The 241750-nt window shown below is 37.0% G+C and overlaps 11 protein-coding genes, 1 non-coding gene and 1 pseudogene across 17 annotated transcripts in view; 4 read left to right on the plus strand and 9 right to left on the minus strand.

Moving 5' to 3' along the window:
• Positions 1–6123, minus strand: part of LOC127938619 (thrombospondin-1) — an 11279-nt gene extending 5156 nt beyond the window's left edge. Inside the window, exons 1-15 of the mRNA XM_052535338.1 lie at positions 5912–6123; positions 5730–5813; positions 4737–5296; positions 4577–4652; positions 4131–4220; positions 3920–4029; positions 3683–3808; positions 3029–3125; positions 1815–1988; positions 1555–1731; positions 1286–1459; positions 1073–1200; positions 792–944; positions 472–690; positions 278–385 (exon numbers count right to left, since the gene is read on the minus strand). Of these exons, the coding sequence (XP_052391298.1) occupies positions 278–385; positions 472–690; positions 792–944; positions 1073–1200; positions 1286–1459; positions 1555–1731; positions 1815–1988; positions 3029–3125; positions 3683–3808; positions 3920–4029; positions 4131–4220; positions 4577–4652; positions 4737–5296; positions 5730–5793 (2256 nt within the window). The 5' untranslated portion in view covers positions 5794–5813; positions 5912–6123. The remainder of the gene's footprint in view (positions 1–277; positions 386–471; positions 691–791; positions 945–1072; positions 1201–1285; positions 1460–1554; positions 1732–1814; positions 1989–3028; positions 3126–3682; positions 3809–3919; positions 4030–4130; positions 4221–4576; positions 4653–4736; positions 5297–5729; positions 5814–5911) is intronic.
• Positions 6124–75237: 69114 nt separating this feature from the next.
• Positions 75238–79537, plus strand: LOC127938768 (KATNB1-like protein 1). Of its 3 annotated transcripts, none has more exons than XM_052535617.1 (10): positions 75238–75405; positions 76410–76537; positions 76734–76771; positions 76888–77164; positions 77365–77480; positions 78249–78299; positions 78393–78482; positions 78606–78710; positions 78804–78900; positions 78998–79537. In XM_052535617.1, exons 2-10 carry the CDS (start codon positions 76421–76423, stop codon positions 79028–79030), a joined length of 924 nt encoding a protein of 307 aa, XP_052391577.1. In that variant the 5' UTR covers positions 75238–75405; positions 76410–76420; the 3' UTR covers positions 79031–79537. The 3 variants fall into 3 exon arrangements, with proteins under 3 accessions (XP_052391577.1, XP_052391579.1, XP_052391578.1); XM_052535619.1 differs by having other exon boundaries at positions 75239–75405; positions 78807–78900; XM_052535618.1 differs by lacking the exon at positions 75238–75405 and adding an exon at positions 75440–75845.
• A 303-nt stretch (positions 79538–79840) lies between these two features.
• Positions 79841–82383, plus strand: LOC127938769 (ER membrane protein complex subunit 7-like). The gene is made up of 5 exons (XM_052535620.1): positions 79841–80268; positions 80569–80688; positions 80780–80918; positions 81139–81219; positions 81324–82383. Exons 1-5 carry the CDS (start codon positions 80042–80044, stop codon positions 81468–81470), a joined length of 714 nt encoding a protein of 237 aa, XP_052391580.1. The 5' UTR covers positions 79841–80041; the 3' UTR covers positions 81471–82383.
• Positions 82384–83406: 1023 nt separating this feature from the next.
• LOC127938816 (muscarinic acetylcholine receptor M5-like) lies at positions 83407–85326 on the minus strand. Its single transcript, XM_052535709.1, has one exon. It carries the CDS (start codon positions 85028–85030, stop codon positions 83525–83527), a length of 1506 nt encoding a protein of 501 aa, XP_052391669.1. The 5' UTR covers positions 85031–85326; the 3' UTR covers positions 83407–83524.
• Positions 85327–86102: 776 nt separating this feature from the next.
• LOC127938467 (cell death regulator Aven) lies at positions 86103–101951 on the plus strand. Its single transcript, XM_052535100.1, has 6 exons — positions 86103–86369; positions 86717–86894; positions 100578–100648; positions 100735–100830; positions 100920–101217; positions 101559–101951. The coding sequence occupies exons 1-6, from the start codon at positions 86166–86168 to the stop codon at positions 101696–101698; spliced, it is 987 nt and encodes a 328-aa protein (XP_052391060.1). The 5' UTR covers positions 86103–86165; the 3' UTR covers positions 101699–101951.
• Positions 101952–181778, minus strand: LOC127938466 (ryanodine receptor 3-like). Of its 3 annotated transcripts, XM_052535096.1 has the most exons (103): positions 181652–181778; positions 167266–167385; positions 163685–163783; positions 162768–162788; positions 160926–161000; positions 160532–160610; positions 159704–159816; positions 158570–158669; positions 158380–158473; positions 158198–158272; positions 157702–157858; positions 156737–156901; positions 155421–155542; positions 155094–155274; positions 154882–155017; positions 152547–152642; positions 152125–152243; positions 151098–151231; positions 150779–151020; positions 150472–150664; positions 149868–150084; positions 149431–149535; positions 145588–145691; positions 145189–145272; positions 144879–145038; positions 144608–144752; positions 142655–142857; positions 142248–142422; positions 141881–142089; positions 141561–141788; positions 141252–141412; positions 140924–141083; positions 140387–140473; positions 140075–140301; positions 139091–139910; positions 137628–137828; positions 136663–136765; positions 136361–136495; positions 134925–135198; positions 134424–134538; positions 133596–133728; positions 132102–132205; positions 131535–131670; positions 131242–131425; positions 130975–131083; positions 130725–130845; positions 130360–130529; positions 129829–130049; positions 129659–129749; positions 128286–128426; positions 127644–127807; positions 127482–127560; positions 127275–127364; positions 127014–127160; positions 126869–126928; positions 126707–126782; positions 126492–126615; positions 126262–126377; positions 126103–126170; positions 125860–125981; positions 125422–125471; positions 125263–125323; positions 124945–125183; positions 123349–123430; positions 123124–123254; positions 122256–122573; positions 121921–122161; positions 121695–121782; positions 121511–121603; positions 121180–121350; positions 121041–121100; positions 120830–120964; positions 118120–118232; positions 117296–117392; positions 114893–115005; positions 113844–113895; positions 113686–113739; positions 113492–113591; positions 113330–113409; positions 113168–113244; positions 113004–113077; positions 111635–111652; positions 109436–109516; positions 109257–109345; positions 109017–109145; positions 108827–108931; positions 108668–108749; positions 107284–108587; positions 106840–106883; positions 106603–106768; positions 106439–106525; positions 106142–106336; positions 105903–106033; positions 105527–105569; positions 105319–105446; positions 105180–105240; positions 104956–105102; positions 104731–104865; positions 104307–104463; positions 104080–104144; positions 103907–104007; positions 103764–103815; positions 101952–103019 (listed from the first exon to the last, which is right to left on the minus strand). In XM_052535096.1, the coding sequence occupies exons 1-103, from the start codon at positions 181697–181699 to the stop codon at positions 102924–102926; spliced, it is 14583 nt and encodes a 4860-aa protein (XP_052391056.1). In that variant the 5' UTR covers positions 181700–181778; the 3' UTR covers positions 101952–102923. The 3 variants fall into 3 exon arrangements, with proteins under 3 accessions (XP_052391056.1, XP_052391058.1, XP_052391057.1); XM_052535098.1 differs by lacking the exon at positions 162768–162788; XM_052535097.1 differs by lacking the exon at positions 111635–111652.
• A 5758-nt stretch (positions 181779–187536) lies between these two features.
• Positions 187537–202394, plus strand: LOC127938220 (formin-like; annotated as a pseudogene).
• Positions 202395–202711: 317 nt separating this feature from the next.
• On the minus strand, positions 202712–204456 carry LOC127938124 (gremlin-1-like). Its single transcript, XM_052534549.1, has 2 exons — positions 204303–204456; positions 202712–204002 (listed from the first exon to the last, which is right to left on the minus strand). The coding sequence occupies exon 2, from the start codon at positions 203999–204001 to the stop codon at positions 203468–203470; it is 534 nt and encodes a 177-aa protein (XP_052390509.1). The 5' UTR covers position 204002; positions 204303–204456; the 3' UTR covers positions 202712–203467.
• A 298-nt stretch (positions 204457–204754) lies between these two features.
• Positions 204755–207077, minus strand: LOC127938123 (neuroendocrine protein 7B2). 2 transcript variants are annotated; one of them, XM_052534548.1, is made up of 6 exons: positions 206912–207077; positions 206314–206548; positions 206027–206176; positions 205676–205788; positions 205086–205139; positions 204755–204936 (listed from the first exon to the last, which is right to left on the minus strand). In XM_052534548.1, exons 2-6 carry the CDS (start codon positions 206516–206518, stop codon positions 204820–204822), a joined length of 639 nt encoding a protein of 212 aa, XP_052390508.1. In that variant the 5' UTR covers positions 206519–206548; positions 206912–207077; the 3' UTR covers positions 204755–204819. The 2 variants fall into 2 exon arrangements, with proteins under 2 accessions (XP_052390508.1, XP_052390507.1); XM_052534547.1 differs by having other exon boundaries at positions 204755–204947; positions 205085–205139.
• Positions 207078–207882: 805 nt separating this feature from the next.
• On the minus strand, positions 207883–210934 carry LOC127938914 (actin, alpha cardiac muscle). The gene is made up of 9 exons (XM_052535830.1): positions 210787–210934; positions 209911–210062; positions 209637–209765; positions 209416–209526; positions 209114–209198; positions 208859–209020; positions 208493–208684; positions 208224–208405; positions 207883–208132 (listed from the first exon to the last, which is right to left on the minus strand). The coding sequence occupies exons 2-9, from the start codon at positions 210037–210039 to the stop codon at positions 207989–207991; spliced, it is 1134 nt and encodes a 377-aa protein (XP_052391790.1). The 5' UTR covers positions 210040–210062; positions 210787–210934; the 3' UTR covers positions 207883–207988.
• Positions 210935–216460: 5526 nt separating this feature from the next.
• On the minus strand, positions 216461–220228 carry LOC127938948 (ribonucleoside-diphosphate reductase subunit M2). The gene is made up of 10 exons (XM_052535878.1): positions 219939–220228; positions 219650–219718; positions 218616–218762; positions 218339–218455; positions 218124–218257; positions 217789–217883; positions 217582–217715; positions 217378–217482; positions 217095–217208; positions 216461–216855 (listed from the first exon to the last, which is right to left on the minus strand). Exons 1-10 carry the CDS (start codon positions 220029–220031, stop codon positions 216703–216705), a joined length of 1161 nt encoding a protein of 386 aa, XP_052391838.1. The 5' UTR covers positions 220032–220228; the 3' UTR covers positions 216461–216702.
• LOC127939094 (small nucleolar RNA SNORD94) lies at positions 217956–218091 on the minus strand. Its single transcript, XR_008148893.1, has one exon. It is a non-coding gene; the product is annotated as a small nucleolar RNA SNORD94 (small nucleolar RNA).
• A 2274-nt stretch (positions 220229–222502) lies between the features above and the next one.
• On the minus strand, positions 222503–226136 carry LOC127939049 (Krueppel-like factor 11). Its single transcript, XM_052536040.1, has 4 exons — positions 225945–226136; positions 224771–225016; positions 223312–224182; positions 222503–223221 (listed from the first exon to the last, which is right to left on the minus strand). Exons 1-4 carry the CDS (start codon positions 225972–225974, stop codon positions 222935–222937), a joined length of 1434 nt encoding a protein of 477 aa, XP_052392000.1. The 5' UTR covers positions 225975–226136; the 3' UTR covers positions 222503–222934.
• Between the last annotated feature and the right edge of the window lie 15614 nt (positions 226137–241750).

The following is a 241750-nucleotide window of genomic DNA, read 5'->3' on the forward strand; positions in this document are numbered from 1 at the left end:
GCTGTGTACAGTAGGGCTATTTCGCGGAGCGCAATGATAAAAGTGAGCCTCATTTTAGGAATTGGACCAAGGATAATATTGGATTAGCAGGATACATTGCATGTCTTTCAGAAAGGTAATCTATGTTTACCTTCCACACCTCAGACTGTATGCTATGTAAAATCTGTGTGGATTTACTTTCTTCATTCATACACAGTGCAAAATGTACAGAAAGTCACTTGACTGGATTGAGCGCCTATGGAACATACTGTATAGACTTTAGATAATGATATTTTACCCTGTCATCAGGAACGCCATCGTCGTCGTCATCATTATCACAAGCATCACCAATTCCATCTTTGTCATAGTCCTCTTGCCCAGAATTGGGAAGATCGGGGCAGTTGTCCTTAAAAAAGAAGAGTATGAATATAAACACTAGCTACAATTATGTTATTTGTGTTTTTATAACAAATAAACCCAATCTATGCCAACCTTCTTGCATTGATAGGTTGCGTTCTCGACACACACAAGATCAGCATTAGGCCAGCCATCAAGATCAGTGTCCTCTCCACAGATGTGTCCATTTCCAGCAAAGCCAGGTTTGCACTCACAGCGGTACATGGGGTCTGAGAAATGGCCCAGGTAGTTGCAGCGAGCGTTCTTATTGCAGTCGTGGCTTCCATCGAGGCAGGGATTGCGAGGCGTGCACACCTGCAGGAAAAGAGAAATCAGTCAACGCATATTAGTTCATAAGCAGGTGCAATGTTGCAATGCAGGTGCAAACTGTAATCTTTTGGTGTTCTCTCATTTACCTGTTTCTTGGAAGCAGCGTCCTCCACTCCTCGACCAAACGGCTGTGGGCCGGTGTAGCGAGAGGGGCACGGCATGCAGTTGTAGCCTGGCACGGTGTTCTCACATCTATGGACTCCATTAAATTCAAAGCAGGCATCAGGGACCTCCTTACACTGTAAAAGAGAGAAAAGGGCAGTCTGAATGAGATTTTTGCTGCCCACTGCATTTCATTACTAAAATAATAATTAAGTATCAGCCAGGATTTTAATATAGGTTCATCCCAAAGAGCAGTGTACTGCACCTCATCGATATCCTTGCAGTTGATTCCATTGCCAGAATATCCTGTGGGGCATTTTCCACATTTCCAAGAGCCATCTGGGAAGCTTGTACACTGGGCTCCTTCAAAGCATGGATTTGAAAGGCATCCATCTGTGACAAATGAACATAAGTAAATGATTTATCTCTGAAACACAGACTAGTGTCATCTAAATGGTTGAGTGACATTATAACTCACCAATTGGACAGGCTTGTTTGTTGCAACGCTGGCTGGCCTTTGCTTCTCCCACACAGTCTTTGCCGCCATACATGGGTACGGGATTATTGCAAAGACGTTTACGGTTTTGGACGCCACCACCACAAGTGGCAGAGCAAGTGTCCCAGGGTGACCAAGGTCCCCAGCCACCATTGACTATGAAAAAATACACAACAAAAATTGGACAACTGCACTTTTTAAGACACAAACACACAAAACAAAAAAACACACTTCATAGGGTGTTCACTTACTCGGACATGCTGATTTCTCACACCTCTCAGTTTGCCGACCTTCACCCTGGCAATCTTTGCCTTCCATTTGAGGTGTTGGGGAGTTGCAGAGACGGATGCGCGTGATAACGCCAGCACCACACGTCACTGAGCAGGAAGACCAAGGTGACCAGTGACTCCAGCTGCCATCTTGCTTAACTGAAAATGATAGAAAAAGGTTACTTTTCTCCTTTACTGTGAGGAAAAACCATAGACACTACTGGCCAGTGGGCATCACTTACAGCGCTTGTCACACTCCTGAAGGTAGCAGTCTCTCGTCTGCACCGACGTGCCCTCACAGTTGTTATTGATGCGGTCACAGGAGCGGCCACGCTGCTGAATGCCCCTTCCACAGGACACAGAACAATGGGTCCATTCAGACCAGGGGGACCAGCCATCCTCAGCAGAGTCGCTCGCTGTCGAGAGAGCAAAATGAGACAATAGCAGAGCTATTCCTTCTTTCTAAAGCAGCAAAATAGAAAAAGGCTTTTAATACTGGGCCTTAATGGACTCAATTTAGCCTGGGCAGCTTGAGACAGAGCACTCCAGGGAACCCTGGCATGAACCAAGCAGCTGGAATTCTGGGGAAATGTCAGTGTATTTAATGCAGAGGGATACCTTTCTCCAAATGTGGAAATGGTATTTGAAAACACCCTTGATTATGCCATAAGTTCTAACACATGAGGCTGATATTAACTGAAATCCTTGTTATGCACGACGAGCCCTCAAGACGTGAGGAGTCTGCTGTTTCTTTTTTGAGACTCTGCCAAACAGCACCAATTTTCCACCTCTCTTTAAACAATTTAGACAATTATGGCCATTTAGTGATTCAGTGATGCACAAAGCTCTAGTGTTCCTTTTATTAGTTAAACTTCAGTTGAAGTCTATTGTATGATGCAGGAATGACTGTGAATGTTTGGGTAGGAACAGCACATTCAATTAAAAAGTTTATAAAAGTTAAAATGTTGCCTGGTTAACGATACAGCACATTCAAGTTGACACGGAAATATATATATAGATATTTTTTTTTTTTGCTTGCACATTTACTTTTAATCTGTGGGTGAGTTTCTTACCAAGCTTACCAATCAGAAATACAGTAAAATCATTAATATTGTAAAATAGTAAAATACTGTTACAGTTTTTTTTTAAGTGTTTTCTACACAACTTCACAAATTCTTTGATAAATACAAAGCACTGTAGTTATTTGAAATAGAAATCTTTTGTAACATTATATATTTCTCTGTCAATTTTGATCAATTTAATGTTTTTGCTGAGTAAAAGTATTATATATATATATATATATATATATATATATATATATATATATATATATATATATATATATATATATATATATATATATATATATATATATATATATATATATATATATATATATGTGTGTGTGTGTGTTTAGTGTCTAAACTTTGTTATACAGTAGTTCAGTTGCACTTACGGGTTCCACATCGAGGGCAGCACTCCCCATCAGGCACTGTGGCATTTGCGCATGGTATTAGGGGACATGAAATCTTGCGGCACACTGTTGCAGAGTTCTGTGGTTAACACAATGACTCTCATTAGACTCATTAGACTCTCATCTGTTAAAAGACATGTCACGACTGGTGCATTTGAATGAAAAACCATAGTGTGAAACCTTACTGTAGTGCAAAACCACATTCAACGTTACTATTTTCATTCAAGTCATCTTAAACTGAATCTTGAGAGTGGATAACCTGGTCATATTTAAGTCTGTGTAATTAGAAATGTAAGTGTTCCTCAGTATTAATATAATGTGGCATTTCATAGAGAATAGGCTGGAGGTATGTATACAGTATCCCATAAATACCATAGTTTATAAGGTTTAGTTATTTGACTGTATTCTCTTTAGCTACCACAATTTCACAGTTTTAATTAGAGGCTATGTAGTTCAGGGAAATGGATACACCCAGCTTAAGTCTGCCACAATGGATTAGACTAAGACCAGTATTGTGTATCGCAGCACCTATATAACATGGCCCCCGTCTCGCTTACACAAATTAGTGGCTTAATGACAGAGCAAGCAGCCCAAAGAGTCTAACAAGTACATGTCTGCAGGTTATTAGGTTCTCACCTGGCAAGTGCACTCTGTGCAATCATCCACTGTCCATTCTTCCTTGTTTTTGTGCACAATTCCATTGTGAAGACAGACACCATCATAAAAGTCAATGCGATTCATGAGCATGTTTTTCTCTTCTGTCTAGAAAACAGAACAAAAATTCAGGTTTGATAATGTGGATGGAGTGTTAAACTACTGCATGTGTCCACTACACAAGTTCATTATTTTTATGTGGAACAACTTTCTGCTCACCACTTTGCGGAGTTCATTGGACAGCTCTTTCACCACCACACCAAGACCTTTTAGTTCCTTGAACATGGCAGCTAGGTCCTCGCATGAAAAGCCACAAATCATCTGCAGATCTTCATAGGAGAAATATACAGATTGCAGTGGTTAAAAATGCATTTGGATTCTCAACTTGCGTATATTTTATTTGTATGGATTATTTAAAAGGAAGGATTACCTTTTGTTTTGTGGCCAGTGTAATCAGTCCTGATTGCAGGTCTGGTTCCATTTATGGGATTGTCAAGGGTGATGATATCAGTCATAATTGCTGCAAGAGGAAAGGGAATTCAGACGGATTAAACTCCATTATAAAAAAACTTAAGCAGATGTAAATGTTGAGTGAAAAAATTATGAAAAGAGGCTGATTGCAGTGAATGTAGAATGAAAAGTCTTTATCTTATATGGCTATTGTTCATTCACTGTCACAGAAGTGGTGCTCTAATGTTATTTAAAATACAATACAAAATTAAACAGAATAAAAAAAAATATGTATGTATATTATTAAATTCGTTATTAATATTTAACCACCAAATTAAAGTCAGTGTGGCATAATCACGATGCAAGAAGCAGTTTTGTCATCATCTTTTCTTATGGATTCATACACGTGTTCTGCATTACACTCACAGTTATGGCATCCTTTATTCCTCAGAATTGCTTCAAGTGTAGTTCCGAACACAAAGCGCACGTTCTGAAGCACCCCCTAAAAAAACACACACAATGAATTCATGCTTCTCACTGTATTTGGCATGCAGCAGGATTCATAGACAGCGAAACGTCCACTCACCATGAACCTGTCCTTCACTGCGCCCTTGCCAATCCTCAGGCTGGCCACGCCTGGGGTCTCCTGAGTGAGGATAGTCTGGATAGAAGCATCGAGCTCCGCTGTATTCACCTCCTCACATCCCACATAGAACTGAACCCTGTCGTCCTGCACGAAAAGCGTGATGTTTTTCCAATGTCCCACCGCCAATTCCGCTTCCTCGATGGACACGACCTGTTGCTTGTTTTCAGTGGAAAAAACGATGTCCAGAGTGTTGGCTTTCCCGTTGGAAACGATTTCGAATACGGGTCCGGAGCCATCTTTCTTCTCCACGGTCAAAAGGCTTCCCCTGGTGTGTTTGAACTGCTTGAAATTGACCAGGAACAGAAATCCTCTCTCCGCGTGAATGGAATCGATTAGGTCCCTGAAGGCGCTCTCGGGGACCGGGGGGATCAGGTCGGGGTTCAGGATCTTGTAGGCGGGGCTGTATGGGTCGTCGCCTTTCACCAGAGTCACCCCGTGGTTTTTCCTCGGCACTTGGACGAGCTCAAACAGATCGAAAACACTGTTGTCGTCTCGAATTTCTACCAGGAGTCAGGAAGTTAATGCAATCTCATTATAATATACTTAATATTAACGAATATTTTTTCATTTATTACATGGATCTCTTTGTAATTGATATTCGGTTTGGTCAGTTTTTTTGCTCATACACTGTTTTCTTCATAGGTGCTCTTGTCTTAATAATAAAATGAACGAAACCTGAATTATTAATTAATTTTAATACATGTATTTAGGTAGCCGTGTAATGAGTAGGATAATGCATAGAAAAAGCCTGTCTTTATTGCAAAACAACCCAATTCATAAACCCCTTCACCCTTGTTGGAGTTTATTTTGCGATAATTACTAAATGTTTGTCAGTTATTCCTATACTATTTAAAAACTAGTTACACTTTAAACCACAAAAGCGTTCACTCACAAACGCTAAACGTCATCAGTAACAGATGTATCATCGCTCACCTGCGACTCTCGCGCTCTCGCAGCTCCACAGCATCAGAAGCAAAAAGATTGCAGCTGACTTCATTTTCTCACTTATTCTTTTACCTATCAGAAGTCATACATAAATGTGTAAGTTATTGAAAATTCCCCAAATCTGAACCTTATCAGTTCAATCAATTATTAAAAAAATAAATAAACCGCACCTTCCACGCGTTTCAAAAGGCAACAAATCCAGGAAACTTGATATAATTCCTAAGATGTGTCAATAAAAGGTCGTTTTAAAATAAAGAGATTATTTTCCTCTTTAACAGCGGTCTACAACATTCGGTGTTTCTTTGCTGTAGTTAAAGTGGCCAATCTAACTTTTACCAAAGAGAACAAAGTGCTATTTAAATAGTTTCATGACATTCCTGAGCTCGCGTCTCCTCCAATCAGATGCTGGAAGGAAAAAGGGACGAGCTTGCGTTACCTCACAGAGTGTTTGTATAAGTTACACACACGAGGGAGAAAACGCACCACATTCCAACGAACACATTCCATAAACATAAAATGTTTTTTTTTGACCGCTGCTTCCGTTTAAGGCTTATTAATTTGCCCCTGATTATTTGTGTATCCAAGACGTAGCTACTGCTTTCTTGTTTTGTTATTCAATAATCCCAGTCATTTATTTTCACCGAAGTCTCTACCCTACCGTTCGTTGTGTACATATTTTATTTCAGTTCATCCATAATGAACAACTTAAACGTTTTCACGTTCAAAGTGCTACTTTAGTTTAGAACAAGTGTTCTATAACGACTAAGTAAGTTTAAAAGCAGTGCTCGGTGCCATGCACAGCATCTTACAGGATGCTCGTGAAGAAAGTGCAGCTGTAACATGTCTCTCCTCTAGAGGCCGTTCTGTGGTTGTTTGAGCACCTGGGTCATTTTAAATTTAGATTTCTATTAAAGTTCCTTATACTTTAAAGTAGGTTACATTTATAACATTTGTTATAATATGGTTATTATTATTTCTTATAAGTGGTGGGTTGCTATTAACCATTTGAGACTTTTAAAAGCAAAAACACTGATAAAAATTCACAAAATAAGAATAATAAAAAATTACATTGAAAATATGTAAAGACTGGTTTGTAAAACTAATATTGCAAATAATAAGTGTTATAAAAAAGGTATAACATTTAAAACACACATCTTACAACTTGCCTCAGCCTGACATTTATGACAAATAAAGTCATCATTTCAGTTCAAATCCCCATCTGTAGTTGACTCTTGTCTGAATGAAAAGTTTTATCATATTCACTTGTTTTCCCTTAAAATATTAAAGAAAATGAAGGTTTGGTCAAACAAATTATAGTATATTTTTCCTTACTGTTTCAGTCAATGGCTACTGTCAACTGTTCGGTTACCAACTTTCTTTAAAATATCTTCTATGTTCAACAGAAGAAAAGAGTGCTGGGTGAGTAAATGATGACAGTATTTTCATTTTTGGGTGATTTATCCCTTTAAGGGTTGCATCTTTAACCAGCCAAATTATAGGATGATTAATGAAGGGGAAGACAACCAAAACAGTCTATTTGCACTTTCCAAAGATTTACGATAGGACGTTTGCAGACTTTTACTGCTTAAACCTGACGCCCACCTTGGACGTTGTTGATTTTTCAATGAGACATTGGGAATGAAGACACTACTTCAAGTGAACGTGCATTTTTGCTTTTCACAGTGATGAATGTCTCATTTGTAAGCAGAGAGGGAGTCAGCTGAAGTTTAATCTGACTGATCCGGAGATGTCAGAAGGGGGTGGTAACTGTATTGTTTGGAGGGTCAGAGTGTTAAAGCTCACCTCAGAGACCTCTCTGGACAGATGTACTGATGATACAAGAGGTTATATACGTATAGGTCAGCCATCATTGTTTTGTGTTTACTCTCTGTGCCCCATGGCCATGCAGGCCTATTATGCACACAAATATGGCACCCGGTCTCAATAGATACTGTCAGTTCTGAGTGTCTGGAACTCTGCTAAATAGCTTCCAAAACTCTGTCATCGAAACCATGCTTTCGCTCAATGACGCACACAAGCTTCTTGAAACTAAGAGCTTCTGTGGAACTTGAGTTGACTGGTTGCAAAGGTGAAAAAGAAAATATTCCAGCTATGGGACAGCTGCTTACATTTGGTGTAAAACATCATAAATAAAGAGATGATTTGAAAAATCTTTCACATTTTCAAAGTTTATGCATATTTTCTGGATTCTTTTTAAACTTTCTTGTAAGCAATAACCATCGAATAGCTGATGTCTGAGCTGTCAGGGCATGCACAAGTCCAGGACGTAAGTGAGTAAGATATGATCCATCTCCCTGAGCAAATATCTACTCACTGCACTATAAACATAGGAGAGGCAGGCCATTTAACTATTTTTATTACGCATCAGGTTCTCCACATTTAAAAACAACCTTGCACAACCCACCATTTTACATAACAAAATGGGGGTTATTTGTAAGATTGCTCGGACTCTTAGTTTCTGTGAAGTGGTGTAGAAATGCTATAGAAGGTTTTTATTTCAGACAGAAAAAACTGAGTTTTATGTGTACAAATAAAGCATGTTTTTTTTTCTAAAAATAACCTAAAAAATTCAGAAGTAGATAAACCCATAAACCAATTATGAAAAGAGGGAGAGACATAATTAAAACAATCCATCCAGTATATTTTAGAATCCAGTAAATATTTATGATACTTCCATTTTCAATAAGATATATTAATTAATATATGAATGGTATTATTTTATATTTGTTTTGTATAATCTAATCTGAATCTTTTAATTATTCTCTCTCACTATATATATATACATTCTTAAATATTTAGAAAAGATGTGCCATTAAATTAATAATAATTATAATAATTATTATTATTATTAATGTAACCAAAGAGTGTGTCTCATACTTTTAGTATAGGCTTCTTGAAATCTCAGATATCAGAAGTCGGTGGCAAATCATTCAGAGTACCAAACATGAATATATATATATTTTTCATGATGTGTATATTAAGCCCCACTGCTTTAAACGGTCCCGAAGAACCCTAATAGACAGGAATATCTTTCCATACTCAGTCAAAACAATCTCTCTTGACCAGCCAAGCAATGGAGTGTTGATTCAGACACACTAACTGTAAGTATCTCATTTATATCTCTCTGCAAGTTGTGCAAGAATTATATGGCATTAAATCCGCAGAATGTCATGTTTGTCTGAATTCATCTCTAAACTGAGGTCACAGGCCAAACAGGATCATTAAGTAACCAAACAGGCAGATTTGTTCTGCATATTTTGTACTATTTTGAACCTGAATGTAGTAATTCATCCTTAAGCTGGCCTTGAATTTGAACAAAACAGCTGGACCACTTCAGATGTAGGATTACAACAGCCTGTAACCACCTGTGCAGCTGTTTCAGTAATCCACTCTTTACCTGTAATATCAGAGCCATCAGACCCAAGACACTGAGTGAGCGTGCCAGGATGATGGCCAGCAGACTTCTTTCCACAGTTTCCTGTATTGTGCAAGTTGCTAAATATCGTTTAATGTCAGAGAATATTTTCTGAGTCCATTCTATCCTCTTTCTAGCAGAAGGTCATGGTGTGCAAGCTTCCTTTTAATGTGTTTCCATGCACAATGTAATTTGCATTCCTGAGTCTAGTTAGCGGTAGAAAAGAAACACACAGTGTTCTGAATTATTTTGCGGTGGTTGCCCGAGAGCAAGCAACTTCATTCCACTCCTGAAGATTCACACCATATTTGGCCAGGCTGAACATTTGGTTCTTTGATTCATGCAATGAACATTGTGTGACATAATTGTCTTCATTGTTAATTACACAGTAGCCTGATAGGTACCTCTGATTTGCATAAGCTCAAACAGAATATTATGAAGCTATTTACTGGCAATTATTGTTAAGCATTAATTCAAACTTTAAGAAAATGCAAGCAGTCACTTTACAAACATAAACTTGAATTAGCATCATTTTAAAGAATAAAATTGAAGTTTATGTTTTTTTTTTTTTTTTTTTTTTTTAAACATTTAAATTTTGATATCACAATACAACATTAATGTGGCCTTGATCAAAAGTGACAGCACAGACATTTATATAGTTACAATAGATTTATATATTTTTTTAAAAATGTTGTCATTTTGAACTTTCTATTCATCAAATACACTTGAAAAAAAAAAACTCATTGCGATTTCCCCAATATAATTGAGCAGAAAAAAATGGAAGTCAACTTTGAAAATAATGAGAACCATATCAAAAATTGAGTAAAGAAAAAGATTTGCTTCTAACTGTTGTGATATTTCACAATATTATTTTGATTAAATAAATGCAGCCTTGTAACTTCTACATTACTTCTAATTTATTTTCTTGTAGAGAAAAATAATGTTTTTAAGAAAACAAATTGCATAATAACAATAATTATATTATTTAATAACCAGACATTTATTAACCTCAGTGGTGTTGTGGTCTGCTCTCAGGATGTAGTTAAAATTCAGTCTCACTCAGAGCATTTTTTTTCCTTGTGTAACTTAAAAATGAACCTGACATCATTTTACTCTGGAAAACTGATTAATTCTCATCTGTTAGTTGCTTATCACAGAAGTGGAAACATCTGCACATTGTCTACAGGAGCACGGCCTTGTTGACCCTGGCAGCAGGAGTACACATGCTGTCATTATTCCTGAGAGAGTTCACTTTTATGCTTCTGTTGTCATTGATCTTATCACTACTAAAGCAGACACACGGCATCAGTGATGCGTTTACTGACACGAGACTGACACCAGACAGAAGCATGAAGTACATTCTAAAAGCCTTTAACCCACATCTGTCTGTCAATGCATCAACTTAGCATTCTTCAGTTATTAAAATAAGTACAGTCATTTCAAAAATGTCCTTTATTTAATAATTCAGAAATGTATTTTATGATAAAATGGTAATCATTTATTTATTTATCTTTATTTATAATTTTTCTTATGAATTTTAATAATGTAATTCAACAGGATCTCTCTCTCTCTCTCTCTCTCTCTCTCACACACACACACACACACAAACTATATATATATATATATATATATATATATGTGTGTGTGTGTGTGTGTGTGTGTGTGTGTTTATTATTATTATTATTTAAATAAATATCATAAACTCTCATGTGTTTCCTTTTATTATTTATTTATATAGTATATTTATAAATATACTATATACTATGGTATACTTAACTATTAGTTCTCTCCAGTGTCTATTATTTTAACCATACTTTTGTGAAAATGAGTTATTTACATTTGTGATGATGATTTCTTGACATGAATCAAAACGAATATTAAGAAATTTCCTCTCTATATACCAATAAACATTCCACCTACACGTTCACATTCACATTCACTTAGCCAATGGGATGTTTCAAAATTGGTAGATGGGATGGGAAGCTAGTTGTGTCAATGGGATGGTACTTTAGCATCATTCTTGTAATTTCCCTGGACTTCATACTTACTCAGAACTGTACTATCCTGCTAAGTGTTTTCTGAAAGAACTGGCCCTGACGTGCTTGACACCCCAAAGCTCAGCCGTCGGGCATCAACAAACATGCAATTAGCCAGAAAACTTCTTGCACAGACTAAGTAAAGGGGTGTCAACCTTCTTCTAAGTAATACTACTCATGGATATAATTCACTCAGGTACACACTTGTACTTTATTCTTCTGTTTTCAAGATATGCTAAGTAAGAGCTGCTATATATATATATATATATATATATATATATATATATGCCATTACTCTCCATCATAATATCAACAGCATTTTTAGACTGCAGCTTTTGATTAGGATGACCCTTGTTTGGTGACATCCTTGCACTGTCAATACTTCCATTGTTTTCTGGCTGCACACTATATGTAATGGAAGAAATTTGTTTTATTTATCTGACTTTGTTGACCTAAGTCATTTGGCAAATCGTGGGAGTATTTATGCTATTGCTAAGCATTACTGTGACTTGAAGATCTAATATTGTGAGGTTCCTGACATAACAGAGACATCCTGGAGACCATGGCAAGGTCATGAGAAAAAAGAACACTGGCAACTCGGAAAATTAAGTGAAATGGTATATAGCTTTTAATAGATATTGGACATTTGATGTAGAAAAAAAAAAGATATTTTGTTTTCTTGCAAATAATATGATCATTTATAACTTTATAATAAAAAAATAACATCAATTATTTTTCTATGCCCTAAGGAAAGATATGCTGGGAGTTTGATATACCTTTGTTATCCCAGTTTGGTCACAGTAATTGCCATTGCAATATGAATGAAATATGATCATATGTAAACAACACAATTTATGCAGTGAATCCAGCAGAACTTTTGTGCAGTCTTCAGCAGAAATGTTCTTAAACATTAAATATGAGCATATAAATGTGACTCACCCCAAAAACTAACTTTTTGAACTTCTGCCCAGCTTATATAAGATAAAAGATTCTGAAGAATAACACTCCCAAGCTGAGTAGTGTTGTCTCATTTGCGGTATTCCCCTGTCAAACTATCTTTTTCTTTTATCCTTCCTGCTGTGTCTGTGAGGAACTGATGAGCTGTGGGAAGGGGTGTAATGAATAATGCGTGAGAAAGCATTTTTAAAGCAAATGCGCTGTCATGACAGGTTTAGATCAGACTGTTGTTTTTTTTGGACGATGAGCGTTGTCTACACAACAACAGACAAAACAACAGTTGCGGTGAATATATTCAGGTCTTCACCAAGGATATAGCATTTTTTCCCCCAAAGGCATGCATCCTTCAACATGTTGATTCTTGGGGCAGCCAAGCTTTCATCAGCTTTATTAAAGACATTTTGATGAAAAAAGTGGTTCCACCCTTTGAGAGCGAGAGCACAGCTGGAGCATTGTGCCTGTCCATGAGGGGTCTTCCTGTAGATTTAATCCTAGGTCTTCGTCTCAGTGAATAAGCTCAATACACTGTCTTCTCGTGTTTACCATCTGTATTCTATGAAAGACAGCATGTTTAAGTTTTTTTTTTTTTTTTTTTTTGTATATACAGTTGCAAACAAGGATGCAATTGTTTGGTCTGCAGCAAAAGTAAGAATACTAAAGTTCATTAGAAAAGTCTATTTCTCAATGAGTGCCACCAAAAAGTTTTCACTGACAGCAAGTCATGTCGCTCCTATGACTCTTGAGATCATTTACTCTACTGGAATTTTTTAGGAAGCCATACATCCATTCACACATTCCTTGATTTTCAGGTCAAGTCACACCTCACTGCATTAGTTGACTGTGGTGCCAACAAGGTCATATTAATAGGCATCAAAGAAATTAAATTTTTTTTTTTCTGAATTAAATTAGGATATCATTTGATGGAAGGTGACTCCATGTGGGATTTTTAACCATGTTTTGTGTGTGTGTTTGTGCATTTTATTATTTTAATACAGATTTGTTGTTGTTGTTCTTTTTATATTATAACGACAGATGGGTTATCACCACATTGCACTTTTTAAAAATATGATAAGAGAGATGAATCATTTGATTCTTGACTGATCTTTTCAGCAATTAAAAAACTGATTTTGGTATGTGTTTAATTGAATTCTTGTGGTTATTTTGAAAGTTGTTTGTCTCATAAATGCTAAATTACCCATACGCCACAGAATTTAGAATTGTGTGCAGAATTTTCAAAGACATCCTTGGAGAGACTAAATGTGCTAGGAATTATGCAAAAATCCACTCTTTCATGTATTTTTTTTTGCTTTGGTGTCATAGTTAAACTAGCTTTTTGCAGCCTTTTCTAATACATCACACTGTGGCACAGAAATGCATTCACGCATTTTGGGTCTAATAGTCCATTCCCAGTGGATGTCATTGGCAGGCTTTGTTTAGTCTCTCATCAGTGGTGCACTCAGCTGGATCTTGTTTTCATTCACTTAATTGATGTATTGTGAAGAAAACAAACTTCAAAATGCTTTGCATAAAGCAGATGACCATCCACATATCTCAGAAATTGCAGAAAATAACTCTTAACCTATTGTTTCAAGTCACGGTACAGAGCATAATGAGCAAAAAAAAAAAAGAAAAGAAAAAAAGCAGGTTCAATGTGTATCACAATGTTCTCTATTGGGCATAGACAGAATTTTGTGGTAGGGTGACCATACTTCCTCTTATTCCCAGACATGTCCTAGCCAGCATTTCTAAATTGCCTAAAATGTTCAGGTGTTGGCTTTGTTTTCCTATAGTTTTCATTGCTGAAGGTAATGACTAAGAAAAATAGTTTGACGAATAGCGTGCAGGCATCATACATAATTGACCAGTCGTGGCATGTGAGAAGGTGGGATCTACAGAGAATGATCAAAACAATGCAAATACGTGTATACAGTGAATGAGGACTGTAAATACATGAACAATAAATTGCATAAATATCAATAGATAGACAGACAGACAGACAGACTGACCGACCCTATTCTAGTGAATATGTTGTGGCCCAGACTAGACTGTATCAAGTGGGCCCTCATCCCAGAAGTGTTCATCTTTAGCATTTCTTTGACCTTGCTAGGATACCCATCCGAGGAATGCATCTTGTTTAAAACACAAAGCTGTAATAAATTAGTCTTTTTTACGACTTTAGTAATTCTTGACTGAGGCTTTTATTTCTGTTGCCTGTAATCTGACCCTGCCAAGCACATAATCTTGGATTTTTTTTTCCAAATCCTCATGCCTCCAGTCATACTGTGTACCCAAGGAACCATTATCACGCTCATCGCAAATAAAACGTCTGTATACACTTTGCTGTATTTCATCTAATTTTCAGTTGTGCATCAGTGACTTTTGGGCATTTGTAGTATTACATGTAGACCACATTTTATCACTTCATTTATGAGATTAAAATGGATTCATTTATGGATTTTTAATGTAGCCGTCTGGATATTTTTGGTACAATGAAAAATGCTTTATACCGATGCTTTGCTATTAGAACGGTAGTGGGTGCAAGTATAAATATGAAACTCCCACTGTGCATTGAGATACAGCAAGCAAATATTACAAAATTGCTAAGTGATTATTATGTAAACATGATTTGACATAATACAGAACATCATGATAAAACCTCACAGAGCCTAGTTTAGCTGTGAAAACCGCGTAAGGAGGAGAGAGGTCCAGATATGGTCCTTTTTTTCAACAGCTGTTAGTAGTGGCCAAACTATTGTAAATGTTTTGTTGCCAAGCGATAAAAAAACAGCATATGATCTTTTTTGTCTGACTTGTTTCTAAGACTTCTCCTGACTCACTTCCCAAGGAAAACAAACAGGAAATTTAAAAAAGGCTGTCCTGATATAAGGAGAACACAGGAGACAGCTGACACATTGGACATGTTGTTCATTATACATGAAGTTTTTGTGGATATTTACTACTTTAAGATGTCTGTTATAAAACCCTTAAAATTTAATGCTTGTTTGAAAGCTTTTGTACTTCTCATCTTTTATTTTCTTGAGCCAGAACCTTGAAACAGTCAGCCTGATTGGTCACAGGATTTTTAGTTTTCATAATCCCATTGTCTACCCGGGCTATAATTGCAGAATTGCCACTGCTTTAACAAATTGAGACCATTCCGATAAACTTCTTTTTAGCCACAGATAAGTTTAATTTTCTTGCGCAAAGGGTCGAAGGGAAAAATGCCAAATTGTCACTTTAAATGTAAATCTGGACATTCTCCAAGACTCTTACTGGATTAATAAACGGACAGGAAAAAAAATAGTAGGCTAAATCGTGTGCATGATTTACTAATTCGTTCCCTCGATTTATAAATTGTGCACGCGATTTACTATTTGTATAATCCATTTGCTAAATCGTGCTCACGATTTATAAATCAAGAAACGAATAAGTAAATTGTGCACACAATTTAGCAAATCGAGGGAACGAAATAGTAATCGTGTTCGTGTTTTAGTAATTCAGGGGCACGAATTAGTAAATTGTGCACACAATTTATATACAGGTGCATCTCAATAAATTAGAATGTCATGGAAAAGTTCATTGATAGTGAATTGTTTTTAAATATGAGCCAAAATCATCACAGTTAAAAGAACCAAAAAATTAAACTACTTCAGTCTGTGTGCATTGAATTTATTTAATACACGAGTTTTGCAATTTGAGTTGAATTACTGAAATAAATGAACTTTTCCACGGCATTCAAATTTATTGAGATGCACCTGTATTTTTCGTTGCATGTCATGTGCTGGGCTCCGTAAAAACTACGTAACAACCTTATTTAAATGCTAAATTTGTTTTTATTTTACATCTATTTCTGTGTAACAATAAAATAGGATAAATTCTCTGAAAAGCCTGTGGTATAGTATAACAAGGGAACTGTTCCTTGAAAAATACTCTGTTCAGTATCAACTAAGAGCTAAAAACAAATAACAATGCACTTGAAGTACTATGATGTAACCATAATGGATGTTTTCAGTTTATATGATTATTAGGAAATTTGCTGTGGCAATCACTGGCTTATAAAATGCATTTGTTTAATAACACTAGAGGTGATCATTTATACTTAATTCAAGCAGCCTGCAGAGTATCCTGTTCTATGCAAGCACCTGACATCAGTAATTTTCACTGAGATTTTGTCGATAAAATACTCTGGACAGTTCCAGAGCCTTATGTTGGTTGGACACTTTATCAAGAAGCGCAACACATGCATATGTGCACCATCTGGGCATATAATGGGAGGAATAGCCGTCTTGTTCCTGGTTATTTTCCTGAACACTGCTGACTTAACATGGTCATCCTTCAAGATCTGCTCACTTTGTCATCTCATTGATCAGTCAAACAGATCCACTAAATCACCTACAGTTTCCTATTTTAGCCTCTCTACTTTTTGCAGAAGAACAGCTCTGGTACTTATTAGTGGTAAAATATCCTAAATTCTCAATTAAAGAAGGCAAAAAGAGGAAAGGCCTTGGCTGAAACCTATTTTTCTGTTAGTGAGAATTTGGTCAGACGATATAATGCAAATCTCTTTAGTACTTTACATGGATAAAATGCATTTCTTTTCAGTTAAATTTATTCAGTTTCCCTGGTGTATATTTAATTAGTTTATTAAGAAGATGTTTAGTAGTGTTTTCTATTGATTTGTATTTTTTTTCTGATATGACATCGTCAATGCACACCCCAGGTTTGCATATGAGATAGGAAGTCCGACTAATTTCCACAAATTGATTTCAAGCACCCATCAGGTAATTTTAGACTATATATCTCTGTAGTTTTGACATGGTAGTCATAACATAATCACATGGTCTTTGATGAAAGAAAGCCATTAAGCAAATCAAAAATATTAAATGTGCGTGTATCTTAAAAGTTTTTGCACATTTTAATAAAGTTCAAAATCAATATGTAAACAGAGCTTCATCATTGTATCATGACAACAGAGAGACGAGTAACAGGAGTTAGTTCAGACCTGTTATCTGAGACTAATGTCTTGGGTTTGCTCACTGAGGGACTAAGCCTAGAAAATGTCATGCTTTACTATTGTGCTAACTGCTGTGAAGTTTAGAAGCCCTGGTGACTAAGTATTGTTTGTCTGGCAGGCATGTACACATAATACCATTGAACCTGCTACTCACACCCAAAGTAGATAAGTACACTGGCTATGTGGGAAATGTTACACAGTCAAGACATTCAAAGCTGATTTCAGAAATCTCACAGGAAATATTATCGTCTTAACACATTTTCTGTGATGTTTAAAGGAACAGTTCACCCAAAAATTTAAACACACATAATTCCAAAGTAATGATCCTGTTTTTTTTTTTTTTTTTTTTTTTTTCTCGTGGAACACAAAAGGATAAATTTTATAGAATGGACAGTACAGTCTTTTGTTGAATGTAGATACAGTGTCACTTCTTGGTGAATGCCTGACAAAAGCATGGTGTGAAATTTTATGTGAAAAACGTTTTAATTTGAATGAACAAGCAGTTCACAAACATTCAAATGAACAAGCAGTTCACAAACACGTTGTCAGTGCTACAGATTTTACTACAAAGAAGTGCTCTAATCTCTTTTCCATCCTAATGTTTTAAGAAAAGTCGACTGCACTGCACTTTGTCTGGTAATAGAGGTATTTCTGTGAATTTGCACTTTTTATTCTTTATTTTATTTATTTATTTTGTCTGGAAAAGAGAGTTGCATACATTCGTCTGTATATTTCAATAAATAAATAAATAGAAAATGGCTGGCAAAAGTCAGAGCATATAGGTTTGGAACAACATAACAGGGAGTAATGATGCTTTTTTTCTGAGTGAACTATTCTTGACTTTCTAACCTCCTTTACGAAAACCAATTCAGCAGTGATTACAGTAAGCTTCATATTTTACAGCGGATGTGAACTTCTTTTTGGAGAGCACAGTCGGTTTAGGAGAAGACTAATATTTAGATAACATTAACAGCCAGATTTATGTTACAGCTTGTTTAGGAAGTGATTAGAGACTGGAGAGTGGCTGAGATGCACAAGCTGCACATGTGGTCCACATGTGTCTTTGCAAATGAGAGCTTCTATTGTTATGTGCACTTTGCATACAAATGGGCAGATGAAAGTCAGCTGTGTGAACAAACACAAAATAGATATCCCAGAAGATACATGAGAGTGTTTAGAGGGAAAAGGCCAAGACAAGCAATATAATATGGGGTTTGGACACTGAAAGAGTATCTACTGGCATGGCTAGGAATGTCAGGAATGTCTGCCGTCTGCGTTCGTCCTTGTCTAAAATTGATTTTACAATGTGAGCTAGACAATGGCTTTTGTTTGTCATCAGTGTTTTGTATCGCTGTAAGGTTGCTGGGAATCCCCTCCCTCCCACCTGTCTTCCAGTATCTGCAGGTGAGTCAACTTCCAGCTGCTCTGGACCGAGGTCAGGGAGTGTGCTGGAAATATCAGAGAAAGGGAACATTACAAGTCAGGTGGAGTGGGTGATGGTTATGAAACCTATGAAACCAGAAATGCTCTCATCTGGATACCATGCGTACTACTGACCACATGCCTCCAGTATTCCAAGGCTTTTTTGTTAATACTGCACATGTGACAGTTTTCACGGTTCTGTTAAAATGCTAAAGAAAAATCAGGCTGATTATAATAGTATACTATGGTATTTGTATTTAACGCCTACATTTTTGTACACTGAGGCATGTACAATAGATTTACACTATTGTTCAAAGGTTTAATGCCAGTAAGATTTCTGTGTTTTTGAAAGAACTCTTGAAGCTGATTAAAATAACACAGGGAAAACTGTTTTGTTGTGCAAAATTATTACAATATAAAATAACAGTTTTCTCTTGTAATATATTTTAAAATGTAATCTATTCTTGTGATCACAAAGCTGAATTTTCAGAAACTACTGTATCACTCCAGTCTTCAGGGTCACATGATCCTTCATAAATCGTTCTAATAAGCTGATTTGGTGCTAAAAATAAATTATTTTAACACCAGAAATCATACAGAGCAGTGATAATGTAAAATTAGGTAAAAGCGTTCATTGCACTGAACATATTTAGTTACCAAATTGATTAAATAGTCATCCAATTCCATGACTTCTGTTTTTTGTAAACCTTGCTTACAGTTTTGATGCTGTCAATATGTCAGTTATGCTTGTTTCAGAGTCTTCATATAAAAATAAATTTACAAATGAATAATAATCAGGTTGGAAATAATCAGGAAAATAACAAAGGACAGCATAAAAGTTAGAATTAACTGTATGAAAAGCAATATTCTTAACAAAATGTTTTAGCTTACTACCATCCTGGATTAAAACAAAGGAGAACCAGGGAGATCAAAAGGCTACTGTTCACCCATTGAAACCCATTGAACTTGGACTTGCATTGCTTTTGAATGTTAATTTCTCATCAAAATACTTGAACCACTGACCCCTAACCGTGAGCATTTATCTGTGCCTTTCAACTATTTCCTTTTTGAATTAGTGGAGTCCACCAGAATTAAGCAATAAGTCAGGCTTGAAGGACCACCAGCTCTCACTTGGCTTTAAATCAGGCAGAGAAACTCACTGGTGCCCTGGTACATCACACAGGTCAATGTTTCTGCTCAGTGATTGGATAACTTGCCATGTCAGAAAGAACCATGTGAATATATTAGTCATCATCATCATCATCACATCACTGCCAGTGTGGACAAGTCTGCTTTGAGGTTTCAGTGGTTTTAATGAGCGAGTGTAGCCATGCCTTCAGGCTTCTTTGCTTTAATCTTTAAATGTTTTGGTGCTTCAGGAAGTATAGGAAGTCACATTGCATGCCTTTTGCATAAACCTGCAATACTGCTACCAGCTGCCGGTATGTGGCTGAAGCTGTTGAGGTAACATTTTCCCAGTAAGCTGTTTATGTTTAGCTCTGTTGTGTTGATGTCTGACTCCTTGTGTTATATGCAAATTATGCCCGTTGCAGCAAGCAAACAAAACATTACAGTATGAGAGTAGTTTACATGGATTTTTTTTCCCTGCCTAAAGCAGATTATATTCAATATGTACATTGCAATGTGATGTTCTTGTATATTGTTTGTTACTCCATGTGACCTTGTTAATTGCCCCTAGTAGATAAATAAATAAATATTACCTACTATTCTTAAAGTGTAAAAACATCTGAAGTCATTTAAGCATCTAAACAGAGTGCAGATGGAGGAGTGCAGGTGAGAGGCTCTTGCACATCACTGCAGGGGGGAGAATGTCTCGGGTATGAACCCGTGTGTTGTGCCGTTAGATGCTTTCATGGCCATTTTCACCGGCTTAATGATTAATTTCACTACCACATGCCAGGAGTTCTCGACCTTGCAGGGCTCATCACAGAACACATGAAGACAGCACGGTCAATGCATCTCTGATATACATTTTTTTTTATATTAAAGCATGTTTGACAGAACAGATGTAAAAAATGGTCTTTTAGTGATTTATTGTCAGTATCTGCCATTGATCATTGCGTTAAGTAGATATAGGGAACTAAATGTTCTGTGAAAAAGAAAAAAGAAAAAAGAAAAAAGGAGGAGAGATATTTTGACATTGATTTGTTGGGTTATGTTAAGGGTTGTATCCTAAGGCCTGAATTTGAGTCGGCATTAAAAGATCAAGATCTGTAGTCTGTTGCAGCTTGGAGTCAGTGAACCAGCCCTCATTATCATCAATAAGTATGACAAGACATGGTGTTGGCAGGTTCTCTTTCCACTTGAACAGATGATTGCACACTGTCTAATGGTCTTCTTGGCAAACATCTCTCTTGTTACTTCTCATATCTATGAGTATTTGCTGATGAATCATCTTGTTTTTTTCTTAAGCAGGAAAAAACATTGCAATTATTCAAGTCATGTGTGTGTTGAATTGAAACATTTTCATACCATTGTTTAAGTGAATATTTCAATGATTAAGTGATATTTGTGTGTCGTTTAATTATTCATGCCTTTTTTATTTTTGCCCCAAAATGTTCTTGTTCCATGCATTGACAATTCATCAAGTAATACAATTTTATAAATGGAATACATTTTATAAGGTTTGTAGCATAACAATGCTAAATAGCATACACATACACACACACATAGAAAATCATAAAGTTTTGGGAAAAAAGTGATAATGAGTAAGTGATGACAGAAGTTTTAATTTTGGGTCATAAATCCCTTTAATATGGAATATAAACTGTATAAAACTATTAGGTTTATGAGGTAGTGACCAGGTATAGCAGATTTCCGTTGAGTAACTTAAACCAGAGCAGTGGCAGAGGCACGTGGCCAGACAGAAAAGGTCAGATTGCATCTGTCTGCACTCACTGTTTTCTTAAAGTTTCAGTGAAACCTTCAAGATTTTTGGTGGACACGTGTTTAGTCTCTGTCTTTGTTTTCTCGTTCACTTACTGCCTGGATTGTTAAAGACATATGATCATGATGGAGAAAGACTCTGTGGCTGGGGTTAAATAGATTGTGATTAGAGACCCTAAAAGACCCAGTGGGAGGCTGAAATAGCTTGCCTTCTACACAAAACATATGATGTAGCCTCTCAGCAGCACACCACAGTACAGCGGCGGTTCAGATGGAAGGCTTTGCTAATGAGATATGTTAAACCTTGCAGGTCTGCAGTGAAAGTGGCATGGAGAACCGCAGTTCATAACAGACATTAAGGCAGAAAGAGATTTCCACCAAACATAAATGTTTTTATTCAGCTTTCTATAGTTTGGTGTGGCTTAAACTACCCACATTGAGCAGAGTAATCAGTAGCACCATTTTTGCTCTTGGGGTTCAGTCCTGAAAGTTTATCTGATGTGTGCACCATATTCTTGGAGACAGTTGCTAGAAAACAGTTTTCAAGTTCAAAAATGGGAGCTGCAGGACATAATAATAACAATCTTATCATCCAGCATGTGGGTTTCCAGCTAACGTCTTATGAAGCATTCCTTTTTATTAGTAACAACAAGCATAATTGAGGTTGTTGGTATTGACTGGATGCTTTTTATACAAATATATTTACTGTAATACAGTTCTCTTACAGGGACAATTGTTGAACTTGGTGTTAATCACTTATTTACTGACCACAATGGTGATAAAGGATCTCAAACTTTCCATTACACTGACCAAAAGCTGATCAATCAACCTGTAAGCATAGCTGTAAGTTATTAAGCTGAAAACACTAATAATTTGATGTGCCAAAGTAGGGGGTTCTTATGCTTACCAAGGTTTCATTTATTGGATAAAAAATACTGTATATGTATAATGTAATATCTAATTTATTAAAATATAAAATAATCAGATGTTTCTATCATATTGAAAACAATTGTGCTGCGTTATATATTTGTGCAAATAAAGTGATTTTTTTTTTCAGGTTATCTGTTGAAAAGAAAGAAAAATGTTAATATTTTGTAACATTCCTTTTTTTTGCAACAATGCATTCATGCTGAATAAAAGTATATACTTTTTCTTTAAAATTTACTGACCTCAAAGTTATAAAACAAACAAACACATAACAAATACAATATATTTATATATCTAAGTCGGATGCATTGGACCAAATAGTTAAGAAAAAACACTAAAGTCCCAGACATAAAATAAGCATATAGTGAATAATATAACAATTATTTACAGGGTGAATTCAGGTAACTCTTGGCCACTGTTTTGCCATTCATCTCATTTACAAAAAGTAGTGAATTCATTTTCTATTTTTTTAGTCTAAATCTCATTACATTTATCATAAATATCTGTCAGTTTTGATCCTCCTATTGGCTCTTGCTTGTAAAGAAACAATAGTTAAGTCATTAGTCAGCATTTTGCATACCAAAAACTTCAAAGAGATGGAACACAAGTGCCGGAGCCTCATTAGTACTATAGCACTGATAATGTCAAAGTTTGTTCATGGAATGTTCCAAATAACAGGAAGCCAGGAGAAATTAAAGTCTGATAGTGTTTTTTTTTCCCCCAAGATAGGCAACACGTCTGACACAAGAAGGTCAAATGGGTGCTCAAAGGAAGGAAAGCTATGCTAAAAATTAGATGAGAGAGGGGATATATGATTGCAAGTTATTAAAAATTTCCTGTCGGCGGGCTTTTTTCTTTTACAAATCTTTAAAATCCTTATTTACACAGGGAGTGACTTTTCTCAGTGGTCCTGCAATCGAACAGTGAGGGGTCTCAGGAAAACAGAGCTGTGCTGACAGACAAGCTGTTTGCTGGTCTATAACGGTGTCGTTCAGGCGAGCATTGAGAAAACTCCAGCTGCGATCGGCTACACACCGGCTTGTGGACATGGTTCTCTGTTGGCCTCTTGGTCCAGGACAGGGTCGAAATGGAAACAGAGAGAGTAAGACAGGAAGGAGCAGGAAACATGTGACACAGTGTGTTTACTGCTTGTGCTCTTTCACCTTTTAGTCAGGCAGTCTGGAATGTTCCACTTCCACTCAACCACATTGAAAGGAAATAAGATTTGGGATTGTGGGTGTGTTAGTGCTCGAGGCTAAGGATTGGCCTTGGCCTTATGCACATGCAACTTTGTCTGTGTCATGAGTGCAATTCCTGAGATTTCAGGCTTACAAAAAAAAGGTGGATGTTCAAGACCGCAATGAGAGATGCCCAAGATTGTCAGTCATTCACGAAACATCTGGTGAGCTCAGTGAGCTACACACATCCACCTGCCATGGTTTTACTCGTGGAGCACAAACTGAGTAACCCAAGCCCATCTGATTGAGGTGATGAGCAGGTATAAAGGTGCAGCCACTGCCACTAAACCCTGGGAAAGTTTAGGTGACTTTGGTGTTGTTAGGTGAAGTTGGTGCTATTGGGTGGCTTTGTGGCTCTGTCCTCAGTATGCAGGTGGTTGTACTAAGCTCTCAACGCTTATCAAGCTTGTTCTGTCATTGGTAAGATCCTGTGACCATCTCCCCTCCACTATTCTCAGTGAAGTGTTTCTCTGCAGAGGTAAGCCTTTGTTTGAAATATTGAGGTGGATTAGAGTGACCTACCCCACTCTGCTGGCTGAGCCGCTCTGTTTTAGTCTGTTCCGGGATAAGGATCAAAATAAAATGTGTTTTTGTACTTGTTAAAAATTAATCCCTGTTCTTTGGTTTCCAAATGTGTGCATATACATTTAATGAATGACCTCTGAGTTTTGTCCTGCTCTTCTAAAGAAATAGATCTCCCGAAAATAAACATTTGCTGAAAAGGTTTTCTTCCTTAGGTCAGGATGTAGATGAGTTTTAGCAATGAATTACTTGATCGCCAGTGGATCCTCTGCAGTGAATTTCTGCCAACAAAATGAGATTCCCAACAAATTGACTTTTAAAACTGATGAAATCATCACAATAATCCACATGACTTTAAATAAACATCTTGTGAAGCAAAAACTTAAAATCAATAAATAAGTGTTTTAAATGTAAAATTTGAGACCATAATCCATAATAACATTTCTTCCAGTGAAAAAGCCCATTCTCTGTCGTCGTCTCACATCATAATCCACCAGCAATGTTCTTTAAATTCTGGTAAGAGGTCAAGCATGATATACAGTAGGAGTCTTCTATTGGTCACACTTCTTCATGAGATGAAAATTCATATAAAGGAACAGTTAAACCCCACAGCTGATTCATTTGTGCAGGCCACCCACATGATTTACTAATTGCTGTTATTGTGCCATGCCAATCAAGGCCCTTAGACAGGAGCTTGTTAAAATAAACTGAAGCCTGCTGTGCACAAGACCCTGCACTAAAGCAGCACAGATGTTATGTAACACTCGTGAAATGGAAGAACCACTTTTTTTGTGGTTCATTCCAGTCTAAGTGGCTGGGAGGTCCACCAGACGGCCCTTTGTTTCTCTCATTCATGCGGTTAAGCAAGTCTGAATGTGGACCAGTGTTGTGTTATTGGGTCATCTGCCAGCCACAACTTTTGATGATGAGATTATATTGAGCTGATTTAGCTTTTAAGCTTCACAATGGATTTAAACTAGCTGCAATTAGCATTAGGGTTTGGTAAGAAGGGGATACATGCAGCATTACTCAGCAAGATTAGCGAAGAGAACAAGGTGTGCATCCGGTGAAAGAAAGTTATGGACTTAATGTTCCCTGTTATTAAACCATGTAGATTTACTGTACAGAAACAATGTGCCATTGACTTTTACACTCTGTCCCTTTTCAGCTTTTATGTTTTTGACACTACCAAGGCAGCATTTATTGATCAAAAATCCAGAAAATCCAGCAATATTATGAAATATTATTACATTTTACATTAACTGTTTATTTAAATATGTAATTTATTCATGATGGCAAAGCAACATTTTTAGGCAGCCATTACTTCAGTCTTCAGTGTCACATGATCCTTCAGAAATCATTCTAAATAATGCTGATTTGGTACTCAAGAAACATTTCACGTTATTATCAAAGTTCAAAAGAAGCTCTGTTGCTTAATATTCACTTTTTTATTTTTATAAAATGATCATTTATTTGAATTTGTAGCAACAAATAAAAAAGTAAAGCACACTTGAAGAATATTTTTTTACTTTTGAATGGTAATGTATTTATTTATGTTTATATTGTTTATTTATTCATATACATTTGTTGTTATTATTTTTACAAACTTATTTCTCATTTTTTTATTATACATGCTGGCATATAATACATGCTGGCTGCATTTGCTTTGCTATTCAGTTTAATTTGTCAGAAAACCATTTTCACTTTCTGTTGAGTCATGTGTCTTACCCTGTGTATTATTACAAAAGTTAGAACCAGGTGCTTACTTACACAAGAAGATAATGTCACTATTCAGACATTTTTTTTTCTTTTTCTTTTTCTTTTTTTTTCAATCAATGTCAGCTATGTGAGGAATGAGATTTTAATTAGGTAACTTTTTTCTCTCTCTTTAAAACCTGTCTAGGCTCAAGTAAGTACAAGAAGGGTAGAACAGGCCGGGGTGTTCAGGACAGGTTATTGCCTGATTTTGATGAATTTATCAGTTCCTCCCAAAGCTAAGTTCATAGAAAATGACATATCAGTTGCAAATTAACATAAACTCTAAAGAGTATAGATACAGACATCATTAAAGCTCATTACTGATTTCAGTTTTCTGAAGTTCATGATGATTGTAAGGGCCTCTGAAAAACAAAGATGATGGTTCAAAAAATAGCATTAAAGGGGTAAATTCAGCTGTTTATCACAGTATTGTAGTGCGTATGAGCATTCAACTGCTAATAAAGATCTGATTGTACTAAATGGGGTCCAGAAATGCCAAGACTCATCCTGCTGTCCACTTCTCGTTGTTAATATTGACTGTGAAATTTAGAATATTTAGAACTTCTGTTTTAATTCCAAGAAATTTCCCGTGTGCCCGACATTCCAGACATTGTGTGCTCACGAAGGCATTAGACAACACGAAACACTCCAACTCACATTTCCATACACACAGTTAAGTAGCTTTGGTGATTTTTTTTTCTTGAGCAAACAGACACAGATTCTTTTTATTATTATTAATATTATTTTTGGAGTTGTGCTGGCACAGTTTCCACATAGACCTGTTAATAAAGCACCTTTTATCCTGAACTCCTTCTCAACAGTATTCCCGGCACTACTGATAAGGCCAGTGACATAATTTGCTTTACTTTAGTCAGCAGCACCACACCTTTGTGAACATTTATTGTAATATGCCAGGTATGTTTTCAATCTATTTTCGAGTTAACATCAAAAATCTTTAGCAGCTCGTACAGATGTGTTTAGTCTTGAACGCCACAGAGGATTTTAATTTAGGATGTTGGCTAAAATTTGCTAGTGCTCTTACCACACCCCCCAACTATATGGAAACATACACATAACTGTAATTAAAGGGATTATTATGTGGTCATGATCCAAGGGGTCAATAGTTTTATTACACATTACAATAAGGTACAGTTCATTAATATTATCTATTATGTATGAGGTATCATGAACTAACATGAACTGCAAAATTTATTTTTTGCATAATTTATTAATCTACGTTCAAGTATACTATCGTTCATGGCTATGTTTGTTCATTCTACATAACCAATTAATTAATTTATAAATAGCACAATTTAAATGACTTATTTTAAACTACCGTTAAAAGTTTAATGTAAGAATTTTAAAAGCAAATATTTCGATTTTTACCAAATTAACTGAACTCATTGACAAACCGGCTTTGCTTCTCATTCAGAAAACGGGTCAATTAATCTGCCTGAGCTGTGTTGGCATTTATTTAGAATAGATAGTTGAGTCTGGAGACCCAGGTTAGTTTTGCTCTTGGCATGTGAGGTGAAGTCAAAACTTTTTGACATGACTAATAACTAATGACCAACATGCACATGTCATACCGTGGGCAGAGAGAGAAAGAGTTCACATTTTAATCACGAATGGGCCCAGAAGTAAGATCATGACCTGTTTGGGCTACAAGGTGAAGGTTTTGAAGTGCAGGAAAACATGACTGTAAAATATACTGGCAGAATAAAGTAGTCATTGACTCATTGTTCTGTAGAATGCATGATTATCAAGATTTCAGTGCAAAATCCTGTGCTTGGATAGTAGACCTACTACACCACTGTCTCAAGCAGTGAAAGTGTTTCTACAGAGTAAACACCAGTGTTTTGTAACTGATACTTTTAAATTGAAATTTGATTACATTGATGATTACTACATTTAAAAAGTATGGTAATCTGATTACTAATAACGTAAAAATTGAATCTTGACTGAAAAAAACCAGCAACATTTTTAAATGTTATAGGCAACTTTTTATTGCATCTAAATGTAACGTTAAAAAGCTTGCAATCTCCTGTGATTTAAGTGCCTGCTGATGCACAAAACATGATTTCAAAGTGCATTTACTTAATATTTTCTCTACATCTGCATTTGTAATATTTGTAACTGAAATCAAATTACATACATTTCAAATGTGACACATTACATTACTGCGTTATCAGGAAAAGTAACTAGAATACAGTAACAAGTTATACCAACTCTGGTAAACAAAAGGTTCATGTCTGTAAATATAGACTGTCTGCTTTGATTGTCAGTGGTTCAAGTGTCACACTGCAAAACAGATGAATTCATTCTCATTTGGAAAGAGTTACAGTACTTTGTTATTTTTTAATACCATCATTGTGATTTGACTGACAAGATTTTGACTTCTATTGTATTTCTGCTATTCGAACATCCAATCTAGGCAAGAAACAGCATTTATGTGTCAGCCTTGAAAGCCCCTTCACTTGAGCCTCTAATGGCTGCAGGGTTAATTAGGTCCAGATGCTATTGCAGAATTATCCCTGAGGGCATTGTGAGCTAAATAGTTACGTGGCAGCTCCAGCACAGATAAAGTTAATAACAGAAGCCTTTGGACTAATCGCAGAGAGCGGCTCTTCAGTTCACCCTTGGTGAAATCTGCTGGAATGTGTCCCTTTCAACACTCCTGGTGTTATCCAATCAAAATCAAAATAGTGACATATGTGGATAGAGTCTTGGAGCGTAATCTTTTCTGTTCATCTGCCTCCTTTTCCTGCTACTATGTAATGGATCTTATAATATAAAAATGAGCAGATGGTCTGGATATGACTCAGATATTAGAATTAAAAAGCAATAAAAGATATCAAATGTTGTGTGTGTGTGTGTGTGAACAGAATGTTCTAATGTGAGTTTATCTGTATGTTCCTGATTAAACTTAAGTTACATAAAAACAGTTTCCACCACTGGCAACAGATTATTTCAAAGAAATTTTGTTTTGGTTCAACATAATTTATTTATTGATTTATTTATTTTAAGCGTTGTTCCCCCACAGCTTGACCACAGGCATAAATGTTACCATGTTGTCTTGACAGTGTACCGGGAATCACATATTCGGTACATTCTCTTGGCAAAAGTTTTTTTCTCTCATCTGTCTAACATCCTCCCCTTTCCCATAAGTTGACTAGTGAGGCCAAAAAGATATACTCAGGCGCTGTTTCAGTGGATAGGCAAGGTAACATGGGGTGAAAAAGAATTCCGTTAAAGGCATCTCTGTGCATTTCAAACCCATTGGTTTGTACAGTCAACTTTTGTGATAATAATACCAATGCAGAACTTGTGTGCAGTTTAAATATTTATACTGTATGACGTACTAGCATTATAAACTACTGTTCAAAAGTTTTCCTGAGAAGACTGTAGAACAATCACCTGCTAAACCATGCTTTTACATGCAATATATGAAAATAAATGGAGTCAAGTGTCAATATTCTGTAACATCCTGAAAGATCTTAGAGTGTCCTTCACTATGATATCCAATAAAACCGTTTGTGTGGATTTGCGACTAGTGAAAATTATAAAATGGTGTCCAATGGAGCATTTAATTAAAACAAGGGGTAAATTAATTAATAAAAGATAATTTTATGAATCAGGTGTGGTTCAATTTAAATAAGCATTGTAGTTTATTCAGAAGGCAAGTCAATGAATGGCTGAGCAAAGAGGCAGCTGTAATTGATTTCAGACACAATCCCTGGAAATCAGACATGAGCAGCCGACCTTCGTCAACAGAATTTCTGTGCTTGGAGACTGAACAACATACTTTATAGTGTAGCCCAAAACTGACACTTGAACAAGGACATATTTTTCAGCTTTATGTAACTGAACATTTGGCATTGATTGGAGCAGCATTTGTGTTAGAAGCCACCTTAAATTTACTGCCTATTTCCATTGTTTTGAGACGTGGTTGTAATTGAGCAGTCTTCCAATACAGAGGTTCAGAAAGTGCTTCTCAGATACACTCTAGGAGGTGCTGGAATATTTTCTGTAAATAACTGCAAATTAACTTTAAATATGGACCTAGCAATTTCCTTTATGTCTGTTTGTTTTGGCTTTAGATGTAAATGAAAATGCTTTTCAGAGATTTGTGAGAGTGCAGTGGCATCAGTTCTTTATAACACAATTATGTTTAAATTACTTTATATGGACATCTACAGGTAAATCACTCTCTTCGACATGTGCTGTATGTTTCCGAAATCTAAAACTCCATCCTGCAAGTTTGTGGTTCCCAGTGAGTCTAAGAATAGCAACATGAGTTTCCACACGTATTGCGTGCTCTTTGTGGTAAAGAACATGTGAATAGAAACGAATGGCTCACTTTGTGTTCTCTGGAGATCGTACAGTATATGCTCTTCAAAGTTGTGGAAGTCGTGACCTAATGGTTAGAGATTCGGACTCATAATCCAAAGGCTGTGAGTTTGAGACTCGGGCCGGGAGGAATTGAAGGGGGGGGGTAAATGTACAGTGCTTTCTCCACCCTAAATACCACGACTGAGTGGTCAGACCTTCTGGCTCACCATACTGTATGTCACATCACTTTCAACCCCTGCAGGTCCCTGGACTGGCAGTTTTTTATGTCTTTTATTCAGAATATAATATGTTTGAAGAGCTGAACCCCAAGAATGCTGTCAAAGACTATAAATCCACAATCTACAATTGGGAGGGATAAATTACATTGTAAAATATATTAAAATAAAAAAATAGTTATTAAAAATTGTAAGAATATTTCACAATATTAAAAATGTTTCTGTATTTTTATCACATGAATGCAGCCTTGGTGAACATAAGAGACTTTCAAAAACATTAAAAATCTTACCATCCCCAAACTTATGAACTTTAGTATTGTCCTTTACAGTCTGTTCTTTACATTTAGACTATCTATGCCATCTTCTACACCCAGTTAACGTAAATCTTTAACAACATTAATAATTTAATAGCACTGTTAAATGTAATCTTTACCAGATATATTTACCAGAATAGGTTTTCATATTGTACATCATAAAGCTGTAATGCATAAATTCACTTTTATCATTTATGATGATACATTTGAGATTTTAAGGTTTTATTTTTCTAAATTTATTTAGACTGAATCGTATAGAATTTTGATATTATTGAATTTAGCTTTAAGAAGGTAACTGTAAAGGTTTCTTTATAGAGTTTGGGTGGTCGGAAGTTCAACAGTTGTAGTTTTCAACTACTAGGAGCATTTGACCACAGACTGTTCCTAATTTCCACTAAATCCCACACCTTTCCAGATGGTAGCCTTTGAACTCAGCACTCAGTACCACTAATTGCAACTTCACATGGTTGAAGCTGGCACCTGTCTGTGTAGTATTTCTCAGCAGTGCACTTCCTATAATAGCAGCCATATGTTTTTGTTGTACATTATTGCCATACCTGTCTGTTTCTGTCTCGCCTACGCTTCTTGCTGGACTATTTAGCTTGATATTAATAACACAGAAAATCTAGTCTGGAATTCATGGCAGCTTTCATTGGCCAAGGCCAGCCCCATGAGGCCGTTTGACTGACATGTCAAACAACCAATCACAGTTCGTTTCGTTCATCGTCACGTTTCGAGGCCGTGGAAATGTCGCCACAATAACAGACCGGTGTGTAAAACTCTTGGACATATTTTAAGGATTCTATGCCGCTAACTTTAAATATTTCACATACTTTTGAAAATCCACTGTTTAGTTGATCCTCCACTCGTCATCACAGTTAAACACAATGGCTTTCTTTTTTCATGAGGGGGTTTGGTGTCACGCTATTTTTGTTTCCAGACAGAACGTTAGAGAATGTGACACACGTCTCGCGGAAGTCCTGTAGAATCCAATCAATCCGATGACGACTTCGACACAGGAAGTCGACCGGAAGTTGAAGTCAGCTGCGTGCTGCCATCTTGTAGCAGAACTTCACTTGCGTTAGCATTCCCATTGACTCACATTCACTTTGGCCTCACTTTGACAGCGAATAACTTTACATCTGAGGCATTTAAAGACTCCATTTGTCCATTATTTATTTCTAAAGATACACAACAATGTATAAAGGTCTCCATTATCTTCTATGTTACATTATGGCCCCGTAGAAACAGTTTTTGTAAAAAATAGGCTAACGATTGCGTCATAACCACTTACATGTGTCAGACAGGTTGCTGACGTCGTCAAGTTTCGTTTGAGTCTGCGCGTCAGAAACGGAAGTGCTAAAAAAACGCTAAAAATGGGCTTCAATTGTCTCAGTTGAGTTCCAATGGGATTGCTGTGTCCATTTCTTTTACTGTCTATGCTTCGACACTCTTGAAGCGTTTCCACTTTTGTTTCCCATATGCATCAGACGTTTAGCCAATGGTCCGTGGTGTTCTACGATCTGAGGCTGAGACTACAGAAAAACCATTGACTGCACTTTATTAAAGACAAATCCCATCTTTGCTCTTGTTGATGGAAAAGATGTCTAAATTTGAGTACTTTTTATGTTTTATGTAATAAATCATCGATGTTATGTATATGTTGGACTTAATAGGAGACAATATGTATTGACAATGTAAAACCTATCTTGAGCTAGGTTTTGTCTGACATCTTAGCAGCTTGGGGCAATCTTTTGTGACCTGAAATTGGCTGAGACATGTCCCATCTCATACCTGATACATCCCATCTGATGCATCATTAAGCTTCCCTTTGTGACCATTGATTCATGTGACTAAAAGATGCAGTGGGAGGACTTGACATCACAATGCAGATCTATTACCATTTTTAGAAATATGTTTACTTCAGAATTAAATATTCATGCCTTAGCTCAATGAGCAACTAGTTCTCTGGCAAATCACAAACTAATATCACATCAGAGAGCTCAAAATTAATATATCACCAATTTTACCCCCTGCAGAAGATCATTTCAGGTCAGCTAAGCAAAACCTTTTCCAGTCCAGTCTTAAAAGTCTGAGGTTTGCATATAATCCCTTACAAAACCATATTCCTGAGAGTAGAAATCCAACTGTGAGCTTTGTTTAAGTCTAAAGGAAATCCATTCAGTTTACAGTTGAAAAGATTAGGTAACATACAATCCTTTTTTTCCACTCGTATATATATTTATTGAATCTGAAATGCAGAACTGTTCTGTGAACAATGCTAATTTGTATTATCAGTTTGCTTTGATTCTGGCAGAACACATTTGTTCAAGTCTCTACTTGTTCATCAATAATTAGCTTGGTCTCTAACCACAAAAGCTGAGTGAGGCCTGTAGATGCTTTGATTCCTGTTAAACAAGGGTCATTTTTTTTCCCAGTATGGAGACCTCTACTTTGTAAGAGCTGCACATATATTTCTAGTGTTAACCATTTAGTTAACCATTTTTATTCTATACACAATATATTGCTAATTACTTTGCACATAATTTCACTTTTTGTTATTTGTAATTTTTTAAAAACTTGCAAGGTTTAATGAATTTTGCAATTCAAAAACATTTACATTTCTGCATTTAGCAGACGCATTTATCCAAAGCAACTTACGGTGCATTAAGGCTAAAAATATTTTTATTTTTTACCAGTTTGTATGTTCCCTTGGACATGAAATATGTGTGTGTGTGTGTGTGTGTGTGTGTAAATTGAAATTATGTAAATTACTGTTTTCAACATTGATAATAATAATAATAAATGTTTCTTGAGCACCAAATCAAATCAGCATATTAGAATGATTTCTGAAAGATTATGTAACAACAACGAATTGAGTTATGACTACTGAAAATCTAGCTTTGCCATCACAGTAATAAATTACATTTTGAAAATATATTTAAAATACGAGGCACTTACATTTATAGCAATTATAATAATATTTCAAAATCTCATATTATATTCTTTTTAATATTGATAAAACAGTCCATTCTCCAGATATCTGGCCTGTGAAAGTGTGTGAGAGAGAGTGTGTGTCTGATACTCATGGGAACAGCTGAGACGAAGGGTGCAGGCTCAGTCAGATAATGCAGACGAACTGGCGCTGTTTTTCTGCTGGTGGCTCCATGACAGAAGTTGAGAGCTCACCAAGACCTTCGCCTGGGATGTCAGCCAAAAGCGACCAGAGTGAGATACACTGTCAGCATTGGATTAAACATTCAGTCCCATTCCAGATCTGAACCCCACTGCTTTCCCTCTCCATGACTGTGGAAATACATCTTGATTAAAATAAAGAAATGTATTTTATCTACATTATCTTGAATATTTTTATCGGACAAAAACTTCTAAAGAAAAAATACTATTCATAAAAATGTACGTACGTACGTACGTACGTACATACATACATACATACATACATACATAGTAATATTTGTTATCTTCTGTCTGTTAAGAACATATTGAAAAGAAAGCAGTCATTATATCTCTCTGGTTCCACTCAATGAATAGTTATTTTACATGATCTGTCCTATTTTTCTCATATTGTGTTCCTTCTTGCTGTCTAGACTGCCAGAGCTTCAGCATGCCATTTCTCACAACTCAGGTGCTCCAGCAACTAAACCTTAAAACATTTGTTTTTTCAGAAACACTGAAGTCAAACAGGGTCAATGCATGCCTTCACATCTTTCAAAGTATCGCAGTAGTGTGTCACAGTATAGGTACAGTAAGCAATGCATTTACAAATGATCACATCCTCATCTTCCATAAGAAATTGTTTTGGTGATGAATAGCTTTTTTTTTCATTGCAAGATGTGATAACTATATTGTCAGGCACATGAGTAATAATAGGTAATATTGGTTTATGCTCTGGGGCCTCATTTATAAAACACACATCAGTTGATTTGAGCCTTTAGTAAGCAGATAAACCTGTGTTTCTAAATAAAAAATATAGTAAAACTGGTTTAAAATAATTGTTTTGCATTTTAATATATATTTAATATGTAATTTATTCCAGTCTACAGTGTCACATGATCATTCAGAAATCAATCAAATATGCTGATTTCTTGCTATCAGTGTTGAAAACAGTTGTGTTGATACATTTTTGTGTACACTGTGATATTCTTTGATGATTATAAAGTTCAGAAGAACAGCATTTACTTAAAATAGAAACATTTTGTATTATATTCTGTATTCTGTATATTATAGTCTGTAATTTGAATTGATTTATAGCATCAATGCTGCATAAAATTATTTCTTAAAAAAATAAATATATAATAATAAAAACTTACTGACCCCAAACATTGAAATGGTGGTGTATATTTGGATATTTTCTACAATTTGTATTTATACTGTATCTGTGCAGATAATTTTAGGGCCTATGAGGTCAGTTGACTAGTTTTATTTGTAGCCTTTTGTTACAAACATTGCAATAATTTAAACTATACAGACAGACAAAAATGCTGTACTATTCCAGTCTCTTGTTTGCTCTTCTAAATCACTCATAGGAACATTCAGGAAATTACCATCACAGTTTGGGTGCTCGTACACGTGTTATTAGAAATTAGGTCCCTGCTTGTGTTTTAATTTTCTTGGAAAATGTGTGTTTTCTTATTCTGCCCACACCTTTTCCTTTTCTTCTAGTAGTGCTGTTTTAGCCTAGGCCTTGAATAAACACGTTTGTCCTTACTCAAACCCATAGAGAAAATTATACCCAGAAAATTTTACTTACACCTGAACACTCAAAGCATCTCATTGTGATCAATACACGACTCTCGATCTGATCAAATAAAGGTCTTAAAATAGATAACATGAGAAATGATTTGTCAAAGGCAGTAGTCTGTTGTGTCTGGGCGCTCATGCATTGGTTAATGGTGTGACAGATATTGGATCAGGCAAGAATGAACTGACTTTGATAAGTCTCGAGCTGACATGTTTCCTAAACTTGTCACACTGCCTCCTGTGAGCTTCACAAGTGTGCTGTTCTCATCTCCTGTGCCATGACAGCTTTAAGATGATTAAAAAGCTTAAGCTGTCACCGAAAGGAAGCACACAGATTTTGTAGGAACTGAACCAAACTATCAATCAGCTAATATAGTTTATATCTCACGTCTTTCTCATATAAGTTTCTGTTGTGAGCGGATGGATTTTGTTTTAATAATATTTATATAATATTTAATACAGTGGATCTAATCTTACAGTATGTAATAAATTGTGGCAAAGTCTCTCTTAAAATATTTTCCCTCAGTTCCCAGGCATATCTTCTGAAGAATTTAGCTAATGAAGGTTAAATAGTTTACTCTTTAGATGTTTATAAAAGCAAAGTTCATGAAAGCATGAAGCTGTCCTGTCTGCAGGAAAAAAAGAGCTTTTTCCCCTCTTTGATTTTGTTTATGTATGTATAATATTTCTGCAAAGACTCAAAGAGTCAGAATTTCTCATTCGCTACTGTCTTGCAAAAAAAGACCTCAGGCCTGAGTGTCAAATACTGTTAAATTATCCCTCTATATATTCTGCATCAGGCCTATTATGTTACCTGATATAGTGCTATTGTTATCATTATGACAGGGGTGCAAGAAAGTCTAAAGAACTGAAGATTGATGAAAAAGGAAGGGGAAATGTATATCTGTGGTTCTAGATCTATTGTACCACTTAAATGAAGTGTAAAGCACCATTATGTCAGTGACTAGTATATCACGGCAGCTGAATAAATCACAAAAAAAGTAATTAAGAAAGCCTTTGATCTGCCAGAGCAACATTTTAGACTAAAATCAACATTTAATACTTAGACATCAGAGAAAAAGCTTACATTATCCAAGACCTTGTGGAGGAAGCAGATTTGCAAGGATTGTGTTCTTTTCAGTGTCATGAGACTTTCCTTTTCAGTCTGTAAAATCTGTTCTTTTGGCTGGCGACTGTGAATAAAACTGCTTAATAATAGTCGAGTTGATCTAATCTTATGTGATAACTGCAGACGTGTCCTTTCATTCACGCTTACTGTAAGAACGAAGTGAAGACTAAAAGAGAATTAGCTGCAATCCACATTAATCACCTGTAATTGATGGGTGAGCCATCATGTGAGGTCCACAGTCAGCTGACAGGACTCAAACTATATTGTTGATTTTAATTTTTCAGTTTAACTCAGATTATTACTTAATTCAAAGCACTGCACAATAACTTGACAGAGAAAAATAATTCAGGCAGTTAAGATTGGTCATACAGGAGGAAACTGAAACTGAGTGTGTGTCTGCTCATGAATACATATCGGAATATAGTTATCGTGGTCACAGATGATCTTGAGGCTTTCTTTCTTAATTGTTTCACTCTCATGTAATTCCAAATCGCTTTTCTTTCTTCTCTTAAAATGTAAAAAAAATTTTTTTTGTCCTTAAAGAAAGTCAGTGGTGTTGGAACACCCTGAGTGTGAGTTAATAATGACAATTTTCATTTTTGGATGAAGAATCCCTTCAAGCATGAAACCCACTTGAAAAAATTGCATTGTGTTCCATTTTGTGAAGAGCTGTCAGCAAATAACCACAAAACAATAATGCCGTATTGTGTACCATGAGGATTTTTTAGAACTATACAAAGATATTATAAAAACACCTAGTCTTGAAGTGGCATCTTGTTAATATGGAAATCTCATCAAATCGTGGTCAGATCTCAGGGTGTATTGCATATCTGATGAATACACTCATGCAGGAGCTGTTTGGCAGTGCCATAACATTTTTTGTGGCTTTTCTGTCTGTAAGGTATGACAAAACAGTCTGAGCTTCAGACTAAATCAAAGCCACAGCCACAGTGTTTGTAGGATTCTGTAGCATATGTTTAGCAATTATGTGTAATACCTTCCAGTCTGTAGCCATTATGGCTAAAAATAATGGAGAGTGACATATTTCATTTTCTTTCACACAAATATTATGCAAGAGTCTTATTTTGAGGGTGCAAAAGTATTTGACATTCTCTGTCTCTGTTATCATGCCTAGTTAGTTTTCATGGTTTTTGATTAATTAGCTCCATATCTGTTTCTGTTCTTCTTGATTATGTTCACTGTTTATAAGTCCCGTGTTCTCCCCTGATTCCTTTGTCTGCTATCGTTTGGATTTGTGTTTAGATGTGCCCATTCTCTCGTGTGGATTATTAAAAGAACTCTTTTGATTATACTCTTTTGTCATGAGCTTTGTGTTGCACACCAACTCGTGACAAACCTTTCTGGTTTTCCCAATTACCAAATGTTTTCGTTTGTAGTGTCTCTTCAGAGAGGGACTGATAAATGTGGTGTGATGAATTTAAAGACATGAGAAGGAAAGATATTCTTAGGTTGTGTGTGTGGTATAATTTGCATAAAAAGAGTAAAGGGATAATTCTCATGAAAACAAAGATTTTAAATAATAATTGTTGTTAATTAATAAATTAATAAAATATTTTATATGATATATGAAATTCCTTTCATTTGGAGTTTATAAACCCAAAACCTGAGACTGGTTCCACCGCAAATAATTTATTTAACCATCAGTGTGTTTTGATAATATTTAAATATTCTCAGATTGACATTTAGTTTATTGTGGTGTATGCTGAGTTTATTTTTCCTTCACTTTCAAGTGTGATTTGTTGGGCCTCTTTGCAGTGCATTCCTGAGTCTAGGGAATGTGCTCTGAAACATCACATAACCACATTACTCCTGGTTGTTTTCATGCTTAGCTTAAAAGCCATGAATAGATGTTCTCAGACAGCACAGAGTGACTCTTAACTTCCTCGTCCCATCCCAGGGATGAAGCCTTGACAAACGCGATCTGTTCTGTGTGCTGGTGGGTGGCTGGTGGAGGTCACTGCCCTGCTGAAGTTGAGAGGGGATCTCGCAGGAGATAATATCTCTTTTAAATAAATCTGTGATCTCTCTATTCTTTCACAGAGTATGATTATGTCTCATGTCAAATGCAACCTTAAACTATAGAGATTAGGTAAAGTGTGTTTGCCATAAAGTGAAGTGACATTCAGCCAATATGGTGACCCAAACTCAGAATTCATGCTTTGCATTTAACCCATCCAAAGTGCACACACACAGCAGTGAACACACACCCAGAGCAGTGGGCAGACATTTAATGCTGCAGCACCCGGGGAGCAGTTGGGGGTTCAGTGCCTTGCTCAAGGGCACTTAAGTCTTGGTATAGCCAGCCCGAGACTCAAACCCACAACCCTAGGGTTAGGAGTCAAACTTTCTAACCACTAGGCCACGACTTCCCCAACTGGGAGGAAGAAGACCAGTATGATTGAGAAATATTCATACCCATTGATTTGACTAATATTAGGCAGTGGGTCACTTAAGAAGCACTGTATTCATGTTTTGTTTGATATTACATCAAGGCAGCATTATCAGTGATTAGACTTCAGGTCTTGTGCATCTGTATAACTAAAGTTTGTTGCAGCTAGTAGTGTAAGCCGGCCTGGTTTGGCTGGCAGCCATGGAAGGCATCATGGAGATGGATTAGAAGAATGATGTCACATTAGTGGTATTCCACGTTCATCTTGTATGTAGCTTATGATCTCCAGAGCTGGACATCGGAGATGTGTCTGGATTTGAAATAATCTAGATTCAGCTATAACAGACTATTCAGGAATGGATTCTTTGTTCTGATTTTGAATGCTGTCAAAATGTCGAAATATTTGTAGCTCCCCACATGTACAGTGAACTGCATAGTTTATCACTTATCAAGAGAGCATAATTTGAATCCCCTATTGTCTTTTAAAACCTCTTATATGTATAACAGGAAATTTTGTTCAAAGAAATCAAATAAAATGCTGAGCAATTCTTAGATGTTGTCACTTGATTGACACAATTTTACATCTCATTGATGCATTTTCAAATTTAAGCACAGGAAGAACGAAGATGGTGCCATATAAGTAGGAGAGAATATCATCTGTCAATGGCTTACTACCATCAACTTGTTTACTTATGCCACATATTTCTTGGTAAGAATAAGTTACAGTTTGTTTACTTGCTGCCAATGGATTCCACTTTTAGTTGGTTTCTGTCTTTTTATGTTATAGAATTTAAAGCATTATATACATGAAATGTCAGTGATATGGGTAAAAATGATGCAAATTGCATTTGTGTGCATTTCCTGCATATTTATAGAGGTATGTTTTATAAGAGGCACCATGAGTCTGTGAGAATCTTTCAGTGGGATAAGAATCACTCTTAAGTTCAATTGCTCTTAAATTAAAGACTCCCTTGAGACTTGGATTAATCAAGCTTTACATAGGATAGAGCACAGAGTATTCAGTTAAACCCATTTCTGTGGAAATTACATTTTTGCTTTGCCAACAGCTGCTTGTTATAGAGATCCTGGTAAGAAAATGTACATTTCTGTTCAAGGCAGTTTAGAATAACATCTATTTTCACCATCCATTCCTTTCACGTTTTACGTTCTCTAGTTGGCCTCTGGTATAGCCAATTTGCCCTTTTTGCTATATATATATATATATTTTTTTTTTTTAGAAACGTTGGCTGTTTGTTAACCATTGGGATGTACATATATATATCAGAAATGTTACCTATATATACTACCTATATCTCTTACGATAAGCATATTTCAGTTCTCTCAATATTCATGGCCACCGAAATGGCCTGATAAACACATCTAAATTGCACAGGCAGGAAGGTATGCTGAGCAGCCAAAGAAAAGCACCTGTTAAATTTATCATCAACTTCTCAGGCATGTGTAGGAGTACTTGATCTTCTTAGGTAGCAGTTACACAGTCTTTTACACAAATGGGTTTAGTGCCCAGAGGGAGAGTGATGTCACTGATTTCTCTTCTAATCAACAGCCATGTGGTCTGGACTCTAAAAAGCAGTCGGAAGTCTGGACCACCAGCCTAGATGATGTCAGGGTGTATTTGAAGCATTGACCTTTGATAGCACAAAACAGTAACTAAGAGTCACTGTGACTCTTTGTATAGTAGTTTGTGTTTCTGCATGAGTTGCTTTGAAATAGCTATTATTCAGATTTATATTGTTATTCTGTATTCTTCAGAAAAAAGTTTTCACAAAACTGCTGTGCATGTGATGAACTAAAGCTATGGTTCCTGCTTGAGAGGCTCAGAAAAGTGAGGTTATTTCTTTAGAATCATTCGATTGCAGATATCAGTTGCTTTGACATTTTGTCTATGTACTTAGAGAAAGTATGCTTAAACACAGATATAATGTGGCAATGAGAAAGAACTTAAAGCATAATTCCCAGTATCTACATTCTACATAATGTCATTTCAGCTTTTTCTTTGAGTTAATGATGCACTCTGTGTGTTCTTATGTGTTTTTTTTTTAACTATGCACAATTTGTCTCCTTTCTTTCTGCAGGATTCATACTGTACATCATGACTAAATTGCTTCCTTGATGTTATTTGTGAGAATTATCCAAAATATACCTTTCGAAGGCAGCTGTGGGAAAAGACCCACACCACTGCTCACAATTAATCATTTTGTATTGTAATAACAGCTTTGTGGTTTCATGTCTCACGCTGTTCCTCAAAGCCGCCAGTTTTTCCAAGAGCTTTGCACAAGCCGCTGGTTTATGATATGCAACGATGAATTTGATCTGCTAGCTGTCATCACCTGCATCCCATGAGGAGCTGCTGCTCGCACAAGTCACTGCCTCAAAACAAAAACAAGTAAAGTGTGTTTGACTGTTTGCATATGAGTCTGTGTGTTCGTAGGGGGTTAATGGACCTATGAGTAAGGGAACAATAATTGCTCTGTTTGCTCTCAGTTGAATCGGTGCCATGTTGTTCATACAGTGACCTCTAGGAATGAGATTTCAGGACATTCCAGGCATTCTGTTGCAGGACATAGGTGAAGAGCCCAGTGGCATGGAACTAAGCCCTCTTGCTATTCTCTCTTTCTTTTTGCAGTTTTTAAGCCCATTATGTAATTTCTGGTCTACTTGCATCACATCTGATAGGGATGTTGTGATTTGGAGGCACTGTCCTTCACTCACTTACTCACTCTGATTAGGGGAACTCAGTCAGGTATGACATGAGGTTGCTCATGTACAAATGCACTCTTTGTGCACTCTACGTGTTGTTTGCACTATGAGCATTCACTTACTGGTGTTGCAGAATCGTGAGGTTTCTGTGCATATAAACTAACTAAAAATAAATTCATAAAGACATTTTCATTACTTGAACATTAACTCAAAAAGAATAATAATCACAATAATAATAATAAAAACAGCTAGTTGTCAACATTTCTCATTTCTGATTTAATTTTAATTAAAGGAATAACCCCCCCCCCCCCCCCATTTACTCATTTACTCACCTTCAGGCCATCCAAGATGTACAGTAGATGAGTTTATTTTGTTATTGGAACAGATGGAGAAATTTAGCATTACATCACCTGCGCACCCACGGATCCCTTAATTTTACTACTAAGAACTAAAATGGTTTAGACGTGAAAAAAAAAATACAAATGACAAAAACATACTAAAAATTGTAACTAAAATTTAAATAAAATCTGAAAATATATAGAAAAACTGATAAGGAATATCAATAAAACTACGATAGTATTTCAGTTATACTAAAATAACACTGGTGCATGACCTGGGATGAAACCCCTGTCTGGTACAGTGCCTTGTGAAAGTATTCACACCCCTTCATTTTTTTTTTTTACATTTTGTTATGGTTTATGTTAAACTGCTTTAAATTACATTTTTTCCACATCAATCTACACTCTATTCACTATAATCACAAAGCAAAGACAGAATTGTCACAACCTCGTAAATTTGTTAAAAATTAAAAAATTAAATAAGTACATTGCAATAAATATTTAGCTGAAGAACCTTAACAGGGTCAAGTCTTTTTGGGTATGATGCGATAAGCATTGCATATCAGCATTTGGCAATTATCTGCCATTCTGCTTCTCGCCTCATCTCCTCTCATGCTCTGTCAGGTTGTATGGGGGCAGATGCACATTTTCAGGTTTCTCCAGAAATATTTGATTGGGTTCAATCCCAGGCTGTGACTGGGCCACTCAATTTTCACAGAGACGTCTAAAAGCCACTCTTGCTGTGTGCTTTGGGTCATTGTCCTGTTGGAAGGTGAGCCTTCTGTCCAGTCTGAGCTTCTCAATGCTCTGGACTGGGTTTTCACTAAGGTGTGAGTGCTACAGTGATGTTTGTCCTTCTGTAGGTTTCTCCTATCTCCACATATGATGGAGCTCAGCTAGAGTGACCATCAGGTTCTTGGTCACCACACTAACCAAAGCCCTTCTCCATCAGTTGCTCAGTTTGGCAAGAAGGCCAGCTCTAAGAAGAGTCCTGGTTGTTTCAAAGTTCTTCCATTAAGGGTAACAGAGACTACATGCTTCTGTGACCCTTCATTGAAGCAGATTTTTTTTCCTGAACTCTTCCCCTGATGTGTGGCTTGACACAACCCTGTTTCTGAGCTGTACATGCAGTTCTTTTGACCTCAAGACTTTTTGTGCTCTAATATGCATTATCAGCTGTTAGACCTTTTATTAAGGTTTGTGTGCCTTTCCAAATCATGCCCATTCAATTGAATTTGCCTCAGGTTAACGTCACTTTGAGTGTAGTAACATATAAGTACAGTAATATGAATGATCCTGAGCTAAATGTCAACTGTCCTAGATAAATCATTTGGAATCAATGGAATCATTTCATTTTCTTATTTTTTTTTATAAATTTGCAAAGACGTTAAAAAACAGTTTTTTTGCTTTACCATTATGGTGTATGGAGTGCAGATTGATGTACGCAGGAAAAAGTAATTTAAAGAAGTTTAACATAAGTTAGCCATATAAAAAAACATTAACTTCCATTATCCAGTAGATTGATAGGTCATGGAGATCATAGCATTTTTACAAATTTCTCTCATTCTCTTTGTTGCAGCACCCTAACACAGGATTTTAAACATTTTTTTTCACTTGGGGTTCACAGCTCAGAGCCTTGAGGCATAGGTTTTCTCCATGCGCTCCATGCATTTAATATCTTAAATGTTTCAATGTGTTTTTCTCCACCTGGTTTTGATTGTTTCCTCTCTACTATCCATTTTTAAGTTAATAGTGAGGAACTTTGATAGCAGTGAGTTGTGTGAGATGCATGGTCATGTTATTGTGCAATTTTTGATGGAACACAATTTTCTTTCTGAATTGCATTATTGTGGCCTTTTGGCAGTCTTTGACAAATTTTAGATTGTAAACAAGTAAATTGACAGGAAAATGCCCCCATTTCTCCTTAAAGAGGAGGCATCCCTAGGGTATCCACAGTAGTACTGCAGGGGTCTTTTTATTTAATGTGCGTTAAATAAATAAAAAGAATACAATTCATTAATTAATCTCAACCAAAGTGATCAAACTAACCCTCACAATATCTTCTACATTTATTTAGTAATGTTAAAAATAATTTGAAAATATTGTACATGGAAACTGCAAGTGTGTGTGTGTGTGTGTGGTTATTTGCATAAATTAATGTTTAATATTAATTTCAATATTACTTGTTTAATAAATCCTGATAGTAATTTAATATTACTAGTAATATTGAATCATATTTATCCATGAAGGAGTCCAGAAAAATAATTATTGCCCACCTTAAAACATGAACCACAGACTCGGTAGTCATATGTCACTAAACTTTTCCATTATAAAAGAAGTCCACACGACTCCAGGGGGTTAATAAAGGCCTTCTGAAGTGACACAATGCGTGTGTGTTAACAAGAGAGTGGCATCCAGATGATCTCTTTAAATGGAAATAAGGTAATGAGTTACGATGTTAGAAATATTGTGGGATTACCTAATTCACTTACCTAATTAGATTGAAAACCATATTAAATAGTCTCATGCAGACCAGCCTGAGAAATTACATGCAGGAGTTATAGATATGCTCTACTTTTATGACAAGTCGGCACATGTGTATGGTACCAGGCCCAAGTTTAAAAACCCACAGGGAATGAATACAAATTTTAAGTGATATTATTATCACCACAGCTTCTGAGATGGTCATTATTCTTGTTTGACTGTTCACTGACTTCACCCAAACCAGAAGACTTTTTCAGAGCCAAAAAAACACATAGTTTAGTTATGATGGGGTACCAGATTTCTTAATTCATAAAACTGTAGTTATTGTAACATTTAATATCCCACCAGACCTTAAAGGCATAAACCTGAGCGTGGTATTGTATATTCAGCTTGAAAGTTTATTAATATCATGTTAATTGTTCTTAGTTCACATTCAGTGTGACAGAAGCTAACTTTCTATAAGAACACCAGTGCCAGTTTTTTGGGGTAGGAGAATGACATCAGTACTTTCAGCCAGCGCATGACATAGTAAGTTCTGTGTTGCCTCATTTCTTTAGCAAAAATGAAAGCCACTGGTATGTTGAACATAAAGGGCCACATTATATTCCACCTTCTGCGTCAGTATAGCTTTCCACTGACACACCCTTCCTCGGTACACGGGGTCAGACTGTGTTCACTGTGAAACTGGTCAGGTTCATGAAGGATATTTTTCCTTCTCTACTGGATTGCCAGAAGGTAAAGTGGAATCAAAGCCGTTCTGTTTTGAAAATCAATAAAGAGTGCTATGAAGTTCAGTACTGCACTGGGACTTTATACTGTTTATGGCATAAGCTTTGTTTGGAACTATTTTCAGTAGTAGAGCAAATAGATAAAGGAGCAGGCAATATTGTATCTAATATACTCAATATTTATGATTACTGAGCTCTAAAAAGCAATAATATGTGAATTAGACATTGCTTAGATCTAATTTGTGTGTTTTTATTTCGGATCAAGTCTTTAAATTTAGAAATTATTTATTTTTAGAGAAAGTTGTTTATTAAATGTTAATTAATGTTGGTTAATTTTTGCTTCTGTTCGGGTGTTTGGATGAATAGTTGTAACGGTATATTGTTATAGCTGCGGTAGGGAACTTTTGATGCTCTAGCGGTTAATAAACAGAACTGCTTGCGTCTTGCGGAAGAACATCGTAACCGGAGCTACTTCTCTCTGTTTATGTCTATGAAGAATCACAAAGGTACTGGGTTACTCCGCCGCGGTACCCCCGAAGCAATCTAAAATAATCTGAATATAAACACTTATTATAGGTGCACCCTAGTGGTTCAGGAAAAGCTAAAAACACGGTTTGGAAAATGGATTCATGGTGTACTCGCTTATTATATACATTTTTCTACATTTTGAACACAAACAAAGTTACGGACCGCAGCTCTGATTGGTTGTTTCTTACCAGGAGCGATGTATTCCTGCAAATGGCAATAGGACCACTGGGAGGAGCCAGAGGAGCTTGATTTTTTCACAGATTATCTGTCTCATATTCTACTGTCAGGACATAGTGACAGGTTTAACAAATATGTAAAAAAATATATTTACAAAAGTTACCTAGTGCAGCTTTAATATAAAGGATTCAGATGTCAGCACAGCATATATTTGGATTGTTTGTCATATAGTCTTGTTGAATTCCGACAGTTAAATTATCCTCAGAGTTGTTATTTGTCCTCAGTAAGACATTGTTCTACATATGATAAAGCTTATCCATTTTTCCCTGAGGTTGTAATTAAAGCCACTAGTGAACTAATGGTTGAGGGAATCGATCCCACATGTTGAATTAAATATTCCTGGGCCTCTCTGAACACATATCACATGTTGTTCTTGCCTAAATGCAATTAGTTTTTCATATTTGCACCCTGTTTCATCATGAGCCGTCTCTGGTGTCACAAGCAGAACGATAGCATGGGAATCGAAAGTAGACTTATTTGAAGTGAGTACAAGCCTAATTCCTTCAGTCGTTGCCATTTCTGAAATGATCCACAAGACATTTTCGAATCGTAACCATCTTTCTGACGTTACACCAGAAGACTGTTGATATGAGTCTGTGTTGTGTTAGACAGGGCTTGGAATCACACTATGTTCGCACAGCTAGTCCCACTGTGTCAGCCAGTTGTCTGTGGTTGACATGAAATGAAAAACCATGTATGTGAGGCAATAGCTGGTTTATGGGTACATTTATAGTATTTAAAGAAATTAAGCATCAAGCCGTGATGTTCCGAGTAAAGTGGTCTATTCTTTTACATATTTACTTCTTCCAAAAGTGTCCAAAAATCTGAAAAAAAATATTACAATGTTTCTATTTAACATTTTTCTAAGTTAATAACAGTTTTTCATCGTAAAGTATATTATCATTTTGATAATTTGGGTAAAAAGATAAAAATGACAGACTATCTTAATTTTTAAGTATTTTTAGTATACCTTTTTGTGCTTTAATGACAGTAGTACTCAAGCTTCTCCACAAGTTTGTGTAAAACTTGATGATCATGTTCTCATGATTTGATCCAAAGAACATATTGTGCTTGTGCAATGGAAGCAAGAACATCTGATCATCAGTTCAAAAAAATTGCATGGTCAATATCACAACAAATTTAACAAATTTAGTTTTCAGGTTTGATTTTTCAATATGGTCTCAGGCTCTTGGATTTCTCTGTACACTACTATTCAATTCAAATCTAAATTCCCTTGATCTTTTGACATTTAAGAGGTCACTGTAATATAAAAACTGCACAGAAAATAGCCTATTATTTCTGAATTATAATGGGGTTTTTTATGTAAAAATCTTGATAACATTATAAGTGGACCTCAGAGAACAGTGCAACATAAAAAAAAGAAAGGCAGTTTATGACCCCTTTAAAAAAATTAATACATATATTCAGCATGTGGCATTTAACTGAAATAAAATAAATAAATAAAGAACTTGTCCCCATATATATAGATATATATATAGGCTTGTCCAGGGAAAAGAGGGTGTTTGGTATCCTTAGCATAAGAGAATTATAAAAATCTTTAAAACATCTTACTGACTACAAATATTTAAACTGTATTGTATATCTAATGCCTGTGTTTTTCTTTACACACGATAGTCCCAGGAAATCTTTATTTCTGTGAGGATCATATTTGAATCCATTTTATAGCAGTGACAGTGAACTAAAGTTATTCGCAATAAAGCTGGGAAAATCTTTGACAGTAGCTAAGAAATGCTTTTCTGGAGTAGCACAGAGAGTAAATTTAAGGCCATGTGTCTAGTGTGAGGTCACGTTACAGAGGTTTGTTTTTGCTGAATTAATGTTGTTAGTGGACAGTCAGCACGTGTTTTCAGTGCTCATCAACACAGACTGTGAATTTAGTTGAAAGACCTGACCCATACTTTGATATCTTAAGGAAATACTTAGTCTTTAAAGGTTAGTTCACACAAAAATGACAAAAGATGACAACCGTTATGTTGTTTCAGACTTGTATTACCGTCTGTCTTAAGTGGAACACAAAAAGAGACATTTAGCAGAATGTCTTAGCTGCTCTTTCCCATAGAGTGAAAGTGAAAGGAGACATTTTAAGATGTTAATTCTGAACACTAAGTGCTTTTCTCTATGTTAGAACCTTAATTTTTCAAAAGATTGTGGTTGTGAAAAATATGAGATTTAGTGCTATAATAGTCTGAAAGTATTGTGGCTCTGTATTTTTCCTATCACGTGAGACCGATTTCTCCACACGTGTCTCAAAGAGTGTTTTCTCTCTTTTATGAGTTTGTATGTCTCCAGTCATTTAGTATATTATGGTCTACCCTCAAAAATGAAGGGTGGTGATGATGTTGTTGGAAAAGCTCTGTCAAGGTTCAGGGAAAAGTAAAAGTTGCATCTGAATAAGGAGGTATCATCTGTACACTTTATGTAAAGAGCACGTTCTTATGTCTGTGTCGATCATGATTGTTCTTAAACCTTGTGCCAATACATTAGATAGGTTTGCCATCCAGGTGGATCTGATAACCATGTGTGTGTGTGCGTGTGTTTGTGTATTTAAACTTTATTAAATAAAAGTCATGTGAGGCCCACAAATCATCATCCAGACCACCTTCAACCACCTGGCAACGTCAAGACAGAAACGGTAACTTATATAATGCCAGAAAATTACAGCCCATTTGTTTTAGACCAAAAGCTTTCAAATTGCCCTAGTGTTGGTGTCCAGCCTATGGTGCTTCCAAGCTCTTTTTGATGGGTAACTACACATTAACACACATTAACCCTCTGGTGCATTTTTTGGCATTTTTTCCTCATAACGCCTAAAAGAACTTAAATTACTCTCTCATTTTTGATCGTACAGATCAGAGCCATAACATCATTTGAATCTGTAAAAGGTCTACTTTTATTTGTATACACTCATAATCAGTAGCGTGCCATGGGGTTTCAGTCAGGGTCTTCAGTAAGCAACTGTAAACTACATACCCTTACACATCTTTGTAACAGCTTATGCAGCCATACGCATATAATTTGCATATTATGCTGCACACAGGCTTTCAACGACAATGACAGCTTATAAATTTCAACAGTAGATTAGATGGGGCTGGGTTAAATTCAGAGTAAATTTCCCTACATGGATCAGTAAAAGTAATCCACCAATACATGATTCACTATGAACATTCACGTCACTCTAAAATGATGATGCGCTCACAGCAGCAGAACTGTACAAATGCTGAACATCCACACACCACGCCACAGTATTATCAACCATCACATACACCTCCATAACAATGTACGTACATGAATCAATACTCGTCAAACAATAAAGCACTCACCTGTCACTTGTAAATAAAGTCTGTGCGTCTGTCATTCCATGTCCCTTTAACTCGTATTAATAAAATAAACATGGCCAAAGAACTTGTTGTGCTAGGTGCTAGCTGTTAGCCACTCATAGATGCAATCTTTGGAATGTCGGACAAACCTGTTGTTAGTAAACTGAGTTTAAGTAGTTTTTAATTCAGTTATTCCTCTTTTGTCTGTAAAAGAACGCCTTGATCTGGTGTAAAGGCGCCATCGACAGCAACTTGGAAATTCCCAACTAAACGATGAATGCAGTATTACCAAATTGGGCTAGTTTAATAATGTTGCGGCGGGTTGTTTTTCATGTCTGCTGGTTGAAGCGACCTCAGTGACATGATATTTATCCCCTGGAATGTGAATTTTACCAGAAGAACCCCCTCAAAAAGGTGTATTTAACTCCTGGAACATGATTTTTAGTCACCTCGAAATGCGATTGGGTGGGTTTTTTCTGAAAAAACCTGGCAGCCCTGGCTGGAGGAAGCACTGGGCACGACGCTGGTCCCAGAGGGTGTGCTGTCATGAAACGTCCAATTTGACTGGCTGATGATTCTGTCACTAATGCTCTTTACAAATCAGATGCGAAGTCTTTGAACAAAAGTGAAGCACTATCTGTAGTGCTGGCCCTGTTTTTATACAGTCTATGTACTATGTACAAGCAGAGAAGGCCCTGTTGGCCCTGAGGGCCCACCACTGATCATAATAACAACAAAATTCAACAAAAAAACAGGGTGCGCTTTCTGCCACCTCGTTCTCTTTGAACTTCTTTCTGAAAAGCATCACAAAAATAATACTCAGTGAATACCTGACACACAGAAATGAAGTGGTGGCCTCGTGCAGTGAGGGACCACTGTCAAGCTCACAAGGGCAGCCTTGACTGCTCTGGGAGCAGAGTTCTGTAGCAGGATTTTGTACCAACGAGCAGCTCTCAGGAGCACAATGGAGGTCCCCCTGGGGAACGGACTGCTAACTATACCTACTCATAGGTGAGGGGCATTGGCCAAGGAGGCCAAGCTTGCTCATCGGATGCCACAAGTATTGAATTTTTGAACATTTTCCCATTGGCTTTTGAGGGGGAAAATTGTGTTTGGGCCAAGTTCTGAGCTCGGAGCCATCCCCTTGGACAGCATGCCATATATGCATTACCTTTACTTCATTTATTATACACGTGACCCTGGACCACGAAACCAGTCTTAAGTCGCTGGGGTATATTTTTAGCATTAGCCAAAAAAAAAAAAAAAAAGATAATTTATTAATTTCCTTAATTTATTAGTTAAGTTCCTTTACCTGAGAATGGCATTTATCGATATACCAGATATTGAAGAACTGTTAAGTGTGAGTATTTGTTAGAAAACTCTAAAGTCAATGTAGTCCGTTTTGTTTTCTTTTCTGAATTTTTTGGTCACATTTCCTCATGCTTTTATAGGAAACATATGCACTTTTTTCACTTTCCTGCTAATTTTCTTCATGAACTGCCCTTGTGTTTTCAATTTCACGAGGAGCAATTGGCTCAAGAAATAGAGTTTCCTATGTGCAGTGAACGGCCAAATACAGGCACTCTGTGGCTATGTGTTTACATGCAGCTCTCAGTGCACTTCCACTGACACATGAGTGTGTATCCGCAGGTGCACATCGCTGCGTGAAAAGCATAAAGAAGTGTCTGTGAGGATACTTCCACCAGCTTCACCGCAAACATGTATCCGTGCTTTTTCATCATTAAAGTCAGCTGATGAAAAAATAAGCAATGAGGGCTTCTAGGTTTCCAAATTTTATGAAGCACCTTTCATACAGGAGTGTCCTCTTACTTCACTGTCTGTCCACACTGGTGGTCTATCTGCACTGGCACTTTGCCCGAAGCCTGGGACTCATCTTCAGAATCACACATCTGAACTTCTACACATCCATCTATTTTTAATCTATTTTCATATGTAAGCTTTCCTCTTTTTGTCTGCCTTTCTCTGATTTTTTTTTTTTTTGTCTTATTAACTTAAGCAAACCCCACTATCCTTCAGCCCTTTTCACAGAATATACACTTCCATTGATTGTGCCAGTATTTATTTCCTTCAAATGTAGTGCTGAGAACCAAGCAAAATTGCCCCCAGGAAGTTGAACTGAAGTGATATGGAAATATTTACATGTCAGCTGTCTAATACCTTCCATGGGCATTCCTGAACCTCCTTTGCAGTACAGAATGAGACCTTTGTGTGGTTGCAGTTAGGCAGCATCTCCACACAACAGCCACTGCCACTAATAGACTTAGGTTGGTGTGGATTGCATTAGTACAGTGGCTACACTGGCTACTTCATCTCAGGGTCACTCTGGTTTGTGGTCGCAAGGTTTTTAGTCTTTTGGCTTTTGGTTTGTGTGAGGAATTGAATTGTGGATCGTCTTGGACAAAGTCAAAGTCACAGAACAGAGAGCCAGTAATGCTCTCTCATGCATTTTAAGGTTGATTAAAATACTCATATGTGGACTATTTAATAATTGTAAATTGTACTGTAGATGTCAGCACCTGTGGTGTTGTTTTACAATTTATACAAATGTATGGCAACAGCATTATATTATAAAAATAGATATAAAAGACAGTCAAATTCATAACTAATAAACTCACTGCCTCCAGGAATTCAGTCTATTAAAAAAAATATATATCTGACTTCCTAGCAGCTGGCCCTTTTTTTATTTTTTTATTTAATTTGGAAGGTTTTCCACAGGAAATTAAAGGTGACTACAATTGTGTTCACCTCTACTGTCTAAAAAAATTTACATATACAGTATCTATATACTGTAACTGGTAGAATGCTTTGCAAAAATAATATGAAGACCTATGAAATTCTCTTAAAAGCCTGCTCTAAGTACAGAAAATATTTAGAAAAAAAGTTTTTATATACATTTATATGATATTTAAGGATATATTTAGAATTTTGATATTGTAAGCTGGCTCATTAATTTGTTTATAAATAGTTCAGGACAAATGTAGGCTACACTTGATGATTTATAGCAGTCATATAAATTCAAGCATTTTATACTTAGGACCATTTTACAGGAAGTACCCCAAAGTCTATTGCTGACAGACAGCTTTATCTTGGCTGAAAAATGTACTGTCACTAAAAAGTTACTGAGAATTATTCTAAAGAGAGCTGCTGTGAGTGTTGCATAACTCTGGTACTTAAGCAGGTGCAACTGCAGCAGAGCAGAAGAAGAGGACAGTAGCTTGTAAGTGTACATCAATTTTGAGTGCGGTTGTTGTTGCTAGGAACATGGTTTTTATTACTGTGTTTACCATGGTAAACGCTTGCTGAATGTGCGTTTGTTCTTGTGCGTATCGTGTGGCTTTTGATTATCAGTTTGCTACGTAGTAAGGTATGGCCTAAGCCAGGTAAATGACTTATTTAAGTTACCCTGTCTGCAAGTACTTGTTAGAAGAAGTAATCGAGCAACAGAAAAGGACAGCAGCTTATACAAGTTTTGTTTCTTTTCTCATTAGATTTTAGCGCTGTTGTCATTGCTAGGAAACATTGTTTTGCTTACTGTGTTTACCGTGGTAAATGTGTGCTGAAGTATTGTTTATTCAAATTCGTATCATGTGGCTTTTCAGTTTCGGTTTGCTAAATAGTAAGGCGTGGCCTGCTGAATTCAATAACGAAGTATCAGGCGAGTACATAATTGGTTAGCCCTTGTGTGACTTAAACATCCACCCAGGCTGCCTCAATTTGCGTGACTCATTTGACTTCAAGCTAGTGTCTACTACAGCTACTCACAAATCAGGTAACCAATTGGACCTTATCTACACACACTAGTCTGCTCCACTGATAACACTTTAGTTACTCCATTGCACACCTCACCTTAGACCACTTCCTCATCCCTTTTAACCTCAAACTGACTCCGGACACAAAACGCACTCCTCTGCAGGTCACCTTTTGGCGTAACACTCACTCTCTCCCTCTCGCCTATTCTCTATGGTTTCATTCTCACTTGAATATGCCCAATCTGTTATATGGTGGTGGTTTGGTTTTCAGAGAACAGATACCAATGAAAATACCATTATTTAATTTGTAAGGTGAGAAAGAAGAATATAGCTACAAAGAGTGGATCTCTTTCATCACCTCAAGCAGCATCCTGTGCAGTATGAGCAATGCATGTCTCCATGAGCCATCATCACTAGCCTCGCAGTGAAATAAAACCCTTTTGTGAGATGATGTGGCTTCTTACACATAATAACACATGCAACAGATCACAGAACCATGCTTCATTGACAAGCTGCGCATGTGGAAATGGCAGCCTTTTGCAGTTTAATTTCGATGAATTGCTCAGTCTTAAGAGAACATGAACAGTTGGGAAACAAATAGGATTTGGAGCTATAGGATTCCAGCAGTGTAATACAGTAAACCTGCAGCTGAAGAAGAGAAAATCACTCACTATTCTTCACTGAGTATTCTTCACAAGCTTTAGCTTGTATATTAATTCTTGTGAAGACTTTGCAGTGTTTTAGTTTTAGTACATTTAGTACATAACTTTTAGTTTTTAAATATTTTAAAATATAATTTAAATGGATTTCACACACTTAAAGCAATATCGTATCGCATTATTTAACAAGGTTTCGGATATCGCATTTTTCTTCAATATTGCACAGCCCTAATACTCACAGTGCCTTTGGGAAGAGATAACATAACTTTTTAGAGTAATCTGTTTATCCATAGAGGCAGGAGTATTTTGATTTGACGTGTTTGCATAACTGGGCTGTCTGTGATGTTAAAGTGTCTGAAAAATCAGGCCAGCCGAGGAAAGTAGCTCAGCTGCAACTGCATGACTTTAGACCTTAGGCTATCACAAAGATACCTTTATGCAGAGAGCTACTGAGTTCAGCCGAATGATGGAGAGCACACATACACACTGTGAACACAACATGTCAGAGCACAAGTAAGAGTGGTATGGCAAAAGTATGTTCAAATGGAAATGTGAAAGTGCAAAAGGTTACATTTGCAATGTTATTTGTGTACATTTGCAGAGGACTATTTGGGAAAAATACACATTTCAGTTTAAAATAGAGTAGACTCTCAAGATACAGTGCCACAGAAACCGATGTAGCCCTGACCTCTCAAACAGGAGGAGTTTAAAAAAAGATTCTCCATGTAGATGGTGATCAAGAATGGATCAAGAATGCTCTGGGAAACATCAAATGGACCAAAATCCATCTCATAATCACAGAAGTAGCCACAAGTGTCATGTAAACATTTTCAATAAGAAAAATCATTTTATGGACAGAGTATTCTTTCCTGGAATAAGTTTGTTTTCATTCATTGAAATATTGCATTGCACATGCAAGAAAAATGACATGCTAATTCCTCTGTTTTGAAAAGGACAACCTCAGTCAATTTTATTGCATTTTTGAATTTCTTACTAGACTTTAAGCATCATAAGAATGACCAGATGTGGCCCAAGCTTCCTCTAGAGGTTTAGGTGGTTGATATTGATATCATCTAACAATGTATTGGCCCCTGGCACAATATCTACAGTCTGCCACTATGAAGATCCAGAGCTCTTGTTAAAAGTCTGTTGTTTAATTAATTAATCAATTTATTTATTTATTTTTATAAGAACATCAAAGCAGAGATCTCTCCAGGTCCATTTTCATATATTTTATAGTCATTTCATTACATTTACATTTAATCATTTAGCAGATACTTTTATCCAAAGCAACTTACAAATGAGGAGAATAATAGAAGCGATCAGACCAACAACAGAGTATGAGGGGCCGTACAAGCCATAATTCTATGTGAATGGAGAATGTATGTGTGTGAAAGGAAGAATATATGTATGTGAATGGAGAATGTATGTGTGTGAAAGCAAGAATATATGTATGTGAATGGAGAATGTATGTGTGTGAAAGCAAGAATATATGTATGTGAATGGAGAATGTATGTGTGTGAGAGTGCCAGAATGACTTATGGCTTGTACGGCCCCTCATAAGAGAGCAACAGTTTACAAATTATGTTCATGGAGAACATCGGACACCAGGGGGCAGAGGTTTATCTAAGCAAGATTTTAGAGTGGAGCAAAGAATGTCAGTAGCAGTATTAGTGTCCAGTGCTGAAAACTGAGAGAGTGGAGGAAGTGAGGATGAAACCATAGAGGATAAGGGAGAGGGAGAGAGTGAACATAGGTTATGTTGAAAGGTGACCTGCAGAGGAGTGCGTGTTGTGTCAGGAGTCAGTTCGAGGTTAAAAGTGATGAGGAAGTGGTCTGAGGTGAGGTGTGCAATGGAGTAATGGAAGTGTTATCAGTGGAGCAGTAGTGTGTGTAGATAAGGTCCAATTGGTTACCTGATTTGTGAGCTGCTTTAGTAGACACTCACCTGAGGGCAAATGAGTGTTAAGCTATACATTTTAGTGAATCAAAAACATACAGTGTGATCAGTGTAGTTCAAGTTGTGAATGATAGTTTGAATTAGGTTGTTTTAGTGAATCAAACACAATGTCCAGTGAAACCAATGTAGTGTGATTCCTGAACAAATCACTCTAATGATTATTTTATTTGTTTATTTATTTAAAGTTTATCAGAAACATAAAGCATGACCCTTGTAATCAGATTACAGAACAAATGACTCATTTCAGATGATTTTTTCAGTGAACCAAACTCATGCAGCAACTGTAAGACCTACCGCATTTTTTTGTGTGTGTCTTTCTAAAAGATATGTATATTATATATTTTTCAAAATATATAAAATGTTCTACAATTCTGTTCCACTGAATAAATATGCAGACATAATGGCATAACAGAATTTCCATTTCGTTTGACCTGTTCCTTTAATGCCTAGCACACACAAAAACACAGACTAGAGTTAAAAGATTTTAGACAGGGCTGTGGTTAAGATTATTCTGTTGAGTGGCATGAGAAATTGGTCAAAGTGGTTTGTTTGTAGATTGGTATTTGGATTTCAGCCTCAATCTTTAATATTTGTATATTCTTAAGTGACAGCAACGCTGCAGCCGGATTGTTTCCATAGTACTGATCCGACAATCCTGAGAGACAACGAGTTTCTCCACTTCGCGTGTTAAGGACCAATAGACAAGAGAACTCTTTTTATCTAATTGTAGACAACAAGTGTGGAAAGTGTCTCCACTTTTTAAAGTCTTTCTTCAAAAGCTCATGGGTTCTCCTGGGGGAACAAAGGGCATCATGTTAGGGCTGCAGTAATCTGGCCTCATGGGCCAGAGGGGAGAAAACATTCCAGGAATTAAAATGATAATGACCCTAAGATTGAAATTTGTGTACAGGTACATGCTGCTCAGGGACTGTGGGCTGATATCCTCATATAATCCTTCATGAAACGGCCAAGGAAAACCCCGGACATTGTCTGCGAACGATACCTCCTTTGGTAGGTATGACTGTTTCGATTGGTTGTCCTGCCAAAATGTACTGCCAGGAAAGGATTTATGTGTATAACTAAAATCTTTCCAGATTGCAAACCTACTAGAGCCTGAAGAATTTACAACAAATGGATCAAAACCTAACATGCAAAAACTGTTTCAGATATGTCTTTTTTGAGGAGTTGCCAGGGTTTTTAAATCTCTTCCAACACCTTAGATGGTGTACGACATTGTAACCCCCCCCCCCCCCCCCCCGCCACCCCATGTGTTTCAGCCTTGTTTTTACATTTTCAGCCTTTGAATTGTGTTACAGAGTAATTAATTCTCAAATAATTATTCCTGCCAACATAGATGTTTTGTTATTTGAAGAAACATCTAAAGAGACATGAAACCCCAGGCTGAAGTTTAACACACAAACACTGCATTCCAGCAAAGCTTGACAGTCCCAAACAAATTAATTCCAACACCTGATCTTGTTCTTGGACCCACTTATGACATATACTTCCAGTTTTACTCCCAATTAAGGCCTGTGGGTGCTTCTTTAATCTGTGACTTTGCCATAGAGCTTATGTAAGATTGACTCTAGTCTCACATAGCCAGACCTTCAGAGTGAAGGCTGAAGGTCTGGAATCCATGACAGCTTCCATTGGTCAAGGCATTGGTCAAACCACCAATTACAGTTCGTTTCATTCAGCGTCATGTTTCGGGGCGTGGAAATGTCGCCACAATAACAGACCATTGTGTAAAACTCTCTGACATAGTTTAAAGATTCTATGCCGCAGACTTTAAATATTTCACATAGTTTTTAAAATGCAGTGTTTAGTTGATCCTGATAAGTGCTCATGGTCACAGTTGTAAACAAGATGGTTTTCTTCTTTCTTGAGGGGGTTTGACATATTTGTTTCCAAGTTTAAGAACATGACACAATTCTCCCAGAAATCCTGTATAATTCAGCCAATAAGATGATGACTTCGAAACACTTGAAGTGTTTTCACTCTTGTGTGTTGTATGCATCAGATGTTCAGCTGGCATGAAGTCTGAGGCTGAGCCTAGATTGACTCCCTCTCTTCTCTTTTCTCCAGGTGTTCAGACAAGTCTCTGTGTCAGGTTGTGTATACCTCAGCTGCTACGTGGGCAAGACAAGCAGATCCCTGTTGACATCTGCAGTAGTCAATGGATTCAAGCTGACAGTCTAATTTGCTTTATTACTGTGTGCACTGGAATAAAAATATGGAAAGATGGATGGATGCATGATGCTAGGGGTGTATAAGTATACAGATGTTGTCTCCAGTTCCCCATCTTCCTGCACGCCCCTTGCATGAATTGTAGAGTCCTTAATACAATTCTTAAGATGGACTTATAGGACAATATGATAAGTCATGCTACATATCAAACTACAATGTAAAAGAGGTTTTACTTTGTGGTTTTGTCTTGTTTTCCAGTACAAATATATATTTAAAAAAAAAAGGTTAAAAAAAAAAGCAGCTACAGATTTCTTAAGAGGATTTGTCAGGAGCTTAGCTTTACTGGCGGCAAAAGTTTTTCTCAGCAGTGACGTCTGACCCAAACGTTCAACGGTGCAACAATTTGCGAAGGTGGCAGAATCGTGTCTTTGATTTCCCTCTCCCTTGCAATCTATGCGAGCTCCATGATCTCAGGTCAGTAAGTGAAAGGGAACAAATCTCCCCTTGTGCCTGGCTGCAGGTTTGAACAGTCTCAGACTCCTACAGAGTGCCAGAGTAAAGGAGTTGCCAGTCACCCTGGCCCGTCTGGCTGATGAAAGCGATGACCACATGCCAAGCGGGACATCCAAACATTGTATTAATGGAAAATGTTGGCTACTAAATCCTGAAAAGCGGGCACTAAGAAGCACCATAAACCAAAACTACAAAATACATCATAAAAAGGATTTATGAGACTGAGCAAATGTTTACAAGCCCTTTGAGTTATATATGAAATTAGAAACTAAATAAATATGTAGTAAGCTTTAAATTATGATATGATCTTTCCATAGACCTCACTGTTGGAGGTTGTCCTTGATAGTTTTGGAGATCTTAAGGAGCAGGGAGGACACCCTGTTGCATTACTCCCTTAGCAAGAACTGGCTGCAATTAAGAATCTGACACACCAGGAAATTATGACAATGATGTGATGATTTAAGTAACTGGAGACTGAGACTTTTTTTATTTAGACTCTTTTACTTAGACAAGGCTTATTTTGCAATATTGCAAGTTGCAGTTTCTCCCATTAATGATAATCCAAGTGAACTGTCTTGATATGTATAGTCTTCATCGATTCACATGATACAAAACTCTGAGACCACTATTTCCAGGTTTAAATTGAGTTAATCCCCGATTATTCAGTGTCGTCTCAATCTATTAACTGTAGGAACGTGACATTAGGAACATGTTGTTAAAGCCTAACCGATTAAGAAATTGTACAGTAGTTAGTTGTGCATGATTGCTTTTCATAAGCATCGAACTTCAGAACAGTCAGCACGCTTTTCCTGACCTCTCTCTGTACAGAGAACACTTACATAATCATCTGCCATTGGCCTTTTCACTATATCACTATGTCCTGCCATGATTATGGGACTTCTATTATGGGAATCTTACTAATGCATAGAAATAAAAACATTTTTTTCTATTGATTAGAGATGATGTTTATGAGCAGTGCATGCTTTCACACAGAGTTCCTTCCTGTTGCGTGTCAGTCACTCTCACCCGGCAGCTCAATAAGGTGTTTATGCAGCAGTTGATCTGATTGGACTGGGGACCTTCCAGCAGCTCTGAGGCTGACTGTGGTGGTGATGTTTTTATTTTTTTATAGGGTTTTGTATGTCAAACACTTTAGTAACACCCTTTCAGCATCAAGACACGTCATGTGGAGAGGGTACTGTTAGGTACACTGAGTACAAAGAATTGCCTTGTTGTTGTTCCTGCTTTTTATTGCTTCTTGCTGCTTGCACTAAATTCTTTTCCTTCTTGTGGTGTTGATAGGATATACTTGAAAGCACTGGGGTTCGCTATAAAAGAACTGGTTTCCTTCTCATGCAGTCCCAATGGTTTCCTGTGCATGTTTGTAGTACATAAGTGGCATTTGTATATGAGCGTATAGTTAAGTCTCCACCACTTTTATTCACCCTCATGTTGATCTAAACCTGAATGTTGGCCTGTCAAGCATCAAAAAAAAAAAAAAAAAAAAAAAAAAAAAAAAGGATCATAAATGTATCATGAATGATTTGTGTGTTGTACTATGTTTTCTTAAGAGCCATATTACTATCAACCTCCATTCTCTTTCAGTAGTATATATATATTGTAACGATATCCAAATCTCCATATTCATCGGGAAGAAGGAGGCGGGAACCAGCGCACAATCAAATCATAATTTTAATATTCAAAATAAATACAAAACGGCGCACCAGCCCCTCACGGACGACTGGTGCGCACAAATAAAAACCAAACCATAAACTAATGTCCCAGGCCTGGTCCTCTCTCGTCCTTCACGGTCGTCACTCCAGTTTTATATCCTTCCATCTCCTACGTGGGACTCGATACTAGCGGTGGGGCTCAGGTGTAGCTCATCTCCAATCACTACACCTGGCCTCACTCCTCGTTCCCACGCCTCTCGGCCCCGCCCCACTCGCCACATATATATATATATATATATATATACGGTGCAGAGTGCCTGTAATGAAAAGGCACATTCACATCATTAATAACTATAAAAATATCTATAAAGTTTTAGCAATTGTTCTAACTTTATCAGAATATAACAGACATAACTGTAGTGCACTTATAATAAACAGAATATTATCTGCATTGACGTGGACACTAATAAATATTGTTATAGTTATATTTATTGTTTTTGGTTAGAACAGGTATTCACCCCACGGAGAAATGTGATGTGTAACTAAAAGCACTTATCCGCACTGCAGCCATTGTTCAGTATGCAAATATTTATGCCTTGTAAGCCACTTTTAAGTTCAAAACAATTTCTGTACTTTAGTGTGAGTTCCCGAAAAGGAAGCACTCCAACCCATTTTGTCAAAGGTCATGCTCTGAGTGTTTGCTCACACATTACTTGCTGTCACTCCTCACACAGATTAATGACATTGTTCACAAGGTTTAAATCCTTGCAGTACTAAACACTCTGGCTGAATATTCCCAGCTTACATATGAATTAATATTTGTATAATCATTTGTATATTTTGCAATATATTATATAATACATGTATCATCAATATATTATTAAATGTATTCAAATATATAAAATATTAGAAAATAAAAAGGGAAAATAATATATTACAATACATCACAATATATTTTAAGAAATATATTGGTAAATATATTTTCCTTTCGTAAGGGACCCTCTGAAAGCTGTGGCTGTGTGAAAACACTAGCTAATTGTCTGTTATATAACTGTGGGTTGAAAAGATGTAGACTTTCGAAATCATCATGCCGCTTTATGTGCTGGTGAACCTCTTCATTTAGTAAGTCAAACACACGTCCATGCTTCTCAATCAAAAGAGGTTTATTTGAAGCCTAAGTTCAAAAGTTTCCTCCTCAAAGTAGAATCAGATGCTTCTCTGGGCAAAACACTTCAGGTGGGAACACTCAGCAATGTTATTTCCAAAAGCTAAGAAGCAAACAGTCATCTAATATGTTGAGGGTGGCTCTGAATGAGCCTAAGGTCTAGTCTCAGCCGCAAAAGTCAAACACCGGCTAAAATAACACCGCCTAACAGTACAAAATAAGACATCACAGGCACCATGAGGGCCCCTCTGTTCTCAGATTGACTCATCGAGACCAATTGATGCACCCGGCTGGCAGTGAAGGTGATATGTTTATATGTTAATTTATTAGTGGAAGAGGTCAGTGGTGTATCTGTGGACCTGTGTCATGGAAAAATAAAATAAAAGGGAAATATACACAGCACACGATGGGTCCCATTGCGTATCTGCTGGACAGGGATGAAATGTCTAAGTTCAGACTTGTTTTTTGAGCACAGTGGCCAACAGAGAGAGGTGTTTTGCAAGGAAACCTTTACCAGTCTAAGCAGAAAGTTCAATAAATTATTAACCAAAACCCTATTGCTTCTTTCCTGATCAAACAAAAAAGAAGCAATGAAGTAACAATATGGTACTTTTTCATAATGATATTATGTTAAATAAAATGAAGCTATTTTTTGTCCTATATAAGTATGTATTAACAAAAATATTAAAATGCTATTCATACAAGCGATGACTTGAATACACTATGAGCATGTTTTTAACTTCTGAATTTAAATTCACTAAAGTGGTAACACTTCACAATGAGGTTCTATTTGTTATGTAAATTTCAGCATTTACTATTGCAAAATTAAAATAAAAATGTATCTGTTAATATCATTCAATGGACCTCCTGAGCTAACATGAACTATAAACTTTTTAAATAATGTTATACACTAAATATAACAAAGATTACTAAACAATAAAGACAATATATAGCTCATTACTAGTGTTACTGTTATCTTATTGTAAAAAGTTACCAATAACGTAAAAAAAATAAAAAATAAATGATTATTTTTTTTAAATGAATGATTATTAAAGAAAAAAAGATCCATTAAGAGAACAAATACATTTTTATTATCATTTTTCCATTCTTCTGAAATATTTGTGCATCAGTAGTCATCCTGTTTACTTCACATTCTGTTGGCCCACAGCTGGTGGGATGGTTTTGAAATGAGAATTTGTGTGACTCTGAGAAGTCTCTGAGATCCTCCAAGACACCCGCAGAATCTCTTTGTAGTGGAGTTCCCCAACACTGTGGCACATTGAGAACGAAGATGATGAGGATGAATGCATGGATTGATGGGATTCCAACACAGTACTTGAAAGAGAGCAAATTTATGAAAGACTGTTTGCTCCTCAGTACAGTCTTCTTGATCCTTACTTTATCAACAACACACATTAGTGGCATCTCAGGGGAGTTTTCCAGCTGGTGAGAACTCTGGTGTGGTGAAAGAGTTCTAAACGTGGATTTGTCATGTGGATCTTTCCTACTGTTTGGAATCTCTTTTGAAGACAGTGTTGTTTCTGGCTAAGCATTTAAGGAGAAGTGTTTATATTTTCCAAGATGACCTGTTTTATCTCTATGTACATGCTTCATCACACCCAAACTATTAGAAAGGGTTCAATTTTAGAAATGGTGTATATTTACTGTGGCATTTGTGTTTACAGTGTTTGCTCTCTGTTGTGACAGATCTCCATGTCCATGTCCTGGAGATGAAGAGACATAGAGGAACATTCATTATACTTTCAGCCATATGCGTGGGAAAAGAAGAGGATCAACAAGATTATGCATATATTTACTTAGAGATCAGGTCACCTACAATAATTCCACTAAAAGTAACTAAAATAGATTAAATGTATCTTTCAGTAATATGGTAAATAATCATCAAAAATAGAAAATGGCGTATCTTCCGAGTTATTGATATTACAGATTTTTTTTACTGTGCTATTTTATAATCCCCAATATTCTTAAATATCATGCACCAGATATGGATACATTCATTATATTCAGGCATTAAAAAATTGTATTAAATACATATTTTTCTCTGTTACAGTTACGTAAGTTTGACCAAATGAACCATGGTGAATCAGGTCAAAATTCCCAATATTACGAGTTATAAAAAGTCTTTATTTGCACACATTATGCAATATGCCCTTGCACCCAGTTTATGAGGTTTCTGTGTCGCCTTTCTTGAGTGCTCTGCTTGAAAAATGTGTAATGCAGGGAGGGGTGAGCTCAGCTTCGGGAGGAATTTGAAATCTGACCTTCAGAGAGGTGAACTGGATACTGTTTCAGACAGTTTAGAATTATGCAAAAGGTCAGAAAGGCCATTCTGGCTAGATTAGCATAAAGTAACCTAATGTAACTCTTATGCCCAAATCATTCACAATTTTACTAAAAGTTACATTATTTGTATTTATTTTTTTTTATATATATATATGTTTCTAAACTATTCCCCTGCTGTAATTTGTCTTTCCAGACATGTATAAAACATCTTTGTTTTCGGCCACACATTGCTCTTTTGCTGCCAAGAGGATTCCCTTCGTTCTGCTCATGCTTGATGATTTTTTAACTCCTTATGTTAATGGATAGAGTCAGCAGTAGAGAGTCAAATGACAAAGATTTGCTGGTGTTTAAAATTCATGATCTTAAATCAATAACAAATACTGGGCTTTGCTGCTAATTAGATACAAGCAGTTCGTAAGGCATGCTTTTATTGGACGTTGTAGATAATATACACTACTTGTCACAATTTTAAGGTCAATTATATTTTATAAAAAAAAAAAACGAATACTCTTTCTCCGTAAAGATGCATTAAATTGATCAAAATTACTTTCTATTCAGAGAGTCCTGAAAAAAAAATCATGTTTCTACAAATATTAAGTAGCAGTTTTCAACTCTGATAAGATAAAAAAATTGATCAAATAAATCCAGCCTTGGTGAGCATAAAAGACTAAATTCCTTATACTCAAAAATCATACAAACCTCAAACTTTCGAAACAGTATGTTGGTTATTTTTGATACATTAAATTGTTTTACTTCATACGTTTTTTTTTTTTCAAGTTATTGAGTAATTTGTGTGGTAAGTAATGAATACAAAACACAGGGAGCAGTGTCTCCTGCAAGAGATTTTACAACAGAGTTGCAGGCTGTGTTATCCTGGAGCAGCATAAGTACCTATCCGCATCTAGGCTATATTCGTAAATCACACACGTCTGCGAGCAGAGGGAGGTCAGCTTTCCATATGTGTTCTGCCTCTTTTTACAGCATTCTAACATTCAGTAGCTTATTCTGCACTTTTCACATTAGATGTTTGCAACCCCACAGGGATTTGTAGCCATGCTGAACTGTTCTGGGAAACAAAAATGCCTTTGAGGTGCAGGCTATTAGAACGTAGCGTGCAGCGATTATTCCCATCACTGTATCAGACTGAGCTGCGTTTGTTCTAAGCTGTGTTTGTTTACACTAGGTCCAACTGACAGCTGTTTCAAGTCATTAAAGGCCCTTAACTTTGAATAGCAAACATGCTAAAGTCCATGCCAAACCCTTACTATGTGTTACAATGATGTAATGAAACACTTTAACCCTATATCCTACTTATTTTTTCTTCAAAATATAGATGTAAACCATGGCAGACTCTGCATGAACATGATTGAGTCACTGCAGACACCACACAGCTGTAGAGGTCTGGTCCATCACACTTTACTGTACAAACTACTCATAAATGGGTTCATAAATTAGGTTAAGCCTTTAAAGTCGTATCATGCTTGTTCTGATCCAAGTTAGGTATTCATAATCATTCCATTGTTCTCATTTCCGTAAACTCTAAATATCAACATAAAGCATTTCAATTCATTTTTAAATAAAGTATTCTTCTTATTATTGTTATTACATGATATAAGGAAATTAGATACTCGAGCATGATATTGCTTCCATTCAGATAAAACTGACTCTTGTGTTCTTTGGAGATCTGCAGCATCTCTTGTGATGCCAGTGTCTGGAATCTGTCAAAATGAGAAACCTCTTCTGTTTGGAACAACTATGCAAGTCAGCTCTGAAGTCTCTGGTTGAGCTGTGGATCAACTACACTAAATATATGTCTGTTCTCTCGTTTCTGCAGACTAGACATGATGAATAGTGCCCAGGCTCAGACAGATTATGCAGACTTTTTTAAAAGCCTTTTTGTACTAGATTATTTAACATGGTGAAATGTGTTCAACAGAGCTGAGAGTTTTAAACAGATTGCCTGCAGAGGTGTGAATTGTAACATGCTTGTAAGATTTTTAACAAGAATGAATGACATATACTTCCATTATATGCTTATATCATGTATAAGTCCATCAAGGGCTCCATCTTACTGTATGTGTATTGTATATACAGTAAACATACACACACACGTGCACAACCATTCCAAATGTTGGGGTGAGGATTTTTTTGTTTTTGAAAGAGGTTTTTTATGCTCACCATGGCTGCAATTATTTGATCAAAAATGCTGTAAATTAAACAGTAATGTCGATACAAATTAAACAAAAATTTTCAGAGGTCATTATTCCAGTCTTCAATGTCACGTGATCAGTAAGAAATTATTTTAATATAATTTGGTGCTAAAGAAACAGTTATAATTATTAGCAATGTTGAAAGCAGTTGTGCTGCTTCATATTTTTGTTAAAGCAGATACATTTTTTTGAGGATTCTTTGAATTGAACGTCTAAAATAACAGCATTTAGCATATTGAACAGCATATTGAAATTGAAATCTTTAGTAAAGTTGTAAATGTATGTTCTGTCATATTTGATCAATTTAATGTATATTTAAGAATAAAAGTATTCATTCCTTTTTTGTTAAAAAAAAGAAGTAAAAACAGTTACTGACCCAAAATGTTTAAACTGTATTGCTCTGTTGCTATACAATAATAACATTAAAAGTTTGGAGAAAAAAAAATTATAATAATAATAATGAAAAAAAATGGAATGGAATGGAATCAGCCAACAGTTTCAACTTTGGCTTAATGAGCGTGTGGGAGCTTAGTGTTAGTCAATATTTGTCCCAGTGTGTGAATTACGTGCATTGCTGTGTTTACATTTCCTCAAACATTTACAAGTATCCTTAAACATTCTGTTGTTACAATACTTTCCCATGCGACTGTCTTTCTACCCGCCTTGATCACATTAACCTCAATGACAGACATGAAGGAAAATGGCTTGATTGTGCTGATCAAAATCATCTGTTGAAGTTGAATGGAAGTGTTTTGGTGTAAATTTGTCACAGTGATGAGAAGAGAATGGTCCTTTAACCTGTCTTGGAGCATATTTGGACTAAAAGCTGAGGAAACAAGAACAATTAGTCTATGGACTGAGGCAAAGTTTTTCTTTGTACGTGAGATATTGATATTGTTTGGTTTTTCTGGGTAATTTGACAAGTATGTTCCAGTTTTAGTCTGCACGTGATCACTTGACAAGATCCTTTTTCTCCTCTCATGGATAATCAAACAAAGCAGTTGGGAAACTCTCAAATTTATCCGATAGCAGCAGTAGCTCTACATCTCTGATAACTAATGTTCCATGTCCCTGTTTGAACTTCAGAATTATGTGGAAAATCTCAGAGAACATAATCAGAATGGAAATATATTTATCAATCCAAAATTACAGAAGTTGATTATGTTCAAGGTACAGCAGCAATTTCCAAGAGATTCCTGGAAAGCCAAATTTGTTGGCCTTCACTGCCTTCAAATGAACCTGGAAAGCCAAGATCATGCATTTAAGTTGAATACGAAATACAAAAGTAGCCAAACCAAATACACAATTAACGCTGCTGCTCTCTCTTTATTTATGACCTCAGTGCACTGTTAACAGTACTTTTACTCAAGTTAAAGGATGTATTTATTCATGGTGTCTAAAAATGTCATTTAAAACATTCATTTAACATTAATTTGCACAAAGCAAACCACAAAAGGTGTTGACTATAAACTCTGTCTTATAAATTAATAATGTTGTTTTTGCTTGCTTTCCCATGGTTGAATAAGGCTTTGTTTGGTTATTCGGGTGCACATACAGTACCTCGTAATTATGATATATATGCCACTTGAAGGCTGCATGTGGCTTCTGTGGTATCATAAACAGAACTGTGTTGTTTTGACTAGTTTAAATGGATAGTTCACCCAAAAAATGAAAATTCTGTCATCGTTTACTCAGCCCCTGATTTCAATCCAAACCTATTATCTTTGTTTCTTCTGTGAAACATAAAGATATTTTGAAAAAATGTCTCTTATCTATAAATGTTTCTTGTCTATATAATAAAAGTCAGTGGTAACCAAAATTCTTAAAAAGTTATAACAACATGAATAAATTATGACATTTTGGGGTGGATTATCTCTTTTATATATTTGCAAATATTATCATAATTGTGATGAAAAGTGTTAAAACTCCTGTTTGAAATGTTTGCATTATCCAGATGTCTTTTTGTCTGCTAGGCAGATGAGAAAACCAACAAAAAAATACTGAAAAGCTTTGACTCTGGACCTCATTTATTGGAAGTTCAGAACTTCAAGTCTTATTCTAACTCAGTCACTTTGGTTTCTGTATGAAATATGATGGTGATGTCATAAACAGTGAGCCAAAGGGTGACTCAGTGCCTGGATCCCCATTAAAAAGGAAGAACAGATGAACTGATGCTGGACTAGAATCTCGCTGCTTAGCGTGTGGCTTCTTGACAGGTTGGTGGCCCTTCACGAATCTGCTGGATTTATTGGTCTGAATGTGTCTGAAGTTCTGAAAGTATGCCCAGAGTGATTCTGGTATCACTCAGACTACAGCTGGATTGAGTATGCGGCTGTCTCCTACAACCATGTGGTGAAGATTTCATGACATTCACACTTTTAACCAACAATATACAAGATAATGAATTACGAATATTAGTCTTATTACCTGAAAAAAAATGTCCTTCATGTTTCTGATAACAGTTTTTGGCTGATTTATATTTGTTCCTGTTGCTAAATGGAAGGGGAAAAAAACAGGGCACTAGCAGCACTAAGGTCATGGGTTTGATTCCCAGGGAAATTGCTTTGATTTAAAGTGTCTTCAAAATGCCAAAAAATGTAAAGTGTTTGAGTCATTTAGCATTCTTAGCTCATCTGATATCACACTTTGTCACGAGTCAAAGGGCGTACTGTGAAAAGCCAAATGGAAACTATTTTCTCTAAGTTTGTGGTAAATGTAACTTATTGTGAAAAAGCACACTCGATCATATGAAAATGTGCATCTGTTAGATGTCAGGGTCTTCTGAGAAACTTTGGCACAGTCAGGAAGAAACCCATCTTGTGAAAGTCTTACAGTACATTATCGATTAAATACACAAGGGGAGCCGTACAAAAGGCAGAACCAACTGCGTAATACATACGCAAATCTACACATGATTCAAAATGCTGGCATATGTGCTATTTGGCAAGACACAGTGTTTAGGTTGCGCAAACAGATGAAAAGAAGCTAGATTCCATGCACAGAGTGTTTAAGGGATAGTTCATTAATAAATGAAAATTCTGTCATCATTTAAAGCTCATTCACACAAAGGGCAATAATAATGATAAATATATACATGTTTAAAAATCAATTCTTATTCTATGAGACCCAAACATCCATACTAAAACTAATGGTAGTGATAGAACAATATAGTTGGAATCACTTTCAGAACAACTTATTTTCCATATAATGAACAATAGGCCTATATATTAGTGTCTAAAATAGAGTTGTAGTACTCAAGACCGGTCTTAAGGGCATTTTTTGATGGTCTTGTCTCTGTCTTGACTGCATGTGTACTGCATTTTGTTTCAAGATATCACTAAATTGATGGTACATTGTTTGATTTATTTTCAACCATCATTAATGTGATTGGATGTAAAATGTCCTGCTTCAAATTCAATCCATAACTAATAATAAAAAAAAAAAATATATATATATATATATATATATATATATATTGATTAAATCTCAAAATGTTTGACTTCAATGCCCCCTATTGACCACAATAATGATTGAAGGCCCCCCTCTACTCTACTAAAATATTTTATAGCAGGGTTCACCAAACTCGGTCCTGGAGGGCCGGGGTCCTGTAGAGTTTAGCTCTAACCCTAATCAAACACACTCTTACTAGGTATACTTGAAACTTTTCCAGGCAGATGTGTCGAGGCAAGTCGGAGCTAAACTCTGCAGGACACTGGCACCCCAGGACCGAGTTTGGTGCCCCTTGTTTTAGAGCTTAGCATGACTAGAATGATGTATATTGATTATAAAAATAACCAAATACTAAGAAATATCTTGGATTTTGGCCAGCCCCCTGGCTGTATTATATCTGGATTTTTATTTTATAATATGACAAAATTATATGATATAAAGAGCAAGAGAACTGTTTTCAAAAATTTGATATTGCTTTTATACAAATGTTCGAAACGTTTGTAGTTTTAAAACATTATTTTCAACATTATTTATGAATTTGTAATGGAACCAAATCAGATGCAGCTTCTTTAGTGCAAATACAAATTTTATTGTTAGAGATTTCATTTGATTTGTAACTTTATAAGTGTCTTATTATTCTTAATTGTATTCAATGATTAAAAAGAAGACATTTCTCAGGAAGTCAATGTATACACCTGTAACTTTCATCACAGTGAGGTAAGTAGCAACAACACTGAGAGATATAAAGTCACAGCTACCTTTTGTTTATTTTTATGGCAGCGTTCATACAACCCTGATTCCAAAAAAGTTGGTACACTGGACAAATTGGGAATAAAAACAGAATGCAATGATGTGGAAGTTTCGAATTTTAATATTTTATTCAGAATACAACATAGATGACATAAACTGAGAAAATGCATCATTTTAAGGGGAAAATAAGTTGATTTTAAATTGGTTGGGACAAGGCCATGTTTACCACTGTGTGGCATCACCTCTTCTTTTTAGAACAGTCCTTCTTCTATGCAGCCATGATGTTGTAATTGATGCAGTATGTGGTCTAGCATTGTCATGTTGGAAAATGCAAGGTCTTCCCTGAAAGAGACAGCGTCTGGATGGGAGCATATGTTGTTCTAGAACTTGGATGTACCCTCAGCATTTATGGTGACTTTCCAGATGTGTAAGCAGCCCATGCCACACGCACTCATGCAACCCCATACCATCAGAGAGGCAGGCTTCTGAACTGAGCGCTGATAACAACTTGGGTTGTCCTTGTCCTCTTTAGTCCGGATGACATGGCGTCCCAGTTTTCCAAAAAGAACTTCAAATTTTGATTCGTCTGACCACAGAACAGTTTTCCACTTTGCCACAGTCCATTTTAAATTAGCCTTGGGCCTGAGTAAAAGCCTGTGCTTCTGGATCACGTTTAGATATGGCTTTTTTTTTTTTTTTACCTATAGTTTTAGCCGGCAATGGCGAATGGCACAGTGGATTGTGTTCACCACAATGTTTTCTGGAAGTATTCCTGAGGCCATGTTGTGATTTCAATTACAGTAGCATTCCTGTATGCATCCAGTATGATTTTCCGGCCTTGACCCTACGCACCGAGATTTTTCCAGATTCTCTGAATCTTTGGATGACATTATACACTGTAGATGATGATAACTTCAAACTCTTCCCAATTTTTCTCTGAGAAACTACTTTCTGATATTGCTCCACTATTGTTTGCCGCAGCCTTGGGGGAATTTGTGATCCTCTGCCCATCTTGACTTCTGAGAGACACTGCCACTCTGAGAGGCCCTTTTATACCCAATCATGTTGCCAATTGACCTAATAAGTTGCAAATTGGTCCTCCTGCTGTTCCTTATTTATACATTTAACTTTTCCGGCATCTAATTGCTACCTGTCCCAACTTTTTTTGGATGTGTAGCTCTCATGAAATCCAAAATGAGCTAATATTTGGCATGAGATTTCTAAATCTCTCACTTTCAACATTTGGTATGTTATCTAAACTCTATTAAAAATATATAATATATGTTTATGAGATTTGTTAATTATTCCATTCCTTTTTTACTCACAATTTGTAAAGTGTCCCAACTTTCTTGGAATCGGGTTTGTATTACTTATATGACTGCATTAAACAATGTTGATCAATCTCTTTCAGGCAAGTGGCAGGTTTCAATCTATGGACACTGTTATGATGAATTCATCCCTGCTGCAAGTTGGCAGATGAACTCTAAATTTGCAGTCGAGTCTCATACACCACTTGAGATATCATCTTACCTCCCTGCAGAGAGGAGAGAGTCTGGCCAGCCTGTCAGCATCTGGAATCTCAGCCCTGTCGATCTTCTCCTGCCCAGAAGAAACTGGCTGAAAAACAACGGACTGTTTTCTTTCCCTCAATGCTGTTTTCCAGCACTTCCTGTTCTAATTTCATAACACAGTATTGTATTATCTGTTCTTTGCTCTTATATGTGTTTATTTATTCAAACATGCAGTGAGATGTATTATTTTGAAAAGAGCTGATTACATCCTCCAAGAGTTTGCAAATGTTTTTTCAGACCTCATTCCCTCTAACAAGTCAACCAGGGATCATATTTGTAAAAACTTGTCTTGATTAATGCCTTTTGTTTTACCTTATTTGATGTTCCAAATCCAAATGATTTTTTCCCCTGTGGAACACAAAAGATTAATTGTTGTAAAGTATTTTGCCCACAATTTTCAATGTAATATAAGTAAATAAGGATGGATGATATCAAGTTTGAAAATGATAAATGAAGCACAAAGAGATGTGAACAAATCACTCGGTTGGATTGGATCTTTTAAGAAAATAAACTGAATTCTGTGAAACTGAAGTTCACAGAACTGGACAAATTATTCATTTATGAATTCGCATTGCTCCAGTTCTGACTGTCATTAAATAAAGCAATACCGTTTTAGAACACTATGTTGAATAACTTAATTGTTGGGGGGGGGGGGGGGACCCAAACACAGCCATTTAGCCAGACAGGATGCCACTCTTATTGCTTGTTAATTACATGCCTAAAATGGTCACTAAAATGTCAGCAATCGTGCCCTTGCAGAATTTGAAATATATATATGGAAATAAATGTGGGACTGGCTCATGCAACTGGAAAAGAAATACAGCTTTTTGTTAAATTTTGAATCTGGTTTCTTCTATTTGGACACCTGTGAGTGTTTTATTCTTTAAACCAGGTTTAATGTCAGGTTAACCAAACAAAGATGAGTTCAGAGGTCAAGGTTTATTTTAGGGTTACTATGGTCAGAGAGTTTCTAAGAAAGATGAACTGGTTAGTAAACTATCACAAATTCTTATATGAGCCTTGAATTTTAGGTTCTCCTCTTTAAACAAATTGCAATAAATTCCAAAAAATATGGTTAAGCCACAAAAGTACGTTTGAGATTGAGTAGTGACATCTAATAAATAAGAGCTCAGCCTTACACACTTCCGTTTCCACAGCTTCACATCGCCATCTGGTGGTTTCAGGAAATGTGCTGTTTTGGAAGCCGTCCAGACGACACTAAAAATGAATGATCCGAGATCCGTTTTTGTCAGTTTTGAACATTCTCTACCATCCAGCTTATATATTACATTTGCCAACAACAAAAAAAGACAGTTGAAAGATGATCTCAAAAGATATTGACTAATATTTATTTTGTGAATGTCAGTCCTACAAGTCAGCACAAGCAAGGAACTAATTGAGTGAAAAGTGGATTTCTTACTTTTTAACTGATTAAACTAATCATTGATATATATTGCTCTCTTTGATGTCTCTAAGATCTAAGTGCACAGTTATCTTTATACCTGCTTTAGATTATTTTTTCTGTAAATTCAAGGTTAAAAAAAATTAAGTTATAATGCAGCAAATCTTTCACATTTTTATATATGTCACGCATAAGCAGAATCCTTCAGGCCATCAGCCCGTTTCCAGGTTTTGTCATTAGAGGTGAAATAAGAGCCATCATAACAAAACCTCAGTGATCTCAACAATCTTATAAAGAGGAGAACAGATGAACAGTACGGGAAAAGACAGATGGTAACCCCTCTTTTCTATTCATCTAAGATGTTACATCACAGGTGGAGGTCTGCCTAGTCATGCTGATACATTTACAAAAGTCAGATTTGATATTATTTAAGGAACAAAATGTTACAAGCCTGAGTTGTTTCTATATCAGATTGGCACAGCAACTCACAGATATTATATAATGGGGGGGGGGGGGGGGTAAAAATGCTGAAAAAAGTAAAAAAGCAATTCCCATATTTTGTTCTATACAAGTGCAGTGAAAAATGAATTTTTGTTTCCCAGTGTCTGTCATTTTCATTCAAATAAAAACTAAAGAAGTCTGTATATCTTTAGACTTTTTTGGTTAGACTATTTTTACATATATTGAAATAGTAGTTATCATTGCAGTCTAAAAGTGACTCTTGAAAGAGTAACTATTATTATTATTATTATTATTATTATTATTGAAAGACTTGCACAACCCAAATAACGGTAAAACTGGTTGGTGAATTTTTGTGGCTGTCTGAATCTGAGTCCTAATGTCGGCTATTTGCTCAGTTTTCCCCAACAGTTCAGCAGCTTTTTATTTGAACTGTGGTAAGATTTATCATCTGTGACACATTCTTCAAGGAATGGCATTGCATTTTTTTTCTTAACTTCAGCTCAGAATTATTTTAGAACTAAAAAGAGTTTGATAATATATATATATATATATATATATATATATATATATATATATATATATATATATATATATATATATATATATATATGGCTGTCTGCTGGCTGTGCGCTGCTTCATTCAAATTCATTTCAGTTCAGTTCAGAAATCTTCCTGCATTCATATTATCAGTCAACACCAGTAGATCCTTATAAGATGTAGTTTAATAACAATATTCACTGTTCTATTTAAGTCCATTTAGTGGTTTGGCTGAACTTCACTATCTTAACTGTATATTTATTATAACTGAGTTACAGTAAGTGAATCTTGGTGAAAGATTATTCATAATTTATTAATTTGTCTTTATTTACTTTCAAATGGGATCTGTATGATACCAACCTAAAAACCTCAAAGTGCTTATATGACAGTAGCTATATGTCACATTATACCAGCTTGATGGAACATTTCATGGCCTAATGATCACATCAGCACTGCCATAATAGTCGTCACCATTGTTAACACCTTTGAACTTAAGGTCATGTGATATGAAAGGATCTTACCATTAACAAAAATCAATTCTAACAAGATACCCACTGATGATTTAAGTGACAATACATTACAGTGATAATTATTAAGGCCTTTTGTTTGTGATATTTAATTTTTCTGAGAATATTTCTCCCTCAAGAAGGCAAATACTGAAACCTACTTAATGTATGTTTTTTGATGATCTTAAAGACATTTTAACTAAAGGCTTAAGCTTTTTCATTTTCTAATATAAAACAGTTGTTTTGAACTAGGGGCCAACTATAGGAGACCTTAGCAAGCCTCCAGAGGGGCTGCAGGATGACTTTGAAATAGGCCATTCCTACTGATAAAATATTATTGATATATGAAAATAATTAAACTCAAAAAAATAATAAATAAATTGGTGAGTCAAAAAGTTTAAGAATCACTGATTTAAAATGGGTGTTGGACTTCAATTTTATTTTGTGTGTGTGTGTGTACATATCAAAATATATCTTACATTATTATATTTTTTTTGTAAAGCATTAAATTAAGTTCGTTGAGAGTGTGCAATTCTGACTATGGTGATTCATGGATAAACTACTGAAATGTTGTTTTTCAAAGCCGAGCAGTTCCATTAAGTCCCATCAGATGTCGCTTTACCCATCTCAGCATTTCAAGTTTGTATTTATTTGAAAGGTCCTTCCTTCCTTCTGAAATCTTCTTAAATTCCCGTTTCTTCCTGGTTGTGCATGGCAACGCTCTCGGATATATAACGTGGTTTAGGATGCATAGACAACTTTACACAATGTTATGGTGGGTGCTTACGAAATACTCGAGGTTTGACAGCGGTTGTATATGTTATAGGTTTTGTACGTGCTAAGTCCTTGTTTGCTAGCAGGTGATTAGCCTGGCTTGTTTGTTTAGCAACTAGCTATCTGGTGTGTTTTCATCACCTGCTTTGATATGCACATGTCAGTGTGAGCGTAGACTAATCTCTAGACTTGTCTTGTGCAATTTAGTCAAAGATTATTGACTGTTTGTCAAAATGTATTTGACTTAATTAGCTCGCCAGTGCTACCAAACCCTTAACTTAAACAGCAGCGTCACATCATTGGAGGCCTTATGCTCCGTCTGACAGATCTAGACATTTACCAGGAATATTAGATTGTTCATTTGAATCTTACTAGTTACGTTTGATAGAAACTGTTTATAGATTCGTCCTCTTCCTCTGACTCAGCGTAACGTGCTACGTGGTAAGACGTCCGCTTGAAAATTACATAGAATCTCGTGTTTGTGGTAATGAATAATGCGATATTATTTGCATTAGCACGGCATGTCATAACTTGTGCATAATAATGTATACAGTATTGTCTGTTTAGGTTTTGATACAGCCCTTATGGACTGTTCTTATTCTAGCAAATAAAACGTTTTCTTAACGTTCGCATATGGTTCTCGTTTGGTTATTTTTGGAACCAAGTGATAACGTTCTAGGAACGTTTTGTGTATCTTATTTTGATTTCTTTATTTAATGGCTAATTTTAGGTTTTATTTTAGAATGAAAACTAACACTCCCTGAAAGTTCAGGGAACCAATTTTTTTTTGCTACTGTGCCAAACTGTATAACAATATCAAAATCTTTACATTTAAATATTTCGTGAAGATTAGTTGACTCGGTTTTTGTACTAGTTCGATTATAGAATGATTCCAGTCTCTAAAGAAGAGGCTACACAATGGAGGCTTTGAGCAAACAAACCGCAGCTGTTTTGCTTTAACATCATGCATCCTGTGCCAGATAATGTTTTGCCATTGTATTTCAGAGTCCCTGATTATGGCCACTGGAAGTCATGTTGGAAGTTATGCAGAAGTCCACAGGCTCAAGCAGGCCCAGCCCCATGATCTTCTCAAACGTATGCTTTGTTCTGGAGATGAGAAGAACATGAGGGAGGTCAGTAAGAGGAATCGTTTAAAATAGACAAATTATTTGTAGTGTATGTGCTGGTTGCGATTAATAGGGGTTTTCCCCAGTATTTTAATGCTGTGATACACTAAACAACTTTTATCCAGATTATGTCAGATTCTAAGTGACGTGAAGTATATTCCAGGTTTTAGGAATGCTAGCTTTAACTGTTATCTCTTTTCAGGTGGATTATACACTTAAGGACGAAACCGATCAAGATAGGTATGTTTTTGGGCTATAGCAACTCAATGACCTTTTATATTATTCATTGCTTTGAAAAGCTGACTTGTAAAATGTCAGTTAGAAGATATAAGCAAGCATTATTCTCCATCCCACAGATTTCCAGTGGGCCGTTGTGTGCACAAATACAGCAAAGCGAAGCGAGCGGTGGTTAGCAAGAAGAAAACGCGTCACTCTGGGGTGGGAACAAGAGAATGTTGGAGATCGCCCTCCACAAGCAGGACATCTGACATGGCTAACAAAGAAAATGAACTGACCTGTGCTGATGACGTGCAGGCTATTCCATACAGTGACAACTGTGGGTTCCCTGTGAGCTCAACAGACACCTCAAAAATGACAGGAGCTGGCTCCAAATACAGTGATTATTTCACTGAGGTGAGAAATGCTTCATGTTAATGCTGATATTTTCCTGACTATGTTCTTACCATACTAAGCTAAAACTTACCTGTGTTGTAAAATCTTCAACCCCTCTATATCTACAGTATCAGTCATGGCGAAGTGTGATCTATAATAAAATTGTATTATTTGTTGTACTAACTTTGTATTATTTGTACTATTTGTTTGTATAATTTCAGTTATCAAAGGAGCATGAAGTAATGACTCATGTGCTCTTTGGAAGAAATCTGAGACTCAACGTTGCTTTGACTCTTTGGCGGAAGAACGCAAGTGAACTAGTTGCATATTTGAACAGGTTAACAGTTTGAAATTTATCACAGCTATATTCAAAGTGACACAAAATACACATGTATATGCACTACTTTTGTTGTTGTTGTTAAAATAAATTTATTTTATTTAGCAAGGATGCATTAAAGGGATAGTTCACCCAAACATGAAAAATGTTCTTCCACACACACATCGTTTAGCTTCAGATGGTCTTTGTTAACCCCCTCAACCCCTTTTTTTGGGCTTCAAAATCTCAACACCCATTCACTGCCATTATAAAGCTTGTTAATGCCAGGAAGTTTTTTAATATAATTCAGATTGTATTCATTTAAAAGAAGAAAGTCATATACAACTAGGATGTCTTGAGGGGTAAACTATGGGGTAATTTTCATTTTTGTGTGAACTATCGCTTTAAATTTATCTAGAGTCTCAGTAACCTGTCACACAAACACACACACACACATGTGTATATATATAAAACTGCATCAAATTAGAATTATTTCTGAAGGTTGATATGGCTGAAAACTTAATAAATTACATTTTAAAATATATTAAAATAGAAAAGTTTTAAATTGTAATATTTCACAATGTTTTTGCTGAATTTCATATAAATTAAGCCATTGGTAAGCAAAATGGACATCTTTTAAAAACATTGAATGGTAGTGTATTGCAGGCATTTGTAGATTTGTCTTTACAGCATGCTAAATTGCCATCTTTCTCATGTTTTTTGGCATAATTGATGCTTGCAATTCTACATTTTTATGGGTAACATTGTAACCAATTAACTTTTTTCCAGAATACAAGACACAGGGGTGCTTGTTGATTGTTTGCCTGTACTTACTAAAAGGTATAAAACCTATTTAAAGTCAACATTTGTTAACTTTTGCTAGACATGTTGTAGATTTAATATGTTGTTTCATACGTATTTCTCCCTCTATAGTCTTCAGGAAGAACAGCCGTGTCTTTCAATAGGCTGTTGTGTTGACCTCTTACCACAAGTGAAAACTATTCTTAACACTAAATACGAAGAGTAAGTATTTTGTCCTGTTTTTTTTTTTTTTTTTTTTTACTATTATTGTTGCTATTTATTTATTGTCATTCAACATTTTGCCCAAGTTTAAATGAATCTTTTAAATGGTTGAATGTTTTCCAGACACCTCATTGTAGCTTTACACTGGGTTCAATCTATCATTAAAAAATGGTGGTCTGAGCTCTCCACAAACAACAAAGGCTTGCGTGATGGCTTTTCAAATGACAGGTGCTTCATTTTTATTTGTATATACAGAAATTAAATGACAGAACATCTTATTAATGTTTGCTGGAAGGTGTAACTGAATGTGTTTTCATCCAGCAGGAATGTTCAGGCAATGAAGACGATGCTTCTTGAACTGTGGGAGGGGAAGAGACATTTATGTTCAGTTCCAGGAACTGTAGGAGAGACCGCAAAGGTGGAGTGTTTGGTCATTTTTTCTTTGCATTTGAAAAATAGCAACTGTTTACAAAAAAAGTCTTACCTTGTCTTCTTTCTTGTCCTCTCTTCCATAGGTCATAGAATCATATGTGTCACAACTGCGCTGATGTATCATTGTAGCACACTATTGAAGATAACCACTACAAACTCTTGTTGCATTTAAGCTCTTTGATTGGCTTGGAGCTGGTGATTCTGAAGCCCAGTAGGCTGTGGTGGATTGTGGATAGATGAACTGAACAATTCAGACACTCCCAATTCTTCCTGCAGGCACTGAATGACTGCTTCACATTGAAGTGGACTTGCTTGGGGACACATAATCAACTCCATGAGACTCTCTGGAATCAGGCAACTCACTGAAGTGCCAAGCAGAAGTTTTAACTGTTGCACTTGTAGTGCTATGGTGTGAATCTGCTTAAGTGGATGTGATTGTAAGTGTACCTTTATGAGATGTTTTTCTCTCTCTCTCTCTTTCTCAGTCATGCACTTGAATTGCAGGAGTTTTAAGTTATTAAGTGTGTTGTTGTCCATTGCCTGATCATGAATGGATATTTGAGTGTAATGTGTACATAGTAGTCGTCTTTTAATCAACTTTCAAATAAATTTACATAAACAAAGTTTTATGGTGTTTATTTGAATATTTGCATTGTGTATGTATGTAAAAAAAAAAAGATTCAGACACAACCCCAATCAATAAAGGTATGACGTTGTCAGAAAATTGACTGATTGGTTTAATAGAGTTGCAGATTGTTTCATTTGCATTTGTGTTCCATTTGAACCACTACGACAAACAACACATTACTCAATAAATAAGTGTATGGATTTACTCGAACGAACTGGAGTATGTAAGTTATGCAGGCTGGAAGTGGACTAAAGTCCCCTTTTTAGCTGGATCGTCGTGATGTATTCGTAAAGAATTGGACTCCTCTCATTCGAAACCCCCGCCCATTTAAATAGACCTTCAACGATGATCACGTGGTGTAACAGATGTTCTTCCGGTGTCTGCGTTCGTTCGTTCCGAGTTCCGTTTACTTCCTTCAGTCCTATTCCTTTGGTCCAGGTTGACGCGTGTTGAAATATTGTACATTTGAAACGTCATATATATCGTGTGACAGAACACGATGCGACAAATGAAACGTCTGTTAGATGTATATGTGGCGTTGCAGGCGCTGTTTGCGTTGTCATGGTGCTTTACCGACGCAGATCCGGGGCCTGCAGTAGGTTCTCAGTCGAATGGAGAACGTTTCAAAATCGAAGGGCGAGCGATCGTTCCCGGAGTGAAAACACAGGAGTGGGTCTCCACAGCCCGAATCCTGGTGGAAGGAGAGGAATATGTGGGTTTTGTCAAGTGAGTTGCCAGCAATTCTAACGTCAAAAAGAATGATGTAACGTAAATACTAATTTCGTGTTTGTCAGTTTTTCGATTTACTGCATAACGTTACTTGATCTCAATTATAATGATCTTGTTTAAGCTTTCTCTTATATGAATATGATTTCTAGAGTATTTGTGAAAAATGTGTTTGTATGTAATATCATTCCATTGCATTGCATTGTAATTCAGATTAGATGGGCAGTGGTTTCATTGCAAGCCTTTAAACGTTTTTTTTTGCCAAGATGACAGAATTAACCACATCAGTTTCCCTCACAGGACTGATGGGAGCTTCGCTGTCAACGATGTGCCCTCTGGCTCATATGTGGTTGAAATCGTATCACCATCTTTCAGATTTGATCCTGTTCGGGTGGACATTACCTCCAAAGGGAAAATGAGGTGGCTTTTACTTTCCCAATTTATTCTACCTCCTTCTAACAATTATTTTTGTAAACATCTAAGTGAATCTCACAGTGTTGTTGAACCATAGGGCACGCTTGGTGAATTACATCAAAACCTCAGAAGTTCTCCGACAGCCGTACCCTCTTCAGATCAGATCCAGTGGTCCACACACGTACTTCATGAAGCGGGAAACATGGGGCTGGACTGATTTTCTCATGAACCCAATGGTAAAATCATATAATGGTTATTGTGTGTTTGATTCTTTCAGATTTATTGGGTTTTGCTTTAATTACTGGAGATTAAGCAGTCATTGTTATTTTTTTTATTTCCTCTACTTTAGATTAACTTGCTGTTTATAATAATATGACTTTAGCTATGACATAGGTGTTGTTGATGGTTTTTATTAGCTCTTGTGACTTGTCTTGTAAAATATTTTGTCGTCCTTAGGTCATGATGATGGTTCTTCCCTTATTAATCATCGTCCTGCTCCCAAAGGTGGTAAATACTAATGATCCTGAGATGAGAAAGGTAATAAATAAAACATAGCATGTAGTACCTACAAGTAGGTACAGATATTTTCATCCAATGTATATTGCTTTATTTATACAATTTCATATGTTTTTTTCCTGCAGGAAATGGAGCAATCTATGAATATGTTGAACCCTAACCCAGAATTGCCAGATGTTTCTGAATTCATGACAAAGTTGTTCTCAAAGGGCTCCAGTAAGGCTGGCGGTGGCAACAAAGGCAGCAGAAGTGTTGCTCTGAAGAGGAGGTAGTGCCGTGTATTTTGTCGGTTTTCTTTAACACTGTTTTACTGGTTTTCTTTTTATATGTATATATATGAACAGTTTCTTTTTCAACTGAAAAGCTTGACAAAGCAATACTGTGTTTGCACTCTACCACGTTTCCATGCTTAATTGTCTTCTTTGGATGCATTGTTAATAATCAGATAATTTTACTCATTGTAATGATACTCTGAAAACTATACAGACAATTTATTAATGGAGAAAACCAGTACAGATCGAGCAAGGCATGTATTCATCTTTTTTTTTTTTTTAGAGCTTAACTAGGATGTTTAAACTTTAAATGTAGAATGAGTGAAAAATAAAGTACTTGATTGGTCAAGAGTCCTCTTCCAAGAGAAACAGTTTTGCTAAAACATTTCAATATCTTGTAATGCAATTAACGTGATGGTAGTCTATGCTTTTACTGCTTCTGTGCAAAAGATTCATCACACAGGTATGATTCCTTCTCGGAATTGAGGTCTATACAGTTTCACCTCAGTTATAACTTGAATAAAAGCAAAATAGTGATAAAATGCAACAGCTGCAGTACGGCTGTACTGATAAAGTCAGATTCAGAAGTATGCTTGTTTTACTCATTTTGTCACAAGAATTCTGGGATATTTTAAAGCACACTTGAGCTTAAGGGTCAAGATAGATAAAAAAATATATAACGAGGGTCCATTTTTTGCAGTGATACCATGTGTATTTCCAGACCAACCCATGGTGATCACATTGAGCCCAATTCTTCTTAATAACTACTTGAAATAAAGTTTTTTAGGTTATAATATTTAATATATCTTGTTGGGTTTGTACAAGACTGTGAATGAAGATGAGAAATGCAAAAGATTTAAGCTATGAAGTATAATCTTATTTAAATTGAATGAAAATAAACTGGTGGAAAATATCCGTTTTGCTTATTTGTCTACGGTTCTCAGCATGATGCTTGCATGGTAATATGTGTGGAGATCAACATTTAAAACACATTTCATGATAAGTGACTGGTAAACAGTTGCTAGTATATGAGTGGGTAGCTGTAGCTTTATTTTGACTCGAACCCCTTCCAAATCCAGACTGATGTTTCAATTAGTTGGGTTAATCTCATGTTAAAACATTTATTTCACATCAAATTAAATGGCACGTCATCACAAGAGTAGAGACTTCTTTAACAATATGAATGGAAAACAGCCAGGCAACATTTATTAATGTGTTATTATGAGTTAATGTTCAAGTGAGTTCTGATTTAATTCGTGGCATTACAAAGATGTGTATATATATATATATATTGTATGTAGCATAGACCAGAATGTAAAGCACAGAATGTAAAATGTGCTTTCAGTGTTGTAGTCTTAATGAATGCCATGTAAATTAATATTTCATCCAGAGTGATGCTACAATCTTTTTGTGTAAATCATACACAAATGTCTACAGTGATGGTTTGGAAACACAAAAATCTTCAAATCTGTATCTAACACTGTCCAGTTCTGCAAACATAAGAATAATAAAACAACATTTCTTTGCACATCATTTCAATATGCTTAATATATATACAATATGCTTTGGATGTATGCAGTGTCACTGACATGACCAAACCATACAATACATAAAAATTATTTTATCACAAAAAGTTTACCTTGTAATAAACACTGTATGTGGTATTTATAATAATTTTAAAGTTCACATTCCATATTTTCATACCTTTATTTATTGTCCTCACCATCCCTAGCCCTAGACATTTCACAATATTAAAATACACTGTTGTGTAAACATGTTAAATGAAAGCAGATTAGTAGCTACGTTAAATATTAATTATATCATTTTTCAAATCATTATAGCAATATAAATGAAATGTACACACACACACACACACACACAAATATATAACCTAGAAAATTGTAAGGAATTATATAGGAATATGGTTTATGGCACTGTATGCACAACATAAACTGAAATTAAATTTTAATGCCCTAGCGATCTTGATCATTTAGAATACTCTGAAATCAGACACTTCTGTTGTGTTCCTTCAGAATTTAATGGTTTTGACCACACTAGTAAAGTTTCTCCTCTCCTCTGTTCTTCTTCCACTTGCAGAGGACTAACATCCAAAAGGTCTTCTGGAAGGTCTTGTTGCATAGGGCATAACACATGGGGTTGATGGTGCTGTTGACATAGCAGAGCCAGTAACCCAAATGCCAGAGGGACACTGGGATGCATTCAGAACAGAAGGTGGAGATGAGCACCATGATATTGTATGGGGTCCAGGTGAGGAGGAATGCCAGAAGAATGGCGCTTAGAGTCTGAGCAGCCTTTTTCTCCTTGATGAGGACCATTCTTTTCCGCTTGGTCATCTGGATCTTTAAGTTTGGATCTTCTGGTTTAGTAGAAGTGGATGTGGATGAAGGAGCCTGTGGCTCTGAAGACTGACAATGATCTGTGTTTGTTCTTTCTCCTTTGGGACTACCTTGCAAAGCGGTGATGTCGCTAAGGATCGGCTTGAACTTGTATGACATACATTTTTTATCGTTTGTCTGGGAGCATTTTGCAAGATCACTTAGATACTTGCTGTCTTCATAACAGAGTAGCTGTCCATTTCTATTGGCTTTTGATTCTTGGTTCTTGAATGATTCTCGCGGGGTTGTCTCAGAGATGGACCGCTCGTCATCCTCTGATGATGTGTAACTGTTCAGGGTGCTGACCTGGTCTGATTTTGTCCACAAGTCCTCAGACTGCAATGTTGTCCTAGTTACATAACTCTGGTTGGATGAAGACCATGATGCTTGAGTCCTGTCCCTCTTGTTCTTAAAGCTAAAGCATCGTAGTATTGGCTTTCGTACTTTAGGCTCTTCATGACTGTCCAGCGATGGGTATCCTTGGAGCTCTGCTAAGTTCTTAGTGCGTTTTTCTGTTTCTTTGTAGATTTTGGAATATAAGATTATCATGATGGATACTGGGACATAAAAGGCTGCTATGGCTGTCCCAAAAGTAATTATGGGTTCTGAGAAAAACTGAATCTGGCATTGGTCAGGAGGAACTGTCCTCTCTCCAACAAAGTACTGCCAGCACAGAATGGGTGGAGCCCACAATATAAACGATACCAACCACGCCAAGCCAATCATGATGCCTGCACGTTTCGGGGTCCGTTTAGCCCTGTAGGTAAGTGGTCTTGTAATTGAAAAATATCTGTCAAAGCTGATGACCAGCAAGTTCATTACCGATGCATTACTTGCAACATAGTCAAGCGCCAACCACAGATCACAAGCTATATTCCCTAAAGACCAGTATCCCATAAGAATGTATGACGTGTACAGGTTCATTGAGAACACGCCGATAATGAGGTCTGCAAAAGCTAAACTGAGTAAGTAGTAGTTGTTAACAGTCTTAAGTTGGCTGTTGACCTTGAAAGAAAGAATCACCAGCACATTACCTACTACTGTGATGAGACTCACGACAGCTGATACTGTTGCAATGGTTATAACTTCCAACAGACTGTATGGGGCAGGCAAGATAGTGGAGACATTTCCACTTGCAGTTAAATTTTGAATATCCATGTTCATCCTGTTACCGCTGATCGGTTAGAAAACTCTTGATGAAATTTTCACTGTATTCTTCATGTTCACTTGGCAATGGATAGTCTGAAAACACAATAAAGAGATCGAACACTTTAAAAACAGGAGAATTTGAACAAAAAATGCATGTTTTGTGTGTGAGACACCTATAAACAAATACAGGCCAAACATGTAGCTTACTACAATAAAGCTTTACAATTAAAATTCTAAAGGCGAAACACTACAGGCAAAACCATTCTTTTTTCATGCACTAGTCAATTTTGGGATCAAGATGTTGGGCTATTCAGCACTACTATATTGTTTCCATAACAAGAAAACCAAAATATGTATTCCAAAATACATATTTAATTGCTAATTTTATTACTTTTTTATCTATTTGCATATCTAGTTTTAAATTATTAAAGGCCAACAATCTCCACTTCAGTAGCATTTACATAAACCAAAACTATTTTAATATTCTTAATATTTTTAAGGCTTTTACAAAGGGGTTTGTTTCTATATAATTCAGAGAGATAAAAATCGAGATCCAAATTCCCCTTTGTAAAAAACTTTAACAAGGATTTTGAACCTGTCCTTATTCCATGTTCATATTTCATAGATATCAGAAATGCAAATTAGTCCATATATAATTAAACAGCGCCCCATTTGCATATTTTTTATTAAAAAGAAAAACGTTATTCACCTGTGGTGACTTGACATAAATGAGTAATTATTTAAAAAGTCTGAATAATTAATAATTTTAGTTTTACACTTTTTAAGTATTTTTTCTTGTAATATGTCAATATGCCTAAGTCAAAGAATTCACCCTTCAAAATATAATGTAATTTACATTTTCTTTACGAATCGAGTATCGAGTCAGATCTCACATGCCCCACACACCACTGGTGCTACGGTTTTTGATAGTATTCACACTTATACATGTTTCCCTCAGCATTTTAGATCTGATGCACATTTGTCATTCGATAAACTGAACTCGCATTTACCATTAGGCGGAACTAGTTGGACGGGCGGAACGTTTCCCCAGTGAAAAGGGTTCTCTTTTAAGTGTAACAACTGTTGTGGTGTTACACGATTACAGCCTCGAGTCGAAATTAGTTCTCTAGACTAAATTTCATTTTCAGTTATGGAAGGCAGACGGGGACGCGGTGGGCATTGGAAAAGAGGAGGTGGAGGTGGAGGTGGAGGTGATGCTGAGACCAGCGGTTCAGGAGAGCACAGGGGTCGCGGAAGAGGAGGACCCCACCATCGTGGAAGAGGCAAACGAGATCATCGTAGAGGAAGAGGGCGCGAGTTTGGACCTCCTGCAGACTTTAGAGACTTTCGACGAGTGAGTGACACCCTTTAAAAATCTCCACGGCAACCATAGTTTCTGCAGAAGTACCATAATCACTGGAAATACGTTACGTTGGGTCAAATAATTGCGTTTATTTTTATCATAATAAAACTGGTATTAATAGACACAAATGGCATGAAAAAAGTGACAAGCATTCAGAGAGTCTCTCACACTGTTTTAATGAGGTTCATTTGATCAATTATTAATTTATGGTAATAAGTAACTGTGCTGTACAATAAAATGTTGACTGTGGTTAACTTTTAAGGTTTTCATTAATCTAATAAAACAACTGGGTTATGTCATGCTTGTTCACTGTCATCCTTTTTCTGATCACTTTCCAGAATCAAGATGACAATGAGAACAAAGAAAACTTTGAGCAAGAGGAAGAGGACAAGACCTTCTCTAGACGAAAGCTTGCATCCAACTGGGACCGTTATAAGGAATCTGAGAAAGAAGAAATTAATGAAGATGTTCCTGCGCAGAGAGGCACAGACTATCATGTCCTCCTCACTTCAGCTGGTAAGACATGACTAGTACCCACTTAGATCTGTGTCATATTTCCCTCGTGCCTCCGATTGAGCTCATGCAGGCAAGAGATCAAAACCAAAATTAATGTAGAACAACACTGGTGTTAACCAGCTGTCCTGCTGTGTGCTATTGGCATATGAAAGGGCAATGAGAAGGGCAAAGCTCTATTTCTGTTGCACGGTTGTATTGATTAATAGACTCTTCTCATAAGCAACAGTTTTGCCATGTTTACAAATAGCACAGTGAACTACCATTACTAACCACACGGTTCAAAGTTTGAATTAAATTTTTTTTTTAAGAACTGTGGAGATCGATGTAATGGACATTTTTTGTTACCCATTTATTTATGTCCGCGAAGTTAATACAGAGAGTGTACATTTTGTTCAAGGGCAGGTCATTAACACACAACTGTCTAATTATTAAAAAAGAACCATCACAGAGACTTTTGTTCTTTAATGAGCCTTAATCCAGTGTAAGTGCAGAATAAGTTAACATTACGCTATTCTCTTGAGGGAATTTTCTTTGCTCAATTTGCCTCTAATTTCCCTAATCCGCTTCCTCAAAAGCCACATTGATATTCATGAGATATATTTGTGTCACCGGTATATATATATATATATATATATATATATATATATATATATATATATGAGTGTGTGTGTATATATATATATATATATATATATATATATATATATATATATATATATATATATATATTAGGGGTGTAATGGTTCACAAAATTCACGGTTCGGTTCGATACAATACACTGATGTCACGGTTCGGTTCGGTACGTTTTAGATACAGCAAAATGTAAAAACATCTCAACTTTTCAGAATGCCGCAAGTGCACCGCGGGTCATGTGACAAGAACTAACCAATCAGCTTCATCCTTTCCCGTAACAACGTTGAAAGTTCAGCCAAGATGAAGAAACAGCTGATCATAGTTGTATATGGATTGCAGTATTGAAATAAATTTAGTAGCAGAGCTAGCCTACTGCAAGCGATTTTTAGAGCTGCAAATCCATTTATCCTTTGCTGAAATTTCCGCATCTTCACTGAGAGAGCACGTCATTGTTGCTTAGCAAAGGCAGATGCCTCAGGGGCGCTTCTGCCCGAGCGCTTTGGAAAGGAGGAGAAAGACGCGCCTAGCGTTTTCCACGCATTTTTAGGCGCGATATATGAACGGCCCCTACGTCGCTCGCTCACTCAGTACGCGCTGAAGGCTCGTTGCAAAATGTCTAATGCATTTAACAGACCAGAAATAGAAGATCCTCCAATAACCAACAGGTCTGGTGTTTGGGTGCACTTTGGATTCCCTGTAAGCTATAATGGTGATGACAGAATGAATGGTAAATAGTAGTCTCATATCCGCGGCTATAACGTAAATGTAACGTAAGCCTACCAATCGCCGCGGTGATGTCTTTTGCCCTGTTTGAGTCAGTTGGAAATGTCTGACTAAATGCTGCGGGGATAGTTTGTTGCGTGTATGTTTCTCTTTTTTTCCTCTTTTCCCAGATACTGACACAATAAGGTGATGTCGGCGTAAATGAGTTGACATGTTTCAAGTATTCCCGCTGGTGTTTTTTTTTTTCTTTTCGCTGGTGTACCCTATTGTCATGTAGCAGATGCGACTGTTGTTGTTTTTTTTCCACCACTCTCTTGCCATCACCATTATAGGATAAATGTATACATAAAAGTGTACAAGCAATAGGGATAACCGCACCCTGGAGAGGATTGAGAAAAAAAAACCCATTCAAAAATGTGGGGGAGATTCACAAAGAGTGGACTGCAGCTGGAGTCAGTGCTTCAAGAACCACTACGCACAGACGTATTCAAGACATTGGTTTCAGCTGTCGCATTCCTTGTGTTAAGCCACTCTTGAACAACAGACAGTGTTAGAAGCGTCTCGCTTCAAAAAGGACTGGACTGATGCTGAGTGGTCCAAAGTTATTTTCTCTGATGAAAGTAAATTTTGCATTTCCTTTGGATATCAGGGTCCCAGAGTCTGGAGGTAAAGAGGCAAAGGCACACAATCCACGTTGCTTGAGGTCCAGTGTAAAGTTTCCACAGTCAGTGATGGTTTGGGGCTGCATGTCATCTGCTGGTGTTGGTCCACTGTGTTTTCTGTGGTCCAAGGTCAACACAGCCGTATACCAGGACGTTTTAGAGCACTTCATGCTTCCTGCAGCTGACCAACTTTATGGAGATGAAGATTTTATTTTCCAACAGGACTTTGCACCTGCACACAGTGCCAAAGCTACCAGTACCTGGTTTAAGGACAATGTTATCCCTGTTCTTAATTGGCCAGCAAACTCACCTGACCTTAACCCCATAGAAAATATATGGGGTATTGTTAAGAGGAAGATGCGATATGCCAGACCCAACAATGAAGAAGAGCTGAAGGCCACTATCAGAGAAACCTGGGCTCTCATAACACCTGAGCAGTGCCACAGACCGATTGACTCCATGCCACGCCGCATTGCTGCAGTAATTCAGACAAAAGGAGCCTCAACTAAGTATTGAGTGCTGTACACGCTCATACTTTTCATGTTCATACTTTTCATTTGGCCAAGATTTCTAAAAATCCTTTCTTTGTATTGGTCTTAAGTAATATTAACATTTTGAAATTTGAAAAAAATATGAATTTAGTATTTTTCTTAGTTGTCAGTTATAATCATCAAAATGAAAAGAAATAAACATTTGAAATATATCAGTCTGTGTGTAATGAATGAATATAATATACAAGTTTCACTTTTTGTACGGAATTAGTGAAATCAACTTTTTGATGGTATTCTAATTATATGACCAGCACTGTATGTGTGTGTGTGTATATATATATATATATATATTTATATATCTATCTCACTCATGCATCTCTGTGCAAACATGCATACCAGGAATTGTCAGTTGTTAGCAGCAATCTTTTTCTGTTTGTTGTGGCCAAAACATTAAAGTTGTACTCCACACAAAATCGGAGCACTTGATCTGTTTTGTTGCCCTCCACTTTTTCTCCTGCACATTTACGATTAGTCATCAGTGGTTCAAACTTGCTGATCCCTGTATATGTGGGTGGAATTTGTATCTGCTCTCCAGAGCAAGTATTGTATCCATGACTTCTGTAATTGTGTATGACAGCTTGTCCATCAAAATGATGTGGTTGTGCCGCTCCACTTGTTTGTCATATGACAACAACAAAAGAAAGCTGGTGTTCATTATAGGACTTTAAAATGGTTCAGTGCTTTCGCTTGACCACTTTGAAGAAGAATCTTTTCTGTCTTTCAAATTTTAACTGTGAAAAATATATTTAAATAATTTGTTTTACTTTGCAAGATATATACAATAAATATGGTCACACCTATTGGTCAAATATTGCAATATAATGACTTCGGCTTAGTTATAAATAGAAAGAAGGCTATTCCGGTTTGTTCAGCTCCACGTCTTTCAAAGTTGCCCGACCTCCCCCTGCGATACTCAACATACTGCCCTTTATCTCATTATGACCCTGCCAGCAGGCTCTGATTAGTGACTGGGGTGGTAACTGACTGATTAGGTACAAAATGAGTGTAATTCAGCTTTCACCGGGGAGTGGAATAAAGTGGGGGAACATCCTTCCCTTGCCCTTGAGTTTTCTCACATATTACCAAAACCATAACTTAATCTGCATTCTTTAAAGGACTGGTTTGCCTAAAAATTCAAATTGTAGTCATTTAAGTCACCCTCAAATTCCTACAGGCTTGGAATGATATGAGGGTGATTAAATGATGATGCAATTTTCATTGTTCCTTTAAAAAAAACTTGTAATCATTTTATGCTCTCCTGCATCCTTATTGCTTTATGCAAATAAGAAAAGAAACAGATACATTAGCAGATGAGTTTTCTTCTTCATCATACCAGGTGCTTGCTCCTGTTTGTTGCCCACAAGGAAGTTTTTTGTGTTTAATCAGTTTAAGTGTGGAAATGCTAATGCATAGAAAACTAATTTTGCCTTCTAAAATGGCTGTAGCAATATCATATGCAACTGAGACAATATTCCATATGGTATGAATTTTTATTCAGCTGCAAATTTGCCATGATCTGTTATTATCCATGTCAAGTTATGGTGTCCAGGAGCCCAATCTTTTAGGCAGTCACTGTAAAGAAATCTACATCTGTCACATAACTTCAAATCTGTTTGTTGAGAGGCTTTTTTTTTTTTTTTAGTGTGCAAATTACTGTCTCACAGATGGGTAATTTTAGTAAATCTAATTTCACATCTGATTGGAGATTAATCTGTCAGATCCTCTCAATAACATCTTTGAATTTGGGTAGCATCATCCAGTCCTTGTCACTCTAACGGTGAACTTGTTGCTAGGGGCCAGCTTCATAGGACAATGCTTAAGAACTAGGGCGCTTTTCTTTTCTTTTTTTGCTCCGTATAAACCCGAAATTCACAATGGTTTGAAGACAGACTGTGAGGAAGAATATGGTAGTTGCTGTCTTGTAATAATGATCTCCTTCAGATGAAAATGACGAGAAGCTCCCTCAGAATGCTTTGCATTGATTTCTGGTTTCGGGTAAGGAACCATAATAAACATAGTGCAGAATATTGTATTCACAGATAATACAAACCTGTATTTACATGTAATTAAAAATTAGTGTGTTTGCAGATATAATAATATTTATGATATAATATTTACCACACAAAGTTATTTTTTTAATAATTATTTAACACATTTTTACAGCCTTTAGTCACATTACATTAATGTTGATTTATATTATGTTAAATTATTAGTATATGTAAAATAAAAAATAAAAATAATATTAACCTGGTTAAATAGATGCAAAATTATTGGTAATGGCTAGTGCATTAACTTATGTTAACAAATTGAACCTCATTGAAATTATATGTTTATTACATTGATTATAGATCATAGCATTAGCACATATATTGATTTATTTAATCTTTTTACACTTCACATTCTATACTTTTTTTGTTGTTTATCTGATCTTCACAAATACTGCTTTTACTATCTATTTAAATCATTTTCAGTGGATCTCTGGGATCTCCTTAACACAGATTTTTTTTTTTCTCCAGAATATCTGCTTTTGTGTTCCACAGGTTCAACATGTGGGTGATGAAAATGAAACATAATAAATTTAAAAATGTCAGTCAGTGATATCAGTTGTCTTTTTTTTTATAATGTTCACCTAATATTCAGACCACTAAATTGCCCACTAGTATTTACTACTTTTTCTTATTATAATTCATATGTGTCTTCAGTACTCACTCTTTTCATCATTCAGCCTTGAATTCCGTCTAGAGATCTGGCTTAGTCAGACTGTCATCCATCACTCTCTTCATCCAGTAAATTCTATAATCCTCAAAGTGGTAGGAACATGTTCTCCTTTGTTTTTGGAAGGCTTTTCTCATGGAAGAATCAAAGTAAAAAGCTCCGTCTCAAGTTGTGACAACCACACCAAAGTCCATCAAATCGAGTGTTAAGCATCTCTTTTTCTCTCGGTGGTGGACGGTGATGGGGAAATGCTGCTGCCGCTGTTTCTCTGGATGAATATGTGCTGCTCCTGTGGATGCACTGAAAGACACAGATGTGAATGGCTCGGAGGAGGTCATTCCCACTGGGCTGAGATGATCGTCATGATTTGGGGCAGTGAACAACAGGCAGACGCTGAGAATGGGAGGAGGAAGAGGAGAAGAGCGGGGGGCTGAACTGAAGCAGAAATGAGGGGATGAAGGTTAGACCGTTCATGCTCGTACTGTAGACAGTGGGGGTGTGTGAAGGGGTGGTATGATGCTCACTGAAACATAATGGAGGCATTAATTACTCTCATTTGACACAGATAGCGTGGCTGTGAGCAAATCGGTGGGTGGAAAGGATGGGTTATCAGGAATTACTGAAGCGAGAGGGTCATTTCATGACTTTTGGTATGTCTGTGAGCGCTACTTCAGCTCAAATCAAAGTAAAATAGTCATCAAAAATATTACAAGCTATTGAGTTTCCTGGCGAATTGATTTTTATATATACTCATACAGTAGTTTTTGCATTAATTGTCTGGTGTTCAAGAAGTGTTTGTTCCACTCGCTTCACTGTTTGGTGTTTTCAAAAAATATCTCATCTGCAGTTGTTGGCCAAATGAATAGCCCCACCTCAAATTTACAAAATTAATTCTAGTCTTTTTTTAAATTCATTATAGTGTTAAAAATTTTTAAAGAAAGTTTTGAAAATAATTTTATATTTATATGCATTTAATTGATACAAAATAATGATTTGCATTAACATTTGTTTTTAACGTTGATAATAATGATTCTTCAGCAGCAAAGCAGCATTTTAGAATGATTTCTGAAGGATCATGTGACACTGAAGACTGGAGGAATGATGCTGGAAACCCAGCTTCCACATCACAGGAATAAACTAGATTTTAATTTGTAATCAAATGTCATAATATTACTGTTTTTACTGTATTTTTTTTATCAAATAAATGCATCCTCGATGAGCATAGGAGACGTCCTTTTAAATATATATTTTAAATCTTATCAACTCAGAACCTTTAAACAAGTGTATCAATTCTGCACTTGTGCTATTTTAAGAGGTTAGCTTGAATGAATTTTCATATGAAGATGACTGGACTATAGAAGTGTGGTTTGATCCCTCTAATTCTGCTCTCACAGCTGCATGGGTGTAATTAGTTGCATCACAGGCCATCAAAGGAAGCCTTGAATGATCAATGAAAAGAAACTGATTAAATGCACACAGAGTTAATAGTAAACATGAAGTTTGTCCTAAGTGCAGGAAGCTCAGGGGCTGAGCGAGGACAGCGTGGGCACCATTAATCTGTTTCTTTTGCACTGTGTGTTTGGAAAAGGGTTGTCTGAGCTGGGATTAAGTCCAGATCGACCAATCAGGTCGTTTCTTTTCACCTTTTTCCTTTTTGTCAGGAGCAGCACAATATCACATGTTCATGTCGTACAGTCAGGTTGAAAAGAAATGGCTCATGTAAGATATTGCCATGTAGGGCAGGATTTCCAGGCCTCCAAGTTTATTGATTATAATGAGATCATAATGGAGGATATGAGCTGTATCATGTACCCTGGAGGAGGACTAATAACGAAGACAATAGATATATAGTGACAGCTCCGCGACGTTTGCCTGCATCTGTGTGTCTGCCGTAATGAAGTATGTTTTCGCTGGGTCTCAGACGGCCAGCAGACACAACTCAGCCCTACACACCACATACTTGGTTTACTCTTGCAGAGAGAGCAGTGACTTGAAGGGATAATTCACCCAAACTTTTTTATCTGCTTCCCACCAGGGCATCCAAGATGTAGGTGACTTTGTTTCTTCAGCAGAACACAAACGGAGATTTTTAAGCCAAACCATTGCAGTCTATCACTCTTAGAATGTAAGTGGATGGGAATCACAGCTAAAAATTCAACCCTGCAGCTCGTGACGATACATTGATGTGTAAAGACACAAAACGATCAGTCTGTGCAAGAACCTGAACAGTATTTATAATGCTTTTGTTTTTTTTTTACCTCTGATTTACACAAAGTCCGAACTGTCAGAACTCTACTGAGCAATTTGTGTGAATCAGAAGAAAAAAACTATATAAATACTGTTCAGTTTCTTGCACAGACCGATCATTTTGTGTCTTTACACATCAATGTATCATCACGAGCCGCAGGGTTTAGTTTGCTTTTGTTTGTTTTTTTTGTATGTTTTTAGCCGTGATTCCCATCGACTTACATTATAAGATATAGACTGCAACGGTTTGACTTAAAAATCTCAGTTTGTGTTCTACTGAAGAAACAAGTCACCTACATCTTTGATGCCCTGGGGGTAAACTGAAGAACATGAAATTTTCATTTTTGGGTGAACTATCCCTTTAATACTAAATGTTGCCTGAATTTCATGATCTTGTTCAGCTGTTGACCGCACTTCTTTGTGTCTGTGACCCTGCAGAGAGGGAAAGACATGCTAATTCATTACCAATGACACTGCACCTGTAGGAAACTGCCCCTCCTCCTGACATTCTCTCCTATATTTGAGTTCCTTGGACCTCCACCTGGTACTGTCAGTTTCACCAGCTGGACCAAAAATGACTGTACCCTGGTGGGCCAAAGCACTCTATATAGTCTCTAATACCCTCATACCTCTTGTTGGAAAGCAACAGTCTTATCTTGCACAGACTCAGCCATTGAATTGATTGATTGGTGATTATAGGATATTAATTTTACATCTTTGTTTTTTCCGAATCTGAGCCCAGTTGATTTAAGCCCATGTGCCACAGGAGAAATCATACTCCAAATATGTAGCTACAGCTGTATAGAAGTGAAGCTTTTTCAAAAGGGAAGTTGTCTGCAGCCTGCTCAGTATGATCGCACAAAGTGTGTTTTTGTTTTTTAAGCACAAACTGGTGTTTCTGTAAGAATACTGGATCTGTCTTCACTTAAATGCTCAGTACCTGCGCTGTGTGCCAGTGTTTTCTGATCACGCACATACTGTGACTGTAGTCCCCTGCATCTAGCATTGGACAGTAATTATGATGCGGGGGTTTGTGTTTGCACCCACACAGAGTATCAGAATGTCATCTCTGCAATAACACGCAACGATAACAGCCACTGTGTTAATGACTGTGTGTCTCTCTTCACTCGCTCTCCTCTCTCTCTGCTGTTGTTACCATTACGCCTGGGCAATTTGCATGAGGCTCATTATTTTAAAACTATTTTGTACCTTCAGACACCTTTATGAGTGTTTGGAAGAGCAACAGATGCCAATTGTTTTTAATTATTTCCATATTGGCTTTCTCTATCTTTTCATCTGTCCACTGTAAGTTACTCCTTGTGAGTTCCTGTCGCTGAGAGACGATTGTTCCCTTTTGTCACATCACTGAAATGTGGCAGCTTTTTTCAAACTGTGTTTACAGGTTAAAGGTTCAAGTGACACTTTTGCATATGTATGGTTGTGTAGTGATAGCTTTTAGATATAAATAGCCCGAATGGTCCAATATTATGTCCCCAATGATCCTGTTTTATAATGCTGCCAGGAAATGATTCTGATTGTCCCTTTGGGTTCATGTATGCCCTGAGATGCATTATTTGGGGCAGTGTTGTTATTTGGGTCATGAAGTCCATGAAGTTTTTAATGGGTGTTGTCATTAAAATACTTCAATTTATTCCTCTGTAGTATCGATTCTGGGTTGGGAGGTCTATCATAAGAGATAAAAAATAAAATTAATCAAGATATTTTTGTATGCCATTGGTACTCACACTCACTTAGATCTGTCTCGAAATTGATTGCAGTCCAAATTTTGTATTTTGGTTTTGAATGATCTAAAACAGTGTTATTATCATGTCACAGTTATTAAATCTATATCAAATATTAAGTAAACAAATACATTACTCTTATAAATAATACATTTATTAATGGCAAGTTTATTTATATAGAACATTTCAAATACAATTGTAATTCCAATTGGTTTACATAAATGATAAAAAAAAAGCTAAAGATATGACACTATTTTTTTAAGTATTAAAAGAAATGTAAAAACAATATAGAAATATTATTTTAAGTAATTAAATAAAATGTATTATTTAAACCCTTATGTCATGTTCTGGTCATTATGAGCTGAAGAGGATTTTCGTTTTCCCAAAAATCCTAGTAAATGTTATTGCATTAGGCTAAATTATTTGTATTTATTTTTTGGCTTTTTTTTTAATTTTTTTTTTTACTTTTTTAGGATTCCCCCACCCCCACCTTTATTACACGTGCAGTGTTTCTGTTCAAAAATGACCAGCCTACAAATAAAAACTTGTTTTGCTTCTATAATTGACTTCAATCTTTTTATTCCAGATTCTACGATTCCAAAAAGAAATGCACAACCTGTGCTATTTGAAAGAAAGATTTGGTGATATAATATAGCATACTAAGAGATTTAAAAGAAGTATTTAAAAGGCTGATCATTTTTCACCAGGAACACCAAATTAAGTAAAAGATTTTTGGCAGAGCACAATGGTTAAGTCATTTGATCTTGATTCATTTATTATTACTTTTATTATTATGTTAATTTGAATGTTATAATTTTATAATATTATAATATCTTTGTAATATTTACATTTATATAATATTTTCCTCTCTTAAATGTTGTTTCTGAAGGTGCTTCTCCTTGCTGCAGTGTGTTTTCTTTGTGTTCATCATGAGGAAAACCACCTCCTTGCACATTGAGTGCTTGATTCATCTCTATGGAAATAAATGACTCTTCTAAATCCCTATTAAGATGAGCCACAGCTGTCTGCGTATCTGATGATCAGTTCAGCCCAGCGTCCCAGCTGCAATACAGCCCCACTTGTAGAAGGTGCACACACAGACACAATGAGAGTTATGTAACTTTGAGTGGTTTTTAAGTTGAATGTGAACATGAAAGCAGAATACTACTACCCTTGTAATCTAGTTCAGGTTGGATTCTGAAAAGAACTCTGAATAACCTCCGCTGTTGGTTCTTCTCTTTCTTTCTTTCTTGTAATTTATGGTCCAATTACTTACTGCCATTTATCTGAATAGATGTGCTTTCCCCCCCCCCCCTCTTTTTCTGGTTTAGGAAGCTCAGACCACTTTATAAACCTAATGATTTGAAGGTTACACAACAGTTTGTTCAGTATCTTTCAAGCTAACTGATCAGAACCGAAAGCAGAGCTTAGACTTTTAATGATTTGAGGGAAAATATTTTCACACATTCCACACAACTGTCCAAGCAGTGTCACATTTAAAGAGGTGTTTTCAAATGAACCAAGTCTTTCCTTTCAAGTCTAGACACTAATAGGAGACTGTTGGTGTTGTCCTTGGCAGCTGTGTCGAAGCGTATAGTAAATAACAGTCTTATTGTTTAGAATTCTCGGCTTGAAATGTTTTAATTGCAATCACCACAGACTGATTTATTTTGATGGTTCCGTTCATTATGCAGTTGCTTTGTGTTAATTGGCGACAAAGCAAATTAGCAGCTTCTTCCAAAAGTGCCATTTAATGAGTAGCAGTGTTCATGCTCTGTCGAATGGTGTTGGGCTTGTAGGTCCACAACATTCTGTGGTCCTGGTGTCAGTGTTTTACAGGGCCCTTGAAAAAGCAAAGAACGCTAGCCAGATTTGGGCTGGCAGGCTGCATGCGTGATGCCACTCTCTGGGAGGAAATGACCTGTACTTGTAGCGCTGCTTCCTGTGCCGCCGCTCTCCCTCATTCAGAGGACGGCAGCCTGCAGAGAGGCACACATCTGTCACACTGACATTATGCCAGCCCTGCACCAGAGCTGCTACTGTCGACTTATGGTTTGTCACATCAGCCATTTTTATCTGTTTATTGCGTATATGTTAGTAGGTTATGTAAGAAGTAGGGATGCACATTCTCAATATCAACTAGTTTATTTTTTTTTAATAGGCCAGCATTGGAGGCCGCTTCAAGCCAGTTCTGGAAATTATCTGTCTGTGCACTATATTCATATAGAATATATGATAGCTCTGTGTGAGGAACCTATTTAATATTTTGTTATTGTGATTAACTGAATTAAGCTTATTTAATTCATGTTTAAAAAGTTACTTAAGTTAACATATTATATATCATTTTATAAGCAATTTACAAAATTCTTAACCATTTTCAACTCTTATTTTCTTTCCATTTACCAGTTGCTTTTGGTTATTCATTTGACGTGTACATCCGATGTCCAATGTCATTTTTTTAAGAATTTTTTTTCCTAATTTAGAAGTTAGACCCGAGTTTGAAAAGTTATTTATCATTCATTTGAAATGAAAAACAACATTCTTAAAAAATGAAAAGGTTATTTTATTTTTACTACTATTTGAATTTTACCGTAGTTTAAACTGAAAGAATTAGAACATTTGTTTGTTCACAGCATTTGATTCACATTCCTGTAAAACATATACACTTTCTTTATGCAGCATATTGTATTTTTTACTTTTGATTTTGGGGTGAAATATGACCTGGAATGACTGAGTAAATAATTGAGTAAACTGCTTTTAATTAATTATAGTCTCGTCATGTTAAATTGAGATTTGCCCATTATGCACAAAAGCTTTTATTTTATCAGATGTTTGAATAAAAGACAAATGCATGCAGTCATGCTGTAGCACTGAATATCAGTATTCCTAATCTGTACTAACGCTCAGTTACATTTGACAGTTTATCAGCCATAACATAAAAATAATTATTTTTTATAAATAAATACTTTTGACATCAGCCAATACACTCTATTTTTTCTATACCTACTGAACACCACTAAAGCTACATTGAGCCTCGGCGCACATGCTGACAGAACCTTTGCTCATTGTTATGGCAGCAGTTTTCATGGCGCTGTCACTGCCAGTGAAGGAAACATGATGAAATCGCCTGGACGGCATCTCCTGTCCGCAGCTCCACAGCCCACTCATAACAGCGCTTCTACACTGATCACATCAGCACTGCGTGCTTGCCAGTCTGCTCCGCTTTAACACGAATCTTGTTTCCTGTGACGTCGCTTCTGAGTCAGTGCATGCTCTGTAGACAATATTAAATAGTAATGTTTTTTTTAGTTGCAGCTGTTCATCTTAAAGTGTTTTCTTTATCTGTTTAACACTTATTAAATGAAGTGGCAGAATGCTTCTGAAGTGCTCTTTTGAAGCAGGATCGCTCCTCTTGACCTTGAGACCCTGCTCTATATCATCCGTGTCAGTTTGGCCAACTGCAGTTGGCAAGTGTGTCTTTAGTGAAAGAGGCGGGAGACGGAGAGTATTGTGCTTCACCCTGGCTGGGACAGCTGTGCGTGACAGACCCACGGCTCCTTTCTTCAGCTGTCCCAACTTGCTGCCGCCTCAGAACTCACGCTGCTTGTGTCAAGGTGAAAGTGACTTCAAAAGATGACACGTGTTCAGCTTCTGCTGTGAAGGTGTGCAGTGAACACCGTTTACAACATGGAGATCTGAGAGTTGGTTTTCTTGGCTGTGTTATTATGTCCTAGTTAAGATTGAACTAAGATAATTGAAAACGAGTTTTAAATATGATTAATGCTTGTTACTGCAATACAGAGTGAGCTATAATACAGTGGTTATTGTTAATGAAAACTAATAAAAAATGTTAAAGCTTAAAAAATACCGGTACTTGTACATAAAAACACAAAACAAACTTGAAATGACTAAAATTAATTAAAATAAAGCTAAAGCTAAGTATTAAATAAAAATATGAATAATACTAAAATAGACCAGCTTTAGTATTTTTTTGAATATATTTTTTAACAGTGTACATAATGTGGTCTACATTATTTTTATAATATTGATTTTATATATTAAATTAAACCAAGTATTATTATTATTATTCACAATATATTTTTCATAACATTTAATAATATTAATATAAATGTACTGTTAAATATTAATAATACATATTTATGTTAATTTAGACTTTTTACTTTTTTATATGAAAGATAAAAAAGAAATACTACATTAAAAAAAGAACTAAAAGTGGCATATCGCTAATTCTAACTAAATTCAGTCAAAGCTTCCTGAAAGTGCTGAAATAAAACGAAGACATTAGCTGCTGACTCACTTTTTGTACTTGGGTTCAGTTCTATTTTTCAATATAAATTAAGTAATTTTTTATTATTATTTTATTATGTATTATCTGTTTTTCTGTTTTAGGGGACTCGTTCACACAGTTCAGGTTCTCTGATGAGAAGGACTGGGAGATGGACTCACTGGCAAAAAATCAGGTGCATAAGTCATTTCATAAATAGTTTTCCAGCACAATCATTGAAATCCTATTGAGGAAATACGCTCACACGGTGGATTTCTTTAGATTCCAGCTCTGTTTATAGACCTGCCAGCTTTAACTCAGTCACTTCAAGAGCTTCCACTGCACACGAGACTGAACCTGGAGGCTGAGCTTGTGCAGGTGATTCAGTCACCTTTCTTGTTGGAATACTATGAAACACTTAGTTGTACCTGTAAAGAATGTAGTACTAGCGATTGAATCTGTTTCAGGTGACGACTCCTGTTGAACTGCCGTCCGTGACAGTGCCACGGAGAACTGACTCGACTCTAACAGCTGGACTGAAAGCTTCTCCAGCAGGCCGAGAGCCAGGCCTGGACGTTTCCTGCAGCATGAAGCCTGTTTCAGTCACCACACCGTCTATCAGTGTCACCACAGCCGTCCCTCCAGCCACAGATGATGCTGACCAGGAGCTCGACCTTCTCCTCAACTTACAGAATCCCATCACAGAAATGACTTCAGCTGAATCCCACGCTTCAACAGACGATGTGCCAAACACCCCAGTACAAGGTTGGTATATATTGTGTTTATGTGTGTGTGTGTCTTTTGAACTTTCCTCTTTTTTTTCTTGACCAGTAAGTCAGAATATCAGAATGAGTTCTGAAGGATCATGTGACACTGACTGCTGAAAATTCAGCTTTGTCATCACAGGAATAAAGTACAAAAAAAAAATAGTAGTATGGTAATAATGGTAAATATATTTCAGAATATTACTGTTCCCACTGTAACTTGTCAAATAAATCCAGTCTTGGCATAAGCGACTTTTCAAAAATAAATAACGCACACCCAAAACTTTTTCAAAGTAAGTTCCTGAACACTGATGTGAAAATGTGATTTTATTGCCTCGACAGGATCGGAGGAAGAAGAGAGAAAAGATCAAATAGCTGACATGAAAGAGACAAAGCCAGAAGAGGAAAGTGAAGCTAAACCTACTCAGCAGGAAGTGACAGAAGACGATCTGGAGGACTGGCTGGACAGCATGATCTCCTGAACCTGATCCCAGAGAAGCTGACTGACACTGCTTGCTAATGCTGACATAGCGAGACTTCTGTCTGGACGTGAACATCATACAGCACTTCATTAAGTCTTATAATAGCCAAGACTAATTCAGGCATGTGGAACATAAAATGCTTCATCAATATATTACTCATAAAACTGATGTAATGCTGTGTAACAGTTTCACACCCATCATATTCTCACTCATCATTTGACTCCCAATTAAAACCAACAATGACCAACTGGGATTTATTGCATTAGCTACTTTATTTTCATTCCCCCTGCTCAAAACAAATGCAAATCACCAAAGCTACTTCACAAATACAAATGGCCATACAACAGCAGTTTACAGGATTGACTTCTGTTCAATAAATGTAATCGTTTTTGTCCTCGTATGGAGATTCCCATTGTTTTGCAATCGCACTTTATAAATGATCAGGCAAACACAATTTCTGTTATTTAACCTTAACCAAACATTTAAAAGGCAGTGTAATCTTTACTTATGAGCAAACATCAACTGAAGCTACAAAACTACTAATCCAGATGAGACAGTCAATGATAGTCTAAAGTAAAATGCAAACTAGCAAAACATACAAGCAGGAACAAACTGTTTGCATAGTCTCTTGTCATAAGGCACTTTTCTGCATGAGAAACAGCTAGCGGACTGAAGCAGATGATCATTATATTCTCTTTCCACCAGTCAGATTACCATCTTTAAAGGCATTGCACATTCTTCATAGTCTCTTTTTATTTTTACTTTTTTTTTTTTTTTTTTTTTTTTAATCAAACAGGCATAAATTTTATTTGGCACTCACTTGATACTATTCTTGTGCATATGTGTGTAGACATTCATTCAACATCAAAAATGAAAATATGTTAACATCTCATCTCACAAGTTTGTGTGCATTAGTGAGTTAAGCAAATGAGGCTATTTTGCATGTTTTTTTTTTTTAAATCGAACATGGCTTTGTGTCTTAATTTGGCAATGTGTGCTACGTTTTTTTTTTGCACTTGAGTTCACATTTTTGGCTTGATCACAACGAGTTCTCAGTATGTCGCTGTCATTTGTGGTGTAGAAACAATTGAGGTTTTTCTTGATTGGATGAATTCGTGAGCAGCCTATGATGAGAGCTAGTTGAGGATGTTGTGTCCAACTTGTACAAAGTCCTAAAATTTGTGTGGATATTAGGAGCTCATATAGGTTGGAGTGTGTGATTTCTCTAGCCCAGCTGGTCCTCGTACTGCTTCCGGAAACAGTCTCCGGCAGGGAAGAAATCCCAGCACCTCTCCTGATACATCTTCCAAACATACGATTCCTGTAATAGAAGGATAATATGAAGATATAATTGATGAAATAGCATACGCTAACATACAAAGGTCTGGGGTCATATTTTTTTTTAAAAAGAAGAAATTAATACTTTTATTTAGCAAGGATGCATTAAATTGATTGAACATTAAAGACAATTATAATTTGACAAAAAAAAAAAAAAATGCTGTTCTTTTGCTCTCTATTCATCAAAGATTCCTTAGAAAATGTAAATCTTACCACAAAAATATCAAGGAATGCTTTCAACATAAATGTTTCTTAAGCACCAAATCAGCATATTAGCATGATTTCAGAAGGATCATGTGAATGTGAAAACGAGTAAATTCAGTTTTGACATCACTACACTACCTTTCGGCTCATAAGTTTACATACCCCTTGCAGAATGTAAAAAAACATGTTGGATCATGAAAATTGCATGTTTTTTTTAAGCATTAATTCATCTAATAAATAAATACCTTGTTCAGGACAGTACTAAATAAAAAATAGCATGCACGTTTCATGATCCCTCTTATTTAGGTTTTAACATTTTGCACATTCTGCAAGGGGTATGTAAACTTATGAGCAATTACAATTACAATTTTTACAGCATTTTTGATCAAATAAAAGCAGCATAGAAGAGTTCTTTCAGAAATATATATATTTCTATTTTAAATGACAGAAACCAAACTTTTGAAAGGTAGTGTATATTGCTTTTATAAACAAGCCACTAGTTTTAATTGGATTCGTCGATTACCTGACCAGTGTATTCAGTCTCATCTTTGTTGATAAGATACATCAGGAAGAATCTGTTAGAAAAGGATATTTGAATATTCAGATGTTAGTTGATAAAGGAAGCATTATAACAGTGTAAATGTTTCATACACAATGTTTACTCACAAATAGTTGGCCAGATTGTGCTCTTGTAAGGTATGGGTCTCAAAGCCATGCGGGGTTGTGTCGAAGTAGTCATTTCCAATTCCACAGATGAAGCATTTCGTCTACACACAAGATTAAAACATGTTAAAACAGGAACAGACTGGGCTCTTTTTTAGACCTGTGACAGCACTCACCTCCATGTCCTCTTTCACCTGCTCCTGCTGGTCTCTCAACTCACCGAAGGCATCAATGATCAAACCTGGTTTGAAAATGAAAGCATTCACCATTATGTTGGTGTTCAGAATGTACCATGTATTGACTGTGAGATTATGATCAGTTGGGTGGTTTTGTTGCTATTGAAGATCAGTGTGTCTTATAAAGAGTTTAATCAGGCATTTAAAGCAGCACACTACAGCAGTACCCTGAATGATGGCCAGCAGAATGACAATGACGAAGAAGAAGAAGGTGATGTCAAACAGAATGCGGTAGAGCTCGTATGGGTCACCGGCCGGGTCCACGAGTTCATCCCCGATGCCACCGCCAGCTCTCACACCCACGTACATGTGGAACAGGTAGCACTGAGGATTCATGTGAGTTTTTAATGATCAAGCAAAGCAGTTTGGGTAGTATACAAAAAAAAAAATCCAATCAGTCATATTGGCATTTGATATGACCTGACATATTAAATGGTAAATAGTGCATTTCTGCATTTAAAAAATGACAAATTTAATATTTTGCAATAATGCATCCAGTCAGTATAAGTCTAAGATGACAGGTCAGCCAGATGAACAAAAACACACTAAATTTACTTCGGGGATCCTTTCAAAATGAAGAACTAAACTCACAGTCATCATGTCATCACACTTCATGTCAGGCGCATCCTCATCCTCGCTCTTGTTGTAGAACTTGCGGAAGAAGTTAAAAGCCACCACGGTGTACAGGTAGACCACGACCGCCAGGAGCCCCACCGTCAACACCAGCTGTTCAAACAAAGAAGGTATTTCCATCAGGTCAGAAGTACCTTGGTGTAAAGCTGTACCCACAGTCAGCCCCTGCTGGATCACACTTACCTGTTTGCCATTGTGGGTCACAGAAGAGAGGATGGTCCTCAAGGTCTTGAAGCCCATGGCAATGTCCAGCAAATGAGCGGCAAAGAAGAAGTTATTGTAATGTCCCAAAATAGACATGGTGGTGTACCAGATCAGGTAGAGGTAAGACTAGAGATGAAAGACAAAACGTTATTGTCCCGATACAGGATACCCTTTTTAATGTTTCAGATCTGAGCCATACTCACGTTGTCTGTCAGCACCACCCCCATTTTCCAGATGTGGTACTTGGTATCAATTGAGCTCAACCTGCAATTGGAACCAAAACATGACTGGGTGCTTTTAATGCTCTTTCAAACCTAATGTTTTCAGGTCCTGTCAGCTCACCAGGACACCAGGGAGGCTTCCTTTACCACAGCTTCTTCAGTGGGATCAAAGTCCAGAGCACTCTTATCCAGACCCAGGAGTTCAGCTATGCGTTCAGCCCCATACAAGTCACCATATTTATTGATGACCTACAGAGCAAAGTTGAAATTGGATATGCAGACAGTCGGATGAATACAAGCACCATCAAGTTTTGTGTGACTCTGCTTACCTTCCTCTTAACAAACTTGTCCCAGTAATTGTTAGGGAAGGACCTGAAAGACAGGTAAGGAAGTTTCTAAGTACTCAAAGGATGTTCTGAAGGATCGGTGGATTAATTCATTGATTACGTCCTGAATTACAATGGATATGATATACTGATGAACAGTATGTGGATAAAAGAAAACTTTTCAAACTTTTCAACGGTAGTGTAATGTGTAATTATGTGATGCTACTTGTTGTACTGATGTAAGTGGAGCTAAAGTACACTTTTATTACAGTATATAGTACTTTTGATTGCTACACTATAATAATATTTGAAACTGACACCATAATGTAAATGTAAAGTAAGGGACTGAATAAAAGTAACTGTCTAAAGTGTTTCTTACGGAGTTGCAATGACCAAACGATCCCACTGTCCTTTGATGTCATCATCAGACGGCTGCTCGGTAATATACAAACCATCAAACTCAAGCGTCCTAGCGATCTCTTTCTCCCGCTTGAACACGACTAAAGGAACCTACGGTGAAGACAAAACAAGGTTACGTGGACACTGTTGAGCAGCATCTGGCTTTGACATGTTCTTAATCCTGATTCGTGTAACCAAAGGAAAGAAATCGGGATAAACCTTAAGGCAGTAATATCCAACGACACAGAGTAACGAGATGATTGTGTGCAGTACAGCCAAGAACGTTAATGTGGGGGCCATGTAGCCAGTGCTCTCCTGAAGAATGAAGTATTCCATTCCTCCATCATCTTCGTCACCTTCCTCCTCTTCACCATCCCAGGATCCCTCTTCCTCATCATCGAATTCTCCAGTCACCTTCAGAGAGCGGCAATATTCATGAGTTTTAGAGAGCAACTATTCAAATAACCAAACAGGTGATTCAAAATGCTAATAAATTAAAAGTTCTCTGCAAAACACCTTGTAGAAGAGCAGGATGAAGTTGATGGCAAAAGCCACAAACAGAGCCAGAAAACGAAGGTTGTAGAAATTGCGAGCCAGGTAGTTCTACAAAGAAGTAAATGTAAATGTTAATTTTCTGTGGGACAAGTTTGAACTAAAAATGTGACTGAAGCTTTTCTTACCAGCATTTTGGTTTTGTAGACTTCAAGCCCTGCGAAGAAGCTGGCCATGAACGCTGGAGAGTCTTCCTTAGGTGAGCCACGTTTGGCTCTTGGAGCTGCTTTTGCTGCTGCTGGTTCCTCAGGCGTTTCCTCTTTAGCCTTGTCTCCCTTCTCCTGATTCTCAGAGCTGAAAAACATTGCAGTGTCAGAATAATTTGACAAAGAAATGATCAGGCAGCATCTAATTAGTCAACCTACTCCGCTTTCTCTGGCTCGGATTCTGGCTTCTCTGCTGCTACTTTCTGTGTAAGAAAATACAACAACAACATTCTTTGTTAAATTTACAAATTGCACGAAACACTACAGTGTATCACATGTTGGATTCAAATACTACAATAATAGTGAGGGAAGCACCATATCTATGTTTTGAGAGAGATGAAAACAAGGCTGTGGAGGGTAGATGTATACAGTGTTCAATGAATTGTACTGTTGTATAAAACACGCCTGTTCAGCTGTTGAAATATCTTTCCAAAAACTTAGTTCACTTTCACAAATACAAATAATTGAGTTATGAGAATTACATGTGATCTAGGGCCTTATATGCCGTTGTCAAAATTGCAAGTCTATCCCTCACAGCCACATTTTCATTCACATAAAATTCAATGTGGTATCTACAGTATGCAGACTAAAGTCTAAAGATACCTGGCTCTTCTTTTTCTCAACAGGGGCGCTAGACTCTGTCAGGACTTCACAGACATCACCCAGACCAGGTTCCGCCCCATGCTTCCCCTCCTTCTTCACAGCTGGATTAAGTAGATCCATGACCACATCTGCTTCCAGCTTCTCAGCACCGGCCCCAGTCATCTGCACCATATCTGACGACACCACCAACTCGCTGCTCTCGCTTTTTTCTATTTCCAGTACATCACCATGGATCCCAAACTGTGTTGGATCAGGCATGTTACCCAAGATATCTGTCACTTTCATGTTTTTAGCACCCTCCACGAAACCCCCTCCAAACATGGAGGACCAAATAATATGGAAGAACCCGAAGATTATGCTAAAAATGCCTTTAAAGAACCCGGTGAAGAGCATCCAGAAGAAGGAGAAGAACCCTGTGATCATTTCCCTGATGGTCAGTTTCTTGAATTTCTTAAACTGTTTCCTCATACTCTTAAATGTCAACATTTTCCGGAAATCGGACATGCTCTTCTTCACAGAGGTGCAGGCCGCTATGAAAGCCGAGCCTGACTCAAGAGATGCATCTTCCTCCTCAGACAAGCCTTCAAGCAGACTGTGCAACTCCTCCTCATCCTCCTCCTCAGGTTGCTCTGCTGCATCTGGCTCAGAGATCTGAGAGGCCAACTGCATCTCAAAGATGGTGTCCTCACAGAAGTTCACAAATAACTCCATCTTCTCACTCTCACCACCTTCATTGACCACATCAAAGATGAATTGCCGTTTGGACTCTTTGACCTGAGGCTTTTCCCATTGGGTTCTGCTAGACTCGCTGATCTCAAAGTAAACCCTCTCAATTCTCTTGGCACCCCCCATGATCTCAATACGGCCCAGGTAAGGCTCAAAGTAACTGAGAACGCTTTCAGCTAGGTCTAAAAAGGTGGACAGGCGTGAGTCGTGAGACATGTGCTCTGATAGGTTAGTAAGAAGCACAGCCACATTGAAGCCGATGTCCTTGGCTGGTTCATGGAAGCGTTCCACAAACTCCTTGTAGTTGAACATGTCGTTTTCATCTGCCTCCACACAGGAGAGAAGAAACTCGATCTCAGACTGTGTGTATTGCTTTTGGCTATCCATAGACTTATGAAACTCTTTCTTGGATATAACGCCTTTGTGATCTGGGTCGTACTCCTTGAAGTTGTCAGATGTAGTGAGGTCCTTCAGTTTGAGGAACATGTCGAAGAACTTGAGGATCATTTCCATATTGCTGGAGGACTCCACTAATGTGTCAACCATCTGCTTACCGATAGTTCCATTCACCACATTACCTGTAACATGCAGTTGATGCTTTAACATTGCTAGTCTCTAACAAGTTCCATTATGATGTTCTAAAGAAAAAATAACTCACCCTCCAGAAGAGATAACATCATGACCACCATATCTTTCTGCAAATCCATCAGCTCTTTCAATAACTCGATTTGACTAGAATCCTGAAATAAATGACATTAATTGTTAAGAGGCATCATGTTTGGTAATGCTACACATTACCAGTGCCCTGACTGGTTACCTGTGACAGTTTCATTTGCATGTTTGCAAAAACATGCAGGAATCCGACCACTGCATCCCACAACCTGCTGTGTGCCAAACTTTGCTGATTCCCAATACAAGGGCCCTAAAATAGAAAACACAGTATTATGAAATGCACAGACATTCACTGAACTCTAATATAGTGTAGTAGTATAGAGTATTTGCATTACCTGAATGTACTCAGTGAGCGAGTTAAAGATTTGTTTGGCTACTGCCAAAGCTTTGGAGAAGTTAAGTTGCCCAGCCTCATCCATGACATCTTTCCCAGAGTAATACCAATAAAAATCACTTATAGATTCCTGGTGGTGACAAGAAGAACGGCCATAACAGAGGACCGAAGTTGAGTAGACTCAAGGCTATGTCTTTTAGTTTTTTTTTTCAGATGAAACTCTTTATGTAGTTTGTGTTACCTGTAGACGTAACAAGTAGTCCACAGTGCTAATGATGATGTTGACAGTAGTAGTGTTTCCGGTCTGTGTCCGCAAGAAGTTTTGGAAATCTGTTGAATTTAAAATGTAAACAATAAATAGTAAAGAGTGGCTAGCAATAAATAGAAAACAAAACAATCAAAAACAAATTCTAGTATTACCATTATTGTGTCCCTCGCACAGAAGTTGCAAAAACCTGAATAGATCCTTCGTAAAGTCATCATTTTGTAGGACTTTCGAACCTTGAAACATGAGAACTGCAATTATTTCTGGGCTGCATATTTAAAGCCAAACTAAAAGACAAATTTACATCGGTTTCAAGCAAGCAGGTGACTAGCACTTTTTTGGGGGGCTTGCTTCACTTAGGATGAAGAGCTTTAGATTGCACGCTTGCAACTGCATCCCAAGAACTGACTGGAAAAAATGAAAACCTTGTCAATAAATACACAGAAATGACAGAGATTTCAAGAAGCTGGGTTAGCGAGGTAACTTTCAAAAGAATGGTGTACAGTATATGCTGGAAATAATTTACAGTAATACTTGACATGACTTTAATAATTTAATACTGCACACATAAAGCGGAGAACCTTTTGTATCATATTGTTTCAAAGCCATACTTGTGAAAGTTAGCCATCCCTGCTGAAAAGTCCAGCATAAACCAGCATGAACTCCAATCTGGTCCAGGCTTGTTTATGCTGGTCAGTGCTGGTGTAGCTGGTGGAACAGCACAGTGGAGCTGGTAAAGCTGGTTCACCAGCATGGTCTTACAGGATTGAGTGTGAGTAGGTCAGTTGTCTGTATACCAGCAGCGTCTTTAGGCTCAAGCATTGTTTTTACTAGCATATTTCTAGATTTAACTGATTCATGATGCGGAAACCATATACCCTAAGATTAAAACATGATTTATTGTAATACATCAATATAATTTTGTTTGTTCAATAAAAAGAGCTCTTGATAATGAAAGTTTAAAATTGGAAATTGGTGTTTTTAAAGACTTTAAAGCTAATTTGAGAACTCATGTGTCAAAATACAGCTGTCAGTCAATGATTTCAAAATGTGTACATAATAAAAGTTATGCCACTGCAGTCAGGAGCATGAAATATTTTAGACAATAATTATAGCATTGATAGCAACTGCAACTGCTGAAGTAGAAGTAACTGAACCAAAGTTAAGGGCCAAGTGGGAAGACACCTTATGGACACCAACTGCAACACTGCTTCAGTGTTACTTTTACTCTATGGATTGGGACCATATGAAAACCAAGCACTGTTTAACACAGGGTTTTACTGTGCCGTTAAATATGTAACCTGCATCATGCTTTTTTTTTCTTCTTCTTATACTAGTTTCTTAAAATACTTTATTGAAATTCATTACATAACTGGTCTTTAAAAGGTGCTGTAGGGAACTTTTGTAAAAACATATTTTTTACATATTTATTAAACCTGTCATTCTGTCCTTACAGTAGAATATGAGACAGATAATCTGTGAAAAAATCAAGCTCCTCTGGCTCCTCCCAGTGGTCCTATTGCCATTTGCAGAAACTCCATCGCTCACGGTAAAAAATAACCAATCAGAGCTGCGGCCCGTAACTTTGTTTGTGTTCAAAATGTAGAAAAATGTATATAATAAGCGAGTACACCATGAATCCATTTTCCAAACCATTTTCCAAACCGTGTTTTTGGCTTGTCCTGAATCACTAGGGTGCACCTATAATAAGTGTTTATATTCGGACTATTTTAGATTGCTTCGAGGGTACCGCTGCGGAGTAACCCAGTACCTTTGTGATTCTTCATAAACAGAAAATAGACATAAACAGAGAGAAGTAGTTCTGGCTTACGCTGGTCCACCAGCACACCTGCTTCCCATGTTGGGGACCAGCAACCAGTATCCCATACTGGTCCCTGCATGCAAAACATACCTTTTGCTGGTGACCAGCAATGCTGGATTTTTCAGCAGGGATGTAAGAATCCAGCTTTGTGAAATAGCCCTAGATTCACAGCATGGCAAAGCTCTTTGCTCATTTTGTACCTCTGGTATACTCTTTAGCTTAGTGTACACCTCTTCGAACATGTATTCATTTTTTTTTCAACAATGTATGAGTACAGATTATTCATAATGTTCACATGGAAAACAAAATGTTCCCATTTAGTGAACTAGTTTAGTAAAGTTAGGGTTGGTAAATGAGCCTGGCTTTATTCTTAGTTCTGTCTTAATTCTGTGTCAGCATGCATTAGTCTCTACAAGCCAGCGCTGAAGAGTTGGCATTCATATCACCAATAGCAGGGGAGAGGGGAAAGTTTTGAGAAATGGCGACATGCCAGGGTAGAGCATTGCGAAATGAGTAGCTAAACTATATTTACCCCGCTCTGTCATGTTGACTGCAATCCAGTATAAAATGATGGAAAACAAACAGAGAGCAGACATAAGCAAATGGAGAAAGACTGAATTTCAGAAAGAAAAAAGAAGAGTCTTTGAACTTTTAGAGAGAGGATGGACATGCAGTTACAGATGTTGACAGACAGAGTTCAGATGTGTTTCATGGAATATAAGGCCTATATGCAATACATAATGAAATTAAAAGCTGGACCACATACTGTGTTACACATATATGTCATACTATTAACTGGGATCAAACAAGGCTTTATTTGTTTAGTTGTGAGTATAGGGTCATCCTGCAAAATCAGAGGTTAAAGATGGTGTTAGTATTATTTCCAGTGCAGTGGTTTTAGTTATGTTCTGTATCATACTTAAACTATGTTGCCTTTCATATGATATCTGACCCACCAAATTCAGAAATATGGCTAAGCCATATCACTAAGCCTTTCAAGAATATATGTGGGTTGTAAACATCTGGGTTGGATTTCACCCCAAAATCAAAAGAGTAAAAAAACTGAAATTAGATTTTATATAAAGCTGTATAAAAATGTCCTCAGTTGTATAAAACTAATGATAAAAACAAAATACTTAAATTTGTAATAATAATATATAGAAGTTTTTGTTACACTCTGTTAATTTAATTTTAATAATAGAAAAAATGGAATTATGGATGGAATTATTCACATTACTGTGTAACAGTAATATAATCTACTGAAAAAAATCTAAATATCTGGACAGATTACAGAATGTCGGGGTAAAAAATTAAGTCCCAGGCAAACCAAACAATGAAGAAGAAAAAAACTAAAACATTTACATCACCCCTGTCGGAAATAACTTCAGCAACTATATTCATATATTTATCTTTAGATATTTTCCATTGTTTCGCATTAATGAGGAGCGTGCCAATTATTGCATTGCTTTGTCTAAAGTTGTTGTGCATAGCATCATCACACCACTGTGTTCCTTCATTTCACCTTTGAAGATGAAGCCCTTTAATTACTGGACAATAAAGCATTTAATGTTAATGGCATCCCATAGACATTTGGCATTGCATGAGGAGAATACTGCAACTTCCACATGTTGCAGTGAATCCACGTACACAATAACAGTGCACTTGACAGGTTATTAGGGTGCAGCATTTGCCAGCTAACCAAAGGAAGGACCAGAACTGATGCCATTGCCAATGCTGTACATACTAAAAAGAAGCAAATATACTCTGCATATACATAGTATACAAACACAAAACCTGGCTGTTTTGTAGTATAATAGCAGGAGAAATCAAATGCATGTCCTGTTATCAAAACAGTTCACATTAAAAGTGCAGCTAGAGAAGAATAAAGCTTATTGGCTTACTTGACCCCTCTTCAGTCACCATCCCAAGACTTTCTGCCTTATTTTGCCTTTCAAACGCATTTAAATCCAGCACACTGCCAGAGATACAGAATTTATAAAATTATTCCAAATTAATAATCACTGTAGGGCAACACTGATAAGTACAAGAATACGTTCACACGCACCTGCATGACATCATTAGTCCAGATAAACTTTTAAAGAAGCCCGCATCTCGTTTTTCCTTCAAATAATCCAGCATTTTCTAAAATATACAGCATTAACACACATTTACCAAGATTACTTTTACTAGGGGACACAACTAACATCTAGCCAGTCAAGCTCTTTACCTGCTGGACAAGAACGTTGCCTCCATTTAGGATAGAAATGCCCAGTTTAAGGGTGCCAGTCACCATGGGACCAAGTCGGCCTGCAATCAAACAAATGCTGCTTTAGGAAATCCCATTAAGATTTTAGAGAGAGCAGAAGCGGGCAGAAATACAGATGTGTACCTTTACTGGCACTGATCATCTGTAGCACCATCTCAGCAGCCCCTCTGGCGTGAAGTCTGGCCTGCTGGTAAAGAATCTTCTGCTTCTCCATTTCTTTTTCCTGTGATACGATGATACGACAAAGTGTTGAAATTTAAACTGCTTACTGCTTACATTTTTTTTGCTACTTTCATTCAAATCCAGGAATTTCATACCTCAAACGTTTTTTCTTTTCCCTCCTCTTCCTCTTCCTCATTCTCGGCACAGCTCTATAAATTATATTATTGTATTGAAACTCTTTAAAATATTAACAATACAAATTAAGGAGGACTGATATAAATTAAGGATTCATTTCATTAAATACAACACTGACCTTTGCCATCATATCAGCGTAAGCAATGTAGAGTGGATCCTCTTCTAGGAAACTAAAAAAATTAATAAAAATAGATCGTTGTTTATCTATTATTGAATAGTATTTATTTAGTGAGTAAGTATTTAAAGGGGTCATATGATGTTGCTAAAGAAAATATATATTATTTTGTGTATTTGGTGTAATCAAATGTATTTATGCAGTTTAAGTTTTAAAAAACACTATTTTTCAAATCTTTTGTTTTAGTTAGTTTAGTTTACTTCACTTCGGAACATTCATTCATGGATTTGCGCTGCACAACATCTTCACACATGGACAAGTGTGACATCATATAACTCTGTAAATAAATACAATTTAATTCATGTCTCACAAACTTCACTTCGGAGTGGAATCATGGCAGAATATCCTGTGATGTCCACTTTGCAGGGCACTTCTGTTCGAATAGAACAAACATCTGAAGCGATAAGAGAAACATACAAAATGTGCAGAGCAGGGGGGCGCGAGGACTGGAATTGAGAACCGCTGACTTATACTGTCTTTTTACATATTGTGTTGTTTTCATCGTGCCACATAAACATAAAACCATGTCTGCATTTGTGATTGGAGAAACAACAAAAAACAAACAACAAGCGCTACTTTACATTGCTCAAAACTCCTCCATAAACACATCTGAATATTTGTGTTGAACTCTTCTGGAACAGTGTTGTAAATACAACTTAACCACTGATTTCTAGTTTTGTCCTCTATTGGAAGGCACAAGGAAACACACAGGAACTCAACATGGCGGCGGCGGCAACAGCGAGAATTAAAGTTACGCCTTCTTTCTTTGCATGAACATTTGGGCGGCATTATGCAATCTTCCCTCGTGACGTAGAGAGCGTGTTTTCAATGAGGTATTTTAGGAAGATTTCACTTCACAGATCTTCTTTATGCAGATCTTCTTTATAAGAGCATGTGACACTCCAAAGAAAAAGCAAAAGTTGAAATAACATCACATGACCCCTTTTAATAGTAAGTATTTACATCTATGTACTTATATATGAAAACTTCACCTTCTTTCTGTCAGAGCATTGTGACTGAAGTGAAGGATGAGCTGATGAAGAGGGTCCGGCTGAACTTCAGCTTCTTCTTCCTCTTCTTCCTCTACCACAGTCATGTGAGTTTTCTGCAGGAAGTTATAAAAGTTATAAAAACAGCATTTCCCACAATCAACATTTTTTTTTCTAACTTCAGCTTTTTTCCTATAACTATAATCAAAAGTCTAATTTTATAGACATTGTTTTCTGTGACAGCTGTTGATGATGCACGAACACACTCTAACACTGCAATCATCCTCTCACTCAAACCATGCTTCTCTACCCAGGGCTAGGCTAAATTCAGAATTTAAGAATTGGCTCCCTTTCAATTAAGTGTAAATTTTAATTCAGTTGCCCATGTCCTGTAGGATGAGGAATTGGAACAAGGAGCAAAGGAAATTAGTGAATTGCAATACAAAGAAATTTAAAAGTGGTCAACACAAAAGCAAATTCATGGCAGATCACTTCTACTGTAAGTCTTGTAAACTGTTTGAAGAGATCAATTATAGCAGTCTGGAAAATAAGACTTGCATTAAAATTACCATTATCTATATTTCATACATTGCATGTATGATAACTTGTTTATGGGTAATTCATTATGAAAAAATTAAATGTTTTAAAAAACTACTATGAATTTCTTTGAACTTCAAATTACATTTACATTTCTGCTTTCTGTTCTACTTCAGTTCAAATTTAGGAGCTAAATTCTCAATTCTAAATGGTGCACAGCCCTAAACAAATAACTTCTACAGTATTACAAATCAAACCATTACATCACATACACTTCCTCATTAAAACACTAAAAGCTGTTCTCCCTGCTCTGACCACAAACATATGAAATAAACACATTTGATACTTTATGCAATTTAGTTTCAATCCAGTCATTTTCACTATTATGCTTCCAATAGTTTGCTTCCTGATTTTCTGCAAGAGGCTCTGGATTTATATTAGACATGCAGTTATTTTACACAAAGACACACTTACTGTAAATGTAATCAAGATCAGTTTTCTCTGTTCAGGCCTTGTGAAGTGACTTTAAATCCAATATTTAAACTTAAGAAACTACTGATATGTGACTTTACTTGGACCAGATGTGTTGCACAACTGGGCTAAATTTGCTGGATCCTGGAAGTCCACTGGGCCTCAGCTGAGAAACACTTGATGGGATGACATAGTGGCCTGAGCATGCTCACTGGGGCCTTGTTGGATGCTCCAGAATTACACAGGATCCAATGACCAGCTCAGGATAAACATGCAAATTCACATGGCAATGGAAATGGCTTTGTAATGTGTGTTAAGTGTAACATACTGCTGTAAATTAACATTTTTCATTAACAAACAAATATTAAATATTACGAAAAGGGTGTCTTCACAATTCCCAATTATCAATGTTTACCATTATATTAATACTAATAATAATAATATTACTAAGAATTTATTCCAGAGTAATTAAATAATTCATCAGCGCTCAAAAGAATTCCTGCTAAATATGAAACACATTATAAATAGAGCTGTCAAATGGTTAAATGTGATTAATTGCTTCCAAAATAAACATTTTTGTTCTATATATATATATATATATATATATATATATATATATATATATATATATATATATATATATATATATATATATATATATATATTGAAAATGTTGTATTATATTTATATATTTATATTATTATATTTTATATTATATATATATATATATATATATATATATATATATATATATATATATATATATATTTAAACTTAAATATTTATCTTAAATATATACATGCATGTGTTTTTATTTATATATACATAAATATGCATAGTGCACACTCATTTATTATGTAAACAAAACTTTTAATTTGGATGTGATAAATCGCGATTAATCGTTTGAAAGCACTAAATATAAATAATAATATGTTATATATTCTCATTTAAGACGCGCAAATCAGGCGGGTCGATTTACACTGCCGACTCAACTTTGGCTGACACATGATCTCTACATGAGGTGAACATGCCACCGACTCTCACAACAAACGAGACTTACGAAAGAAAGACGACACCCAAAGAATAAACCAGAGCGTCGCGGGGAACGTCCGCTCCTCTTACCACGGCTGCGCTGAAACGGACTGCTTTTCTAGTGAGATGGCGGGAACTGAGGCTCAGCCGAAACTCATGCATGCCTTGGCTGCTGTGCCTCGGTCGGTAGTGTGTCACGTAACCAGCAGAGCTGAACACAGGCCAGGATGAGTACATGAGGCGGGCAGAGACGTGCTCCCGCACCTTAGCGGGCACAGTGCTGGCCACAGAGCATTCGGCCGCCGAGAAGGCACCAGCGGGCACACACAGCACACAGGGCAGCGCTGATGCCCGCCCGGTACTTACTGCCAGGTCCTGCACTAGCTTCTCCTCAAAGGAGTACTCCTCTGTCTCTATCCAAAGTCTTTGATAGCCACTGAGGTAGAGGTTAATTGAGCGATGCCTGAAGAGTGGGGGGGAGAGGGAGGTTAAGAGGAAGATGAAGGAAGGAGGTGCATTCTGTGGTGTGAGAGGAAGATGTACAGTCCATGGCCTCATCTGACTGGTCACCTTAATGAGGAAGTCCATGAAAACTACCATTTAAATGATCATTGTTGCACAAAAGGATACTTGAGGTCCAGAACCTTCCACCCACCCTGAAACTTCCCAACGCTACATAAAGCGAAGAGACCCACCAGAAACGGAAGGTGACCATTCAGAGTGACGGCGCTAACTGTATGCTTGTGCTCAGCCCTTGGAGAATGGAAGAGGAGGACGAGGAGGTTGGGATCATGAGTTCTCTTAGTCTGACATTACCGTTAGCATGGAGAACAGACGGTCAAAGCTGGAGGTATGGTACACCTTTTCCAGCCAAACGTACCGATAGCCATTCAGGAAGTAATTATTATTTTTGTATCTGAAGTGTGTTATGGAGACAACAGAAAGGGAGAGGTTTTAGGAGGAAGAAGAAAGGAGCATGAAAAAACACCAATAAAAACACTTTTGCAGCACATTTCAACAGGATGGCACTAGAGGGAGTACAGAAGGCATAAAGACGCATATGGAAGGAAGGAATAACTATTAAGAAAACTTTCACAAGTACCTACTGAGTCAGTATATTTTAAAGCTGAATGCTGTGAATGAATATTGCAAAAGCTGACATTGTAATTTAAAGGCTTTCAAGGGCATACCTTGGTAAGTTGTAGAGTGGTGCCATGCGGAAACAGGCAACCACGGCACGCTTTCTTTGCTTCGACAGCAGCTTTTGAAACACCATCTTCTTATTCCTCAGCGGCTGCTCAACCTGAGAGTGAAATGTATGTAATTTTGTGACACAAATAAATGTTTTATTTCTGAGTGTGATTAAAAACTTTAATTAAAATGTATTAGTCTACTTGCTGTTGAAGACAAAAATAGGCGGTAAAAAAGAAGGAAGCTAAATGTGACTCTGGACCACAATAGGCAAAAAAATATTGCATGGGTCAAAATTATCAATTTTTCTTTTATGCCAAAAATCATCAGGATATTAAGTAAAGATCAATTTCCGTGCAGCTATTCAGTAAATTTCCTACTGTAAATATATAAAAACTTACTTTTTGATTAGTAATATGCATTGCTAAGAATTCACCTGGACAAATTCAAAGGTGATTTTCTCAGTATTTAGTTTTTTTTTACACCCTCAGATTCCAGATTTTCAAAAAGATATATCTCGGCCAAATATTGTCCGATCCTAATAAACCATACATGAGTGGAAAGCGTATTCATTCAGTATGTATAAATCTCACTTAAGACTAAATCTCTGGATAAACTAAACACAGTTTGTGATTTCAGTAATTAGTGGTACCTCTTTACAATTACAGTCGGTTTAATTTGTAACATGAGTTAATGCATCCGGTATCGTCAACTAACAATGAACGTTTGTTACAGCATTTATTAGGAGTAAAACAATAAATATTAAAATTTAATTGCATATTTTAACCCTTTCGAGTCGATTAACGCATATATGCGTTTTGAGTCATTTTCACCTGATAACCCCGAAAAGAACTTAAATTTCACTCTCAGTTTTAATCGTACAGATAAGAGCAATACATCAATCGAATCTGTAAAGGGTCTAGTTTTTTTTGGATACAGACATAATAACAAAAAACCTTTGTGCACTTATAAAATAAAGATAACAAACAAGGTGCGCTGTCTACAGTCTTTGTCTCCGCTGATCGTCATGTACAAACATTTCATTAAAATGAACTGTAACTCCGTGAATACTCAACGAAGAGACATGAGAGAGATATCTATAGAAAGCCTGGAATGTCTACTTTTAAACTAAACAAGTGCTGCCGAAAACAAATATTCTGAGATAAAGTAATCCATATGAAAACAACGCGATGTCTATTTTTCATATCTCCGCTCATTATATTTAATGTGACCACGCCCCCGCGCTGAACACGCTATTCAGATTCAAACTGAAGCGCGCGGCTTGAATACATGCACACAGAAGAAAAAGCAGCGAGACTATTCTTCAAGTTTTTATTTTATTTTACTGTTTGCTTCGCGATGAGAGGACTAAGACATAATTCACCCCAAAAAGATGTGATGTGGTTGAGGATTTGAGAAATGTATTTCCTCAGAAAAAAGAATGAAGCACTTTATTCAGCAGAGATCATAAACAGAGTAAGTCTCTCTTTATTTATTTGTACTAGTTTTCACATAACGTGTAAACATTTTACTAGTTAGACTTTTTCCAAATACTTTTTCCAAACTATAATTCCTGACTAAATGTATAATCAAGTGAAACATTATGAAGTTTTAATAACAATATACAATACTATACCATTCAAAAGCTTGATGTAAATAATATAAATGTGACAAATAGAGATAACTCTAACAAATGTAAAAACAATGCAGTTCTTTCGATTTATTCCCCCTAAAAAAACCTGAAAAATATTATCAGCTCTTTTCAACATTAATAATAATAATAATAATAATAATAATGATGATAATAAATGGGGTTTATTTGGTAGAAAATAAGATTGTTAAAAGGATTTCTGAAGGATTGTGTGACTAGAGAAAGGATGCCAAAAAATTTGAAAGTCAGCTTTGATTGTCCCTAATAAACTGTTTAACTGCTCCCCCAAGTGGATATTAAATTATGTTGTGGGATAATTAAATATATTCTTAATAAACTACAAACATAAAATTATATACTTTTATTTTGTTCTCTTTCTTGTAAGTCCTCACTCACAGTAGCACAGTTGAATGAGAGGCTCATTATGCAGCTCATTATGCAGGCCTTTGTCTTCTCAGGTGTAAATCACAATGATATTCATGATAGTTGACGCCTACTCGCATATGACTTTTACCAACAAAAAGTGTTTTAGAAAATTTAAATCAATATATTGTTTTCTGTGAGTGAGTAAACAAGATGATTTTCACATCATTCAGAAAGAAAAATTCTAGGCTACAAGCTCCAGTTCTCAACTTTTCCGGCAACCAATTTTATGTATGTGTTTTATTCCCTTATTCAAGTGATTTAACATTTTTAGTTTTTCACTAACCATGCATAACATTTTTTTTCTCAAAAATACAATCATGTACATGCATGGGTTTCACATATTATTATAGCCCAGTTTGTGCTGATTACAGTGATATTAGACTTTACCCATTTAGATATTTATAAGAAACTGAAAAAAGCACAAATGTCAGGGCATGACAAAACTTCTCAAGGCCCCAAAAATACCCTTAGACTCCAGAAGTATTGCTCATTGTTCATGAACCTAGTTTAACAAATTGAACATTACTGTGAAGTGTTAACCAAAAAATAAGGATGCTGATACAGAGTAGGTACTGTAGATGAGGAAGGACATTACATAGCATGGGTGAATTTAATTTTTATGGCTGTTGTACCTGATCAAGGTGGTAGACAGCAGCGGAGATGGCCTGAACTCTCTCCACGTTTTGCTCTGGGTCTGGAGGTCCCTCATTCTTCACCACAACATCTTTGTAGAGGTTCAGCTGCCACTGCACTGCTGGATCTGCTGACTGTGATGGGAATAAGCCAATGTCAACATATCAGCATCTAATCATGTATGTGAGATTGTGATTTGCTTCTCCAGACCTTCTCCTGAAGATGGAGGTTCTTCCTCAAGTAATCCTTAACCTCGTCATCTGTGTCTTTCTGTTAAACAGAGAAACAGTTTGAGGTTTGTTACAGATCTCCAATAAAGCATAATTAAAACAACAAGAAATACACTCACCAGACTGTAGCGGATCTTGGCAAGGGAAATGAGCTCCTGGTCTCCAGGAGTGCACATGTTCAGACCAATGGGCAACATCTTCTTGTGAGCTGCTAAGATGAGGGAAGTCTGGATGGAGTACAACTCTCCTCTTCTCTTTTTTCCTCTTCTCTCTTGGTCTTGACCTCCAGACTGGTTTTACAAAGCAATATATCAAACATAAGACTTATAATGCCTTTTTATTTTCATGAACACATGTCCCCAGAGGATATTTCCACGTTGGCATCACTACATAGTTAGCTCAGAGATTTTGGGTCCAATATAGCTTGCAATTACTTTAAATCACACTTACTTTTGACATCTTCGTCTTGCTGTCTCCAGTGAGGAATGCCAGGTTGTTAATTTCATTTTGCACCACAAAATTTTGCTCTTCCCTTTTAAAGTTCTATAAACAAAGAGCAGAAACCAGTTTGGGAAATCTTGAAATAATTAGCAAATTCTTACTAATATTTGTTGAAGCCCTACACAGAACTTACATGAGATTTACACCAAAGGATGAAAATCTCTGACACCATTTTGAAAAGTTCAGTTGAATCTGAATCAGGTTGCTTCAGCCATTTGGATCTAGGCAAAAATCAAATGAAATTATTAGTTAAAAGTGATCTCTGTGGATTGTACATTTAGCAGCATTTTTTAAAGCAGCAATTATACCCAAAATTTGGCAGTGGCCATCAACTCCCTCTGACGTCATAACATAAATACCTGTTGTTGTCCACATAACGGATGAGCATTGGATAGAAGGCATACAGATCCCTGCAGAGAACAGCAAACTCATCCAGAATCTGCAGTTCAGCTTCCTGAGTGTCTGTCCTGCTTTCAGACCTAAGCAGCTCCTCCTCAGCCACTATCTTCACTGTCTTCTTCTTCAGTTTCTCCAGCGTTGGCAGGAAGTGTGTTCTAAGAAGATCTGGGCTAGCCTTGCTAATGATAGGCTGGGTGTATACTAAACAGGAGAGAGTTTACAGATGTTTGAGAAGGCACTGCAATCATCCTTTAACAGAGCATGCTATTCACCGCTAGTTTAAGTTCAGTCTTACCTGCAAGTCTTTTCATCCACGGGGCATTGTCAATGCCAAGGTTGTTATTGAGAATCTTAAGGATATTGCCCAGAATTAGACTGAGATGCTCAGATGTGACAGTTGTGCTGCAATTGGAATTATCTGGGGAGCTTTCTGGGCCTTTTGCCCACCAGTAAGACAGGTAGTTACACAACATGGGCAGGATGACCTCGATGACCTGTGGCATCTCTGCGTAGCGTGCTCCGGATTCAGAAATGTCACCAATGTCCTTCATCAGGCTGTCCAGATCGGGCATCTCAGGACACATCTCCTCCACAGTGTCTGGCATGCTCAAAACTGAAAAAATATTCAATATTATGGCAACAAATTTATCAGATTATCTTTTTTTTTCTTTAGAAAAAGAAATTCCACTGTCACCAAAAGATCGATCTGCCTATTATGATCGGCTGCAAATGAACCATATTTTCATTGTATGATTTCTCACCGAAAACCAAATTAATGAAAATACCGTATTTTCCGGACCATAAGTCACACTTTTTTCATAGTTTGGCTGGTTCTGCGACTTACAGTCAGTTGCGACTTATTTATCAAAATTAATTTGACATGAACCGAGAGAAAAGAACCAATAGAAAACATTACCGTCTACAGCCACCAGAGGACGCTCTATACTGCTCTGTGCTCCTGTAGTCTACACTGAGCAGCACAGAGCGCCCTCTCGCGGCTGTAGACGGTAATGTTTTCTCTTGGTTCTTGGTTCTAAATAAATATGACTGATATATGTTTTTTTCCTCGTCATGACGTATTTTTGGACTGATGCGACTTATACTCAGGTGCAACTTATAGTCCGAAAAATACGGTAGTCTCCGTTCCTTCCAAATATACTCACTAGCTCGTTCTCTTGGTGTCTTGGTGTTGAAGACAGATTGGGGATTGTGCATATTTAGGTGGGGTTCCAGGAATGCAACAGGCATGGCTCCAACCAGAGTAGATAAACATTCGCCCAGCACTGGAAGCTGTCTGTAAAAACCAAACATAGTCATCTTAGTTTCACGAAGAAACGGATCGAAAACTAAACAAAAAGTTCCCTCAAAAATATATATATTTTTTTTACTTTTCTACATAGATGTTCTTGCCAGTGCCCAAAGAGTAGAGGCTGGTCAGGATACGGTAGCAGGACAGCTGAATGTCATCCACTGAAACATTCAAGTGCAATTATTTTCCTTACGCTAAATAGTAAATAGTAAATAGTACGCTAAAAAATATTTAAAAAACATGCAACTGGACTGCCAAATTATGAGATAATTCAAAATAACAAATTGAAAATAACTCTTGCAAAAGGCAAGCTTACACAAACTTAATTAATTTTCTATGGAAAAGTCATTAAAATCCTCTTTCCTCATTTCCATGGCAGCTCATTAATAAAAATAAATTCTGGAAAAAATTTTAATTCTGGTAGTCATTATGACTAAGCATCTCATCTAACTGAGAAATTAAATCATAATGATATATTTTAATATATATTATAATGATATAATGATATATGACATAATTTTTTTCCCATAATTATGAGTTAATATTGGCTGTGTCCAAATTCAGGGTCTACATCCTTCGGAGGACGCATTTGAAGGATGTTACGTCACAGCGCCGCGACGAAGGCTGTCCAAATTCGTAGGATCCTTCAAATGCGGCCCACAAATGCGTCCTCCTTTTCCCCGAATTCGAAGGATGGGTGTGGTGGATCCTTTCGCGTCCTACCTATCCCATAATTCTTTTCGGCAGGACGAAGCGAGCAGTAGCGGAGTGGGGGAGGAGTATTATTTTCGATGTTTTTTTAAAAACTGGCTTTTCAAAAATATATATTTTCAGTGGTTTTCTAGTTAGGCATTTTGTTTTAGCGTTAAGCATTTTTTTTACATGTGTACGTGTATATGTAAAAAAAAAAAAAAAAAAAAAAAAAAAAAACGTTTACTTTTGTAAACTAGCTTCTTCCTTACTGCCTGTGTGAATATCCCCTTACACACAGCTTATTTGTTAGTGATTGAAGCTGTTTTAACGCTTCTAAGGACGAAAGAGCAGACAGAAGTGTTTATAAAGCTCCGGGGAGAGAACGATGAGCTCTTCACCGGCGTCTTGCTTGGCGCTGTCACGGTTGCTAGGCGACAGGATATGAGCAACGGTTAAGGGAGGGAACTGAAAGAAGGGTAGGCTGTCCAAATTCACAAACACCGACTTCCGGTTTTTGCGGTCGTCGGAGGACCCATCCTCCTTCAACCGGGTAGGAAGGATCCTAAGGAGGATGCAGACCCTGAATTTGGACACAGCTATTGAGGAAAGAACGTAAAAAAAAAAAGATATTTATATAAATAAAAATGTATGTATTAGTATCCATAATAATGAGAGACTTTCTATTAATAATATTTTAAAGGATCATATGATATCGCTAAAAAATAACATTATTTATTATTTATTGCATAAACATGTCTGCATTTGTGATCGGAGAAACAACAAACAACAAGCACTACTCAAAGTTTTGAATCATCAGTGGCAAATCCTTTACATATGTAATATGTAAACGTACTTACAGACTGCGAAGACTGTGACTGAAGTTCTTAAAAAAGTCTTAAATACATGCGTTTCTCATTATGAGATGAGATCTAAGAATTGACTCATAAAACTAACATCTTAGGTCAAAGAACAGCTGACTCACAAAGCAGCTCCGCTCCAAACTGGTATTGGGTGATATGCTGAAAAAGAACCGTCAGGACGGGCATCAGGGCCGCTGAGGTGTAGCTGATGATGTGGGTAACGCCCTTCATCTGTGTGCGTGACTGACCCATCTTCCCTAGCTTTAAGTTCTCCAGAGTCTTCTCCAGGTCTTCTGCTGCATTGTCGAAGAACGTCCGGACACCAGCCTTCACCAGCTCTGAGCCAGACTTCATCACAGTCCTATGGGTCAAAACAGAATCAGTTTAAGACACCGTTGGCTGGTTAATGATTCGAGTTGCACTGAGATTTTGCTTACTACCTGAAGTCCAGTGAGCGTGACAGGATGTGCAAGCAGCTCACCATGGTGGTGGAGTCACTTCCTGAAAGAACAGACAGTCTTAAAGCTGCGGAATGAATTTCGCGGAGCAAAATGAAGCTCAGTTATAAAAAGTATTTGAATATGCTTGAAATGTCTCACCAAAGAGTGATATTCTATGTCTGACAAGGGCTGCCAGCTTATAGAATAGACTAAGAAAGAATGGTTTAAGTTAGTATGACAGTAAATGAAACAATCCTTGCATTCAAATTATGCAAAGAATATGCAAAAAAATAATTAATAAATAAATGTCAGAGACTTCAAAGCATCATGGCTCCTTTAAAATGTTAGTGCCACTTTATGAAAATGTGAAAAGCCTGTATTTCACTGAATTCAGTATATACACTGATGGAATCAGAATTCTGACATCGCCGAATAAATATGGGAATCTTTATACCAGATTTATACTATTATTTTTTTGAAAGTTAACTAGTTACCTATTATTCTACTTTTTCAGGATGCACTTATATCATATGCATTTATATGATATGGATTTATATGGTCTTATAACTGATTTTGGCTTTATTGTAATAGCAGCACCTGGTGATCATCTCTTTCTCTTTGTTGGATGCATAGCCGCTGCTGCTCAGGCTGATGTTGGGGGATGACAGGAAGTACAAGCAGTGGTTTTTGAAGTACTGATCTATGAGGGGCAGCAGAACCTACATTGAAAGCGATCAAGAGAAAAACTTTGTAAAAACTGGGCTTTAACTTCGGAAATATTACGTGTCTAGACTGTTCTATATATGGTAAGAGAGTGTTTGCTCGAGAACTGAATGCTACCTTAGCAAAAAACTTGATCTCTTGATCATGGGGAGATTTTTCTGTCTTCCCACTGGTAGCTATAGCCTCTAAGTCATGCAGAGAAAACAACTGATGAGCTTGATATGTTCAGATTTTTCTATCAGTACATCAATATGTTACATTCATCATTTTTCTCACCAAGATGAGCAATAAACTCCTGTGCAGAATCGACATAATTCAAGAGCCTCTTGAGAAACTTAAAGGCGATCCTCTTTTCCATAGAAGAGGAATCCTGCTCCATGTCCTTCAGACCTCTGCATATGCACAGAAAAAAACAAAACATTCATTATAAACCGTACAGACCGTGAACATTTGAATGGTACTGTTTTTTTCTGAGTATATAAGACAGAATTTGAGAGTACACTGACCTGCTGATGGCGTATCCATTGACCTGCAGGAATTTAAAGAGTTCCTGGGCCTTCTCTCGATCTCTGTACTTCTCCTTTGCCATCAGCGTGTCGTATGGTACCAGCAACGGATGACTTCCTCCTCCTTTCAGTGACAACACACAATGAGTCAATGCATCTGGGATATCTTAGACAGGATTGAACCAAACAGACAGTTTCCAGGAGAAAAGCTTCACCTTTACTGTCAAGTTCCTTTTTCTTCTTCTTTGCCCAAATGTTGTGGTAATTTTCTGCAACTGTTTCAACCATCGCCTGTTGAAATGATTTAATTGAAAATAAAGATTTAATACACAGTATATGAAATATGCATTGTTCACAACAATTCGATTTGTACTTGCCTGTAGTTCTCTTGATAGAATAACATTTTCCAAATCTTGTGGGGCTGGAATAAACTCACCCTTTAAGTGAAAAACAGACAATGTGCTAAATGCACTATGACAGACACTACAAAGAAATAAACACCTTCCTCCTGATTAATATTACCTGTGAGGACTCTGATATCTTGCGCTGTTTCTCGGTTTCCCTTTGCTTGAACATGGCCTCTCCTTCTTTGGTCCTCTCAATATTCCATCCCATTGCTAACATGCTCTTTAGAGTCTCTTTCACAGGACAGCGGTAACTCTCCCTTTCCTATGCACAGCGATGGATTTAAATAGATTAAAATTCATCCTTTGAAAACTGCATTGGTGTTAGAGACAAAAGTCAATAAGGAAGAACGTGATTTGGGTTTGATGGATTTGATACCTTTTCACTCAGTGCTTTGTACGGTTTCAGCAGTGGATGAGTCTTAGCTTTGTCATCTACTCTATCTCCCACAGTCCAGCCAAGAGTGATCTATCGCCATACAAGATAAAACAAGCAGTCATGCTTCATCTAATTCAACAGAAGTAGACATCGAGTGGCAGAATAATATGTGCAAGATTAATGGGATGAGTTTTAACCATGTCCAACCTTCTCAGAGGACCATTTCTCATGGGAATGCTCAGCAAACTTGCTTGCAATGTAATCTAGCTTTTCGGGCAGCGAGATGCTGTAAGACAAACAGTATAGCATGGAGTCCAGATCAGATGGAAGGATTTCTACATGTGGTTTCAGTGTTTCAGTGGTACTTACTTAGCAGTGTTAATTGGCTGGGGGTCAAAGTTGCCTTGCGCATCCACAGAGGCCTGCTTAACTAATGTGGAACCTGGACTGGAGTCGACGTAGTCAGGTGGTATGGCACCAGCTATGGCACTAAGACATGGCATGGCCATTTTGAAAAGCTCTGCATCATATTTCTGCAAAATAGACAATGTATTGAATGACTTAATGAAGTACGATTTAAAAAAATACTGCGTACAGTGAGACCTGATGCAATGACCACAAATGTGTACTCTACCCTGACCGACAATTAAACAATACATCAGACACATTCAATTCATTATTGTGTCACAATCATCAAACGTAATGATATAGTTTTTGAATTATCTTAATTTTTTGTTTTGGTTTTTACAGCAGATATTGATATTTGTGATCAATTGAGTTAAAGGGCTAATTTACCCAAACATTTCATCTCTGTGTCATTATAAATGACAAAAGCAGATATTTTGAAGACTGTCAATGCAACAGTTTGGAATGGACAAAAAATAAATACAGATTTGCAATGACATGAGAGTAAGCAATTAAAAAAAAAAAGCAGTTAATAAAAAGCAATTATTTTGAATACATTGATTGCTTAACTGACATCCCAAATTTATACTGAAGTATGTTTTGTACCTTTTGAGAAAGAGCATCGAAAAGTCCCCAGAAGAGTTTCTTGGTGAGGTGGAGTTCCTCCTCTGTTGCCATGCCATAGCTGCCCAGGCCTGTCGGCAGACAGTAGTACTTCCAGTTCTGTTCATAGTGATTGGTCAAAAGCTGGAGGGGTAAACAGATTAAGATGTGGATTGAGCTGTCAACATTCAGGATACTTTAAATCATACTCTTCAGACAGATTGTGTTAAAACATCCCTCATTATCTAGAATAAAGATTGATTTTATACTTGGATTTTCTTGGTTCACATGTCTGAAATATTATTTAAAGGTGTCAGTTCTGCCAAGTCCTCTTCTGATAACCCTGCCCTATAGTAGGGTGATTATGACGGGGTGAGACAGCTGCCAGCAGAGAGACAAGGTGCTGAAACTGTGAGGAGAGTACAAACTGCTCACACCTGCCTATCAAAGGATCATGAGGAAAGGATTTGTGATGGCTCATGGTGACAGTTGCATCAGGTAATGTGCAATCCAGATGCTCTGTGAGTGTGTACAGTGTGTAAAGCTGTCAAAACACAGAAGTTATAACTACAAACCGAGTGACCTCACTGTAATGAAACATACTTTTCAACAAGGATGATGTGTGTCCTGTTATTGCTGTGCGTTTGCACAAGCTGTCTGTGTTGTTTTAGCACCTGCTCCATGAAAATAATTTAGCAAATTAGGTAGGTAACGGTGCAAACGCACTCACAAAATATATCCTAAACATAAATCACATGGAATATATCTTGTGTGGTTTTTTTTTTTATGACATTAAAAGCACCACAGTAAAAGCACAACTGTTTAGTTAATTTGTCTCTAATGTTCTTATTAAAATAAATAATGTAACCAACGGGTAATATGGAGGAAATGTAGACTACCATTAAGGGTAAGTATGTTTTTGGTTTTTGAAATAAATTATTTATTTTATTTAGCAAGGATGCATTAAATTGAGCAAAAGTGACTATTTATACTTCCAAATAAATTCTGCTCTTTTGAACTTTCTATTAATCAAAGAATCCTGAAAAAAAAATTATCAGGGTTGCCACAAAAATATTATGCAGCACAACTCGATAACCATAATAAATGGTTCTTGAGAATTAAATAAAGAAATTAGAAATATTTCTGGGGGGGGGGGGGGGGGGGGTTCACTGTGAAACTGAAGACTTTGCTATCACAGGAAGAAATGACATTCAAAACAGTTATTTCAAATCCTAATAATATTTCACAATCATAGCGTCTTTACTGTATACTGATCAAATAAATGCAGTCTTGGTGAACATAAAAAACTTTTAAAAATCTTACCAACCCAAACTTTTGAATAGTGGTGAACTTACATTTACTGTTCACAAACTCACCTTAATGGGCATCTTGCAGTACTCTGTAAGCTGGGGAACATCAAATACAAGACGACGCAACAGCTGCTGTAGCATTGATGGCCGCAGATGCCTGGAGGAAGTATAAATAACATCAGATGATACCTAACCTACATTCCAGCAATTTCTAATCAATTTCAAGTGGTATTTACATGCAGATGGCCAGTAGACATTCATCAATAGCATCTCTCTGGGCCTTGGTGAGTGATCGGCCCTTTGAGAGGCGATAGATAGTGTGCAGCGTGGTGTCAACGAGCATTGCATAGTGCTCAGTGTGAGCGAATAGATGAGCACAGCGGGTCAACAGAGGGAGCACTGCGGATCCAATGTAGCGGTTCATGGCCAGCGCTGTCTCTGTGGATCTGAGCACCTCCTGATGGATGCAGATTAACATGAAAAACAAATCATCATGGAAATAAGTTGAATGCATACATTTTTATAATGATTAAATTAAAACAAATTAAAAAAGAGAAAACTTTAATAATACAAAATCACGAAATACATTCTTAATTTTATAGCTAAATTAAATCCTTTCGATATTCATTCAGTGTCTACTTTTTGCCTTTACTGAATCACTGTATTAAATGGTTGGCATTACATGAACATTCTGGGCTTTTTCACACAAAGCATGATAAATTTATGTCTGTGACTTTTCTCTTTTTTGCTTTGCAAAGCACACTTACTGAGTCCAGGGAGGCTGAGGCTCGCAGATCTGGCAGGAAGCCCACCTCCAGCAGGTGCATCAAGAAGCTTTGGTCGTCAATACCATAGACACGGTCCAGGAAAAGCACCATGGGTGCCTTGTGCTCCGGACAGAAACTGGCATTCATATCTGGCTCTGTCACAGTGCCATCTAACCAAACACAAGAGTTAAACAAAATGACATTAGGGTTATAATGACTGCGGAATGAGGAGCACAGATAATGAAACACGTCGGGATGAAGATGACATTGACAGAGTAACAGCATCAATCAATCTTAGGCACAGAAAGGCTTTCAGAGATTATGTCTTCAGACTCTTTCAAAGGCACCTAGTAACATGTACAAACCTTTATTGACGACCGGCATTTTGAGTGGAATACTGATAATTCCAACCAAATCATTAGTGGGAACTAAGGAACGGAGGATGGCCCGGATACGCAGTGCTTCACCTTTGCCTTTGTTTATAAGCTGTAAAACAGCATTGGTATAATATTAAAGTGAAGCCATGTACAGTGCAACAGCATTATACTGAAGGAAATTTAACGTTTTGCCCCTAGCTTTGTAGATCAATAAAATGTGGCAGAAATGAGCACTCACATGCATCTCAGGTGCACAGCGACCCAGAAGATCAATAAGGGCTGAGTAGAAGGACATAATAGAGTTGCCCATGTGGGCGACCTCCTCCTCCTCTTCATCCTCTCCGATGCTGTCAAAACAAAGAGTGAACATTCTTATTTTAAGTCATGCTCGCTCAATCCTGAGTCAAAGCGTGGGGTGGTAGGACATCTCAAACTACAACTCAACTTTCCAACTCAACACCTAACATAAAACGGAGCATTTGAGGGAAGAATTCAGTAGTCTTACGTGGGTGCAGCCCCCTCGGGTAAATTTGGCAGATCTAAAGTAGGATCTTCTGAGATTTTGATGGCTTCCTTCATGGCAGCGAGTAAACCTTGCCCTCCCTCTCCTCTGAGAGCAGGTCCAAAGCACTCCGGACGCCTGATCAAAAGCTTCACCACTACATTAGCGTTCTCTTCAACACTTTCACCTACACAATAATAATAAAAAAAACAACCTGAATTATTATGAATTAATTGTTTTCCATTAACCAAGACACAAAACAATGAAAACTCATATTTGTGGTAAAGTGGACTAACCATTAACAAAGACAGCAAACCGTAGGAAGGACAGATAGCGTTCTCCTTCTATTGGGTTCCAGCCGATATCTGGGTATCCCCTAGCAATGAGCATTGGGCAGTTCTGTAAGCCGCAGCCTGCCAGATATGTCACCACCTGAAAACACACATGGACAGGGTCCAAAATTAATGGCACTAAAGTTTGGCTTAAATTTATTTGGCAACCATTCAACAAAGTAACTTTATAAGGTATTACAACACAATACATCTATTACCATAGCTTGATCCACATGGCTTTTTAATCTTACGACGCTCTAGTAAAAACTCAGTGACTGTCACAACTTTTCTACCTCAATCGAAAATATACCATCACAAGTTTATTTAGGGTGCCTGAATTGTTGCTGCTGCGGTTGTTGTTTTTCATCCAGAATTATGGCACACACAGGATAAGGCATATTCCTTCAAGTTATAAAGGATCAAAATGTCATCTTTTTCTATATATCTTCTATATAAATCAATTGTAATATTAAAGAATTGTATTAGGCTCTGTCATGTAGAGATGATGCTGTGCTGTTACTGAACTGTTACCTTCTCTAGATCAGGTTCTTCAAGTGCCAGAGCTAAACTGTTGTTGTCCATAACAGAGGAAGCAGCCACATCTAAAGGTGTGGAGCCTCTCATGGCTGGGCATGCTAGAGAAATAGGAAACCAAGATTATTTCCATATGACCAATAGGGACAGCAGATTTTTAATAAGGCAAATCACCAACAGATGGCAGTCTTTCATTTTTTTCCAACTACAGTAGGTTTCCCTTCCTCTTGTCCATGTTATAATATGCTATGTTTTAAACGTATAGAAATAGTCATCTTCAGTTAAGGAATTATAAAGAGTTATAATCGTTCCCCAGTTTATGTAAATAATTTGTATTAATTATTGTTTACAACCATACATTTCAGCATATTTGGTTGGATTTCTGATTACAAAATTCTGCTGCTTTGCACATACCAATCAGCTGTAATAATGATAATAATAATAATAAACTGTAGCTGCATAACACTATCTATGCAACAAACTGTCTACATCTGTGGATACGGCCTTATCTTCATCTGATCTGTCCTGTCCTGTCATTGATCTGGGGCTGATAAGGCCTACAGTATAAAGGGGTGAGTGGGCTCTCAGCTGCTCATTAATGTGCTGTTATAGGAAACCACTCCTGCAGAGTCAGGTGCTCTTAGATGCACAAGCTATTATTCACAGTCAAAACAGCGCACTGTGCAGGGTTGCCAGATCTCGCTCTAAAAACAAGCTATCTGATCTTATGCAACAAGCCTAACATAAATGACTTTCCCAACCAACATTAGCAATGGTTTTGTTATCAGGAAGGTGTTTATGGATTGAAATAAGGAAGGTTTATGGATTTTTTTAAAGAAAGGATGTATTCAGCTGATAAAAAGTGACAGTAAAATCATTTCTAATGTTAGAAATAATTTCCATTTAAAAAATAAATATATATATATAAATATTCTTTGAAGGAGCATGTGACTGGATTAATGACTGATGAAAATGTAGCTTTACAATCTCAGGAATACATTGAATTTTGAAATATATTCATATTTAATTTTATTAAAAGCTTCTGTGAGCATATGAGACTTCAAAATCATTAAAAAATATTACAGACCCCAATCTTTTGAATGGTAAATCCTTAATCTCTCCTGCATAAATGCATGGCTATGGGGAAAGAAAAGTGTGTGCTTCTGTGCATTAATACATTATTTATACATAACACAGGGGTGTAACTACCCAATTTTTATAGGGTATGTAACACAACTTTTGTCTTTCCTCTTTAAGTTGCTGTTCTCTGCAGTGTACGTATGTGCGCCATATCTCTTTTTTTTGTGCCCACAGCTAGAATTAGAAAACTCAAATACGTGAGTGTGTTTGTAAAATACCGGTAAGTAAAAAAAGACAATAAAATAAACAAACTGGCACTTTGATAAGCAGACATGGCAACACACAGTGTGATTCAGCCCTGCCTGATCTGCATCCCTGAAGAACTGTGTGTGTGTTTGAGTGTGTGATTACCCAGCCCCACACTGCTGTTCTCCAGGAGGTAGCTCAGGTGGTCAAACATAGCCTTCTGGTTCTGACGGCTGATGCGACAGAAGTAGCACAGAAAGCGACAACAGCTGGCCACCATCTTGGGGAAGGCAATCTCCTGAGAGTTAAAAACAGCATTCATTTCACCTCTGCACAGACGGAGATCGTTTCCTTCACACTTCAAATTAATCTTTCACCTTTTTCACATGCGTGTCCTCACACGGTGGCTAAATGTGTGTAATGTAACATACTCTAGATATCGAAAGAACCCCCCCAGACAGACTGAAATATGAGACGTGAGGCTCCACAGTTAATACAAGCCTCTATGTTGTGTACTTAATCTGAACAGGGAATATGGTGACCCTAAATGTCTGGGACCCACATCCCATTGCGTGAGACCTGTTTAATGAGGCTGCCAAGCAGAAATGAGAGACACTGTGGCAATGTCATATCTGGCATAGTCAGTGTCATAGTAGACAACCGACAAACCTCAAAAAGGACTGGAATGAGAAGTGACCCATTCCTGCTGTTCTTGTCTTAGCTTTCGCCCTATTGCCACCCCTAATGCATAAGGAGGTATTAAGCTGTTAGACATGACGCACCGTAGCTACTTTATCTTCCCATGTATTATGTGATATCCCTCTAGATACGGTGTTTATTTTAAGAAGGTTTGGATGAGAAGGGATCGGCTTGGATGCACAAGTGTCCAATTGAGTCATGGGATCTTACGATCATAAACATCTATCTAAAGTCTACACATTTACATTTGTGCATTTAGTAGACACTTATCCAAAGTATGGCTCAAAAGAGTACCTTATTCTTGTCTCCCCCCAGCACATTGACCATGACCTCCATTACTGTCTCATGCATGCCAAGAACACGCATCAGATTTGGATGCTGGTAAAACACTTTGTTGTTCATGATGTCCCTGAGTGAAAGAATAAGACAAACACTTTAGAGGATGTAGCAGAGGATGTCAGACAATGGTTGATATATATATATATATATATATATATATATATATATATATATATATATATATATATATATATATATATATATATATATATATATATATATATATATATATATATATTTTTTTTTTTTTTTTTTTTTACTATTTTGTCTGTATAAATGTCAACTTAAACAGTGAGAGCGTGAGAATTAGATGATGGCAAGCGCAATCTAAATGTACAAATAGAAGAAATGATGATGCACAGTAAAATACTGACCAATAACAATAATGGTATGGTATAGATAAATCTATTTCCCTAGCAGGATGTAGGAAGATAAGTCTGGAAGATGAAATTTTACCCCAGGCCATCAATCATGAGCTGGCCCTCCTCTTCTCCCATGCGGACGCTAAGTAGTGAGCGGATCTGGCCCAGCGAGGCCAGCAGGTTGATCGCGTCCTCTACAGACTTGTCACTGACAGTGTAGCTCTTCCTCAAGGCCCTGAGCAGCTCACCGATGCCATCATACTGCCTTCTCAAAAGGCTGAACATGCTGCGGACCAGTGCCGGGTCTTGGATCTTGCACTCCTGTGCCCAGGTGACCATAGTTTGTGATATCAGCTCCTTCAAGTTGGCTGAAGGAGACAAAAGCAGGTAGAGTGAGATAAAAAAAATTTTTTCCTTTAGTCATTCTTAATTAGATTTTTGCAGATACTGAGGCACTGAATACAGATTAGTGTTATAACTGCTGTATTGTATTATATTGCATAAAGCATAGTAATATTAATAAATGATTAAGGTGATCTGGAACAGTGATTACTAATATTAAACTAAAAATGGCCCCTCATGTAGAAGAGTTTTCAAACCTTTGCTCTAGTCATGTGTTAGGACTATTAGTGTACTGTATGTCGTTTACATCTATTAATATTTTCTATTCACAAATTGCCCTGTGTGCTGTTCTTAGAATAGCTGCTCTAATCACATACTTCTCTCATCAAGAGAGTGCAGCACTGGTGCTTTTTATACAGCATCTACAGATTACATCCATTTTAATATGTACCTTTCCTCCCGTGGCTGGTAATATGATTAAAGTCTATGTTAATGCTCTAGCCATTTTAATACCCCTTTTTTTGTTGCAGATTTGGAGCTCATAACTTTCTTTTTATTTCAGAAGATTAATAAAACAGGCACAGTACAATTAATGTTTTTGATCATGGGTTTATCAATTTATTTTTTACTGTTAGGACTAAAATATATAACTTAATAAAAATAGTATGTCGGTAAAAACATTTTTTGCCTAATGTTAATGTATTTTCCATTTGATGTTTACATGGTTTCAACAAGTAATTAATGCCATAATATTTTTCCATGTTTATTGACACCAAGTCATACATTATAACTGTTGTTAATAGAAAAAACATTTATGTTTAGCTATCTTTTTGTTGATTGATTAATTGATTGGTTGATTGACAAAGGCATTGCCCTCCTTAATGAAAATACATCTACTTAACAACATTTAGGTCATGATTTATGAAATATTTTTCATAGCATTTTAGTACTAATTTTGATCTACTTCTTTGGGAGTGCAGCTAAACTTTAAACACATTTGGTAAGTTAAATAATGTATGTTTTACTTAATAACTTGCAAGGTTTTTTTTTTTTTATGTTTGCACAGCTTGGTTTAGAATGTTCTGGCCCTCAATAGAGTCTTTGTAGCCAGATACAGCAGAACAAAATGCATAATAAACAGTAACAAATAAAAAACCACTGAAGAATCTTTTTTGTCACAAGCCTTACTGGGAGCAGCCTGTTCTTGCTCTGTTGGTTTTTCCTCCGTTTTTTGGGGGCGACCTTTAATCTTGTATACCAGGGACATTAGGCGGCCTTTAAGAGATGTGTCCTGCTCCTCCTCTTCCTCCTCCATAGGGATGCCTGTGTATATATGCAAAGATGACTGTATCTGATTATTTGTGTTATTTTTCAATTAGGCAGAACAGGCTGTAGGTTGGCAATTTAAACTTGCATTTAAAGAACTCGAATTTAGTGATAAATAGGGTGAGACTGGAGGTAAACAATAGAAAGAATGGATAAACATATACCACAGTGGAGTCGCAGGTCATCATGAAAGCTTTGAAGCTCCTCTTGCAGCTCCTCAGGGCAGGTGCAATCATCACCAGCACTGAAGTTCAGCAACATATTTATCTGCAATTATAATAAATAAAAACAATTATAATATATATATGCTGCTTGAGGAAACCAAAACTGAGAAATAATCTGATATCTTTATTTTTTATATGATGGAACATGAAATATAGATTTCATAACCCCAACCTTTTACAGAAGTTATATAACATTCTAATGGAAATCAGATGTATCTGTAAGAAACCTTTCTATTGCACTTGTTAAAGACACAGACCAGTTTATTTCTGACATGAGCTTGCGATGGCCACATGAGCTAAACTACACGGGGTTTTCTCAGTTAGTAGATGTGGTGTGCATTTAAAACAGTTCTTGGCAGAACTGTTCTGCCAAGCAGGAAAAAAATGGAGTGGGTGCAAAAGATGCATCTTCTAAGTTAGCGAAACAGTGGTTTAATTAAAAAAATAAACATGAATAATTCTGGGAAAAGTCCACTCTGACTTAGTCTTAAAGCTGTGCTCAGCACAAATCAAAAGACAACAAGACAAAACCTTGGCACAGGTTTATTGGTAGTACTGTTGTGCATTTTCAAATAAAAGTCAAGTATCTGTTCTGAGGCCAAGGTGTTTGTTTTCTCACTTCCATTCAAAAGGATGTAGTTTGCATACAGAAATTAGTAGTAACAGCGACAGCAGGAGAAACATTACTCTGTCAGCAAAATGTGTGATTTTTTTTGTAATAAATCCACATATATTTGGAATTATACAAAAGAAAAAATGAAGCAAATCACATTATGAGGTGCATGTGGTCAAGACAGATAGAGGCGTCTTTCATTAAAGTGTTCAAGTGTCACTAAAGGTCTTTTCTGGACATTCTGAGATCTATGAGGAATGAAGCTTTATGTGAGTCTATGAAGAAGGCTTACCTGCTCTTGGGGAGGTGAGCGAAACTCTCTTGTCTTCTTGGCAGTGACAGCAGCTGACATGTTGAGGGCTAGCATCAACTCGTTGTAGCGGAACTTCTGATTGTATTGCAGCTTGGACACAAATTCATCTGAGAAGGCCACTATAGCCTCAATGCGCTGCTTCAGCTCACAGTCACAGAAATAGTGCAGCAGTTCACACATCTGCACAACAAACAAACAATTACACAAAATCACTCGTAAGAACCCATATATTCAGTAAAGAAAACACACTTATCTCTGTAATGTTGTTTAGAGGTACAGTTGAGGTTAAAGGTAAAAAAAATTTGTTGGAAATATAAACCTCCACAGGAAGATTTTATAGTTCACATACTCATTCATACTCAAATCAAATGCACTTAACTGATTGGAATATACAAATTACGCCAATATTTTGATTTCCAGAAATCTGTATAAGACCACTGCCATATTAATCAATACTTTGGGATTTACGATATTCACTGCACTTAAACAATGTGCATGTCCAAATAAAGTTGGGTGAAATTATAAGGTATCCATTATCATGAAATTACTGTAACATCCAGATTCTGACTTGTAGAACTCATAATTACGACTTTTACACTCCGACTTGTTCTGTACCACCTGACTGCTGTGTCATCATGCAGAAACTCAACAACTCAAAATGGCAGCAGTTTCTGCAGTAAAATGTTACTTTTTTTTCTGTTTAACAAGTCCAATAAATGACTACTCTTAAAGGGATCATATGATGTTGCTATAAAGAACATTATTTGGGGTACTGAAATGTGTTTATGCAGTTTAAGGTTAAAAAACACGTTGTTTTCCAAATACTGTAAATACAACTATCCAGTGCTTTGTGATTGGCCTAATGCCTCAAGCGTGTGGAAATTTTACGCCCATTGTCCTACTGTGATGTGTGTTCTGGTCAGAACACCGGCGAGACAAGACAAAAACAAGAAAACCCATTACAACTGAGCCATTTGTTGCATCCAGTGGGGACATAATTAGGGATTATTATGACTTATACTGTCTTTATACGCATTGCATTGTGCCATGTACACATTAAAACCATGTCTTTATTTTTGATTGGAGAAACGACAAACAACAAGCGCATAGAAATGGATTATTCCAATATTGAGGATGTGAACAGTTCCTTGCAGAACATTCAGGTCATCTAGTAATTATGGTAATTACAACATCATCATTATATTTTTTATTCCTTACTTAAAAAAAAAAGTTTTTAATGAGTTATTAATGATATAATAAAAAATGAATAAAATGCATTACATTTCTGTCTAAATTTATCAGTAAGTCAAAAGCAAGCATAATCTAATCACAGAAGAACTTGTAAACTTTACCTTACGCCTTAACCACAATATGGACATAAATTGCAAAATAATATGAATGCAAATGACAGATCATAATCAATAAGATAACAAGTTACTCACCTGCCGTTTGACTGATTCAGGCAAGCTTTTCTCCAGGAGACCCTTAGAAGGCTGCTTGGCCTCTTTACTCTCTTCCTCCCCAGCCTCCACAGCCTTCTCTTCATTACTGGTTGCCTCCTCTTTCTCGGCTCCCTTTTCTGCCACTGCTGTCTGTTCCTCCTCCTCCTTACGGTCCCCAAACACACTGGGGTCAATGAGAAGCAGGATGGTCCTTACCTCTTCACTGGTCAGCGCCCCCATTATCAGCAGGGTGCCAATCAACTTGAGAATCGGCACAAACTGATACTCAACGCTTCCACCCACAGGATCTCGAATGTGGGCGCCTCCACCCTGCACCGCTTCCGTAAGCATGCTCATGGCTTTCTCCTTCAGGATACCCAGGGGGATCTGTGGGCTGAAGAGAGGCTGATCGCGCTTGGGGGTAATGAAACACGGAGGGGTGAAGTTGAAATGAGGGGCAAGTGAAGTGCTCAAGCCTACGCCAGGAAGAGAGTGACGCTTAGAGTCGTCAGGGAAGAGGCGGATGCTCCTCGTCTCTTCTGTTACTGGGATTATAAACTCGTTGTTCATCATGAAATGGGCCTCTTTGGCCGTCTCCAGGTGGATGCTGATGAGGACATCGTAAAAGCCTTCACGCAGTTGACCAGTCAGGTACTGGTTATCAATGGTGTATAAGAGCTGCGATTGGTCAAGATGGCTACAGAGGGCATGAGCAACGCGGGTGTTGCCCAGGGCACATAGGGCGCAGAAGAGCTTTAAAGTGTGATAGTGGAACTGCCGTAGATCTTCATTTTCTGATAGTTCCATGATGTCGATACACCTATGGTGTGGCAAACAGAAAGTAGGTTAAGATCTTCATTCAAGCCTGCAGGCATTGGAGCCAAATGAGCACTTAAGGGGTTTTATTTCAATGTAAGGTCACATTTCAAGGATCACAAAGTTGCCAGTCACTGCCTGTGAAAAACAGATTAAGTTATGCATCACCTGTTCTCCTCTGGTATATGAACAGCCATCATCTGCAAGGGCTCTAGACACTGCACCACCCAGCCATGCCTTTCACTCACACGGGCCACCTCCACCGTCAGGAAGGTGTTGGGCATTCTGCTCCACAGCACAGACACAAGTGTCTGCACATCCAGCCGAGGAGGACACTGGGGCTCTGGGTTTCTTTGTAAACTCTTAAAGATGGCCGAAGACAGGGGCATTGCATCCTATGTGAGGATTTATGCAGACAATGTCAGTGAATTATAATGTGTGAAATGGAGGAACTTTAAAACATTCATTGTATAGACTTACTGGGATTTTTGGAAACTCAAACTGGAAGAGGTTGGGACTCGTGGGTTGAACAAACACAGCAGGGAAGAGCTTCGTGTTAGGCTCAACCTAAGATAACGCAGAAGAAACCATATGAAGTCTATTCTGATAGGTTTACTTTTGCTCTACTTGGACAAGCAAGTGTTGCACTCAACTTAGGATCAATTTAAATCCAGACTGCTCAGACATGATACAGCCTTTTAAATATTTGCTATTGTGAGTCTGATTTAAAATTAGAGCCTTAGGCAAACTAAGAATAGAAAAGCATAGAGCTTAATTAAAGCTACATTGCGCTAGCCATAATCAGCTCTGTAGAAAGTCTCAGTCAAACCAAACTTGGGAATTACTTTCCACATGCTTTACTTTTCATTGAAATAAAACCCCTTATAATTTGCCCAAAAAGAAAATTAGATTGGAATTAACTAAAAACGCAACAAGTGATCATCTGAATATGCAAGCATCTATATCCATACATTGTGAAAAGAGTAGTATGTATGTATTGTTAGGAGTTGAAATTACCTGGTATGCAGTAGGCAGATCTCTCCCATTGGCAGTGAATGACACCAGGCCTGAGGCCAGGTCTATGCAGCAGCCGATCTCCAGATCAGTGTTACTACGGCCTGTGGAGCCGCTGACAACATCACCAGCGCAGACCATGTAACAATTACTCCTCCTCACACTGAATTAAAAGAGATGACAAAAAGACAACAGACAGATTCAGTCAGAAGAAATTTCCAATATGTCTGGGATCTATGTTGGAGTACGGTGAAAATAGCTGCGTGAAAACGACAGTAGTCTCAAATATTGGGGTTTCTTTTGGAAGTGTGAACCAGTGTTTGGAACTGACCTCTCGTGAACACGTCCCCGCTCATCTCCCAGTGTGACAGTGACGGTGCGAACTGTACCGAGGCTGAAGTACTTGCTGTAGTAGTGGTAGTCTGGGGTCACCCAGCCCACCCAAACGGATGATGGATCTTGTCCAGCAAACACTCTCACAGAATAAAAGTGCTTAAGCACAAATACATCAAAAGTCAAATGAGTACAATATTAAGGTTCTTGTATTGTTCTCAAATGTTAGCTTTTACAAAGTGAGGAGTGTTAATAATTAGTGTTTGTTTGTTTTTTTTCTTCTTTTTTTTAATCTTTTTTTTTTTACCTTTGTAATGCTGCCACAATCAATCTTGCCTCCATCATCCTTCTTGGCTCTTTGGTCCTCAGCGATCACCTCATTGATATCAGTTGTCTTCCGAAGGCCAGAGTAGAACTCAACAGGCATGCTTAGACGACAACAGACCATGTCATCATTGCTGGTCTGGGTCCCATATGTCTTGTGTGTTACCTTTAGACATGGAGGTGTGTCCACAGTCCCATCTATTCTAGTAACCTAAAGAAAAAAAGATGCAGTTTACAGAATCCATCCTAGTATTTTTCAAGAAAGTAAAAAGAGATACAGTAATTCACAACCTCTATATGTACCTCAATATGGGGATGGTCCTCTGGTACATTAAAAAATGTAGGCAGGCGTTTGCTGAACCACATGGTGACCTCTCGATTCATGTTGACAGCAAAGGGTTCAAAGCCTTCCTGGAGGCCACACATAGTGTAGTACTTAAAAGTACTAGCGTCTTTTCCTAAATTCATGCGGCCAATTTGGGAAAGACCCAGGCTGCACACTGGGATGAATCCTATGGTGACAAAGGTCAGTGTGTATCAATTTGTATCAATAAAAAAAAATAAAATGTCTTTGTTCCTTTACTTTCATTTTGATAATAAGTGATTTTCCTATCTATATGTATAATATATTACAGATGCTTTGTGTTTATGATGAAACCTGTCTGTTTACCATCTTCAGTTTCAAAGTCGGCAAAGCAGAGCTCGGAGCCCTTGTTGGTAATTAAGATCTCTCCATTCAGGGTGAATATCATGGATTTGTCCTCCATGTTGATCATGCAGCCCACCACATCTCCTTTATTCCAATTCCTCCCAAAGAAATGACTGCCCATATGAACCCGTCGGCCCTGGAAGCAATTTTTAGATTCAAATCATGTATCATTGACTAAAACAATATTAGAAAACATTATTCTTTAGAATAAACAGAATATACTTCTATTATGTTCTATTCTATTTTCTTCTATTATGTTCTATACATTTTAAAAGTCTTTGAGTCCAGACTGAATTTTTTAACTCCTCTGTTTGTAACTTGTCCAGCATAAAACAAAATAGACCAACGTGACAGTATCACATAATCACCCTGTAGCCATCAAAGACGAAGGACTGGTCATCTAGTCCCAGTTCTTTATCAGGTCTGCATCCGGGCCGTGCCCAACCCACCCGCATGTCACCTCCGGTGAGCGCCTCAAACTCAAAATACCACTTTCCTGTCTTCACAGCGAAGGTCTTCTCCACACGGAAGAGACGGAAGGATTCAATGCCTTCCTTCTCTGTGTGAGCAGCTACAGAATTGGAAAATAGGTGAAATTTTAGGAAAGGGAAAAATATGAACACTTATAATTTTCTATATATATATATATATATATATATATATATATATACACACACAGGTCCTTCTAAAAAAAATAGCATATTGTGATAAAAGTTCATTATTTTCCATAATGTAATGATAAAAATGTAACTTTCATAGATTTTAGATTCATTGCACACCAACTGAAATATTTCAGGTCTTTTATTGTTTTAATACTGATGATTTTGGCATACAGCTCATGAAAACCCAAAATTCCTATTTAAAAAAATTAGCATATTTCATCCGACCAATAAAAGAAAAGTGTTTTTAATACAAAAAAGTCAACCTTCAAATAATTATGTTCAGTTATTCAATCAATACTTGGTCTGGAATCCTTTTGCAGAAATGACTGCTTCAATGCGGCGTGGCATGGAGGCAATCAGCCTGTGGCACTGCTGAGGTGTTATGGAGGCCCAGGATGCTACGATAGCGGCCTTAAGCTCATCCAGAGTGTTGGGTCTTGCGTCTCTCAACTTTCTCTTCACAATATCCCACAGATTCTCTATGGGGTTCAGGTCAGGAGAGTTGGCAGGCCAATTGAGCACAGTAATACCATGATCAGTAAACAATTTACCAGTGGTTTTGGCACTGTGAGCAGGTGCCAGGTCATGCTGAAAAACAAAATCTTCATCTCCACAAAGCTTTTCAGCAGATGGAAGCTTGAAGTGCTCCAAAATCTCCTGATAGCTAGCTGCATTGACCCTGCCCTTGATAAAACACAGTGGACCAACACCAGCAGCTGACATGGCACCCCAGACCATCACTGACTGTGGGTACTTGACACTGGACTTCAGGCATTTTCGCATTTCCTTCTCCCCAGTCTTCCTCCAGACTCTGGCACCTTGATTTCCGAATGACATGCAAAATTTACTTTCATCCGAAAAAAGTACTTTGGACCACTAGGCAACAGTACAGTGCTGCTTCTCTGTAGCCCATTTCCTGCACACGCCTGTGCACGGTGGCTCTGGATGTTTTTCTATTCCAGACTCAGTCCACTGCTTCTGCAGGTCCCCCAAGGTCTGGAATCGGTCCTTCTCCACAATCTTCCTCAGGGTCCGGTCACCTCTTCTCGTTGTGCAGCGTTTTTTGCCACACTTTTTCCTTTCCACGGACTTCCCACTGAGGTGCCTTGATACAGCACTCTGGGAACAGCCTATTCGTTCAGAAATTTCTTTCTGTGTCTTACCCTCTCGCCTGAGGGTGTCAATGATGGCCTTCTGGACAGCAGTCAGGTCAGCAGTCTTACCCATGATTGCGGTTTTGAGTAATGAACCAGGCTGGGAGTTTTTAAAAGCCTCAGGAATCTTTTGCAGGTGTTTAGAGTTAATTAGTTGATTCAGATGATTAGGTTAATAGCTTGTTTAGAGAACCTTTTCATGATATGCTAATTTTTTGAGATAGGAATTTTGGGTTTTCATGAGCTGTATGCCCAAATCATCAGTATTAAAACAATAAAAGACCTGAAATATTTCAGCTGGTGTGCAATGAATCTAAAATATATGAACGTTTAATTTTTATCATTACATTATGGAAAATAATGAACTTTTATCACAATATGCAAATTTTTTTTAGGAGGACCTGTATATATATATATATATATATATATATATATATATATATATATATATATATATATATATATATATATATATATATATATATATATAAACATTTAAACTCACTCTCCTGATCAGGTGGGTCTATGAAATATCCATATCCAACCAGAGTACGGATGGCCTCTCGAAGACTGTCTCTGTTCGATTTCTTAGTGCGTTCATCTAATAAAGCATATGGCACCAGACGAGGATTACGACGGTTTTTCAAATCCTTTGAATAAAATGCAGAAGAGATGATAAATAAGGGTATTCATTTTACACATTTGTCAATGCGCTTCAGGGAAAACAGACAAATCTAATGTCATCTCTAATGAATAATGAACATGGATGTTGTTACCTGCTGAATACCATAGGTCCATCCTTGTTTTATGCGATCTTTAGCCCAAACATTATGAGCATTTTCAGCCAGTTTATCAACTAGAACCTCTAGACCAGGTGTCAGTTTCACATCAGAGAGGTCCAGTGGTGTAGGTTTATAACCATTTGCCATCATATAGCTTTAAAGAGGAGGATATAAATAAGAAAAGAATTAAGACAGAAAAGGCCAAACATTTCATGGTATTAAAACTTGTCAATCAAACTTCATTTGGGCAGATAGTTCAAATATAAATATTTTGGTTTCGATGTTCAATATGTGCTGGTTTTACTTCTTGGGGAGTTTCATTTTTTTCAGGTCGTCTTCAGCATTCATATTGACTTGTGCAACATGGCATCCCAAAGCAAGCAGGGTCCTAAAAAGAGAATAACTTTCAGAAAACTGAGCAAATGATCAACAAAACACCATGGGCTATACTTTATGAAAGAAGTGAATAGAAGTGTCAAGTAATGCATTGCAATATTTATCAAAAGAAATGAATCTGTTCAACACCTCATTGAGCTGGTTATTGTATTTTGATCGAAATACTGCTGAGTCTAGAGAGTCTATTGGAATGAAATGAATTCCGCGGCCACAGCTTATCAGTATTTACTGACATTACCATAAGCATTTTAATAATAATGGCCTTATCTACAGCCTTTTATTTGCAAGTCATTGCGGTAATACTCACTTCAAAGTTTCAGTTGACATTTGCAGGTTATAATTCTTTTCTGTTTCTGGCAGTTTAGAGAAGTCCACAAGACAAGGGTGCTGTCTCTTGTTGTCATCTCGGACCTTGAAAAAGAGCAAATATGTAAAAATTATCTGTAATCTAAATGCGACAAAATGCATTTCATACTACATTTATAAAAGTAAAAACATTCACAGAGAAGTAATATTTAATATTTGCCTATTATTTTGTACTCCTGCTAGGAGACTGATTTCAACTTTTAAACTACAGTAGCTGATGTTTAATATACACAACCGTACAAAAGTTTGAGGACAGCAATACACAGGTGCTGGTCATATAATTAGAATATCATCAAAAAGTTTATTTCACTAATTTCATTCAAAAAGTGAAACTTGTATATTATATTCATTCATTACACACAGACTGATATATTTCAAATGTTTATTTCTTTTAAAGGGGGGGGTGAAATGCTCGTTTTCACTCAATATCATGTTAATCTTGAGTACCTATAGATTAGTACTGCATCCTTCATAACTCCAAAAAGTATTTAGTTTTATTATATTCATAAGAGAAAGATAGTCTGTACCGATTTTTCCCGGAAAAACACGAGCGCCTGGAGGCGTGACGTGTGGGCGGAGCTAAAGAATCACGAGCGCCAGTTGCGTTGAGGGCGTTTAGAAGCTGTGACAGCTGTGAAGGCTGAAACTGAACGAGAGCAGCAGCAGCAAGGACTCGCTCTGAGCGGGGCTCGAACCCGGGTCTCCGATGGGAGGCGGACGCACTAACAAGGAGGCAGAGATATTTTAAGCAGTTTTACTCACCACCTGTGGTTCCAACACACGATTGTGACCCTTTTTCGTTGGGATTGCATCATCCTTAAGAAATAAACGATGTGCAAATCCGTCATCAGACTGGGCTTTGTTTGTAAAACAAGCATTTTAGAAATGCAGGGAACAAACACAAACACTTGCACAACTCCGTTGATGGTCTGTAAAAATAAACTCCATCCACTGGTCCCTTAATGCTGTTTTTTCTTTGGTAATCTGTGCAGGGTTGTCTTGCCCTGGCAACCAAAAACACACTCCTTTTGTGACATTTCGCGACGCTCTCGCTCTGATCAGTGAAGTCTGTTGTGCTCTCAGTGCTCTGCTATACGGGAGCGCGCGCTCTTCCAGCAAATGTGCCCTCAGGACCCATATAAGGAAATTCCGCTCCATCTAACGTCACACAGAGCCATACTCGAAAAAAACTTTCCGAAACTTGTGACAAACCGGAAGGAGTATTTTTGGAACAGAAATACTCCTTCAAACGTACAACTTAATTTTTTTAATTTTGACCATGTTTAGCATGGGAATCCAACTCTTTAACAGTGTAAGAAACTCAGTATGCATGAAATAGCATTTCACCCCCCCTTTAATTTTGATGATTATAACTAACAACTAAGGAAAATCCCAAATTCATTATCTCAGAAAATTTGAATATAAGTTAAAACCAATACAAAGAAAGGATTTTTAGAAATCTTAAAAGTATGAACATTAAAAGTATGAGCATGTACAGCACTCAATACTTAGTTGGGACTCCTTTTGCCTTAATTACTGCAGTAATGCGGCGTGGCATGGAGTCGATCAGTCTGTGGCTCTGCTCAGGTGTTATGAGAGCCCAGGTTTCTCTGATAGTGGCCTTCAGCTCTTCTTCATTGTTGGGTCTAACATTTCGCATCTTCCTCTTCACAATACCCCATATATTTTATATGGGGTTAAGGTCAGGTGAGTTTGCTGGCAAATTAAGAACAGGGATAACATGGTCCTTAAACCAGGTACTGGTAGCTTTGGCACTGTGTGCAGGTGCCAAGTCCTGTTGGAAAATGAAATCCATAAAGTTGGCCAGCAGCAGGAAGCATGAAGTGCTCTAAAACTTCCTGGTATACGGCTGCGTTGACCTTGGACCACAGAAAACACAGTGGACCAACACCAGCAGATGACATGGCTCCCCAAACCATCACTGACCGTGGAAACTTTACACTGGACTTCAAGCAATGTGGATTGTGTGCCTTTGCCTCTTTACCTCCAGACTCTGGGACCCTGATATCCAAAGGAAATGCAAAATTTACTTTCATCAGAGAACGTAACTTTGGACAACTCAGAAGCAGTCCAGTCCTTTTTGAAGCAAGACGCTGTCTGTTTTTCAGGAGTGGCTTGACACAAGGAATGTGACAGCTGAAACCCATGTCTTGCATACATCTGTGCGTAGTGGTTCTTGAAGCACTGACTCCAGCTGTAGTCCACTCTTTGTGAATCTCCCCCACATTTTTGAATGGGTTTTGTTTCACAATCCTCTCCAGGGTGCGGTTATCTCTATTTCTTGTACACTTTTGTTTACCACATCTTTTCCTTCCCTTCGCCTCTCTATTAATGTGCTTGGACACAGAGCTCTGTGAACAGCCAGCTTCTTTTGCAATGACCTTTTGTGTCTTGCCGTCCTTGTGCAAGATGTCAATGGTTGTCTTTTGGACAACTGTCAAGTCAGCAGTCTTCCCCATGATTGTGTAGCCTACAGAACTAGACTGAGAGACCATTTAAAGGCCTTTGCAGGTGTTTTGAGTTAATTAGCTGATTAAAGTGTGGCACCAGGTGTCTTCAATATTGAACCTTTTCACAATATTCACATTTTCTGAGATACTGAATTTGGGATTTTCTTGTGTTGTCAGTTATAAACATCAAAATTAAAAGAAAAAAGCATTTGAAATATATCAGTCTGTGTGTAATAAATTAATATAATATACAAGTTTCACTTTTTGAATGGAATTAGTGAAATAAATCAACTTTTTGATGATATTCTAATTATATGACCAGCACCTGTATATGTTTTTTAATCAATACTTTTATTCAGCAATGATGCAATTAAATAAATCAAAAGTGGAAGTAAATACATTTATAATGTTTTAAAATAATTATATTTCAAATAAATGCTGTTCTTTTGAACATTCTAATCAGCAAAAAATTATGAAAAAATGTAAATGTATTTTAAATTTAACTAGTGTTTCTAACTAGTAAAATAATTCATTAGTGCTGAGATAGGGATTAATCAGAAAGAGAAACTCCAATACTAATACTGCGCTTTAATTCATGATCTTTAAAGCTCTTTGGATTGATGTGATGCGAGAGAGAATACTAAAGCATTTAGGACTGAATAATGGTGGCAGAATGAAAGTGGCATTTTTCTTGCCAAGCTGCTCTTGTCCTGTAACCCCACATGCTCACAACAATGCCACCTCAAGCCAGCTAAGTTTTATTAAAATCTGATTAATCAGAGACCAGCTGGGTCTCTGAAATATTTGTTCCTAATAAATGCTAAGATCCAGCCTCAGAAGTAACAGCAGCACTCAACCATAATTAATTTTTCTGGCAAGCTCTTGGACAGCATGCTGCTCATTAAGATTGTCTTAACTACTGTGATACTGCAAAGCTTTGTCATCAGAGAGCTTTTTCATTGTGCTCTGCAATTTCTGGAGTTACTCTCCTGCAGCGATCAGAGAAAGATATAAACAGGATCAAAGTAGTTTCCTTTTGCCCCTACTATCTGAAAATGGGATCTGCATCCCCATCTGCTGTGTTGCTACTTGGGATGCTTAAATATTCATTTAAACTGCAACCAAAGACTCTCAATTCAGGATGACTTTTCAATGATCCTCCTCTGATTTCCTCCAGCAGTTAAAGTCACACAGCAGAAATTATCCTGATATCGGTGCTCATGCCATACATATTATTTTGAAATCCATATGCTAAGAAATTCTGATCATGCTGTTTAGTGTTTGTTATAGTGTCCACTTAAATGTTTTCCTACCTTGCCATACATCCAGCCAAGCTCTATTTTGTTCATGCCCCAGAGCTCATGGATGTTCTCAGCTAACTTGTCCCGTACATTTTCAAGATGCGGAGGCAGAACAAGCTGAGTCACATGACAAAAAAAAAAGTGTCGTACAGTATGTCACTAAACATTTGAGCAACATAAATCAAGTAACTGTAAAATTATTATTACAAATTGTAAACAATATAAGAATTATTTTGTATATATTTCATTGTAAAATAAAAACAAGTACTTAATAATAGTAGTAATAATAACAAGAATTAAATTGTTAAAAATAAACATAAGAATTAATACTTTTTATAGTAAAGCTTTGATTAATCTTGGATTAATTGTGAAGCCCTGGTAGAACTTGAGTACAGATAGAAAAGAGTGTAAAAACATAGTGAATTAGTCAAATACTGATAATATCTCACCTGGCTGGTGTCAACAGGAACAGGAATGAATGAAGCCTGGGAGAGGAACTCTGTGGTGCCCAGCAGATCTCTCACTCCCTCCAGGTCTCTTTTATAATCCTTCACAGGCTCCACACGCATCGTTTCTTTGGGAAGCAGGGCTTCATAGCATGGGGCATAGCCTGCTGGAGGCAGGAACTTAAAGTCTCCATGGTGACCACCCAACAAGAAACGGACCCTTAAGGAGAAAAAACACAAATCATGATCAATTGCTTGATTAATCCTAATAGCAACACTGGGTTGTCCCAAATTTGTTTGGAGTTGCTTGAGAAATCAAGTGAGTAATGGCCTGTCGCTGTTGATTGAACATGAAGTGCTTTAGGGCGGATGAATACAGCGCAAAAGAAGAAAGGGTTCATTTGACACAAAGCATAACTCCTGTAGAATTATTGCAGAAGAGCTACGCTCAGAGTAAAAATTGTAGAATAACATGTTGAATGATTGCTACAGGATTTTGTCCTCATTAATATTAAAATACACGTAAACTCAATTTAACCTTATTCCTTTTTGTTATTAATGTGAAACTCTTAATCAGTGTGGGGTACTCTACATTAAAGAAACTCACTTGACCCCTGCAGAGAAACTGATGACGGGAAAGAAGAAGCCGTCTATGTTGAAGTCTTCAAACATGCCTTGAACAGGCTGACCGTTAATTCGGAAAGACATGCTAGGGGCTCCGAGATCAAGACAACAGCTCACAACATCATCTGAATTCAGCAAGTGCTGGTTAATAGAGGCCACGGGCCGTGGGATTCGCCCTATCAGATGCAGAGAGAAATCATTCAGATGAAATCATGTTCATATTTTGCGTTTTTCATAATGTCATATTAGAGCAGGCAGTGAGGAACATGGTAAAACGGTCTTAAATGTACCTGACCACAGATGAAGCCCATCAAAACCGTAGGAGTAAAGATCGTCACCCACACCATTTCCTCCCCAGCCCTCTCCACCCCCAGGATAGGGGGCGTAGCCTTTGGTGGTGGCCCAGCCAACACGAAGGTGGGTTGGCTCATTGGTCACATAGTGGTCTACTTGATCGATAATCAGCTCAAAGTACCATTTCTTATACTGTGCCGAGCCCTCACTCATGCCCAGGAAGATGTTGGGTCTCATACTGTAAACAGAGTGTATTTTTAGTGAAAAACAAACACTCTGAATAAGAAAATTGAGTGTTTGTTTTGGTTTGTATACCTTTGGACATCATTGATCAATCGCGTCTGGAGCAGAAGGTCTCTCCTAGGAAGCAGGTGGTCACAGATGAAATTCTGATTGGCTCTCACAGCCACACCATTGCAGACACAGAGGGAACAGAGAACATCCAGAATCTGCAAGGGAGTACAGCAGACATTTTAACAATGCTGTTATTGCTTTAAACTCATTTTATACTGCACATTTTCCCTACACACACATTATAGTCTTACGCCTGCATATTCTCAAGTGCATACTTGAGAGGGTTTGCTAGCGTAACATGCAGTGCAGCTCCTAGAATGTTTTTACGAGTTAACATGACCCACATTTTATAAGACAGAGGAATTCTCAAGTCAAGTAGCAGGCGTCTACACCAGAATACACTTGCCCCTTGTTAAAATCTCTGCATGTTTGCCCCACTTAAACTAGGTTGACCATATGTCCTCTTTTTCCCAGACATGTCCTGACCAGGATTCCAAAATTGCCTAAAATGTCCAGGAAAAAGAGGATGAATGGTCACCCTTCCTAAGACCCCTTCGAGCAAATTTTTTGATCATATAAACTTACACTACCTTTCAAATGTTTGAGGTCAGGAAAATGTAATTGATCAAAAGGTAAAGACATTTAAAATGTTTTAAAAACTCTGTTTCTAATGATATCTGAAGGGCCTTGTGACAATGGAGATATATTAAAATAGAAAACGGTTTACTCTATTTTTGTTATAAAATAAATGCAGACTTGTGAACATAAGATACTTTTTTCAAAAACATAAAAAAATCTTAACAACCATTGAGTTTTGAATGGTAGCCTTTATTTCCCAAAAATAGAAAAATATGCACTAAATGCAAGGTAGACATGAGGGCTTATACATGAAACTTGTAAAAACTGCATTTTCAGCTCTTCATATTATATTTATAGTATTCATTGCAACAGGTATAAGTTTCCATCTTAAGGCTTTGGATGGTCAGCAACATCCTTTATATTGTGTGTGTGTGTGTGTGTGTGTGTTGCAGAAAAGGCAAATGCTGACCTTGTGGTTGCGTCCATGCTTGTACAGCAGAGAAATAATGGATTTGATGTGGGCCTTCTGGATGATGTTCAGAGATTCTGGACTCTCGATTAGGATACAGTGAAGCACCTCTAAAATGCCTGTATAGAATTGCTTTATTAATATTGCATTGCAGTAAACACGAGGGATGATACAAGCATTATATAATCTGATAGCATAGAGTTGTTTAAACAAATTACTATTGATTTTTTTTTATGAAAATTGTCTAGATGCTGCTATGAATCTGTAATACTGCTGTGACACAGAGTTTGAGCTAAAATCACTGATCTGTGCAGATGCTGATGGTTGACCGCTAAGTTTGTGTCCACATAAGACTGGTTAATGTAACACCTCTATAATCAGTGTTAATGTATGTGTCCGAATTGAAGTATAGTGGTATTTACCTGATGAGGACTCCAGGCGCTCTAGCTTGCTGACTAGCCAATCCAGCTTGCGAGAGAACTGTGTGCAGTTGGTCCTGTTGCCTCGAATCAGAGCGGCTAATGGACAACAATCAATGGCAATAAGCTCAATGTTACACCATTATTCTAACATACCTCACTCTAACACCTGCAAATCCCTTTCGCTATCCTTCACACAAGGGTTCCTACCTAAGTGGTGATATTCTGAAATTAATGCACCTCTGGTCTGAGTAAAATACTAGATGGGAGTAATCTTAAACTAGACTATATTTCCCAGAGAGCAATCAATCAAACTCAAGCCCAGAGCTAAAGGCACTTTGTGGAGAGATTGTCTAGGCAGTTTTGAAGCCCAAACGAAAAGAGGTGTTTCCTGAGGCAGCAAATGCATCCGTACGGAGATGTTAAAAACTGGCTGTTGTCGCCAGCATAATGTATCATGCTACTGTTGCCAGACAGACTCAGCACGGCACCTCTCGAGGGTGACCTCAATGATTCTGAACGAGCAAAATTCAGAACGAGCCTCGATGGGGGCTCTGAAAAATGGCGAGCTAGTCGAGGTGAAGCGAGAAGAGCATTCACACTCACTGGATCCTTATGTGATGTTACAATTTCATGCAAAATTCAATCGCAAAATAGATAGTGTTCTGTAAAAGAACAAAAGTCCAAAGACTTTCCATCACACAGAAGCTAATGTTTTTTTAATGGATCTGTGGCTAACACAAGCTCAAAATATTTTCAGATTTTATTCTACAATATAAAATAAATTAGAAATACCCCACTCATGATTTTTTGAGATAATCTCTTGAAAAAAGCAATTGCTTCTAACTGGCTAAATGGGACTACAGAGGAACATTAAACATTATTGCGTCAAACAGGAAAATTCATCTACACTTTTACAGCCTCGTTGTGTTTATAATAATTTATTTAAAAAAATTCTAGCTTATACATTTTTTAATAGTGTTGTCACAAACTTAGTGGTGGTGAAATTAAATTATGTATTTAGGCTTTGAAGTTCAAGTGTTCATTTGTGAAGATTATTTTGATGACCAAAATGTGTAAGCAATATAAAGCTTTGTAGCTCACAGAGTTTATTTTCTGCAATAATCCTAAACCCAATGATCTTTGCAATAATCTTTTATCACGAGTTCAAGAGTCTAGAGTCATTCCTTTAATTGTTGCAAATAAATTCCATCCTTATAAATCCGACTTACCATTTACAAATTTCAAAACTGTTGTGTTTTAAAGACAAATATGTTCCAAGGATACTACCAGGATTCTAGCTCAATTTGTCTTCTTCTATCTGTATACTCTAAATAGAGTCAATTCAAGATACAAAAATACATAAATACATGTAAAATATATTTATAAAATGCTAATTAATCTAATACTAGATCTAATTAATCACAATTTAATCACATATCAATTTTGCTGAGAATATACCCCCCATAATTTCACATGATATTAACTTATTGTTTGCTGAACTATAGTATAAAATCTGCAAATTATAAAATTTGCAAGCATGCAGATAATAGATAGTAAGTGGAAATAATTACTTTTATTAGGTGTTGCATCTGAATAAATGTTTAGAGATTATTAAAATGTTTATTTGAAGCTTCAGATTTTGCATTATGATTACTCAAACCTGAACACACACACATACGTCATCAAATACTATGATAAAAGTCCGCCAAGTTCTTTCTTTATGATATCAGTAGTTAAAGAGTCATTTAACCTAAAAATGAAAATTAGCCCACGTTTTACTCACCCTCAAAGCATCCTAGGTGTGTGTGTCTTTCTTCTTTCAGAAGAATCCAATCAGAGTTGTATTAAAAGGTATATTATTAAGGATGCGCACACTTTATTTCACGTCTTCTGAACTGTTCTGAACGACCAACACCCACTTAGCCCGAATGGAAAGGCTTGGAGGTGGTCGGACAATTTTTAACATAACTCTGATTGGATTCGTCTGAAAGAAGAACGTCACATACACATAGGATGCTTTGGGGGTGAGTAAAACAGGCTAATTTTCATTTTTGGGTAAACTAACCCTTTAATGATAACTCAAATTTTGTTTAAAATATTCTTGTCAAGTTCAGTCAAGTCTAAAGTCATTTGAGGTCTAACTCGAGTGTCCATCTCTGTCTTGAACAAGGTCCTCTTTTTCTAACTGTAACTCCATAAATCAGGCTGAGAGTCAACAACAAGGTGATAAAAGAGAACAGAATTGCTATTTAACTGCCTCTAATAACTGTCATGTCTCTCCATCATCAACCTCTGTGAACAGCTGAAGGCTGTGGACATGGGATTGAATTCTTACCCAGAAGTTCATAGAGGAGGTTGAGAATGTCCTTCCACGCCTCTCCGGCCTCTTCGCCTGCTAACTCCTCAAACTCAGCGGCACTGTTGTACACATTTAGGCGATCGATGCAGTGCGAGACCAGGGTTAGCATTCCCTAAAATGATCATAATAAGTGTCAGCCTGTTCATTTGTATCTAAGTCTAATAAGACACATTTGAGTTGTATTTCACCTCTTCTTTGAAGAGATCTTGGCGCTTGATGAGAGATCGGAGCTGCCTCTGTTTCTCCTCATGTTCGAGTTCAGAGTCAGGCTGCTGGAAGTACACGATGAGGTCATCGAGGGTCTGCACCACTTCACACACAGGCAGTGTCACCTCTGTTGATTTCTCCCCATTCAAACCATCCAGACCTCTGAGAAAAGGATAATAATATTAAAATGATCATATTAAACATTAGGAATTAAATAATGCTGTCGTTTGGTATTCTTGTTTCAAATGGCTCTCATTTACGATGGGACAAATGTTTGCATTTGAGCAGTTAGTTTGGTTCTGCTGTACCTGATGAACTGAGTGAAGAGGCGGGTGGTGTTACGAATGATGCGAGCCGCCCGGGACTCCTCGTGCTGGCAAAGCTGCAGAGTCAGCCCGTCATCCATATGGCCCTCAGGAGACAGGACAGCCTGCACACATCGTAAATGACTTGGAATCTATCTTGAACCAATCTGAATTTTTTTTTTTTTTTACCTTATAATGTTTTACACATTTTTTTATTTAATTTTGCACCCCAGATTTAAAATTTGATCTCAGAGTTTTGTACACCACAGTATCAGATTATGTCGGACATTCTGCTGTGTAGATACTGTATCTGTATCAGCACTGGCCATTTTAACCCCTATATCGATCTATCCCCAGTGTTGCGGTACACTGACAGAGGACAAACATAATCATCTTTGCATTTAATTCACTACTGTTCAAAGTTTGGGGTCGATACGAATTTAACAAAGTTTTTAAAGAAGTCTCTTATCTTAGTTTGTCCAAATAGTAATATTATGAAATATTATCACAGATTAAAATAACTATTTTATATTTTAATATACTTTAAAATGCACTTAACTCAAAGGTTAATTTTCGTAAGCCTTTATTCCAGGATTCAGTGTCACAGAAATCTTCAGAATTCATTCTCATATGCTGATTTAAAGCTCAAGAACTATTTCTTGTCATTAAAAATGTTGAAAATATTGGTTTATGTTTTGTGATTACTGCACATTGACTACACTGTGTACTAGTCAATACTGGTTGTTATATTGCTTTCATCAGTTCTTTTCTAATTCAATTTTAAAGATTGCTTTGGGTTTTATCTTCAACTTGGCAATTCCTCCTCACAGGAAAGGCAGAGTCTGTACAGCAGACTTCATAAGCTACAAAAAAATAAAAGAGTGGTTCAATATTTTCAAAGTGAAAATCGAACCGAGTGTCACCAAAGTTACGACTTTGGATGACTGGGCTGTGCGTAAAGGTGACATGCTTTTCCTGGCCTTCAGCCCAGACCTAAGCTGCATACCACAGTGCTGGAAAGATGTGCAGTCCATGTGAACATGTAATCCTGACCACTCCCCAAAAACACACTGTCACTATGTCTACCTCATTATCACATTTAAACCATGGCCTCGTATGTCCTACACTCTACACAGAAGACACTGTGGTTAAGCTTGAGCCAACATTAGACTATCCTCTGTGCCCCATAATCTTTAACAGGATCATAAATTAAAACACATGATGTCATTAAAGATGTATGTGCCATTCAGAGTTGTTGTAATCATGTAATTGTGACCTGGAGAGGGAGTTCATTGATAGATTCAGCCTCTAACTCTCACCCTTCTCTTCGGTGGTCCCAGGCGAGATGTTTTGGCATCAGGCGCCAGGTAGGACAACCACAGGCCCGTGGACACATGCATGATGAAGCAGACCGAATCGCCGTATTTGATCTCTGCGACCCCCATACCATCAATATCACGCTTTGGGCCGGAGTCAATCTTTTCCTGCAAAGGGAAGTCAAATTACATGAGTCCTGCCATTTCTGTGCCAACTATTGTTATCTGTTCAGTTTGGACATTCAAAGTCAATAATTTACTGAGCCTATTTTAAGTTTTATTGAGATAAAATAGACAGTAGGACAGCTGGGTTTGTGACCTCTCAGCTTGTTACAGCAGACGAAGGCTAATGAAACTCCAATATACAGTAATAATGCAGTAATTGGGAAACAGGTGTAGCAATTACACAGTCTATTAACTGACTAGCTGAGTTACACTCTAATCAAGCTAATTTGTCCAATAGTGGATGGGGAGTAAATTCATTGATTCATCTGATTTATTAAATTTTTTAATTAAATTTAAGAAAATGTTACTTAAGCGCAAAGAAAAGCAAAAATTACAATGAGGCATTTATAGTGGACAATGTTTGAGAATTTAACAAATGAAGCTTATAATTTTATAGAATTAAAAAAACTTTTAAAGTTTTTTTATATTTTATAAAAAAAAATTAGTCATTTTAGGCATCATGTTGCATGCAACAAAGTTGCAAAACTGGATGAAAATTTATACAGGAAAGTTAAGTAAAAAATTTTCCCACACTACGTTAACACATTCACTATATTGTGTCTCCCCTATTGGAACAGTGGGTACTTTAACATATACAGATGGACCATTTGCTTACATTATAAGTGCCTCAATGTTGACCGGAGTTTTTTTTTGGAAATCAACATTATGCCACAGATACTGTTGGTTGAGTTTAAATTATATTCCTTTAATGCATGGACAACTTTAAAATAAATGAATCTAACCTTGCTTGCCCGGAAACAGAAGGCCGTTGCAGTGGTGTCAGACTTCTCTCTGTCCAGCAGTGTCAGGCCCTGGTCCTCTGTCTGGCCCAGATAGTAGCCGGTGGAGAGATGGCGGAGGCGGAAGGGCTGACCCCATCTGATGTGACTCCCGCTCCAGCTACAATTCAGGAAAAAAAGACTCCTCTGTGAGTATGCATCTTTTTCATTTTCCACACAACTTATTAAATATGAGTTTTTAAAGCTTAATCAATCTATAGGCCTTCGCAGAAGATTAGATAGACTGATTTACTAATAGTCATGGATTAGATGCACCGCTCACTGACCTGACTTTGAACTACCCTTTTGGGCATAATTGGAAAAGACATAGGAGGTACAACAAGTCTGGGTCATCAAAAATTGACTGCAGTTAACTGCAACCCAAAGGGAGTGTGTGTGTGTGTGTTTGTGTGTGTGTGTGTGTGTGGGCACAAGAAGGTACGTTTATGTTTGATTTCACCTTATTCGAAGAGGCTCCAGTCTCCATAAAGACCTTGCCTTGGACCCTCCTTTGCCGGTCTCATAGTTCACCACTCTATAGAAAATAATGTAATGTTCTATCAGACCAATGGATGGATGGATGGATGGATGGATGGATGGATAGATGGAAAGATGAATAGATGGATAGATAGATAGATTCACCTCTGTTGCTCTTGGCTTTGCTCGGATCCTGGTATGGTGAGACTCTCATCATGACCACGGAACAAGCGTAACACATTCCCACCCAAAAGAAATCCTACAGTGACAAAGGAACAGTTTGACAATTCCTAATAACAACTGTGCTTTTAAAAGTAGTACAGCAAAGACAAAAGTCACAGATTTTTTAACTCACCCACTTCCAAATTGCTTCTGGAGCAGGTAGGCTGAACGTTCCACAGTGTTTGCATGAATGAGGCATCCACTTGTATGCTTCCATTGGACATGGAGAGGTGCTACAAAAGAGGGAAATACACAAGTGTTTTACTAAACTAACTATGCATGCATGTTTTTGCTTGAATAAGCTTGTAGAAGAGGACAGGAAAAGAGATGCTGATATGTGCCCTTGATTCTGCCAGCCTGTCTGTGTTGTCAGGAACTGATGATTTCTGATGATTAATGATTTCTGAAGGATCATGTGATGTATTAAACTAGAAAAGAGCAATTTGAAATAGCTGTACGTTATTGTATTTCATAAGACCACCAAATTTTGTTAGGGGTTAAAACCTTTATTCAGGGTTTTAGACCCCCCCCCCCCCCCCTCCAAATTACCCATAATTAGCACCCTGTCAATCAAATATAATCCTATACTCCCGAATCGTGGGCTTAAAGTATGGGGTAAAACCTTTTTTTGTCTCTCAGTGCATCTATTCTCCTCATGTACATCTAGAGTGTTCTGTTGGAAGGCTGAGCACGTCACCATGACAACTAACTTGATTAAACCTGATGGTCTCCATCTGTATGAAAGAGGTATATTAACTGTCAGCACATCTGCTGAAGCCATCTTGCCAGACACAAATGAAATTATAATGAGAAATTATGGAAGAAATTGTTCTTTTCTTTTTCTAGAGACTATCAGCCTACGTACTTTATATTTGCATTGCCTGATGTTAAAAGATTATCTGGGTAATTTTAAGCACTGAATGTGGGGGCCTAAGTCCATCGAAAGGAATAGATCACCCAAAGTTTTCCATAAAGTGGTAGTTTGTAAGGACCATGCCTTTAATGCTACAAAATACCCATTAAACAAAAAACACCTTTAAAAACTAACACACCATTTTTTAATTCTGGATGAGAAAAAAAATCTATCTGTTACTCAAAGCTATTGTGTGCATTTAGAAGATGTGAAGAAGTGCATGAGTCAGATGGACTATTTTAGTGTTTTATTGAAACTTTAAAGACGTGCTCACTATGATTTGATGTTGTATGGAAATAGCTGCATGGAAATTGCTGCATTGCTCTTTTAACCTCAAACACACCAGGTACTCACCAGGTACCTCTCAGAGGATACGCTGACCAAGATGAGGTCATCTCCAATGCGCACCTTCTCACCTTCTGACCTCTGCTTGGAGGCCGGGTGAATTGTCCACCAACAAGCTTCCCCTTTTGAAAGTACAAATCATCAGTTAGAAGAAACTGATTAGATGTAAATAAACAGACAAACTATCAATGTGCTACAGCTCTCAACGATTCAATCATCCTTTGACATTGATAAACTGAGATCACCTGTAAGACCTTTCGGGTGTTTACAAACTTAGATGTTGATACTGATATTCATGTTCCTCTATTCTGGGTGACACAATACACAAAAATAGCAAGATATCTGTGTTTAATTTTGGAAGCTTGGGAATTAGTCCTAGCACTGCATCTGTTAACTACGGTTCAAATGTCAATCGCAGCCGGAAAGAGCCTGAAGCCTGAGCATTCATTCAAAAATTAACACTGTCCATTTTTTACTGATGTAGTCCCATGAAGTCCACCTATACAGAGCACTGCATATGTTACATGTTTTGTTATTTAAAATAAAATAAAATAAAATAAAATAAAATAAAATAAAATAAAATAAAATAAAATAAAATAAAATAAAATTAAATTAAAACTACCTGTCATAAATGGGCCTTGGAAACTAAATAGAATTAAATAAGTAATAAAATGACTAAAACCTAAATAAAATTAAAAGCTAATAGAATTATTAAAATTAATTAAGATTCAAATGAGAATTCAAAATATAAAAATACAAAAATAAAAGCTATTTTTCAATATTAATAAATACTAAAACGGTATATAATTAATACTAGAATAACACTGATGTTGTTACCGGTTGATTCCTCTTGAAGGCCAACATCAAAAGAAAGTTTGTCTGTCAGAGACCTGGAAGTCTTCAGGCATGTCAGATACTATGGGATGACAAGGAAACAAGTTCTGCTAATAAATCATAACAAATAACTGCAGCACTGCATCATGGGTAAAGACCCCCAGAAAGCCAAGTTCAGTAAGCTTCAAGCTTTATAGTTTATCTATAATATGAACAGATAATTAAAACATAAGCCGTCCTGTCATTCATGATGTTAAAGCATTTTCACTACTCCCCATCTACCCCTAATATACTGTGGGGAGTCATTGATCATGAAGTTGCAGTGTGTGAGCCGTAAGCTGTGACATGCCGCCTAATCCTTCTCCCAACTGCTTCAATTGGTGTGGTGCATTCTCACCATTCCACTGAAGGAATGCCTAAGGAGGATGGCGTGACCGTAGAGCAGTGTCCGATGTCCACCTCCCTGTGCTGCCTACAGAAGGGACAGTAAAATGCTGTTAGGAACACAAGGCAAGGCTTCAGAGACATGAACAGAATGGTCACTGCTAAAATAAATAGTCACTGAAACTGAAACATTGACAATGGGAAGAACATGCTGGATGGATGTTAAAAGGAAATTTCTCGTTCAGTTGGTTGAACGAGAACAAAATTTCATTGTTGTACCGTAGATGAGGAAATGTAAGGAGTGTGAGGAAAAAATTGCCTAAAAAAGGCCCACAAGAATGAGAGGATCAGAGTAAATATACTTACCCGTCTTATAAGCCTCTGAGTGCATGGGGGGAAAAAAGATGTTTCTCTTATTTCAAAAGGTATAGAACCTAAGGTAAAACATTCGAATTCTGCACCTGGTGAAACGGTTCATTAATCTTTCATGATCAATGATAACAATTACTGTAACATTTGTGCACCATATTTTTCTTCTGACTTTTTGAGATTTGAACACCATTTGAAACCCTCACCGAAAGTCCAAAAACAAATGATTTTGACGAAGAGGAACATTAAAACGTGTGTTTCATACTCCCAACGGTTGCTGTAAGAGTATGTCTGCAGTCTTGCTGAAACATCAGATGATAAACAACAGTCCTTGGCTGAGTAACTGTGATACCGCACAGTTTAGCTCCATATTTAACCAGAAACTGCCACTTCTAGACAGTTTCCGGTTGTCTGCCTACTAAAAATGGCAAGATCTTTGGACTGCTGATAAAAAGATCAAGAAAGCATCCTGATGTAAAAAAAACTGAATGTAACTGATGAACTTTCACAATTCTTTGAAGAATAGAATGTTCAAAAGAACAGCATTTGTGTTTTGTAACAATGTGAAAATCAACTTTGATCTGACTTTAAACTTTTGAAAGTTAGTGTGGTATATAGTACACTACTAAAGTAGAATGGTATACTACTTCAGAGATGAAAAAGAAGCAAGGCATCCAAAGACGAAACCAGAAAAATGAAGAAATAAAAAAATAAAAAATTATGGAATGTGTCAAGCAACATTCTTTCTGGAATCGGCATTCCAGATCATTTCCTCGTCACTGGTACTCCTGAAATTTGACTGTTAGAGTCCAAATGCAAGAACAAACACAGTTCACATCTCAAACAAAATGGCATTAAACATTAAATGAACTCATTAAAGAAATGGCACACATCTGTACGATTTTTATTGTGCACTACTGTATGGTATGTAACTCTGCTGCATAATGCTTCTCCAACAAATCTTATTCTCTCCTAGACATTAATGTTAGCGCAACAGATACAAATCACCAAGCCAATAAAATATATGCTGTGACAATCTTATTTCAAAAGGCTGCAATAAAAAAACATGAAATATCAAGCATGCCATTTTATGCTGGAGGGAGGGTAAATAAAGCATTAAAACATGCTTAGCCAGTAGATTTTATATTGGTATTTGCATAATTCAGGGACACTAGGTTCTAGGTTTGACAAGTTAATTAATCTTCTAGAGGAACATTTTCACACTCTCAATCATAACGTAAAAATGAAGACAGGGAGACAAGTCTGAGATAAAGGACAGAGACCTTGATTCTTTGACAGAGTTAGCATTGTGAACAGTATAAATTGGGTTATGCCATGAGTTAAAACAAACTTAAAAATGCAGTTTAGTTAAAGTGGTTGGGATGCTCAAAAAAGGAGCAGTAGGTCTAATTATGTAAGTTATATTTTTATACATAATTTAGGCTGACATTCATGCATACTGTTGGTCAAAAGGTTGTGAACATACCCAATGGTCACGATCAGGATTCTTGCAAAGATGAACAAAGATACAAATATGATTAAAAAAAGGCAACTGGAAAACCCTCACCATTTTAGCACATTTAGTTCATTATGTCTCTCTGCACACCAAATTAATTAATTAAACTCACTCTAGCTACTGTTTTTAGAAATAAAAATCTAATATTGGTTGGATACTGGATATAATGAACTGGATGTTGCCAAATGATGAGGCAAGCAATGAGCAAAAACACTTGAAATAACTTCTGTAAAATGAGTATTTGTAAAGTACATTTCATAAAAAAAAAAAAAAAGATTATATAGGATAAAAAAATAGAAAAAAAATATAATTTAATTATTCAGGTGACTGAAAGCATAATAGATATAAGGAGCGGTGTAACTAGTCTATGCAAAGCAGAAGGTGAGGTACCATATTATCATATACATTTTTAAAAAGCAGTATACGATTACAGTATTTATACATTTATGACAATACATACCTCACCTGCATTTGTTAGTAAGTAGATGTTTAAATGATTAAGGGATAATGGATCTGCATTACTATCATCCTGAAGATCTAAAGCAATTATGGCCTCTGAAGACTAAAGACCAATTCCTAAAACTCTCCAAATCGAACCTGCAGGTGTGAATTTTAGTTGTGATTTTTCTACTACAAAATATCAGTGTCATTATTCTTGATATCTTACTCTTAGTCATATAGAATGCAGAAAACTACAGTCAATGGAGTAGTTTTAGCAATATATCTTTATATGTCTTTCCATGACCATTACCATGACCATGACCAGTGCACCATTATACTTCCCTATTGACACTGAAATGCACTCAAAGGTAAAAGGTTTTAAGTATTCTTAGTAGAAGATATATTCAGCATAGTAACCGTGTAATGACTGTGATTTGTTTACTTACTCCTTCACCATTCTGCCCGGCGAGCATCTCCTGTAGAGCCCGCACTGAGAGCGACTGCTCCAGCACAAAGTTACAGATGCATAGGTCAGGAGGAAAATACTGTGGGGGAGAGAGAAGAGAAAGTGTATATGTAATTAATAATTGGTAGAGTGGTTCTGTTTACAAATTAAAGCCCTTCATTAGTCCAAAATAGATGTTTTGTTTTTGATATGTGTTCATTAGGATTAGCTTGAGAGGCCAGCAAGGATTAACATGGGCAAATGGTGAGCTCCACCCTTGGTCTAGAGAAGTCTTCTCCCACCCTGCATCTGTTTATTAGATTGCTATTTAAAGCCCCTAGACTGTCTGGTTCAGCTATCCTGAGGAAGTGAACATTCTGTCACCTTCTGATAACTAGAGTCTGAGTCATGTACAGTCTTACCTAGTGCATACTTTAAAAACCATTTTCCTATTAACATCTTCCTTTTGCATTAAGAATTTTGCATTTGGACTTGTGTTTCTCTTTGTCTTTGTGTGTGTGTGTGTTCATTACTTTCAGGTGGTGTTCATTGGTTGGTCGGCAGGTGTGTCGTTACTATCACACACGTCATAGAAGCTTGTGGACCAATCCGATGGCGCGCTGCCGGGTTTAAAAGGCCCATTCACAAGAAGCACGGAAGATTGTTTTTTCGCCAGATTTCAGCCAGCTCATGTGAATTGATCTGTTCCTCTGCTCCAAAGTCATGAACTGTTGTTAATGTTTGAGTTATGCCTAGTCTCTGTGATGTGAGTAATACTCCTTCGTTTTTGTTAACTCTGACGTGGTATTTGCTTGTGCGTGTAACATAATCTGTTTAGCGCATTTAATGTGTTGCTACTGAGTTTATTCTCCGGATTGTGGAATGTACAGCGTGAACCAACGGTAGGCAGTTTGTTGGAATTGTTAGCTAGGCGGAGAGTGATCGCCACTGTTGTATTTATGTTTGTTAGTTAGAATAGTTTATCTAAGGCGGCGAATCCGCTGAAGATTTCGGGGTTTATTTCTACATTTTACTTTGCTAGTTAGTTTAGAGGTTGGGTAAACTAGCTATGGTATTTTTGTTTTGATTGTTTAATTAATTTGCCGACACTCTTGTATTCTATTCTTTTATTAATATTTTCACCTTTTATATTGTTTGTTTTGGTCCTGGTAACTGCATCCACTAAAGATTAAACGTCTTGTATTATTGAAGTCTGGTCTTTCTGGTTGTTTTTTTCTGCTTGCTTTCATAGCAACACTAACTCACACAAGTGTTGCGCAATCATCCCATTTAACATCTTTGAACACGTAACAGTGATTAATAATATAATCAAAATTAAACATATTTTTAATTAAACACTTTTTTTTTAACAAAAGTGAAACATATAGCACCAAAATGTCAGAAATGTAAAAAAAAAAAAAAAAAAAAATAGCGGAGTTAAAGAGTTGGAAAAAGCATCACCCCGTCCTAAAAATGACTTGTAAACTCAATCAGGTGTAGCTAATCACCTTCTCAATGGCACACAAACCATTTGAATTTCAGCTGTGACCAGCTGTGGTCATTTTGATAAGTTCAGAATGAAATGAGCTTTCCTGGAGCATTTCAGCAGTGCAACTGAAGCATACAATCACCTGTGGCTGGCAAGGCACTATCAAAAGATCTCCAGGATACAGTTGTGGACAGGCAGGAGTCAGGAGATGGATAAAAAAAAATTAAAAGGCTTTATCAATGCCGAGAAGCACAGTGAGCTCTATTAAGAAGTTGAAGGTATTTGGAACAACATCAACCCTCCCTTGATCAGGACGTCACTCTAAACTGGATGAAAGAGCCAGGAAGAAACTGCTCAGAGAGGTGACCAAGAGGCTTACTGCAACCCTGAAGCTCGCGGTCATTGTGTGCATGTGACAACAACATCACTAATCACTAATTCTCCAAAAAAAATGACTTGTATGGAAGTGCTGCAAGAATAAAGCCACTCCTCAAGAAAGGCCACATGTAGTCATGACTGAGCTTTTCTGAAATGTACCTTGAAGATTTGGAGGCAGATGAGAGAAAAATTTAAGTATTTGGTCTCAACACCAAACAATATTTCTTGCGGAAATCCAATACAGCCCACCATCCAAATATCAGCATTCCTCCAGTAAATCATGGAGGCTGAAAATATTGTTATGGGGGTGTTTCTCTGCAGCAGGGACTGGAGCACTTGTCAGGATAGAAGGAAAAATGGGCAGGGCAAAAAATCATCAAATTCTTGAGGGAAATCTGCTGCCCTCTGCCAGAAAGTTGTCAGTGGGAAGAAGGTTCACGTTCCAACATGACAATGACTCAAAGCACACAGCAAACCTGACCACACAGCGGTTAATGGAGAAAAAGGGGAATGTCCTTGCATGGCCTAGTCAGAGTCCAGAATTAATAATTGCAGTCCACGAACGATCCCCATCAAATCTAACTGAACTTGAGCAGTTCTGCAAAGAAGAGTGGGCAAATATTGCAAAGTCTAGATTTACAAAAGTTATTATAGACAAATCTCAACAGACTACAGGCTGTAATTAAAACAAAAGATGGTTCAACAAAATACTTACACCAGGAGGTGATACTTTTTCCAACTCAGTGATTCTATTTTGATTTAGTTTTTTTTCTGACATTTATTATCCCCCATATGAAAACTGCACACATTAGACTTACGGATAAAAACTTAATGATCTGAAATACTACCCATATACTGTATACAAACCCTAACCTCTATATATGGCTTTTTACTTAAAACACCTTTCCATTTATAGTTTTAAATATACATCTGAGGGTTATTATGATGGTTATTCATTGGGCATTGCAAGTGAATCCATAAGCATTTATTGATATGCATGAAAAAGACCAATACTTTGTATGATAACAGAAAGATTATCATAATTATCCACCTTCATTTTTACAATGTAGGACCAAGGTCAGGCTCAGTAAATACACTGCATATAACCATATAGATGCCCACACATCTTCTACTGCCTTGCCTCCTGATGCATAGAAAATATGGTGCAGAGCACTAGGATCAATTGCTGTTGCCATGGTTTTCAACTACATGAATCTCTTCCCATTAATTTGATGTATTGCTAGAGGACAACATATCAAAGGCAAACATTTTTGAACCACTGTAAGACTCCTCGTTTCACTCTACATGTATTTTTAACCATGAAATTTTCTTTCCTAAGAGCTACATTATTTAATGCATTCTTAATCAGCACACTGAAAGAAAAAAACATTTTGTGTAATATTATGCTCTTCTATATTGTAGCTGTCTAGGAACCAAATTAAAGGTGTTTTCTAAACTGCTTTGCTTCAATCTCTGCCTTGTAGTTTGTGTGGGGAAGTTTACATTTATGCATTTAGCAGATGCTTTTATCCAAAGCGACTTGCAGTGTTTTCAGGCTTACATTTTTACCTACATAACATGTTCCCTGGGAATTGAACCCACAACCCTTCTGAACCCCTTTTGCGCTGCCGTAATGTTCTACCACTGAGCCACAGGAACACGAGTTCAGAGATATTGAAGCACTGATTAGTTTCTCAGAACACATGGGGTTTTACCTTCGCCTCTGATGTGGGCTCTAGATAACACAGGCGGTTGCCTAGTCCCTCTGCGGATAGGCAAAACTTGCAATTCTCCTTCTGAATGGCGGCGACACACTGCAATACCACCTCATCATCCTGCCAAGACAAAAATAACAAAATATTTAACTTATGCTTAAAAGTAAAAACACAACAAACACTTTCACTCAATGTAGACCTAAAAATCTCAACACAACTTGAAGCTAAAGTTTGTAATTTCTGTGAAACCAGCATTACCAAACAGCACAGCAAAAATAAGGTCTGTTTTCAAACAGGTTTCCTGTACCTGCCATTTGCCAGCCAAACAAATAGTCCCACCCCAAACTCATACCATTGGCCGAGACGAGTTGGTTAGAATTTTTTTTTCTTTTATTGCCCCAGTGTTTACACTTTTCAGGGGATCCGGTCTAAAAATTAGTTACTTATAGTAAGTCACATATTAGAAGAGAAAATGAGAAAGTGTTTTACCATTGAAAAGCATTATACATTACAGTTACACAATGTTCAATAGCAAAAAAACTGTTAGATAAAATAGCTATCAATAGCTAAACAAATAAAAATAGCTACAGATACAAAAAAGCACTTATAAAAAAAACTGAACTTATCAAGCCCATTAAAAAGAAATGTAATTAAAAAGCATTTAATATCAAGACATAAACAAAATAAAATAAATTTTAGTGATGTAGCATCTAAATTATCACAAACTGTCACTGGAGGAAAGGAAGAAGAGTCGAGACACAATGAATCTCTGTACACCCTCAATCTCTCTGAGTAGTAGGAGGAATATATTGATTTCTGTCTATTTGTGTTGCCTTTTCTTGTGTGCCAGCACACGGATCTCATTAATCCTAGTTGATGGTTGCCATGGTTCTGAAGAACACCATCAGAGCTGTTACAATTCCTCCACAGTCACAGTGCATAAGTTCATATATATATTTATATTTCATCCATCAGGTTCAAGACACATTAATCAGATGAGAGCTAGCAAGAACATCCAGCATTTTGAATACACGCTTAATAACTAGGGTGTATTTGGGCTAGAGTTAAAGTGGGCTGTCTTACTCTGCTGTCTAAGCTATGCTTAAAACGAAGAATGACAACAGAAACTCTGTTGTAAAACAGAGGAGAACCTAGTAGCATAATGCAGATGCCAAACCAACATTGAATGTAAATAAATAAGCCTGTACTGTATGTGCAATAAATAAAAAAAATGCACTATACATGTACATTTTGACACACATTCTTTGCACAACATTTAACAATTAAGCTTATCTCATAAGCTTATACTTTTATATTGCAATAATTTTAGATTCAAGCTTCAAATGTAGAAACAAGATAAAGACTATATATTTTTTTAATATTTGTTTTTTTATGTCTGAATGTGTGCATCACTGATACTACTGATGTCTCAAAGAAATATTTTTTCCCCTAATATTTAACCATTGATTATAGCCATTCAACATTTCAGTAGCTATAATTGAGAGCTGTCAATTTTTGACATTTATTAGACTTTAAAAAATAACAACTTCTAATTTAAGTGAACTTAAAACAATCTTCACATAAACCCATTATAATAAAGTTATATTTACTGTGCACTTCAGCAAGTATGGAAATATCCAGAAATTTAATAAAGTTATCAAACACTAAATTCTAAATTAAATATAGATAAATTCCCCTTAAAGGAGAAATTATTGATTTCCTCTATTTTTCTTTTGTTCATTGATTAGCAGACATCACAGCTGCCGGGTTATAAGGTTATTTTGGCTGCTTTAGGAAATGCCGCTGCTGAACATGACGCAGATCTGACAGACATCATATTTTCTCACAACTCTTTACCTTTTCCACTTCATGTCTTAAAGTCTCTACTAATGAGTTGAAGAGTGGAATCGGGTGTGTTAGACGAGGGAGACAGTTCTGTTTTGAAAACCACTGCATTTCAGAGGCATGTTCTTAAACATGACTCATAACAAATACTTACATGCATGTACAGTTTTAAAGCATTAATCACCTTTTTTGGTAACTTCATGACTTAACTGATTACATAACTATGACATTGCATGCTTGAAGATTCTTTTGTGCCTTAATATGATATAGCGTTTCAATGTAATACAGCGTGTGTTGCCGTATTTGTGTGTGCATTTGAAGAGCATGTGTTATGATCACAGAATAATGGGTGTCAGGACAGGAAAATTTGTTTTTACTGATATATGACCTGACAACATCTCATCTGACTACAGTTCACTGTTGTTCTACTTAAGCTCCCTCGACACTTGTATCTTTTATTTCACCTAGATGTGATTGGCATAGTCTTGCATACTGAACTGAAGGTCTGGAATTCAAAGCTTTGAAATGAGGCTGTTTGACCGACATGTCAAACAACCAATCACAGTTCGTTTCTTTCATCGTCACGTTTCAAGGCGTGGAAATATCGCTACAATAACAGACGGTATGTAAAACTCTTGGACATATTTAAATGATTCTATGCCGCAAACTTTAAATATTTCCCATAGTTTTGAAAATCCACTGTTTAGTTGATCCTGATAAGCGTTCGTCGTCAGAGTTGTAAACATAGTGGCTTTCTTCTTTCGTGAGGGGGTTTAGCGCCAAGGTATCTTTGTTTCTAGGTGGAACCTTAAAGAACGCAACACACACGTCTCGTGGATATCCTGTAGAATTCAACCAATCCGATGATGACTTCAACACTCCTGAATTGTTCCCACTTTTGTGTCCCATATGCATCAGACGTTTAGCCAACGGTCCGTGGGTGTGACGTCTGAGGCTGAGACTATTACTGGGGTGGCCAACCCTAGCTCTGCCCCTGTGTCAATTGCGTTAAATATTACTACTAAAATACTAAAAAAAAAATTATAACATGCGTTAATGTGATAATTTTAACACCACATATTCTATTTATTTTATTTATATATTTTGGCAATAAAAGCTTATTCTGATTCTGACAGCATTAGGATTTTGGGATGAACTATTGTTTTACTATTTGGCATGTTCAATAGTACAGCTGTGCAACAAATCTCATATGCAATAGGCAAAATCAAACATATTTATTAAACTGCATTTACATACTGTCACAAATTCTGTGCAGTACATTTCCCCTTGCATATATCTATAGAAAACAATGGTTAAGTGTTCTATATATACTCTGCTTACTTTAAACTTATTCTGTTTACTTAGTTTTGGCAATAAAAGATCATTCTGATTCTGATTAGGATAAGTGAAACAAATGTTTGTGTTAGAGACCGTACACACAGTGATTTGCAGATGTATGCATGTATCTATTTACAATACAGTGTTATCTTCCTAATGCAGTAGAGTGGTCTTTATCTAAAAGAGGAGATCTTCCTTTTCTTAGGTCCCATCAAGATCCCCTGCCAAGGAATCTGGTGAATCTGCAGCAAAGTGATCCAGGGGAAAGCCGCAAAGCCATCTGCAAAACAGCTAAGGGGCAGAGTCACAGTCTATCTATAGGGGTTTTGCGTGTTTAAGGATGCAGGGGGTGGGGTGCGTCAGCAAATCACAAGGGCAAGAACCAGAACTCTCCAAACTATCTGTTATGCATCCATTTCCTGAACGCACGACTGCCTGGACCTTCTGCCAAACCAATCTGTGCCTGACAGACAAACTATTAAAGCCATCGTGCCTGTGAGTTTGAACACAGGTGCAGCAGAGAAATGTGGGGTCACTCCACTCTACCCAACACCCCCACCCCTTTCACCATGCTCAGTTTGTGTCTTTAAGGACATGAACAGGTGTGTGTGTGTGTGTGGCCTGAAGACTTCAGGGACTGTAACCCAAGAGGACCTGGTGTGCTCTGTTGCCAAATAAACACTCACAACTCACCCGGTCCTGCCACTGACATGAACTTAAGAAAAGGTGAATACACAAATTCGCCCCTCCCACAATGCTATTTTGAAATGTACGCACATGCTCAGCCCAGGTCTCGAACACTGCAACATTTTTCAGTCATCTAAAAGATGACGTTTCTGTCTCCAAACACATCATGAATCATTTTAGGAACAGTGACATCTAAAAGTCTGAGACCACTAGGGAATATGCATTTTTCTAATTAAATGCAAATTTTATATTAACAGCTTAACAATTTGAGTGGAATAAAAAATATTATTTTACATATGTTTTGTTGCATCAAAAAGAAAACAAAAATATGTTATATATGTATATACATATACATATATATATATATATATATATATATATATATATATATATATATATATATATATATATAAAAACACACACACACACATACATATATATGATGTATATCATATAATTTTCTCTCTCTCTCTCTCTCTAAGATTAGAGTTAGAGTTAGGAATTTTCAAAGACCAAAAAATTCTGACTTGTCAATATAAAAAGATTTAGAGTACAATTTAGAGTAAATTTGGGCATTTCATGATGCTCTCTCATAAAGTGGGAGTTTGAAGAGATGGTTCTTTGACTTTTCCTCATCTCAGCTGAACTCTTATTCCTTAAATAACTCAAATTCATTGCCAGCTACTGCACTTCACCAAGTAGGTGGCTCTCACCCCTGTATGTGACAGCTTAATGAGATGGTTGAATGAGCACAGATCTTTATCACCTCCATATCTGCATCCAGTTAACTTGCAGAGTCTTTCAAAAATTATCTGTGAGAAAGATATGCTCACCTTGAGCTAAAAGTAAGAAAAAGTTACAAAGGATTTCTCTAACTCTTAATGGCCAAATACATCATTAATAACTACAAACTGTTGACAGACATCCCTTCAAGAGAATCCAATTGCAAACTGTTAATTTAATTCATGTTAAGTTGGGAAGCACTACACTACCCTCAAAAGTAAAGCAAGATCTTTCAATAAGAGAAGTTGTTACCATGGAAACAGGAATTGATGGACTTTTGTATACTACCGTTCAAAAGTTTTGGGATGGTAGGATTTTTAATTTTTAAGATATCATGCTTATCAAGGCTGCATTTATTTGATCACAAATACAGTAAAACTATAATTTATGACAAATCAGATGAATTACTCCAGTTTTCATCCCTCACATGATCCTTCAGAAATCTTTTTAATATGATGATTTTATGTCTAAAGCCCTATTCACATGGGATTATTATAAACTGGTGACCTGTATTCATTTGTAATGATTGCGGAGGTTGTCTGTGATCATAATCCCATGTAAATTGGCCATGTCTGTTATTTGTAAAGTAAAAATTCCCCCGCAAATAACCTAACATTTTTCACCGAAGACTGAAGTCCTGTGATAATATTAGTCCCGTGCGAATCGGCATCTCTGTGATTTTTGTTCTTTCCTGTGCACCTTTTTTTTCATCTTTCCCGAAGAATGGAGGCTGCATTGGAGTGTTCTGATAGTATTTTGGGTGCTGGGTCATATCGCTGATAAATATACAAAAATATCAATTAAAGCTACAGTTACACAGTTAAAAGCAACGAGTGATTCACTCTTTTTCTTTTATTGCTTGATTAACATTATTAACATATCCTTATAAGAAATACACAGGTCCATTATATTAATGCACATCCGATAATTTCTAAACTATTTACATACACTTAAGATGTGAAATGGTGTGCCAATTTGCTCAAGATGTGAAAAAGAACTCAATTTGGTATGTGCTTGCTGTCTGAGAGACAGCTTAGTGTGCGCACTTCAGGTGTGCGCATGCACAGAGACGATCTAAAACAGCTAGCGAGTACAGCATTTAGATCTATTTCATGCCCTCCTGTACTTAAATAGCTTAAAATCACTTAAAAGTTTAAACTGGCAAGACATGAGAATGATAAACTCAGAGGAAGCAGCACTAGCCAGATTGTTCAGATAGTTTTAGGGGGGCTGAAGCACACCTAAAGAGGGTTTAGAACCACCCCCTGTCACTATACACAGTTACTCCTATACAATTCGCAGAAAGAGAAAGTAAAAAAAAAAAAACTAAAAAATCTTAATTATATAGTATATGTACAGTGCAACGGCAAATAGCTTTTTTACATTTTAGAGAAGTTAAGTTGCAATCCCAAACACAGAGATGCCAACATTTCATAAACCAACCACCTGCTGACTGCATATATCTACTACAGTACACAGATCTATTCAGAATAACTAAACACTGCAACATACACATGACAAATCAAAACATTATAGTGAATGTGCGCAGAAACAACATGAATGTACGGAAATGTCTGTGCTGTGCATAAATACAATGTTCTATCAGTGTGTCAAGAGCACTCATACACACATTAATATAATGGACTCACACGTGCTTACTGTATGACTCCTGTAGGCCACCGCAATCATCTTTACCTTGATTGCAGTCTTCATCCATCAGAATGTTACTAGCGAGACACTGGTTATCCAGTCGAGAAAATGCAGTTTGCGTCTCATCTGGCTATACAGCGATGTATACAACTGTACTACTCTTGATTCTCTAATCATTAGGCCACAAAATTTATAACTCTGTAGTCTAGGCTCACTTAGCATGCATACTGCTGGGAAAAATTGCCTCATGCAATAGAAAATGGCTTGCATGCATGCCTGAGTGACCTCCATCTAAACTAACAAATGAATTTAGACAGACTCCCAGTAGACAGATATTTCTCTGGATGTGGATAAAATACAGATGTATCAGGTGAGGTCTGGTTAGAGAAGAAAGTCTGAACTCTAAATTCAGTGACTATGGCTGGAGGAGCAACGCACTGGGAAAGATCCCAAAAATGTCATCAATTGCCCACCTTCATGTTATTCCAAACCCCAATGACTAGAGGTGCTCCGATTGATCGGCTACCGATCACAATCAGCCGATAATTGCTTTGGGATGATTGATCAGTGGTCTCAAAAAGAAATCTGGCCGATCTCAAAAAACTTATCACAAGCTGATGACGCGCCTGCAGTGAGAGGTTTGGCATTACATGCAGCGGCACCATCTCAGTCTCTGTCTGGCGCAGGTGAAATAATTATAATACTATATTTCTTCAATAAATAACTTATAAAGTAAAAAATAAATCCTAATCGGAGCACCCTACCAATGACAAATTCTAAATTCTTTTTTTTATATATATATATAATGTACGCTGTACTGTTTCCATATAATTGCACACACTATTGGAAGAGAACTGAACTGAGCTGGACGATGACATCACTGAATCAACTGACTTTAACATAAAATGACTGTTTTCTGTTGTCCTCTTGCATTATCAGCACAAGTTTTTATCTAAAGCCACTCCTCAAGAAAGGCAACATGCAGTCATGACAGAGCTTTGCCTAAATGCAGCTTGAAGATTCTGAGGCAGATGAGAATAAAATTGTATTATCTGGCCTCAAAACCAAACAATATGTCTGGCGGAAATCCAATACAGCCCACCATCCAAATAACAGCATTCCTCCAGTAAATCATGGAGGTGGTAAAATATTGTTATGGGGGTGTTTCTCTGCAGCAGGGACTGGAGCACTTGTCAGGATAGAAGGAAAAATGGACAGGGCAAAATATCATCAAATTTTTGAGGAGAATCTGCTGCCCTCTACCAGAAAGTTGTCAGTGGGAAGAAGGTTTACCTTCCAACATGCCAATGATCCAAAGCACACAGCAAACCTGACCACACAGCGGTTAAAGGAGAAAAAGGGGAATGTCCTTGCATGGCCTAGTCAGAGTCCAGAGTTAAACCCCAATGAAAATCTGTGAAATGACTTGAAGACTGCAGTCCATGAATGATCACCATCAAACTTAACTCAACTTGAGTAGTTCTGCAAAGAAGAGTGGGCAAATATTGCAAAGTCTAAATGTAAAAAGTTATTAGAGACATTTCCCAACAGACTAAAAGCTAAAAGCAAAAGGTGGTTCAACTAAATACTGACACAAGGAGGTGATCCTTTTTTCAACTCAGTGATTGTTTTTTATTTTATTTTTTCGGACATGTTGGTGTTATATCTTTCACTTGGATGTTCTAAGTTGCACTGAGTAAATACAGCTGGATAAAACAAAAACTGTCTGTCTTCATTTCAGGCTGCAAAGCAATACAAAGTGATTTTTTAAGGTCGTAATTCTTTTCTATACCCACTGTAGTTTGTTCAGTTTGTTTCTCACATCAAAAAAAAATATTATTAAAATCTAAAATAACTGTTATCAATTTTAATATATTGTAAAATGGAATTTATTTCTGTGATGGCAACACTTAATTTTCTGCCGCTATTTCTCCGGTCTTCATGATCCTTCAGAAATCATTATAATATCCTGATTTGCTGCTCAAGAAACATTTCTTATTATCAATATTGAAAACAGTTGTGCTGCCTAATATTTTTGTGGAAAACATAATACATTTTACCAGGATTATTTGATGCACAGAAAGTTCAAAAGAGCAGCATTTAAAAAAATATATATTATATAATAAGGTGAATAAATATTACAATATTTTAATTTAGGATTGAACTTTCACTTTAAGAGCTTGCTTGGGGATTTCCTCTGACCAATGCTGTTGTGCTCTTAAGTAAGCTGTCAGCTCCAGGGACCCCAAGGCAGTCTCACTGCTGCGAGGCCCGTGTGTTAGACAAGCAAAAGCTATGCCACATATCTGCTGACTTTGCTGAGACAAGAATTCCTGTGTAATCCCTCTAAATCTAATAGCCTGAAGTGGATTTTATAACAGTTAACGAGCTAAACCTATACAACCATCCTGTCAGATGAATGGCACACTAAACATGCTTTATAAATGTGACTACAATAAACACCCAAACAAACACTCTTGAGTCTGAGCACTTGTGTTATACTTTAGCACAGATGGCTTGTTCCCTTTGGGATAAACCTATGCCAGAGGCCGCAACAAGAGCAGAGAAATCAGTCTGGGTTCAATTAATCTGAAGGAAGCTCAATGAGCTGAGGGTGCCACATGAAGCTCATAGACCACAGACGACTCAGCAGCCTTATTTGAACAGTAGAGGGACACACACACACAATTCAGTTCACGTACTGCGGATTTCAGCTGTGGCCTCAAGCTCTGTGGTTTACCTTTTACCTGGGCGCCTCTTATTACTCATAGTCACCGAAGCTATCAACACTCAGAGCCTCAGTGATGGTGGAATAGTGAAAGCAGATAAGCGCAAAACACTTTAAAATCACCACCTCAGTTACTGATCAAAGATACACATGATAAATGCTGTCAAAACAGTCTGGTGTGCTGCAAATGTACTAGTGTATATTAAAGGTTATCTCTAGGAGGAGTTTCCTAGACAAAACCTTTTTGAAGAAACAAGAAATGGAAGAATATTTGTGCTAACATGTCAAATATGGTATTCATTTTGTGGTAAAAAAAAAAATACCTGTGTCATACCCATGTCATTTTTACAAAGTTGTGTCCTGATATATCACAAAAACAAGAGCACACACAAACACACACACACACATATAATAATACAGGAGGCAAATAGAAAACTACATGATCAATTTAACTTCTTGTATTTCCACAACTGTTACCCCAGGAACAATATACACCATCATTGTGGCACATGTGATATTAATATAAAACAACATATAGGAAATGTAACAAACTAAATAAATAAACACACAAAAATACTACTTTATAACTACTATAACTCATTGCTGTATTTTAAAAAGGTTTGTTCAAACTAAAACTCTTTAACATAATTATTTTTATTACAGTTTCGGCAAACAATTGTGAAATACAATAAAAGAGGGGGATGCTACGCCTATACTCTTCATGCATAGATGATCTGCAACAGTCCTTTGAATGACATTCAAGATGCACGAACAACTCTTATGTCAGCATATATCTCCTGATACCCACAATGTTTTACATGCCAGTGCAAGGAAAATGAACAAGTAAATTGCAGCTCATGAGGATAAGTTAAGCAATTTACTATTTTGGGGATAATTAAACTTGTTTAATGTGAGGGGGAAAAAATTATTGTCAAACATTTGTTGTACTCAAGAAGCTTGTCACTGGAAAACTAAATCTGACAGTATTAAATCAAATTCATTAAATGGCAAATAGATCTTTTAGTGATTACATTCTAGTGAAAGGGTCCATTACAATGTACAAAACAATGAATCAACCTATCAATAGCAAAAACAACACAAATCAATTTTTTTATCCAATTTAGTTTTCATATACAATTTTAAATATTTAGCTGTAATGTAAATGCTTGCTCTATTTTAAGTTATGTATTAAGTATTTTAATTGATTTCAAACAGCTCCTTGTTATTCTGAGCAATGTTTGATTTTTCATGCTTTAACTAGGGCCTCCTGATCTCCTTGCCATTTAAAGTTTAATGCTCACTATAAAATTGAAGTCCTCCAAGGCCATTTTTACTGTAGTTGCAGACAGAGACTGCAGACTTAAATTTACAGTTTATAGCTAATATGTTGCAGTGCAGTCATCATTATACAGATATCCCATCCATCACTTGATGGCAATGCCAAAATTGACCAATCAGAAAGAATTAAGTATTCCAGTATTCCTTACATGTTGTAAGGTAAGGATTTGTTATACCAATCCAGATCTGCCGTTCTATTTGCAATATTTTTATATGTTGTGGTAGTTGTTGACTTTAAAATATGATACTGTTCAAATAAAAATGGTGTTGAAACATCAGTGGCCTGGCTTGTTAAACTAGCTGATGCAATGACCTATGGAGAGCCTGAGAACTGTGTGCGTATGTGTGGTGGAAGTATTAACTTTTAAGAGGCTAAATATAAACCCTGGAATGCAGAAGGCTTCCAGAACAACATAAACTCCAAATAAGCCCAGTGCTACTGTACTGGCAAACTCTACATCTTGATTTAAAAAGGTGTGCCTAAACAACACAGTCAAGTCTCATCAGACCAACATTACACATTGGACACTGTATTCCTTGCCATTTCTCTAAAGAGAGCAGCTAAGTCTATAGTCTGAGTCACTATGGAACTCTGTTTTAGTTTCGTTTTTATTATTTAAATTTACAATAAATCAATTGTTTTCCCATGGGCACTGACTCTACACTTATTTATTACAACTTGATTATATGCTGCCCATTATTTATTCCCTTCAGAGAGAAAAAAATACCTTGATCATCTGAGCCTTCTTTCAGATTAAATAAATAACCATTTTCTACTATTTAAACAAAAAGAAGCCAAATAGAACAAATAACATCCGGATGCATTTAAGGTGCTCAGTAACTGGAGTGTGGAAACCATGCGACAGCACGGCCACCCAACAGCAAAGACAGAATTTGGGCACCTTTCACAGAGGTCTAGGGTGCATTAATGTCCACTATTTAGTGAGACTGTAACCTTCACTGCCAGAGTTCTCACTCTAACGCTTTAACAGGGAAGTGAGATGTCACACACCTGCGTCATGCAAGATGCTATAACTGACTGCAATAAATTGGTATGATAGATTTGATCTATTTTGCATATGCGTTTAAACAATGCTGACACAAATTCCTCAACATTAACTCAATATATATTTTACACATTTTCCATCAGATATCCAACTGAAGCACCCAATAGCTTTTTATATGCATAAATTATTTAAAGCACTGTGTTCCAACCTAAACTGTGACTTATCTCAGTACTCCTAATTTACTATTTCATAAGATATCATAAGACCTCTTTACACAGAGTTAAAGGGAAACTCCACCCCAAAATGAAAATGTTGTTCCAAACCCGGAAAAGCTTTGTTCACCTTCGGAACACAATTTAAGATATTTCTATGTATTTATGCTTGGATTTGAAAGAAAACAGCGCAGCCTTGTGGCGCGGATGACACAGAAAAGAATAGGCAGAGTGATGTGGAGAGGCACAGAGGAGACTGTTGACACAGGAATTGTTGAATAACGTCATTCATTTTGTTTTATTCGCGGACCAAAAGTATTTTTGACACTTCATAATGTTATGGTTGAAACACTGATGGCACTGATGATGCGTTTCATACTTTTCTGGACCTTGTGAGAGTAACTTACTTGGCAGTCTATGGGACAGTCTCAATCCCCCTGGTTTTCATCCAAAATATCTTAAATTGTGTTCCGAAGACGAACTAAGCTTTTAAGGGTTTGGAACGACATGGGGGTAAGTGATTAATGACAAAATTTAAATTTTGGGGTGGAGTATCCCTTTAAGGTTGCCATGGGCCTGCTCAAAATTCTGTGTAAAAATGTAATCCCGGATAAAAACCAGACTAAATTATGCCTGCTCTGAGCCACTTCAGCCCTAGTCTTAGCCTCAGACGTCATGCTCACGGACCGTTGGCTAAATGTATGATGCATATGGGACACAAAAGTAGAAACACTTCAGGTTGTATTATACAAGATGTCCAGGAGACATGTGTGTCACTTTCATTAATGTTCCGCCTAGAAACAAAGATGCCGTGACACCCTCATGAAAGAAGAAACTCATTGAGTTTACAATTGTGATGACGAGCGCTTATCAGGATCAATTCAACACTGGATATTCAAAAGTATGTTAAATATTTAAAGTTCGTGCCATAGAATCTTTAAAATATGTCCAATAGTTTTAGACAATGGTCTGTTATTGTGGCGACATTTTCAGGCCCCTAACGTGACGCTGAGCAATACGAACGGTGATTGGTTGTTTGACATGTTGGCCAAATGGCCTCATGGATGGGCCTTTGCCAATGAAGTTGGCCATTAGTCTTAAACTCTTGTTTATGTCACAAACATCTGTAGGTAGCTTTATCTATTTCTTCTGCATTTGTTTACATTTATTTATGAATTTATATAAAAAATATATATATTCCAAATAGGGAACGATTATGCAGAAATGGAAAACCATATGACAATTTAATTTTGGGATGGAAGTAATCTGACCCTTACAACTGAGGTATTATTTACAAAAAATCTAAATTAGCTTAGCTTAAATTAGATTTGTGACTGATTGTCACAAAGGCTGATGCAATGCCTCATCTGGACACCCTGTTTGTTTATGTCAAATATCATAATGATCAGCAGTTCACCATTTAGGATATTAGCTGCTAAAATAAAAACAATATCTATTTCATATTTTTTTTTAATTGCTGTGTAAAAATAACAAACGGAAAAATAAATAATTAATTGCATCATAAATAAGGTACTGTGCACTTTTCATTACTTTTCATTACTCACTTTCAATACACAATTTAAACTATATGGTAGATTGGTCTTTAGAAAATGAGTGCCATCTGAAATCAAACTTGTGGACATGCTATTTGCACCATGCTGCAAAAATGCGTAGAATATAGTGTGGAAGTACAGTAGGCAAAATGGGACACACCTACAGTAATTGAAGACTTGAGGATGGTATTTGTGACTAATCCAGCAAGTTTGGAATCTTTGCAGTTTAATGTCTTTTTTGCCCAAATAATTTTAATTTAAAAAATGTTTTAGTTTAATAAAATAAACGTAAAAATCATAATAAAGAAGAAAATGCTGTTTGGTTTTGTTGTACATGTTAAAAAACAACAACAACAACAATATATATATATATATATATATATATATATATATATATATATATATATATATATATATATATATATATATATATATATATATATATATATATATATGGTAATTACTGTGCATAACATCTCTGCCTAGCCGCCTCTACATTTTTCTAACGTACTAACTAAATAACTTAAATGTAACAGTAGCTGATTCACACCACGGTGTCATATCATCGGTTACACAGGTAGGAACTGCCATGCGCCACGGCACACCGTATGTAACCAATCTGCGTCTAAACACAGAAATAAAAAAGTCCTAAAGAAGGTGCGAGGATCGTATCAAATAGTATTCGCATGTGGTAGGACATACAAAAAAGGCACTTCTTTATGGAATGAAAAATACTGCAGAATTAGGCTATGCTTCAAACAGCGCACGAGCGCCAATTGGATAACTCCCCTGTTGCGTTCGAGACAATTACACCCAAAAAAAAAATATATATATATAAATATATATATTCCTTCTTATAAAAACATGCACACCACAAACTCTCTAAAATTAAAGTGGCAAACGTTATTTGTCCTTGCACCTGCCTGATGCTCACTGAATTCCCTTTCACGCGCGTTGACTACAGGTGCGTCGCGAGCGCAAACTTGCACCTGACTCAAGTTACTAATAAGGGAAAAATAATCGAAATATTAGCTATTAAGACATATTGCAATTATAAATACGTAACGATGCCAAATAAATCAATTTGACCACAAAGAGAAGCCCAACAGCGTTGCTTTAAACCCGGCGTACAAGCCAACATTCTTGATGCCTCAGCATTACACTGCCTTTATCGTAATCAGTCATCAAGAATGCGACAAAAACAATTTTGCATTCGCAAAATAAAGAACGGCTTTTTTTACTTACAGTTCGTAAGAACTGAACCTCATCTTCCCCTTCACCACTTTCGGCCATGGCTGTAGAAGAGCCTGCCTAGACTCCGAAAGCCACCACCGACAGCAGGCAGTCGATATTAACACAGCCATATACGGGAGAGCGGGCGAGCCCACTGCCGCTGCTGTCAATCTCTCAATGCCAGTGCAGCTCCATCACGAGGACGATCGCATCTGCATCACCTGCGACGATGCACTTTCCATCAAACGGAAAATATGAATGGGTTAAGTCAGCATGCAAAAAGACTGTCACACTACAATATTAAACGTTTGTCAAAAGCAGGGTTAACAGGTTGATTATGAGGAATGACGCTCCTCATAAGCCACCGGGACAGTGTACAGTATACAAACAATTAAACTGAAAATTAGCCTAATTGCATATTACTTGGTTATGACCATGAAGAAAGACTGAATCTAATAATGCTATTTTGATAGCATTTGATAGAATGTTTTAAATTGTTGACGTATAACTGATTAGGCTATATGTCATACATTTTTAAATCATTCATAAAAACAAAAAGTGACAGGACAAATGGAAAAATATAATAAAAGCAACAAAAAGGTGCCAGTAATAAAAATTAATGGTGATAATAAATATATAGCACATTAATAACGACATAGGCTCAAAAACAAAATGTAAAAGCTAAAGAAAAAAAATCTTATAAAATCCAATAAAAAAGGAATAAGCTACTAATATATGAATAGACAACCCTTACAAAACAAAAGATAATGGAATAGACATTCAACAAAACATAAAATGAACATAACGTTTCTGAGGGAAATAGAGCTAAAATATGAGAAGCATTTCAATTAAATTTTGAATATATTTAAAGTGCATCGTTGGCATAATTAGGCTACTTTGCATACAAAATTGCTACATCATCAGTGAAGTGACAGGTAAAATAAAATATTAAATAGCAGTAAATAATATTAATAAACTAAATATAATATAATAAACAAGAACGGGTTACTAATACATATATTTAGACAACACTTAAAAACATTAAAAATAAGATGAAATAGGCTACAGTAGATATTTAAAATGGGCATTTAACAAACAGTAAGTTTCTGAGGACATGCATCTCAAATATGAGACGTATTCAGCTGAAAAATAGAATTATATGCTAGTTTTATCTGAACGCTTGTCTACCAATGCCAGGACCGCATTGGTTCTACGGTTCTACAGGTTTGACCTAAATGAAATTCGATGAAATTCTGACGTAACAGCTCCATCTGGCGGCCAACTCTGAACTGCAGTCGCTGGATTCCAACATTCATTACTGGGTATTGTGTGCCAACAGCCTGTCGTGGCACGCTATCATGATCATTCATTTCTCCTGCTTAATAATGTCCCAAAAATACAGATTTTTTTTTAATATTAAACATTTCTTTTGATCTTCTTGAATAATGAACATTTTGACTGCTTGTCCAGTTCATAATTTTTACAAAATATTGTAACACTGACCTCAGATCTTGTATGATGACTGTACAAGAGTCAGTGTTGATTTGACAGTTATCTGTCACTCTCAGCCAGAGGGAACAATATAGGAAAGACACACGGGAGTACCATGTGTCTTTCATATTGTTCCCTCTGGCTGAGAGTGACAGATAACTGTCAAACCATGATGGGATAGACTACAGTCTAATGGATACCAGAAAACTAAAATCAGCATAAAGTTTCAATTTTAACAAACTTGAACAGCAGTGTATATAATATCAAATATATTCAACAAACGCTGTTATAATTTAAAATAATAAAGTTAACTAATTTTGATCTTTTATTTCTCAGTAAGACCCTTGTAATGGTGAAAACTCTAATAAGCAAGCAGGCTGTCATGGAGGCAGCAGCACTGTTCTTCAGTTTTACAAACTAATCAGAGTGGAAAAACTGATAACAAAGTTTCTCAGAGTCATTAACGGTCCGGGCTCAGTAAAGAATGGAGGAGCAGCTCTTAAGGGCAAAGCTTTGATTAGTTCTGGCAAGAAGGAGGTGGGACCGTTGATGAATGAGCATAAGAGTCTCGATAAGACAAATGATGTCAGAAATAAGGTGCTGTTTGAGCACCTGCTGGATCTGTGTGCAGACTTCAAAGCCAAAGTTGTGATGGGAAATCAACAGGGAAAACAGGAATTCAGACTTGGAAAGTCACCTCCATAGTAGAGAGTATCTGAGCTGCTGCTGCACCAGCAACCAGGAGAACAAGCTCATTGTTTCTCCTAAAAGCCTGAGAAAAGCCTCCAGTGGGTAGAAACACAAGAAACTGTGGATGATGAGCTCACTAAAAGTGGAAAGGAGGATGCCCACAAGCAAACTGAGACTAAATTCAACTACTGAACGACTAACCAAGTTTTTTGCACCAGTTTTGAGTGTTTAAAAGATGGCAGACAAACCTGAACTTCCCGTTGGAGCTCTGTGAAGAACTTAAGCCATGGTTAAATCAGGAAGAAAGAACATTTCTTTCACTTCTTCAGATGCTGTCACTTCACTTTCAACTAGATGCATAAGCCTGGACACTGTGTCTCCACTATTATCTTCCCATCTATCCACACGTACCTCCAGCCCCCTGCCGCAGTACCGAATTCTGATGCTACCTGAAGAGGATGCAGAGAACAGTATTTATCTAACACAAGAGGGCAGATATTTATATGGCAGCACAGAAAAGAGCACCTATAATGGATCTGAATCTACAGTCAATGAACAGAGTGTCAGTTGGACCCCATCCACTACACCAATCCTCCCCACTTCTCCAACTATAGATGTGTGACCTCTCTGCTCCCAAGATTATAACACTTCCTGATTCTGGGATCTTCTTGTCTCTCACTTTATTGTTATAAATCCTTCTTTTGTGAAATGCAAAACATTTTTTAAATGATATTTCATAAAAGATACTAATATTTAAAAGAAATCGTTATTTTCATACTTTTCTGGATAAAAAATGACAGTAAAGCTATAAAAGATTTATATTTGAAATAAATGCTGTTCTTTTGAAGCTTCCATTCATTGAATTGCAGAATTGAATTGAGATTTTGTGATTTTTTTTGTAGTACTTACAACTGTTCATCTACTGGCTGTAAAGACGCTGTTCCTGATAAAGCTAGTCAGCTAATTCTTCAGGCTTGTGACCTGTCTTCTGTTATTAGCAGCATGCTGAATAGACCATGACATATGGATGTGCAATCAATCTTGTGTGAAATTGCTTATTTAGAATGATATGTATATTGCTTTATACAGCAACATCTCGTCACTTTATTGACTTTGCGGTGACAGGCCTAACTCCTTTAACCTTGTTTAAATTCCTTTTAGGCATGTCTGCAGTGCACAGTCCCCACATGAATACAGGATGTGGAGACAGCAATGTGAATGTGACGCTTTTTGTTAAGACTCTCACGTTTCACAGTAGCAGCAGTTTCAGCCCAACAGCCAGCTGTTAATGTTCCGATCCCATGAGCTTGGCTGCAAATGGCATCCAGAAGATGAGTCAAGCCTGCACCTTCTCAAATGAGATTAGAGGCACACAAAACGATGTGTGATGGAAGGCTTGTCTCTCTCTCTGTGTGTGTGTGTGTGTGTGTGTGCGCGCTACAGAATTGAGAATGTCTGTTCAAATCCTAAACCATGAATTGGAAAGAGGATGCAGAATAGTAATTCAAACTTGAATTCAAGGAAGCAGAATTAAAATCTGATATAAATCTTTATATACAATCTTTTTTCTTTATCTCTTATGTTTAAAATAAAATAAAAAAAAATTTAATTGCAGCCTTCAGGTTCTGAACAATACGTGTGAATGACCTACTCAATTCAAATGTAACTGAAAGGGTGTAATTTCTAAATTTTGGAGAGTCCTCCATTAGCAGTCAGTAGAGTAGAATGTTTAAATTAGACAATGTTCTTGTTTTCTCACTTGCAGTTGGCCCTATCTGTTATCTGGACAAAACAAAATCAGTCATCACTCCCCTCAGGGTGCTGTCCACTGCTTACAAAAATAACTCACAGCATGGAGCCACTGCCATTACTTCTGCACGTCTACTACAGAGCTGTCCAAGATTAATGGTTTAATCACAATGTGTAAAAAAAACTAAATCACATGCATAATAAACAGTCATCCGGGGCTGTAACACATTAACAGTCACAACAACTGTTTACAGTCACAGCAACATACTTTTTATAAGTTTATAGGGTGGTCTAATATGTAAAGTCAGGTAACTTATTTGTTCACGAAAAACCTACATAAGATTGCAAAGAAACAGGAAGATTAGCCTATATCCAAATGGGAAATTGTACAGTAAACAGTTCAGTAAACGGCAAAAGAGTGTCAAGTGTATTGTATTGTTGCTATATATAGAAATTGCTTTGTCTTGAAATGAAAAAGATGAACTGAATTGAGACAATACTGTCACTTTATCTTACACTTGCAGTACACATCACTGTCCACTCTGTGGCAGTCTGTGTATTTCTGTCAGCTATGAAATAAGGAAGAAAGTAAATAAGCAGGTGGATTTTCGTTTATCTCTTTTTAAATGTTCACAAGCACATTTTAAAATCATGTGCTGTGATCTGTATTTGAACCTGCAGTTGTAACTGACAATAACCTTTGGCTCATTCATCATACAGCTAATGCATATTTATTATATTTTGTGCTGTAGAGTCCAAAGCCAAAGCCACCTGTCTGGTGGGTTATTTTGAGGATATTAAAATTTGAGGATGAATAATTTTGTTTTTGTGTTTCCACAGAGGAGAGTGAGAACAGAGTGCATGCAGAGGAGAAGTGGCCATGTGAACACACTGGTAATGTGTCCTTGTGCAACTACTGTATGTGTCCAAACACAAACAAAGTGAAGAAGATGAGGTCATCAGTGCTACATATGTCTCTTTTGACCCCGACCACACTGTTATTAAAAAAATGAGTATGTAATACTCATTTATTAGTGACAGACTTGCATTTAGCTAACTATTGTATATTAATTTATGTATTTGTGTGTATTATTAATGTCACAAAACAGTAGCTATTGTTTACTCATGATTATTGCAAGCCTTGAATTTAAGAAAATCCACTCTCTTAGCTCTTCCCAATTTCTATTTGTTTGCTTGATTGTGAATACTGTATACCGTATCAAAATAATCCTTTAAAAAGCAGATAATGTCCTGGCAGAAAATTACCAGTGCAAATTTTGACCAAATAAATTAAGTGCGTAAGTGGTTAAGTAATATGAGGGTTTTTAGAGCTTAAAAAAAAATAATTATGTATAATGTATTTCATGTTTTGGTGGATGCACTGAACTCTTGTTGTGAATTGTGGATTAAAAGCAAGTAGACATTACAAAATCCAAAATGGAAAAGAATGAAGAGGCTAGAAAGAATGCAAAAGGACCAAACTGCACGCTGGCACTATTTGGAGTGTCATTTGCAGATTATTTATATCTTTCTTTTTTTTTTTTTTTTTCATTTCTTGAGCTCTCCTGTAATGAGAGCCAGCATCTCTGCCACTTAATGCACATTTTCCTGGCATTCGTTATTCTGGAAACTTTAACTAAGGACAGCATATTGCAAAAAAAGGCACTCCAGACTTTAATTCAAATTATTTTAGTAAAACAGAAAATTATTTTAAAGCAGTAAAATATAATATATAAAAGTTATTCATATGCATAATTTGTCTGCACTGGAAATTCTGAGTTGGCTAGACTTGGGAAGGCTAATGGAAGGAACCTGGACTTTTTGTAATGGCAAACTTGCACACTTTAGTTTTAATTCTGGATTTTTTAATTTTGACTTTGATTTTTATTTAATTGTGGAATATGGTTGTTTTAGTAAAGACAGACTAAATAAAATCTTAAAGAGGCTGTAGACTGTCCCGGAAGGAAATGGAGAGTAAGCCTATCAATTCATTTTTGGATAAATTAACAAACCTTTTTACTCATCGTGAAAACAATAAACTCCAAACACTGACTGAAGAGAGTCAAAATGTGACTTCTTTTCATTCTTTGACTGAGAAAGAAGATGTTAATGATAAAAAAAAATTGTGTTCAAAGGCAGGATGGTTTCGATGATCAAGTGGATGCTTTCAAACAGAGGCTGGGGAAGACAGAACAACGGACCATGTCAACAGATCAGACCATCAGAATGTTAAAAAAATAAGTTTTTTCTTCAGAAAAGAAGTGAATTTGGACCTGAATGTTGACTGCCATAGAGATAAGTACAATAAAACATCAGCAGCATGCCAGAATGACCAGGATGTAGCAGATGGTCAAGCTGACACACAGTCTAAATCACTTAGCGAGGTCTCGGCCTGTGACAGTGCTAACAGACTGGACAAACAACTTGATAACCCAGCACTCTGTACAATGGATATTACCTTTTTCAGAGAAGGATCTTTAGACAATGATCAACAGATTGTTTTAAAAAGCAACAGATAAGGATATGAGCAAAAACAGACTCAATCAGGACATATCTGGAAATGTTATGGAGTCAGGTATCAGTAACGAGAAGCGATTTGGTGTTGTGCAGAATGTGAGAGAAGAAGACCACATTGAACAAACCAGCAGCAGCAGCAAAGAAAGAATGAAGATTGTCAGAGAGAACGCTGTGGAAGAACCATTGAAAGAAAGAGTCTGTCAGGATGTCCTCACAGACATTCAAAGTACAAATATTCCACCTGACAGAAATAATCGGACTGATTTTCTAATAACAGGGTCTTCGAATTCATCCACAAATAACAAAAATTATGTGTCAGTGCAAATTCAGCAGGAAGTATCTGCTGCTGAGAGCAAAATAGAGGCTGATGGAAATCTTCAAAACTTTAGATGTTCCTAGTCAAAGCTGGTGTAAATGAACACACTCTGACTAAACATGACCAGGCATCCACAAACATGGACTTTCAGACCACTTTAACATATTGTGAAGTTGAAGATCTTTCTGCAGAATCATCTGTTGATACTGAAAAGATCCAACCCAGAGATGACAGCAATTTTGCAGATGTCCGTCCATCTACCACAAACCAGAAGAACCAAATGAAACATTCTGAGACTGGAGGAGAGATTCCAGAAGGTTCTGACCTCTGTGACGCTGAAGAACATCATTCATCTGGCCTAAATAAAAAGACTAATTTGGAACCTGAACTGTTATCTTCAGACATCCAGCTGGAGGAACAGGTGATAAAAGTGCATTAAGAAGGAAAAATTAATAAAAAGAACAAAGAAGAAATAATACAAGAAGAGACAATGTCAGATACAGTTTCATCTTTGAGGATGAGGAAGACCACAACATTTCAAAGCCCTAAAGCTGTAAAAGAAAACCCGCTCCAACTGTCAGCCCTCTTTACCGGGCTGCTCAGCCCCAAGAAAGAAACCCTTGAGGAAAAAGACACTCCAGAACAACCCCAAAGCCCTGCCAAAAGAGGTCTTTTTACCGATCAGTCTAACAGGAAAGAAGTCAAGGGAGACTTCCTAGAACAGCTTACCCAATTCCTCAGCAAGGGGGAAGGAAAGAGAAAGCAAGAGACCATCACAAGCCCCCCATTGTCTCCAATCAGTAAGGACCCTGCAGAAAAGTCAGAGACAACTGTAGAGGAGTCAGCCATTCCCCAGTCTGAGGAAACAAACAAATCTACAAATGCAGAGACGGCCCTAGGTACATTTAAGGCTTTCTTCACAGTTAAATCTGCCAAAGAAGACATTTCAAATCACGTGGATCTGGACACTGTAAAGAGGAAGATCAACAGGGACAAAGATGTCCTCAAAGCCTTCTTTGAAAGGAGCTCAAGCAAGTCTCCAGAAAACAAAGAAACAACTGATTCCAAAGTATGAAGTGAACAGATGATTGCATTTATTGGTAGCATCTAATTATCAATATATGTGAAAAGTCTTGTTTTATATGCATCGTACAAAGTGTAATCATTTTATTTTTAGTTTAGTTATTTTATTTTAATAGGTCCTTTAACTCAAAATATTTAAACGGTACAATGGCTGAGGCATCAGACTGTTTGGCCTCCACCAAAACCCAAAGATGAAGAGGAAAAAGTGGGTCTAAAATACACTGAAGCTGGTAGGGGCTTATTGTAGAATCAAAATTGTAAAGTGTAAGTGTAAATGTTTGCTCCTGTGCCATATTTGCCTTTGTATCTAATGATACAACACTGTCCAAACAAATTCCAATACACCTCCACCCAAAATGTGTTCTTACAGATGAAATAACTCAATTTCACAGTATCTGTTACTTGTAAGACTATATGTTTTCTCAGCAATGCATTCACTAATCTTGCACCATTGAAAATTATATAAATGTGTACATTCAATACTTTATAGTTGTATGATCTCCCCATACTGAAAGTTCCATTGCCTTTACTGCAGTGTCTTCTAGATTTAAAAGGTGTGGAGTCCACAGCCAAAGCTAGGCACACAGTCAGAGGGGTGTTGTCATATGTCTTGGTATTAATACTTGAGGAAATTAGTTTTCTTGACAGTTTTTCCCATGGTTTTCTAAATAAGGCAGTGATCATCCATATATAATAGTCCCACCACTGCCATCTATTGGAAATTTTACATCTGCAATATTTGATGGATATCCAATTCTTCGTCCCATATACAATAGGCAAGAATGCATTAAATTGATCGAAAGTCACAAATGATACAATGTTACAAGAGCTTTATACTTCAAATACATGCTGTTATTTTGAACTTCACATTCTTCAAAGAATAGTGTAAAATGAAGTATTGCTTGTTGTATTCCTCAACTGTAAGTCACTGCACATTTTAAAATCTATCACTGTTTCCATGAAACTAATAAGCAGGGTAACTGTTTTCAGTATTTATAATAAGAAGAAATGCTTCTTTAGCACAAAATCAGCATATTAGAATGATTTCTGAAGGATTGTGTGACTCTGAAGACTGGGGTCAGAGCTGCTGAAAATTCAGCTTTGCCATCTCAGAAATAAATAACACAATTAAAATATATTAAAACACTTATTTTAGTTGTAGTAGTATTTCACCGCATTACTGCTTTTGATCAAATGTAGCCTTGGTGCCTTGGTGTCTTTCAAATTAGAAAACTTTTGAACGGTATACATACCGTAAAAAATATTTTTTATACAAGTGTATACATACATATTATTCCATATCTTTATATATATATATTATGGTTATGGCATAGAGATCTGTTTTATAGGGTTTCTGGCACTATTTAATGGTCTTTGTGATACATTCATCAAAATGTCTTTGTTTTATGTTCTCAGAGCACCAGAAAGCTCTTCTACAGCTAAAAAGAGAATGTTAATGAAGAGGTGGAGAAGTTACAGGTGAGAAGCTCACAAATACAAATGTGTATGGGAACATTTTACTAACAGCATCAAGAATTTAAAATCTCTGCCAGGAAAAGTGTGTTTCTACAATTTATGCTTTCTGCATATTGAATATAGTTATGCTTTACTTCCTTTTGAGAATAACATTTATTTTAGGTTTAAAATAAACAGCACAAATATTGTGCCCACAATCTGCTATCATATAACTGTATATGTTGTGGCTTGGACTTTTTGATGCAGGCCGACTTCAAACTTGAGCTCTTCCGGTTGCAAAAGAAGAACAAAGTGGATCTGTCCAGACTAGGATCAACCATTGGCAGCTTACAAAGAGAGAGACAAATATTGAGGCAGAGATCACCGAGATGTTGCTGTGTCCACTGAAGACAACATCAAACCACGGGCCTTCCACTCGGTGTGTATTCAGACAGAAAGAGAGACCGTCATTAAGCCTGAGGAGGCCAAGGAAGCCCAGAGCAGGAGTTCTGACCCCCTGCCTGAAAATACTGACCTCAACTCAACAAAAATCTTTACTTGCAATCAAAAGACAGTTCCTCCTCCAGGTCCTCCACCTGTATCGCTTCAGTTACAGATGAATAGCAACAATACCCCTCCTCCTCCTCCTCCTCCAACAGGTCCTTGTACTCCTAATATACCTCCACTTCCTGCTCAGCCACAAATAGAACAGGAACTGTGCCTCCTCCACCGCCTCCACCAATGATAGGATGTGGTGTGCCACCACCCGTCCTCCACTCTGTCCCCCCTCCTCCTCCCCAACATAGCAGTCCGTTTTTGTTTAGTTTTTCTCGATATTATAATGAAAAAAAGGATGCAATCCTTGAAACCTTTATTAGTTCATTTTATGCCTTATTCAAAAAAGTTAGTTTCAACAATATTACTTCACTGCAGTGGCGAAGTGCGTTCAACATGCAGAAGCATAACAAAATGTGTTCAAGAAGGCCCCTCGTAACTCTCTGTCAAAATAAATACATCTCTGAAAATATCCGATAAATATTTAAAGTAGATTTTTTTTAAGAATTTTCCTTTTCTTAATCATGGTCACACTTATATGTCATTGACCCAAACACAAATATGTCAGTTGTGTACAGGTAGAATTAGACACTTCTGATCATCCATCACTTGCATTGTTTTAAGATAACATGACAAAGTGCTCAGCCACTGGCACAATCTGTATTCATTTAGTATTATTAATACAGTATTATAGTGTTTTTTTTATATTTATTTTTTGAATTAGCTTTTATTTTTATATCTTCAGTTTACATTTACATTTTATTTTTTAGAAATCTTGATACTTGCTTTTGTCGTTTATTATTTAAAAATATATACATTTCTATATAACTTCAATTTTCTTTTATTTCAGTTTTAGTGGTAGTAATTTTTATACTTCAGTGTAAACTTATTTTATTTCAGTTAGCTGCCAAGAAGACATTTCTGATTTTCATTTCCTTAAGTTTCAAAAGTTTAAGTTTTTCATCTAATATTTCTATTTTATTTTATTTCAGCTTTATTTCAATTAGCAATTTTAAGAGTTCATTTTAAGAGTTTTAGTTCACAATAGCAACACTTGACACAATGTGCTTTTAAATAGCAAATGACTGCTCTAAACTAAACATAAAACCTTAACAAAACATCCTCCCACTTTACCTGTATTCCATAGAAACATTTCCATTGTTCTTAACATTCCTCATGCACACAATGTCCACAAGTGACGCTGACATTTTCAACTCTCCCTCGTCAGACCTCATGGGAAGTTTAAGACAGACCACTGCAGACATTTGTCTGCATGAGGGGCCAGCCACAGGCCGAGCGGCACTCTTTCCAGGACCTCTAGTGGCGGTGTGGATTTCTGTGGCATTCGGCTCCCCAGCCACCTCTGTGCTGTTGCAATGTTATTTGACTCCTCATGAAAGCTTTCTGCTCTCTCTGTGAGCATTTTGTCAAGCCAAAGGCAAACCCAGTCAAGCTTAGCTGTGTGCCGTCGTCCTGGCTCCTTAATTATTTTTATGGGAGAGAAAATTTAGCAAATCAGATAACTCACATTGAGCTGTTGATTTTCCTTTTCCTGCTTTTAGGCTTGGTTAACCAGCAACAGTAAATAACTCATGCAACTTTGGTTTTTACAGATGTCAGTTTTAGGAAATGCTTTGGTCATGGCCTGTTCTGTGACTTTGAAGTGTGAAGATTCAATCGCGATAAGCATTAAACTGAGCAGGAACTGCTGAAAATGTCAAATATTTGAAAACATAAAATCCTCTTGTCATCTGTTTGTCTTTTCTAAGGAACAATATGCTATGGAGTTATCTGGAAGAGCCAGAGATAATAAACACCAATGAGTTTGCGGAACTGTGTGCTAAAGCCACATCGCCCACCAAAAGAAAGCCCCTATCCGAAGCCTATGAGAAGAAAACTAAAACCAGGGAGGTAGCACTAATGCCCGAAGAAGAGAAAAATTATTATTACATAGATATTTATATTACAAATGCAAGGTTGTGGCTTTGATTTAACTAATGAAAAAAAGGTAAAGTGTCTGCCAAAATGCACAAATGTAATGCATTTCTCAATATGTTTAGAAACTACAGATCTGAGAAGTGTCCACTAGATAGAGCAGTTTCCAACACTTCCGAATTATATATTACTGGAACACTACCATAACTGATGCATTCATTCAGTCACCTCTGATAATTACAATTAATTTTTTCTATAAACAAAGACATAATTTATCAGTAACTGTCACTTTATAGAATCTGCGAGTTTTATATAAATGCTTATGTGCAATATCAGGATCCCACAAATACCTTTGAAAATGATATAATTATATAGGAAATGGGAATAATTTGAAATAAATGGACCTGTTTATGAAATGTGATCATGCCATTGTTACCTTTGGCCGGCTGATTTTATAATGGAGGTTTGGAATTTCCCAAATGATTCTTTGTTATTCATTTATTCCACTTTTGCATAATACAAGCGTGAGTCTTTGGGACCCTGTGTTCGTATGCACTTAACTTCTGATCTAACTTCTGTGCTAGGGTTTGTCTTGTGAATGTGGAAGTCTTTTAAACTTTTTTAGGTCATTAAATTACTGGATGGCAAGCGCTCTCAGGCCGTGGGCATCCTAATCTCAGGTCTCCATCTGGAGATGAAGGACATCCAGCAAGGTAAATGACACTGAACAGCCTCATCTATGCTGAGAAACACTCCACCACCAGCTCAGCAGAGTGTCATTTTATACTATCCAGACTCATTTTTTCTCCACTAATAACAAACAGACGTGTTAAAATGATACATATTTGTGTGGCCTGGATAGCGAAAGGCAAGCTAAGACATGATGTTGAAATAATTCTGTGTATAGAGACATGTCTTGCAACAATGTGATTGGCTCCAGCTCTTATTAAGATTAAATTGGCTGTATGTTAAATTAACTTGTCTTGTGGTTTACCACTAGATATATTCTTTGGGTTCTCCACATTTATGGTGTGTACGTTATTTCTAACGTATACTTTTCACGTTGACAATCTTGAAGTCATCACAGCTTGGCTGTCAGACAGTCAGACAGGCAGATGTTTTTATTGACTTTAGTCAATTGAGCAGTGAATTCCTTCAGGAAAAAAGCTCTCAAATATATATTTAGCAACTTTTACATTCGCATATCACATCCATGACATCCATATGTCCAAGAACTAATCAGTCTTCTTGTCTAGAGGTTAATACTTCTTCCTTACACAGCTGTTTTGACTCTGTGGTTGACTTGGATGCTATTGAAGCCCTGTATAAAAATGTAAGTACCCTGCCACACTGGAAATTTACTCACGTACAGGCCTACGCTGAAACCCAGCCTCCAAAACAGCATTTTTTTACAGAACTTGAACATCCATCATTCACAGATTTCTGCAATATCCTGCACCCCTTTCTCTAGTTTTAGCAAAAAAAATAGCAAATACGGAGGATATGAGGAGGTGTTTACAATAAAAATGAATGAGGCTAGTGTTTGAAGGATTTAAAAGCAGAAATGTGGAGATTATAATTTTATATAAAGCACAATTCTGTACAGAATATTACACTGAAAAGGTTAGAAAGCAACTAAACTGAGCCTGTAAATAATGTGCGATGCCATTTACTGTATTTAACCATTTTACTGTATTTAAATCCATTCCACTCACATTTCTCAACCAAATCATTTCAGAGAATGCACATAAAGTCTGTAGATTCTGTATCACCCTGCTTTTCACTGTAGTTCCAGTTCCAACCTAACTAAATAATTGATAGTTCCTGTGTGGTTTCATAAGTTTATGTGCGTATCATTGGTCAGTTGTCATATGAACGCGTCTGTTCTGTTTCTCCCAGAGAGCTCAGCCTTAGGAGTTAGAGAAGATTAAGAAACTCTATGAAAGCTCAGACGAGGAGCAGGTCAAACTACTGGACAAGCCTGAACAGTGAGATATTCCAGAAACACAACAGATAACTCACTTTTTTTATGCAACTAGCAACTAGTGATACATCAGTTGCCACTTAGAAGGACAATTTTTGCAATGTATACGTCTAAGGTTCCATGATTTGAGGACAGACGAAGACAGAGTAGTGTTTTCAACACAACGCCCTTCAGGTTGAAAAATGTCCATTGCTTTTCATTCCAGGATCCTGTATGAATTCTCCCAGATCCCTGAGTTCTCCAGTCGAGTTCACTGTTTAATTTTTCAGTCAAAGTTCACTGACGGTGTTGCCTCCATACAGCAGAAGACCGAGATTATTCTCCAGGTCTGCAAGGTATGAGGGCACTTTTCAAAGGGGTCAGACCTCAGGTGTTATCAAACAGTAAATTCTCAATGCTGGCATTCTTAACAGTCAAAAAACAGCCCTTCAGGCAGCTGCCATTTATTTAAGTGAGGTCTTACATCTTCATTATGACAAAAGATAAATGCACAAAATACATGTTGATGTGTTTTAGTATCTGTTGGAGAAGGACAGTGTGAGGGAGGTGATGGGACTGGTGCTTGCTCTGGGAAACTTCGTGAATGGAGACAGCAGAGCTTGAGGACAGGCCGACGGCTTTGGGTTTGAGATTCTTCCCAAACTTAAAGATGTCAAGAGCAGGGTAACATTTTTATCCATTTTATGAGCCCATGTCTGACACTGTGAAGGCCCTAGCCGCACACAAACACACTGAGGTTTGATAGAACCTCAATTCGTTTTTCTGTTTGCTAGCAGTTTGTACAGGATGATGCACGTTTTTGTCATAACTATCTATAAATCTACAGGAAAACCACATGAGTCTGTTGGACTACATTGTGTCCCACTATCTGCATCACCTTGATAAGGTAAAGCATGAACATGTAATTCTTCACATCACATGCAATGTTTTATTTTGCACAGAGTAGATCTACACACTTCTGGTCCCATTATTTTCAGGGTCAGTGACATGACTTATTTTTCTATTAATTAATTTTATATTTATTTTCTGTTGATTTATTTAGTAATACACGATAAATGCAATTCACTCATACAATGGCTTGAATATACTAAAATGCTAAGTTTTCAATTTCTAAATTAAAATACGTTTAGATTTTAAAAAAATCTCAGGGTGCTGTCGTCATGATATCAAAAAGATTTCAACAAAATTGCTTCATGGCATAATAAAATAAGTCAATTATTATTATTTTTTTTTGTTAAAATTGTATTTAAGGTTTTTGAAACCTACATGAATAAAAATATACAGTGGGGTTCAAAAGTTTGGGATCAATGTTTTTTTTGTTTTTTGTTTTTGGAAAAAAATAAACCTTTTTAAAATTAATTACACATTAAATTGATCAATGTTACAAAAGATTTCAAAACAAATATATCATTCCACAATAATATTGAGCAGCACAACTTTTCAACATTGATAATAATAAGAAATGTTTCTTCAACCAAATCAAATCAGCATATTAGAATGATTTCTGAAGAATCATGTGACACTGAATACCGGAGTTGTGGCTGCTGGAAATTCAGTTTTACCATCACAGAAACAAAATGACATTTTAAAATATATGAAAATAAATTAATCCAGCCTTGCTGAGCATAAGGGACTTCTTTTAAAAACATTTTAAAAAATCTGACCAACCCCAAACCTTAAAACTTTATACATGTGTTTTAATCTAGATTTCTAGAATCTCTTTTCAGAATGCTGGAACAGAAAAGAGCATATTTCCTTTGCCCGAACCTCAAGATGTTTTCTTTTCCTCTCAAGTGAAGTTTGATGACCTCTCAAAGGACCTCAAAAGGATGAGCAGAGATCTGACAGGTAAGAATTACCAAAAACACTCTCAAGGGCTTCAGAAATGATTTTAGCCTGCTACTGATTTACTGTAGCTTCAAAAGAAGCAAGATTACATGGGTTTGGGTGGATGAATGAATGACTACAGTCCTGCAACATGGCTCCAGCTCAATCCTGAGGACTTTCCAGCATCTGTTAGCAACAACTCATTATTAAATGACATTAGATCAGGTGGAATATACAGACATGTTTGCGTATGTACATCATGTGCATGGACAAATGTAGAGACGAAGTGGAGTCTGGGTGATTTTGCCCTGGCGCCTTTTAGATATGACTTTAATCCTGCCCATCAGATGCTTCTGGCATTGTGTGATTCTCTAGCTCCGTCGGAGGGGCCAGAGGCTACAGTGCTTTGGCGCTTATGTAATCTGAGAGAGGAGCAGCTTATCGCCAGTGGGATGGGCTTTATCTGCACAGAGATGCACCGCCGTTCTCATGCTACACTGTATCAGTCCGAGTTCAGTGTGGCCCTGCAGATGTGTGTCAGAGATTCTTTTCTTTACCTCTCAACAACAAGCCTTTCTTATCGGCCAACGGAGAGACTGCCAAATCTGGCCCATCGCGCTCTCCCTTTTATTTTTTCTGCTGTTTGAACTCCCCCTCATGACTGCGAGAGAATCATGTCTTTGTTTTTTGTTTTTTTGTGCTATGTTTGTTCGATTTTTGGTGTCTTGGGTGCAGTAGTTACGGCCCTACTGAGGTTTTGGCTGCTCAAGGTGACCGCATTTGTCTGAGATGTTATTCTGCGGAGCAGGAAAGTGCTGCACTAATCAAATTAGTCACCGTGTGCCTACACAAAAAGGGAATGTCCCTGTGATTTTATTTTCCAGAGACAATTATGACAACATCGTGAAGCACATCTAATGCTCTCAGTCTCCACGGCTGATTCATCTGGTTTGCATTTCAGACATCTTTTTGATCTCTTTGTGATTGTGGTTTGGCTCGCCACAGTGCACTGTTGAGAAAACCTGAACGTAGCTATGAGGCGGCATGGCGGAAGTTATATTTATATATAAGGACCTAATCAAGCTAGACTGTAATTAATTGATATTTCTTGTAGCAATGCTGTGGGAAAGATACACGACTTCTTCGTCATTGCCAGCTGTGTTCACAGTTTACACAAATGCTTAATGAAAACAGTAGTGTGTGTAGCCTTATCTGGAGTGAGATGCAGATGGAGCATGTCCAACAGTCCTGGGTTCCCATCAGGGTGTATTATGACTGGGGCAGGAGACTGGCTCCTCTGATCCTCTGATTGGACGGTGAACAAACTGAGATCTTAACCAGAGAAAAAGACATTTGATAACTTCTAATTCTGTCAAAGGTGGAGCTCCAGCTCTATTGTGTTTTCTTGTTCGATGGTAGGTTGGGAACAAGTGCAAACAAAACGGGTTTAGAGGGATAGTTTATAACTATTCGCATTTGTTTATAACACTAGGAAAATAAGACAATTACTCTACTTAGCTTGTCACAGTTACATACAGAGTACAATATCAAACATACCTACGATAGAATGCTGTCGCTCAACTGGTTTTTAGACTTGGAAATTCCCTCATCTTGCACATTTTCACATTAACTGCTCATAATCAAAATCTATTTACTGTAATCATTGTTTTTACAGATGTAATCAGCATAATTCATTGCAGTGATGTCGTAATTAAGGCACTTGCAGAATTTGCTTTATCAGCCAAAAGCTATTTCATTCCATCTGCATGTAATCAGTTATGTGCGAATGGCTTTGACGACAGTAGCTGTGAATTTATATGGCTTGATAAAACCATCTAAAGCTGAGGTTGCTAAAGCTGGTTGATCCCTGAAAAAAAGCACTCCAAGAGTTAGGCTAGTGTGACAAACATGTCCACATACATAATATTTAAAATAAGTTTTGTATTCAAATTTGTATCGGTTTCACCAATAATATATTTTATTTTATTAAAAATACAGTAAAAAGTGTTATTAATAATAATATATTAATTTAATTTTGAAATATAAATATAATATAAAGTTTTCTATTTTCATATATAAAAATATATATATATATATATATATATATATATATATATATATATATATATATATATATATATATATATATATATATATACAGTACAGGCCAAAAGTTTGGACACACCTTCTCATTCAAAGAGTTTTCTTTATTTTCATGACTATGAAAATTGTAGATTCACACTGAAGGCATCAAAACTATGAATAAACACATGTGGAATTATATATGGAATTATATACATAACAAAAACAGTCTTGAAGGAGTTCCCCGAGAGATGTTTAGCACTTGTTGGCCCTTTTGCCTTCTGTCTGCGTTCCAGCTCACCCCTAAACCATCTCGATTGGGTTCAGGTCCGGTGACTGTGGAGGCCAGGTCATATGGTGCAGCACCCCATCACTCTCCTTCTTGGTCAAATAGCCCTTGATGCCTTCAGTGTGAATCTACAATTTTCATAGTCATATATATATATATATATATATATATATATTCACGTGATGGCAAATCAGAATTTTCAGCATCATTACTCCAGTCTTCAGTGTCACATGATCCTTCAGAAATCTTTCAGCAGATTAATGTAATATAAATGTACACTTTATTTTACATTGCCTAGTGTGAATGCATCTGCAAATAAATTAGCATTTTAGAGATTCTTCTTGCTCCATAATGGAATTTATTCTTCAAGATATGGGTTATTGGAAAAAAACTAAGCACTCTTGGTGGTCTTAAAAAAAAAAGAAAAGACTGACTGTTTATTTTTGGTTAAAATATTGCGTTAAAGTAAGTGTAAACTTTGTTTTACAATGAATTACTTTTTCAAATTGGACCTGGTTGGGGACTTTACTCTAACCCAAAGTTATTGTTTTTGTCTCGTACAGTTTGTGAAAAGGATGTCTTAACTATGTGTACCGACTCATCTCATGAGCACATACATCCCTTCAAGGAGAAAATTGCATTTTTCATTGCCAACGGTGAGCTATGCTAAGATGCAGCCCCCATTAACTTTTAGAAGAGGAGCTGTAGTTTTTAAGTCTTCTGTTCTTCAGTCCGTCTCATCTACCTTGTTCAGATATGAAGTCTAGTTGGTCTCTGAGACGACCTGCCTCTCTAGATGATTGATGGAAAGGAGTACAAAAGTTTGCTGCGATTGTATACAGGATTGTTTTGTTTTGCAGATCATAGAGGCAGATATATGGAGATATAAACTTGCTTTCATTTACTACAGTACAGCTGGACAAGACAACACTAGCTGTAGAAACCTAGAGAATTAAAAGTTATTCAGTTTGTAGTTTATGTTATTTTATGTACATAGCACCAAAGCTTTTCCTTTCCTCAAATTCTTCCTACTACAATTATTTGATTGTCTCTACTAACCAGATAAGGTGCCACACACATCTTGCAGTCATGAAGAATATCTGCCATGTGCCCTTTTGGGGACCTGATAAGTGTCTGTGACTCCGTACCTGTGTGAGATAGCTGGTCAGGTTCAGAAGACAGACGCAGAGATAGGAATCAGCGAGATTTCGGCAATAGAGGAGATTTCTTAGTAAAGGAGTTTCCACATTGTCTTTAAGGCTCTTGTAGAAAGGCTATAATAATGCTGTTTGTAGTACGAATGAAAGAGCAGTGTATTATCGCTGTTAAACAGGAAAAATTAAGATCCTAAAGTAATAGAAGACATATTGGCTCTAAATTGACCGTGGTACTGATCATGATATCATCTAAATGCAAATATACTTATTGGCTAATTGTTGATTTACATTTGTCATTTTACAGCACAAACAGAGCTAATTACTGTGGAACATCAAGTGATATTGGGAAATAAAAGGTAGCATCTAAAAAAAAATCAAACTTTATAAACCTTTTTGTCATTGTCTCCAGCTTTTCCTCATGTCTTTCCTTCCTCGGCTTCTCTGATCTAGTGCAGTACTTTGGATTGAAGCCATGTTCTGGAGAGCAAGAGATTGTGCCTGGCCATGTTTCCACACTTTGGTTTGAATTCTGCAATGATTTCAAGATCAAATGGAAGAGAGAACAAGGTCATTTCCAAACAGAGGTGATATGTTAATAGCATCGTGAGAATCTATAGCATCATAAATTGTGCTTTAAAACTGCTCTGACAAGCAGTGAATGAATGTTTTTAGTGAATTTCAGCATTAAAACATTTGAAACATTACATTACGGTTTACGTAAAATACAGTCTGTGCTCTTTTTGACATCAGAATCAAAGAAGCCCAACAGTCAGTGTGCAACATGACAGCAGAGAAGATGATTGAGACCAGAAAGGCACATGCGAATGGACTGGTAAGTGTGGGTGGCAGATTGATAAGTGGTTCAAACACTAGTGACTACTGTACTTTAATGAATCAGGTTTATAAAAGCTTTCAAAACCTTTCTGACTCTTATTAAAGGAATAGTTCACCCACAAAATGAAATTTTGCTAAAAATGTACTCACCTTCAGGCCATCCAAGAAGTAGATGAGTTTCTTCATCAGAACAGATTTGGAGAACTTTATCATTACATAACTTGTTCACCAGTGGATAATATTAATCTGCAGTGAATGGGTGCCGTCAGGCAGCTGATAAAAACATTGCAATAATCCACATGACTCCAGTCCATCAATTAATGTCCTGTGAAGTGAAATGCTGCGTGTTTGTAAGAAACAAGTCGCTTCAGACCGTAATCCATAAAGTTAAAAGTTAAAATGCCTTAATATTTCATTTGATTATTACAAATATTCTTGCACTTCACAAGACTTTAATTGATGGACTGGAGTCATGTTGATCACTTGTGGGTTATTGTGAAGTTTTTATCAGCTGTTTAGACTCTCATTCCACTGGCACCCATTCACTGCAGAGGATACATTGGTGAGCAAGATGTAATGATAAGCTTCTTCAAAACTGTAGAAACAAGGTCAAGTACAACTTGGATGGCCTGGTTCAGTCAATTTTCATAAACTGTTTGTTTTTGGGTGAACTAATCCCTTATACTACAGAATGCATGCACAGCTAAATGGGACTTCATAACGATGCATATTTCTGCATATTTCAGAAAGAGAGATTGTGTCTTAAAGAAGCAAGTATGACCAACAGCTAACCCCAGTCTGTCATCTCCAAAAGATACATTTATATTTAAGATGCAGGCACTTGCATTTTTGCCAGTGCACCTGCTTGTGTGACACTTTTCCACCAGATTGCAAGTTAAAGGATGATAGCCTGTCTGTCAGTGTAGTGGATCCTTGTGTAAAACCCAACAACAAATCAATCATCAGAAGTCTCTTTGACCTGGTTTCAGATATGAATGAATGCTGTTCAAAATGAGAAACATTTAAGAAATGTTTATATTGCTCTATCTGTTCTGGGATTTTCACCGGGGTTGAAAAAAGCAATCTCGATATTCGATTTGGAAAAGGCTGCAACTTTATTTTGTATATTGAGTAACAAAGTTGACTAATTTTTTTATGGTCACAGAATCAATACAGAAAATAACAAAACAAGATAATGTAAATGTGAAAAAAATATAATATTACACTACCCTATCCGTTTTATTTTGATAAACATCACTTTTTTAATGATGACAGTTATGCTGCTGCTTCACATCTTGTTGCCATTTAATCACAGTAATATTGTTCCTTATACAATAAATGTAACACTATAAAAAGTTTACATTAATACAAAAACAATTTTCCATGCATCCAACTTATTTTCTGTAATGTTTGTTCACCTAGATTTTCTACATCAATTGATTAAAAAGGCTGTAACTTGACACTACATTCTTTTTACATTGCAGTATTGTATAAAGACCAGTAAAAAATAAAATGGAATGGATTTGAAAAAAATATATATAATTATAAAAAATTATAATAAAATAAAATACTTGCTTATTTGCACCCATAGCCTAATATGTATGTATATGTATATTACAAATCAAGCCACAATACAAGCTTGTTTGCATCAATGCGCAAATTTTGCTCCACACAGTGGAGAATATAATAATATAAGAATATTTTTTATGTCACTATTTTATAGTATTATAACTTATCCAACTTTTGTACAATTAATTGAATCAATTGTATTTCTTCACAATATAAAGGCCACATTTTGATGACTGAAGAACTAATGGAGGAAACAAACATACAGAAGTAGCCTAAAACAATGACGTCAGCCAGTTTAGTCCAAGTCAACAGAAGTACAGCGGCACTGCTTCACGCGGCGCACGCGCTTCTTCTTGGTACTGGGAGTCTGTCCGGGACAGACGAGGGTGTAAGTCACGGTAGTAAAACTCTTTGGCTTACACACGGAGCACGACTGAAACGCACTGTCATCTTGATAAACGTGCCGTGGTATGTAGAAAGAGTTGCACTGTCCGTAACAAAAGCGGTTGATGATGGTGAGCGGCTGGCACCCGTCCTCGTAGATCATCAGTTTCAGCGGCTGCGTTTTACACCAGTCAAGTCTGAGGTAACGGCGCTCCGTGACGTGTAAAGCCTCCTGGCTGGAGTCCAGCACCTCGTCCCCGACTGAAGGCGGTCCCGTTCCCCTGGAGCTGGCCTGCGGTGTCTGCGGTAACTGTTCCGAATGGTTTGGGCTGTATTTATTTGGGTGAGGAATGGCGCCTTGAAATCCCCCGGTTCCCCTGATCCTCGCCGGATTGCAGAGCAGCCACAAGACCACGATAGTGACAGCTAATCCGTCTTTAGCCATCCTTTCGCATGAAGAAAGAAACATAACATCAGCAAATATACAGTAATATATATATATATATATATATATATATTTTTTTTTTATTAATTTTTTTTATACAAATATGCTATTTTTTGCTATTCATTTTGTCAAAATATTTCATATTTAAAATATTTCGAAGCATATATAAGGTTCAGAATCATTTAAACACATTTCCTACTAATTCCTTTTTGGTAATTGCCTCTGGCAACTCATTTCTATAAACACATTTTTTTTTAAATCACACAGATGTGATTTGAAAATATATAGATCCCAGACTTACCTCAAATCAATAATGGTTCAGACTTCTTCACATGGACTGCAGTTATTTTCACAAAGGTCTTTGTATACCATAACAAACTGATTAAAAATAGGTTGAACCAAATGATCCAGAACTCAAGAGCAAAGTCAAAATAAAGTCTGGAGCTCTGTTCTGAGTGCTGACATTTAAGAGAACGGGGCAGTCCACGCCTCCTCTGTCCTTAACAGCATTTTAGGGACGGTCCAGTGCTTTAAGAGAGTAAGGAACTTCATGATGAATGCATTTTGTGATGTTTGTGATTTAGAAGAATAATGAAGTTAAAAACACGTTTTTTCTGCACATGAACATATACAATATTTTTATTTGATTAAATGGTATTACAACAGAAGTTGTGCAAATAGAATAATCATTCATTTTACAGTCATCTTTTGGTGCTCTATTAATAATATGATTCATTGGAATATCACACATAATTTAATGCTGACATTACTGTAAAACTGTTATTTTTATTGTACAGATTTCATAAATAACACAGTGTTTAGGTCTTGGTATTGCTTGTAGCAGTTTCAACCTCATCTTCCTCTGGGAAATGTGGCACTGATTTCTTGGCTACCACATTATCCAGCCTCTGTCCCATCAGATATGGATTTGTACTCTGAAACACATTCAGTGACAGATCCTGTGACATTTTTCCTGAAAATGCAGCATGTATATGGAAAAGTGCTCCATCTAATAGTTCATGAGTTGAGCCTCTGCTGACAAAGAATCAACCAAAAGGCATAGAGAAATATATTCATTGCTTACCCTTTTTCTTCTTTTTGGTCCACCCTTCAGTTTTTCATACAACAGTCCTTTATTCTAGAAAAAATTAAAATATATATTTAGTGCCGTCTGCTACAGACCAGAATCTTGGGCTATCTTGCTTCATATTTCACACTGCTCATAATTTTATCCGGGTTAACAATTAATCCTGTGTATTCAAAAGATGACCTGTCAAACTGTACATTACTTAATCTCATGTTAACGTTCTTAACTGCATATCTGCAGTGTCTATGCCATTGATTGGACAAACGCAGCATGCTACCTGTTTACATAACGGCGTTAGCATTGCGCATCTTGATATATTGCTGATGGTACTATGAAGTTTTACAGAATGGACTTTTCTGATTATAAAGGTAAGTATGAAATGGTCTCTTCTTTACTCCAGTTTACATGTTTTCTTTCATCATTTGAATTTCGGCATTACCTTTACACAGGGTTAAAAGCGGGGTTTGCACCACCGATAACCAGGGGTTAAGTGCAGTATGAAAACCCCTTAATTTAATCAATAAATCATTTTATTTAAATGAAAAAGTCTCCTCCAGTCTGTTTCAAGGTGTGAAGTGTGAACTCACCCACTTCGCCAGTGCAGGGTAGTCATGCTCAGGGTCAAAGAGGTGCTGATGTTTCTGGAATTCTCGACTGAACTCCGCAGTGTCTGGAGAGTTCTCTAAACATCCATCAGCAGCTATAAAAACATCACATTTTGTAAACAAGAGAGGGATGTACCCCATTCTCTCTTTATGTTTAGACCATTCAAAAAAGTTTAGAGTTGTCATTCCTTTGGGAGATTATGGTAAACACCTTCAATCTAATCAAATATTGAACAAATATTCTTTGCTTCAGAAAACTGATTCCTCTTTCGATTAATCAAAGTGAATGGTGACACCATATTTGTGTATTCGATTGCATTTGGATCAACATACCAATCTTTCCAAGGGGGCAAGGATTGGGAGGGTCAGGGTAGCCATGGTCCTCGCTGAAATCTTTGGGAACGCTGTCTCCAGTTAACTCTGCGACAATGTTAGGGATGTTCCCATATGGCCCGAGATGTTGGAGTCCCTCATGGGCACCACCTATTGGACAAAGTCTAAAGTTACACCTGAAGGCAACCACACAATGGGATGAAGAGTATTATAATGACAACCTACTAAACTTAGTGACCATTTACATTTTTTAAAACGTGCAATTGCCAACAATGAGAACCTCCTACCTTGGATACTGAGTGGACCCACTATGTTGGTGGCCTGATGCGCAGGATACTCGACTCTTGGCCGCGCGATTCCCAGCTGCTCCATCACTCCGTGGAGCAGGCGCTGGATATCCGCATCCGACACCTGATCGACAGTGCGTGGACTGCGGCCAGAAACGACGGCCATCGAGCTTATGATGACGCTCAGAAGAACCGTGTGTGTCATTTTCGGAGCCGAACCCGTCGTTGACGTTCACTTAACACCGACATTTAACACAACATGTAACGTTAGTGTTAGATTATTGCTGTGCTTTATATGCTAAAACAACATGTTTGAATTATTATATTCACTTTTTATTTATTTATTTTTTTTGTATAAAAAGTTAATGTAGGAATCGGGTTATAAATCAAGCTCATTTTATATTATTTAGATATAACTGAGTTCGTGCAATCCTGATTAGACAAGACATCACAAGTACACATCAGGCTTCATAAAAACATAGGCCATTATTTTACAAGCGCAAATTAGGAAGCATATTCGTATTTCAGCAAAACTGAAATCGAGCGTGATGTAGCCATATAAACTGCGCAGTTAAACGAATTTAAAGCGATAACCTACCATGTAATCCGGATTGAGAAAGAGGTTGTCCGGATCAACACAGATGCGGTCCTCCTCCTCTCTTCGCTTAGTTTGCTCTGTTGCCAAGCAGCCGAGTCATCTCACCTCCACAATTGATCATTGGTTTATTTAGTGACCGCCACATAGCCGTTAAAACATGCTGCTGTATTTTACTGGTAACGCTAGAGGGACAAATATTAAGGAAATAAGGAATATATAAGTAAGTTATTATAATTACTATAATAAAATTACATTTGAAGTGAGGTGTGTCGGTAATGTGCCGGTAATGTTATTGACCTTATGCCTTAACGTTTACAGTGCAAATAAAACTTATAAAGCAAATAAATGTTTTTTTTTTTTTTTTCATTTTTTCTTCTTTTTTTATATGCTGAGCATGCAAACCCAGGAGAGTACTTCGACTGCTTACAACTAAACACTGTAAATATTTAAGCAAACTATATCTAACTAGCGACGCTATCGCGTAAACGACATCATAATGGTGTGTTGATAATCAATAACTTAACCTACTTAATAGTCATGAACATAACTGAATATGTACAGGGGGTTGCCAACTTGGCTGAGTGAGATTAGTTACAGTTGTGTAGTAAAATTCACGTTAAAGATTCACTTTTCAATCATGACATGAAAAAATGTACCAAAAAGGTCTCCTGGTAGAAAAAAAAGATTACAAAAATTACATCTTCGTCATCAAGTCTCATTAAAAAAAATAAATACATAATTAATCCCAAACACAACAGCCTAGAAGGGTTAATTATTAAATAGATACAGTTTTGAGAATTTTTTTTTTTTTGTCTAATGCTTTTCAAAAAATCTACCAATAGCTAATATAATTTATAGGATCAAACTGATAATAAGTAGCTTTTGTTGAGGAAACGTGGAAAAGGCTGTATTTGTCAGCAGCAACTTTTTTTGCCACATACTCAAAGACAAAACACAATGCGAGCCAAAAATATTGTTACACATCACAACTTTTATTACAATAGTACATGTATATACAGCATAAAGCACAGTACAGATGAATACGGAGGGTTAGTTGGGTTGAACTGGATCTGAGGTTTAGAAGCACTTCCTGTGGACGATGGAGGGACCTGCCTCATCATATTCCTGCTTGCTGATCCACATCTGCTGGAAGGTGGACAAGGAAGCCAGGATGGAACCGCCAATCCAGACGGAGTACTTACGTTCAGGGGGAGCAATGATCTAAAGGACAAACACAAGAACATGAATCTAGTTAGATTGTAAAATTACAGCTATAAAAGAAACAAGCTAATTTAATTGGATTGACATTTACCTTGATCTTCATTGTGCTGGGGGCCAGGGCTGTAATCTCCTTCTGCATACGGTCAGCAATACCAGGGTACATGGTGGTACCACCAGAAAGGACATTGTTGGCATACAGATCCTTGCGGATATCAATGTCGCATTTCATTATGCTGTTGTAAGCGGTTTCATGGATGCCAGCAGACTCCATACCTGTGAAGAGCAACATTGCAGGCTATATTAGCAAGGTAACAATTGTGATGTAAAACAGCAACATGGGCTAATGCAATAAGGTCATACCAATGAAAGAGGGCTGGAAGAGGGTCTCAGGACAGCGGAAACGCTCGTTTCCAATGGTAATGACCTGGCCATCAGGCAACTCATAGGACTTTTCCAGAGAAGAGGAAGAGGCAGCAGTCGCCATTTCATTCTCAAAGTCCAGAGCGACGTAGCACAGCTTCTCCTTAATATCGCGCACAATCTCCCGCTCAGCTATTGAAGAAAAGAGACAGTACTATAAGTATATTTTATATTGGAAAAAGTCATTGAAAACATTTATTTTGAGTTCATGAAAAAAGTGCACCCTCTTGAGACCAGGGGAGCGTCTGTTAATTTCTAAACAAAATTCAGCAGGATAGACTGAAGTATAATTCTTCTAGCACCCACCGGTGGTCACAAAAGAGTAACCCCGCTCGGTCAGAATCTTCATCAAGTAGTCAGTCAGATCGCGACCAGCCAGATCCAGACGCATTATAGCGTGAGGAAGAGCATAACCCTCATAGATGGGGACGTTGTGGGTCACACCATCACCAGAGTCCAGTACGATACCTGTAACATGGATTGGCATGTTAAGTATTGCAGGTTTATATAGAAAGTAGTCTTTAATGTTACGTATTGCTTAGTGACTTGATAGACACCGACCAGTGGTACGGCCCGAGGCATACAGAGAGAGCACAGCCTGGATGGCAACATACATGGCAGGGACATTGAAGGTCTCAAACATGATCTGAAAAGGAGGATTAAAAAATGAATAAAATCTAATTCAAAATATGAACAAAAACTATATAGTATATGTATATCAATAATACAAAAATAACCCTGGTTTCAGCATTAGTAAAGATAAACACACTCAAATGCTTTAAGAAAACCCATTGCTAAGGGGCCACAAGGGGCTGCTAGAGCGTCCGTGCCAAATAAAAAGGTTTGTAAATCCATTTGCTTACTTGTGTCATCTTCTCCCTGTTAGCTTTAGGGTTGAGGGGTGCCTCAGTGAGTAGAGTGGGGTGCTCTTCAGGGGCCACACGCAGCTCGTTGTAGAAGGTGTGATGCCAGATCTAAAAATATTTAAATATATTAAATCATTGGTGTGAATAACCATCTAGCTCGCTAAAAGGAATTTAAATTCCCTTTTATTTTCATTCTGTATTAATTCTTTGATAGCTACCTTTTCCATGTCATCCCAGTTGGTGATGATGCCATGTTCGATGGGGTATTTCAGAGTAAGGATACCCCTCTTACTCTGAGCCTCATCCCCCACGTAGCTGTCTTTCTGACCCATACCGACCATCACACCCTAAAGGAAAAGAGTCATGGGTCATCATCAGCACCAAGCATCTGTATTTCAGTTAGTTTGTATAATATGTTGCAATGATTTTCCACGCCCAATATGCAAAATGTTGGCTGGAACCAGGAATTTACTACATGCTTTGGAGGCCCACCTGGTGACGGGGTCTGCCAACAATAGAGGGAAAGACAGCACGGGGAGCATCATCACCGGCGAATCCAGCCTTGACCAAACCAGAACCGTTGTCGCACACAAGTGCGGTAGTCTCATCGTCATCACACATGACGGGTCTGTTTTAGGACGGTCCTAGGAGAAAGAAAACATGTTTTGAGAGAGTGTTAAATCAAAATCGAATAATAAAATGAATAAATAACCTTATTAGAACATTAATTTGTAATAGTATGTAGTCATTTAAATAAATACATATACTATATATCTATATATCCTTTACAATCCCCCCAAAAATATTTTTTAACATTTCTAAAACGCAGCTAACAAAAGGTTAACAAAAGGCCAAAAGCAGCACAGCAGATCCCCTATAAACTATTTTAGGCATCAGCTCTTGTCATTCTGAATGGAAGCCTCTGACCCAGTGTCCTATCTGTAGCTATTTCACAGTTGTCTGATGACAAATAACAGCAGGACCTCGGCTATCTAGAAACTCTAAGAGATCCACTGGCAGCATGTCAATTCATCTGTTGATCTTCTGCACATTTTATGAGATGTGGATTCCAACCCAATGAATCCTTTAGTCAATCAAATACAACTAGTAACAACTGCTCACTTCTGCTCTCCTTCATCACCAACAGCATCATTTCTTTAACTACAGATACAATCTTATCACAGAGAATAAGCAATTATTTTTCAATGTAAAAGCAGCCAGCTCTCCACCATCTTCATCAACAGTTCCAGAGATTAATGTTCCTTCTCATGCAGGAGATGAAGTGTTGGGTTATTCCATTTAAAATCACTCTCTGTCTTCCCTGAAGTAGTCCATAGAGATACACAGCAGGTAGTAGGAAACACTCACCAAGTTGTAGCACAAGACTGGGGTTTCCGCTGGGGTGAAGGGCATGGCAGAATGATGCCTCTTAAATATGCTAGTGGCAGGGGTGCAGGGGCGGGCTCAGGAGTTCACACAAGACCAAATAAGAGATGCTAGAAAACGGCCCCTTAGCCAGTGTATCCTGTACTCCATGGTCTCTGACTTGATTACCAAAATGGACAGATGTTTCTTAAGCGGTGACAGATCCTCTTTGGTAGCTAAATAAGCAGTGGGAAATGGTTTGTTATGATTTCAGAGCCAAATGGAAGTACTTTTCTTTGATTAGTCTCCATTTCTTTTTTCTTTTGTTTTTAAAGCACATAACAAAATTGCTAAAAATCAAAACCTGAAAATAAACAAATTAAATCAAATTAAAAATATGAATAAATACTATAATAGCATTTTAAAATAATATTAAAATAACACTGAATGAAATCCACTTGTAGCATTTAAAATGATTAATTTAAATTAAATGTCAAAATATTATATCATTTCAATATTGACCGTTTCTTGTCCAATAATAATTGTATTGACTAGAATATTTATATTATTCAATCATAAGAAGATAACAGCACACGAAAAAAGAGTTTGTGATTGCCATTATATACACAAAAATGCACAAACAACATGTTTAAATGAGCATTTTAAGGTTTTGGCTATTATTTGTCAGGAATGTCAGGAAATCACACATCATAACCTTTGACCCAGAACAATATACAACTAAATGTGTGAGATCAGTGTATGACCTACAATGTCAAAAAATGGTTTGACATTAAAAGCATTTGGAAGACTAAAGATGTGTGGGGTCACATTTAGGAGCCAGACCTGAGCAACACTGCCTCTGTCAAATGGCCTGGGCCCTGGTATGTGATCGGTGCCCATAACATCCCAGACAGCTGAGAGGTATGGGGATGTCAAGCAGGACCCACGTCCTTTCTCTGCAACTGCTGTTCTCTGATTGGCCCAGCTCTGTCCTTTTAGGGTCATGTTGAGTGACAGGTGCTCCTGGATACACACCAGTGCTTCCCCTCGGTGCTGCTCGCTTGGCTCCAACTCCTTATTTGTCACCTTCTCCCGTTATCTCTTTCACTAAACATAATGAGAAAACAACCTCGCTATGATGAGTATGGTTTTGTAACATGCTAGTTTGATTCTACACATGTACCTCGGGTCAAAATGTGCTTTTCAGAAATTATTCGTTTTCTTTCAACATCTTAGAAGGACCATTTGGCGTTAAAGGTGGCATTGCCTCCTGTTTTGGCATGTGTTTGTTATCTTGCATTGTTTCAGGGTCGGCGAACAGGAGATAATGTTCTATTTGTGATCCTCAAAACTCAAGCCTGACTGAAAAAAGACTGTGATATCAGCGTGATAGTATTTTCTAACCTTTTGTTATCAGATTTCTGGTGTTTCGTATAGACCCTTCAGCTCGCTGAGCCATAGTTGGATTATGTGTGAGCATTTTTGAGCACCATGATGTTTAACCCTCTTTGTTAATGTGCTATTATTAGCCATTTTTCAAGCTAGCTTGATAGATATCTACAGAACACAATCCATTCAGATTCCCTTACACCGTGACCAATTCTAGCATCTTATTATAGCTCTGATGATGCTGTCAACCAAAATGTGATCAATGCTAATGGAATCTGCATCTTTTTGATGACAAAAAAAAACACTGAAAAAGTAAATTTATGACATTCAGGAAAAAAAAACAAAGGAATTAGTGTGTCCCAATTGCGCTATTAATGTACAGTAACAGTTGTAATTCTGCTGTAGCTAAACTTACTGAGTTGTGATCTATTAGCACTGCTGTGTGGGAGGTCCAGTGGTCAAACAAAGCAAGCAACCAACACAGGCACTTTGACAGGGTCCTGTCTCCTTTAAAGGGCATGGAGGGGACACAGGATTTGCCCGTTTCAGACAGCTGCGCTTACTAGTAGACCCTCAATTGGAGAGTAGCAGCTCTGGGCCCAAATGCTTTTTAACATACATTATATTGTGAACAATGATTTTGTGACATGACCATGCTGGGCCATATCAGAGTGATATGCTGGATGAAATGCTGCGCTGATGGCAGCACTGTTGCCTTTAATAAAGGAGAATGTATGAAACACACAATTTAAAGTTAAAATTCACGTTCTTTATCAAATGTGAGTACATAAAAGCTGAGTTAATGTTCTGATAAGGTCCAATGTTCACCATTAACCTTTAACCATGATTTTGCCTAAATAAACACCTAATTTGCTGATTTTTAATAGCTAGTAAGGTACTTGTTAACTTTAAGTATTGGGTAGGGTTAAGGGATCTAAGGGATGGTCATGCAAAATAAAGCATTACAGTTTTTTTCAGTTGCTAACAAGCATTTGTCCAAGCAGTTGTCACATTTTCAAAACTCTAAACACAATTAGCACAGCATCTGTCTATTGTGGCCATACCATTCACACATTTCATGTCGTTTTCACACAATATGGGGTCATTAAATACATTTCCACAATGCTTACATTTTCTGAACAGACAAGCTATACCTCCCAACAAAATTATGGATCGTTTTTGTAGTATTTACAAATGTTAACACACAACATCACACAATAGCAAAAACAATGTTCCAAACCTTAGAGACCTCTGCTTCTGCAATGATATCAGTTCAAAAACAATATATCTTAGCTGATTTTTGTTGTGGAAATTGGTCCAACCACAGCTGATTCCTATCTGGCTTAGACTCAATGGCAGGGGTTATTTTTTTCTATTACATTGACACTTATACAATAAAAGGAGGACTTTGAAGAGTGATGTTTTTGGAAACAGAAACAGAAAAAGACAAACACTGTAATGTATGGACGAGGAAGAGTAAGAGCAAGGGGCCCAGGGAGAAGAGCAGGAGCAGTGAGAGGAGCAGGAGCAGTGAGAGATGCAGTGAGAAGTGAGAGGAGCAGGAGCAGTGAGAGGAGCAGGAGCAGTGAGAGGAGCAGGAGCAGTGAGAGATGCAGTGAGAGGAGCAGGAGAAGGAGCAGTGAGAGGAGCAGGAGCAGTGAGGGGAGCAGTGAGAGGAGCAGGAGCAGTGAGAGAAGCAGGAGCAGTGAGAGATGCAGTGAGAGGAGCAGGAGCAGTGAGAGAAGCAGGAGCAGTGAGAGGAGCAGGAGCAGTGAGAGATGCAGTGAGAGGAGCAGGAGCAGTGAGAGGAGCAGGAGCAGTGAGAGATGCAGTGAGAGGAGCAGGAGCAGTGAGAGAAGCAGGAGCAGTGAGGGGAGCAGGAGCAGTGAGAGAAGCAGGAGCAGTGAGAGATGCAGTGAAAGGAGCAGGAGCAGTGAGAGGAGCAGGAGCAGGAGCAGTGAGAGGAGCAGGAGCAGTGAGAGATGCAGTGAGAGGAGCAGGAGCAGTGAGAGGAGCAGTGAGAGGAGCCGGAGTAGTGAGGGGAGCAGTGAGAAGAGCAGGAGTAGTGAGAGGAGCAGGAGCAGTGAGAGGATCAGGAGCAGGAGCAGTGAGAGGAGCAGGAGCAGTGAGAGGAGCAGGAGCAGTGAGAGGAGCAGTGAGATTGTTTTTATTTTACCCCCCCCCCCCCCCTCCTCCTCCTTTTTTATCTGGGCTTTTTGCTGTTGTTTTTTTTTTGTTCGGAATGCTCTTATGTGTTTCATGGATATTTTGTTCACTGTAGGCAATACTGTCAAACCTTTTCTGTTCTATCATACCGTGTTTCTACTGTACCTCCTGCAGTAAACAGTAAAGGAAAAAAAATAGCTTTTTACTGGAATGCTTTTGAATGTGAACATTACTGTACATTTGGACATACAGTTCCTGACCAAGAAATTTAGTGTAAAACAGTGAACTGCATGTTTTGCATGCAAATACCTGCAAAACTGAGACTGAAAAGTGCAGTTTTTGTAATGTCAACAATAGCCAGTATTTTGAAACCTGGTGTACTTTGATTGACTGCATGTAACTTGTGAGGTGAAAACAAGTGTTATTCTTTGACAGAATAATTTAATTTTGAGTCAGATTTCCAGTGTTTTGGTAAAGTTGGTGTGTGCAGATAAAGATGTGTTCTATTTTGAAATGAGGATTTAGTATATATTTAACAAAATGTGTTTTTGAGAAGAAAATTATCCATTTGGCCAATTGTGTTTTGTAGGTGTTAGTCTGTGTTAAGAGTTTAGAAAAAGTATCTGAAGTATGGTTAAGCGCTTGTTAGCGATTGAAAAAAACTGTAATATGTGCTTTACAGTATAAGTACTAATAAACCACAGTATGCTAGTAATATGCATGCTAGTTAATAGTGAGAATTGTTCCTTAAAAATTGTTACCATAAATAAATAGCGTTGGTAGTAAATGTAAAAACATTTGGCAAAGAAATCTAAATTATAACTTCAATGTAAAGAATTGCAAGAAAAAATTGCAAACAAATGTTTTTTTGCGAGGGAAAGACAAAGAAGACAGCAGTGAAATCTGTTTGTGAGAATCACTCAAGACAGGGATTTCATATAAAACAAATATATCACTTTGGTGTATTTGTTTCTATATACAAGTGTGGCTTATTCTATATGTTGTAACATTGGATTGTTTCAGTGATATGTCTGATAACAAGATCTATGGTGCGTCAATGTGTCAGCTGATGCAGCTGTTGTCAACAAAGGAATCTTTTATAATGGACTGCTGACAGACATGCTAATGAGAAAACCCCATATAAATGAACCTTATATGTATATGTCCCAGAGTCAATCACTGTTCAGATTCACACACTCATATCAGCTCCGAAAGACTCCGATGGATCCTATATACCTTTGTGTCACTGTGCAGTTCATGACATCAGTTTTACAGCAGCACAAATCACCTCAAACAGAAAAGCATGAGGTTGATGTAACACTTATGTACAAAAAATTATATCAACATATGCAAATACAAGCACAAATATGAAAATTGTTCACTCTTTTTGAAGTTTAAGGAATGCATCTGCAACTTTCACGCAGAGAAATAGTTTTGCAACATCCCAAGTACTTGAGAATGACTGATGACCACAAGCTCACACCAAGAGTGCCCCAGAGATAATTACTACTATAAATATACGAAGTTCGTTAGAAGTTTCCATAACAGCAATGTTGGGTATATAGAAAACCCATTTAATCAGTGAATGAAAGCATTAAGTCTCAATTACACTAGAGGTTCACGGTTTCAGATGAAAGTGAAAAATAATATATAAATTTACCATTATTGGACAGTAAATATGAGCTTATATACAGAATTTCAACAGTTTTTGAACTGGAACACCTTGAAAAGCCTTCAGAGAATTTATCTCGACTCTTCACCTTACTTCAAAAGTGATAAACCAAGACGGGGTTCCAGTTTGGGAGGATGCTATAAGACTCTACAGCAGCCAAAAAAAAAAAAAAAAAAAAAAAAAAAAAAAGAACTAAGGCAACAAAAGGCAGCCAGGAAACAAAACTTGCCAAACTTTTTTTACCTAGAGATTTTATTATGCTCCTACTAAGCACTTAATAAAAGTGACACTAAATTAGCACAATACTAAGTGGAAGGTAATAGAACTTGAGCACCAATTAATAAAGTCTACTAATATATATATATACACACACACACACACACACACACCCACATAAAGGCACTATTTGCAGTGGACAGACGCATGTTCCTATAAAATAAGAGACAAATGTATAACTACTCCTGGTCTTCACCATGCCCAAAAGCAAAAGAAGAGCAGCAAGTAGATTGGTTCTTTTTATTATCATTTAAAACAAAAATAAAGCACTTCAGTATCGGCTCTTTAAAAAGGAGCAAAAAAGTATTTATATATATAAAAAAAAAAAAAACATGTAAACAATCTAGAAATTAGTGAGGTAAAAACTCCTGAGTCCAAAGAGTTTAAGTGTCCATTAAGGCACGCTGATTGGGTCCCTAAAAATCAGCATCCAGTCTGAAAGTGTTATCTGTGGATCCAGACATGACTCCCATCCGCTGGTACTCGCCAACTCTCTTCTCAAAGAAGTTGGTCTTGCCCTCCAAGGAAATGTTCTCCATGAAGTCAAAAGGATTTTCCACTTTATAAACCTAGAAAGCAGTAACAGTTAAAAAAAAAAAAAAAAATTATATATATATATATATATATATATATATATATATATATATATATATATATATATATATATATATATATATATATATATATATATATAAAATTTTAAAAGGCACATAAGGCTGCTGATCCAAGATCAATCACAAAGAATATGCGGTCATAAGCAGAGATTTAAAGCTTAATTAAAAAAATAAATTATGCCAAATAAACCTACCTTGTCAAATCCCAGCTCAAGCAGAAGTCTGTCAGCCACAAATTCAATGTATTGCTTCATCAGGTCACAATTCATACCAATAAGCTTTACTGGCAGAGCATCAGTCAGGAATTCCTAAGTAGTTAAAGAAACAAGATTTTTATTCTTGCCAAAACAGTTCATTTAATTGAAGATACAGTACAGCTTGGGCAAAAAAAAAAAAAAAAAAAAAACAATAATAATATTAATAATAATTTATAAACCTGTTGAAACCCTGAAATAGAAGTAGCCAAAGCACACAAACCTGTTCAATTGCAACTGCATTCACAATGATTTTCTTTACAGTTTCTTCTGAAGGTTTGTTGACCAAGTGCTTGAACATGAGGCAGGCAAAGTCACAATGAAGACCCTGTATGTATGAGAATAAACATTAAGACCACATCTTCAGCTTTCACACTACACTTCGTAAAGCATCCATACCCATGTTAGGGAGAGTCAAATTGGTTACCTCATCTCTGCTGATAAGTTCATTGGAGAAGGTGAGTCCAGGCATGAGTCCTCTCTTCTTTAGCCAGAAAATAGAAGCAAAAGACCCAGAAAAGAAGATTCCTTCCACAGCAGCAAAAGCCACCACTCTCTCCCCTGAAAACAAAAAGACTCCAATTAGCTCAAGCCATTTAAAATAACCAACACTGGTATATTAAATACAACATACCATATTGTGCATTTTTGTCACCAATCCAGTTGAGCGCCCAGTCAGCCTTCTTCTTAACACAAGGCATTGTCTCAATGGCATTGAAAAGAAAATCTCTACAAGACAAATAAAAACACATTAGTCAGCTAAATAAAAGTTCAGTTCGATAATTAGAGGAGCAGGTTAATGGAGCTCAGTTAAGGCGATAGTTTCGTGCTGACGCCCTACAACCAGCTGACCACATGTCCACTGATCTTGAGCAGTCACCACTCAGCTCCCATTATCAGCTGAGGTCCGTACCCCTGCGCCACTCATCATTGCCCCAAATACCTCCAACATAATGCCCGATAGCTCACCTCTCTTTGGGATCTTTGATGTAGGTGTCAATCAACAGACTGTACATTTCAGAGTGTATGTTTTCCATGGCAATCTGGAAACCGTAGAAGCAACGGGCTTCAGTCACTTGGACCTCCTGAGTAAATCGCTCCACCTAGAGCGTCACAGAAGACAAGCAGAATTACAAGAGAGTTACCCTTTACAAACATGTGCACAGGTTTGCCTCTGAACTCACCAAGTTCTCATTGACAATGCCATCACTTGCAGCAAAGAAAGCCAAGACATGAGAGATGAAATATCTCTCCTCGTCTTTCAGGGAATCCCAGTGCTGAAGATCTTTGGACAGGTCAACCTTGGAGAAAATAAAATGCAAACCTTTCAAAATACTGCACTCTAAAAGTCAAAGCAAGTGTGACAGCAGCATTTAGGTCGTGTTTGATGCAATATTTAAGAACGATAAGAATGCGACAAACTTGAATTTGATCTACGGCATCAAATACATTGAAGCTTACCTCCTCTGCAGTCCAGAAGGAGGCCTCTGCCTTCTTGTACATCTGCCAGATGTCATGGTACTGAATTGGAAAAATGACAAAGCGATGGGGGTTGTCCTTCAGAAGGGGCTCCTCCTCCACAGCTCCTTTGCTAGCTTTTGTCTGATCCTTAAGTTAAAAAAAAAAAAAAGGTAAAACTTTGGATTTGACAAACTAAAGTTTAAGTAAACATTTAACATCAAGTGTGCATTGGAGGAAAAAGAAAAAAAAGTCATCCTATTACCAATAAGGTAAAAAACTATGCACAAAATGTTTAAATGACTTGCCACTGTCATATGGCTCACATTTAAAAGACCTAAAAAAACCAAAATATCTTATGCTTTTTACTTTAGGTCAACCACGCGGCATTAAGCACTTAAATGTTTGCCATTTTGATCAATATGCCCAAATCTTAACCTTTCATATTACTGAACCTAAAACCCAGAAATAGACACGTAGCTTTGTGTGGGTCCATAAGAGGGCGATTGCGTTTCATTTTTCTCTCAAAGTAATGCAACTACTTCCGGTCTAGTTTACCGGTATAACAAAAGTGCTCCTCCGTTTAACCTAACAAAAAAAAAGCTTAAGAAAACACGGTCATATAAACATTGTTTAACAAACAATTGTCATACAGAATGAGTTGTCGTATTTAAAACAAGCTTTCACGTCAGTTCTGCGTAGTTAACACATTACATCAGCTCGAGATACTGATCCGACTAATCATTACCCAATAAGATCAAAAACAAAACGGCCTCAAAACAAAATAATTGTAAGTGACCATGTGTAATGGCATCCAGTAGGTTTAAATTTGCTTAAGAGTCATTTGTTCTTATTAAAGGTAAGGACAAGTTTAGATTGATCAGTCCAATTTGGCGCGCTCTGAATCCGCCAAAATTAATCTACCACTTCAAAGACATCACTCGAGAAATCACTAACATTAGTCTTAAACTGTATAGATTGCATGCCTTAAAGTTGTAAATCTTGGAAAACGTGCAGGAATGTAAAAGTGAGCGTACCTCTGAATCGACAAAGATTTTGCGCGCCGTTTTGGAGGCCAGGATTCTGGTGGAGCTCAGACTGGGTGGCTGAGGACAAAACAAATTACCCATTTAGGATATACAGCATGATTATGATTAAAAGGTTTAACATTTGGCTTTTTAGTTGAGCAAATGTAAGGTTTCTATCAAAATGTATATTTATCAAGACGCCTAAAATGTAAAGCATCTTACTACACGCTTTACTAGCAGTACCACGTTCTAAATATAACGTTACGTTAACTTAAATAATAATAAATAAATAACTTACCGTGTTTTCTTTGTCCACCAAGGACATGTTAGTCAATTTTGCAGAAACCAAGTTTTCATTCTTGGCTTTCAGTGGAGAGCGAGTTGACGACATTGCAAAGCTTAGGGTTTTAGATAAAACAGAAAATAAGGATAATTAAAAAAACTAAAACAAAGTAAGTTACAAATAAATAAGATTAAAAGTAGAAGATTGAAGATCCACAGTCCAGCTGAAGGAAAGAAAACGAAGTATGAATGCCGGGTGTTCTTTTTATATTCGATTCTTGGCGCTCAATGTCAGCCAATAGAAAAAGGGCAAACTTTACTGCTTTGTTTGGTCCTTTTAATTCTTTCATTAGATGGACCAATCAGAATTCTCCAAGACCTCACGTGAGAGCTGCGCCTAGCGGGAAATTCAAACGCGTTGGGGGATGCGAAGTGTTACAAAACCGAACGTTCAATTACACAAACAGGTTTAAAAAGGCGCCAATATGGAACAAAAGCTATATATTATTATTATTACAAATATTTAATTTACAATATTCTAAAGTGTATAAAGCCCACACAAGAAACCCTTACATATACAGATATTATTTGTAATACAAGCCTAGTAATAATATTTCTGTTTACACTTTACATTAATAAGTTGGCATCATTTTTAATTCCCTTTGAACAGAATAAGATTAATGAAAATTACATGTAGTGCCAATTAAACCACTCCAGTCGAGACCGACTCCTGCGGTTATCAGTCACATAACGTTACAGATGCCACATACCTCAGAACACAATAAATATTAAGACCCTGCTGTATGAGGAAAAACTCATTTTCAAAAATATATGTTTTTCTCCTTTTACAACGTCGCAGCCAGAAATTCAAGCCAAACAAACCCTCCCGAAATGAAGCAATGGTTTGGCGCCAGATTTGCGTAAACAATCATAACAAAAACATAACCCGTACTATCATCCAGAAAAACGGAAATATTAATTTTTAATGGTGAACACAAAACTGCAGGTGATCTTTGAATTTACTACATTCATAAAGGCATCCTATTGGTGTGGCAGAAAATATTATAAGTAATATTTTTATATTCTTCTTCTTTCTCTCGTCCACAAACACAAAGATCATTTTGGGCATCGTTAACTAATATAAAACGCTAACGTAGTAGAGGTGTTTAAAAAGAGAAATTCTAAGCATAACGTATTTTATTGGTGATTAAACTTTACACCACAACAAACTATCAGCTGCTACCTTAAGCCAGTTGCTCACAACAACCCAACCAAAACACAGATCCTACGAGCTTTGAGATTCATTTCAAAATCTACTATGAAAACAATAACCCAAATTGTGTCAAAAACGTATTTTGCAAAAACATTGAAATCCGTTTTTAGTTTCATAACAAAAACATTTTCAGGACGCGGGAGTCAACAAAGAACAATAAAAACGCCCAAGAGGTCACTACCTGGGATAAATACAGCATGATTTTGAAATACTGCCCCTAGTGGCAGGATGACAATAATCACATAAACGCGAATGTTGAGAAGCTGCATACATCTCTTCTTCATAATATTTTATTTTGCTCTCAGATTACATTATTTGATTAGTTATTAATGTAATAGTTTTTTCTATGTTTTTTTTGGCTGAATGATTATACAGAACAAAATATTCCAAACTAAAATAAAGATATTAATTATTTGAGCTACTATGAAACAACCAGATGCGATAGTACGCTCAACCCCTTGGTGGAAATCAGAGTCAATAAAACAAAACTGCATACGTTGCTAAAGAAACCAGCAGGGGACGCACCTAACCTTTAATAAAATATGCCGTTTGCGAGAGATTTAAAATGAATCGTCTACATTTGCGAAAAGTTGTTAAAAGGTTATCATCCTCATATATGACAAACAACTACTGGTCAAATGCGAAAATGGCATAAAACTGGTTTTCCACAAGATAAAAAAGACAGTTCACGTGGCTGCCATCGAGTTTACCCATTTTTCTTACATCTAACGGTTTAGATAATCATCATTCAAATAGAAAAACTGTATTTTACATCAACTTTCAGTGCAGAAATAATGTATTTTGTTTTTCTTTGTGTTTCTTTTTTCTTTGGGAAATATCGGTCGGTAAGGCAAATGGGCGGAGACCAAGGCTTGTCAGTCAAGCTGCTTGCCATATTTATAACTCGTCGTCCTCTGTGATTGGTCGCGCCCCCAACCGTTCCACAATGGAGCAATGTGATTGGACGAGGTTTGTTACTGGGTGCTGTGGGGTGACAGGGTTGAGAATTGATGTTGAGCTGGTGTTGTGTAACTGTGTCGTCACACCACTTCATGGCTATGTAATGATTCTTTTGTTTTCCTTTTCGACGTTTTACACGTTGTATAACGCTTTTCAGCCTGTTATGTTTTTTGTTGTGTAATTTCTGAGTTAAATGCGTTTCTTAAGTGTTATTTTTATTTTAAGTCCAGCCAGTATGTAATGGCTTTAAATACTTAATAAAAAATAAAAGACTGAGGTCTCAAACTAAAAAAAAAAAAAAAAAAAAAAAAAAAAAAAACATTGAGGTAACAATAAAACAAAATCTATATTCTTACTACAAAGGTTTATTATTAAATAATATGGAATACTGCAGGTAGTATCGCATACAGAAATACTGTCCAATTAACAGAAGTAAAATCAATAACATTTATTCATACACCAACACTAAATGCAAATTTGAATACACATTACATTCATATAGATAGTGATATTCATATACAACTATACAACAGTAAATAGGAAGTAACAGATGAACTGATGTAAAGACTTTGGCAAAGGGAGTAAATATACATAGGGAGACATAACTTATATAAAAGTAAACAAGAATTCCTTATAAACAACCATGATTAAAATAAAAATCCAGTGCAATGTCATTTTGTTTTATATACATGGATGTGTAGCAGCCTTGGTTTTCTTGTATTTCCCCTGTTAAATGGTCAGTTGGATATTGTCCTGAGGTGAGTGGTCCAAGTATCGACCTAGTTTGATGCAGGTAGAAGCACACTAAGTGGTATGGAAGATGGTGCTTGGGAAGTGGCCATTTTGTTAATGTCTAGAACTTCGTTAGGCCAAGCTGTGGACCTCTTGGTTGTCATATGACGTCTTGCATGCTTGGTCAGGTGGTCGCTTCGCATGAACCGGCGCTCACAAACAGGACAGACAAATTTCTTTTCACCCGTGTGTGTCCGACGATGCCTGGAGAGTTCATCTGAACGGGCAAATTTTTTGTCACACCCTTCCCAATGGCAACTGAAAGGCTTCTCACCTGAGATACAGAGGAAGATGATCAAGAAACATGTTTTATGGATGCAACCTACTAGAACAAAAACATATTGTCTGCCAGATAGATACAAACCTGTATGGGTTCTCAAATGAGCCTTCAAGTGGGAACTTTTGAAGTAAGTCTTCTTGCATCCTTGGAAGTTGCAGACATAGTTCCGCCTGCGCGAGAAGTCCGATTGTGTCACTCCACTGCTCTGACCTGAGGGCACATAGACTGGAGCGGGTGCCAAGGGCAGGAGCTTTGTGTTTCCAAGTGTAACAATGCTCTGTTGGCAGGTGGAGGATTGGGATACCTGAGACTGCGGAACGACAAACATCACAGTGCCCTGAGCCACAGGTGAGCCCACCAGAAGAGGTTGAGAATGTGGAAGAATGGGCTTCGATCCCAAGGCCTGCATCTGAACTGGAGTCTGAACAAATGCGGAGATGATTCCAGTCTGCCCGTTAACAGGAAACACCTGACAGAGCACTGGTGGGCTGGATATGGGCGTCTGGGGAATGGCTGGCTGTGATGTTGGGATAGCAGTGCCCGTGGAGTGAGGAGAAGGGGAAGTTCTTTCCATTTCTTCAGTGTCACATGGGCTACTGCAACTTTGCAGTTCTGCTGTGAGGTTGGCAATTGGCTCTGTGTGCCGTAGAGGGATTTCTGAGGACCATGGCTTCTCCTGCCCTGTGGTCAGAGATGGAATGTTGTGGTCCACTGATCTGTCAGCAGTGTGCCGTATGACGCTGGTGGCTCTGCGGAGTGAGGGCTGTTCTGCTGGTAGAGATGGGTTGAGCAGGACTGTGGTGCTGGGATGCAAGTTGACGTGACATGCAGCCCTGTTGGTCAAGGCTGAGCATAGTCTGGGATGTGGTTTGAGACCTGAGCAGGCCACTGAGGTACTCAGAACCGTTGTGCCTGAAGTTTCCGCAAAGCTTGGGCTATGGGGAGGTGTCATGCACTGTTGGAGAGAAGATATTTGCATTGAGCATTGAGAATCGTCTTTAAGGCTGGAGAATACTACACAACTAGTAACCAGATTTTTGGCCCAATTTTAAGTCCGGACGAATTGATGCTATTCAGCAAAGGCCAATCAGATTTGACCAATTTCACAGCATATCAAATAATGTGTGATGGGCACAAACTAAGACTAAAAGTCCATCCAGTTAAAGAATATCAAACATATTTTTGAGCCAATTTTAAAACAAACATTGTTTTCATTTGTAATGCATCTCCTAGTTTCTGTGTAAGGTCTGTTGTGTTTGTAATGACTTGATAGTCTGGTAGTATATGATGTCCAGTTTTTATCTGCTACATTTTCAAAGTTGCCAGGTGTATGGTGCCTAATGTTTTAAAATTGATCTTAAAAGTCATGTATTGTATTCCTGCATTTAACAACACTACACTTTCTCTTTCAAAATTATTTAGGCCAAAACAGCTTTCTCTTCTGCAGCATCCCCAAACCTTTTTTAGAAATATTATTTATAATGCTCACTAAGAACTAGAACACAGACCATTTATTTATTTAATTTTTTAAAGAGTCACTCACCAGTGATGAGAGGGAGACTAGGTCTTTAGGGGACTCATTGATTTCTAATTGCAATGGGAGAGAATCACAGGAGTCTGAGGTGGGCGTCAGTGGGCGAGGCTTGGGCGTCCTCTGGATCCAGGAGCTCATGCACACCAAAGCCTCTGCAGCCTCCAGGTCGTTGTATTCCAGAGTGGAGGAGCAAGACTTCTCACTGTCATGCCTGTTTCTCTCCATCATCACTTCACAGATGTCCACAAGACTGGACTACAGATTGGAAAAAAAGTACATTAATCATTTTAATGCCAGATTGGGCAGGTTACTGAACTGCAATAACACTGTTGAATTGACAATACCATTATAATGAAATGTGCTCAATGTGATTGCATGATACACAATAAAAGTGGCGATGTTTGTCATGCATCTGCTGTAAATAGCTTTTGCCATTCATAAGCAAAAAAAAAATGGTCCCCAGAGCTCATCGACTACACCCACCCTGAGCCTGCACAGCGTTAACTGTGAGCTGCTGGGAACCTCCCATTGCCAAATATAGATTTAAGAGTGACGTGCACCCAACCAAAGCGCCATGTGAGTATGCTATACGAAAAAGTATCATCTAAGTGTGGTAAACCATATCAAGACATATTGCATTAAGGTTACTCTTACTCTTGTCGGCACAAAGGAGCCCTTGTGATACACAAAGCGTGATAGAAACAATGCACAACGTTGTTATAATAACACAAACAAACAATGCATTCTAAAATAACTGACAATTGAATACAAAAATGAAATAGGAGAAAAATGTTCAAACTCGACTATGTTCAGGGTTCAAATAAGGTCGCTAGAGAATAAAAAATATATGACAACAGTTTGAACGTAAAGTAGCACTGCAGCTTAATGCAGGAGGGAAATGCACAACAATGATTGCGGCAAACTGTTCGCCATGCCTTAATTTAATTAAAGCAATGGAACACAAATAATGTTGCTCGTTGCAAGTGTCAAGAAGATCAGATATGTTGTGTGTAAACAGAAATTATAAGCTTTGCTCTGTTCTAAGTCAATTGTTCTACGTCAATGAGCGTTAAATTATTTTACATGGGTCGCAACTTAAAGCAAAAGCGGATGTCATTAGTCGGTCAATGCGCAAAAACTTAAAAGTAGCAATAAAACCACATCAGCAATATAATCAACTCACCCGGCCAGAGTCAGAAGTAAAATTCAGCATGTGTGTACGTCTATGAAAACCAACGGGAAGACAGCTGTGATACGAAGACTCTGCACATAAGTCTAACCACTTTTTACAGCAAGGTTCAACCTCAGCTGAATGAATCAGAAGCGCAAAAAAAAACAACAGAAAGAAAAAAAAAACAGAAACAAAATTCAGAGCACTCTGGCGGGTGGTAACATGTTACCAATCAAAAACAAAGGTGTAGCAGGAATGGACCAATGGAAAAACAGGCAGCGCGTGATCAGTACGTGATCGCACGTTGATTGGCTGAAACGGGGTGCGTGGCTGTTGGGGGGCGTTCCAGAGGAGTCAGCGGTGTCAGAGTAAACCCGGTGAACTCGGTGCTCGAGAACTGGGGGAAAGGTCGGCGCGGGGAACGAGCGGAATCGTGAGATACTCGCACGCGTCTGGATAGCTGCGCCAGTGGAGTTTGGCATGCGCAGACGAGCCACTGAATGAACAGACGAGTCCACAATGAAGTATCGCGAGCCAACAATTTTAAACAAAGAAGCGAAACCGTATAGTATATATTTTACATAAAATATGAAATATTTTTTTATGGATATACTCTATTTCTTCAAAGTGTTGTCATTAATCTTCACAAAGGGGAAACGGGGACACGGTGAGATGCTGCTTATGAAAGAAACAGCCTACAATGGAAATAATAAATAATAGCCGTACTAAAAATGAAACAACAATAATAGTACCAATAGTAATAATAATATCGAAATAATACATATAAATATTTTCATATACAAATATCTAGCCTTTTTAACAAAAATAAACACTTTAAGAAAAATTATAAAAACCGTTACTTTTTTAGAAGATGCATGTTTTTTTCCCCTGTAACTTTGTCTTCTCACAAAGACACAAGCATGGTCCGGAAATCATTACATCTCCGCATCACGTGCTTACACATAGCTACCTGGTTTTAGTGAACTAAACTGAACTCAGGAACCTCTGATTTCTGTGAAAGGATCCAGGGCGGAGCCTACGACTGCTGCATCTCTTTGTTGTAGCTACAATAACCTTTATGTATTTCTCTTTGTGTTTTTTCTGTCGTGATAATTAGCTGTTCCTACACCAAAAATATTAGTATGAACAAGTGTAAGTGTGTGCAAATCATATACATCCTAAATGTGTGTCCATGCAGGCAGCATTGCTGTGATTTTGCAGGTCTGTGTGAGCAGAGCTGAGCAGACAAAAGGCTTCATCAGTTTCTCCCTCCTCTTCACAGATTCAGATATCAAGTGAAAAAGACAGAGGAGATTGTATTTCTCTGTCTGTGATGTGTCGTACAGCTGAGGGAAGCATTTGGTGTCCTTGGAAAAATCTCAAGAATCATTCATATTTTTAGAATGGAAATTAAAGAAATAAAGTAAATGAATTGTTGACATTCTAAAATGTATAAAATATAAATGGGCAACACTTTGCTAGTTTTTTTTTTTCCACAAAGATGACCCAATAATATAAAATGAGTCCTAAACACATAATTGACACGTGAACAAATATTATAATGTCCTATTAAACAGCTATATTTTATTCTATATAAATATACAGGAGGTTCAGCAACTTTGACAAAGACTGAACGTTTCTCCCACAGATTTGGTCATATTTGGTAATCCAATGGCACAGATTTACTTTTATAAGTGGAAAACTCACACATCACAAAACTCAGACAACTAAAGAGAATTTTTGTTAGAGAAACACACTTCTTTATAGGGGTGTAGAAGGCAACATTCTTACCCTGACCCCAAACTTCTGTGGATTCCACTCAAGCATTGGACAGTTTCAGCTGTCATAGTGGGGGTTAGCTCCTTATATTACGAATACTTTTTATTTCTTACCTTTTTTTTAATAATATAAATATGTTTATTTAATGTAACAATGTTAACAGTTGCCTTAAAAAAATCAACAAAGGAATCAATATAAAATTGGTTCTTTTAAACACTCAAATGTTTTTACAGGAAGCAGTCATCATTCTAATAAAAATATATGTCCACATACACCATTGTTCAAAAGTACGTGAGAGTAAAGTAAGAACATTATTCTTCAAAATGTAACAGTTACAAAGCAAAACCAGATGTTGCCTTTTACACCCCTGTTCTACCCCTAGTTTGTTTTTCAAGTTACATTAACATTTTCAGAACTAAAACTAAATGGTCTGCATAAAATACAAGTGACTAAATGGAAAATGTACTTGAATTAGTCATGTGTTTTCCATTTCATTATGTGACAACAAAACAGAAAAAGAAAAAAAAAATCCTCTGCACTGCATGATTCTGCTTACTTCCTTGTGCATTGAATTGCATAGGAATAAAGATTTTGGCTGGTTGTAGGGGTGGTGAAGGTGAAGTCTTTTGGCAGTTTCTTCACAAGAGAGTGTCAAAAGACAACGAGGAATACAATTCTATATACAATTTTGGACATCTATAAAAGACATACAACCTTTGATTGCTTTGCACACTCATTTAAAATGAAGCTGAGAACATGCAAATATTTTCAGATCCCAAACAACCAACTTTTGCAGTCTAACAGATTAGTTTAAATAAAAATAAAATAATAAAAATAAACTTCTAGACTCTAGATTCTTCATCACTGTTGGATGGATGTTATGAGCTGTTTGAACCCAGAGATGGTGGAATCTTGGGAGGGTAGTGAGGCCATGAGGGTTAGGCGGCGGTCCAGAAGAAACAGAGTTTGTGTGTCTGTGTGTGAAAGAGAGAGGCCAAACAGGGCATGCAAACACACAGGCTATATGAGGAGGGTTGGGTGGCAGATGTGCTGTCTGCTTTGGCTACGGTGGAAAAACAGTTGAAAACAGTTGAAAGTTTGGGGCTCGATCCATGTGCTACTGCAGAGTGTCTGAACTGAATGACTCGAGCTCAGATAGGTGGGGTTCTTAAAAAGTAGGTCATCCAAAAAGGGCGGGCGTGCTTTTAACCTCTGAGATGCAACATGCTTTCCGGGTTGCTTAGCCCAAATCTTCTGCATCCTGCTCTCTAGAAAATAAATGATCATTTATAAATGAACATTATAAACTGAAGTAAGAGCATCTTACGTTGCTGCTGTGTTCTCACAACTTCTGTCCTGGAATGAGACACACTACTCAGCATTTTGACTATAAGTTATATGAATTCAGAGGCACGGTCACATGAGTTGAAACTGTAAGAGCAAACTGTTCGCCTCCACACCCACGACTCACACAGAAGGATGGAAAAAGTTTCACAATATTCACACCACCCTGTAAGGAATATGCAACAGTGCAAAAAACATACATGCACATTCACTAACCGACCAGTTTACTAGCAACTACTAACTAAACAACTGGAGATGGTGTGTCCTCTTGGTTTAACTAACAGTGAGAAAATGTAAACCGGAGGACTTAATATTGCTAGACACCGACAAATCTGTCAAGCTAAACTTCAGCATCAAATGTCAACAAATACTGACAAGGCCTAGTTCAAACTACACGACTTTAAATGTCGGCAGATTGCTGTGCTGTCTTGAAGTTGTGGTGTTCACATCAGTGACACTACATGATCCACAACAGAGGGTCACACACTACACAGGGTCCGATCCCCAAACCAAATTTTGTCATGAAAACAAATGTGAGGAGTTGAACGGGAATGAAGCAAAACAACAAGTTAAACAGGAGCTGTTTATTTGAAACCCTTGGGAAGAAATTAGTGCTGCAGGCTGTTTGCATGATGATCTGTTCTGAAAAAAATCACTCAATTTCTTGTATCCAAACTTTTTTTAAAGCCATGTTGCTGGTGCTGTTTTCTTCCGTGTTTATCTGTGTGTACACAAACCAGGGTCAGTTAGTCAAGGTTAAAATCTGCTCGTGCAGTGCAATCTCCAGGCCGAGTGTTTTCCATTTGGCACCATGTAATGTGTGCATAAATATCGCTGTCTGTTTGGGAGAGCCCAAACAGAAATCATGCCAGGAAAACTCTGCAGACGGCCCCTCTACACGTGAGAAGGGAAACAACTGTGAAAAGTATGCCGGGTAAGTTGTTTCGCTGGAAACAAAGTTTCTATGCATGTCTGTACATGTTTGTACATGTCAGGTTTTTTTGTTTTTTTGTTTTTTTGTTTTTTTGCAGGAAGCATGTGGATGGAGTTTACATGCACACACACAGTCAGCTGGTTTGGCTGGAGAAAAGTGCCAGAGAAACAGTCTTGACACCACACAGACTCTCTGTCCTGGTTTCCCCTCTGACTCAGTCCCCATAGCTCCATCTTTCTCAAACTTCTTCATCCCTCCATCACTCTTGCCCTGCTGGATTTACAGGCTAAAGTATGACCCTTCATCTGGGACAAAATGCTACAACAAACAAAGAAGACTACTAGACACAAAACCCCCAGGCTGTAGAAAGACCCAGTAGAATAACTTTACATTTTCTAAAACTGTCAGTTTTGCTCACACAAATAACTGACAAAATATTTGTGAGCTGCAGGACAAAAGAAGCAATCAATCAATGCATTACGCCCCCTGTTGGTTCATCTGTGTAGCTACAATCACTGTAAGTCTTTTTTTTAATCTAAATATAATGATTCATACTGGGTCCATCTGAACTCTTCTCTTTTTTTCCCAGTTGAAGCGAAAGCTGGCATGAGGGTTTGTTAAATAAGACGATTTTTCCGGTGCAGTCATTAAATTTCTGAAATTTGTGCGCCAGATGTTTAGCAATGCCTGGGGAAGTGAAGGTATACCGTGGATGACATACAGAGATACAGTACTGAGATGTGGCCAGACATCAAAGATCAAGCACTTGCACTTTGAAGATGTAATGAAAGGCTTAGTGGTTCCCCATTGCTGTCTGAAAGTGCAGAACGAAAACGGTTGTAGTAAAAGATTTTTCAATAAAAACCATGGAAACTATTACAACAGTTTAGTCTTACTGGGCTTCTTCTCGTTCCTCCCTCTTTCTGGCTTGCAAGACGGGCTGTACAACATCAAACCAATTTTTAACCTGAAAACTGAAAAGCATATAAATACATGTTGCAACCCTGCTCCTGGAGAGTTACAATCCTGCAGACTTCAGTTCCAACCCTGCTCCAACACACCTGTCTGTAATCATCAAGTAGCCCTGAACACCTTGATTAGGGTTGGAGCTGAAATCTGCAGGACGGTAGCTCTCCAGGAGCAGGGTTGGAGACCCCTGATTTAAGGTAATAAACATCCCGCCTTATGTCACTTGTAAATTTTATATTATTAATAAACGAAAAACAATTCTAAAATACCTCAAACAGACAGACCAGAACGATGGTGATTATTTATACACTACATTAATCCACCCCTTTAAATTCAAAATGAAACTTAAAACCTTGGAGTGTACACTGGATTTCAGGTGAAAGCTTGCAGGTATCTCTTTCAGAAATTGCACAAAACTTCTGTCTGTCAAAACAAAATGTGATAATTATTTTAGAGAGATACTTTTTGTGTCATCAATAACACCGTGACACTAAACTGACATCCTCAAACTTCAGGCAAACACTAAGACTGACCCGGTCTCTTCTTTTGGGGTCTTTTTGTTATTTCTGAAATCCTGCTGTGTTCACTATGAAGGGTGTTCACATCCACCACCTCCCTCGTTTTCCAGAGGAAGATGTGAAAATATATTACACGATTTGTTAAATGTATAATGCATAATTAATTGCATTAATTGCATTAAGTGCAATTAATGGCATCCCCTTACAACAAATTAATTTAAATTTTCTTCCATTAATTTTCTAGTCACTTGCATTAATGTATAAGGACCAGAGGCTGTATTTACAATGAAAATTACTGCACTAACAATGAGAATTTGTACAACCTCGATCACATTGTCTCAGCTCTTGCAGAAGAAGTGACCCTCATCTGACACTCCCCAGTCACAGCAGATCGCCAAACAAAATGAACTAATGCAGAAACTCACATTAAGTTGTTCAGCCACAAGTTTAACACGAGCTGCTGAAAACTTCCATATAAAATCATGCGCACATAGAGTTCTGTTTGTTTTCAGAGCAGCCAACATTGTATGTCTCGAATATAAAATTAGTTTTAAACCTTTAGGTCATTTTACTACTGTTAATATCCCTTATTCTGTTAAACTTTTTTCATTTGTATAGTTTATTATTATTTATATATTGTTTGTATTGTATATAAAATAAATATATGACTTAATACATTTAATAAATAATTAAATTATCTCATTATTTTATATATTTTTATTTTATATGTTATATATTTCTTATTAATAATATTCTTTGCTAAGCCAATAAAACACTGCCACTTTATCTGTCATGTCCCTCCAGACACAAGAACAACCTTTCCCCCCGTGCCATATTCCACCTGAACAATACATAACACATCTCAGGACTGTACATCTGTGAATAACTTATCAAAACTTCTCATCTGTAAATGGCACAAATGTACATTCACAATTCTGTCTATTGATATTTTCTTTTTCTCTATATTTTATTACCATAATATATTTTATCTAATTGTCTATTATCTTTATTATTAGTTTGTTATTTCAGTTTATTCACTTTAATTATATATGTTTGCACTATTCCTGTAATTTCTGTACTGGAAGTTCCTGACACCAAGACGAATTCCTTGTGGCAATAAAGCTCTTTCTGATTCTGATGGACAATAGACACTAGATGGCGTACAAGTCCAAGATGCTGTCAATACCGTTGGGTTTAAACAACATTGTGCTACTCCCTAACTGAACTATATGCTCCCCCAAAAATTTCTTCCTGAACAGAATTCCCTTTCATTCCATTGCTTTCCTCATTCCAAAACGACAGATATTAAACTATCGTCACCTGTTTTACTGTTATGACATTGTCAAAAGTAAAAGGAGATGCCTCACATCAAGGGCCTCTTAGCATACAAAGTAAATTTACAGCAGTATTCAAATCAAAAAATGTTATGACATTCCTTCTGCCATCTATAAGTACAACATATTTATAACTTCTTCATGAATCTGTCCAGAAGATGCATTTTAAGTTTAAAATGAAGAGCATTTTTTTTACATTTTGTGCTAGACAAATTCAAGGTAGATTTTTTGTGCAATATTACATTTTGTGTCAGTGTGTGTTTGTGTGCATATATGTGAGGGTTCTTTTCCTCTCCATCCCATCCTCCTCTCATCATCTTTGAAGAAAGCTGCTTCTTTCACCACTAGGCCAATTTCATGGTTTGCTGCCTTCCATGCTTTCTCTCATGTTCTCTATGCAAAACACAGCATTGTTGCCAATGGAAATCAGGAACAGTCAGTAAACTGCAGGTGTGGGGATTATTCTTCACACTGAAACACAGCAGACTCCTCTTCCTCCAGTATGGCATGTTTTACATCCCTACTTTCCTTTCCACAGACGTCGCATGGTGTGGATAGAGACTGTGGGAAGCTGTGGGCGAACAGAAATTATTTCTGAAAAGTCTTGCTCACTTGGTTCTTCTCTGGTATAAATATTACATGCTCTCACTGACTTTCCCATCACGACTGTGCTTCCTGCTGTTCATGGCAGCTGAGGTTGGCCAAAACCAGCCATTGCTTGCTGTGAGCTGCACCAGACAGTAGAAGGAGAGACTTTTTTGTTGTCGTTGTTTTTTGCAATTAAACCCTATGAAACAATATTAACTACCATATATAATACTTAGCCTTGATGTAACACTCAGTGCATATATGCACACCATGCTTGAGGTAGGCCTAGTTTGATGTAACCGGTCAATCAGTTCAGTGGAAAATTCACTGGAAAATTAATAAAAACCTAACCTTTAAGCGTTATCTACTATCATATATGACATGGAACTGTTCCGATCTCAAACATGTTTGATCAGTTCAAATAAAAACAACCGACTCAAAAGGGTCATTCATTCTTCTGATTCTAAAAAGCAGAGAGAAAATGCTGTACACAACTATTTACAGCTGAAATGCTGCCAGAATGATCATGCAAAACAATTCAAGAAAATAGCAATTCACAACTACAGAAAAAAAGTAAAAAGAGTTCATCATAAATATGTTTTTACCGTAGACTGTATGGTTTTTACTGGTGAACAACATGGTCCACGAACTAGATCAGCACCAAACCAGCATAAACCACCTTGAACTGACATGATTGTTCTTTTTAGCCACAAAATCAGCCTTTCTTGATAGGAACCATTCTTTTTTTAAGTTAGGATGAAGGCTGGTGTGATGCAATCACTTTAGTGAAGGGAAAGCCAAAGAGGAGAATAATCCAATATGTTGAACCACACATCTAAAGACAAACAACCATGGTCAGTCAAATTCTCTGAATATTGTATTGGCATACTAAAGCATTCTATTTACACATTGCTGTTTAACTAATTAACTAATAATGTATATGCATTATTAAATTAAACTAAAATTGTCATGATTCTGCCTTCATGTCCTGACTTTTCTCTAGTCTTGAGGCAGGATCATGACAGACCCGTGTTTTGTGTACAAGCACATGGCCTTGTCTTTGGGCCATGTGCTTGCGTTGTCTCGTTCCCTTGCCCCGCCCCCCTTGTTATACTAGTCTTGTCGTGATTGCCTTATCTGTACCACCTGTTGTGTCTTAATTAGTTCCCCTATTTAGATCCCCTAGTGTGCTCTGTCTTTCGTCAGTTCATTGTTCCACACTGTGATTGTTCCACATATGTGTTTCTACATGTCAGCCTTGTGAGGGAGTTTATCCTTGTAACCCCCTTTAAGAAGTCTTTGTGTAACCGTGAGTGTTTATTTGTAGTTAGTGTTCAGAGTCTTTGTTTATCTTGTTTATCGTGTCTAAGTTATTTAGTGTCTACCCTAGTCTTTGTTTTCCCCCTCGTGGGTTTTGTTTTCCCCTTTTGTATTTAATAAATCCTGTGTTTGGTACATCCTGTCTGCATCTGAGTTCATCCCAACCCCTCCACATAACAAAAATATTGAATCTATAATTAAATTCTTGATTCAGCTGTACAGATTCTTTCCGGCATCAAATACAGTTATATGCTGAGACGAAGGCAGTGAAATCTTCACTCGCTCTCACACATGGAAAATCCTATTGTTGCCCACCTCAGGTCTGCGTCCTGGCGGTTACCAAGGCAACCGCACCACGTAGTGGCAGCCGGAGCAAACGGAGGGGGCAGCTCATGCATAATCAAAGATGAGAGTGTGTGCACCGTGCACAGTTCTCATCTCAAAAAGGCTGTCAGACTCAGAACTGTTAGAATTATGCGCCCACGAAGGAGCAGATGTTCTGTGGGCTCTGGGTCGACCATCGTTTTTACTGGAAGCAATTAAATGTTACACATTAATAAGACGATTTGAATTTACCTATGTTAAGTATGGGTTAATACACAGAGGCACATTTGAGAACCAATGTTTGTGGTCCCAAAACTCCAATAAAATTTATTGCGGCATTAACTTGTTTATTGGATCACAAAGTTGCAAATTTCATAAAAATAACTATTAGTCTTTGTAGTGACATTCATGCTTCTGTCTGTTCGACCACAGCAAAAACACATAGTAGAAAATACAGCAAAAGATCGCATTCATGTTTTTACAAAGGATTGATGAGAGTAAAACAATTTTCATTAGAAAGGTCATGAGGAATCAACCTGATGCTTCAAAGTTGAATATGTTTTTGAAGCTTTAAAATAGCCTTTTACATACAAGTCAGATTGTTCAATAAAGTAACATTGTTCTTGCAATGATGAGCAAATTATCTAAAAGTTACATGATCAGGTTCACAATTTTAGCATTATTGTTTCTTTATATTCAATCCAGAACATTCTACACCCAGTCTGACCCGGCCTATATTTCTTGTGTTTCCTTTGAGCACTAAAATCTTTAGAGCTACAGTATTGTTCAAAATAATAGCAGTACAATGTGACTAACCAGAATAATCAAGGTTTTTAGTATATTTTTTATTGCTACATGGCAAACAAGTTACCAGTAGGTTCAGTAGATTGTCAGAAAACAAACAAGACCCAGCATTCATGATATGCACGCTCTTAAGGCTGTGCAATTGGGCAATTAGTTGAAAGGGGTGTGTTCAAAAAAATAGCAGTGTCTACCTTTGACTGTACAAACTCAAAACTATTTTGTACAAACATTTTTTTTTTCTGGGATTTAGCAATCCTGTGAATCACTAAACTAATATTTAGTTGTATGACCACAGTTTTTTAAAACTGCTTGACATCTGTGTGGCATGGAGTCAGCCAACTTGTGGCACCTCTCAGCTGTTATTCCACTCCATGATTCTTTAACAACATTCCACAATTCATTCACATTTCTTGGTTTTGCTTCAGAAACAGCATTTTTGATATCACCCCACAAGTTCTCAATTGGATTAAGGTCTGGAGATTGGGCTGGCCACTCCATAACATTAATTTTGTTGGCTTGGAACCAAGACTTTGCCCGTTTACTAGTGTGTTTTGGGTCATTGTCTTGTTGAAACAACCATTTCAAGGGCATGTCCTCTTCAGCATAGGGCAACATGACCTCTTCAAGTATTTTAACATATGCAAACTGATCCATGATCCCTGGTATGCGATAAATACGCCCAACACCATAGTAGGAGAAACATGCCCATATCATGATGCTTGCACCTCCATGCTTCACTGTCTTCACTGTGTACTGTGGCTTGAATTCAGAGTTTGGGGGTCGTCTCACAAACTGCCTGTGGCCCTTGGACCCAAAAAGAACAATTTTACTCTCATCAGTCCACAAAATGTTCCTCCATTTCTCTTTAGGCCAGTTGATGTGTTCTTTGGCAAATTGTAACCTCTTCTGCACATGCCTTTTTTTTAACAGAGGGACTTTGCGGGGGATTCTTGAAAATAGATTAGCTTCACACAGACGTCTTCTAACTGTCACAGTACTTACAGGTAACTCCAGACTGTCTTTGATCATCCTGGAGGTGATCATTGGCTGAGCCTTTGCCATTCTGGTTATTCTTCTATCCATTTTGATGGTTGTCTTCCGTTTTCTTCCACGTCTCTCTGGTTTTGCTCTCCATTTTAAGGCATTGGAGATCATTTTAGCTGAACAGCCTATCATTCTTTGCACCTCTTTATAGGTTTTCCCCTCTCTAATCAACTTTTTAATCAAAGTACGCTGTTCTTCTGAACAATGTCTTGAACGACCCATTTTCCTCAGCTTTCAAATGCATGTTCAACAAGTGTTGGCTTCATCCTTAAATAGGGGCCACCTGATTCACACCTGTTTCTTCACAAAATTGATGACCTCAGTGATTGAATGCCACACTGCTATTTTTTTGAACACACCCCTTTCAACTAATTCAACTAATTGCCCAATTGCACAGCCTTAAGAGCGTGCATATCATGAATGCTGGGTCTCATTTGTTTTCTGACAATCTACTGAACCTACTGGTAACTTGTTTGCCACGTAGCAATAAAAAAATATACGAAAAACCTTGATTATTCTGGTTAGTCACATTGTACTGCTATTATTTTGAACAATACTGTATTTACTGGTCTGTAAATAGACTGCAGGATCTATATTTCTTAACAGAATCTACTCTATCTACTTTATTTTGCAACGTGGAACTAAGATTTTTTGTTTTCTTTGGAAATTCTGATTAGCCACTATATTTAAATAACTAGAAGAATGACAAAGTGCAGTAAACGAAATGAGATGTTATGTACAGCTAAAAATAACTGGAAGCGCATGACACCGGAAACCCCATACGTTCAATTTACAAATGACCGCAGAGGCTCTTATTTTAAAAAATAAGGTATATAGCACAGCAGGATATAGCATTAGATTACACACTCACAGGTAATTTTCACTCCATCTATGGGGGAGGCTACACATACAGACCAGATTTGAGTTCCTCTCATTACTTCGGAACAAATGACCTCATTGCCATCATTAGCTGCGGTAGCCTGTCAGCAGACCCACTGTTTACTCAGCCTGTCATCGCTATGGTGATAAAAGCTGCACATATTTCCCTTTTTTCAGAAATACTCTAGACAGTCATATGTTTAGAGGACAGCAGAAGTCACTATGACTGTGCCGTACATTCGCCTACACAATATGTGCAGTAAGCTTAACACTTAACAGACAGCTGTTTATTCCTGCTTCTCTCCAAACAAAAGACTCAGAACTTTCCTTCTTCCCCACAACAGCAATATGGCCTTCAGGACATGATCAGTGATTGACTGACATTACTCTGCCAGCCCCATTAGGATATTCTGTGGTCAGCAGAAAGGAATGAGGCATTTCCCAGTGTCCTGGGATGACCTTTGAAATTCAGCTGACTCCTTCAGGCGCTGAGGAGGGTGATTCACTTTCCTGGTGTAATTCATCAATAAACTTGCCCTGGATTTTAATCTAAATTTACGATAACATTTAAAACAAAACGGGAACCACTTACTGTGGAAAAATAACATGTCCGATGGCCTATGAAACAAGTTTCTAAAAAATATATATTTTATTAGAAACGGAATAGCTAAGTGACTATAAATATAAAGATATAAAGTTTGAGTATCAGTTAAGCCAAAAAAAAAAAAAAAATACATAGCAAAATGCCACCTACAAACTTTAGTTAGAGGAGCACCATATTTTGACAGGAAAGAAAATGAGGCTGTGTAGAAGTATACAGTGTGTTCAACAGGATTACTGAAAAAAAAAAACTTTCGACAAGAACTTAATAAAACAATTTTGAAAGTTGAATGGTGTGAAAAATATATAATCTAGGACTTGTTCGGGTCTGTTCGGCTGTAGTCTGGCCTATATAAAATGTGTGTGTGGTGTGTTTTAACTGGTTTTGAGAATTGGCACTGAAGAGTCAAAGAAAGAGAGATGTAAGATTGTACAGAAAGCCCTAATATGGATATTTGTTTATGCAAATTACTTCTGCTGAGCAAGCTCTCTTTTAGAATAATTCAGACTCATAATACTCTCACAAGACATTTTCCGCTCAGATTATTAGTAACTGAGGTCTATTATTAAAATGTTTAAATATTAGGAGACGGATATAGACAATTTTAGTAATATGGCATTTCCGTATTTTTATGTAACACTATATTTAAAATATTATCTCTTGTGGGCGTGGCCTATTACTTTCTTCTTACAATTACTGGAACAGTAATGCACTGTGGCATTCACATGCCCAATAGTTTCTTTCTTTAAATTAAGTGGTACAGCATGAGAGGCAATATTATATTATGAATATAGGCTGTGTCTGAAACAGAACATAAACCAGTGAGTAAAGATTTAACAAGCAGCAGTTTTACATTAAAGATCTGATCTTGTGATTACCCATCTGCGGATCTGGTCCCCACAGCTCGCCAACCTGCTAAAGGGTCATTCAGAATACAATACTAAGTGTGGGATAACGGGGCTGTCTCCAGCTGATGGAGGACGCTACAACAATGCGAGAAATGTGAGAAAAAGAGGCACAGTGAAAGAGGAAATCTATGTAACTAACTCCTTACATCCTAATAAAATAGATCCATTGTATGTCACATCACTTACATTCCAATACACCTTTTCCAGTAATTGCACAGTCTTTTAAGAAACACCTCATTTGAACATGCTTAATATCGCTTGAAGATCGTAAAGATGTGTGTGGGTAGTGCAGAGTAAAAGCATCTTCTGTTTTGATGGAGTGGCACACTTGGAGATTTAAGCACAAAACAAAGGCCTACTCTATACAAGTTTTTGATTGCAGATGCTTTTAGCTATACACAAACTCAGTTTTGGTTGCTCTTGTGTTCAGAAATGTATCAAACTGTGATTCAAACAGTGCAAGAACATGTTGCTATCTCACTGTGATATAGTGGACATTAGCATAAACTGTCTTCTTTTGCAGTCTGTTTTTCCATCCTGATTTTACGAGAAAAAGGGATTGGGATTTTGATGAATTTGGTTTGATGTGATTCTATATGAAAATCTATAAATGAGGCCAAACTAATTCTTGGAATTAGCCACCAATTCACCTAAATGTAAAATATAACTGCCATAAGAGTGTGTTGGTTTTTCTCTTCAGGTCAACTATAATGTCATGAAAAAGAAACCTAAAGACAATCTTGCAGAGGATGTTAGCTCAAGTAGATATGTTTATAGCTTAATAATATCACATCTGGTTCAATGGTAAAAACATTTACAGGGAACTCTATTGCCCCGTAGAGTAGTGCAGGTTTTGTTATTGCCTGAACAACACATGGTTTCCAGTGCTAAGCAAGTTTCTGGACGCTAATTGTGTAAGTTTGATTTTGTAAAAAAAGTAAAACATTTCATTAAAGCATTCCTGATTATGTCATGCCCAACAAAAGCCTATAGCCTATACTTTGAAGTATTATGGTGGAAACTGGCTGCCAGGTTTTACTAATTTGTCCCTTGGGGTGGGTAATTTCATGCCTTATTCATAAAGTGTTGCTACATTTATCTAATTGTCCGTTATCGGTATCTCTAACTGAGTAGATAAGAGCTATTACAGTTCCTGTTCACATGGGATGTGCAAACAATGATAAAACAGCACAGTGTTTTTTCCTTAAGCTTTGTCTAATTTTATCTCATCCAGGGTGACACGGTTTTACTTATTTGCATGTCCCCATTAGCTCCTGCTGGTAGATGCTGTTACTGCACAATACGACTGCAAAATGCAAAAAGTTTCTGCCAGTACTGCTATTCAAAAAATATTTATTTTTTTGTTTTTAAAGATATCTCTTATGATGACCAAGGCTGCATTTCTTTATTAAAAATACAATGTTTTAAAATGCTATTTATTTCTGTGATGCAAAGCTGAATTTTCAGCTCATTACTCCACAGTCATCAGTGTCACATGATCCTTAAGAAATCATTCTAAAAATGCTGATTTGCTGCTCAGGAAACATATCTTATTATTATCAGTGAAAACACTGTGCACTTAATGTTTTTGTGCCAATTGTGATTAAGGATTCTGGATTCTTGAGTATAAAGTCCTTTGATAAAAAAGATGATATTAATGTAAAGCTCTTTTTTTGAACGGCAGTATATTATTCCCTATTTCACTCATATTTAATTAAAATACAGTTTCAGCCTGATTTAAATATAATTTGTTTCCCAACAACCACACATTTATAGGACTGTGCAGTCAAGTTGAAAACAAGGCAAATACCTTTGCTTCTTTCTTTTAACACTGTTATTAGTTTAATGTTCAGTGTGTCTGTTTTAAAGATACATTTTTCAAGCAGTTCCCAACATCATTCCCTGATTATTCCTAATATTAGGAAGACAGTGAGACAGGTTATTTATCTGTAGGCTGAAGTTCCAAGTGTTTGGTTACCACAGTGCATTACCCTTTTTTCACAGATGACTTTTATTATTGCTGTGGCTATTGACCCATTTACTTAAATTGCGCTTTCACACATCAAAGAGATTACAAGCCAAACATTAACCTGCACTTCAGTTTGATAACCTCAGGAAAACACAGACAAATAGCATGTAGGGCAAAATGTATGTTTCCATAGAGACATATGTCTCCAATCTTCGTTATTTGTTTAATATTATGCTGCATAAAATAGGTATTAACATGCATTAACTAGGAAAAACACTATTATTTCATGATTTCATATACTCATAATAGATTAATTGCATCAGTGGGTGAGGGTCAGTGATTTCACTCCTAATTAAGAAACCAGGCCTAGATTCTACTGATCTGAATAACTTCCGTCCTATCTCTTAGTTACCGTTTTTATCTAAAGTTTTAGAGAAGATAGTTATCTCCGAAATAAACCCGTATTTATTAGAGAATGATGTCTTCGATCAATTTCAATCTGG

This window comes from Carassius gibelio, chromosome A20, assembly GCF_023724105.1.
Source record: "Carassius gibelio isolate Cgi1373 ecotype wild population from Czech Republic chromosome A20, carGib1.2-hapl.c, whole genome shotgun sequence".
Classification (NCBI taxonomy): domain Eukaryota; kingdom Metazoa; phylum Chordata; class Actinopteri; order Cypriniformes; family Cyprinidae; genus Carassius; species Carassius gibelio.

Bases quoted from the DNA above. Each gene is read 5' to 3' on its own strand.
- LOC127938769 (XM_052535620.1), top strand. From the start codon at position 80,042: ATGCGACAAATGAAACGTCTGTTAGATGTATATGTGGCGTTGCAGGCG. The intron at 80,269-80,568 runs GTGAGTTGCCAG...TTTCCCTCACAG, and splicing joins GAATATGTGGGTTTTGTCAA to GACTGATGGGAGCTTCGCTG. The intron at 81,220-81,323 runs GTAATAAATAAA...TTTTTCCTGCAG, and splicing joins ATGATCCTGAGATGAGAAAG to GAAATGGAGCAATCTATGAA.
- LOC127938768 (XM_052535617.1), top strand. From the start codon at position 76,421: ATGGCCACTGGAAGTCATGTTGGAAGTTATGCAGAAGTCCACAGGCTC. The intron at 78,483-78,605 runs GTAAGTATTTTG...AATGTTTTCCAG, and splicing joins CTTAACACTAAATACGAAGA to ACACCTCATTGTAGCTTTAC. The intron at 78,901-78,997 runs GTGGAGTGTTTG...TCTCTTCCATAG, and splicing joins CTGTAGGAGAGACCGCAAAG to GTCATAGAATCATATGTGTC.
- LOC127938123 (XM_052534547.1), bottom strand. From the start codon at position 206,518: ATGACACACACGGTTCTTCTGAGCGTCATCATAAGCTCGATGGCCGTC. The intron at 205,140-205,675 runs GTGAGTTCACAC...AATTTTTTCTAG, and splicing joins ACCCTGCACTGGCGAAGTGG to AATAAAGGACTGTTGTATGA. The intron at 204,948-205,084 runs TAAGCAATGAAT...ATCTGTCACTGA, and splicing joins ACCAAAAAGAAGAAAAAGGG to ATGTGTTTCAGAGTACAAAT.
- LOC127938467 (XM_052535100.1), top strand. From the start codon at position 86,166: ATGGAAGGCAGACGGGGACGCGGTGGGCATTGGAAAAGAGGAGGTGGA. The intron at 86,370-86,716 runs GTGAGTGACACC...ATCACTTTCCAG, and splicing joins ACTTTAGAGACTTTCGACGA to AATCAAGATGACAATGAGAA. The intron at 100,831-100,919 runs GTGATTCAGTCA...AATCTGTTTCAG, and splicing joins TGGAGGCTGAGCTTGTGCAG to GTGACGACTCCTGTTGAACT.
- LOC127938124 (XM_052534549.1), bottom strand. From the start codon at position 204,001: ATGGCTAAAGACGGATTAGCTGTCACTATCGTGGTCTTGTGGCTGCTC.
- LOC127938914 (XM_052535830.1), bottom strand. From the start codon at position 210,039: ATGTGTGATGACGATGAGACTACCGCACTTGTGTGCGACAACGGTTCT. The intron at 209,527-209,636 runs GTAGCTATCAAA...AAATATTTTTAG, and splicing joins ACTGGGATGACATGGAAAAG to ATCTGGCATCACACCTTCTA. The intron at 209,021-209,113 runs GTCGGTGTCTAT...TCCATGTTACAG, and splicing joins TGCCTCGGGCCGTACCACTG to GTATCGTACTGGACTCTGGT.
- LOC127938948 (XM_052535878.1), bottom strand. From the start codon at position 220,031: ATGTCGTCAACTCGCTCTCCACTGAAAGCCAAGAATGAAAACTTGGTT. The intron at 217,209-217,377 runs GTTTGTGTGCTT...TTAACTACTTAG, and splicing joins ATGCAGTTGCAATTGAACAG to GAATTCCTGACTGATGCTCT. The intron at 216,856-217,094 runs GTAGGTTTATTT...ACTGCTTTCTAG, and splicing joins TTGAGCTGGGATTTGACAAG to GTTTATAAAGTGGAAAATCC.
- LOC127938466 (XM_052535096.1), bottom strand. From the start codon at position 181,699: ATGGCCGAAAGTGGTGAAGGGGAAGATGAGGTTCAGTTCTTACGAACT. The intron at 162,789-163,684 runs GTAAGTAAACAA...CATCTTTGCAAG, and splicing joins CCGGGCAGAATGGTGAAGGA to AATCCTGATCGTGACCATTG. The intron at 104,464-104,730 runs GTGAGTTTAGTT...ATGAATCCTCAG, and splicing joins AGTGTGATGACATGATGACT to TGCTACCTGTTCCACATGTA.
- LOC127939049 (XM_052536040.1), bottom strand. From the start codon at position 225,974: ATGCTGAATTTTACTTCTGACTCTGGCCGG. The intron at 225,017-225,944 runs GTGAGTTGATTA...TCCAATCTGTAG, and splicing joins TTACTTCTGACTCTGGCCGG to TCCAGTCTTGTGGACATCTG. The intron at 223,222-223,311 runs GTTTGTATCTAT...TCTGTATCTCAG, and splicing joins TCATTTGAGAACCCATACAG to GTGAGAAGCCTTTCAGTTGC.
- LOC127938816 (XM_052535709.1), bottom strand. From the start codon at position 85,030: ATGAACATGGATATTCAAAATTTAACTGCAAGTGGAAATGTCTCCACT.